The following is a 288,358-nucleotide window of genomic DNA, read 5'->3' on the forward strand; positions in this document are numbered from 1 at the left end:
TGAGAGCCATCGGGGGGTTGTGGCCAGTGTGTGGGCAGCCTAGAAACCCTCAAACCCTGGGAATCTGCATGTCAGCAGCCCTGGGCTCATCCTTAGTGCAGAAAAAGAGATCAACAAGGCAGAACCTGAGTGAATCAATGTCATGTTCACATGGAAGACAACAGACAATATCCAACATGTTCTAGAATAATTCTAGGGAAAGGGCAGGTGTGGCTCCCTCACGGGCCTGTTCTAAACCAGTCTCTCTAAAAGAGTGATCCAGATAAGACTACAGAGACCCCTAAACAAAGTGTCACTACCACACAGCATCTGAAAATCAAAACGAGACACGAGATAATTGACTTTAACATATAAAAATACTATAACAAAATGAAATACAAATATATATTAGAATCTGTTAAGTATTCTGTATAAAGAGATACTTTCGTGGTTAGGCTAACAGCAGGCAAAGAGGAGACGAGTCCGGCCTGTTCCTGACACCTTCCCAGGGAGCCCCGGCCACCGTCGCCAGCAGTGCTGCCAAAGCAGCAGCAACCTCAGGACTTGCCCTGCTTGTGTCCCTTCGGTGCATGTTGGAGACAGCCGGTGGTGACACCAAAGTGAACGAAGGTCTTTATCAGAGGGGTGACAAGGTGTGGAGGTGATTAATTGGAGCTGGTTTCGCCAGAGCCTTCTCCTGGGCCTAAATGTGGACGGACGAGATGAGCGGTGGTCCAGTTCCTTAGCAACTTGCAGGTTGGTGGTTGAGGAAACGTTGATCCTGGGACACACCACGTGGCTCCTTGCTGCCCTCACTCTTGTGGTGGATCCCAATCTTGCAGCTCCACTGAGGGTGCATGCGGGGCCAGGCTGAGATGCGGGGTGTTGTGGAGGGGCGGGTAGGGGCGGCACCCAGCTCACAGGGTACCCCCTGCGAACGCACACCCCGTACTCTGCCCTCCCAACCCCACGGGAGCGGGAGAGCAGGACTTCTGGCAGCCATCACCCATCCGCAGATGAAGAGGCTGCTGCTGGTTAGTGCCCCTCAAGCCCAGGAAGCCACTTCTACTCCAGGGCAGTGGCGGCATGGCGGTGACCACGGGAAGGTAAGTGTCTTGGGGTCGGTTGGCCCAAACACCTCTCTTCCGTGGAAGGGGTAAGTGCCAGCTGCACTTGAACTTTCCTCCATATATCAGTACCTGCCTAGCGCTAGAACTGCTCTCCAGGGTCCCACGTGATCCAGAAACTGTAGGTAAGAGAGGGATGCCGTGCAGCCCTAGGAGAAGGCCCTCGAGGCCCAGGCTGCTGTCCACGGAGAAGGGCACCGTGGCCCTGCTCAGAACCACAAGAAAATAGAGCCAGGTCCCTGGTGAGGAGCAGATCCAGCCATGAAAATACCTCTGCAGTTGGGCAGGGCAGGATCCTCTTCCCATTACAGGGCTTCCAGGGCTCCAACTCGCTGGCCAGAGTCCTGGTGTAGTGGAGCGTGCCAGGCTTCCTCAGTTGTCGGAGGCTCCAGCCCTCTACCGCTCAGCACCAGGAGCTCCTCCCACCGCCCATGGTGGCTGAGGACACAGGTGCACTACCACCTCAGCCCCACCCAGCAGGCTCCCCCAGCCCTGTCTTCTGTTTGCAGGTGGAAGGAGCCAGGAAAGGGACATGCTTGCTCCTCTTGCCCACTGGCGTCCCCTGGGGGCACACTCTCTTGGGGAGACATCTGGACAGGAGCGTGTGACCTATCTTCTAGCCAGCTTGCTATTTAAGCTCAAAGATAATCTTTGTTTTCATTGTGCATGGAAGAGAAGCATGGAAGCATGGAAGTTGTAGTCACATGGCCCCACATTCAGTGACTCTTCAAACACAGAGTCCTTCCTTGCAAACGCCTGGGGTAAGCAGCCCTAGCCTGGGCCAGTGTCTAGTGGTCGGAGCCCTCGCTCGGCTCAACTCTTCCCAGGCATCCTGGTCATTCCTGTGATGCTCTACGATTAGTTCATATCTGTCCGTGAGAGCAGAACACCCACAGTGCCAGCCCAGTTAGGCACATAAATACTTGATGTGATTCATGAACATGCATCTTCTACCTCCTCTAGCCTCCCTTCCGGAGCCACAGTGGGAAGGTCTACATTGCTCATATGTATGTTCAAACCACCTCCCCATGGGACAGCTAGGAGACAGAGGACCATAGATGGGGAAAACGTTTGCCCAGAGTGACAGGCAGCAGAGGTTTCCTGGTGCCTGTACCACTGCTCCCTACTGGCCTGCACGGTGAGGGGGTCTGGACCCAGTCTCCGTGGGAGGGGAAGCCTCCCTGGCTAAGCAGCCTAGACCACACCCCCTTGCCCCTGCCAATGGCTTGACAGCATCCTGTGGCTGGCTAGGGGCTAGGAAGGCCTAGGACCAATGCCCCTTTGGTGGTGTCTGGAGGTGGTGGTTATTCTGCTGGAACCAAGAACCTCCCCAGCGCCTGTCCTCTCTGGTGGGACTGCCACTCCAAACAGACCCAGTGGACATTTTTGAAGCTACAATGGTCAACTCGTAACTTCAGGATTCAGGGGTCTGGTCCTAAGGGACCCTCCTCTAGCCGCAGCCTCATTCCCCATTGAGCAGTGGCTTTAGTGCTACATCAGCCCAGGAGGCAAGGGTTAGTCCCTTCCCGGCCAGCAGGAGGGGGCCCTTCCCCTGTGCAGCCTGGCCTACTGCTGGCAGATGCTGCAGCAACAGAAAAAGCAGAGATCCTGGCTGGCTGCCCCAGGGGAGGCTTCAAAGTTATCTGCAGGGGACAGGGGGCAAGGGGCTTCTGAGGGCAGTGTGGGCCACCGGCGAGAGGGAAAGGCTGTTTTGGGAAGGGGCCAGTCCCTTCTTCAGACCCAGGTAGTAGGCAAGCAGGGTGGGTGGCAGGGAGGGTCATCATTCTGTGCACCTCTTGGCCTGACCTCAAGCACACATTCATTCAACAAATATTTATTAAGCGCCTGTTTGTGCAAGGCACTTCCGGAGAGGGCGGCCTAAAGCCCGGGCCACGCCCACCCACCCCACCCCCAGCTGCCGGCCTGGTCACCCCCCCCCCAGAGATTGCTGTGGGGTGGGGCCAGAGGGCCCTGCCACTCAGGAACAGGCAGGATGGCCCGCACCCCCACCCCACTGCAGGCCACCCGGCTTCACTGCAGCCGTGCCCTCTCGCCTGCCTCACCCCTCCCCGTCTAGCCTGGCGCTACTCGCAGAGGGCACAGCCACACTTGGTGGGCTTCTCCACCTCCTCGGCAAAAGAGGTCCCGTCGCTGCACTCAAAGGTGAACTTCCTCCGCTTCAGCCGCAGGCCCTGGCAGCAGCCCTGACCTGGGCATGAGCCCCGGCACTCCACCCACGACAGCGGGCGCGTGGTCTGGCAGATGGCATAGCCCCTCTGGACCTGGTGAAAGTCCCGGACAGGGTCCCCCCGGCACTCGGACTCTGGATAGGACAGACACCAAGAGAAAGCCTCAGGGCACACCCATGGGCCAGCGCCGGCCCCGGGGAGGCCGGAGGCAGCAGAGAGGCGCATCCAAGGACCATGTCCTCTAGCGCTTAGACTCCACCTCCGACCCCACCCGACATGCACATGCACAGGCTTCCTTCTGGGCCCATAGGCCAGTCAGTAGGAAGAACTTTCTAGCTGCCAGGGCCCTCCAGGACAGAGTAGGCTGTCAGGTAAGTGGGCTCCCAGTTGCTGGAAGAGTGCAAGAGGAGGCTGGAGACTGGGGAGGCGAGAACAATAGAGAAGGAATCTGTGCCAGGAGCAGGGGCCTAAGGGCCCCTGAAGGTGCTTGAGTTCTGGACTTCTCCAGCTTCCCTCTGCCTAGCCTCAGCAGTCTCAATCCCAGCAGAAACATCTGGGTTACACGGGCCAGGGAGGGCCTGGGAAAGAGTCCCCAACCCTTAGACTTCCTGTTGCTCTTGGGTCGCAAGGTGATGGGGCCAAGATGTTGAGGTTTGTGCAGGAGCTGTTCCCCTGGGCAGCCCCTTCTATAAGGAGAGACCCCAGCCAGAAGGGGCACTTGCCCTGGATAAGGGGGCTTCAGGGCAAGCCGAACCATTTGGGGGTGGGGGTCAGAGCCTAGAGGGTAGTGGGTACTACAGCCCAAGAGCAGCCCAAGATGTGGGAGAGGAGAGGGGAGGAGGCACAGAGGGGATGCCAGGGTTTGGAAGAGGAAAAGTCAAGTCACTAATGCAAGTTGTGGGGAGGGGCCCTGGAGAGGGCATGTCAGGAGGGGGGCCCCTGACCTTGCTCACACAGCTCGCCCGAAAAGCCTGGGTCACACACACAGTGTGCCCCTTTGGTGGCCAAGGCCTGGCAGTGGCCATGCAGGCACTGCAGGCCCCCACAGGGGTCTACAGGTGCCCCAGCCTGGTTGCACAGAGCCCCCGAGTACCCATCCTGGCACTGGCAGCTGTAGGAGAGAGCGTCGAGGGGCATACATTGCCCGTGGACACACCTGGAGGGGACAGAGAAAAGGTACTGTGAGAATAGGCTGGAGCCAGTCCAATCCCAGGGAACCCACACCCCCAGCTTTGGCATCCGGGGAGGTTATCCTATTCCTAAGACAGACAAAGGGAGAAAAATGTGATTCTGTATCCCTAGGGACCTCTTCCTGTTAATAAAAACTGAAAACTAGGGGGAAAAAATGGAAAAAAAACCCTGTGCTGGGCCACATGTTCCAGTTTGGGGTGTTAAAAATACAGTCTATGCAGCAGCCCTCAGCATGGGGAAAGGAACGGGCAAGGGGTGAGGGCTCCCCGAACCCAGCTAAGGCTCACTTGTGGCCATGGCAGGGGCCGTCGGCTGGCTGGTCACAGTGTAGGCCCCCCCAGCCCGCCTCACAATGGCACACGGGCCCAGGGGTGGCATTGGGCTGGCAGATGCCATGCAGGCAGTAGAGCTTTCGGCAGGGCTCACAGCCTGGCACCACGCCTGGCTTCATCCGCGTCTTGGTGAAGTCCTGCAGTTCGTTGTTAATGTACAGGTTTCGGATGCAACCGTGGAAGCTTGTGCCGTTGAGGATCTGCCACAGGCGGAAGGCAGCCGAGTTCACATCCACTGGCATCCCTTGGGTGGGTAGGAGCGAGCAGAGTTGGGCTGAGTCAGGCTCAGACCATGTCTGACCCTACCGCCCTCGGTCCACTGGGCATCTCCACAGTGTTCCCTCCCGCCCTTGGCCTCCGTCTTTCTGTCTTTGCAACCCTGAGCCAAGATCCTTTGCCACCTTGGAGGGTCCAGACTCCTTTCCCAGAAAACAAAAAAGGAAAGCCTGTTCCCTCAATGACCAGAACCCACAGGTGCCAGGCTTGGCAGTGGCCAGCTGACAAAGGAAGCTCTGGGTGCCTAAAGTCTGCCCTCACCCTTCCTGCCCTCTGGGATACCAGCTTTCACCTCCCAAAGACTCCAAAAGCAGCAGAGGACCTGGGCCTGGAACCAAGGTGTATGCTGCTTTGTCACCTGCTGTCGTGGTGATCATAGCAACCCTTGGAGGGAGGAGTAGCTGAAACCCATCTTGTGGTCAGTGATTTGCCTGAAGTTGTACGACTAACAAACAGCAGAGTTGGGAGTAGAGCCCAGGGCTCTCTCCTTCACACCTGCCCGCAGTCTCACCAAGGCCCTCTGCAGCACTGAGAAAGTCCCACTGTTGCAGAAACCTGACTTGTTCAGACCTGGAAATGTTGGCGGGTGGCAGACAGGGGCATTTAACCTGCAAAGCCTGTAAAGCCAGCTGGGAAGTCCCAGCTGATGTGGAGACTCCTGCTGGGTGCCTGGGTCTCTCACAGCAGCTCCAAGACTGGGAATGGACCCTGAATGCTTGACAAGCCCCTTCTGGCCCAAAGACAAGAGGGAAAGTACCCACTTTGGAAGAGAGCTAGGAAAGTTCCAGGCTTCCCCCAAGGTCAGGCTAACCTAGGCATCTATCCTTCTTGGTCGGTCTGAGCTTGACAGCAGCCTGGGCTCCAGGCCAGGAAGGACAATCCCCTGGCAGCTTGGAATGCTCCCGTCGTCCGGTGGCCTGGGCACCAGCTGTCCTGGCAAAACTCAGGCCAGAAAGCAACAGAGGCCCCACTTGGAATGGCTGTCACATTGCTTGATGGGGAGGCCTGGGGAGAGCCAGCCGCAGCCTCTACCTGGCCAGGTCCTTACCTCCCACGTAGAGGGGGGCCTCGCTGTTTAGTGTGTAGTGTTTGCCAAAGTTGTCCATGGTCATGGGACTGCCTCCATCGATGGAGAGATTCACCATCTGGTCAAAGGTGACTAGCTCAACAGTGTGGAACTGCCCGTCATTGATCGTCTCAGCACTAGAAGAAGAGGGGTGCCCCCACCCCAGGGAATGGGCTTCAGTTCAGCCCATCCCTGCCTGGGCCCTTCCCCAAAAATGCCACTGGTCAGCAGCTGCTTTCCAGGGAGTAACATCTCTCAGGGAGGAGACCATGGGGACTCGGTGGCCTGGGGCCTGGCCCCTCCTGCTCTGCTTCTTGGGACTCCCCAGGGAAAGGTGAGCAGTTTGGGGCAGGGGTCTCCAAATTATCCCCCCTCCCCTTCGCACTACAGACCCCCTTGTGAGGAGGAAGTAGGATAGGGAAGGGTCGGTCCACTGCTCAGGCCTCGATCTCAGCCTCAGCTCCAAGATGGGCCCAAACACTGTATCTTCCTACATGGGCAGCCCAGGTTCTGGAGGTCCCGATAACCACCTGCTCTTGGCCTGGGACACCCTGAGGGAGGGCGGTGGGCATGAGGAAGCCTTACCTGTAGATGGCAGAGCTGGGGTAGCTGCCTGGGTCGTAGCTGACACGCACATGACCCTGGTACAGCTCCACTGCGATGTGGTCATTGTCCCCATTGTACAGCAGGATCCCGTTGTCCTCTGCCGTGGAGACCTGATGGGCAAGGGCACTTTCTCTGCCACCCCACCCCACCCATCAGTGGCACAGGTAGGTGGGACAGATGGGGGATCCACATTTGGAAGAGGGATGCTGTGCGTAGAGCTGCCCTCCCCTGGCTGCCCAGGGGACACATCCTCAAGGGGATGCTGACAGAGGCTGGCAGCCCCTGGTTCAAATCCCATCCACTGCCAGGCTGGCCAGGGCCACAGAGAGAAGGCAGACAGACCAGCTGAGGCCGGGAAACGACGTGTGAGAAGGGGCAGGTAAGAGACCTTAGGACTATGTGCCCGGAGAGGAAAGTCAGATCGATGCAGGGTAGCTTGTTCTATGGGCCTCTGGGAGCCACAGAGAGGACAAGGTGAAGAGGGCTCTCTAATAGCCATGACCACCCAAACCTGGAAGGAGCCACTCAGGAGGTAGCACCTGTCTGAATCTGTGTGAGCAAAAGCTGGAGTTGCCTTGGTGGGGGAAGCCCTCTGTGAAGCCGTAGAAACGATGATCCTGCCTTGTCCCTCTTCCCCCATTGCTTCTGGTAGACAGCCTGACTCCCTGGTCTCATACACAGGGCTGGCACACAGCCCAGGCTGGACACCTCATAGCACCCGTTTCGCTGGACTCAGTGACTGGTCCAGGGATGGGAATGGGACTGAAGACAGGCCAGTGATGGGGACAGCAGGAGGTGCCTGAGGCAGTGGCTGCGAGGGTGTGGTGAATTTTATTTTACTGAGCAGTTGGGCTAGCTGTGTTGTTGCAGTATAGACAGTGTACATGGGCAAGACTTAGGAGAGGTGATAAAGTGGGGGAGAGCACAGTGAGCACGTCGGGAGGCTGAAGGGCTCTGGGAGAAAAGAAGAGGACAGAGAGAAGTGGCTGCCAGGGTAGGGAATGCAGCTGTTGGAAGAGGGAGATGGCCAAAGAGGAGACGCAAACTTTTATCATGTGATGTGCACTGTCCTCTCCCTCCCCAAGAAACATTTAGCAAACAGTGCCATTCAAGTGGGACCCGCTCTTTGCCCTCGAAACACTGATGTTCTGAGATGAAATTCAAGACACGAAATGGCAAAATAAGGGCCCCAGGGACAGGTGGCCAAAGATACAAGCCCAGAGCCAACCCTGACTGTGTCCTAGCCACGTGGAGAAACCCATGTGCAGCATTCGAGGCTGAAGCTCAGGAGTAGGCAAGACTGGATAGTGGGAGAGGACCCGGTCACCCAGGAGACCACTTCTGGCCCTGCCTTGAGACTGCTTCTGTGACCTGATAACATTTCCAGATGTGCCTGACCCACATCCCAAGCGTTTTGACTGACACAGGCTGCTCCCAGTTTTGGGCAAGGATGCCGCTTGATGCTCGGACCTGAGGCCACGGCCCCCTGCTGCCTGACTCCCCTCTGTGACTGGCGCCCTGGGCACGCACCTGCAGCGTGATGTTGGCCCGTGGCCAGTTCTGCAGATCGGTGAACTGCAGGTAGGTGTCCCGATCCACAAAGTTAACACTGAGCAACTTCTCACACTCGGGGCCGCCGAAACCTGGAAGGCACTGGCACACCGGCCCGCTGCCCTGGTCCACACAGTTGGCTCCATTCTGGCACTCAGTCCCCTCGCAGGGGCTTCTGGGGGCAGGTGGGCGGGGAGGGGTCTCACAGAACTGCCCACTGAGAGGGAAAAGATACAGGTCAAAGAAGGGGCAAGGCAACATCTTTCTCTCCCACAGTCCTGGAGAGAAATCACTAAACATCTTGGGAAACTGGACCCTTAAAGCAACAGAAGATGCTCCTAATGAACACTTTCCCCGAGAGAACAAGCCAGAAGGATACTGAAGACAAGGTAGGAAACAGGGGTGGTCCCTGGAACAGCATCATAGCTATCACCTGGGCATTTGTCAGAAATGGAAAACCTAAATCTGCTTAACAAGATCGTGTGCACATTAAAGTTTGAGAAGCACTCGTGGCTCGTGGCAGTCAAGTCTGCTAGCAAATTTTACTCTTGCCCATTTTACAGAAAAGAAAAAACAGACACGAGCAAAAGAGAGAAGACTCCAATTACTAAACAAATACAAGAGGGGACAGTACTTCCGGCAGGTAGTTCTGACACAGCATACATCCTGTAGCGTCAGCATTCACAACAGCCCAAAGCGGAAATAACCCAAATGCCTGTCAGCGGATGAATGGATAAACGAGTGTGGTCTATTCATGCAGCGGAATACTATTTGGCCACAAAAAGGAATGAAGTTCTAATACATGCTCCCACATGGATGAACCTCAAAGACATGACGCTAAGTGAAAGAAGCCAGTCACAAAGGACCACAGATTGTATGATTCCATTTATATGAAATCTTCAGGATAAGGAACTCTACAGACAGATACCAGATTCTTGGTTGCCTGGAGCTGAGATGGGGGGCGGTGGGGTGACAGATAAGAGGTATGGAGTTTCTTGTTGGAGTAATGAAAATGTTCTAAAATTGATTATGGTTAATGCATGCAAAATCCTGATAATAGAGTACAAGCCACTGAATTATATACCGAAGCTGGGTGAATTGTATCTCAATAAAACCGTGGGGGGGAAAAAAAAAAAAAAGACCCAAGCAGAGCACGGGAGGTAGGTGCCAGAAGGAGGGCAGGTGTTCCTCACCCCCAACTTTTCAGAGAAGTCAGGCTGTGAAGGTAAATGACCTTTACGCTAGGACGTGTCTTCAGAGGTTTTGCTGGGCAGGATGTGGTGGGCATTAGCCAGTAATCTGTGCCCACCACCCCCTCCCTCAACCAAACAGTTTAGGGACCCTGTGCCTATGATCCGAGTTATTAGGTAACTTCCCCAAGGCCACACAGCTAGGGATGGCATAGCCTTGGTTAAAACCAAGATCCAGGATCCAACTTCCAGGCTGTGACCCTGGCTCCCTCCTGCCGGCTCAGCGGCTGGAGGCTAGAAGGCCTCAGTCACTCAGGGCACAGCGGGACCACTCACCTGTAGCCTTCGGCACAGAGGCAAGAGTAGCTGTTGACTCCATCCACACACTGGGCCCCATGCTGGCAGCGGTGGTCCCCGCAGTCATCCTGGTTCTCACTGCAGTTGTTACCTGCGTAACCTGATGTGCACTCACACCTGGGGACGTGGGGGGATCAGTCCCTCACTCAGCCGGGAGCCCGCAGGGCCCAGGGGCTGTGTGTACGTGACAGAGAACCTCAAGGCCTGCGCGTCTGTGGGACACCCAGGAGATCAAGCAGAGCTCTGGAGAGAAAGATGCCCCCAGCCCGTCCTGGTATGCTTTTCTGGCACAAGAAAGGAGCTTGTGTGGGCTTCTGAGTGACAGCAGCTTCCGGGCTGGGAGGATGGACACCGAGGGGCACGAGGAGATGGGGATCCGGTCACGGACGACCCACCCTGGCCACTGACCACACAACCGAGGCCAAACTTCAGTCCCTTCTCGACCTGCCCAGCTGCTCCCCAGCACAAGGCCCTGAATCCTGGGGCTCATCTTGCCCTCTTCTCCAGCCTCCCCAGCTCCACTGGACCAGCCTCCTGGCCCTCCCTCTGCAGGGCTGGTGCCCCCTCTCAGCAATTCCAGCCCAGCCCCCAGCCTCGGTGACCTGGGGGTCAACCATTTGCCTATCAAATCAGGAGCGCACTCCTCCACCTACTTTTCAGTCACAGCCTCACAAGATGCCGCCTGGCCTGCTCCCCCCACATCGGGCCCACCCTGTGGTCAGACTGGTCTCCACTGGCAGCAACCCCCATCCCACCCACCAGCACTTCCCTACCTTCACACCTATTGATTCTGGAACATCCCCCTCCTCTCTCCCTGCCCCAGTCCAGCCTGGCCAATAACCTCACCTCCTCCAGGAAGCACCCCCAGCTATCATCAAGAGATTCCCCGTTGGAAACTCTTTAAACTGCAAACTCCACGGTTCAACCACGCAACCTGGAGGACAGGTACCCCGCCTGGATGTTTTTATTCATTCCCAGTTTTCCAGGCTGTAAGTGACACCTTCCTACCCCAGTGAGCACGCACACGCACGCACCCCTAAAGCTGGTTTCACGCCACAATACTTTTCCTTACTACGTAAAAGGGCATGTTGCTTCTCAATGTTAGTTTTTCACGGTACTCTTGACCCACCCTATTGATCGCAATGCACGACTGGGTCTTGGGCTGCAGTCTGGAAAATGTGCTGCAGCTGAGCCTCCGCCCACTCGTTTACATTCGCTCCCTCGGTCATTCAGGGACTGAATACCCACCGAGCTGCAGGCACAGCGGAGTTACTTACACCCGCTCGCAAAGACAGGAGAGCGAGAACAGGCACCACACAGCTGCTCTCTGCTCATTTCCCAGCACAGGGCGAGGGACCGAGTGCAGTCCTGCTTTATTCCAGGTCTGAGGCCCAGCCCCTCTGAGCGGCAGCCACACCCCTCGAGCTGCCACTGCCCCTCTGCCATGGCAACCCCACCCCCCAACGGCACCCCACAAGTGCAGCATCTGGGCGGCATTTGGGTGGGGGCTCCCATGCACCCCTCAGTCTCAGGCTGGACCTCAATAACCCCGGTCTCTTGCTTCCTGCCACTGTCCTTGGGCGGCTTCCTGCTGGAGTCCTGAGAGACTCCACCCCTGACCCTGGCCTGAGTGGCTGGGGTTGGGTCCCTCAGCCACAGGCCTCAACCCTGACCATCTGTTTTGTCCTGACCCGTGGAACGGGCTCCCCAAAATGGGACTCTGTTTGCAAAACTGCAGATGGAAACATTTTTAAAATCCATGACCTTTATGTGGTCTTCAGGTGACAATGCACTTCCATATATGCCAGTAACAATGACAGTGACAACGGTCAACGACCCCTTATGCAAACCTCCTGGGGCTAGATAGATTTTGAAATTCAGAATCTTTTGAGGTTTGGAAAGGTGACACAATGCCTAAAGCATTATGTAACACATAACGGGATCTGGGGCAGCCCCTTAATTACGCACACTCACATTTCTGCAGCAAGAAGAGTGACTATAAGTAGCCTCGTGTCACTGTACGTCCGGTTTTATTACCGGATACGTTCAGGTCAGACCAGATTTTGCTATCAAGTGGACTTTTGATCTTCAGAGTTTTGTGCATTTTGTAATTGGGGATGAGAAATTGTGGATCTGGGAAGATAACAGCCATTTACGGCGCACTTATCAGATGTCAGACTTGGAGCTAAGTGCTTTCTGTGCATTTGCTCATCTGACCCTTACAACCACCCCATGAGGAAGACACCGGGTGCCCAGTTTGCAGACGAGAAAAGAGGCTCAGGGCAGTCAAGGCATCCATTCAGCGTCACGCTGTAAACCCAGGTCTGTCTGACCAAAGCTGCGGCCGCCACCACCCTGAACCCTCGTAAAGCTGAGACCAAATTCACTTGACAAAGTAAAGAAACAGAATGGGGAGACCAGAGGGGAGGGGACTTCAAGGCCCATGCCCTTGCCTGGCCCTGGAAATGGGCAACACTCACCTGGGCCCATCTGGAGTACCCACGCACTGGGCTCCGTGCTGACACGGGTTCAAATCTGGAGAACAGAAGTCTACCAGCTGCTCACAGGCCCTTCCTGGGGAAAGAACGAGGAAGAGGCAGGAGAGAAGCTGCCCCAATCTCTGCCAGGCAGATGGCCTGGCAGAAACCTCCTGTAGACACTGAGGGAGGGCCCCAGCCATCCTGCCCACAGGAACGGGGCTCAGGGCAGGCACACCTGCCCACCTCTCCCCACAGATGCCAAAACTCCACCACACTTACCCGCATACTGCAGGGGGCACTGGCAGGTGTAGTTGCCCACGCCATCCACACAGGTGCCCCCGTTGGCACATGTGTGCTCCACACAGTCGTCCGTATTCACCTCACAGGTCGGTCCTTCAAAGCCAGTGGGACAGGAACACCTGAGGTGGGGGGGTGGGGGGGGGGCAGGTGAGGAGAGACGGACAGGTGGGCAGGGCCAGGGCAGCAGCCTTCCTGAGGCACTGTGGAAGCCTGTGTCCACCTGTGACCATCATCATCCCAGAGCTTTGGTCCCCACTCCTGGCCAGGCCCTTGCTAGGCACTGGGGTTAGAGTAAACAAGACAGTCCTGCACTCTGGGGGCTCACTCAGTCTAGCCGGGGAGACAACAAGGAGACCGGCAACCAGGGGAGAGGCCAGGATGGGGCCACACTGAGGCCGGGGAGATGAGGACAAAGAGGCAGAGGACACCTAGCCCATATGTCAGGGATGAGGCGAGAACAGGGCTGGGGGTAAACAGGAATCAGCTCATGGAGGGTCCCGGAGACCAGTGATCTTCCAGCTGGGGGAGCACCTGCGGTTTGCCAAGAGATCTGTGGGTCAGAGATGTCTGAGAAATTGATTTCCAGATCTTCAAGTCCTGCACAAACACTTCCCTAAACAGACCTACCCAGAGCTTCAGAAAGGCACGTTCACTTCTCCCAACTGCAGTCCAAGGTGGGGACGTGCCTGGAGCCTAAAACCCTCAGGCACCAGATAAAGGGACAATTAAGAATTGACCAAGCATTAAAATAATTTCTGGGGGCACCTGGGTGGCTCAGTCGGCGTCCGACTCTTCAGCCGAGGTCATGATCTCAGTTAGTGGGTTCATACAAAGACCCATGTCAGGCTTTGTACTGACAGAACGGAGCCTGCTTAGGATTCCCTCTCTCTCCTCTCTGCCCCTAACCCCCCTCAAAATAAATAAACTTTAAAAAAAATTAAAAAATAAAAATAATTTTTGATGACAGATGACTCTGGGGTTTTTGGTATATAATCTTGGAAGGGTTTCAAATAATTGAATGGCATGCTACAATAAAACGTCTAATCCCAATGATTTATTTCAACAACTCTTTCTCAGCATTCATAGCTATATACATATATTTTTATAAAGGAATATATTGGATGCTGAGTCCTCATTCTGTCATATTCACCCTGGGACACATGAATCAGAAAATTACACACAAAAAAGCTCCACCTGTTATCTGTAATAATTATCAATAAAATTTTGTAGCGGAGTTATGTTCTGATCAATTGTATATCATTGATTATTGTAATGACGACTCTGAAAAAGAAACCGTTCATCAGAAGTTTATGGTGACAAGAAATAAAAAAAAAAAAAAAAAAAAACTTTAAACTTACATTCCCATGCTGGTGGCAAAGAAGTATGGCAGCGTGCTCAATAAACAGACCCTCTAGCATCACAACAGATCACATGCGAACAAAAATGGAGGCGGGGTTGGGGAGTAAAATGGAAATACTAGTTGGAGGAGAAAGAGAGGGAAGACGTTTAAGCAGTTAAAACAGGAGCTTGTGGGTGTAATCTTTAAGTGTATCAAATTGCGGCGCTATTCAGATTCCACTGGCAAGTGATGAGAGTGAAGTAAAAAGTGAGATCTTTCAATGTTAATATTTACAACATCCTGGAAATTAACCTCCCTTGCAATGCAAAGTTCAACTTACCACGAAAAATTCCAGCCGTCAGTCTAAGAGCGTGTGAGAGGGGATGGAATTAAGTTTCGTGGGGGCACGTGAGCAAAAAGGTTTGAAGCGCACTGTTTCGGGGCCTACTGTCATCTGTAGGGCTCCCACCCCCACCTAGCGGGAAGCGTCTGAGGGGGCTCCCCTAGCTCCCCACTCTCCACAGAACCCCGCCCCTGGAGTCTATCAATGAGGAGGGGGTTGGACAGAGCCTATTGTACGGACGCCGTTTCCAAGGCTGTTTAGTGTTTTATTTTTCACATCTGGTGATTTAGGTCTGCAGAGACAGGTTTGGCCATTCCTGCTAAGTAGACTCATTGTTTTCTGAAGAGGAAATTTGTTCGGCCGGCAGTTTATTTTCAGTAACTAAATACTGTGTGTTCCTCTGCAAAGCTCTGGGTCCAGGAGGGCTCTGGGAAGGTGGGGGGCTCGTGGAGGGGTCCTGGGGGAAAGCAGAGTGGGTGGGGGCTTGCGTGGTGAGCTCAGAGAAGTCAGGAGGCCCGGCAGCCCAGGTGTGACTTGTATGACCCAGGAGACCACAGTGGAAGGCCCCGTACCTGCTAGCAGGAGGCGGGACTATCGGGAGGAGACTAGGACTTGCTCCCACCTCTGGGGGTGGGGGTTGGGTTGCTTGATACCAAGGAGCTGGCTGGGGGCCTGCCGTCAGGCAGCCCCGGCACAGCAAGCAGCAAGTTGACTTCCAATTGGAGGCCTTGGGGTTAGTGGAGATTACAGGGGTTTAAAACACCCCTAAACTGCCCCTTAGCACTGCCACCGCACATGGCCTTGGCCATGGACTCCCAGTGCCATCAGAAGGCCCTCTGGCACCTGGCACGAACAGGGAGGGGCCTGGAGCAGGGGCGGGCAGTGTAGCTCCGAGCCCCCGCCCTACCTGCTGCTGTGAGCCTGGCAGGCCCGCATCTCTCTGGGCAGCAGGGACCTGTGATGGGTAGGCATGGAGGGGTCTCTAGCACACCCCCACCTCCTCCTCCAACACAGGGAGGCCCGGGCCATCCCACCCACCAGGTTCCAGCCTCTCCAGGCAACTCACGTGAACCCAGCATCCTCGCCCTGCCGCGGGTGGCAGGTCCCGCCGTTTCCACAGGGGCTGCTGGAACAGCTGTCCAGGGACACCTCGCAGTCACGGCCCTGGGCAGGTGGGGGAGGGGGACGGTGAGTGAGGAGGACCTCAGAGGGACCCAGGGATTGGTGTGAGCCGACAGAGACAGCCAGCCCGCTCAGCAGCAGGCCTCCCTGTCCCGATAGTTACCTGTTCATTCATTCGTTCACTCATTCATTCATTCATTCACGTGCTGGGTCATTGACTAAACATTCCCTCAAGCAGCTGCCCTGGGCACTGTGGGCAAAGTGGCGAACAAGACAGCACAGCCCCACCTGATCTTGAACGAACAGCCCTCCTCCTCCCCAGCCCCAGCCTCCACTCACCTTATAGCCGCTGGAGCAGACACACCTGTACGCCTCAAGGGCATCATTATGGCAAGTGCCCTGGTTCTGGCACGGGCTGGACAAGCAGGGATCACACTTGGCCTGGACAGCCAGCGCGGGGGGACCTGAGGCAGGGGGGAGGTATCAGGGGAGGGCAGGGCCAGACAGCCTCAGAGACAGTGCTGGAAGCTCTCTCCCCAAGGAGATTTCAGCCCTCCCTTTATTTCCTCCGCGTCTCGTTCACGCCCCCTTTCTAAGCCCACCTTCCCGGCCTCCAGACCCTCCTTTGTAAAGTGTGGTTAATAACAGCACCTGCCTCGGGGGCCATATTGGCTAAATAAGCTAATCTGAAAAGTGCTTAACAGGCAGGCGTTGGACGCCCAAGGAGCCCCCACACGGCGTCAGGGCAAAGCCGTCTGCGTGAGGGCATCACAATCACTATTACTGAAGCCGGCTCTCGCTCCCCAGCATGGTCACGGTGAGCAGAAGACCGAGGGCAGCTGCCTTGGCAAGGAGGGGACACAGCTCCGTGAGAGGCCATGCTTAGGAGCAAAGAGCCCATTTGTCTTTGAGATGTTTCTCTCCAAGGCTGAACAGGAAAGAACCCTCTCCTGTCACCACAGGCAAGGCCTTCCCCAGCCCCTCCAGGACCCACTGGTCCTCTTCCCTGAACTTGGAGGTGGACGAGGAGCCAGCAGCCAGGCTGCTTGGGGCACCACCTGTGAGGGGCATTAGGCCCTCACAAGAATAAATAGTAGAACTAGCTGGTTAACTCAGGTTTCCGCTTAGGACTCCTTCTAGAAAAGGAGAAATACTGGTTCTGCTGAAGAGGTCTGAGCATTAAGAGAAACAAACACTTTTCAGTGATAACTGGAAGGAAGCATGAGCAGGTTTCCCGGGCACTGATGGGGTTCTGTGTTTTGATCCCTGGTATGTTCGTTCAGTCTGTGAAAATTCAGCGAGCCATTCACTTATGATCTGTGTATCTCGCTATTACGCATGTTATATTTCAATAAAATAAAAAAAAAAACTTACCAGTGTCAACCCCACCCCATTAAATAAATATTGAGCAAATGTTTCGCTCCCAACAGGCAAGCCACAGATCAGGTCCCTCTGAACCGTTACCCCTGTGACAGCATCCTTCACGGAAGGTGGCCATTAACCTATGGCTGTCAGTTTCATTTAAAAAAAAAAAAATTTAAACATTTATTCATTTTTTAAGAGATGGAGAGAGACCGGGCGCAAGAGAGAGGGGGAGACACAGATCCAAAGTAGGCTCCAGGTTCTGAGATGTCAGCACAGAGCCCGAGGGGCTCGAACTCACGAACCGTGAGACCATGACCTGAGCGAAGTCGGATGTTTAACCGACTGAGCCACCCAGGCGCCCCATGTCAGTTTCATTTTTGATGGAGGTCTGTGAGCTTGCAGAGGGCAGGGGCTGCGCCCCCCAGGCGGCCCCCAGCACACAAAGCTGGGCTTGGGGCCGCCCTCAGCCGCCTCCCTTGGCTCAGCTGGGCTCCCGGGCCGTCAGTCAATCAATCAACCTCCGAATGAGTATTTACAGATGCCCTGAGTGAGGCAGCTTCAGAGCAAAGCGTGAGTGAGTCTCCAATCACACTCAAGTCCCTGTATTTCTGCAAATGTCAGGCGAGCGGCAGCTGGGTCCAGCGGCTCGGGGTTTAAGCTAATTGCCGCGCACAATTCCTACCATAGAGAGGCCCGAGCACTCCCGCTGCTGAGAGGCTTGGAGCTTCCAGAAACGCTGCTGCTATTTTTATTTTCCTTACATAACCCCAGGGAGGGATTAAGGCCCTTACAGCCTGAGATTTTCTGCTTGGCTTTTTTTTGTTCGTTGTACGTCAGGACTAGAAGGCGGCCATACTAACAAGCAGCAGGTGCCTCGTTCCTGCCACCTGACCACCCCCCATCCAGCGGGTCACCACAGGGACACAGGAGCTCCTGGAATGCCCTTCCAGGATTAGGCAGGTCTCATGGGCTCCCAGCAGCAGGTGGGCGGGATGCAACCCTGTACCCACCACCCCATTCTCGTGCTCCTGGCCTCACCTTGGCATTCAAACTTCTTGGCAGGCGTGGTGAGGAGCAGCTTGCCCTCCATGTCCGGGGGCCCAGCACAGCGGGCAATGCCCGGTTCCTTATAGCCCGTCTTCACCCAGCCAGACAGCCAGCGGAGGTGGCAGTCACAGTACAGAGGGTTGGCACCAATGGCCCTGAGTCAGAGAGCAGAGAGAAGCAGGCATCTATAATGGGCTCCTTCACCCACCGGGCGCACTCAGCCAGGGGCTGGCAAAAATCCCAACAGCCCCCTTACATGAGCCTTTCCTGTGTAGCCAGTGCTGCTCTAAGCACTTCCTACGTGTTGGCTTCCGAGTCCTCCCACACCCCACTCTCCCCAGTGCGCACATTGCACCAGTCTCAGAAAGGCCGAGGCACAAAGCGGGGAGGTGAGATTTGAACTGGCGCCGTTGGGGCCAGAGGCCATCAGTGTGTCGTCTCCAGAGAGCACGGAGGGGAAGGAGTCACCAGTTACCGCTGGGATGAACCAGCTGCTCTCCCACAGCCAAGCATCCGACATCCTCACGAGCCCCACGGGGTAAGCTCTCTCCTCCACCTCAAACAGGGGGAACTGAGCCTCACGGGGGATAAGTCATTTCCCTGGGGTCACACGACGAATGAAGGGCAGGCTCTGGATTCAGGGTCTGGATCTGACTCTGAAGCCCATACTGTTATTCTTTTCATTTTTAACTAAGCAAGGAGCACACGAACGCATTCTCAGTCTAAGCTACTTTGACATACTGCGCACAGAAGTCTCCACCTCACACGACGTGGTAAACATACTAAATGCCATGAATTTTACACACCAAAATGGTTCATTTGATCTTATGTGAATGTCACCTTCATTTTTTTCAGAAAGGCATGTTCCTGTTACTGACGGGAGAGCAAAATGGTGTAACTCTGACAGAGGGAACCTCGTGATATCTATCAAATCACCCATGCAGTTGCCTTTGGACCTAGCAATTCTGTTCCTGGAAGTTTATCTCACAGATACACCTCTGCAGGTGTATAAAGGTGTCTGTGCGGTGGGACTGATCACAGCCTTGTTTGTAACAGCCTGAAATGAACTACACTATACCCACATCACAAAGAAAAGCTGCACCCGGTGCCTCTACCACGTCAGAAGGACCCATGGCCATGTGGCCACATGGTCACCGCGCTCAGGCGTGTGGCTTCCCGCTCCTCTCCCATAGCGACGTAGAAGATTCTTCACAAATCGTATCCACCTACTGCACATCGTCCCCAGGCAGCTTTCTGTCACCAAGCGACATGTCTTGGAGATCCTTCCAGATCAGCATAAATGGATCCACCTCATTTTGTCCAAGGGCTTCCTGGCATCCCAAAGTAATGGACATCTCCTAGCTTACTGAGCAACGTCCCTCTTGCCAGGCATCCTGGTTGTTTCCAAAGGCAGCGAATACTCTTGTCCATGCTTCTTTGGGAGGTGTGAGCATTGCTCTAGAACAGGTGCCTAGAAGCAGGCTTCTACTTCTAGATCGCGGAGGACATGCATGCTGGGTGTTCACAGGCCCTCCAAAACGAGGTGGCAACGGTTCACACCCGCCTGCGGCATAAGGCCATGCCTGCTCCCTCCCATCCCCGCCCGACACCGACACCACACAGCCAACTCTGTAGGGTTTACCAACCAGCGGACAACTGCAGCATCTCACTGACTCACAGCGGGAGATTTAGAGATGGGTCAGAGACAGGGCAGGGGAGGGTAGGGGGTAGAGTTCCTCCGCCTAGCAAATAGAAAAATCAGAGCCTGGGCCAGAGGTTCGTTTATATCAACGTTATTTTGAAAATATAAGGCCTGTGACGTTAGTGAGACTGGGCTCATTTATTAAGCACCAAATAGACGCGCTGCCCTCTTCCACCTGTTTCTGGGCAGCAGAGAGGACGTGGACCCCCCCGAAGTGCGTTCGGTCTGATGAAAGCAGCAGCAACCCTGAGCCGGAGTTCCCCAAAATAGCGCCGCTGACGACCGCGCAGTCTTACAAAGCGGCTGAGCGAGACCTGGACTGGGGCCGGCGCAGCTGCTCGCTACCCGGTGACCTTGAGCAGCCCGCCTCACATCTCCAGGGCTCACTTTACGACGCGCTAAAGAGCCTGCAGCCTGGAGGAGGGCAGAAAGACAAGCACCAATAACCTAAAATGGGCACCAAGGGAATAACGCAGTGCGGAAAAGAAGGCCAGTTCAACCTCGACGTGTGTTTAATTTTTTCTGTCCTGATTTGCTGACAACATCCGGCCCGGCTCACAGGACAGCGGAGACGCCTTCCCTTTGCCACTGAACGGGGCCAGGGCCGCTCAGAGGTACAGGAAGCTGGGGTGCCTTGATTTTCTGACGCTGCAGTGTGTTAACGGCAACAACAACAACAAAGTCTTTTTTAAAAAGCACAGGAATACAAAAAATCGTGCTCTAAAATGTTTACATGAACCAGAATAATGTTTTTCACGTAAAAAGTGCAAGGTAATGCGATTATGTTACTCAAGAGGCAAATGTAGAATTTATTGTAAAATATGTTTTGTAATGCACCGCAGGGGTGTGGTCTGGTAATGGACCACGAATTTAAAGTGTATTACTAATGACTTCTTTCGAGTCCTGTAGCTCATTTCGCGGCCGAGGCCACTGTGACCGTGGATGCCTTGACAGGCCAGGATTGCCACAGTTCCAGTCCCCAGAGAGCAGCCCCTCAATAAATGGCAGGAAAAGTGCACCTTAAATCCAAGGGTCCCTTTCCAATTCTTCACATAAAAGCAGAAAAAAAGAATAACAGAAAGCACCAAAGTCAATATAAAGCTCTTCAAAAGTAAATTCCGGTGGGGCCAATGCATTTTCCTTGTTTCTATGGAGAGCTCGTCGATCCAAAAGGACTGTGGGTTCAGGCTGACACCCGGGCAAAAGTAGAAATAATCCTGTGTTGTTGATCTTTGGTGTATCTTGGAAATAGTTGAAACAGAAGATACTTGGTGTCTTCCTGCCAAGGCCCCGCTGGGCTTCCATTAACGGAACGGGGACCAAAATAGCTTTTCCTGTGCTGTTTCACAGAGCGGCCAACGGTAGAGTTTAGCACATACTGAAACTTCCATGTCTCCCTCACCTGAGCTATACCCCCTCCGCCCACACTCCTCTCGGGCAATCTATCAATCTATTTGTGTGCATCACTATCTCCCGCTGCACTGAGGCTCCCCGGGAGCAGGAACCACGACCCACCCACCCCACCCCACCCCCCCCCCCCCCCGCTGTGCCTGACACCCGCAGGCATCCCTCGAACGTTTTTGAATGAACACCTGCCTACGACCATGCAGAATGCACAAAGCGCACTGTGAAAGCAAAAGAAATGCAAAAAGAAAAGAGTTCCCCCATCATCCCAGAAATGTAACCAGTTTAATTTTTGTGGATTTCCTTCCAGTTCTTGTGTTCACACGTGTACCTCAGTGAAATCAGAGTATACAGTCTTCTTTATCCTGTGTTTTCATCAAATAGTAAATTACGGTGCCGTAATTACAATTAACTACTTGCTATTCCGTCCTATGGGCATAGTATGATCTACTTAATCATTCCATAGTTACTTTTTAAAGTTATTTATTTTATGTTGAGAGAAAGAGGGCACACATAGGTGCTCAAACAGGGGAGGGGCTGAGAGAGAGAGAGAGAGAGAGAGAGAGAGAGAGACACAGAAAGAATCCCAAGCAGGTTCTGAGCTGTCAGTGCAGAGCCTGACAGGGGGCTCGATCACATGAACTGTGAGATCATGACCAGAGCTGAAATCAAGAGTTGGACACTTAACTGTCTGAGCCACCTGGGTGGCCCACCATATTTACTTTTTCACACAGCATTCTTAGTGAATTCGGGATCTAGCTTCCCAGCACGCAGTAAATCAGAGGCAACAAAATGCCAGATTATAGAAATGACAAAAGATGTTGGAGAACCTTGGCACAGGATCTGGCACACAGTGAATATTTGTTGATGAAGAGACGGACGGATGGATGGATGGATGGGTGGATGGATGGACGGACAAATGGATGAAAATTGAGCTAACTGCAAAGTAAATATAAAAGTAAACCACAGCAGAGCGAACCCAGGGCAGTGTGGACGCTTACAATCACTATGGCATATGGACCACAGTGGACCTTAGAAATAACCTTGGTACAGGCAAGAAAGAGGCCCAAAGAGAAGAATGAATTGTCTGGGATCCCACTGCAAGTCGATGGCAGAACAAGGAACCTAACGCCACACGTCCTGATTCCTGAAGTTCAAGGAGACTGAATGTGGTGGACCTCAGCCTCCACTGCACCTGCTCACCCCGCCTCCCACATACAGCTAGTGAAGAGGAGAGGCCCGGGCAAGAGTCACAGGAGGAACAGAGGGCACTCCAGGAGCCAGGGACTCCGGATGCTAACTCTTGGGCAACCCCTGACTTGTTACAGAGCCGTGGGTGCCTCCCCCCGCTTCAGATTGCACACGGCCCTTGTGAAGCCAAGCGGAATGCTTGGTGAGCCTACGCCGTCCTGGTACCACTCCCTGACTCCTTGCAAGTGCTCGAGAAATCCTTATGGAATAGCTACGGCTCTCCCGCGCGGGGCAGATGGTGGACACGTGTGTGCACACGTACACGTGTCCTCAGTACCGCGCGTGCACCCACACCTGAACACAAGCACACGCACGAGTCCCAGGCTGCTGCCTAGTTCCATTTGAGAACCTGGGTATGAAGGGCAGACCTTATTCGTGACGCCGCTTCACTGGAAGCTTTCTTTCACGCAGATGCTGCCCTGTAGAGAGAGGGGCTTGGATGCAGTGAACAAACACATCTAATCTGCAATGCCGACGCCCTGTTCTACAATTGCTGCTTAACGGATCTCTACCTCCTGGTTTATTTCTTCCAGATTGGATCTGGCTTTTTGGCTTGATGTCACTGTTCTCCTAAAGAAAGTCTGAATTTATAGATGCATCTGGTTCAATGGCTGTTTGGCAGCTCTGGTTTTTTGTTTGTAGAAAACATGCTGTTTGTTCCCCCCTCCCCCTTGAAAAACGAGGCCTCTAGATTTTGAGCTAGAGTCAAAATCGGAATGGACTTGGATATTGTTCAGTTTTCATCAGGAAGAAGGAAGGGTAGTCAACTGCACACTTAAGTCCCAAGTACAGGAGATACGTGAAGGGGGAATCCAAAGGCAAGAAAGGTGGACCAGATGCTTGAAGAGGCCTTGCCTGGCAAGTGGTGTTGGGGGCATGGGCAGCTAAAGCAGGCCCTTGTCATAGCGGGGGGTGGGGTGAGGAAAGGCGGTGCGTGGGCCCAGAGCAGGGCAGACCCTGGTGCCCGTGAAGACAAGCACAAATGCCCTCTGGAGAGAAGCGTCTCTAATTTAGGTCCTCAGAGTTCCAAACATCCACAAAATCTGAGCTCACCACCACTAACTACCAAACGCAGATGGAAACACGGCCCTGTTGACCAGGAGTCACCGAGAGCAGTGATCCACACAGCCCTGGCCTGGCCTTTGTCTTGACCCACCATCTCCAGCCAGGCTCCCTCCTGCCTCATCCCATGCAGCCAGCCTCCACATGTCACCACAGCTTTCCAGGAGTTTTCTGCGACTTAATTCTTCCACAATTCCCTTCTATCTGTAAAATAAAGTCCCAACTCTTGAGCGTGACACAAAAGGCCCTTCACAATGGAATTCAATGTTCCTTTCCAGATTCGTCTCTTCTGACCCCACGTTCCTTGCCCAACCAAACCCTGTATGTCCTATGCTGGACAACACAGCATCCCTGAATATGTCATTTACTTTCTCGCCTTCTCGCCTCTGCCCATGCTGTTCCCTCCTCCTAGAAAGTCTTTCCCCATCTTCTCCAAATGGCAAAAGTGTGTAGTTCAGTAGCATCAATGAACACTCACAATGTTGTGCAACCATCACCACGATCTGGCTCTAAAACTCTTCATCACCCCAAACAGAAACTCTGTACCCACTGAACAAAAATCCCCCATTTCCCCCCTGCTCCCAGCACCTGTCAGCCACCATTCTCCTTTCTGTAGCTTTGATTTGACTTTCCTAGGCCTCATATCGGTGGAATCATACGATGTTTGTCCCGTAACGTCTGGGTTATTTCACTTAGCAAGTTTGCAAGGTTCATCCATGTTTGTAGCAGGTGACAGACTTTCATTTCTTTTTAAGGCTGAATAAGATACCATTGTATGGGGGCACCCGGGTGGCTCAGTTTGTTAAGTGTCTGACTCCAGCTCAGGTCATGATCTCACGGATCATGAATTTGAGCCCCGCATCAGGCTCCCTGCTGTCAGCACAGAGCCTGCTTCAGATCCTCTGTCCCCCTCTCTTCCTGCCCTTATCCTGCTCGTTCTCTCTCTTCCAAAATAAACTTTAAAATTAAAAAAAAAAAAAAAAGATCCCATTGTACGTCTATATCACATTATCCACTCATCCATCAATGGACACTTGAGTGGTTTCTGATTTTTGCCTATTGCGTGAATAATGCTGCTATGAACATGGGTCATACAAGTATCTGCTTTCAGATTTATTTGTTTGTTTGTTTAGAGCATTAATGAGGGAGGGGTAGCAGGAGAGGGAGAGAGACATGGGCTCAGTCTCATGACTGTGACATCATGACCTGAGCCGAAATCAAGAGTCAGACGCTTAACCGACTGAGCCACCCAGGAGCCCCACGTATCTGTTTTGAGAATCTGCTTTCAATTATTTGGGGTACACACTTAGAAGTAGAATTGCCGGGTCACAGGGTAATTCCACATTTACCCTTGCGAGGAACTGGGCATACTGCTTTTTAAAAATCCACGTAGTACTGCCAGCTACACGGTTTTGGAAGCAATTCTACATCTCATTATACCACTTCTTGGGGGCAGTACATTTCCAGAGCTTATCCCCCACCCCGTGAAGGGAGAGGCCCAAGTGTGGTGTCTTTTGCTTAAGAGCGTGGGCTTTCGAGACAGAAGACCCCAGCCCCCACCACCTATGCAATGCTGGGCAAGCTTCTCACACTTTCTGGGCCTGTTTCCCCGTGTGTAGGAAAGGAATAATTGTGCCTATGCTGTAGGATCGCTGTGAGGACTAAATTAGCCGAGGCGGTCAATCAATGGCCATCGCCACTTTTATTATTGCGTATGAAGAACCGTTCTCAGATTCCATTGCTGTTGACGAAACACCGAATGTGTAAGAGTCTGAGATGGGGAGTATCTGAAGTTCACAAGCTAAACTTGTTTCAGGGCAAAAGCCACAAACTTTGACAGTTACAGAAGATGAGGGGAGGCGTGTTTCTTGGAATACAAGTTCTTTTTACATCCAAAGAGGCCTCGAGAATTGGGCCGGGGTTACTTACAGGTGAGACAGGGAGGTCACGTCTGTGAAGATGCCCTCTTGGAGGGTGGAGATGTCATTGCCATGCAGGGACCTGAGGAGAGAAGAGGCTGTCAGTGCCTCGTCCAGGGACAGAGACTTAAGAACTGATGGAGTGTGTCATGCTTATCCTTGGGTCTCAGTCAAGGTCAATGCTAGAGGGAACCGGTGCCCCCCTCAGAGACCCCACCCTGCCGGCCCACCGGCAAGGGAGAGGGAGCGCCTCCTAATCCAAGTAGATAACCCTGTGCCGCAGCCATCACAAATAACCATCACAAATAACTCATCACAAATAACTCATCACAAATAACTCATCACAAATAACTCAAAGCACCATTTCCGTTTACATGACAAATGGAACGCAAGGCCCTGACCCTGTGCCCTCCCTCACTCCACCAGCAAGTCTGGGGGGGGCGGAGGAGGTAGGGGGGGAAGGTCCTTCTTGGTAAAAAAAAAAAAAAAAGTTACTATGGCAAGCCATAGATTGGGGATAAAGAATGTCACCGTGCCCCAGGCAGGGCTGCCAGAGGATTCATGCAGATACTTGAGAGGACTTCATAACAGCCGTGACAGAGGACTTTGATCACAGGGCAAAAACTCCCAGTGGGAATTCTTAGGAAAGTTCACAAATCTCTTGCCAACAATCTCCACTGGAACCGGAAACTCACATGCAAACAAGAGGCTACCTTATCTTGGATGCCCCCACCTCCCATTGCTCCCCCAAAACACAAAGTGGGGCAGACAGCAACCCCCATTTCTCAGAGTTTTCTGTTCACTCTTCAGCCTCCATGAGGGGCTTGAATGGAAATGGACAGGCCTCCCAGCTTTGGACACTGTCGGCTCTGCTGGGGCCACAGACATGGAGACATTTCTACCCACCAGGTGGGCTTCACGGTCCTCTGTGGGGTGGGTCTCTTTAGAGGAATGAAGAATGAAGAACGGGGAGACTTACAGCAGGCGCAGGGAGCGCAGCCCCTGGAAGGCCAGTGGAGGGATGCACTGGAGGGCGTTGTAGCTGAGAATCCTGTGGGATGAGAGGGAGGGTGAGGGAGGGAGCAGGACAGGGGTGGGGGGCGCCATGTTGCTGACCAGGCCCCTGCAGGCTGGCTCAGCAGCAAAATGAGGGAGGCCTGAGCGTGGAAGAGGGTGTGGGCTGAGCTCCTGGCCTAGTCAGCCCTGTGGCCCGGGCCCGTCCCCTAACCCTTTTATGCCTCTCAGCTCCCTCAGCGGCAGAGCAGGGACAAAAACAATGACAACTTGATAGGGTTTTTCTGCGGGTAAGGGAAGATGGCCCAGGTGAAGCCCTCAGCGTGGTGCCCGGCTCCCAGGGAGGCCTCAGTAAGGAGACTGGGTGCACTTCCTCGTGGAGGCCACTCCAGCAAGGGCCAGAGGCAGGGTCCCCGTGAAGTGGACACCGGACCAGGACCTGCCTCACTTCCAGAGTGGACAGGTGAGGTCCAGGCCCAGCTAGTAATCTAACATTGGGAAGCTGTGGTGGTGACGAGGGCACCATGACTACCCCCTTCGTAAAGATGGGGAAACTGAGGCCCTGCAAGGTGAAAGAACTTCGCCAGGGTGGCGTAATTGAGTCAGTAAGCTGGGTTTTTAATTCAGCTTCTCAGTTTCCAGAGTCCACAGGCTAACCCACTCTCCCCAAATGCTTCCAAATAAATGAATCCATCAAGGGTAGATGGGCAGGTTGACAACAAGGGAGGTGATGCTCGTGATAGCTCCAGATGTCCATCAGCGGAGGGACAGGAACACTCCAGAGCAGCCATACAGTGGGACATCACTAGTCGCTGACAAGAAGGAAGGAACTACCCAGACGGGCGATGACATGGGGGAATTTCGGAGTAACTGTGTGGGTTGAAAGATGCCAAACAAAAAGGAGTATCGTTGCACGATCCCAAACATGCAAAACCCTAGGCGATGCGGACTCACCCACAGAGCCGAATGGTGGCGGCCCTGGGACGGGGGTGCTGGGAGGGGCCGGGCAGAAGGGTGTGAGGAGGCTTCTGGGGGTGACGGAAGGGGACTCTGTGTTCATTGTGGTGACAGTTCCAAGGACGTGGACGTAAGTCAGGATGTATCCTTATTTGCCGTAAGCATGTACAGTTTCTTTTATACTGACTGTACCTCACTAGGGCTATTTTCAAATAATAATGACAGCAGGGGTGTGCTCCTGTCACAGGAATGGGTTCTGTTTCCCCCGGCAGCTGCCGGAACCACTGAGACCAGGACTTCTCAGCCCAGCACTACCAACAATTCTTTGTTGGGGGGCTGCCCTGGGCATTTTACGGTGTGTAGCGGTAAAATCCCTGGGCTCTGTCCACAAGGTGTTGGGGGCTTCGCCTGCCCCTGCTCTAGCTTTGACCACCGAAAATGCTTCAGACATTGCCAAACGGCCCCTGGTGGGCAGGACCTCCCTGGCTGATGGCAGCTTCACATCCTGGCTCACAAAGACTCTGAAATGGGAACCAGTTGATGAGAAGACTCTCATCTTCTGGAGTAAGTAAGTGCAGGTGGGTAACCTAGAACCAGAATTTCATGGCCTCGGGCCCACCTTCTGCTCCTGGGGGTCTGGCTGGGTCACGACCCCATCCTTTTTTGGGGGTACTGGCTCTAATGTTGGACCACAGTGGAGCCCAAGGGAAAGTTCTTAGGTTCTTGGCACATTATCTGTAAAATGAGGTGTTGAGAAGGGGAGTGGGATACCCCTGTAAGCTTCAGGCCAGTATACGGGCTGCTTGTTATTCTTTCCAACTGATTGCTTGGCATGTAATTAAAGCGATCGTTAAAACAACTCAGAACATGGGCACAAAAGTGTTCGGAAGCACCGTTCACAATAGTCCGAACTGGAAACAACCCCACTATCCATCCGTAGTGAGATGGGTAAGGAAGGTATGGCATATTCCTACAAAGGAATACTACACAGCAGTAAAAATGACCAGACCGCGGCTTCACATGAGTGGACCTCGCAAACATAATGCTACATAAAATAAGCCAGATACAAAAAAAAAAAATACATCCTGTATGATTCAATTTACATAAAAATAAAACTGATTTGTGTAGAAGTGCATATGTAGATAGCAGTGCTATAAAGAAAATCAAAGACATGATCACCATAAAAGTCAGGGGAGGGACTTCCTGGAGACGGTGGGGAGGGGGGAACGAATGATCAAGAAGGGGCTGGGTGAAGGACTTTTGGGCGTGCTGTGTTCCGTTTTGTGCCTTAGGTATTTACACATGTGCTAGCTTTATGGTTATTTGTTAAATTGTACTTTATATTTTTTTTGCATTTTTCTGTATGTATGCTATATTTCACAATAAAAAAATTTGCTTTTGCTTTTTTTTTCTTTTTGGCTGGCGAGGCCAGGCACACTCCCTGGTAGATGAAGAGTGACCAGCGGGGCTTGGAGAAAGTCTCGGTGACACAGCGCGCGTGCCCTCTCTCCACCTCCCCACCACTGGGACTCACAGAGTGGTCAGCTGGCTCATGTTGGTGAAGGAGGAATTGCTCAAGGAACTGATCTTGTTGTTACTCAAGTCCCTGGAAAAGACAAAAGCATCACTGCTTAGAAGAAAGAAGAACCCAATCCCGGCTCTCTGCTACAGGCTCCTCCCCTCCCCCACTCTGTCCATGCGCCCGCCCCCGCCACTCCCCCTCCCACCCCCCCACCTCCCGCCCCAGCCAGGTGGCTGCAGGGGCTTGGGGTGGTGGTAGAGAGGGGCACTTGGTTCACAATAGTTACAGCCCTCTGCTCTGCTCCCTGAACTCCCGCTGCGTCCTCAGGGCTACATGTTTCCATTGCCTTTCCCCACCCCACCCCTGCCCCCCACAAGGACAGACTGGCTCATGCCCCCTTCCACCGTGGAAATGCTCCCACCAAGGAACTACCAGATCTAGTGGGCTCTGTGCTTTCTCTCTAGCTAGTACTTCACACAGGCTCCTTCCCTAGCTCTCCTACCATCCTATCAAGGGGACAATAACCACCTTTCTTCAAATGAAGCAGGGTGATCAAGTAACACCCCCCCCCCCCCCCCCGTCACAACTGATACCCCTCTTCTCAAACCTCCTTTCAAACCCCATCCATCCTCAGACCCGACTGTCTTCCCACCCCCCCTCCCCACCTCCCTGGCCGTGCCTCCTCCATCTCTTGGTAAAGTTTCTTTCCCAGACAACCCTACCTTCTTGACCCTCTTCCTTTAGTCCACTCTGGGAGCCTCGGGAAGCTCCTGGCTTCACTCCCCACCACGTGCAACAGTGCCCTCGCCTCTGAACTCCCCTCCAGACACAGTCGAGCTCCAGTCCACGTCTTGCACTTTTCCTACCCCCTACCCACCTAGTCCACAGCCCCAAGGACCCAGAAACACTGCCCTAACCAACCCCCCCCCCCCCAAGCTCCTCTCTCTCAGCCTCCTCCTTCATTTCTGCTTACTCAAGCCATCTCTTTTCCTGGCTTCTGTCTCAGACTTGTATCTCATCTCTCCCCTACAGCTTTGCCCCCTTTCTATCCATCTTCCACACGGGCGGGCACCACCTGAATCTTTCTAAGACACAAATCTGACTAGGTCACTTCTCTGCCAAATCCCACAGTGGCTCTCATTTGCCTAAAAAATTATCCCAGCCACCTGCTAGGTGCTTCCGGCTCTGGCCCACCTCTCCCTCACTGCCTCCCACATGCCTGGCATAGATTTGCTACACTTCCTGAAATTCTCTTGCCCCTGTTCCCTCTGCCTACTGGTGAGTTCTGCCTCTGCCCTGGCCCCCACACGTGCCCTGACTTCATTTCCTCTTAGTAAATGTTCCTCCAACTCATTTAAGACCGGTCTATTGTTCTCAGGCCACACTGTGGTTCTTCTCTGAGCTCTCGGCACACCGCGTGGTCCCTGCTTCTGATTGGCAAGGACTGGCCCCACATCGGCCCCCTCTCCCTCCTTTCCTCCCAAAGGTATCCAAGCCACCAGTGTAGCTGCCTCAAATTAGACCAGAGAAAAGCCGTCTATGTCTTTGCTACTCTGTCACCAGCCACCAAATCACTGCCCTCCTCCCACCCCTCACACCATTGGAACAGTCAAAACACATCTGCTAGGTCTTTAGCAAAGACAGATCCACTGGAGCTTCAAGATTCTGTGCTACTCAAAGTAGCCAGTCCCCGAACTGAATGTCCCACAACAAGGACCTTGTGCCAAAGTGCAGTCACCTATGACGCTAAACACACAACTTAGTTTAGCGAACACTTTTTTCATAGTGACACTTCTCAGTGATGGAAGCAAGACGCTGATTTACATTCTGGTGCAAGTTTCTTATCTAATTGCAGACCCATTACAAGCAGTTCTCTAGTGACCATTGGTCTATAGACCACACTTTGAGTAGTAGTACTGCTCCAAGCCAAACTAACATGGAATGTTCTCTGGACTTCTTTTTGGGAGAATCTAGCCAATAAGCACACCAAGACAATTGGAGAGAGGTGTTAATTAGGTTGGAGAGCTGAGAATAAATGAAGTTTATTCTGAGGCTTAGTTCATATATTTTCATGGAGTGGAAAGGCTCAAAGGTGTAAATAACAGAAAAAGAGATGTTAGCCTGAAGAAAAACTTAGTCACTGATGTGTATTTGTAGCTGTTGTATTTCATGTTTGGTTTAGGGGCCAAGGATGGACTGCGTTTTCCATCAGCCTCTACTTCTGCTCTGGCCCCCTTCCTTTACCAGGATGACCCTCATTAACAATAATTCTCAGCCCAGATGGAGGCTTGGGGTGACAGGCTAGGGAGAAGTGGACAGGGTCCAACTCAAGGGAGCCAGGAACCATGCCATTCCCAAGCATGGCCACTAGGTGGCAACACAGTTCTACGCACTGACATTCAGGGAGGGGAGGGGCAAAATAAAAACCAGATGAGCTGGAAGCCAAGTGGTAGGGAATTCCAGAAAAGCTGGAGCCAGAGGGTTAGATACCAGTGCGCCCCCCCCCCCCCCGCCGGCCCCCGCCATCCTCTAAGGAAGGCTTGGGATCCTCGAGAGGCCCGAATACTCACACAAGCTGCAGGTACTTGAAGGTAGACAGCTGTCCCGGAACCAGTGTGAACTGGTTCCCATCCAAGTAACTACAGGACAGAACACAACAGTTAGTGCGGTGCTAGGGGAGCCTCCCCTGCAGCCAGGGCCTTCTAGTTCCTCTCCTCTCCTACGTGCAGACCACACAATTGGCCCAGAATCACTAACTGGAGGAGAAAAGATGCAAGTTTCTTAGGCATTTGGGTAGATGCCTCCCAAAGAACTCGGTAAAAGCTCTGACACACAAAGCCTCCCTCGGCTTCCTTTCTGCCCCTGCCTCGCCCTCTCAGCCTCCTCCCTGTTGGCGGGCGCTACCCAGGGCTCAATGCCGGGCTCCTCTCTCTCCCCTCTCTGCCCTGCAGTTTCCTTGGCCAGACGGGTCAGATCTGCCACTAGTCCCCTCAGGTCCACCTGCCAGGCCCCTCACCAGCTAGCAAGGCCCTCCCTCCACCTGCCGGCTGGTCCCGTGGGAGCCCCAGACCCAAACCTGCCCAAACCTGACCTCGGGGCTTTCACACCCAAACTGGTTCCCCTGACCCCCTCAGCATCACACCATGATCCTAACCACCCAGGCTCAGGACCCTCAAGGTGACTCTCCTACTCACTCAACAGCACCCCACAGCTGCTGACTCTCCTGCCACTGGTCTCTGCTCATGTGCTGTGTTCCGCTCTCACATCCCCCCGAATGCACACTGTCACTCACGCCTGGACTCCTCAGCTGCCTCCGTCTGTTCCTCCACCTTGGCCTCCCTTCTGGGACCCACTATACACACTGCTACCCAAGTTGTTGTCCTCAAAGCCAAGCCCACCAAAGGTCCTTGTAGCATTCCCTAAGGTGCCCCATGTCTACAAGGTGGAGCTTGGGATTCAAGATGCTGTGAAGGTCCCCTATCGCCCCAGACATCCTCGCTGAGCAGGGATCCAAGGGCCAGGAGCTGAAACCCCCGTTGGGCTCCCTGTCCAGGACCCCCACCGACTCCAGCCCTCAGGATGGCTCACCGCCACCCCCAAAGATCCAGAGAGCAGCAAAATCAGGGCTTTACTCATCCTGACCCATCACTCTGGGTCATACAAAGTGACTTCCCACCCATCTCACGTGATCCTCTCAATGGCTCTTCTCAACACACCCTAGTGGCCCCACTTAAGAGCTGGGAAAACGGAGGCCTAGAGAAGTCAAGTGATTTTCCCAGCCTCTGAACTTCAGCATCCTTAGTCAAAGAAGCCAGGCTGTTCCACCTGTCGTATTATGCTCAGGGTGGCCAGGAGGCACCAAGGAGGAAGCAGGACACTAACATGATGATAGAAAACTGGGCAAGGGACACAGGACAAGGACTGCAGTGGTTGGTGTGCAAGTAAAGAAACAGCCTGCCTCGCCGGTAATGAAAGAAACACAAATGAAAACCTCACACGCTCCCCACAGGGAAGGAAAAGCGCAACTACGGAGGCCTGGAGGGACCAATCCCAGGGGACAGGACGAGTCGGGGACGGACCACAGCCTCTTATTTGGGGGTGTCAGTGGAAGAAGCCCAGCTCTCCTCTGTCTGTCACTCACACTGACATCCATGCCCCCACGTAGGCTCAGATACCACATCCAAATCAGCACAGGTTTTAGCACATGATGCCCAGTATGGACAGCGGGGGTGGCCACGAAGGCCATTTCCACACCCGGCCAGCTGGGGCGCGAGGACGATGGCTTTTCTGGAAGGCCATGATGCAAAAGGCAGCAAGTGCCCTAGCAATGCAGCGCTCTTTGACGAGCAGCCGCACTGAAGGGATGTTCACCTCGGGGACTTTTTTTAATAGTGAAACATTGGCAACAAGTCTCCAACAAAGGGGGGTTTGTTACATAGATCATAGTAGATTCGCGTGGTAGCGTCATGCGCGGCCAGCGAAAACAAACTTGTGTGAGAGTTTTCATGACGGAGGGGATGCTCACAAGCTGCGGTGAAGCGGCCAACGTAAGGTTACTTCTTATTTCAAAAGCAGGCCTCAGCTTACAGCGAGCAAGCGCTCCCGTGGGAGACTCATGCCATCAGGTGACTGCAGAGGGGGGTCCAACAGAAGCTCAAAGGCTTCCTGGAACCAGTGTCTCCCACGACGCCCTCGCTCCAAGCCCTAACCAGCTGTTCTTGGTGACCTTGTCCCCCCCACCGTCGGGCCTGGGGCTACTCACAGTTCCGTGACATTCTTGGGGATGCCTTTCGGCAGGACCTGGAGGTGCTTGTTGCTGCATCGGACCACCGTGTCCAGGCAGGCACATTCCTGGGGGCACTGGGGGCGGGGCAGGCAGCCCCCCTCCTCCTGGCCTGGGGAGGAAGGCGCGAAGCCACGTCAGCGAGGGGACAGGCCTTCTTAGGGCCTCTTATACCTGGGGCCGCGCTCTGGGGTATCTCAGAACAGAAGCCCCTCTCTGACACTACCCCAGGCACCGGTAAGTCCCCTCTTGGCTGCACCCCTTCCTCACTAGGAACAAAGCCCCTTGGACCATTTCGAGGTTAAGATGGGTCTTGGGTCAATTTCTTCTGCCTCAGGTCCAAGGTGGACCTCAGCACAGCAGGAGGATGGCAACCATACCATTTCTTGAGCACCTACTAAGTGCCAATATGTCGAACAGAATCTCTTTAACGATGCAGAAAGGATGCCAGCACCACGGGTACTGGTCTCTGCTTTTTTGCTCACAGAAGGAGCCCAGCACCTAGAGCAGGGGCTGGCACACAGGAGTCCTCAAAATAGATCGGCTAAACGGACCTATGAATGGTTTTATACTTTACTGAGGGCCGGAGAGGTTACATAACTTGTTCGGCTCGGAAGGCTGGTCAGAGACAACACAGCGTCTGTGCCCCCATCTGGCCGACACAGACTCTGAGCAACTTCTATCACACCTCCTTCATTTATTCACTCATCTACCCAGTAAATATTCCTCCCTTCTGACTGGGTGCAGGAGGAACAATAAGGACACCACGGTAGGAGCTGCTGAGGGCACTAGGAAGCAGGTGGCAGAGACTATCAGTTACGGAGGGCAGCTGTGTGCAGGCGTCGTGAACTCCCTGAATCCTCAAAACATCTCTCCGGTGGATGTGCTATCGGCCCATCGCAGAGATGAGAAAACTAAGGGCAGAGTGGTTAAGTAACGGGCCCAAGGTCCCCCAGCCTGGAAGAGGGGCACGGGCCTGGAATCTAAGCCGGCTGCTCTCCACCACCTCAGTCTACTGCAGCAACATCTCAAAAGTGCTCCTGTCCCTTCCCCTCCAGGGAGCCCCTCTGAGTGGGGGGGAGCCTCGCAGGTGCACAGAGTCGCCTGCCAGGATGCACGGACATGACAGCAGAGCTCTGGAAGGTCACCCAGTGGAACACTGACCGGGAGTCATTCCAGGACCGGGAAGTTGGAACAGGCCAACACTGGTGATCTTTTTACTCTTCTGGATTGGGTGTTGTTTTTTTTAAGCAAATGGTAATGCTTCACTTGTGATAAGAAAAATAAAAAGAAATTGTTTCTTGAAAAGAAAAGAATGTTTTCAAAAGATAATTAATGGCAGAAGGAAAGGCCCAAAATATATAGTCGGGTTTAAAAAGAAACAGAATTTGGGGCGCCTGGGTCACTCGGTGGGTTAAGCGTCTGACTCTTGCTCTCGGCTCAGGTCATGATCTCAGCGTTCGTGAGACTGAGCCCTGTGTCAGGCTCTGTGCTAACAGTGTGGAGTCTGCTTGGGATTCTCTCTCTCTGACCCCTCCTTCCCACTCTCTCTCTCTCTCAAAATAAATAAATAAACTTTAAGAAAAAAGAAAAAGGAGCAGAATTTTTGGGTGGGGGACGGATAAAATAGGTAACGGGTTTCACTTGTCGTGATAAGCCCGGGTGATGGATGGAATTCTTGAATTACTATATTGTACGCCTGAAGCTAAAATAATACTGCATGTTAACAATATTGGAATTGAAGATAAAATTAAATTTAAAACAAACATTTTTTAAAAAAAGACTAGGAAGTTATTACTATACAAAATGATATACAAATATATACGTGAGTCGTATGGAATTTTTTAAAATAGCAAGTGAAATTGCTCTAGGAAACCCATTGACTTTGTTTAGAGAAATACCCTGACCTTCTCTCTTGGTGTGAAAGTTGAAGCTCCTTGCGCGGCCTGGATGGGCCAGTCTGAGAGCCGAACTGCCCCCTGGAAGCAGGCTGAGAGCGGGGCGGAGGAGGCCAAGCGGGGGCGGGGGCGGGGGGGGGGGGGCTGGAACTCCCCACAGGAAACTCCCGGCGACCAGGCTCAAGATCAGGGACCGCCGGGCTGAGCTGCAACCTTGCTCTGTTACCCTGGGTACAAATCTGCCTCCAGCAGCTGCCTTGCCTGCGTGGAGCTCTGTCGGAAAGTCACGGGATGGGGCTACTACACTCTGCACGGGCAGGGCTAGAAGGGAGGGCCTCAGGAAAGAGATGGGGAATCCAGAGGAAACAGGACAGCAGGGTGAGAGGTGACCAGGTTTCCCACGTGGAGGATGGGGGCCCGGGAAGGTCCCACGGCACATCATGGACAGGCTGAGCCCACAAGTCTGGGGCACTGAGGAACCCCCAGGAGGCAGATCAGTGGATCAGGCACATTTACATTAAGAAAAGTACTAAGATGTAGGGGCGCCTGGGTGGCTCAGTCGGTTAAGCATCCCACTCTTGATTGTGGCTCAGGTCACAATCTCACAGTTGGGAGTTTGAGCCCCTCGTCAGGCTCTGGGCTATCAGTGTGGAGCCTGCATGAGATTCTCTCTCTCCTCCTCTCTCTGCTTCTCCCCTGTGTACTCTCTCTCTCAAAATAAAGAAACATTTTTAAAAATACACTGAAATGTTAACTGTGATTTTCTCTGAGTGATAGGATAATAGGTAACGTTTATCTCCTCCTTTTACCTATTCTTTCCATTTTTTAAACAATAACCATGCTATTGCTCTTAAAATCATGGGAAAACACCCCCAGGCAGTGGTAGGCGCAGGACTAAGACTGGGTCTCCCTGCTCCCCGCCCCACCCCAGGCCCAGGGCCACCCCTCCCCACGGGAAACTCTTCAGGGCTGGCCCGCCTGCCTCTCCCCTCCCGCTCAGGGCCCCACGACTTACCTTCCTCACACCTGAAGTCAGGGAAGGCCACGTCCTGCAGGGGGATCTGCCGCAGGAAGTCTGGGTTCTGGCACCGCGGGTTCCCTGTCACAATCTTCCTCCTCCGCAGCCAGTCCCCCAGCCAGGCCAGCTGACAGTTGCAGTTGAAAGGGTTGGCCAGAAGGTTTCTGGAAGAGGCAGCCGTGTGACCAGCAACACACCCTCCGGCCTGGGTTTCCCTGCAATGCCCTGTCGCCCCACCACAGACTGGCCAGGCATCCACCCGTGCTTTTTCCCAGACGACAAGCAGTTACCAAGATGTGGCATTCTGACGTGGTGGGACCCCACAGACCACCAGGGCCCAACACCCCCAGTGAGTCCTTTCAAGTAGCCGCCCTTGGGAGGGTGGGCGGACGGGCGCCGGGGCTCAGATGCCAGAGCCAGACTTACAGCGTGGAGAGGGCCTGCAGGGTGTCGAAGGCCCCAGGGGAGATGGTGGCGATCTGGTTGTCGTAGAGCGAGAGCAGGCGGACGTTGCGCAGGCCCGTGAAGCTGTCGTTGTGGATGCAGCTGATGCGGTTGTTCCTCAGCATCCTGGGAGGCGAGAGGGGGGAGCCCGTGCTGTGCCCGCAGCCACCCACCTGCCTGCGCCTTGCCCACGGGGGCCTCCCACAGATTCCCCTCCCGGGGCCCTCCCCTCCCCACGCTCCCCCTCAGGATGCTCTCCCATCCACCCTGCCTGCACAGCGCCCACAAGGCCTGACCTCCGCCTGCACTCCCTGGGTGCCCAGGGCCTCCCCCGCCCCCAGGCCACGCTCCGCACCAACGCCGGGGACGCTGGCCCAAAACCTAAACTCAGTCGTGTTCCTCTCCAGGCCGAAGCCCCAGTGGCTCCCAAACTACCCACGGAATAATGTTTACACTCTTTACCGTGATCCACGGGAGCCAACCCCAGACCAGCACCAGCCGCCTTCCTGGAGAGTGACATACCCTTGACTCCTCTGTCCTGCGGGCAGGGCATGCGTAGGGGCCTGCCTCTCCATGCCCTTCCCTGGCTGTGGTGTCCTTCTAGAATGACCCCTTCCCTCATATTTATCTGCTTAAGTCTGTGTTCACCCTCCAAAACCTGGCTCCATTCCCCTCCCCAACTAAAAACAAAACTAAGCTGGACACAGAATAGGCGATTCACTAGGAAATTACAATGGTTTATGAACACCGATAAAAAAAAAATGTTTAAACTTACTAGTAATCAAGTACATGTAAGCAATATTGAATCTTTGCCTGACAAATTGCAGAATAACTAAAAATATAGTAATATATAAATATAGTAATATAGTAATATATAAATATAGTAATAGTATAGTATATAATATAGTATAGTAAATATAGTAATAGAGGGTCAGTATGGGTGAATGGGCATTTTCACACTTGGGCCGGCAGGAGAATGGTTTGGGGCCTTCCTGGAAGTGAGAGGCAGGCAGCAAAGGCCCTAAACGGGCCTCATGCTTTCATCCTGCTGCAAGGCTTCTTTTAGGAATTTATCAATAGGGAATAATCCTGGATGCACACAGAATTTCATGATAAAGATATTAATCACATTGCTCATAATAAAAAATTAAAATAGCCTGAATTTCTGGGGTGCCTGGGCAGCTCAGTTAAGCATCCGACTCTTGATTTCAGCACAGATCATGATCTTACGGTTTGTGGGTTCGAGCCCTGCATCAGGCTCTGCGCTGAGGGCAGTGGAACCTACTTGGGATTCTCTCTCTCCCTCTCTCTCTGCCCCTCCCCTGCTCATGTGCACGCGTGCAAACATGTACACGGTCTCTCTCTCTCTCAAAAAAATAAACATTAAAAAATCAATAATATAGCTTGAATTTCCAGTAGTTATGTAATAGACAGTCCTTCAAAATTATGGTGTAAAAAAAATTTTAATGGTATGTAAAGGTGCTCACGTTGTGTTTAAGACAAAGCAGGTTACTAAATAAAATGGATTCTAGGACTCCGTTCAGAAATACTTACATGGAAGCACCCAGGTGTATGGGTGTGTGTGTGTGCATATGTGCAAGAACATGTGTGGATACAGAAGACTGGAAAGTAGTTGATATGGACAATTAACAGCGTTTGTGTGGGCTGGAGGGGTTATGGCACTTCTCTTCCCGTGCCTGCGCTGTCACTCATGGGCTCTTACCGGCTCTGCCCCAGACCAGCCCTTCCCCTCTCCTCCAGCCCCATCCACACCTCCCTCAGAAAGAACCCACGTGACTGGATGACTAGCCCACGACACCCTCATTCAAGGACTACCCGGCAAGTATAGAGAAGAATGAGGCAGCCCCATGTGAACAGCCTGGGAAAACAGTCCCACTAGATCCACGTGTGAAAGAAGTCAGTGGCAAAACACAGCACAAAGGGCATCCCCTTTCTGTAAACCAAACCAACCAAACAACAACAACAACAAACCCCAAACCCACAGGGAACCCCTCATATATTCATTTCCTTTACACAAATTCCATGATGTGTGCTCTGAAAACAGATGGATAGCCCTACAGCCGGTCTGGGATTTAAACCCAGCAGGGGGGCATCTAGAGCTATGCTCCCCCCACCCCATAGTGGCCCTTGGCTGTTCAGATTCAAAAGAATTAAAATGAAGTGAAATTCAAAATGTTGTGCCTCAACAGCGCTAGCCCCATGTCAACAGCCACACGTGGCTACTGACTAGACAGTGTAGACGTGGGACACTTCTGCCACTGTAGGAAGTCCAACTGGACAGCACGGTCTATTGCGCCCTTGAAAGGTCTATGTGGTCACGTGAAGAGCTAGTGCCGCCCGCGTGGAGCTCGGGGGGGGGCGCTCTGCAGCACTTGTGGGGGGGGTGCGGGTGACCCCAGGATCTACTGAGTCCCAAAGTCTGGTTAGCTCTGGCTGGGCTCTGGTTCATGGGATCCCAGAATCCCAGAGATAATGGGCCATCCCTCCTCCCCCTTCCGCACTGGCTGAGTCACCTCAGCAATGTCCCCGCCTTGGGGCCACCCAGCCCTCCTGCCACTCCTGAACTAAACACACGTGCGGTGCTCTTGCAGCCTGATGAGAGGGCAGTGAGGGGGAACCTCCAAGAGGGCCCACCCCCACCTGCCCCTTCACCAAGCATCGACCCCACACCCCAGGGAACAAGAAAGCAGGCCTCACCACGGTTACCAACATCTGATTATTTGCCCCCTGCAGACTCTGGCTGTAGACCTCATACACCCTCAGCTGCCCCTCTCCTCCTGCCAGCCAGGGTCGGGAGGGGTGCCTCCCATCCTCTCTCCTGATGCAGACACCGACACGCTAGCTTGCTTTTGCCCGTTGCAGTCTGGCCCTGCTCCCTGGCCCGCACACTCACAGCGTCCTCAAGCCGTCCAGGCCTCGGAACATGCCGCTCCGGATGGACTCCAGCTGGTTGGCGGTCAGGTGCAGCTCGCTCACAGAGCCCGCACCCTCGAAGGCCCCATCTTCGATTTCGGACACCTTGTTGTTGCTCAGATTGCTGGATAGAGGGCGGCAGAAAGATTATGGAGTTGTGGACCCTCCCCCACCTTCCTGCACCCGCCCCCTGCAGGGGAGCTCTGCCCCCATGAAACTCCCCCCACACACAATATTTTCCTTCTCCCTCCCCAGCTAGAGTCCTGGCCACAACCTCCCCGCCAATGGGTAACTCACATCTTCTTCAGATGAGTGAGTTTTTTAAATATCCCAGTGGCTTCCAGGATGGAAATCTCATTGTTGTTTAATCGTCTGTAAGAGGCAATGAAGAGAACTTACACATTCATAAATGACAGACATTAGAGTATCTTCCAAATTGAGAATATTTGGGACTCAAACAAAGGGGCTCCCAGAAGAATTTATCTGGCAAGGCAAACTGATCGCTTATCAAAGGAAGGGTGGATGATGGTGCTGGGAGGGGCGGTGAGTGGGGTACTTTTAACACTAAAAATGCCATGAAAACTTACATACATGAAGGACAGATACGTGTAGCTATTCGTGCACATAGGCATGTGCACAAATTTATGTTTTTAAAGAAAAAAAATAGGGTATGGCTTAAGATCCAACTTGATCTAATGGAATCACATCTCCCAGAAGAAGGCAAAAGCCTGGTTGAGAAAAGGCACCCCGGCTCAGGCTGACGACCTTCCCTGCACGCCAGAGATTGTTGGAAGGGTCTGGAGGCGGTGAGTCAGAAGCAGAGGGGCTTCAGGGGTGGGGAGGTGCTTCCTGCTAAAGCCAGCCGCTGCCATGCTGGAGTCTCCAGCGGTCCCAAACAGAGCCGGACCGGGGGGAAGCCCAGTGTGGATCGAGGAGGGCTAGGAGGACTGGGGACCGGTGAGGATGTGCAGGGGCTGGGGGCCCTCACAGCTCGGCCGTGGACTGGGGGATGCGCTCAGGGATCTTGGTGAGCTTCAGGCTGGAGCACTCCACCAGGCTGGCCTCACAGCGGCACTTGTGGGGACAGACCACGTCGCTGTTGCACTCGCTGTTCAGCTGGTAATCCTCCGTGCCTATGGTGAGAGGGCAGGGGCGGGAGGCTGAGGGCCCCAGGGCAGGGTCTCCCTAGCCCCCTCAGCCTGCTGCCCCTGCCCACCAGCTGCCACCGCCCCAACCCCCTAGGTCCCCCGGACTCTCCTACCTGGAATGAAATACTGCTCTTTGGCTGGGGAGAGAAGCAGAAACACCATCAAGCTGGAATCTTCCAGGATGTGCAAGAGCCCAGGCCCCAGTCCCACTGCCCAGGTGCAGGCACCCCGGGAATAACACTGGGGTCCCAAATCAGGGCCCCAGAGCCCGCCTGCCCAGCCCCCATGTGGAGAAGGCTTTGCCACAGAGCACAGATGTTCCTTGGCCAGGCTGATGCTGGGGTGGTACCACCCCCAAATGAACCTCTCGGGGAGCGCCCAAACCATGGCAACGCTCATATGCAATGGTACAAGACGGGGATGGGGCAGAGAGGCACCCGGTTCCTGACCAGGACCCAGGCTCAGAAGCTGACTCACACTGTCCCCAGCCAGTTTCTGCTGCCCCAGAGCCTGGAGGAGGCAGCTCTCTCCCTGAGGAGAGCTCCCAGGCTTCTCGAGTGTGAAAAGCAGTAGCATGAAAGCAAACTGACCTGGGAGCAGAGGAACCTGGGTCCTTGTGCGGGAGTCCTCCCTCAGGGACCTTCAGCCAGCCCTCCCCTTCCCTGAGCCCCAGTAAAGTGAGGGGTGGGGCTGACCAACCGTTCAGATCCAAGTCTATAGTCTCGGAACTACCCCCTCTGAGAGGGTCTCCGGTGGCCAAGGACGCCCCTGTTGGAGCCATCCAGAAACCACCACCAGGTCCCTGAGCAGACTGAAGACAGGCAGGCAGGTGGACAGACAGACAGGTGGGCAAGCGGGCAGCTACCTGAGCACCGGAACTTCTTGCTCTTGATCTGCCCGATGCGCTTGTTGGCGAGGCGCCGGGGGCTGGCACAGCGGGCCCCGCTCGTCTCAATGGGGTTGGTGCGCAGGAAGTCTGCCAGCCCCTTGAGGTTACAGTCGCAGATGAAAGGGTTCTGTGCCAGGTGCCTGTCCAAAGGGGGCAGGGTGGGGATCAGAGACAGGGTTGCAAACTTGCACTGACCTCTGCCTGGACAGGGCCTCACTGCCTCCGGGTGGCTCCAAGCCCAGGGCTGGGCCCCGGGGGAGATGCACCACCTGGGGCCACCCCCCGGGCACACCCATCAGCTGGAGAAGTCTTGCCAGGGCATCGCAGCAGGGAAGGATCTCTGCAGGCTCTGGGTGTCCAGCTGTCCCTGCTACACACCCCACTTCAAGCCTCACTCTGTCCCCTGTCCATCTACCTACCTGTACCCACCCTGGGACATTTCACAGACACCAGTGGAGGCAAGAGTGACCTGGACACTGGCCAGATCACCCCATCATTCCATGGGTGAGGGGACACAGCGGGTACTTGAACCCAGGACTGTCAGTGCCCAGAAGCCTTTGATGCGGGTCGTCCCTTCCACGTGGCCTTGGACGACAGCAGCTTCTTTCCACAGCCTTTGTCAGGAAGGGGATGAGGCCAGGGGTGCGAGGCTGGTCCTGCAGCTGGGGTGACATGTGTCAAAGTGCCTGCTGCAGCCTCTCACTTACAGGAATCTCCGTTCCCACCCCAGGCCTTTGGGACTGCTTCCCCCTGACCATTTTACATGCTGTCTCTTGACACAGGGGAAAGTCAGAGGACATGCCCGGATAGCTACTTATTGGGAAGTCACTCTTACTCTCTTTCCAGGCTGCCTATATGACCAGCAGGGTAGGTGGGGGGAGGGGGCAGCTGATAGGTGATGCTGACTATAGCAATCTGGGTTCCTATAAGCAACCACAGGGCTGGTTTTCCTGTTTGTGGGCCCTCACCACCCCCAAAAGGCTCAGACCAGCCACATCTGAACCACCCCAGCAGCCAGCTTGCTGACCTGCATCTGGGCCATCACAGCACTGGGCATGTCCTGCTTTCTAAACTGAGACAGCCAGGGAAGAATATTCTAGCACCTGCTCAGGCTACTGTACCTGAGAGCCAATGCTTCTGCACGGAAGTACAGGGAGACAGAGCAGGGGCCAGCTCAGAGGCCCATCTAATGCCATCCACTTCAGGCCGTCCACTTCATGGCCTCAGCCCAGTGCCCTGATGGGCCAACAGGGCTCTGCAGGCAGAGACACAACTGCTGCCCAGGGTTTGCACCCAGCTCAGCTCAGACCTCGGCCACTCGCTCTCCTGTTCATCACCTCCTGGGCTCTGGATGAAGGTGGGATGCTTGGTTGGAGCCTTCTTGGCCCAGACGTCCCTGCCACTCCCCCTGGGCACTGTCCCCGCTTGCCTGCCTGAGTCCAGGCTCCTGTCAGCATCACCAGGTGGGCCGGGCCTTCTGCATCTAGTTGCACATTTGTCTCCCTATTCAAACTGTCAATTTGCAGAGAAGACGTGTTTGCTGACTCCCCATGGCAGAGTTCATTGCTGATGGAAAACGTATTAGGAGTCGGGGCTTGCTCTGGGACCCTCCCGACCACCCAGCCACATCTGCCTATGCCTCACTGCCCGGCCTCTGCCTGAACTAATGGCTTCCCTTTATCACAATCTTGGTAGAAAACTGCTTAAAATCAATCCAATTATGTTATTCAGGCACACGTTAAAATGTTCCAGGGGTGCGGCGTAGAATATATCCTTTTTAAGAACAGGTTATTTGTGTCAAAACCAATCTATAAAAACTTGAACCACCCACAGAGACAAGAGGCTTCAGTATTTGACACAAATTAGAGTTTTTAATAATTGCAAAGGGCAGGGAGCTGAGAAGGGAAATTGCTCAAGAAGAAGGAAAAAATACCAGCTTGGGAAAATATCATCATGTTAAAGGCACACCCAGAAATGTGCTGCATGTGTGGCCGTGAACATTTGTCACAGTAGAAGGTGGAAGGGAAGACTGTATTCTCAGCGTCTTCCTTGGAATATGCACTCAAGAAGTCACAACTAAAAATCTTGGGGGAGAGATGCTCAGCATCATTAATCAAGTTAAACCCACAATGAGCTACCACTCCACACCCGCTATGGTGGCCATAATCAAAAAGACGAATGATACCAGGTATTGGCAAGGATGCAGACAAAATGGAACCCTTATAATACACTGCTGGTAGGAACATAAAATGGGGCTTATAGCCACTTAGGAAAGCTGACAATTTAAAAAAAATTCTTTTTAACATTTATTTTATTTTTGAGAGACAGAGCATGAGCAGGGGAGGGGCAGAGAGAGGAGGAGACACAGAATCCGAAGCAGGCTCCAGGCTCTGAGCTGTCGGCACAGAGCCTAACGTGAGCCTCGAACCCACAAACTGTGAGATCGTGACCTGAGCCGAAGTTGGACGCTCAACTGACTGAGCCAGCCACGCGCCCAGAAAACTGACGATTTTTTAAAAGTTAAACACAGATTTCCTACGTGACCCAGAAATTCTAAGAGAAATTAAAACATTTGTCCACATAAAGATTTGCAAGCAAATATTCATAGCAGCCTTATTCATAACGATTCCAAAGTGGAAATCCAGATGTCCACCAACTAGAAAAGATAAACACAATGTGGTCTATCCATTCAATAGGAAATTACTTGGCAATAAATAAAAAGGAACAAAGTACTGATACATACTGCGACGTGGACGAACCTCAGACACACAATGCTGGGACACCTGGGTGGCTCAGTCAGTTGAGCATCCAACTTCAGCTCAGGTCACGATCTCATGGTTTGTGGGTTCGAGCCCCACATCGGGCTCTGTGCGGACAGCTCAGAGCCTGGAGCCTGCTTCGGATTCTGTGTCTTGCTCTCTCTCTGCCCCTCCCCTGCTCTGTCTCTGTCTCTGTCTCTCTCAATAATAAATAAACATTAAAAAAAAACAAAACCTCACAATGCTAAGTGAAAGAAGTCAGTCACAAGATGACACATCATGGTGATTCCATTTTTATGAAATGTTCAGAAAAAGCAAACTACAAAGACAGAAATTAGACGAGTGGCTGCCTGGGGATGAGCTGGCAATAGGGACTGACTGGAAAAGGGACACAAGAGATTTTGAGGGAGTGATGGAAATGTTCTAAAATTTGATTGTGGTGATAGCTGAATAATTGAAATATCCTAAAAATCACTGAATTGCACACTTGGAACAGGTGGGTTTTTTGGTATATAATTTATACCTCCTGAAAGTATTTTAAGTTTCATTTATTTATTTTGAGAAAGAGCATTAGCAGGGGCAGGGGAAGGGCAGAGAGAGGGAGAGAGACACAGAATCCCCAAGCAGGCTCTGCGACATCAGCACACGGCCTGATGTGGGGACTGGAACCCACAAACTGTGAGATCATGACCTGAGCTGAAATCAAGAGTTGGGCGTTTCACTGACTGAGCCACCCAGGCAAGCCTCATGAAAGCTGTTTAAAAAAAAAAAAAAAACCTTGAAAAATCTCTTGGGGCGAGGAAAACTGCAGCAAAATCAGTATTGAGACACAAGGCACTGAGCCACAGATCTCGGGGCCACGGACAAATCAGGCAGGATGTGGGGAGTTGATATCAGGCCGGACACACGATTCAGTAAAGGGGTTTAACCATCCAAACCTGTATTGAGAATACCTGATTATACCTCAGATTTGTATTTCGTTTATTCTTATTCCAAACTATATTTGAGTTGTTAATATACATTAGTTGTTTATGAAAGTCCATTTCTGTTTTACGGCCTTTAAATAATAAGGTCTATTCTTATGGAAAAAAGCACAATTGAGGGGAAAGTTAACTGCCTTCTCAGCGATGGTGAAAGAGATGCCTGAGACCAAATCCCTGCTCTACTAAGATGTTGTGTGACCTTGAGTGAGTCACATGACCTCCTGCCTCTGTTTCCTCATCAGTGAAGTCAGGGATGCTAGACCCTCCCGCCACAGGCCACTGTGAGTATTCAGTAAGAGAATACATGGAAAGAGCAGTGGCCTGGCATTCTGTGAGGGCTCGATAAACAGCAGTGACTGCTGTTTTCAGTGTCACCACTATTTCGATCTCACCTGTGGGAAGACTTCCTGTTCTAACATTCTGCTCCAGCTTTGTGCCCCACTACTGCCCTACGGGCAGTGGCCAAGATCTCAGGCATGCCGTCTGGCAGGCACTCTCTGAAATCCAGTCAGGGAAGTGGACACAGACAGAAACCATCCCCAGGGAGCGCGATCCATTTGATTTGTTCACTCTCTTTCCACCTTGAGAGGGTGACAGTTCCTTGCATGAGACCCTCAGTCCCGTTCCCCATCCTCAAGTCTTTCCTGTGCGGGGGTCCCCGACCTTGAAATCTCCTGAGTGCATGTCTCTCGGACATCCCGCCAGCTGCATAAAATAATCCACCTTGCCGATGTCTCCCTGTAACTTTGAATTTCACGTATTTGGCAAGATTTCCCCATAGTGTTCTATCCCCTTCTCCTTGGCTGTAAGAAAATTAATTAGCAGGTGTGGGCTGCAGGTGGGCACATGGGCTTTAACAAGTTTGTCTTTGCGGCTAATGTCCCTGCTGATGAGCGTGGTTCCCGGGGAGTAAGAGCTGTGCTTTTTCTTTGACCTGTGTCAACGTATGCTGGTGCTCCGTGCACGTATCATCTGATGGAGACCACTGTCCAGCGGATAAATAATGGCAGGATGACAGTGACAACAAGGGCCATGGCGATAGTAACAGTAAATGTCCATTAAGCAGCCAGCTCTGGACCCACAGGTCGGCTCATCAAGTCACACCGCAGGTAAGGATTCCTTTTTCAAGCATAACCACAACACCATTATCAAATGAAGAAGGAGTGTTAGAAATCCAGTATCACCATTTTAGGATCCCTAATGAACGAATGGGTCCAGGCACTGAAATGAGCGGCTGTGTTTATTACACAAAGAGAGCTGACCAGATATCACAGGACTCCCAATGGAAGTACACAGTTCTGTGGAGTCATCCTGCCTAAAGAAGAAAAAAAAAATCCGAACCTGACCAAGCTCCTGGATAGAATTTTCTATCTGCAGGACACAGGACAGAGGGGAATGTGAAGCTACATCACAGGGAATGTAATCTCCCAGCAACGTGCAGACCATGGGGAGCTCTGTGGATGCAATAACACAATGCCTTCGACTAACATAGCACAAGGAACAAGGCCACGGAGAGGACACCTAGAGGCTAAAAACAACTTAGTGATACATCAGCCAGTATCAGCCAGTTGTACTTATCTAGGCCTTATTTAGCTCCGGATTCAGACAACTTATTTTAAAAACTGTATGATATGTATGAGATGCTTAATTTAAACACTAATTCGATATCTGATGATATCAAAGAAGTGTTAAATTTTTAGATATAATAACAGTGTTGTGGTTGCGTTTTCAAAGAATCTTTGCCTTTTATACATATGTATGAAGTCTGTATAGATGATGAGTGATGCTGGGGTTTACTTCCAGATAGTCTGGGAGGTAGGAAGAGGGGATATTATGAAACAAGACTGGCCACGAGTTAGAGCTGGGCGATGAATTCTAGGAGGCTCACTATTCTGCTTTGAATATGTTTATAATTTCCTTCAGTAAAAGATTAAAATAAATGCCTAGGGTTGTTCCTCTCTAATTTTTAATTTATAGCCATCAGTGCTATTACCATATTTCATCTGGTTTAAGATATTATCAGTTGCAAGATGCTCTGTTATTTTATGTATTAGCAGAAAAGAACAAAATCCTGCCAATTAGGGGCACCTGGGTGGCTCAGTCGGTTAAGCGTCTGACTTCAGCTCGGGTCATGATCTCACAGTTTGTGAGTTCGAGCCCTGCATCAGGCTCTGTGCTAACAGCTCAGAGTCTGGAGCCTGCTTCGGATTCTGTGTCTCCTCCTCTCTCTGCCCCTCCCATACTCATGCTCTGTCTCTCTCTGTCTTTCAATAATGAATGAACGTTAAAAAAAAAATTCTGTCAATTAAATGACATGCCATTGATTGTAATATTCATCCCAGCTTAGAGCTGTTAAGGTAGAAACAACGGATGTCTTAGAATTGATATTATTATTATTATTATTAATTACAGCCAGCATTTAAGGAGCATTTACAATGAACTAAGTTCTGTACAAACATCCCCTTTTATCTCATAACAACCCCTGAAGAAAATAGTATCCTCATTTTATGAATGAGTGAGCTGAAGCCCAGAGAAGCTAAATTAAGTTGCCTAGAGTCACACAGCTAATAAGAGGCATAACTGGGATTTGGACCCAGGACTATCCAATCCCAAATCTGTGCTCTTTCCTCTGTGAGAGGCCATCCTGGTGAGCAAAAGGCACAGGGCAAGACAGCTGCCTGTCCCGGGGGGGCTGTCACCTCCCCCTAAGTCTTCCTGCAGGTGCAGGGACCGAGGGGAGGAGGGCAAGAGGGCACTCACAGGGTCTGGATGGCCCGCAGGGAGGTGAAGGTGCCCTTGGCGAGACTCTGGATCTTGTTGTCATACAGGGAGAGGAGCGAGAGGTTCTGCAGATCCTGGAAGGCATCGGGCCGGACACAGTTGATCTTGTTGGCGTTCAAGAGCCTGTGGGCAGACCAGGGCCAGCTGGTGAGGGGAGAGGCGCGGATCCAGCTGCATCAACACGCCCTGGGCACCTCCCGGCACGAAGCATGCATTGTCTCGGGGAGAAGAGCACAGGAGCAGGTGCAGGGGGTCTGGCCCTCTGCATGTCCACTCCCTACAGGAAGCCGAGAAGTCCGACTGCCCTCTCTAAGCGAGGGATCATCCTGTTCCACTGCTCCTCTCCCTTTCAAGCAACTGCTACAAGTGCTCATGGGGTTCTTGGGAAGCAAAGAGCACAGTGGTCAGGCCTCCTCCCAAAGACATTTTGGGGGCTCCCCTCCTTTCCAGAGTCTGCTGGGTTTCCAAGTATCTGAGATGGAGCATTTAGGTTCCGTGCCTCTCAGATTCTGGGAGAGAACCCTTGCCTGAACTCTCATGGTTGAAGGAGGCTGAGCTGGGTCTGGATGTCCCCTTGCATGAGTCAAGTCTGTCCCCAGCCATGCTGACCTCCTTAGGAACACAGGCTGCATCGCGGGAGCCTCTCAGCTCAGGCGTCCTGTGATCAGCTCTGAACCTGACCCCCCCTCCCTCTCTGGCCTTGCCAGAGTCCCAGAGTCCCCCGTGGCACCCCCAGCTCTGCCATCGTCCAAGCTCCTTGCCCCAACGAGTCCCACACCCCAAAGAGGCTGACAAGGCTAGTCTGAGAAGCCAGAGGAATACTAGCCCCCTCCCTGGGCGCCACCCAAGGACACCTGCAGATGGGTCCTTACAGGAGCTGTAGGGTGTACAGGCCTCCAAACACACCCCGGGGGAGGTCTGTGATCTTGTTCCCATACAGGACCCTGGAGACAAAAGGCAGCAGAAAGAGAGAGAGTAAGAGGACAGCCCACCAGGAGGGACAGGGCTCTGCCAGTCACACCCACACAACGGCACCACTGCTAAGCCATTCACAGGGCACAGCGTGGTGGTGTCAGTTTGTTGTAACAAGTTGCCAGCAGGTGGCAGTAAGGTGTGTTCCTAAAGGGTTCCCCATTTGTAGTTTGCAAAAGGTACCCTATGGGCTAGAGGCAGCAGTGATCCCCCGCTACTGTAGGAGCAGCCCCCCAATAACCCGCTCTCTGCCTCACACATGGAACCCCCAGAAGCCTGCAAAGGGGCCCTCTGGGGAACTTCATGGGAAATTAACCCGGCCCTGGATCTAAAAGGTTCAAGGAGGAGAAAATCCCATGAGCAGGATAATTAACATATTTTCAGAGGATTATAGGAAAAAGAACAGGAAGGCCAAACGGCACGTGTGGAATGAGCTCTGACGTCAAGCAACAGAAAACACCCCAGAAAGAAAGAGATCAGTTTAGCCGAGCTGAGATCTGGGCGGTGGGGTACGAGTGGGTGTCAAACCTGAGTTCTCTGCGTTGAGCAGGAATTCTGGTGTATGATACAAAAAAAAGCAAAGGTTCAAAAAAGCCATGCAGGCAAGAATGGGTTGGGGTAGAGGATGAAGTACCAACGGGGCTTGGGAACTTGCCCAATATCACAAGCAGCCCCCATAAGCCACCCCTGTAAACAGTTCAGGCTGAGTAAAAACAGTATATGTGGTCTCTTCATACACAGCTTCAAGATCCTTCCTGAAGGATGGATCAGGCATAAGCAAAGGCCCTACGGTGGGGTCCAGGTTGCCCCTCCCCCTGGGGGGGGGGTTCAGTGTGGCTCAGGGGAAACAAATGGAATAATAGCTTGGATTTTACCCAGCCAGCACCAGGAAGCCTCTGAGACATGATCAGATTTGCATTTGGAAAGATCCCTCAATATGCTCGGTGGAGAACAGAGTGGAGGGGACAGGGGCTGAAGCAGGGAGACAAGGTCAGAGTCTGCCAAGATGGATGCTATCAGTGAGGTCCGTTAACACGACATCAGCACAAAAGTTCCCAGATGGTGGGGAGATGGCTTTGACCAGGTACCCACAAGCAACAGGAACCTACTTAAATGTTATTGCATTTTGGCAGGTCACCTCCAGATTCTGATCTCCTCAGCCAATGATAGAGACTCATCACCAGGCCGTCAGGTACAGCCGTGTAGGTTGTATACTGCACAACTTACAGGGTGCCATTCACAAACAGTCCCACCCACTAGCTCAGACTCTACTCCAAGAGAATAAGGCTCACAGAGAGGCACTGAGCTGGCAGCCTCACGCACTCCCCAAGGGGGAGTTCCATCCTATCTCACTTCTCAGGCCCCTAATCTATACAAGGCATGTGTCCATTGCTGCCAAGGACAAGCAGAAACACTAACTCTTAAGAGTAACAAAAGGCCCCTACCAATGGGGAACTCGCCCAGCTACAGTGCACTCTCTGCATAGACCTCCGACAGCAAGAGACTTGGTGAACTTGGGGTACAAGCAAGGGCACCGGGAAAAGGAGAGATGACGTAACATTTTTGAAGCTGCATGACATTTTGTAGATTGATGGACCCCCCCCCCCCCACCTTCACCCCCCCCATCCCTCCTTCCCCCCACACACAATAAACCCTCCAGGGAAGGAAAATGGACAGAAGTGGAGGAAAACGCTTTTTTCACATCACCCACCGCAACCTGGGATCAGAGCACATTTGGGAGGAAAGATACAAGGTGTGACAGTTGTCACAACTGGAGCTGAGAGTGGCTGCCCTTACATGTGAGCTGGGGAAGTTTAGGAGCATAGAGTGCTGGGCCTCTGTGGGGAGGGGGGGGCCAACAGGAAGCCTGGGCCAAATCAGAAGACTGTAGCAAAGGATGCTGGGAAAATCCCCTTCATGGCAGGAAGAGCATCAGAGTTGCCAGGGGCAACAGCTCTGCCTGGCTTTTCCAGGCACTCAGCCCTGGATTCCCTCCACCCCTTCCCAGTTGCAGAGTGTCCACCAGAGAGGAAGGGGGAGCTGGGCACAGCATCCCCTTCCAGGGCCCATCAGAGTGGCCACAGCACAGGGGCGGGGGGCTCCCTGGACCCTGGCAGACTTGCACTGCTACTCACAGAGAGTTCAGGGAGCGGAGGCCCTGGAAGGCATCGGGAGCGATCTCTGCAATCTGGTTGTTGCTCAGGTCTCTGCAAAGTGCGCAGGAGGGAAGATGGCTGAATCCCGCGGTGGCCACCAAGCCCCTCCTCCCGCTTGGCCCCTCCTCCCAGATGCCATGGGAGGGCAGACATTTCTTTGACATTAGGAAAATGAGGGGCCAGTTCTCCCATCCACCTGAAATGCCCCGGCCACTATTTCCCCGTGCCGTGAGAGAGTCATGCTCAGGCCAGGAAGTCCAGCCTTGGTCTCCTTTCTTGATAAAGCTTTACCCTGCATCCCAGTTTCCCCTACACCGCCTCTCATGTCCTAGTAGTGCCCCTGCTGAAATAGGAGGGTGACAGTCAGCTCTGGTCATGTGCCAGACTCAGGCTCAACACCCCATTTAGGCCTCATGATAACCCTATGACGGGGTCACAGCACCACCATCCACATGTCACAGATGACCTGGGCAGGTAGAGTCAAGACCTGCCCCGTGTCTGTGGCTGCCTGCTCCAGGCTTTTCCTCCTGCCCCAAGCTGACCCCCAGGAAGCAGCGCGAGGTGCTCACATCCTCCGCAGTTTTCTGTAGGGAGAGAAGGCTCCGGGAGGGATGGACTTGATCCCATTGAGCTCCAGGCGGCTGCAGAGAGAGAACACAGAGGAAGCCCAGGGTCAGGTTACCCCAGTCCTGACTGTTGCCTGCTGGGATCACCTGCCCAAACAGGGCCCTTTGCCCCTGTTCCCATCCTCCGTCTGGAGTAGATGGGCTGGCACAAACAGGGGAAAGGTACACTGCTGTATTGGAGCCCATTATCTCAGGCTTTGGTGGCTGCAAGGGGCCCATAAATCAGGCTAATACTAAGAAACCGACTGCAGTGGACTCAGCTGGGCTGGACAATGGACCACAGAGAGTCACCCCTTCCCCAGCCCTCTAGAGCTGTCCAGCTTTGGGCAAAGGGCTCAGCCCAGCTGAGGCTAACTGTATCTCCTCCATTTGTACAGAGGGGCCTCAGGCAAGCCCTGCAGTAGAGCCCTGCTCCCTCTCCTCCCTGGACCGCCAGAGCCGGGCCGGCCCGAGCACCTGTGCCCCAGCACCCTCCCTGCCCTGTACTCACATCTCTGTCATGCTCTCAGGCAGGTTGGCGGGGATGGCGGTGAGGCCTTTGCCACGACAGTCCACAATGCCATTGCTGCAGGTACACATGGCCGGGCAGGAGCCGGAGGACAGGGTGCAGGAAGGCACTCGGCCCGCTTCTCCTTGGCCTGAGGGAGCAGTGGGCTGTGATCTGGGGGTGTCCCATGTCAACACCTCCCACCCCAGATACAGCATTATTATACAGAGCACATGTGTCTTTCTGACTGAGGATGAACCGGAGGAGATCACCAGGGACTACCATGTGACTCTGTGGGTGCCTGGCACATGGCAGGTACTTGCTAGATGTTTGCTGAACTTGAATCTGGATCTAACCGCGCTGCATGAGAGTGTGATTCACGCGCTAGGAAATCCTGGCCTAAATTCCGAAGCTCCAGGTTCTAGTCCACGTCACTCAACACTTTGAGTCTCCTCATTGGTCACCAGAGAATGACAAGGACTATGTCCATGGGGCACTCGCTCTGTGCCACATGCAACGATGTTAACACGCGTGGTAACTCATTTAATGCTACTGCTGAACCCATGAGGAGTGCGATGTTATTGTGGCCATTTTACAGGTGGGAAAACTGAGCCCTTGATAGGTATTAGTTTGTGGAAAATCACACAGCTGATAGGTGGTAAAACCAGGATAAAGCCTACTGACTGGTATAAATTTTCTAAATTGAAGTACGACATTTAAAGTGCATCATCTTAAGTGGAGATCCGGCTGAATTTCTACTTATGGATACACCCACAGAGCCGTCCCCAGACATAGAACATTTCTGTCATCTAAGAAGGGTTCCCCATGCCCCTTGTCCAAGTTACCACTATTCTGAGACCTGTCTCCAAAGATCTGTTCTGCTTATTTGTGGACTTGACATAAATGAAATCAGAGAGCAGGTCCTCTTTGTGTCCGGCTTCTTTCACTCAATATAAAATCTGTGAGATTTGCCCATGTGGTTGTGCGTATCCATGGTTTGTTCCTTGTCACTGCTGAGCAGTATTCTATTACATGGATATATCATAATTAGTTAATCCATTCTCTTGCTGGTGGACATTTGGGTTGTCTCCAACTCTGGGCTATTATGAAAAGAAGCTGTCTTGAATATTCTTGGACATGATGTTTTTGTGATGGGTGAGAACAGGAGATAAGGGATGGGGCAGGAGGGGGAGATGGGTGGGGGCAGGAGGTGATGGATGGGAATAGGAGATAATGGGTAAGGACCGGAGATGTGAGTGGTCCAGGCAGTGGTGGATAAGGACAGTAGGTGATGAGTAGAAAAAGGAAGTGATGAGCAAAGAGAGGTCATGGGTGGGCCAGATGTTAGTGCATGGTGACAGGAGGTAATAGGAGGGAATGAGATGTGGGGGTAACGGGAGGCAGGTGATGGGCAGTCAAAGGCCTGCACCCACCTGAGCAGCTGAACTCACTCTTCTGGACCTCGGCTACATTGAGGCCACGCAGGCTGGCGGGGCCTGAGCACTGGGTGAAGAGCCCGATGGTTGGCCGCTGCCTTAGCCACTGGGAGAGCCAGGCCAGGTGGCAGTCACAGAACAGGTGGTTGGAGTGCAGGCGGCTACAGGGAGACAGGGCAGCTCACAACCCACCTCCCTGGGCCCCCAGCCCCCAGCCGAACAGCAGGAACACCGATGGGGATTACCTGCAGCGGGGGGACACCTCCTCTGGCTGCTGCCCCTCCCCGCCCCCCAGCTCTCTCAGGGGCAGCCGCTGGCTGCAGTGTGACCAGCCAACAATTCATCTCACTGAGCTCACACAGACCCACTGCCCAGAATCGCATACCTCATTCTCAAACACAAAAACAAAGCACTTGTTCTCCAAGTTGAAACCAAATATAAGACATTCAACATCCTTCCATTTTAGCTCACTTCCCTCCCAGCCTGGGATGGCTCTGACACTCCCAGCCTGGGATGACCACTGAGAATGCAGAGAAGGAGCCCTTTCTCCTGCCTGTGGAAGCCTTTGCCCCCTTCCCCACCACCCGGGGCCCCAGCCTGTGCTCGCCCGCCGGGCTCTAGGCTGCCCCCGAGCTGACTCACAAGGTCCGCAGCTTGGGCATGTGGTTGAAGCTGGACACGGGGATGGTGGTGATGTTGTTGTTGTTCAGGGTCCTGACCAGGGGAAAGCAGAGTCAGTCGGCATCTATGCAGCAGGAAGTTATGTGCGAAGGAGGGACAGGACTGCTCTCTGACAAGCACACAGACTCTCACACCCAGATCCACGGGCTGGACCCCGGAGGCTTCGCCCGCCGAAGAGCTCGTGACACGGAGCCACCCTCAGGGATAGCCCAGAGTGGGCCAGAGGCTAACAGGCAGCAGCCACGGACTCCAGGGAGAGGGAAAAGCTGCCCACAGGCTTAAGCCAGTTTGAAACCCCCAGGGTGGGGTTTCATAGAGGGAGACAGGGAGTCATTCCTGCTTCATGTGTCAGAAAGTCCTGGGAGACACAGACACTTCCCTGGGCTCCATGTGAGCAGGGTAAGCCTGGGTCACCCGCCACAGGTACGATGCTGTGAGCATGTGCCCCACCCCCATCCTGGGTGGCGGGTCTAGGGCAGCAGAGAGCATGGCCTCTGCCCTGGGCCTAGCACTGCCCCCCCGGGGTGTCCCGGGACACCTCCTGTGCTGCTCCTGGCCCAGCTCCAGCTGCCTGGGCCTCCGCTCCCGCGTTAGCAAGGCTCTGCGGCCTCTGCTGCCCTTCCCACGTTCTACTTACAGCACCTCCAGCCCCCGCAGAGCCCGGAAGGCCCCTTCCTCGATGCAGCTAATCTGGTTCTTGTCCAGCTGTCTGTGGAGCAAAGGAAAGTTGTACCGGAATGCATGTTGCCTAGAGCAGGGGTGTCTGTCCATGTGTTTTGATCAAACACTCATTAGTTAAACAAAAAAACAAAAAAAAGAGAGGCCTGGCCCCACTCATTCAGTACACGTGCGTTCATCCAAATAGCAACTACAGTAAAACCTTGGATTGCGAGTAACTTGTTTTGCGAGTGTTCCGCAAGACGAGCAAACATTTCTGGTCAATTGTGATTTGGCAAACGAGCGATGTCTTGCAATACAAGCAGTACGTGACGGCTAACGCCATGTGATCGCAGCTGACCGACAGTTCTTGAAATTCGCTCTGATGTCCAAGCGCTTTGGATTACAAGCACGTTTCCCGAATGCATTTGTCACAAACCCAGGTTTTACCGTACTTATAAAAGTTTCAATTCTTTCTGATTCAGTTAAAACAACACATCTACATAAAAGTTGTATTGTATTCCTTCACCTAAGTCGGCATAGGCTCTGGGGGAGCAGGCGTCTGTGCCCCCGCCGTGGAGACCACCTAGAGGGTGCTGGCAGCTAGAAAATGAGACAGCCTCTCCCTGGAGCAACGGCAGCCAGCGCTGGCAAACAGATTTCACCCTGAGTGCCAAGCGAGGCCGACTAGCCGTGGCCACCTGGAATGCTGCCTTTGGAATAAACCGGAGCTGTGACTTGGGTCCCCTGGGAAAGAATGCCATGCTCCGCTGTCTACTACAAACATGGGGTCAGGAAGCAAGACACAGGCCGGGCACCGAGCTCAGGGAGGTGGGACGCCTGGACCAGAACAAATTTGAGTAGTAGGAATAAACCGTCACATTTATTTGTTTTTAAGCTTTTCTTTTTTTTTTTTTTTCTTCAGTGTATTTATTTATTTTGTGAGAGAGTTCAAGCAGGAGAGGGGCAGAGAGAGGGGGACAGAGACAGAATCCCAAGCAGGATCTGCACGGTCAGCAAAGAGCCCAACGTGGGGCTTGAACCCACAAACCGTGAGATCATGACCTGCGCCGAAATCAAGAGTTGGACATTGAACCGACTGAGCCACCCAGGTGCCCCTAAACCATTACATTTAAATAGCACTGGACAGAGTGTATTTATTTCCATGTCTCGTTTAAACTTCAGAATAAGCCTGTGAGGTACATGGGAGAAGTTAACTGACTTGCAACCACTTACACAATATGTACCTGGAAGAGAAGATTCAAACCCAGCTCTCTCAATCTGCTGAAGGGCAAGAGCATAGAGGCTGTGCCATTTAAATGGACCTCACCTAAGCACCCACAGTCCATGACACTCCCTTCTACCCAGTCCCCAAAGGCTGCCTGTTTCCTTCGACCCCAGATTGTTCCAGAAGACCGTCAGTCATCTCAGAGCCCACACCAGCTCCTTGTCTGCCTGGACCACAGGGCTAGGGGAGATGCACAGGATGCTGCAGGGGTGGCCCTCCAGCCCCTCCACCCTTGTCCCTCCCAGGCCTGGACTCACAAATTTTTGAGGTCTGTAGCTCCACGAAAGGCTTTCCTGGGGATGGCCTGGATGGTGTTCTCACTCAGGTCCCTGAGAGGATAAAGCCAGAGGGAGAAAAACACGATCAGAGGAGACTTCTCCAGAGTGCCCTGATGAGTCAGGGAGGTCAGGATGGCCAGAGAGTGCTCCAGCACCCAAGACAGTGCTCAGTAAGGCAAGTGTTTGTTGAATGAATGAATGAATGAATGAATGAATGAATGAATGAATGACAGAGCTGGAGAGAGGCTCCCTGCCCTGGAGGGAGCTTTGCCCCCAATCGCCTCCTGTCTCTGCAGGGAGGGGGTTGCAGCTGGAGAGACAAGCTTGGGGCGGCCGTGACCTACTCCTCTGCCAGATCCCAGGGAGGTCAGCTCAGCCCCCACGGCATCAGCCAGGGCTGTAAAGGAGCAAGCCAAGAGGGGTTCTTAATAAGCCCACCGCCACCCTGGGGCCTGTGGTACGCACGACTCACTCTCTGTTTTGCTGAGGAGGAACAAGGCTCGGGAGGAAGGCACCACTGGTAACCCAGCCAGCATGTGGCAGATTCAGGTCACGAAATCCAGGCCAGGTCTGACTCCAGATCCTGTGCTCAGAGCCTGCCATCAGCAGAGCCGACTCTAAGAGCCTGAACCCACACCGGAGTCTGGCCCTTGAACCTGCTTCTCGTACTGGCGGGGGTCCACAGTGCTGCATCCCTGCCCTGCAACTTGGATGGCAGAGGTCACCAAGGACTTTGCCGTTTCCCCATTATTAATGCCCTGATGGAGGGAGGCGGACTTGCAGGGACTCTGCAAATCCCCAGCCTCTGCAAGTTCCCAGACCAGCTTCTGGACACTTCCTCCAGCTCTGCTGGCAGATAGGGCCTCTGGCACCTGTCCACCAGCCTCTCCCTTCCTCTCTCAGCATCCGTACCAAAGACTTTTACAACATCCTTACTACTGCCTTTGCAGGGCAGTTTTTCCCTCACCACTGCAGTGGCATCAACAGCCACTGTGTTCCAAGCATGTCCCCCAGGCCAGCATAGCCTAACATGTCACATACAGGAACCCACTTGACCTTGCACTAACCACAGGGAAAATACTATTACCATCCCCCTTTTCCAAAAGATAAAAAGGAGGCTTTGAAAAATTCAAGGGAACACAGCTGGTGAGTGGTGGCTCCAGAATCTGAGCCCAGGCAGTCAAGGTCCCTCCCGGAGCCACCCCTCACACAGCTGCCCTAGAAGCAGGCACTGGAAGTGGGGGAATGGATGTCCTCCCCTATTTTGCAGAGGAGGGGCCTGAGCTCCAAGAAGTGAAGCAATCTGCCCAAGGTTAAACCAGGATGGGGACCCAGGTGGTTTACAGGAGAGCCCTGCATCAGATGTGCCCTCAGGGTCCACAACATGGGATCCAATGCTAGACAGCTCCACAGACCCCCAGCCCCCTCTGGGCCAGCCCCACAGGGCTTTGACCATATCCTTCCTTTCAGCCATTCACCCCACAGCCCTTAAGGTTCACTGCCAGCCCCCCAGCACACAGTTCCTGGACTATGAGGGCCACCACCACTCCATCTGGGTTTTCCTGCTGAGACAGTAAACAGAAGCGTGACGGTAGAATGCATGGGCCCTTCAGATCCCAGCTCCCTGGCTGTGTATCTGTCAGTCAGCCCCTTTCCTGCCTGAGTTGCAGTGTCCTTGTGTGCAAAGTGTGGATATGAGCCTGGCAAGGACTGTCCCCACCAACCCTGTCCCCCTGCATAGAGTGTGAGCTCCCTCCCCTCCAAACCCCAGCCTCTCCTGCCCCCCAGCCCCCTAACTGGCCCCAGGCATCTGTGCTCTGGAGGGGCTTCACCGCCATCAACACCTCCCATTCCCTGTTCTCTCTCCCCTTGAAGGAAGGCATCTCAAGCCTGTGGCACAGACACTTCTCTCCTCCAAAACTGCATACAATCCCCCATCACAGCTTGTGCTCCCCTTCACCATAACTGGCTGTCTCCATCCCTCCATGCAGCAGTTGTTTCGTCCACATCCACCTGCCGGCAGGTGGCAGTGGGTCTGGGGTGACGCTTGGGTCCACCTTCCTCTCCTTCCCCCACCCCACGTGCCAGTCTTCCCTCTTCCCAGAATCTTTGATCTCAGTTGTCAGTGCGCATCTCTGGCCCCCGTTTAGTCTGTCTGTGTTCCTGGAGACATTCTCTGTGCCCACTGACTTAAGCTGCCCCAGAACCGCCCCTGGCCTCCCCATCCATGCTACCCGCCCCACTTTCCCCTTTCTCGGCAATTCCCCCCGGCCCCTCCATCTTGAGAGGAGAGGGGAGCACTTCAGCCTTTACTCATCTGCCTAATCCTATTATCACCTCTTCCTTGCCTACATAGCTCTGTCCCCTGCCCAGTTCCTCTTATGCAAGTAATTGCTGCACATAATAGAGTGCAGGTGATACACCCTGTGACCTTGATCTCTACCTCTTCTTAGGTAGACGCTGACACCGGGCAGCATAGTAAACAAAAGAATTGGGAGCAAGGGCTGTACAGGCCACACAAGTAAACAAAAGACTGACAGCGCTCAGGGGGTCACAGTCACACGACTTCTCTCTCATCACTCTCTCTGGGAGAAGCCAGCCACCAAGTCAAGGACACTCAAGCAGCTCTCCGGAGAGTCCCACATGGGGAGGAACGGAGGCCTCCTGCCAATAGCCAGCACCGGCTGCCAGCAACGTCAGTCAGTCATCAAGGAAACAGATTCTCCGGCCTCAGTCACTTCCCGACTCTGCAGCCGGCTATGGTCCACACGCTGCCCTCAGGATTCAGACACTGAAATCCCACCGCCCAATGTGCCGGTGTTAGGAAGTGGGGCCTTCGGGAGTGCTTAGGTCATGAAGGTGGAGCCCTGGTGAGTGTGATGAAAGGCCCCATAAAGGAGGTCTGAGGGAGCTCCCTCCTGCCGCGGGAGGACACAGCTGTGAGCCCCGAAGTCTGTGAGCCAGGACATGGGGCCTCACCCGACACCAGTCTGCTGGCACCATGCTCCTGCACTCCCCAACGTCTCGCACTGTGAGAAATAAATATTTCTTGTTTATAAACGACCCAACCTATGGTGTTTCTGGTACAGTAGCCCAAACAGACTAAGACACAGCCCCAGCCAACATCGCGAGTGCAATCTCATTCAAGACCCCACGCCGGGACCACCCAGCCACCTACAGAAACTGTGAGGGCAAGACAAGAGCAGGGAGGGGCAGCGGCCTGGAGACTTCTACAGACTCAGGAAGACAAGAGGGCGCACAGGAGGCGTGGACCTCCAGCAGGACAGTCCTGTTGGCCCCAGCTGGCAGCTCACCCTTCAGCCAGGCCTGGGAGGGAACTCTGGGCCAGCAACTCACATCCATTATTCCGTTTAATCCTCTCCACAACCCTGCAAGGGAGGTTTTTTATCTGTATCGATCAGTTTATTGATTTAAGCCAACCTTGTTCCAGAAAGGCTTTAAGGCTGCTTATAGGGCTTTACAAAACAGCAAGAGAGCAAGAGTGAAAAGTGGGGCAAAGAGAAGAAAAATCAATGGCGGGCACCAAGAATGCAGCACAATATCACCCACGATGTCAGGTCCAGGGCAAAGCGTGAGCTCTAGTCTTTCCGAGAGCTGACGTCCATGGGGGAAACCGGTCTGGTAACAGCATTCCCAATATGTGTATAAATTTAAGAGGACCGGTTTCTCAGGAGTATAGTTGTTTGGGGTACTAAGATGAGACAAGAATTCTCCAGGGATCTTTATGAAAAATGACAGGGTGGCCTAATCAATAACACTAGATCCTTATAATAAATGGGTTTCAAGTGTGTCTTATAATTGTATCAAAGTACAGTTCAGGAAATGCAATTCTATAAGGACTCACAGCAGGAGCTAAGTGGAGAAAGAAGGGCAGAAAGAGTATGTGCAAAGGCAAGAGGTGGAGTAGAGCCTGGAGCAACCCAGGAGAAGTTAGGTTTGCATGGAGTGGAAGGTGCTGGAAATGTGTCTGCAGGAAAAAGCCTTGCAGGCCAGAGGCGACAGGTTAGACGGGAGAGGGGAGACGTTGGCTCTGATCCAACGGCCTTTTAGGCAATGCTGTGGGGCCCCAAAGCTTACAGAGGAAAGATGTTGCCCCCAGGCAGGCAGGAGATTCAACATCAGGAGCCCATCCATGAGGTAAGGGTCCAGGGGTGGGTGTGGAGCCAGCCAGGGCCAGCCCACCGGACGGAGCAGCCCACGCTATTAAAATGAGGAAAGGAAACTGAACTTAAGACCTGGGAAGAAGCCAGCCTCTAGCCCAGAGGAAAATGGGTGAGCTTTGGAAGCCTGAGGAAAATGCAGGATGCTGGCAGCACAGGAGGGGGTGGAAAGAGCTTGAACTGTGCAAGGAGAAGGATCCAGATTCAATTCCTGCTTCTACCATCGTAGCCAGGGATCCCGGAAGTTATGGACCTGCCCGCTTCACCGTCCCTGTTTGCAAAATAGAGATAAAAATACCTACCACACGGGTTTGGAGAGGAGGTGTTCATGTGTTTAAGCTTCTGTCCTAGTACCTCCATTTAGCAACATTTAAGAAAGCTGGCTTTTGTCCCTCAAACACAGTTGGCCAGTCTCTTTCCTAAGGTTCTGACTGTAGTTTCCAGTTTGCTCGCTAGGGGGCACAAGAAGACTTCCCTGGACGCGATGCCTTCTCCACCACTGCAGAAACCCAAACAAAGCTATTCTTTTTTTTTTTTTTTTTTTGCCCCAGTTGGCCTCCTATCTGGTCAACAATTGTCTTGTCTTTCCCAAACCCCTGTGAAGTAATGTTTCTCGTCTCCATTTTCACTGGGTTGGCATGCAGTCCCAAAGGCACCACCTACATCTTTCATTTTTGCACCACCACCCTATGGTGACCTTGTCACAGGCCCTGAAGTGAGTGTGGCCTGGGTGTGTCAGGGCAAAACGAGATACACTGAGAGAGTCCACCCTGGAAGAGGGAGGGTGCTGGAGCTGGGAAGACAAACCGAAACTGGGAGCACCTGGTGGCCTGACCCTGGCCAGGGGAAGCGGAGGGCACAGAGCCATGGGGCAGATGGGGGCTCAGAAGGAAGTCCCAGACAGGACAGTGAAAAGCAGATTCCCAGAATAAGGATGCAGCAGCCAGACGAGGGACAGACTGGGGAGATAAATACAGGTCCGGGGACAAATTCTAAGAGTGAGGATGAGGTCTTGGACCTTGACAAGCTCCCCAGGAATACAGATGCTGCTGGTCCAGGAAGTACACACTGAGAGGCCAGCGTGTAGAAGAGAAAGCCCACAGCAGAGTGTCATAATAGAGATGGGTTCAATAAACCCTGGCTTGCCCACTTAAATCATGTGGCCTTGGGCAAGTCACTTAAACTTTCTGGCCTGTTTTCTCATATGCAAAATTGGGCATGAGAAGTGGCACCTACTTTGCAGGACCTCATGTGACAGGCACTGTATGTTCTCAGTCCTGCCTATCACTCCACTTATGCTGCCGTACCTTCAGTTATTCAGATCCCTCCTGCCACAGGACCTTTACACTTGCTATAACTGCTGCCCAGGATATTCTTCCTCTAGTCTTCACCCAGTAAACGCCTATTTGTCCTTCACATCTCAGTCTACAGACACTTCCCCTGACTGTTCCTTCTGCTTCAGGTTCTCAGGACCCCATGCTTTTCCTTCCTGGCACCAATTCAGGTTTATAATGAAATATTGCTATACTGAATGTAATTAGTACTAATTTTTGGTTAACATCCATCTCCCCCTCCAGACCATAATCTCTCTCTCTCCCTCTCTCTCTCTTTTTTTCCCAGACCATACTTGAGTCTCTTTTAAGGGTGCCTGGGTGGCTCAGTCAGTTCAGCATCTGACCCTTGATTTTAGCTCAGATCATGATCTCGCAGTTTGTGAGTTTGAGCCCTGCATTGGGCTCTGTGCTGGTAACTCAGACCCTGCTTGGGGCTCTCTGTCTTCTCTCTCTCACTCACTCTCTCTCTCTCTCTCTCTCAAAAATAAATAAATAAACCTTAAAAATAAATACAGACACGTTCCTGATTCTTAACAAAAACAAAAACAAAGCATAGTACTGTCTCTCTTGCTCCCCTCTGCTATCCCAGACCCAGCACATTGTGGGGACTCAGTAATTTTTAACTGAATTGAACTAATGTGGGTCCACAGCTTTGTTTTGCTCCAATCCCTCTGCGCTTTCCTGGCCAAAACAAGGAGTGAGGCCAGGCTGTGCAGCAGAGAGGGGAGGCCAGGGGCTCGGAGCTGGACGGGCTGGCTCTGCCTCGTCTTTGCGAGACACGAGCCCCTCACTCGTGCACTGGGTACCCCCGTACCCACTCTGCCTAACTGGGCAGCAGCAGGCCCTACAAGATGAGGCTCTGAAAGGGGAGGGAAGCGCTGGCGAAGCCCTTGTTGCCTTGTTTTATCATCAACCCTGCCTTTCCGCTCACACATCCTTACGGAACCTCTGTAACTGAACCAGTCCACGCGGTTCTGAGGTGGCACCAGCAGCACGAGCATGGAGGTTCGGGTGGCGCTGGACAAGGGCGACTCTCCTGGGACCCCACAAGGAAGAGAGGGAGCTGGAGCCCCTAAGAGTCCACCCCGGGGAGCTCCAGTTAAGGGTCCCTGAGGCAAAGATCCTCACGGTCTGAACCCCACCACCCAAGATCAAGGGCCCTGAGAGGCAAGCCGCTGCCAACTGCAGCAGCCCCCAGGTCTGGGAACACCCCCCCCCCCGAAGACCCCAGCCAGGCCCCTTTCCATGAAAAGAAGGGGGCGGCCAGGCCCACGCCCTGACTTGGGCACAATCCCAGGGGCTCCTGCTCCTGCAGCCTCTGCCAGGGCTGGGGGAAGCAGGGCCTGGGAAGCCGAGGTCGGGACCCCATGTTCCTGCTGCTAATCCCCCTTCACGCTCTAACCAGATTGGACCCTGCTGGCAGACTGGCCTCTGAGGGGATCAGCGGGGGGCCCAGCCGGGGACTGCTGGGCACCAGCCCAGGCCAGACTCGGCTCCGGGTTCCTGCCACCAGCTCGCCAACCCCACCGTGGGCCCCAACAGGGCCTGCTCTGTCTGCCTCTCAGGCCACACGGAGGGAGGCTCCGGGCAGTCTGGCCTGTCCCCTTGCGCTAGCAGCCTGACTGGTTATCCTGAGCCTGGGCCTAGTGGGAGGGAACTAGGGCGTCCTGTTTCAGGCCCCCTCACCCGATCTTTCTTGTTGTGAGACTGTCCGATAAGGACTCAGGCCCAGGAGCAAAACTGGCCACGAACCCACCATGGGGACCCTGGAGCCTCCTCGTCCATGAGGTGGGAATGATCGCGGGCTTGTGGGGCTGCACTGAGGCTGCCACTTGAACTTTATAATGGTCCTTGCGGGGCCTGTAGGGAGGGCTGGGGTGGGGGTGGGGATGGGCGGTCAGGGCTGGAAGATCCAGGAGTGGGAATCAGGGCGCTGAGACTGGAGGCCAGCTCTGCCCCCAGCCCGCTTGGTGACCTGGGTCAAGACCTGCAGTTGGTTCCCCAGCTCCTCAGTCTCCCCTTCCAACAACACTGCCCTCCCAGAGAGGTCGAGGTCAGGAGGGTTCAGTCACAGTGTGTGGCGGCCCAGCATGGGGGTGGGGTGGCTCACGCCGCTGCTATTAGGGAGTACCCCCCCCCCCCATCCCACAGTGGGTGACCCAGCACCCATGCCTCCGGCCCCTGGGCCGGCAATAGTGGAGCCACCCGGGAGTTCGTTCTAAGCGAGGACTTTCTGGCCCCGCTTACTGAATCAGAATCTGCATTTTAGCAAGACACCCAGTTGATTCATATGCATATTAAAGTTTGAGAAGCCCCGCATCCGACTGAGTGGAGTTTAAAATGTTTGCCTGTCCCCCGCTAGGGCTAAATGGGGTTGTGTTCCCTGCTCCCAGCCAGCATTTCAATGAAGGGGCGGAGGCACCAGCTCCAATTCCTTGGGGGTGGGCGGGGGGGTGGGGGGGGGAGGGAGGGATATTGTCTGAGGGCTTTGCTGAGAACCAGGCTGTGGTAGTAATCAGCACGTGAGACTGCAAGGAGGCCAGGGGTCACTGCTCCAGGGAGACTCTGCACCCCAGGTCCCCACTGCAGGAGGCGCCCTCAGGGAAGAGGTTGGCAGTGCCTCCTGGGTGGGATACCCGGTGCCCACCTCGCTCTGAGGTGCTGCTGGGATCTGGAAGGACCATCCCTCTCTTGTCTCTGCCTGTCCTTCAATCTTGCCTCAACCTCTACCCCTCCCATCCGGGAGGGAAATTAGTTCTGCAATTACCCCTCTCTGTTTGCTCTCCCAAGCCCACGGACAACATTCAGGTGCCCCAGATTCACCTTGTGGGTGGGCTGCGTGTGTGTGCCCCTGCCTCTTGGTGATCTTCAAGGGGGGTTCTTTAAAGGCATTTGGTGGCAAGGACCTGAACCATGCTGCCTCAGGCTCCGACCTCAATGTAGGGATCAGGGCTTTGTCTGCTCATAAATCTCAGGCACTCCCAGGAGACACAATCTGTGTTTATCAGGGGCTGATCTTGATGTGGATGAACTTGTTTCGTCAACTCCAGGAGTCAAGTTTTGCCAGAAGGAAAGAGGACAGTGCAGAAGTGACCAGAGTGTAATGCCAAGGGGCACTCTAGTGGGGTGGGGCATGCTAGTTTCCTCTGACCTGGGCCAACCTCCCCCACCCCCCCCCCCCATGTTGTCAGAACAAAGGAAAGACTGAGGGAGCTGTCTTTGCCTGCTCCTCAACTGCCCTCTAAGTGGCCAGTTCCCCTTGCTAATCCTTATGCCCTCCTGACGCCCTCTCCTCTGCTCTCCTGATCAGCAGAATCAAGCCAGCCAATGGCGGGGCCAGCAGAGAAGCCAGGATCCCCAGAGGAGGCCTCAGTGACAGTGAGGAGCTGGCCACACAGTAGCCACTCTGGGAGGAGAGCCAGCAAACCTGGGTTGAAAAGTAAACCTCTTTGCACCTCAGTTTCCTCATCTGGAACATGAGCTTGTAAGAAGAGTAAATAAAAGTATGTGAAAGTATCCAGAAGAGTATCTGGTGCACAGTCGGTGACAATCAAGGTACTGCTGGTAAGGCTCCAAACCCCTAGTAATTCTTGCTGGGCGATCCAGCTCTGTCCCCTCTCCCTCACCTCCTCTTCCCGTCCTAAGGTGGTTATAAGATTCATAGAATTAAAGCTCACACATGCTCTGTGAGCTCCTGAGAGTTCAAAAAGCATTGCATATACCCAGGCTTTTCTCAGGGAACTCCTGACATCCAAACTCCTGTAGGTGGTTTTAAAGGCTGACACCATGGATGGCAGGGTTTGAGCTTTGCAGGAGACACGGGCTGGTCCGGACAGGGCATGTCAGATGCTGTCAGCTGGAGCGATGCCCTCCCTCCTCTGCCCACCATACTGCCCTGAAGCCACACACCCTCCTGCGGCTGCCCCCCCTCCCCCCCTCCAGCCCTGCAGAGTTAATGTTGCAGAAACCTCATTAGGAAGAGACATTAAGCAGCCCTGGATGGCTGCACCATAAAACCAGCCTGGGTAACATTTCCTCCTCAAACTGGGCTGTTTGTTATGCAGCTACTAAACATCACTGTACTCGATTCCCACAACAGAGATATCAGATGAGAGGCACACACCCCCCAAAGCAACCTCAGAGCCCTTCCAAGGAAAAGCTGCTGAGAGGCTGGAGTCCCATTCAAGAGGGAACAGCTTGAGGGTGGGGGAGTGGGGGGGGGGGGACAAGAAACAGAACCAGTAGGCACAGGTCTCAGCTACCATGGCAAGAACACAGTAATGGCCATAGGGTAGAGGGGGTGGGGGGAATAGGTGGGGGGAATGCAGGCCTCTTTTAATCTGGGTACCAGGGCAAGACCTTCCCTATACTCAACCACCACACACTGGACCCCCAAGGAAGTGCCTGCTGTTCTACTGATCTTATCCTGGACACCTACAGGTTGTTAGAACCAACAACTTCAGAGACTCCCAGACCTGACACACGGTGGTGGGGGTGGGGTGGTGCAGCAGGAGGAAGAATCAAGATATAGAAGAAAGAACGTGAGCTTTGGAGCCAGACAACCCTAAGTTTGACTCCAAGTTCTACCACCATTTATTGCCTGTGTGCTCCTAGGCAAGTTACTCAACCTGAGTCTAGTTGCTCATGTGTGAAGGGGGTGAATCACAGCTCCCTCTTGTTTAGTTGTGGTGAGAATGACAAATCATACATGCCTTTTATACAAAGCACAAAACAGGTGGAACTAATCTTTGCTATTAGAAGTCAGAATCACGGAGGTGCCTGGGTGGCTCAGTTGGCTGAGCGTCCGACTTTGGCTCAGGGCGTGATCTCGCAGTTCCCGGTTCGTGGGTTTGAGCCCTGCATCAAGCTCTGTGCTGACAGCTCAGAGCCTGGAGCCTGCTTCAGATTCTGTGTGTGTGTGTCTCTCTCTGTCCCTTCCCTGCTCACACTCTGTCTCTCTCTCTCTCAAAGATGAATAAACATTAAAAAAAAAAAAAAAAAAGAAGAAGAAGAAGAAGCAGCCAGGATCATAGTTACCCTGGAGGGAGTGGGGAGAATTAAAGACCAGAAGGAGGTACAGGAAGTTTTCTGGGTGCTCATGGTATTTTTACTTCTTGGTCTGGTGGCCCACCATGCTGGGCACATGGGTGTGTTTGCTTTGTGAAAATTCAGTGAGTAATATAGATGAAAGATGTAACACGTACACAGACAGTTGCACTTTTTTGTACGTATGTTATTCTTCAGTGAAAAGATTGTAAAATAACATGTGAAGCACTGATTCCCATGCCAGATGCTTTGTAGACATGTAACAAACACCTGTACCCTGCCTCCCTGATCCCTCACTGGAGGAGGCAAATGAAGAAGAAAATCTTCCAAAGTGACAAACTCCAGAAGAATCGAGGCTCACAATTCTAAGTGGTTGGGAAATACGTGGGCTGAGGGGAAACTGCACAGAGGGCAGTGTGGTAGGAAGAATGCCCACCCCAAAGTGATGAGGGACCAGAGACCAACTTTAAACAAGTAAGGAGGTGGGAAAGCAGGCACTGTGGGCACGCGAGAATTTTGTGCTGGGTGAAGATGCTGCATCTCCTGGGGAAGGAGGGCATCTGTCTCTAATGCAGTAATGCATGTCTCAGTTCCATGTCTTTCTAGAGAGAGGGGGCTGTGCCCTGCTCCGGGACAACACCTCAGGGTCAAGCAGGTGAGCTGAGATGCTGGTGCTGGAGGGGTGAGGATCTCGGGGAATCCAGGGCAGGAGTAGGGGAAAGGGGCCAACAAAACAGCCTTCAGAACAAGTCTAGATTCTTTTTCTGCCTGTTTCAAGAAGGAATTAAGGTAGTTTTAAGGATACATTATTAAATGGAGTAAGGTAACAGAAACCAGAAGAGGAAGGAAGGAAGGAAGGAAGGAAGGAAGGAAGGAAGGAAGGAAGAAAGAGGTAGAAATATAAAATAAGAGAGAGAAACACACTCTTCAAAAGCCTTTGCGTCTGCTCATATATAAATGTGCCCTGGCTTTTCCCAATCTAGGGGAATGTGGAGACTAATGTGCTATGTAATTTATGAAGACCACAGATGAAAACAGGCTTGAGAGAGGCATGGCCTTTCCTTGTTCTAAAACCAAACAAGGAAGCCTCCCACCAGTCCCCATAAAGAGGTGCCCAAAGGATGGAAAACAAGACTGTCATCGGCATCTCCAAAGGCGGCCCAACTATGGTAGGTCACTCCCTTCTGAGTCACTTCCCCAGAAGCCAACTCACAGATCAGCCAACTCTCCAAAGGGTCAATTTCATTGTTTCCTTTACCAATTTGGCTTTGTTGGGTAGCTCCCCATTTGTCTTCACAATGGCCTTTTAGAATCAGTTGGGTTGTCCCTGCCCTAGCTCCCTGCTCTGCAGTCACAGGAAGAGACGAGGGGTAGTTCCACCCTAGTTCAAACACCAGGAGCAGGGGCAGAGACAAATGGAACAGCCCTTCAAATATTCTAATAAAGACAAAATGAAAACCAGTCAACTCACACTAAACAGTTAAAGGACATAAGTCAATGTGATGAATTGGTCATTTGACAAATTGGCCATTCAGTGAATTGACTTTTGGCAAATTGGCTTTTAGCAAAATGACATTTGGTTTAAATTGGTCTGCTTCTGACATAGCAACGTGTTTCACAGGGCAATTACTCACACTCATGGCTGGGTACGAGAGCTCAGGAGAAGCCATTCTGCAGACGGACCAACCCCACTCTATCAAACACACTGCTCTCCACTAGACTGGCCCAACCCAAGGGGGAATTTAGAATCTTTTGAGGGATACACACATTGCATGGCATGCAGTCTCACCCTTCATCTGTGTTGTTTTCCTCGGCTAAGCTCACCAAAACTCTAAGGGTCAGACTCCTTGGGTTCCCCCCAAGGGAATAAAGACCTGGGAGTTGGATGGGCAAGATTCAATGTGGTTTGGGAAGGGAGAGATCCAAGGGTAGGGCAACAAGGCTGGGCAAGTAGAATCCAGGCTGTGCTGGGGGAGGGGGCTCCACTCGGTGCAAATGACGAAATTGCCAGTCTGAGCTTCCCAGGAGAAGAGGGGAGCCATAACCAATGTGAGGGCAGCTAATGCCAGAATAGATATCTGACTGAAGCCTGTGGCAGGAGCCATCTTCCAGTCCACCAAGGAAGCCAAGAGAGAATCACTGAGCCCCTGGGGCATTACCAATACTCTATTTCCTGACCTCCAAGAGAAAATGGGACTTTTTTTTTTTTAATCTAAGACAACACCTATTGTCTCCCCATTTCTTGCACTGCAGTCCAGGCACTGTAAATCTTGGTCTCTGGAGTTGCTCAGAGGAGTTGAAGGATTGGAATGGCAAGAGAGAGGTCAGCCTCCCCGGCACATCTGCCACTCTGAATGTCCCCTCCACATAGATACAGAGGGATGCCCAGAGGGCATGAGACACTTCCCAAGGAGGCAGAAAAACAGAGCCCTGCCAAGTTACCGGGCAAGAATGGTGTCAAATTGGCTGAGTGTGATCTGCCACAGTAGATGGCCCCAGTGGGCCACAGTAGGAAAGCCCAGGAGCTGGAGGACCACGTGCCTGGAGGAGCTGTCCGTGGTCCTGAACCATCTTGGCAGCTCTTCTGGTCAGAGCCAAAGACATATTTTGTTTTTTGTTTTGTTTTGTTTTAGCTGAAGACATATTTTGGATCCTACCCACCTTCAACCTTACCCATCTGATCCACACACCAGACCTTGTCTATTCAGCTTTATTTCCCAAAAGCCCACAGGGAGTCCAGCTTATAGCATGCACACAGAGGGTCAGTTGAGCACCATTATGAGTTGCAAAGGTCCAATTCTTAGACTTTTAGGAGAGGCATGTACTGAGCACAATCCATACCATTAAGCTACTTCCAGATAGGAGTGAAGTTTGATCCTGCCCCATTTCTCCATAAGTCAGACATCCCATTGCCTGGACACAGACCCAAGCACAGAGAGGTGCTGAAAAGTGCCTGTGCCCCAAATACCCTCGCCCAGATCCTCCCACCAAAGCCACTTACTTTAATCCTTAGGACCTTAATGATCATCACTGACTCTTGTATAATACACAATTATAATTGATGAAGATGGTGATAACTACATATATTAAACACATTTATTATGTGCCTGGCACTGTGCTAGGTATTTTATATGTTTTACATACATTATTTCATTTCATCCTTAAAACAGTCTTCTAAGATAAATAGTGCCACCACTCTGGTGTGGATGTTGACAGTGGGGGACTTTGTGCATGTACAGAGGGGAGGAAGTATATGGGAACTGTCTGTGTTTTCCATTCAATTTTGCTGTAAACCTATAACTGCTCTAAAAAAAATAAAGTCAATTAGAGGCACCTGAGTGGCTCAGTCAGTTAAGTGTTCGACCCTTGGTTTCAGCTCAGGTCATGATCTCATGGTTTCATGGGTGAAAGCCTTGCATCAGGCTCTACAGAGTCTGCTTGGGATTCTCTCTCTCCCTCTCTCTCTGCCCCTCCCCCACTTGTGCTGTCTCTGTCTCTCTCAAAATAAATAAACTTAAAAAATTTATAAATAAAAAATAAAATCAGTTAAATAATTCTCACCATTAAATTTTTTTTTAATTTAAAAAAAAATTCTCACCATACCTATTTTCCAGAAAATGTAATTGAGGCATAGCAGCTTTCCCAGGCTTTCTGACTGCAGCTAGCCCATTATGCTACACTGGCTCAGCACATTAGAATCATCAAAGTGATAGGCAGGTGGGTGGGGAGGCATCTAGAAGCATATACGTGTCAGCAGTGACATCTGATAGATGAACTTGGGGAAAGGAGGTGAAAATCTAAAAAGCAGAGTATGATAACGAACATTCATAATGTTGACATTGAGTCATCAAAAAAAAAAAAAAGGTTAAATTACGTTCAGGACCCTCTGTTTTAGAACTGAGATGATTCTATAGTAAGTTTTAGACATATGCCATTAAAAAATGACATGAGGTTCAAGTATTTTCCCTGAGCTGACATTCTGTGGGAAGAACAGAGTGTCGGCCCCTGACTGGGATGAGCATTGTCCAGAGACTTCTTGCACCTGGATTCTTACCAGTATCTCAGAAACTGTCACTCCTTCCAAACCTCCTTATGTCTGAAAGACAAAGAGGTGAACTTTGGAATCCTGTGGCGAGAGGCTTCAGCCACAAGTCAGTACAGATAGGAATGTCTCTGAGTCCCTGAGAATAAAGTGGTCTTGGTGTGGGCAGGCTGGAGGGAGGATCGAAGTCATCAGCCACTGGTTTCTCAGAGCCTCTGGTATCCGCCGCCCCCTCCCAGGGCCACCACCCAAGATCCCCCAGCAGAATGAGTGACTGCTAGGACTCCCGCCCCCAGTCTTCACCTAGGTGCAGAAATGAGGCTAGGCTGCAAAGCTTGGAATAGAGAGGGCATCATAACCTCCTGGTTTGGTGGCTGTGGCCAGCTTCTGGGTGAGACAGACAGAAGGCCGGGGGGCTCTGACCATGTGTGAAAACTAGAAACTGATATTCAGGTTGAGGAGCTTTCATTTTAGCACCCAAGTTGGTCCAATTTCTGATTCTCCAGAAGAGATGGAAACACTGTCCAGCTTCTGGGAAGCTGGCTCCAACAGCCCTGCTCCCCCAGGAATGGCCAGTGCCGCTAGAAACTCCGCTGTCCTGCCTCATCCCTTTAACGCTCCAGACCAGGGGTCCCCCACCTGTGAGCTACGGAGCCTTGAGGGCCACACAGCTGTTGCAACATCTGGGCATGCTCATGCACCCCTAGCACTGTCTGCAGCCCGACTGAGAGTTATGTAAGACCGTGGGCTTCACCTCTCTGTGGTTTCTTTTCCGTGTCTAGAAAATGGGCACAGTTAAGATACATTATTTCAGAAAAGTGCCACGAAGAGTGGGCAGGTGGGTTGGCAGTTTAAAGCCTAGTAAGTAGGCACAACTGTTACTGATTGCTCTTCTCCTTGTCCCTCCCACATGGGTGCAGATGCTGTTGTGATAAGATACAGATGCAATTAAACGTACTGCTGGATTCATAACAGGATATGTTTTCTCAGTTATCACGTAACTGTACCCAGGCTTTTTTTTTTTTAAGTTTATTTATTTATATTGAGAGAGAGAGACAGAGAGCAAGCAGGGGAATGGTAGAGAGAGAAGGGAGAGAGAGAATCCCATGCAGGCTCCACACTGTCAGCGCAGAGCCTGATTCAGGGCTTGAACCCACAAACCTATGAGCTCATGACCTGAGCCAAAATCAAGAGTCGGACGCTCAACTGACTGAACCACCCAGGCACCACTCTTTCCCCCCCGCCATTGCTTTTCTCTTCTTAGCACTTGCCATAGTCTCTTTTTTAAATGTTTATTCATTTTTGAGGGACAGAAAATGAGCAGGGGAGGGGCAGAGAGAGAGGGAGACACAGAATCCAAAGCAGGTTCCAGGCTCTGAGCTGTCAGCACAGAGCCTGATGTGGGGTTCAAACTCATGAACCACGAGATCATGACCTGAGTCGAAGCTGAATGCTTAACCAGCTGAGCCACCCAGGTGCCCCAGCACTTACCATAGTTTTAAATCAATTGGTTAGTCATCCAATTATTTAATGTTTATCTCCTGAACTAAATCATGCATTCTATGAGGCAAGGCCTGTGTCTGTTTACTGCATGCCTAACAAAGAGGTTGGATTCAGTAAACATTTGATGATCATTTAGGCTACTCAAAATGTCAAACTAGCATTTGGGAGGGGGTCTGTGACATTCTGACATTAAAAAACAGGTCCCTCTCAGGGACTGTCAGGATAAGGGTATAAGGCCCCCTGTCTGTGACGCCCCCCCCCCATCCCCACCCACCCAGCTGTTATTCTTCTGAGGATCCTGCCCTACAGCAAAGGGCAAAGGGCCTGAACTGGGTCAGTGTTATGTGGGAAGGGCCATAGGCCCTGGGAAGAAAAGCCAAATGTTGTCTCCAGACTCCCCTTTCACCATGTCCGTTTCCACTCTCCTCACCACCTACCCTCTCCTCCATGTGTCACAAAACCCTCTGCTGTTGCCATCACTGCACCTGTCACATTGCGTGTCTGTGAGTCTCTAGCCTCCTGACAATAATGACAACACAGCTGTTAGGAAGGATACACCTGCCCTCTGCCTGCCTCCTGGAGAAAGACATACTTATGTGAGGAGAGTGGCCAGCACCCGGGCCACATGTGGGCATAGCCACGCCACCACGGAATGCCAGCCACACAAACGTACCATATACCCTCTTGAGCTTGCTGATCACTGCTTTCAGTGCCTGTACTGAGCATGTAGCCAGAAGCCGGTAACATTCCAGATCCGACTCCAGCTTAGAGAGCCCGAGGCCTCCAGGCTAACCTGGTGCTCCAACTCAGGCTTATCAGAGCTCTGCACTGGACGGCTTGTGTGGATCAGCACAGCCAGTGTTTCCTATTTTTCATCTGTCATTGTCTGAGAACAAAGCCAGATTGGAGAATAAGTAATAAAAACTACAGCCTTACCACTCACAGTGTGACCAGAGATGTGCAGTATTGGCTTTGGTAGAAATGCAGAATCTCAGACCCCCTCCCAGACCTACGGAATCAGAATCTGCATTTAACAAGGTGACTTGTGTCCATTTAAGTTGTGAAGCACTAGACAGAGCAGTAATCCTCAAACTTGGCTGCACAATAGAGTCTGGGGAGCTTTAAAAACTACTGATGCTTGGGGGTGCCTGGGTGGCTCAGTCGGTTGAGGGTCTGACTTTGGCTCAGGTCATGAGTTCGAGCCCCCCAATCGGGCTGACTGCTGTCAGCACAGAACCCGCTTCAGATCCTCGGTCCCCTTCTCTCTCTGCCCCTCCCCCACTTGTGCTCGCTTTAAAAAAAAAAAAAAAAAAAGCCACTGATGCTTGGACCTCACCTCAGAGATTCTGATTTCATTGGTAGAGTCTGGGCACCAGGACTTTTCAACGCCCATTTTACCCATTCCAACGTGTAACCAGGATGGAGAATCCTTATTCTTCTGTCCTCTCAGCCCCTCAGGCGCCTCGTCTTGTCCTCCTCCGCTCAGTGTACCTCCCCTTACATGGCTATTTGCTTCTCCAACCCTTTCTTTCTCAGTATTTCCAGCCCCCCAGGATTACTGATAATAATCAAGTGTTGAGGAAAGTAGTTCACACTAGATGGTGAACAACTGACAGCTGTGACTCCCATGAGTATGTGCACTTTTAAAAGAAGTGGGTTCCCGACTCAGCTGTCATCATTGGTGGCATCTGATCAGTCTGAAGAATGTAAAGGGAACACTTGAAGCAGAGTAGGCCTTCCCAGTCTCCCTGAATTTGCCTTTTCTATTCAGCTAAACTTACTATCCAGGAAAAGAGCTACTTGTAGCATGGGTAAAAGTTCACTACTAAAGTCAGATGATTGAGCAAAGACACCTGCATGTTTACCTGTGTGTATGTGCTTTCTGTCTCCTGTGGATGGTGGGATGTCCCAGGACATTTTGGGTGGGAGGGGGAAAGAAAAAAAGGGGAGAGGGTCAGAGGGTACTTTCAGAAGTCAAGAGCAGAGGCTGAGGCCAACACCGTGGGTGGCGGGATCAGAAGTGCCCACATCTCTCAGACCCCTGTGGTGACACTGGTGCCGATGTCTCTGCACAAATACACTCCCTCCCCTCAGACTCAGGAGCTGCCACGGGGAGGGTCCAGAGACCATGGGGTAGAGGCCAGACCAAGTTTATTTATCAGATGAGCACCGCAGACTTGAACAGAAGCCAGAATTCCAGGCAACACATTCTGAGCCCACCGGCACACCCTTGGGAAGTACCACGGAGGGGCGTGGGGAGACCCAGCAGGGAAGCCATGGGCTGGGACCCCAAGGGAGCAGTCCCCAACCCCCAGACTCAGGGTACGTGGGAAAGCCACCTGGGGGAAAGCAAGGAACCCAGAGACAGAAAGAGAGATGGAAACACGAGACCAGTAAAGAGAAGCTAAATGAGAGGAAAAGACAAAGAGAGGCAGACAAAAAGAGACAGAGGGGCCAAGATCCCCGATTGAAGATGAGGCTCTGAGGCAGGACTGGAGGCACCTGGCTTTTCAGAACAGCCAGGGGCGAGTCAGTGTCACCGTTGACAGCTAGCTGAGGTGCAAATGAAAAGAAGCAGCGTGTGAGCCTGTGGGGGGCTTTCTGCTCTGGGAGCTGGGCTCTAACATCCCCTGGCCTGTCTCTTTTGCAGGCTGGGCGGCTGCGGGATAATTTGCCTGTGGCTGGAGGTGTCAGGCTCTGATGATGAGTGTGAAGTCTGCAGGTGACCTGCCCTTGGGGACACATCCTGTGTGACTAATCACTGGGCAGAGGTGGGAATGGAGTTCCAGCTACTGGGGCCTCTTCCCACCAGAATCAAATCCCCATGTGTGTATGGTGTGGGGGGGTCCTGTCCCCATTCGTGCCTGGAGAGGGAAGGCTTTTGCATGAGAAGGACCCTGAAGGCTAGCAGTAAGCTAGGGGACAGAGCCAGTAGGGACAGGCTGTCATCACGGAGGGGTGGGGGACACTGGGGAATGATGGTGTGTGGGGTGCATGGTTCATTTTCTCTCTTGCACACCACAAACCCAACAAATACTTTACATGTAAGTTAAGAATATAGACTCTGGAGCCAGACTGTCTGGGCTTGAATCCCGGCTCTGCCTCTTACTAGCTGGGTGACTCTAAGCTTGTTGCCTAACCTCTCTGTGCCTCATGTCTTCCTCCATAGGCCGGGAATAACAAATAATAATTATATCTAGCTCATAGGCTGTCGTGAGGATTTAATGAGTGAATATGCATAAAGTGTTCATATCAGTTCCTGCCGGCACATGATAAATGCCTTGTGTGTTAGTTATCATCATCCTTGCTACTGTTGGTCATTCATCCCTTATAAGTGGTGGGCCCTGGGCTGGGGGCTCTGTCAGAACAGTGACCAGGACAAAGAGGTGCATGCTGCCATGGGTTTGGCCTTCCATTCGAGTTGGAGAGAGAGAGACACTAAATAGCACAACCCAAAATCTTCAAGCTGATTTCCAAGACGGATGAGTGCCATGTAGGAACTAGAACAGGGCGCCATGCTAAAGAGTGACTGGGAAGGAGGAGGCTTCAGTGGCCAGGGTGGTCAGGGAGGGCTGCCCAGTTTGTCCGAGGGGAAGCCAAATGGTGAGAAGGAGGGAGCCATACGGAGTCCTGGGGAAGTGCATTCCAGGCAGAGGAAGCAATAAGGCAGGCAAGAGACAATAAGGCAGGAATGAAGTATCAGGGGACAGAAAGGAGGCCCGCATGGCCAGCGTGCCATGAGGAAGGGAGGAGACACAGCCAGGAATGGAGGCAGGGAGCCAGCAACAAGGACTTCATGGGCATGGCCAGGATGTAAGGTGGACTCTACGTGAGTTAGAGGGGGTAAAGTAGGAGAGACGCAGGATCTGACTGACATTTTCCAGGAGAGCTGGCTGCTGGGAGGGGACTGTATTATGAATGTGGGGAAGGCAGGGGGTAGTGAAACCAAGTGTTGAGCCTCTTAATAACCAGAGAGGTAGGATTTTTACGATAAGGGAGCTGAGCTCTGGTAGCTGCTGCAGGACGAAAGGAGTACAGGACCCACAGTAGCTAGCATTCACGGAGTGCTTACGTCTCCCATGGCTTGCACTTTCACTGTCACCACCTACAGAACAGGTTCCATTGAGAACCCAGAGTCATCCAGCCGGTCCTGGTGTCCGGGTCTGGCTGGCTCCAAAGTCCTTGCCCCTACCCACTGAGGCTGGCCGTCTGCTGGTGCTGGGAGAGGGGAGAAAACCCTGAGGGCCCTGGGTCTGCACACAGAGCTCTTCCCTGCTCTAATCTCAGCACATCTGTCCACGTCACAGATGGAAACAACCCACTGGGATGGGAGGAGGGCCATTCAATGTCAGAGGTGGTGCAAGGGGCAAAAAACCCTTTATGTTGCATTTGAGATCATTTACCTAAGTCTGAGAAGATACCTACTTACCCGACCAAATTTTGGTCCTACCCAAAGCGCACTCTGGTTTGATGAGATTCTATAACCTATCCTCAGACCTCAGAATCTGTCTCTTGCAGAAGGCAAATGCTACAGATTCAAAGCACGGATTTCTTTTCTTTTCTTTTCTTTTTTTTTTTCATTTCACTTAACATTAACTTCGCAGCTGCATCAGAAAACCAATCAGGGTGGGCCTGTTCAGACACGTTCCCTGCATCATTTCTACCACCCTCTTCCTGGAAATGAGCTTCTCCTGATGTCTTTCCATGAAGCCCGCCAGGACCCCCAGGGAACTTAACCTTTGTTCATCTCATTACTGATTAGGGCCTATCCTCTGTGAAGTTACGAGTGAACTTGGAGATTTTTGTGTGGTAGAGTGGTAAATTATGACTGCCCGGCAGCAAAGATCACAAAGGTGAGTTACTGCCCTGCAGGACATTAGCCAGCATCATATCTGACTTTGTAATTTTACTTCAACGTTCTCTTTCATTGCTTATAAGGGCCTCAAACCCTCCTTGAGACAACTTTACCATCCTGCGGTTTTCTCATTAACAGCTTAAATAAACCTTTGGTCCCGCAACCACTTTCTATTTGCGTGAGAGTCACGTATCTAACTTTTTCCAGTGACACTTTGGCAGTAGTTTATCTTCATCTTGCAGATGAGGCCACTGGGGCTACAAGAAGCCAGTGAACTAGCTGAAGTGCACAGAGCCAGCAGGTGTACGGGCAAGATTTGGACGCCCCTCAGCCCAATGCCAGAGCTCACAGTGCAACCGCCCCTGAAGGTCTCACATGTCATCTGAGTTGACACAGGGCCTCAGAATGGCCTGACCAAACTCCTCTATGTTACAGGAGCGGACCCTGAGACCAAGGGGAACTTGAAGCCTTGCACACTATCGCACGCTGGTAAAGGACAAAGGGCAACTGCAGCTGAAAAGCTGTTTCTCTTTTAACTACCGCCTCGTCTTCTTATGTTTAGCTCAGGTCTTTGCTCAATCAAGGCCACTCACAAGGACCAAAAAAGAATGCCTGCCATACAACAGAATCTCACCTGCTCACTGGAGAGGTGAGGCATCTCCAGCAGAGAGCCACTCCTTAGAGTGTCAAACAGGTCTCTGATGCTCTGACCCAGAGTCCGTGGAGGCCCTAGAGGACCAAAGAGGGGCTGCCCAAAGTCTGTGCATCTCCTGGAATTGTGTGCAAATTTTGCCTTATGTGCACAGTGCATCAGATTCTCAAAGGGATAAAACTCCAAAAAGATTACATGTCCTGCCTTGTCTGCAGAAGGGCCCTTGTTAGAAGCAAATGAGCTGCCTGAGAAGCAAAACACATTAACTTCCTGAGCACTTGCATAGGTCAGCCTGCCCAGATGGGCCCATTTGTGACTATGAGAACAAAGCAATCCAAAAGTTATATTTTAAAAAGTGGGTCATTTCATTGGTCAAGTACCTGAAAGGCTCAGGATGTATAAACTGCATGTGAGAGGCTCAGGCCTAGAGATACATATACCCACACGGATGCCACTTCCAGTGACATAAAGGCAGCCAAGGGCCAGAGGGTCTCACCCAGAAAAAGGAGGTGTCAGCTCCCTGGGGTAGGGATTCTTGTCTGCTTTGCTGGCCAATTACCCCAGGACCTAGAGGACAGCCTGGTACATCGTAGATGCTCCATAAATACATGCTGACTGAAAGAGAATTGTCCAGGAGGGAAGAGACATGTCACTGACTGATGATAAGAGCCATGCCAAGGGCAAGACCCAAAAATAAGAATAAGATTAATAGCAACTAACACTTATCCAGCCTGTCCTGTGTGCCAGGCTCTGTGCTAATATGCCCTGACCTCATTCCTTCATTCACTCCTCACAGCAACTCCCCTAGGTCAATGTACTATTGTGAGCTCCATTTCATACATGCAGAATGTGAGGTTCAAAGAGGCTCAGTGTCCTGCCCAAGGTCATATAGCTGAGGAGCCCAATCCACAACCTGGACCAGGTCTGTCATAGTCCAATCTTAACCACACAACACTGCCTCCCCGGATGCATGGGAGGAGTGGCAGAGGAGAGAACCACAGCAGAGAGAAGGTGGGGTGAGGCGAGGCGAGGAGAGGGCACTGTAGCAGTCAGAAGACAGGACCTGCGTTGCAAAGCTCTGCGGGGACAGCATTTATGAGACGCTGGGAAGGTCATGGGAAGGAAAAGGGGAGAAGCGGCTGGATGTGGCAGAGGCTGCCCGTTGTCCCTAGCCAAAATTCATTCTCCCCTTTGCCTTCTACTGGAACTGTGATTTTATTTGGCCAGCCATGTGCCCCGATAAACGAGTACATTTTCCACTTCCCTTGTGTGTAGGCGTGGCCAAGAAGAGGTAAACAGAAGTTGTAAATGAAAAAGCTTCTAGAAAATCTGTAGAGCAGGCTGACTTAGTTGCTGGAGGTTCCCCTGTATCCTTTGTTCCCCTCTTTCCCCCTTTTTCCTACCTAGGGCCCACCGGAAATAACTGGAGCTCCATCAGCCATCTCAAGCCATGAGGTGACCTTAAGGACAGAAGACAAAGCCCAAGAATGTTGGAGCAAAAGATAGAGGGACCTTGGGACCTTGACTCCTAGCTGGTTCTGGAGCTGCCGTCTTTTGATGTGAGAGGAAAACTCCTATACTTTGTTTAAGCCACCTTTTATTTTATTTATTTTTTATTTTTTTTAATGTTTTATTTATTTTTGAGACAGAGAGAGACAGAGCATGAGCAGGGGAGGGTCAGAGAGAGAGGGAGGGAGACACAGAATCCGAAACAGGCTCCAGGTTCTGAGCTGTCAGCCCAGAGCCCGATGTGGGGCTCAAACTCTCGGACCGCGAGATCATGACCTGAGCTGAAGTCAGATGCCCAACTGACTGAGCCACCCAGGTGCCCCCCTAAGCCACCTTATAAATATTTACATTTTTTTTTTTTAGTTTTCTGTTCTGTAGAGTCAAACCCAATCCCCCCAACTGGCACAGAAATCAATCCCCTGTGGGGAGAAGACCAGCAGAGCCGTGCAGAGCCCAGGACTATATCTCCAGAAACATTGGACAGAGGATCTGCAGGCTTGACCACAGCAGACAAGCAGAGTCCTGAGGTAAGCAGGGCGGCAGGGGGGATAGGCTTCCTTCACACCCCAGACTCTCTTAAGGCAGGTAACAAGAGAGGGTGGGAGGACACTGTGGCGTGAAAATGAGAGTGAATGCCAGAGAAGCTGATGACTGCAAAGACGAGGATTTTCAGAAGCTCCGAAAGTATGTTAATCTGTGGGAAAATTGTAGGCAGCAAGTTCCAGGGCTAGTTCTGGAACCAGAACCCCCAGGACCACTGCCAGGCCATAGGGGACCTTTGTGGGAACTGGAGAAAGGTGCCCCTTCTTCAAAACACTTTCATTTACTTGGAAACTGTCATAATAAATATACAAATCTACATCTGTGATATGAATGGCGTCCCTTAGAAATGGCGCCCTTGGACAGTGCACAGCCTGCACAACCATGAAGAGTGACTTTGCAGATCTGTCTGGTCCCACCACACCTGCATCAACTTCATAGCTCCAAAAAGTGGCTGAATGCTATGCCCCTAAGGATGTCTTAGCATTATTAAGTGATGATTACACAAGGCCATGTGGACCCTGGTTAAAAAGGCAGGAGATATTTCCACCCTAAAAAAAAAAAAAATGCAATGTCAGATTCGAGCACCTGGTTAAATGTCACTCATAAGGAAAATGCAGCTATGTGAAGCAGGTCACAGCTACACTAAGATGAGAAGTGACTGTAGCTCCTGTCCATGAGTTTGATAAAGACCAAGCACGGCACCTAAGTAGAAATCCCAGCCTAGTAAGAATCTGTGGACTGCAACAATCAATGACCAAATAAAAGGAGACAGGGGTGCCTCTGAACTTTATCATAATTAATTCAAGCTTCTTTACATAATTTTATTGGTCTATTTTTTCCCTTGGAGGGAAGGAAGCACTTTTACAATTTATGGAATTATTTTAGATACAAAAAGCAGGGGCGCCTGGGTGGCTCAGTCAGTTGAGCATCTGACTTCAGCTCAGGTCGTGATCTCGTGGTTCACTACTTTGAGCCCCACATCGGGCTCAGTGCTGACAGCTCGGAGCCTGCTCCGGATTCTGTGTCTCCCTGTCTCTCTGCCCCTCCCCTGCTCATGCTCTGTCTCTCTCAAAAAAAATAAAACAGTAAAAAAATTTTTTTAAATAAATAAAAGCAATGATAGATCTCAATAAATAAATTATTGCAACCTTAATTCTCTGCCCCTACCCCAACTACCAAAAAAGCCCCCCAAACTAAAAACCAAACTAAACCAAAACAAAACCCACAAAAAACAAAGTAAACTGCATCTATGCTTTCCAGCCAGGGCCCAGCTGCTGACCTCACCACACCTTAATGCTATTCTTGCAGACCAACCACATTTTCTAGGGAAGGTCCCTCTGCTGGGGGCTCTCCAGGCCCTGCGCATCCCTGCTGCCCTTCGCACCTTCCCATACTGACTCTGTGGCAAGAGAGAAGTGAGCATGTCTCAGATGAAGGAAGGGGTGGGGCGGAATCAAGTGCCAGAGAGATTGCTAACGAGAAGAGCTGGAGTTCACCTATCCATGCCAAACGGTTCCCGAAACTGTTCCCCGGGACAGAGACAAGCCATCCCACTGTGGCAGGAAGAGAAATGACAACCACACTTGTTGAGCTTCCATTTGTGCCAGGCACCGTAATGGACGTGAAGGTTGCATGAAGCTGATGGGGAAAAATGCTCTGGACCCTGATTCAGAGGCTTTCTTTCTTGTACTGTGTGACCCTGGGCAAGACCCCCTGACCCTCTGGGTCTCAGTGTCCCCACCTACAAAATGAGGGCCCCAACTGTGTCTAAGGCAGTGCTTCTCAAGCTGCAGGGTGCACAGAAGTCCTCTGGGGTCTCGTTCACACCCCAGGGGAGGGCCTGAAAGTCTGCACTTCTGACTAGATTGGCCCTGGGCCTCATTCTCAGCAGCCAAGCAGAGAAAGCAAGCCTCACTGAGCGAGCCTGGCAGCTGGCCTCTCTCCTGCCTCTACAATTTCAGCCCAGCAGACCAAACAGCCAGCTGTAGGCAGAGCCCAGGGACCTCAGCCAGCTGCCTTCTTCTTTTCCCTTTCCAAACAAAATTTGAGATGTCACTTTTTTTTTTTTTTTAAATCACAGAACAGCTGAGAAAAGAAAACAAATATTTCCTCCACATCCGTCTCTGCTTCCCACCCCCACCTACCACTGGGCCAAGAAACTAGCCTTCTTGGTGTCATCCTGTCCTCTTCTCCCAGCTCCCACACCAGCACCCTTGTCTGACAGGGTCCCCCCCCAACTCTGCAGGCCCCCCCCCCCCCACCTCCACTCTCTGAGCTCACCTCTGGCAGAGGCTTGCCAGGCTTATTTTAACAGCTCTGATTGAAGCTGGGATCCCGCTGACATTTACACTCCCTCATCATTATCAGCTCGAAGCTTCCAGCAGCCAAGCTAAAAAGGCTTCGCAGAGCAGGAGGGGCCAGGGATGAAATGTCAGCAGCTCACACTCCTGCCTCTCCCGGAGCCGCCCCACCGCCTTACCTGGCACAGCCCACCTGCCCCCCATCAGCCCAGGCCCGGGCGGCCGGCGGGTTCTTGTTCTAGTGACCACATTGTCTCTCTCAACAATCAGGACACGTGGTGCGATTTGGAAAAGCATAGATGTGAAAAGACTCATAGAGGCAGAAAAATTAAATCCCATTTAGCGGTGTAATCAGAGCCACCAGCGAGCCCCTCCTGGGCAGCTTTCTCCCCATTTAGACATCAGACAAATGTTCACTGCCCAACCGTCGCTCGGCTGAACCTACGGCTTTCTGGCTCCTCTCTTGACTTCTGGAATATCCGAAGCTCTGTTTTCTCTCTAGAAGGGGGTAATCGTCCCTGCCCATCAGGTTACTGGGCCATGAAATGGGAAGAGGCAGGTGCCTGTAGTCAGGCTCGGCCAGCGCCACACCTTCACGGCCGCCCTCTCCCTCGGGGGCCTCCCTCATCCTACACCTCAGACATCAGTTGCTACAACCACATCTGATCCTTTAAGCTGCTGAACTGTTGAGCCTCAGAAAGAAGAGACATGAGAGCAAGGAGCGCCTCCACGCTTCATGGTCTCTGAAGAAATTCATGGCTGTGTTTTATGTCTGCTCAGCAAGGGCAGGGTTCACAGGAATGCGTCTGACTCACCACTAAATAATTTACTCCTGGGTCAGAGAGGCAATAATTTTTACAGAGAAAGCATTTCCAACTCAATGCACTAAAATGATGTCAGTTCATTGCGGGGGGTGGGGGGGTTAGAGGTGAGAATTAGGATCTGAGCGATTCTTCTGATGGAAGGAGAGACGAGCTGTTCAAAGCACAGGAAGGACAGACACCATTTATGATGGGAGATGACGAAATGCCTATGCGATGAGATGGGGTCAGGTGAACCGTGCAGGCATTGTGACGTAGCATTAGGCCACTGGTGACCTTCTGGTCACATCTCAGGAGGGTCATCTGCTTCTGGACCACAGCTGGCCATGGGGAACTGACACCATGGAGGGCAAAATATAAAGATACTAATACAAAAGCAAACGGCCTAAGATGTATGATAGTGGTTGTCTTAAAAACAAACAGGGGCTCCTGGGTGGCTCAGTCCATTGAGCGTCCAACTTCAGCTCAGGTCATGATCTCACGGTTCACGGGTTCAAGCCCCACATTGAGCTCTGTGCTGACAGCTCAGAGCCTGGAGCCTGCTTTGGATTCTGTGTGTGTGTGTGTGTGTGTGTGTGTGTGTGTGTGTGTGTGTCTCTGCCCCTTCCCCACTTGCACTCTGTTTCTTCTCTTTCAAAAATAAATAAACATAAATAAGTAAGTAAGTAAATAAATAAATAAATAAATAAATAAATACAAACAACAACAAAACCTGTCCATCTCAAGGAGTCCCTCCAGGAAGTCTTCCCTGATTTACCCCATCTGATCATTCAGATTATAAAGATCACTGTTTTACAGCACTTGGCTATATGGTCTGGTCTGTAATCCACTGCGCCTCAGGAGAACATTAAATTCCTCATTGTCTCCAGCATTCGAGGCAGGCCTTCCCCAGCCATACACTGTCCGTGGGCAGCCGTGGGCCTCGTCCTTCTCTGCCACCCCGGTGAAGACAGGTGCCACGCTGTGTCTGGCTTGTTCAAAACTGCCCTCCACTACCACACGCATATCTATAATCACCAGCGTAATAATTCTGTTAAATTACCGTTCTGACATCACCCTTTCAAGCAAATCAGGAAGCCCAGTTTATAGTTCAGTCTGCAACATTCTGATCACATTGCCAGCTAGCAAATGTCTGGCAAAAGCAATCGCCTTGGACTATCACAGCTGGAACAAATAACTATGTTCCTAGAGTGCCTTCCACATAAAACATAAAGTGGCTGGGTTGTGTAAGGGGTACAAATGGCATGCAGGCACAGGGCAGGTCCTCACGGAGCTCACCGAAAAAACAGCGGTGATCCTGAGAGCTGAGAGTTCTGGAACTCTCACTGTGCACTATACAGTACCACATTTCATCCCCACGAAAGCCCTGCCGTTCAGTGCTATTCCTATGCCCGGTTCAGAGCTGGAGAATGAGGCTTAGGGAGGTGGTCGCTCCGAGGAAGCCACACTGCTCGGAAGCACAGGCTGGGTTTCCAACTCGGGTATTCCTACTCCAGAACCTAAGTATTAACTGTGACACCAATTCTACCTCCTCAGACCCTGACTGAGACAAGACTCTGTGTGACAAAGAACCCAGAGAGAGAGAGACAGAGAGAAAGAGAGCGGGAGCCCTGACAGGGAGAGAGATAGGAGAGAGAGAGAGAAAGAGACAGGACCCTGAGTGAGAGAGAGACAGAACGCTGGCAGAGAGAGACAGAGAGAGAGAAAGAGAGAGAGAGAGAGAGAGGACCCTGACAGGGAGAGACAGGACCCTGAATGAACAGGATAAGCATGTAACAGCCACCCAGCACCCACAGACAGGGCTACACAGAGGAACGGACTATGGAGGGAAGTCATATGGAAGAAAGCCCCTGGGTGGGAGAGGCCTGGGAGGGTATCTGGAAGTGAGGTGAGTGTCCCAGGAGAAAGCAAGGATTGGGAAAGGCAGACGGTGAACCATATTCCTAGTGCTGGGACAGAGCTGAAAGCCAGTCTGCCGGAGCATATCGGGAGACGCAAGCCTGGAAGGGGCCTAGTGCCAGGGGGCCCTTGAGAGCCAGCAAGAGGAAGGTGGACCCATGCCAGCGCAATGAGGACCTCTGTATTTTCGAAGACAAGAGTGAATAGACCAGAGCGATGTCCAAGAAGGTGATGCCTGGCACCCTGAAAGGGTGGCTGGGGTTGGGAGGGCCGGGGAGGGCGTGGGGCCACTTGGGAAGCCACACTAATCCTTCCAGCACTACCAATGGGGCTCCCGACCTGGAGGACCTGGCTTCCCCCATATGTGAAACTGTCTAGGGCAGCAGATCAACGTGGCTATGAGCACGAGCTCTGGAGCTGAGTGGCCCTGGGCAAGACACCTAGCCCCTTGGGTCCCATCTTTCCTGAGCAGTAAAACAGGGGCTGCTCACGTGGGGCTGCTGAAGGACTGACACCGGAGGGAGGGCCAGGAGGGCAGGGGGCAGGAGGGCGTCAGATCTCTCAGCCGCACACGGGCATCCCAGAGCAGCAGGTTCAACAACAGCAGGACGGGGCCAATGCCACCTAGAGTTTCCAGAAGCAAAAATGGCACAAAGGTGGTGACACTCTCCAGGGGCAGAGGTCACACACGTTACTGGATCTGCGGCGCATCTGGTCAGGTGTCTGTCTGTTTGCACCCCGCTACCGCTGGCTCATCCCCTTTCCACCTGTGCCCCTGGCCAGGCCCTGGCCCTTGGTCAGCACACATACACACACAGGCGCTAGGCATTCGGGGAGGGGGCACTTCCAGAATTTTCTTCCGCTTTTCCTTTTTAAGCAAATCTGGTTTGACGGTCCTTGTGTAGCTGCCCTGACCCAGAGGGGGAAAAGGCAATCCCGGAAGGAGAAGGAAACCCTGGCAACCTCTTGCCTAGGGGAAGCAGTAGACCCCAGGCAGTGGCCCTGCAGCGGCTGGTTGCCATGAAATGGAATTTATACATGAAAATCAGGAGAGAAGCGGCCCAGGGCACCCCAAGTGTGGCTCTGACAGAGCTGACAGCTAATTAGAAAGCTGCATTCGAGCTTCACGTTGAAAAGCCATTTAATAATTAAATGTCTTATCTGTATTTAAATCCCTCTGACAATATATACTTAGAGTGTGGCCAGAGAACAAATGTTCTCACTTCTATCACCCTACAAGACACAATATTTGAATCCAAGCATCTCCCCCAGTGACAGTAAGTGACATTATGTCACACGACTTGTACCGAGAGCCTTCCAGCATCAGGGGACTCTTCGACCCGGTTCTTGGATCAATGTGGCACAGAGAGACTCAGACTCAGAAACAGGCTTGACATGAATACGTCGCTTCACAAGTCACAGAGCTGGGAGGCAGGGAATGGGTAAGGGGGCCTGCAGCCTGGTGGGGTATGAGGAGGAGCAGAGGGATCAGCTGGCCTGAGTGTGGCCAAAAGAGTGCATCGTCTGTAGAGTAAGAATAAAATTCTTAAAATGATAATAAAATCCTTGTTTTAATAATAATAATAATAATAATAATAATAATGAAAGTTGGTCTGATTTCCATTAACTCCATGCACAAGTAGTCCTAAAGAATATTGATAAAGTACTGCTCCCCACTTAGAAGGAGGCTCCCACGGCCACCCCCTTGGCACACCACCACCTCAGCCTTACTTAGTAGCATGAGCACAAATGGTCTGGAAGCCCCAGGGAGCGGGGAAGGCTGCAGAGGGGGAGGGGGAAGAGGCCGCAGAGGAGAAACTGTTTTAGAGTGGGGGGAAGAACAGGTGCTCTGTGTGGTACAGGGATGGGCAGACATAGGCTGGGTTGGGCCCCATGAGTATGCTCTGCCCACCCTGTGGAAGCAAGAAACAACGAGGGAAGAGACCTCTGTGTGGCCCATCGAAGCTGCACCCCATCCTGCTGGCAGCAGGGGCCATAATGTCACCGGCATCCCCAGGTGGGCTGCGAGGGCCATGCAGAGCTGTGGGAGGAGGGTAAACACCAAAGGGACACATGGAAGCCTCTGCAAGGAGACCAGATTCACATGGGAGGGGGTCAGGGATGGTCCCGGCTGGGACATAGATGGAACACCTGGAGAAGATAACAGGGAGGGAGGCTTAGATCCTCTCACTGTTTGGTTGGAGCTCTCCTGGGACAACACAAAACACTGCCTCCCCTCGGCCCCAGGATAGGTCTCAGAAAGCACAAGGCTGCACTTCTGTCTCCCCTTCTGGAACCTTCTCCTGCCATCCAAAGGAGCCAATGAACCCCCAGCAGAGAGTGCACATTCAAAGGAATAAGACCTGGAAGGGAATTTAATCATGACCTAGTTCAACTCTCTCTTCTAACCAACGTAAAAAACCCAGAGAGGTCAAGAGACTTCACCAATGTCACCCAGCTGTTTAGCTGGTGCTCTTTCCATGCCCCTGCCTGCCATGCTTCTGAGAAGCATTATGGTATCATAGGGGCTTTGCAGGCAGTGAGTTAAGGTCCAGATCTGCTCTCCTCTTAGAGCTGCGTGATGTGAGATACACCACCAGTGCTTCCTGGCCTTGGGTAGCAGCCTGGACTGGTGGCTGGACTGCCTTTGAGCAGCTGAGCAGTGCCCCAGTCCCAGACGGCACAGTCCTGGCTTTGGGGGTGGGATACGACTTTGCATATCTGGGATGCTTGAGTCACAGCCAATAAGACCAAGTACCTCTCTTCAACACACGCTGTGTCATAACCATTGAAACTGGCCTGGACTATCATTAAATTCGGGAATGTCAAGGGTCTTGGAAAACACTAACTGTACCTGACACAGCCGTCATCCCGCCCTCAAGGTGCTCTCTATCCTATTGGGTTCAACTGTTGATTTACCAGGAATTCAACTGCTACCTCTCAAAATGTAGTCCGCGGACCAGGAGGGTCCAATCACCCGGGACCTAGTTGGAAAGGCCCCTCCTGGACCTGCTGGATCCAGATCTGCATTGACACAAGACCCCCAGGTGACTCGGATGTACCTTCAAGCTCGGGGGGCACTGGTTTAGGGCGGTGTGGGGACATTCCAAGGTGATGGCCCTGAAGACAGGCCAGCATCCCGCACAGCATCAGAGACCATCACAGAACACGTGTGACGTGGTGTCACTGTCCCTCTGCTCTCGGACGGATGGGAGAGGCTCAGCTCGGTAAGAGCTCAGGTGGAAAGCTTCTGAGTTTCTGAGGACGGCAAACATAGCGTGCTCCCCCTTGTTGTCATGATGCAGCCGGCCGCCAAGTTAGGAAACTTCCTTTACACAGTGTCTGGGGAACACAGGTCCCGGGCTCCCAGACCGGCTCTGCATCCCCGCTCTTTGTTCCCCAGCGCTGGGACAGCTGCATGTCAGCTCAGGTCTCCAGGACTTGTTTCCACATCTCCATCGTGACATGCGGATACAAGAAGATCCTAGATGTAAAAAGCCGGCCCTGGCCTGGTCCCTGATGGGTGCCCAAGTAGTAACAGCTCTGATTGTGATGTGGGGGTGGAGAGACTGACTGCTTCTCCAAATATCCTAAGGGGGCAGACGTGGGCCAGCGAGCCATGGGTACAAGTCCTAGGACAGCAGTTTGGGTTTAGTGTGTGGGAAAACCACGAGCAGCGAGCGTGCTCTCAACAACAAATGCCCAGCAGGGGCTGGTGCAAGCGTGGCACACGCCGCCGGAGCTCAGGAGAGGGACCGTGGCACTACGGAAGCTGAGAGAAGACGGAGAGCGACACCCTTTCGTCTCCCCATTCCTGTTGCTCTAAGGTAGGGCACAGCCTCCCCCAAGATGCAAACGGGCGTCTCCCACTTCCTCTCTCCCAGCAGTGGCACAGACAGAGCTGTGCTGGAGCTGGTGCCACAACCTGCGGCAAGCCGGGCGCTCTTTCACCAACACGGCTGGCAAGCAACTCTCATCACGTAGCCAAGAACGAAGGCACCATCGGCCGCCTTAGTACCCACTTCCCAGGCCCCTCGGTAATGATTTTAACACGCTTCCGGTTCTCCCGGCAAACTGCTCAATTTTTACAACAGCCATACTCTTCTTTTTTTTCTCCTCTAAGTGTTCATTTTAGTGCAACTGAACAGAACACAGTGGAAATTCCAAACCAAGTTTGACAGCGGTTTCTTCAGAGTGCAACACCCTGGATTAATGAACCCGCCGGGAACGAAGTTCCTTTTAACAAAGACACTGTTAAAAACAAAGCCGAAAAAAACCCTCACTCAGCCCCTAAGTGTTTATCATCCAGTCACAATGAACCAACAAGAGAGTGTGCATGGTGTGGGTTATGTGGATAGCTCAGACCATTCCCTGCTGCTGAAAGAAGGGAGAGAGCAAGACGTGAGTATCTCTAAGAAAGAGTGTTCTAGGCAGAGGGAACAGCCAATGCAAATGTCCTGAGGCAAGAGTATGCATAGTGTTCCAGGAAAAGCCAGGATTGTCAGGAAGGCTGGATTAAGAAAGAGGGTGAGGGGTGGGAGGTTAAGGATTTGGGATATCAGACGGAAGCAGGAAGCCATCAGAGGGTTCTGAACAGACGAGCAACTTGATTCATAAGCTGATACACTTAAGTCACCAAGAACAGGGCCTGGCACAGAGTAAGTGTTCAATTAATACTAGCTCTTGTTGTACTTTACCCCCTAAATTTCCATGTACTCACCCCAATATGCAAATACACACACCCCTCAAAGCCCTTCAGTAACACCTCTCTACCTACTGAGGTGTCCCAAGTCCTTCCATCTGGGATTCAAGCCCCTCTATAAGAAGGCCCAATCCACACTTCCAGCCACCGGCCCAGAACATGCCCAGGTACAGATTTGCTCTCCCTAGACCTGCACACCTCCCCTCTTCTTTGCTTTCCCCTGTACAATTCCTTTCCTCCTGGGAGGAGGTACCTTCTGGGTATCCAAGGTCACATCCATCTCAAAGGCCACCTCCTCCATGAAGGCTTCCCTCGTGCATCAGCTGATAGAAGACACGTCTCCACCATTAGCCAAGCCGTGCCACTAATGGACCTTCTTATCCTTGGTGCTGGTTTCATCCCCCCACTGAAGCCCACCTCCAGCCCCTGCCACCACCCACGAGGAAGCTGCCCACCAAGCTCCTCCACAGGGCTTAGCCAAACACTGAATAAACCATTATGACTATCAGCTGAGTAATGCAATAAATGCACAGCCTCTGTTTACCCCCACCCACTCGGCAAAGACCTGGCTGAGACTCAGCCAAGCAGTGAAGGGGGCAACCTACTCTCTCAGGCCCTCCCAAGGGGCCAGTTAATTATAAATAAAAAAGGCTGGAGGGGGTATTCCTCTTCCTTCAAATATAAAAACTCAACAGACAAAAATAAATCTAACAACTGCTCAGATCAGATCAGAACCGTTCTGATCACCAGTTAAGCACAAAGGCTTTGGCCCCTCTGTGAGCATAGATACAGGTATTTCACCAAAAAAACCAGCCATGATAAAGAGGAGGGGAGGTTCAAAACCCCTGCTGAACACCACACATGTGCACACACGCATGCCATGCACCCACACGCCTAGCATAGCTGTGTGGCCACATTCAAGCTCTTGCGTCTAGAGAAGGGACATCCCTCACACAACGAGGAAGCCCTGAAGCAGCCATGAGGCAAGAGCCTGATGAGAAGGAACTGAGGCCATCCTTGCAAAGTCAGTGGCGGGGAGCACTTCAGCTACATCACAGAAGCCTCCAATGACCATGGTGTAACGAGGGTGGGAAACATAACTCACCACCCGTCTTTATGGAAGACATGTTAAAGAGCTCTGAACTCCCACATGGTTTTCTGAAGCAGGCAGAAGGGATGCCAGATCAAACAGGGGTCAGAATCTTCTAGACGACTGCTTAACCAGATGCGGATAAATCACAGGACCACAGAGCAGCCTCCAGAGGGTCTGAATTAAGGAACTCAAGGTGAAAATGGGGCCGGGACTCATGAACCGTTGTTACCCGGGCCTCTTGGGGAGGCTCTGGCTTCTCTCTCTCAAGCTATTTCACCAGGTTAGCCCCCGCCCAGGGCCAAGAACCCAACAGACAAAGCAACCAGCCAGAGAAGGAACCGATACCCAGAATCTGATCAAAAGGCCTCTGCCAAAGGACAATCTGTTGGATCTCCGGTCCCATAAATGGCACCTATAATGGACATCCAGTGGGTTTTGTCTGTTTTTATCTGCAGCATATGCTCACTCTACTTCCCAGTGATAACCCCAATTGTTTTCTTTAGGGATCTATCCCTCCCCAACTCTGCTCTCATGGTCAAGTAGATATGACTCCACTCCCAACTCCAGGCCCCATCACCTGGCCATGGTGGCTGGTTCAAGATGGCCACAGAACTCATCAAAGCCAATATGATGGTGTGAGACTTTGGGGACAGAGGCTAACATTCTTTCCTGTAGACTTGGAGCTAAACACTGGAGCTTCTGTAGCCACCTTAGAGCATGAATGGAGAAAGAGCTGAGAAGAGAGCCAGCGTGGTAGAGATTAGAGGAGGGAGGGACAGAGACAAAGCGACTGGATGGATGGATAGATGAATGAATCATCACTTGATGAATGAAACACCCTGGTATCATCATTTGAGCCCTTGATCAGGCCTCATCTGATTTAAACTCAGGTCTGCCTGATTCCAGAGGGAAGACTGTTAATGGGTATTGAGTGTTTATTGCTGGACACAGTGCAAATGTTATTGAATTTAATCTTCACAATAACTCTGTGAGGCTTCCCCCCCCCTGCCTGTTTTATTCGTAGACAAGGAAACTAAGGCTAAAGAGGTTTTTTAACTGTCCCAGGTCAGCCGATTCACTAGAGGCAAAACCACAACCAAGGGTCACCTCCAAGGCTATGATGTTCACGCTGTGCCCTTCCGCCCCTGGGCAAACAGGCCAGAGCTCTGGAGAGCATCCTCAGAGGGCTGTGGACCCAGGGGAGCTCACATTTTGATTACTGAGCCAGAGGAGGGCTTTCAGGGAAGCATCTTCGTGAGGGACTACTGGGCATAATGTCTCCTGGGAGACAGATGCCCTATCTGCTGGACTAGGCTCCAGAAGGATCTCTCAGGGACTGCCGAAACCTGCAAGAGAGCAGCTGGCAAACGCGTGTGCACACAGTCCTCCAGGTACAGAGTGGGCAGTCATCTAAGCTTTCTGAACGGCAGTGACTCTCAGCCGTCAGTCGTAATCCAAGAGGGAGCCCTCGGAGTCCTCCAGGGTGATTGCCAAGGATACGGGCCAAAGCCAGAAAAGTCACAAGGCGGTACAACACCATGGGGAAGGTGTCAGAAACAAAAGACAAAACGTGTTACTTCGGGGAGAAAGTACCCCCACTGCTCCGGAGATGCGCCTACAGCACTACCAGCTCAGCCACCTACGTGAGGGAGGACGGAATGCCCCTGGCAATGCGTCGCAACAATAGCAACGTGCTGTGAGATGTGGAGCAGTGGCATTATTTTAACTCCGTTCTTGGTTTGTGAAGACTCAGCCTCCGTTGTTAAAATGACACGGCAATCTTTCCCCAGGGCAGGCAGGGCAGCCTGCCAAGGACGCCACCTCTGTTCCCTGGGTGTCCCTTGGCTCTGGGTACCTCACACCTAACTATACCACACAAGCCCCAAAGTTCTGCTCATTGCCCTTGACGTTCAAGCCCATTTGGTCGTGGGCCAGTTCCCGTTCTCTAAGACAGAGCTCTTCGCTGCCTGAAGAGGAATAATCAGGACTGCAGGAAATCCTAAAGAAAACAGAGGGAAGAGCAAGGAAGCACACAAGCAACCTCCTCCAAGGTCTGGCTGGGAGAGCTGGCACCCCCACCCTGCTGGCAGCCCCCCCTCGAAGTCTGGAAGCCCCCGGCCCATCCCACGTGCTGCCATCCCAGCTAAGAGCGGCATGAGCTGTTGGAGGATGGGGAGCTCACTGGTAGGGCCTGCGCTCAGGATAAAGCAGGAGCCGTGCTGGGGCGGGGAGGCCCCAAACCACTGCAGAGGGGGCCTCGAGCACCCCACCCCCATTTCACCCACAGGGAAGAAGTGCAGACTTGCTAACAGGAGGGCAGAGCCAGAAGCCGCTGCTTGAAGAGAAATCAAAGGGTGAGACGTTCGTCTGGGGGAAACCAGGAACCCTAAACGGGGCATAGTTGGGCCTCGCTCTTTCCTGCCTCAGGCACTGCCCTTCTCCCCCCATCTGCCCACGAGATGACTCCTTTGGGAAATCCTCTGTGCCTGCCATCCTCCTCCTCCTCTCTCCACCTAAGCCCTCTCCACAAACAGGGGCTGTGCCCTCCCCTGGGGCTACATCAGCACCTGGTAGGTCCCTGCATGAAGCACTTCTGGAAGGTAAGAAGCAGAAGCAGAGGAAACAGGAATAGGAGGGTAGGCTCCCTCTCCTCTGCTACCCGGGTTACACTGCTCTGCCACTTTTGTCATTTTTAACTAAGTCACTTGGCCTCCTTGTACCTCACCGTCATCATCTGTAAAATGGGGGAGAATGACACCGAGGAATCAATGAAATCGTTCGTGGATTTCACTGATGTTTCCTTTTAATGCGCCGCAGAAGGAAAGCGAGAGATGACTGATCAGTGCCTGGCTCGTGCAATAAATGTGAGTTTTTGCATCTCTAACTTGTTCCTTTTCCTCCATGAAATGGAGAGCTCCTTGGGGGCGCAGGCTGGGTGTCACCCCCATCCGTGTCCCCAGCACACAGCCAATTCCACTTCCCAGGTAGCAACGTGGAACAACGCTCCACAGGGCCAACAGAAACGGTCAGAAATGGAGTGAGGGATACAGGTGACAACTAAGAGCCACATTCGGGACCCAGCGGTCCTATTTCCAGTGTGGGTCCAGGGTCAGGGTGCCGTGACATGAACAGGTTCCTTTACTTCCCTGAGCCTCAGTTTCCTCATCTTTAAACCTGAGTTAAAAATGACAACCTGAGGGCGCCTGGGTGGCTCAGTCGGTTGTGTCTGACTTCGGCTCAGATCATGATCACGCAGTTTGCGGGTTTGAGCCCCGTGTCAGGCTCTGTGCTGACAGCTTAGAGCCTGGAGCCTGCTTCGGATTCTGTGTCTCCCTCTCCCTCTGCCCCCCTAACCCCACTCACATTCTGTCTCTCTCGCTCTCAAAAATGAATAAATGTTAAAAAAAATTTTTTTTAATAACAACTTCACAGAGTCACTCTAAGGACTAAACGAGAGGATGTTTCTAAAGAACTTAGCACAGTACCTGGCCCATGGTAAGTCTCAATAAATGTAATGGGTTCTGTCACTTTTAGTAATAATAACACTGGATGACTATCAATAATGGACAGTGGGTACCCTGAGTTTATCTGGAACCACGGCTACTTTCTCAAGAGGTATTAAAGGAAAAACGCAGAACAGAAGGACTGCCTCTGAGATGCTGGGGGAGGAGAACTGCCTTCCCACTCAGAGCCCAGATCAGAAGAAAGTTCTGGAAATATCCTGGCAGAGACCCTTTCCAGGGAGAAGCTGTGGGCCCCTGCCGCTCTCGGCATCTCTTCTCTGAACTGTGCCGTCTTCCCTCCTTGCACTGCTAGCCTGTCACACACAGAGAGGAAGGCGTGAAAGGTTGGAGTCTAGAAATTAACATTTCAAAGTCAGCATTGGCTATGTGCTGCCTCCCGCTTCCTGAGTGGCATGCGAGGAGCCCCAGCACAGAGGAGGGCTGAGGGGCGGATCTGGCATGTGCGGTCCCCACAGCTTTTGCGCCTGATCAGTCATGTCTCATCTTCCTTCTGCAGCACATAAAAGAGAAACATCGCCGACAAATCTACCCGAGGCAAGCTAAGCCAGCGCTCAAACGCAGCCCTGTCCTCTCCGCGAAGGAAGGGAGGGAGAAAACTTTGGCCTCCTCTCCTCCTGCAGACCTCCGTCAGACTGGACAGGCCGGAATTTGGGAGGATGAGAACAGGGCATTCAGCCCAGGCTGCTCAGCCATTCGGTCAGACGGCTACGGACCTCCCAGACTGGCCCAAATGAAGCACAGAGAAGCATCAATCACTTGTTCGTTGACCCACTGTCCATTCAAAAACCACTACAATCAGATCTCACCTGTAAAGTATTTGTTGGCTCATTCTCTGTCCCTCTGAGAATCACACCTGGGGAGACAGCACAGAGACAATTCTATGGCCCACAACCATGCAAAGGTTTGCTTCAGCCCCTCACTTAGTGCGTAGTCAAAACAGTCACAGTGACGGAGACTCTCCTGAGAGCCCTGAGCGTGACACGGGGGAAAGTGGACAAACTTTACAACCATTTTGTAAAACAATTTGCCAAGAGCCAGTAAAGCTGACAATGCTCAGGCCCGCGTCCTAGCAACCCTGCTCCCAGGAATTCACCCAAGAAACTCTCCCAAATGTGTACCAGGAAGCACACGTGCGGATGTTCTCGGCAGCACTGTCTGCAGCCCAAAAACCTGGAAACAAGTCAAACACACCCCATAACGTCCATTGTGGGAATTTGTACAGTGGTGAAAATGCGTGAGCCACAGCCACCCATGTTATCATGGGTGAATTTCAGAAACAATGCTAAGTTAAAAAAAAAAAAAAATTGTAGAAGAATGTACATCCTTTGGTTCCTTTTATTAAAAGTTAAAGAGTAGGTAAAACTTAAAAAAACGCTTACATATACACATACATGTAGTAATACTACAAAGAAAATCAATAAAATTACAACCCCCAAAACCAGTGTGTGGTTCCCTGTGTTCCTGGGAGGCTGGGGTGGTCATGGACTGGACAGGAAGGGCAAGGGACCTTCCAACAGCACTGTAATGCTCTTTCGCTTAAATCAGCTGGTGAACTCATGGATATTCATTTTATTATTATGCTCTGACATTAACATATACATCATGTATAACACATTATGAATATTCTTTTGTATTATGACAAATTCGCTTAAATGTCATGTTTAAACAGAGGGCTGCTGATAATGTTGGGAGGGGCATCTGAAGGCAAAAAGGCCCTGGAACTCTCAGGAATCGCTGAAGCCGAACCAGATGACCGCTAACATCCTGCCAGCTAAGCGTTCAGGTTATAAAAACCACAGACACGAATGAGCAATATAACAAAGCTGCTTTTACTGGGGCCCAATGTGTCATCAGCACATGCTGGTCTCTTTACAGACATTATCCTAATTCCCATTTGTGGAAGATGGGAGCCATTATTGCCGTGGAAAACATGGCTCTGAGAGGTGAAGTGACAAGGCCAGGGTCATCAAGCTGGTCTTGCCGCCGAGTGAGAAAGCAAACGCACGCCCCCCATCTGTCCGCGCCTGCAAAGACCGCGTCCTTCCACGATGCCAAGCAGGCTCTCAAATATTTATAGACATAAATGGTGAATGAACCAAAGCGCAATTCAATCCAACACATATTTATAAATATTTATAACCAAATGTTTTGCTTTGATAAGGCCTATTCTCTGAAGTGCCTGGCGTCAGACAAACGGGGCTTTTTCTGTGGGAGCAGGCTGCGGCTCACCTGGGAACGTTAACTCATTTCCATGAACGCACACTTATGTCTGCACTCACATCCTACACAGATGGTCCTCTGCCCCGTTACTCATCGCCATCAATTTAACACACCATGAAAATAAGACTCGGGTGCTCAGGGACCGCAGGGTGCTTTGTTTGTGAGGGAATTCATGGCTCTCTGCTGCCTAAAATCTGCCAGAGGCTCCCCACCGTTTTCGGAATGAAATCCAAACCCCTCAACAGAATGACACGTCCTGGCTGAACTCACATCTTCCCGCTCACGGCTCACACCTGCACCCTGAATGGAAGGAAGGCTGGGCTCCAGCGGCAGGTTCTCGAATGCATCGTGCTCCCTCTCGCCACCTGCCCCTGCTCTGACCATTCTGTCTCCCCTTCCTCTCTTCCCCCCTCTGCTGGCTTGGCCAGTGCCCACCGCACACACGCTCAGAGCCTCACAGTGGTGCCTCGTCCAGCAGGGGGCTTTGCTGAGCCTCATGGCTGGGCTGCCATGGCTCCTGCACAAACCGCCCCCTGGTACTCATCCCTCGGCACCAGCCCTGTTTTCTCGTCTATCCTTCCGCACAGACCCTGAGCTCCTCTTTCTGCATCCACAGCCCCTAGGCTGGGCCGATATGAATTCAGAGCTCACGATAGATAAATGCATGTTGTTGCCTGAGCCTCATGCCCCAGGGCCACATAAAACAACGGTGGGTCGGGACAGGTGGTCTGTGTTGATGTGCACGTGCCAGCCCGTGCTGAGCTTTGACAGCGTGATGTGACTTAATCCTCATAACTATACCACGGGGCAATACCATCCCCATTTCACCAATGAGGAAACCGAGCTTTAGAAAAGTCCTGTGTCAGGGCCCCCGGGTGGCTCAGTCAGTTAAGCTTCTGACTCTTCATTTCAGCTCACGTCATGACCTCGCGGTTCATGAGTCTGAGCCCCGCATCGGGCTCTGCATCGACAGCGCGGAGCCTGTTTGGGATTCTCTCTCTCTCCCTCTCTTTCTCTGACCCTCCCCTGCTCATGCTCCCTCTCTCTCTCAAAATAAACAAACACTTAAAAAAAATAATAAAAAGAAAAAAAAAAAGACAGAATGAAAAGTCCAGTGTCAGGAACAAAATCACGCAGCCAGCCACCCAGGCCTGTCAGACTCCAAAGCCCATGATCCGTGATTAACTTTTTGAAGAAACAGTTGAATGCCCTCAGAATCTAGAAATCAAAGGACGTGAGCCCTGAAAAGCATCTTGGGAAGCAATAATGATTTTTAGTGGTCATTGTTGTGTCTGCGAGAGTCTTTTAATTTTTTAATCATGTATAAAGATGCACGAATGACAACACCTTAGATTTTGTACAGCACCTTGCAGTTCCAAAAGATTTTCTGTCTTAATCAGTTTCTCTGAAAATTTGCCTTTGAGCACTTTGAAGATGGGTTTTATGGGTTGTCCCAAGGGTGGCATGAGCTGGTACAAAGACCGGCCTACGGACACTTGAAGCTTCTCACCAGCCCCCCAAGCAAGGCAGAGGATGGCAGTGAGGCAGTGGGGGGTGGACGGCCCCCAACAGCACTGAGCATCCTAGGTCCTCCGCGCCTGAGGCCACTCCCACACCCGGGCCTTCAGGACACTAGGGACCTTCCCAGCAAGGCAGGAGATGGAGATGAGTGGCCCAGAAGACGCGCACCATCTGCCCAATTCTTGACCGCTTCACAGTATGACTGCCCGTGGCAGCAACATTATAAGCCGGGGACCAATGCGACAGGTAAGAAGAGCAATTCACCACAATCTTCAGAGCCAACAAGGGGGCAGCCATGGCCCCAGGTCCCCCACAGAATCAATGCGGTTGGACACAGGGTGCCTGAGGGCCGAGGCAGTGGTGGTGCATCCACCTCAGAAGCACCACTCTGGGGCCTGCCCAAGGGGGGGGCACCCAGCCTGAAGGGGGCCCAAGTGAGCCCAGAAGCCGAGAGAGCATCATTACTGCACAGTCCCAAATCTTCCAATAAGGACAGCAGAGGCCTTGGGAGTACTCCTCCCAGACACCTGGCATCATGTCTTAGCTCAGAAAGAGTCTCAGGGAGGCTCGCCTTCCCAGCCTCCTCCTCTGAGCCCTCGTTGGTTGTGGGATCTTATGAAAACCGCTGGCTACTCCAAGTCTCAGTTTTCTCGTCTATAAAGTGGGGATAATAACAATCCCGACCTCACGAGGCTTTCGAGAAGATTAAATAAGACACGGCATATAAACCCCATAGCACATAACAGGCCCCTAATAAATGGCATCTCCTGCCGTTCCAAGGTTCTCCTGTTATAGGCAAGATTCTTAGCTGTGTGCTGCCTCGGAACAAGGACCATGCCTACCTGGTCGCCCCCGAGCGCCTGGCCACAGACCGCATGCTCAGCAAACAGCAAGTGACTAAACCATCAGGCCATCAGACATCATTCAGGCTGGGAGGGAATATTTGGATCACAGAGTGTGGGGGCTAGCCTAGCTCAGGAGCCCCTTCCAGGCATAGGGGTTGCCCACCCAGGCTCTGTGTGAACACGCCCAGGTCAGAGCTCTGACTATTAATGGAGGCCCGGCATCTACGCTCAGGCCGCTCTTCCTCAGACTTGACTTAAGCCACCTGCCAGTGCCGATCCTACTTCTGGAGAGGGTAGAGTAAGCCATGCCCTCCTATGCCTGTGTCATTCCCTCAGACGCTCTCAGCAGCTCTGGGGACCACCCCCAAGCCTGCTAGTCATTGACTTCCATCTCTCCAGTTTTTTCACTGACCCCTCACAGGTCGATGCTGGGTACCTGTGGGTTTGGCAAACTTTCCAGGCGAGAGTATGGAGCCTGGCAACAAGTTCTAGGGAAGGAGCTTTCTGTGGCAGTCCTCAGCCACCCTGCTGGCCTCCCTGACCCCCCAGTCCCAGGCCTGGAATGTCCCCTGAGTCTCTCCCATCCCTCTGGGATATAAGGGTCTTCTGTCACTGGTTGTCATGTCAATATCATGTCAACGTCATGTCAATGACTAAGGTCACTGATGAGGGGAGTAAGTAAGTAAGTAAGTAAGTAAGTAAATAAGTAAGTAAATAAGTAAGACCCATCACTGTGCACCCAGTGTGCTGGGTCCTTCTCCCCTAGAAATCCAATCCCCACCTATGAACCGCCCCGATCTCCCACAGAACTGTGGAAATAGTATTTCTCTGCCCTTCCTTCTAAGGAGTCAACGCTCAGAGAGGAAGCCTGTATCAGATTCCAAGTCTTCTGAAAACGAAGGAAACATATACTCCCCCCAGAAGCACCACGGGCAATTAGGGAGAGCTGCCTTCCCATAAGGGTAGCGGGCTGTGTCCTTGTCAGTAGAGTGGGGGAGTCAGGGGTGAGAGGACCTAGCACAGGCTTTGGAGTCAAACCTGCATTCAAGCCTTGGTTGTGTCAACTTGCTTGCTGTGTGACCTCAGGCAAGTTGCCTGACCTCTCTGAGCTTTAATGTGAAAGGAGACTCAACCAAACGTACCTCCCAGGGCTGTTGTAAGAAGGGTCCTTAGCTGGCCTGGATTAGGGCCGGGACTGAATAGCGGTCTTCAACTGTGATGGTGATGATGAAGAACCAGAAGGAGGAGAAGGAGGAGAAATAATCTTTCAACACCACACCATACCACCCTCTACCCCACTAGAGAAGACTGCTTCCTGAACTGTTGGAACCCACTGCAAACATTCCAGGTTCTTCCTCCCTATGAGCTGTCCTGAGGCCCGGGGTCAGTTCCCCTTCCCCACCTTACAGAGGCTAGAAGAGTGGAGACCACTGACAAGCAGGTGCCCACTGCCCACAGGCCCAGCCTGGCCTCTTGGACCCTCTCCCCAGTGTTGCTGACCAGGAGCCTGTCCTGGCTCCCTCACACACGGTGGCAATGAGGTTGTCTCCCTGGCTAGCTCATTTCCAGAGACAGTGGGGCCAGGGGCTGGGCACCCTGCCCAATTAACACTCTCAAGAATGCCAGTGGAGTGGCTGCAGGAGCAGTTGGACTCCCCAGGGAGAAGGGCCCAGGTGTTCCTGCCACCTCTCGAGTACGGGCTCAGGGAGGGTCCGGGAACTGCCAGGAGACGAGGAGGCAGGGTACCTGCCAAGGACCTGCCACCAGGCCCAGGCCCAGGCGCCACCTCAGGGCATCTGGGCTTCCTCTGTAGGGGAGCATCTGGCAACCCAGGTCCCCTCTGGGGCATGCACTCCGTGGAGACAAAAAATGTGTGGCCTCTGGAATGACAGGACCTGGGATTCACTGCTGGCCCCAGCTTATTACCTGTCTATAAAATGACAGCATGCTCTGCCCCGTGTTGTCACAAGGTAACATTAAGCCACGTGGCTTGGAGCTTGGTCCACAGTCAGTACCCAATGACTTGCTGGTTTCCTCTCTCCCCTTCCCACCCCTATTTAGAGTGGGTGGCAGAAATATGGCAGGACCCTGCTGTATAAGGAGAGACTATGGACTCAGAGACACACACAAAAAAGCAACTTTATCTCTGCCTCTAAGAGACTGGCTTGAAAGAAAAATGCTCAGCATGAAGAAAAGCAAAAGAGACTCTGAAAGCAAGGAACCTACCCTGGAAAGTCTGAGAATAAAACGCATGAATGAAGTGTGCAAAAAATTATGCAGGTAAAAACAGGAACCAAATACAGGGAGAAGAAAGACTGGGAACAACATCTATTAAAAAATCATAGCTTCTTGCCTCTAATAATTTATTTGCTTATAAACATGCTCTCCAATATTTGATTGATGTTTGCTTGCATTTAGCCTCTTTAATAAAGCTATTTATCTTTGCGTTTAACAACAACAACAACAACAACAACAACAAAACAAAACAGGATGTGACTCTGCAAGGTATAAACCCAAGGGACTGTGGATTTCCAGTATTTTCACCTTGGAGGGTCTGGAGCACTCTACTGCCACCTCGTGACGGTGTACCTGAATTGGAGGCACAGAATTGGATACAAGTATATAAATCTCTTTGGTTGCTGAATCTGAAAAAGCCATGAGGCTTTGGTCATATCACCCACCTTCAGGCCACTCCTTAGTTACCAGCAACCGTTTTGAACAATCAGCGAACTAAGGTCCGTTCCCGGCCCTGCTTGAAGGAAGGCAACTCATTTCTGAGTTGCAAGCTAACCTCTTCCTTGTCTATAAGATGAAGGAGAGACCTAAAGGATCTCTGCTGGCTCTGACGTTTGGAAGTTGCATGAATGTATTTCAGAGCCTCCAGAGGTGTCTGTCAAAATGCAGATTTCTGGTTCCAGACTCAGATTCTAAATTATAACATGGGGAAAGTCTCTAAAATCCACATTTTTAACAAGCAGATTCTTATCTCTTTAACGTTTGAGAATGGCTACCCCAAGTCCTTGCATGTAATATTTAAGATGCTGCTTTATTAAATCTAGAAGTTTTGAGGTGTCTGGGCACGTTGTGGCACCCTAACATTTCCTGAAGGCCTGAATATCACACAATATTCTGTGCAGCTTCACGAGGACTCCATAGTGTAAGACAGGTTTAGGCCCATTTTGCTGATGGAGAAACTGAGGCTCCAAGAGGCACCATGAACAACAGCCCAAGAGCACAAACTGAATGAGCTGGGTCTGAACCTTCATTTTTCAAACATCCATCAACTTCCCAGAGACCCCGAAGCCTTCTCAACTCCATCCTCAGTGCAGTGGGGCCGGGATTCCCAGCAAGCAATGGAGCTCAGGGCCTGCTCCCAGCTCTCAAGAGCTTTCTTCAGCCCTCTGGGACACACTTCAGACTCCAGCCCAGGCTAACAGAAGATCAGCATCTCACGTCATCCTGTGTCATCCTTCAAAGCACTCCTCTAGCTCCAAAGTAGTCACTGTGGGTTTTGACATTCGACTGAGAAAGGCAAGGGCATGACCAAACCCTGTGTTCATCTTATCTGCCCAGGAGAACACGTGTTTCTTAAGCAGGAAGAAAAGGTGGCTAGTCTCTCCTACAGTAGCTACGTCCACTTGACAGAGAGAAGCAATGTGCTCTGTGATTCAAACTGCCTCTCTGTTGCACACTAGCTAAGTGACCTTGGGCACCTGCATCGCTCTGAGCCAGAGTTTCCTCCTTGGAAAAATAGCGATTAAAAAATCCTACTTCACAGGGTTGCTGTAAGGATTCAGTGAGATAATATACACAAAGTGCTACCATGACTCCTGGGATATAGTAAGTGCTCAATAAATGGTAGCTTAAAAAAATATTCATACACACTCACAACATATGGCTTAGAGAGAAACGGAAATAAATCCCTGCTCTGACCTGTCCATTTCACCTAGAAGCACATGCAACAACAGAGCTTGCTGACAGGCACTGTGCTAGACTCACATCTGTTCTGCGAGAGGCCAGTTTCCTAGCCTGGGAAAAGGGTTTCTGGTTAAAGTTAACATCAGACAGAGGTTTCCCACTGCCCCTCCCACCTTCTTATAAACCCACAGGAAACTTCTCTGGGGAGCCCCACCTTCAACGTGGTCAGGGCATTGGCTCTTCACCATCTTTATAATTACACGAGATGGCAGGCAAAGTCCCTTCCCGTGATCTTCCGAGGGATTGGGGGGGGGGGGTCTATTTATCTTTTAATTGAAACGGGAGGGGGAACGTGAGGCGCTCCTGGCCAACCTAACTACTGCCTCTGTGTTCTTCAATTACTGGTACAAAATGATTTGATGAGAGGAACCAAGCCGACATCTGGGTTGCAGTTAGCATCTGACATGGGGCCTCGCTAATTAATCTGGAAACATGAATTGACAAAGGCTCAAATCCAAGCGCAGTCAGGGAGAAAGCCGGCTGACGGGCCGTGAACAGAAGGTGGTGTGTGGTGGGCGGGTGTAGAGGTCACTGGGAGTGTCCAGGAGGACTCTGAGATGGCGCCTGGCTTTGTCATCTGACCCCCCAGAGGACGGGCAGGAGGTGGCCCAGCAGCAGCTGGGAGGAGCCCGACTGACGCCAGCCTGCTCTGTGTTGGCAGCCAGCTAGGCAGACAAAGGGACCCAAACATTTCAGTCCCATCAGCCAGATCAGTAGCTTTGTTCCTGCCTGGCCTGACGCCGGCACATTGTTACATCTTCCCTAATTCTCATTCTTCCGCACGTAGTCTTAAAGGTCAGAGGAGGAGGAGGAGGAGGAGGAGGAGGAGGAGGAGGAGGAGGAGGAGGAGGAGGAGGAGGAGAAGTTGTTCGTATATATACAAAAGTACTCATCTGTTTAACAATCATTTATCAGTAAGTCACTTTTATAGTTGATCCCTTACTAAGCACCAGGCACAGCGTTACCACACTTAATCCTCATAGCTAACACAATGAAGTTTTATCTCCATTTTATATATATATCTCCATTTTATAGTTGAACCAAAAGAGGTCCAGAGCTGTTAAGCTAGTTGCCTAGGATTGCACAGCTACAAACGCAGAGCCAGACTCCAACCCAGGATTGGGTGAAAAAGGACAGCGGACCAGGCCCTTGTTAACACAGGTGGCTCCCTAAACCCCTCTCCCTACAACCATGTCAATGTGACCTCCAGGGGGTGGGGGTGTTGGAGCCATAGAACCTCTGCCAGTTAGAGCTGAGGATGCCCTAGAGATCATCGAGGACCATTCTAGTGTGTCCCACACAACTTTGGAGGCAGGCCTGAGGCGAGGGGCAGTGAAGACGTGAACAGGGCCCCTGCTTCCTCCCCCACCCCGCCCCCCGTGTCTATTCTATATCACGGGGTTCCCTGCGAGATTTATTCTGAATGAACAGGCTGCCACCTATAAACGTTGTGCCCTGCTGAATCAAATCCGCTACTCGCATTTTAGAGCAAAAGATTCAAAAATCCGGGAGAGTGCAATGGCTCATCTCGGAGGACGAGAGCCAAAACCCAGGTTTTCCGATCCTTCATGCTTCACGCTGTGTCCAGGAGGAAGCTCCTAACAGAGGTGCATGCCTTCACTGGCATTGCATTTTCATGGGCTGGGCATCCTACCGGGGGTGTTTGCGATTCTGAGTGGACAATACCTATGGAAGAGCTCGGCAGAGTGCTTGGCACACAGCACGTGCTCTGCAAATAGTAACTATTATCCCTGTTTTGTCTCACCGCTCCCTGGTGCTAAAATAAAGGCTCCCATCAGCCCCCCACTCCGGCTCTCCCTCCCGACCTCCCATCCCCACCCAAAGGGAGAAGCTGCTTATCTGACACAGCACTGATCCAGATAAAACACTTCACACAGTCCCTGGCTTGTAGAAGGGCTCGGGCAAGGTTGGCTGATATTGTCATGACTGTTATCATAGCACCTACCTGCAAGACGTGTCTCCTCTCCTTCCCTCCGAGTCTGTAAGACATCAAGGTCTGTCTCACCGGCCTGGAAGTGCCAGCATCTCACACCTTTCCCCCGGCTGACAGTTGGCACTACTCTACATTCTCTCCTTCTGCAGACCTATTCATGGCTCCCCTGTTTCCTTTGGCTTTTGAAAATTAATTATCAGTGATTTGTTAAGTTCATTAGCTCTGCCTCTCAACAGCATGGAAGGCCTGCCATCTGGACCCGTATTTTCATTTTCATGCAAGTTGTTCCATAATTACACAATAAGTGGTGTCACCCTGCGAAGCCGTGCTGAACGCACTCAGCTCACCCCGCCTGTCTTCAGACTTACACGATCTCTCGCTGGGACAAGCGGATTTGTCCACCCTGTTCGTGGAGGCCCTGCCACCTTGCTCTTCTTAAACTAGTGCCAGATCTGGTGTAGGCCCTGCTTAGACATTCTCTTGTCTGCACCTGTCATTCTCTGAGGTTACTATCATTAACCCATTTGCAGAGGAGGAAACTGAGGCTCAGATGATGAAGTAATTTGCCCAAATAATGCTTAATTTTCAAGTAGTGGAGCCAAGATTTGAATCCAAGCCCTAGGTCTACACCAGAAAAACCTCGGGCTGGATGTAGTATGGTCCTTCAGGGCCACCCCTGTCTTTCCACTAAATCCATGCTCCCTCCTGCCTTCCACCACAGGACCTCTTGGGCATGCAGTCCTTACCTGAGTTCCACTGAGTTCACCCATTCCTGCCTGATCAGCTAGAGCCCAGCTCCACTCCGCTGTTTTGCAGATGCCAGATTCTCGGCAGGAGAGATGCACATGCAATAATATGAAGAATGAATTCTATTTATTGAGCACTCGTTACATGCTAATTGCTAAATGCCTGGATTATCTCATTTACCCACACAACACTCTTATAAGGCCGGTAACCATGGGCATTATCATAGCCACTTTACAGAGACAGTGAGATTACGCACTGGCCTTAGTCACCCAGGTGTAACTTATGGAACCAAGATTTGGACCCGGGTGCTCTGGCTCCAGAGCCTATTAAGCCATCCTCCCTCAGAAGGAAAGAGCCAGCCATACTTCTGAGAGGCTGCTACACACATAAGGACCCTGATCAATAGGGAAGACGGGTCTAGCATGTCACGAGGGGAGTGTAGACAGACTCCCACAACTTCCACTGTGAGCAAGTGAAACCCTGTTTTCAAGTGAACAATGATTGATAGGGAAGGTGATTCTTAGAGCATTCAATCAACAAACGTCTACTGAATATCCATTAGAGAACAGGGACCACACCGGGTGCTGGGAACATTGAGGACAGTAGATGTGCACTCCATCCTTCAGGAGCCACAGACTCTGGACAGATAATTACAAGTATCCAAGGCCTGATGCATGTTACAAAGAGGTGAGGTCAAGGGTGTTGAGGGAACACAGGGCAGGGAAACCCCACCTCGCCCACAAAGTGACGACAGAAGACTTGGCTGAGTAAGCAGTGTCTCAGCTGAGACCCAGAGGATGACAGAAACTGTCCAGATGATGTGTCCGTGAGAGTGTTCAGTGAGCGCGTCTCTCCGAGGAGGTGCACGTTCCAGGCCAAGAGAACAGCGTGAACAAGCCCAGAGAAGCATGAGGATGGTACATCTGAGGAACTCAGAGAGACTGGTACCACCCCAAAGCAGCAGAAGAGCCCATTCATTCATTCAACAAACGTCTTTTTTTTTTTAATATATGAAATTTATTGTCAAATTGGTTTCCATACAACACCCAGTGCTCATCCCAAAAGGTGCCCTCCTCAATACCCATCACCCACCCTCCCCTCCCTCCCACCCCCCATCAACCCTCAGTTTGTTCTCAGTTTTTAACAGTCTCTTATGCTTTGGCTCTCTCCCACTCTAACCTCTTTTTTTTTTCCTTCCCCTCCCCCGTGGGTTTCTGTTAAGTTTCTCAGGATCCACATAAGAGTGAAACCATATGGTATCTGTCTTTCTCTGTATGGCTTATTTCACTTAGCATCACACTCTCCAGTTCCATCCACGTTGCTACAAAAGGCCATATTTCATTCTTTCTCATTGCCACGTAGTACTCCATTGTGTATATAAACCACAATTTCTTTATCCATTCATCAGTTGATGGACATTTAGGCTCTTTCCATAATTTAGCTATTGTTGAGAGTGCTGCTATAAACATTGGGGTACAAGTACCCCTATGCATCAGTACTCCTGTATCCCTTGGGTAAATTCCTAGCAGTGCTATTGCTGGGTCATAGGGTAGGTCTATTTTTAATTTTCTGAAGAACCTCCACACTGCCTTCCAGAGCGGCTGCACCAATTTGCATTCCCACCAACAGTGCAAGAGGGTTCCCGTTTCTCCACATCCTCTCCAGCATCTATAGTCTCCTGATTTGTTCATTTTGGCCACTCTGACTGGTGTGAGGTGATATCTGAGTGTGGTTTGGATTTGTATTTCCCTGATAAGGAGCGACGTTGAGCATCGTTTCATGTGCCTGTTGGCCATCCGGATGTCTTCTTTAGAGAAGTGTCTATTCATGTTTTCTGCCCATTTCTTCACTGGGTTATTTGTTTTTCGGGTGTGGAGTTTGGTGAGCTCTTTATAGATTTTGGATACTAGCCCTTTGTCCGATATGTCATTTGCAAATATCTTTTCCCATTCCGTTGGTTGCCTTTTAGTTTTGTTGTCAACAAACATCTATTGAGTGCCAGACACGCTCCCTGGGACTTCCTTTTCTGATAGCTGCTTTACAGGCCAGCAAACTTGGCCTGGCTCTGGAAGTCAGTCCTAGAGCTGCCTCATCTTCTGGGTTCCTCCAACAGTCTCCGAGTCTTTGCCTCGTCCACTCACAGCTCTCCCTGAAGTCTACTTCACCTGTCTGTTTCGAGAGTCACCCCCTCCAGCACCTCCTGAGCTTTAACTCTGGTCCTTGTCAACAGATGCCACAGCCACTTAGTCCAGGGAGGGAACCGAGCGAATGTGTACTGAAGCCAGCCCTGCACCAGGGGCCCCTGATACCCTTCAGGGAACCCAAACAACCTCCCTGTGAGGCCTGTTATCTCCATTTACAGATGAAGAAACTGAGGCTCGGGGAACTGGGTGATATCTGCACCTCCTCACGGAGCCTGTCGCACTCTTCCCAGCATTCTTTGCACCCTCTTGCCCAGAGAAACGACCCTCAGAAGTCAACGTTCTGTCCTCCTTAAAAGGGACTGTAGAAAAGTCACAAATGTTAAGCAGCCTCTCCCTCTACGTGCCAAGCCCAGCTCCAGGCACGTTTGGAGACAGAGAAGAAACCTAGTAGAGGGTCCCCGTTCACGAGGAGTTAACCACTGGCAACTGAAACGCCACAAATGCTTATGCGCCTCAAAGCAAAGCCCTAAAGCCTTGTTCTCAACCAGAGGTCCACCAACCCTCAGGCAGCGTAGGACACATTCAAGGAGTCCTGAACCCCTCCGTCAAACAGTACTGCCTCCATAAACAGTATGCCTTCCGCATGTACACAGACTCAGGAGGAATGAGTGAAAACCAAACCTACTTGAAAGCATTTCTGCAGTGGAAGCCTCGGGGATGAGACGGCACAGGATCTCCCTTTCTATGTGATACAGCTCCGGGGTCATGAGTATGTATGACCTTCACAAATTTTTAAATGATCCAAATAAAAATGGTATTAAATTCGTAGAAGCTTTGTCGCTGTATTTTCTGAAACGATACATACTCCAAGTCCACTTATGACCAAGCAGGGCAGCGGAGAGCAGGTCTATGAAGTCTTTTGACATTCAGAAGGGGCCCCTGGCCTTGGAAAGGTTGGGCCCCAGGGACGGGGCTTTTCAGCCTGGTGCTCCTCCTGAGCACGGCGGCTGCCCTCCCTCGAGCCCTGCTATTCCAAGGCTGAGGCCATTTCATGCCTTATCAATAATTCACGGGTACAAACAATAGTGCCAGCTGGATATTCTCTTTGGGTGGGGGGAGGGGCCTCTGAGGAGGCTGGCAGGATAAACCTCTAACCAACTAGAAGCAAACAGCCACACATGTGCCCATTCTGCCTACCAGAGAGAGAGAGGACCTAGCCGACTTGAAGAGTCAAGGTCCAGCCTGAGAGGGCTTAACTTTGGAAACACCCTGAAAGACCCCCAAATCCCTCTCAGGGCCAAAGGTATTCCTGGGAATGCCCAGCATGAGATCCATCCCCCTCCCAGGAGCACAAGGTACTGCCATTCCAGCTCTCATACAGGAAGGGAGCCTGGGCACTAGAAGAACCTCTAGACCAGAAACCCAAAGAGTGAGTTCTGGTCCCAGCTCTGCCATGTGCCTGCTGTGTGACCTAAGAAAACTGGATTAACCTCTCTGAACTTCAGTGTACTCCTATATAAAATGCAGCTGGAATAAAAACAACGGGCAAAGGACTCAAACAGGAAGTTTAACGAAAAAAGAACACAAACAGCCTTAAAAACATTAAAAAGGGATGTCCAACCACACTCATAATGAAAGAAATACAAGTTAAAACGAGATTTTTTTTCTTTAGTCCATCAAATTGGCAAAAATAAAAAACACTAATAATTCCCCAAGGGTATGGAAAAACAGAAATCCTCATATACTGTGCAGATGCTATAGACTTTCTGGACAGCAATTTGACAACAGCCTCCATAATATAAAATGCATTTTGACATAGCACTTCCACGCTAGGAATCTGTCCTACCATTATAAGGGCAACAGACAAGGATATTGCTTTTTGTTTTGCTTACAAGAGCAAAAAAAAAGACTAAAAACAATTTAGTGACCCTTGATGAACACACAGAGTTTGCAGTGCCAGGAGAAGAAAAGCAGCTCTAAATGTGATGATACACAGCAACCTCTGAGCTCTACTGGAATGAAAAGAAAAGGGCATGCTCCCATATCTGGGAGGGAAGAGAGAGACAGAATTGGGAGGGAAGTACGTCTGTTTTTACATGCACAGAATATTTCTGGAAGTCTCCACAGGAAGCTGTTTCAGTAGCTGTATCTGGGAAGGGAACCAGGAGATCTGGAGTGAGACCGATTTCTTTTCATGTTATATGCTTTTGTCCTAACTAATGTTTTAAACCAGGTATTACATTTTCAATCACTTTAAGACACGAGGGTTTTGTTTTGCTTCAATGGGGAGCATCTTGCCTGTGTGAAAATTAAGAGCAGTTGATGTAAGAGTGTTTCATAAACTGTGAAGGACCATGCACGTGCAAAGTGCTATTAGTTTGCACACACATATAAATTCCCACATGCAATGTGGGTGTTTCTTAGGGAAGAAAACTACTTGAACATCTGGGTGAACAGTGAATCAGGATGGAGCTCACTGCTTCCTAACGTTTGTACCTCATTCATCCGCAGACGTGTTTCAGGAGCCATTGAAAATGACAGGGTCTGAACTGGCCTTTACCTAAGAGGTTTGGGTGGGGACAGGGACGGATATATTTCATCTGATGAATGCACTTTAAATCGTTTTTAATGTTTTTATTTATTTTTGAAGGAGAGAGAGAGACAGAGCATGAGCGGGGGAGGAGCAGAGAGAGAGGGAGATACAGAATTTGAAGCAGGCTCCAGGCTCTAAGCTGTCAGCACGGAGCCCGATGTGGGGCTCGAACTCACGAACTGTGAGATCATGACCTGAGCCAGAGTTGGATGCTTAACCGACTGAGCCACCCAGGTGCCGCTGATGAACCCACTTTAAGGCCCAAGGTTGGCTCTCAAAGAGCAGGGCTAAGGAATGCCTGAGGGTTTTGTCTTGCCAACTGACAAATGCCAACACCATGCCACCTTACAGCTGGAGCAGGTATTGTTCCCTAGTCCCCCTAACACTCAGCTCAGCGCCAGGCACAGGGACCCACCCAGCCAACATCTGTGAAATGGATGAATGAGTGGCTGTGAATGGGCTACAGGCCCAGAAGCTCACAGACAGTTGGATCTGGAAAGACTTTCTGGAAGCCTCTGAGCCCCATGTGCAAATGGGACTTGCTCAAGGCCATGGCAAGACAGGAAAGAGGCGAGACCAAAACCCAAGATCTGTGGCCCTCCCCAAAGCTTCCTGCCCTGCTCATTCCCTGAGTGTCCACAGAAGTCACATCACTCCAGATCCCATGTGCTGCCTAGTGCTCTGTCCATCTACACCACCCTACACGCGTTAGAGGTTTTTAAGTTGGTCTCCAGTCTGAGATTTTTGTAAAGCATCCAGATACATCAGAACCATCAACCCCACCTTATAATTTAAAAGAGCAAAGGAGGGGCGCCTGGGTGGCTCAGTCGGCTAAGCGTCCAACTCTTGATCTTGGCTCAGGTCATGATCCCCTGGTTTGTGGGTTCGAGCCCCATGTCGGCCTCTGCACTGTCAGTGTGGAGCCTGCTTGGGATTCTCTCTCCCTCTCTCTCTGCCTCTACCCCACTTGTGTTCTCTCTCTCCCTCAAAATAAATAAACTTAAAAAAAAATAAAAATGAAGCAAAGGAAAGAAAAATCTTATCTCTGCCATGTGCAGTACTTAGGCCACGTCTTTCCAGTCCCTGCAAGATACCAGGAGTGTGCAGCTCACGATCTCCTCAAGAGACGGACTCAAGGTGCCTCCCCAGCAGAGTCAGGTCACTCTGAACGTGCAGAAACAATCCTACAAGGGCCTCATCAGAAACTGTGTCCTCTGGGTACAAAGATGAGCCCAACGGGTTCTACTGGCTGACTTTTACATACGCAAGTTGTACTTCACAAAGAATCATGCACCAAGGTGGAAATCTGAGTCTGGGGTACAGCTCCCAGCTCTGCTCCCACCCAGCTCGGAGACTCTGGGTAACACATGCCACCTCTCTGGGCCTCTGTTTCTTCATCTATAAAGCCACGATATGGATCAGAACCTCTCCTGGCTTCCTTCCAGTCCAGTTCCAGTTCTCATATGTAAGACTAAAGCAATGATTCCTCAAGGATGAGTGAAGGAAACCCCAAAGGCAAAGATTGGCAATGAATTAACAAGCAGTAGCCTTGGACAGACCCAGCTCCACCCCGGCCTCCTAAACAATCCAAACAAAGAAGCCCCTGGGAACCACCATGGGGTGTCAGGAAGAGCCGGGCGCTGTCCACCCTGCCCGAGATCAGACCCTCTGCCCCACCATCTCCCATGACCAAAGGCAACCTCAGTCCTGGCCCTGGTTCCCTCAGTCCTCTGTCCACACTGCCCTCTCTCAGCAGACCTCTACGATCCCAGGCCCCGGACCTCCCCTTCCATGCAAAGCCTGAGCCAGAGTCCCAGGGGGCTCTTCATTGCATTTAAGAAACAAGCCTTTTGAACAGACATGTGTAATCGTAAAGATGGGCCCAGCAGGAGAACCAGGAGTGTTTGCCTCTCACCTGGCACAATGCCTGCCTCAGGCAGCCCGGGCTGCTCTGGCTCAGCGCGCGTGCACGCACACACACACACACACACACACACACACACACACGCATGTACGCACACACACACGTGCACACACACACTGCCCCAATCCCGCTCCTCCTCAGCAAAAAGCTGGGAGTGGGTGTCCACCAGCTCACTTCCCTCAAAGCTCTTCCTCCTCACTTCCCAGCAGGCCCCCTCCTCCCCTCTCTGACAACGAGAGGGAGCCCACAACCTGCATTGTGTGTGTAGGATGCACAGAAAGTATTACAGCAAAGAAAGGCACGCCTGGAGCCTAGAGCCCAAAGCCTAGGGCTGATGGCGGTTGCTAAGAGACAGAGGATGCCCAGCTGGAATCGTGACTGAGGTTGCTTGTTTGTGCAAGAGCAAGATGAAGAGGAAAGGAGAGGACGCATTTGCTGTGATGAATTTCAGCCTCCACCAGATCCTGCCAGAGGAAGAAAAGATCTCACTTGGAATTATACCCAACGATGTTCAGTCTTTCTAGCCTTCTGGCAGCAGAAAAAGCTATAAACCCCATTCTTTCCCTACTCCTTAAATATATGCCTTGAAAAACTAAGTCCTCCCCCTCCAAAAAAAATCCTAGGAAAGGGTAAAAGCGAGCCATTCTATTTGGCGAGGTGCAGCACTGTAGAGAGGTAGCTTCAAGTCCGGATCTATCAACTCAGATGGTCTCCATTCAATCCTAGCTTCTCTGCTTACCGCTGTGTGTCTTTGGGAAAATTGCTTAACCCATCTGTGCCTCAGTTTTCACATATGTAAAATGGAATTAATATAAGTGTTATGAGGATTAAGTCCAGTGACCCATCTAAAGTACTTAGCACAGCCCCTGGTTCTCAGTTAAGACCCACAGATGTTCACGTTTACTAAACACAGACTGTCAGAGCTAGATTTTCCAGCGCTCCTTATTCTGAGCTCTGGAATCTGAGCTGCAGAATGGTCCAAAACATGAATCCTGTGATGGATTCAAACTGGGCTAGGGAAGAGGGGGCCGCTTGCCACTCCACCAGGCCTTCTCTCCCCTTCCCTGGGGCAGGCAGCAGCCCATCAGCCCAGCCTCCCACGAAGGTAACCCTGAGCCACTCTGCCACTGGAGCTAGCTCTGCCCTCGTCATTTCCTCATCTCTGCCCAGCTGGCGCCACATCAGGCCCTGGGAGTGGCACGAGATGAATGCGACACAGCCCTGCTCCCTACCCCCAAGCTTACCACTGGGAAGCCCGCACGAGTCCCTTCACAGCCAGATGCAGCCCCGGACCCCACCAGTCCCCCAACCAGACCCTCAGCAAGGACTGAGACCACCTCTCTCCTCACCCAGGCCCTGTGGCCGAACGCACACCTGCCTGGCCCTGGCATGGCCCCTGATCCCAAAAGCGGTGAAGGCTACAGGAAGAGGGAAATCAGTAAGAAGCACACTCCTGGCAGGGCAGTCTCTGAGCTGCCAGGGCAAGGACGCAGCTCCAGGAGAAGGAGACATTGGGGAAAACTGAGAGGTTTTGGACAGCACCCGAGGGGGCCAGATGAGTGAAGCCTCTAAATTCTAAATCAGGCACGTGCTCTGATGCATGGTTTATTTGTGTAAAAAATCTGGCAGTCTGGCAGTTCCTCAAAAAAATTAAACATAGAATTACAATTTGACCCAGCAGTTCCATTTCTGGGTATATGCACGGAAGAAGCAAAAGTGGGGACTCACACAGATTTGTGCACCCACGTTCCCAGCACACGATTCCCAGCAGCCGGGTAGAAGCAAGCCCAGTGCGGGCCATCAGAAGAGTGGAGAAGCTCAAGGTGATGCCTACGTACATGGGATCATGGGATATCGTTCAGCCTTAAAAGGGAGGGAGAGGGGCGCCTGGGTGGCTCAGTCGGTTGAGCGTCCGACTTCAGCTCAGGTCATGGTCTTGCAGTCTGTGAGTTCAAGTCCCGCGTCAGGGCCTGTGCTAACAAACAGCTCAGAGCCTGGAGGCTGCTTCGGATTCTGTACCTCTCTCTCTCTCCCTCCCCTGCTCATGCTCTGCCTCTCTCTGTCTCTCAAAAATAAATAAATGTTAAAAAAAATCTTTAAAAAAAAAGGGGAGGGAGATCCTGTCACATGCTGCAACAGGGATAAACCTTGAGGACATTAGGCTGAGTGAACTAAGCGAGTCACAAAAACACAACTACACACTGTACAAGTGCCCTTCTGGGAGGAACCCAGAGCAGTCAAATTCAGAGACAGAAAGTAGAATGGCGGCCGCCAGGAGGCAGGGGGATGGGGATGGGGGGAATGGGGAGTTAGCATTTAATGGAGACACAGGGTCAACTGGGGAAGGTGAAAAAAGGCCTGGAGGTGGATGGTGGTAATGGTTACACCAATGTGAATATACTTCACGTCACTGAACTACACTTAACAGAGCGAAGATGGTAAATTTTACGTGGTATGTATGTTACCGTACACACAAAACCAGGCTGGCAAAGGTTCCCAACAAAATCACATTTAGCTGCACATTTAAACACGGTACCCTTCTTGAAAAGACTGAAGTAACAGGCCACTTAGGAACAGCACAGGAAATACAAGAGGGGGAGTTATCACCTGTGAAATGGAAACTTCCAGAAAACATCCCTTGACTAAAGTTCACAGAGTGCCCAACTCCCAAGTCCCACGTCCTCCAGAGCAGCTGGAGCCAGGAAACACGCATCCTTGGCCACCGCTGGTGAGACAAGGAAGGAAGGGGGTAGATGACAATTCCCTCACTCAGCAAGCAGTGTGGGTGCTAGGGCCTGGGTGCCATCAGGAGGTCCAGTGCACACAGGGCTCCAAATGTTCTGCAGAAGGAGCCCATGCTGGGGCCCAAATCCCACCCAGCTGGGAGACCTCCCAGGCCAGTTACTCTGTGGGCTTACTGAAAAACCAGGGGAAATGACCCCAAATCTAGAGAAGTTTTAAGAAGATTAAAGATATGGTGAGAGAGGGGCACCTGAGTGCCTCCGTCGGTTAAGCATCTGATTCTTGGTTTTGGCTCAGGTCGTGATCTGACAGTTTGTGGGTTCAAGCCCTGTGTCAGGCTCCACGCTGACCCTGCAGAGCCTGCTTGGGGATTCTCTCCCTCTCGCTACCGAGAGCTCATGCTCTCTCTCTCTCTCTCAAAATAAAATCAAATAATAAATAGTAATTAATTAATTAATTAATGAAAGAAAACGTAATGTAGTGGTAAAAAGCATGAACATTGATGCCAGACTGCTTGGGTTCAAATCCTGGCTCTTCTACCTTCCGGCTGTATGACCTTGGGCAAGTTACTTAATGGGCCTGTGCCTCAGTTTCCCCATCTGTAGAACAAGGATAACTGAACTTTCTTTGGAGGGTGTTCGGGAGGATTAAATGAGCTGATGTATGTCAAGCATTTAGAACAATGTGGAGCACATGGCAACACCACGTCAGTGCTGTTATTATGATTGGTGGTGACAGTGGAGTCCTACCCAGAGCCCAGATGTCTAAGGACATTTCTGCCTTCCTTTTACTCACCTCTATTTGCTCAGAGAACCTGCGCTGTGGTGCCGACCCACAAGGAGCCCAAGTTCCCTGAGTGAGACGGCCCTCGGCCATGAGGACAAAGTCAGTCTTGGCCATCAAACTGTGGGTGGGTGGCCAGGACACTGAATGGAGTCTGGGGAGCCCAAGCAGACCATGACAGGTGGGGATCGAAGCATGAAATAGGCTAAGTAAGGGCATCGTGGACGATCGTGACTTTCCCTGTCAGTCAGCACCATGGCAGGGCATTTTCTTCTGCTCTAACAGGCCACTGAGCCAGAAAGAGCCTTTCACTTTCTGTGCAGCTGTCTGTCCGGGGCCCATGGGGCACCTCCTAATGTCCTTGTCAAATTCTGCCGACATCTCTCACCATACACACTCTCCTCCAAGCGGGCCCACTCAGGCAGCTAATCTGCACAAATTCCCCCTGGGTACTGACCGCCTCCAGTGGCCAGGAAAACACAAACAAGGCCTCTCTTCTGGCTGCCCACCCAGTCCTAGATGGGGCAGCACTGGGCATGCAGGCCCACGTCTCTGCAGACACAGGCCAATGACACATTCATCACACACAGCAAGCATTTATGGCGCCCCACTCTGAGAGAGGCACCAGAGAGCCACAGAAAACAAGGGATGCGAGTCCTGCCCTCTGGAGTCGGTGGTATTTCTCAAATAGCTCTGCCAAAATATCCAAGAGGCCAAGGACAGCTGCCCAGGCACAGAACTTCTTGGAGGTCTTTTGTTTTATCTTAAACATTCTAGTCCATTTTGAGTTCTCCTTACTGTCTCAGTTTTGGTTTTACCAATAGTCATGACAGTAACAGCCACCAATCTCTATGAAAAACCTGCCTTGTTTCAGGTGCTGTTCTGACCTCTTTATACGTATCACTTCACTGTTAGCACCATCATATTACAGATGAGGACACCAAGGCAGAGAGGTGAAGCATCGTGCCCAGGGTTACACATTTTGCAAATGGCAGAGTAGGGATGGGGAACCCAGCCTGGCCCCTAGGGGTGCTCCCTTTGCCACTATTTAGTGTAATACGAAAAATGGTTTTAATCACCTAAATGCCCATTCCCCCACCCCAATTTTTAAGTAAAACTGAAGCTCCAGGATGATTGCCCCATTCAAGCCTGCAGCCACATGCCCAGACTGGCTCACTGCCCTGGCCCCCAGGGCATCCAAACTCTTCAAAGTTCAGGTTCTAGGCACTTGAGTGAACTGAGGTTCTGATTTCTCTGCCTTCTGCAGACTCCAGTCTGGCCCCTCTGCAGGCTCAGGTAACCTCAGTTCTCAGACAGCCAACGTGGGGTGCCCCTACAGTCTCGGTCCCCCCCTCTCCCCACCATGGTGAAAGAATTTAGAAGTGTAGCAAGCCTTCCTTGATGGTTCTCTTAGAGTAAAAGCTGACTCCTTCATTTCCCAGGACACCCCATCCCAGCCTGGACCCTGAGAGTAGGTACCCTAAGCCTCAGGCCACCTCCAGAGCTGCTGCTATATATATATAACAAGTTCTTGTGCCACAGTCTCATGGCCAAGACCTTGTATCTGAATTGTCCATGTGAGCTCCATCTTGCCTCTGACCCCAGGCTACCAATCCAGTAACCAGCTCATCTCCCTCGCCCCTGTCCCTATCTTTAAACTCCAAACTATGTATCATTGGACACAACCCTAAAATACCAAATGCCCCTCACTGTATTTCCAAGAGACACGTACCCCAACTGTTCATTGTGTATTCCCCTACCTAAAGGGGCCTCAGTTATTACCAGGCTCACCAGTACCTGCCAGACACACTGGAGAGTCCTGTGCCTGAGATGCTGTGCCTTATCTACCTGCCAACATCCCCAGCACGGGCTGGGCCAGCACACGGGCTCCCAACCCATTGCCTTCCCTGCCTGAATTAAGACCTTCACAAGACAGAAAAGTTGGCAAGCAGAATGACACAGCCAAAGATGAGCATCTTTGGGAGACATGAAAGGAATCACGGACGGTACCGCTTTCGGGAAGCCTTGAGTGTCTGGCAAAGGGGCAGGGAAACCAGTCACCTGCTCAAGTCTGGAGGTCATAAAGGAAGTCAGAGTGAGCCTCAAAATCCAGAAGAGGCAAGTTCATAGCAGTATTATTCACAATAGCCAAAGGTGGAAGCCACCCATTAACAGGTGAATGGATAAACTGTAGGATATACATACAATGGGGCACCTTTTTCAAGGTGGAAATTCTGACGTCTGCAGCAACACTGGTGAACCTTAAGGACCTTAAGCTAACTGAACTAAGCCAGTCACAAAAAGACATGCTGCATGACTGCCCTTCTAGGAGGTACCTAGAGTAGTCAAATTCACAGCAACACAAGGTAGAATGGTGGTTGCCAGAGGCGGGGGGGGCGGGGGGCAGGCAATATGGGGAGTTCTTGTTTAACGGGTACAGAATGTCAGTTTGCAAGATGAAAAAATTCTGGAGACTGGGTGCACATCAGTGTGAATGTACTGACCCCTATCAAACTGTATGGCTAAGATGGGAAGTTTTATATGTATCTGACACAATTAAAAATCTAAAGAAATACAATAAAATCAAATTGGGGAGAGAGCTGTTTTGCAAGCTGATTACACATAACCTATTTCCTCTCTGTGCGCCCTAAATCGCATTTATGGGAAGCTGTGCGTAAGGATTTGGAGAGAGAAGGATCTGACACTCCCATTATACCCCCAGGTTTCCTATGGGCCCTGCCCACTGCCGGGTCTCTGATTTGCTACTATTTTTGGACAGCCAAGCGTCCTTGCTCTTAGCTTTGGACAGTCTCTTGCTCTAACCATGCCCTTGCACTCTCTGGCCGGGGAGCAGAGGTCCTATTCAGTTGTTGAGCATTTCCTGGAGCATCATCAGGACTGAGGTCTGGCGAGCCCCCAGCTCCCAGCAGGCAGTCCTGGACCTTCGTCAGACCCTTCACAGGCCTTCTGAAGTGCCTGAGAGTCTGGGGCGGCCTCACTTCCTCTCCTCAAAAGGGTGTGTTTGCTCTGCTCTGGGGGGGATCATTAGCGTGTCCCATCTCATGCCCCTCACCCCATCCTGCCCCCACCCACCTCCTCCCCCAAACCCCCGTGTCTCCACTGTCGTTGGGAACCTCAATTGCGTGACAAATGACTGAGGAGGTCCTGGGGACGCCATTTCATTCTGTAGGCGTTATTGTGCCTGACCTAAACCCAAATACCCAGGCCCCAGTCTCCCGGGTGACACCTGAAGGCCCCAGTTTCCTGGCAACTGGGAACAATGGCCCCTGGGAAAAGCACACACAGTTTGGGAAAGGGCAGCCTTTTTTCTCTGCGCCCCTGGGTAGGACAGGGAACTCCCCACTTCTGCAGGCAGAGTCTGGAGGGAAAGTCAAGCCATGAGGGTATTTGGGCCTCCCGTCCCCACCTCCCCACCCTAACCCTGAGCTGCAGGAAGTCTCCCAGGCAAGCGGGAGCTCACCCACCTGGGGCTGCCTCTTGATGGGACAAAAGCCTCTTTGAGCAGGCTTTCTGCCCCCCTCTCCCCAGGGCAGCCCTCCTTGCCAGTCCCCAGTTGTACTTGGTTCCCGGAGCTGACTCAAGGCATTCAGACTTCTGTTCTGGTGACACCCTGTGTCACCTTTTGTCTGCAGAAGTGACATTCTCTTTCCCCTTTGAAAGGGTGTTAGGAGGATTAACAACAGCTCAGGTGCACAGCAGGTGCTCAATACATAGCAGCTGTTGTCAAGACCATTTTCTGGGTTCTAGGGGCGCCTGGTGGCTCAGTCAGTTAAACGTCTGACTCTTGATCTCGGCTCAGGTCATGATCTCATGGTTTGTGAGCTCGAGCCCCATATCCGGCTCTGCACTGACAGAACGGAGCTTGGGATTCTCTGTCTCCCTCTCTCTCTGACCCTCCTCCTCTCTCGCTCTCTCTCTCAAAAATAAATAAACATTAAAAAAAAAAAAGACCACTTTCTAGGTTCTGGAACAGCACCTCTTTCCCAGTGGAAACAGAGAACTGAGTGACCTGAAAAAGATTGAGGAGGTCCCCTGAACCTTCACCATAGCTTCTCAAACTGCAGGCATCTGGAACAGGGCTGAACTTCTGGGTGCTAAATCACAGCCCACAGGCTCCCCACAGACACAAGAGACTCTCAGGAGGGTCTCAGAAAACTCCTTCCAAAACCAGGAACTCTCAGGGCGCCTGGGTGGCTCAGTTGGTTAAGTGTCCAACTTTGGCTCAGGTCATCATCTCATAGCTCATGAGTTCGAGCCCCACGTCAGGCTCTGTGCTGACAGCTCAGAGCCTGGAGCCTGCTTTGATTCTATGTCTCCCTCTCTCTCTGCCCTTCCCCCACGCTCTCTCTCTCCCTCTCTCTCTCAAAGTAAATAAACATTTAAAAATTATAAAAACGCAGGAACTCTCTTGTGAATTCTAATATGTCGTAAAGGCTGCTATTTGTGAAATAACTCTTGCTTGTATGCTAGGAAAAGAAGATCACACTTTTTTAAATCCACGCAAGCCCTGCTCATCTAAAAACATTCCTTCTGACTGAACCCACAAGACAATTTCTGCAACATCAACTAACTGACCTTTGAGTAATGTCTTTCCTCTCTAACCTTTTTGTCTCAGCTTTTGGAAGGGAGGCAGGAAGGGAGGAAGGGCATGGCTCCTCCTTTACCCACGGGATACTGAAGTGCAGGACATTCAAGACCAGGGTGTCTCAGCTGGCTAACGTCACAGCTGAGACCAGGCAGTGGCCATACACACATGGCTCAGCCATCCCGTTGGCAGAGAGTGCCAGGAGCAGGGACAGGAGCCCAGAGCACAGGTTACAGGAGAGGACAGCGACACCAGGACCAGAGGAGCAAGCCTAACTCCAAATCACAGACACAGGGGAAAGATGGGCAGCAGCAAATGCACTATAGTCAGAAGATGCCAAGGCCAAGGACGTAGTGAAGTAGGAGGGTTCTGGGCTACCCCAGGTGCTGGTGAAGGTGGGACAAGATCTCAGGTGTCACAGATCTGACCTCCCCAGGCTGGATGGGCAGGCACAGAGCCAGACAGAGCAGCTCGAATGAGCAGGACGGCAGAGGGCTGGACTCAAGCATCCCTGCCCACCCGCAGCTCCTGCCCCCCTGCTTTAGCTCCCAGAGACCTGCAGTCCTTGCCTCCATCACACTCACTGCCGCATCACTATTGATTAGAGTGCCACGCTGATGGCTATCTCTCCCCTTCGTGACGCAGTTAAGCCCTGCACCTTCAGCCAACTGAAGTTTTGAATCAAACTCTTTTTCTCTAGCTCACGTTGACTCCCATCCCCAGCAGGACCTATCAGCTCTGGAGAACAGAGACCACATCCTTTCGTTTCCTCACTGCCCCACTCCCCAGAGACCGGAAGGAGGCAGGCAGAGAAATACGTGTTCAGTGTTACAAACGAAAGATTAAAGATCAGACCCAAGAAAGCCAGCACGAGTCAGGGCCCCGTGCGCAGACTTACAGGCATGGGCTTCACGAATGACACCTACTACAGATGGTGACCTGGGGAGCACGCTGTCCAAATAATTTGCTCTGGATTTTGTTCCCTCCCCAGCCTTACGCGTGCGCCTATGTTTTCATTTGCTGATAACAAGTCAGCCAGTCATCACATTGTTCCGACATACTGAGTGAGGCCCGATGGCCACTCACCGTATGACCCCTCAGCTTCCCCTTGGGAGAGTACAGAAGGGACCAGCCAATTCCGTCCTCCTCCCTAGAAGGGAAGCCCCTTAAAGACAGCAGTGGACCTAAAAGGCCAGGGCAACAGAAGAGCCACAGCTAATCCTAGAGCTGGTGCTGACAGAGACCCAGGCACTGGCCCCCTAATCCTCACTTCCCCCACGATGGAGGTCTGTTATGATCCACACCTCACAGATGAGGAAACAGGCTGGGGGGTTACACAGCCACATGGCTAGAAGTGGCAGCCAGGGCACTTGACTCCAAAGCCCTCCCTGGCAACCCCCACGCCTTGGGCCTAAAAGTAGAATTCCCTTAGGAGGCATAGAGTGAGAAGCAGAGATCCCAGGAAAAACTGGAATCAGCAAGGGGGCGGGGGTGGGGAGGGGGTGAGTTTGATGCCTTGGGAACTAGAGCAACAGCAAAGATGCCCGGGTGGGAGTGGTTTCCTGCTGGGCAGCACTGAGGTCCTGGGTGGCAAAGGCCCCAGACTAGAAACCTGAGCAGAGGCAAATCCAGGAGGGGTGCACGAGGTACCCTAGCTGAGAAGCACCTTCCTTCAGCCTCTCTCCAGCTCTCACTGGACACTGCGCTCCAAAGCGCATCTAAACGCCACCAAAGCGTCCTGCCTCCTGTTTCCAAAAATGGCAATGACTAGAACCGGTTGGGGGTGGGTCTTCCTCTAAAAATGTTTCCTTTAGTCAATCTGACTTTGCCTGCCTGCTAAGAAAAGCATCTCATGAACGGACACGGCATGCCCGGGCTCAAGAAGGAACGGTGGCTGGACAGGCACTCCAGACTCCTGAGTGGGCTCCTAAATTTCTGGGGTCCCTGGGGTGACCATGGAACTTAATGTTGGATGGGATTCTAGGGCTCACCAGCCTTGAGGTTTCAGCATCTGCTCTTGGCATTAGTGATAAGGAATGGGGGGACACACTGATAAAACCATACTCTGAGAAAACAGCCCATCTCCTTCTCAGATGAAAATAAAAACAAACCATCTCTGCTGGGCTTTTTATAAAGGGCTGACAGGCATGATTTGTTTCCCCTCAAGGGCTGCCAAGGCCGCGAAATGAACAGAAAGGAGTGATGTTCCTGTGTTAACAGAGCCCCTAATTTCAAGGTTTGGAGGTACATTCTTGGTGTGTAAGAGGCAACACTGCATCCTCGGGGCACGGTGTGACATGCCTGGGGGCGGTGGCCTCATCACACAGGAGACATGTCACCGCAGTCCCTCCTGGGTGTGAGCTGATGTTCACAATGGGGACTGAGATTGGAACAGATTGAACAGGGCCAAGTCCTCCCTGTTAGAGTCAAAACAGATAACTGTCAAGGCCTATACCTCAACCGAGCCCAATGCGCTCTGGGTTAAATGAGCTATAAAGATCCGCAGCCTTTAACCTGGGCCAAGTGGATGCCCGGGGAAGGCACATAAGAGAAAAAGGAACCTTTTTGCTGGTTAAGCTCCAGTTCCCATGGCCAGCATAAAAAACCACCACATTTTTATTTTATTTCTTTAAAAATAATGTTTTGGGGCTCCTGGGTGGCTCAGTCGGTTAAGTGTCTGACTTCAGCTCAGGTCATGATGTCGAGGTTCTTGAGTTCAAGCCCTGTGTCAGGCTCTGTGCTGACAGTTCAGAGCCTGGAGCCTGCTTCAGATTCTGTGTCTCCCTCTCTCTCTGCCCCTACCCCATCCCCCTTGCACTCTGTCTCTCTCTCTCTCAAAAATAAATAAACATTAAAAAACTTTTTTTAATAATAATGTTTTTCTCCTCCTTAATAATAAAGGAAATTCTTTACAGCACCTCTCCATCAGGAAACATTAGATGCTAACAGAACCACTTTGGAGAGAGGCATTGTTTTCATGGCTCACTTCCCTCTTGCTTGAAAGAACTCCAATATGTTTACTGTCCAGAATGAATTTCCAGAATGTCAGCCACCTTTGGTTGCCCAATGATCTTTGTTTGGGGGCGGGGGGGGGGGGGGGGGGGGGGGGGCGGGAATCAAATTACAAACCATCAAAATACCACTTTTAGAAAATTTTGTTCTGACAAATTCCAAGTATAGAATGGTAATAAGATGTGATTACTGGGTAATGGAAATGTAACTGTTTTCTTTTGTTTCCTGCATCTCCTTCTGTTAGAGGAACTAGAGCTTAACTATGGAAGAAAATATAAGCTCAGTGTTTCTTGATGGTTCATCACACACAGAATGTGGGCCCAAGCCCACATCACTGGCATCATCTTATTTAACTCCTGCTCAGCAATTTGAGATAAGTCTTTATTATGCTCTTTTCCCAGATGAGAAGACTGAGTCCATGCAAGATTAAGCACTCTGCCCAGTACTAGTAGGTAGTAACAGCAGGGCTGTTGGATCCCAGGGTCCAAACTCTCAACTTCCATGTTATGCCTGGTCCCCAACTCTGGTGATGTCAGCAGCATCAGCACCTAGAAGTCCAAAGAGAAGTTGCACAAGGACTTCTCCACGCAAGGGCCTCTGGGTCACCTGTGACTTCAGAAAGGCACTCTTGACCTCTGCACGCACCCCTGCCATCAACAGATGGCGCTCACCAGCAAGGGCTGCACTCCTACAGGGCGCCCAGGGGACAGAGCCATTTGCAGTCTGCGGTCAATGTTCAAATGACCACAGCTTTCCCCCAGAGACAATGGAGGTCTCACACCATGTCCAGCTGGCTGTGAAAGATGCTATTAAAAATCACTGATAAATGAGTTCCAGCCTTTGCTTACACAGTTTACTGTAAGGACCTATCAACACTGATTTCTTATCCTTTGTTTCCTATCAGTGGAGTTGATGACTGTCCGAAATGGATTTGTTTTTTCCAGCTGCCTTAAAAGAAATACGACATTCAAATGCCCAGGTGTAGTGACATTTCAATATACCTGAGACAGAAGATGAAGTGCGGGGAAGTTTATGTTTGAATAGCAGTATAATTGATATGGGCATTTGTTCCCATGAAATATGATTTTTCACTCCTATTAGTTTTCTTTCACATTCCTTTTCTTTTCTTTCCTTTTTTTTTTTTTTTTTTTTTTCATTTCATGGGCACTGAGAGAGAAGCCAGAATACAAACTGACCATCAAATTCTCACAGCTTAAGCCCACCACCCTCTTGAGGAATCAGTCATCACAGAACCACCAGTCAAGCTCCAGCCAAGCCCCAGACCATGTCTAATTCATCCTGATATTCCTCGAGCCCAACAAGTCACTGTGCACAGCAGGCTTGTAATAAGTTTGTTGGGTGAATGAATCCATCCATCCATCCATCAAGAGAAGCTGGGTCCAGAGTCCCCACTGCCACACTGGGGAAAGTGACACTCAGAAGGAGGGCTGGCTCTCAGCCAGGCAGGAAGACTAGGGGACATCTCCAGAGCTCACGTCTCCAGGAAGGACCCCCACCATGGGACCTTGTACGTACTCAGAAACCTAACAGCAGTTGCTGCTTTGTCAACATCAACCAGGAATCTCAGTAAGGATTCGCACCCACAGCAGAGCACCGAGGAGGGGTCCCAAAGCGATGGCCCTTTAATAAAGCTCTAGACCCACACCTGGGGCAGATGCCCCCCGCCTTTCTCTTCTTTCCTAAACATTATGAAGAGCAGAGCTGGTCACGCGCATAAATAAATAGATAAAAAACACAATTTGCTATTGTGTTTCCTAATAAAAGAATACTAACGTGACCAAAAATGGTTGCTCTGTGACAGACACAGAACTAAAACCTCCATCGATGAGCCATGATTCTGGACTCTGGGATGCCCCTGGTTTTTTGGGGAACACCATAAAAGTTCAAATACCAACTGTTAAATGGCTTCCTCCAAAAGCCCCCAGGCAATAACTACCGTCCCCTTAGAGTTGACATGTCCAAATGATTCTCCTATAAACGATGGACAGAGTTATGGGGGCAGTGAATGAGAGCCCTGATGTCTGCCTCCTCTACAGCAGTGGCCTGGGACACGGGCCTTTGGCCCCCCTAGCCAGCTGGTGACTCCTGAGGGCCAGCCTGGGGTGCAAAGCCTCACAAGCGGGGTCTCTGCAGGGCCGCACCACCCCTCTACCACGCATGGAGAGGCAGCTCTTCCTTGGCACTCAGCCTGGGGCTCTGGCTTCTGTAGAGAACGCTCTCCCCTTCCGTGACCATCCTTCCCGAGGCCCTGCGGGCCATGAAACCCCAGCCGCCTTTACCCCTTGCAGCCATCCCTCACCCTGGCCTCGTCCCTGGGAGCGGGAATATCTCTGGCGTTGGCACCGGGGAGGGTGAAAGAGTGGCCCCTGTCTCCCTGCCAAAAGGGATGTCACCCCACCAGAATTTATGTGCCAGCTTTCCTTGTACCAGCTTTTCCCAGGTTACCTCCCCACCCATTACTACCCCATTAGTTGCCATGTGCTTTCCCCTCACTGTCACCAGCCCACACTGCCTCTTTGTTAGCCCAGGGCTCTCAGGCCGGCCCCTCCCCAGCCAGGGGCCGAGCTTGCACTCGCACTGTGAAATATTTCCTCCCTTGCTCCTGGGTCCCTCCCCCGCCTCCTCCCCACAGCCTTTAGTAAAACAAACCCACCAAAGGGCATTCTTGCTCTGTTTGCACAGCACGAGTGGGGCCCCGAGTTGCCTGGCGCCCCTCATCCTCCATGAACACACTTCCCCTCCTTATTGGTATTCAGTCAATACCTTCCTTTCCTGACCCTTCCCTGCTTGGCCCCTGAGATCCGCTGACAGAAGGGCCTTTGTTGAAGGAGCAGAGGGTGCAAACACCAGGGCTCTGAAGACAACACATGGACTTCAAAGGGGGAAATGAGTCACTGCTCATCAAACTGGGTGGGGGGCCGGCTCCCCGAAGCACCTCCAGGACCAGACTCTTCCTGAGGACAAACCTTCCGTGTCTTCTCACAGACCAACACCATTTCCAGAGCTATTTGTAGGTTTTCATTGTTCCAACTCTGACTACAAAACATGGGCCAGAACCCGAGGTCTGGTAAATATTTTGTTACACAATTCGCTGGAAGCACTTTGCTGTAAAGGATGGCTTGCAGCACAGAGGCTCGGGCTAGGGGCCTTCCAGGTTCCCACCATCTGCCAGTTTCGTGTGCCTGCAAGCTGATTACCCACCCAAACACCATTCAGAGCAGGAATCTCATCTGCTTACTGTGGTCGGACAGCTCTCTATGGAAAAGCATCCGAGGCCACCAAACCCAGGGCTCCCCAGCATCTCGGCACATAGTCCCAGAAGATAACGAATCCGCTCCCCCTTGAACTCTTCCGTGGATAAGCCAAACAGCAGAGCAGCCCTCCCCTCTGCAGCCAGCTCTCCAGGAAGCCTGCCTCATACAGAACAAAATCCACTTCCCCACCTTCCACCCACTGTACCCAGTTCTGCTTCTGGAACAAATCAGCTCCCTTGTTCTCATGACAGCCCTTCACGTAGATTTGAAAATTGCTCTCAGAGTTCCTCTACATTTGTGCTCATCACACCAAATAGCCCCAGGCCCCTTGACCATATCTCACATGAAATGTTTTCCAGATTCTCTCAATGTTAGCCACCCTCCTCCACAGCACATTTAGTGTTCTCACCACAGCTGCCCACAACAAAGTACAGATTCGGGTACTGAGCACTGTTCTCTGTATGTGCTCAAATCAGCACAGACAGAAACAGGCCTATCCCCTCCCCTGGAGAGGACACCTTGCCTCCATTAATTCAGCCTCTGACTACATTGCTCTGTCAGCCACCTTACCACCCTCAATTCATTCTCAACTTGAAATCACAGGCCCTTTTCCTAACAAGTGCCCCAAACCAGGTCTCCTCCAATCAGAGCTTTCAAAGTCATCTTCGTATTTATCAGTATTTAATTTCACCTCATCGATTCCAGTCTAGTTCATGGAATTCTTTTTCAATCTTCCGTCACCTTGGATACAACGGCCATCCCTTTCCAGACTTGTGCCACCTATGAATCTGCTGAGCATCCCTTCTGTATGCTCATCCATTTCATTAATAAAAATGATAAACGCAGCAGGGTCCAGAGATGTTAATGACTTGTCTGTCCAAGGTGTCACAGCCAGATGGGGACAGAGCCAGATCTAGAACACAAGTGTCCTGGTTCTCAGTCTAGTGCTCATGTCTATCATCCTCTGCCAAAAAGTCCCCAGAACCCCCTCAGACTGCTCTCTCCAGCCCTCTACCACCCCCATATCCTTACTGGTCTATCCAGGGACCCTGATTATAGACAGGAAGGTCTGGTAAGGACTGGCTTTGTGGGAGGAAGATGGGGAAATTGCCCCCTACCTAAAGGATCCTTATTTGTTAAATTATATGTTTCCTGAAGCTACAGCTCTATGCTTCAAGGGGGCCTCTAAGAAACCCACCCAACAGAGCAGTAGAAACGGGACTGGGAAGATAAGGAGTTCCTGGGATCAAAGCTGCCTGAGATAAATGGGTTAGAACGAGGAAGCCTACAACGATTCTGAGGATAACCCTGAACTTTAGAAAGAATCTATACAATGGACACTTAAAGATAGCTTCAGCCCTATAGCCTCTTATAGACCAGTCTTGCATGGTCCCTTGAAGATAATGACGAGTTAAAGGATTGACCTAAACATACATCCTTTCTCTGAGTATAATTCTAGAGAGTAACACCAAGATCGCTGGGTGAATATGCCAGGAAAACAGGTCAAGTTTAGTATGAGAATTCCTAATGATCAGATCTCACCACAAGACCAGTTGTCCTGTGAACTCCCCATCACCAAAGTGTTTAAGCAGAGGCTGGAGCAAATTACTTTTGTCCTATTTGAATCCAAAGATCCAAGTTTCTGTAGCCTGTTTCCTGCTGTGACAGATCCCTTGTGCTACAAAGTAAAAAGCCATCACCGGACTCCAAATAGCAAAATAATTTTGAAAAAGAACAAAGTTCGGGGCGCCTGGGTGGCTCAGTCGGTTAAGCGTCTGACTTCGGCTCAGGTCATGATCTCGCGGTCTGTGAGTTCGAGCCCCACGTCAGGCTCTGTGCTGACAGCTCAGAGCCTGGAGCCTGTTTCAGATTCTTTGTCTCCCTCTCTCTGACCCTCCCCCATTCATGCTCTGTCTCTCCCTGTCTCAAAAATAAATAAAACATTAAAAAAAAAAATTAAAAAAAAAAAAGAACAAAGTTGAAGAACTCATACTTCTTGATTTCAAAACATATCACAAAGCCACAGTAATCAAAGCAGTGTGATATTAGCATTAAGACAGGTACACAGACCAAAGGAATAGGATGGAGAGTCCAGAAATAAACCGTCAGCTGCATGGTCAAATGATCTTCAACAAGGGGGCCAAGACCATTCAATGGGGAAAGGACAGTCCCTTCATCAAATGGTATTTAGAAAACTGGACAGCCACATGCAAAAGAGTGAAGTCAGACACTTAGCTTTTCCTACATATAAAAATTAACTCAAAATGGATCAAAGGCTTAAATGTAAGACCTAAAACTATAAAAGTCCTGGGGGTGGGGGTAGGGGGAAACAGGGGAAAAGTTTCCTGAGATTAGACATGAAAAGGATTTCTTCAATTTGACACCAAAAGCACAGGCAACAAAGGCAAAAATAGACAAACAGGACTACATCAAACTTAAAAACTTCTGTGTACGTAAGGACACAATCAGTTGTGAGAAAAGACACATGGAATGGGAGAAAATATTTGTAAATCATATATCTGATAAAGGGTTAAATACCCAGATTACAGAAAGATGCTTCTCCAGCAATGACATACAAATGGCCAGCAAGCATATGGAAAGATAATCAACATCATTAGTCATCAGCAAAATGAAAATCAAACCCACAATGATATATCTTCTCACACCCATTAGAATGGCAACTATTCAAAAACAAAAACAAAAACAAAAAGCCCAGAAAATAACAAGTGTTGGCAAACTGGTGCAGCCACTATAGAAAACAGTATGGAGGTTCCTCAAACAACTAAAAATAGAACTACCCTATGGGCCAGAAATTGCACTACTAGGCATTTACCTAAGGGATACAAGTGTGCTGTTTCGAAGGGACACATGAACCCCCATGTTTATAGCAGCGCTATCAACAATAGCCAAAGTATGGAAAGAGCCCAAATGTCCATCGATGGATGAATGGATAAAGAAAATGTGGTATATATATGCAATGGAGTATTACTCGGCAATCAAAAAGAATGCAGTCTTGCCATTTGCAACTACATGGATGCAACTGGAGGGTATTATGCTAAGTGAAGTTAGTCAGAAAAAGACAAAAAGCATATGACTTCACTCATAGGAGGACTTCAAGAGACAAAACAGATGGACATAAGGGAAGGGAAACAAAAATCATATAAAAACAGGGAGGGGGAAAAAACAGAAAAGACTCTTAAATATGGAGAACAAACAGAGGGTTACGGGAGGGGTTGTGGGGGGGGATGGGCTAAATGGGTAAGGGGCATTAAGGAATCTACTCCTGAAATCATCGTTGCACTATATGCTAACTAATTTGGATGTAAATTTAAAAAAATAAAATAAAATAAAGTAAAATAAATTTTTTAAGTGAAAATAGAACTACCCTGAAATCCAACAATCCCATTTCTGGGATATACTCAAAAGAATTGAAAGCAGGGTCTCAAAGAGGTATTTGTGCACCCACGTTCATAGCTGCACCATTAACAACAGCCGAGGGTGGGAGCAATCCAAGTGTCCATCAGCACACGAGTAGATAAACAAGATGTGATATATACATGTGATGGAATATTATTCAGCCTTAACAAGTTAGGAAATCCTGTCACATGCTGCAATGTGGACATAATGCCAAGTGAAATAACCCTAGGAGCGATGAGGAGTTGTTTAACGGGTATAGAGTTTCAGATTTGAAAGATGAAAAAGTTCTGGAGCTCTGTTTCATAACAACATAAACATACTTAACACTGTTGAAAGGTACACGTGAAAAAGATGGTAACCTTTATGTTATGTGTTTTCAGTCACAGTCTTTTTTTAAAAGCTGTGTCTGATAAGAGGCAGGACAGTGTGGAACTGGGAAGGGCCAATGGAGCCTGGATTTCGATGAAGCAGAACCGAGCTACAGATACATCAGTGAAAGCTGAGGAGTCTTTTGGAATACTGATACCAATCCTCTACTCACATGTGACAACCTCTACCTCCCCTGTGGACTTCTGATACCAAGTTGACCTCAAGTCCCAAAGTAATAAAACCATGCGTGTGTTCTAGGAAACCTTCTGATGCTAAGAGGCTCAACATTATTAAAGTTAAGATCAGATTAAGCAGAGATCGATACCGGTCAAGAATTAACGACAAAGGTAACGCAGAGTCCAGCTGTTTATTTCCTTAAATCCTGCACTATAATAGATCACAAATTCAAATATAAGTTATAATTCATGTTAATAGTCACACCAAGTTAATCTACTAAAGAGCTCTACATTATAGTCAACTCCCGGGGAATGCATTCAGAGAAAGCGGCTGCAGAAATCCTTCTTCCGTTTGTATGAAGTCACTATCTCATTTCCAGTCTATAAAACCAAGAAAAGAGTCTGCATGGGTAAAACTCTCAGGTGACAAGCTGCCTGCCAAATGCAGAGTGAGCTGCGGCAAGAGGCGGCAGGAGGTAAGTAACTCTGGCCACACAAAGAAGACAGCGTCTCTTTGAGCAGGCCCCACACTGAGCCAAGGAGACAGGCAAAAAGGCAATCCGGACCCTCACACCAGGCCTCGCCTGCAACCTCCCGCCGGGGCCATGAGGAAAGGGGAGCCAGAGAAGCCCACAAGCCTGGGGCAACCCACAAAGACTTCTAGAATGGCAGCTTGTCCTCTACGTCCAAGTAATACGGCTGGACGGAGCATGCCTGCCCACCCTCTCCACTGCTTTCAGGATGATGGTTTGGGTGACGATGGTATTCACAGCAGTTGAACTGGGTGGTCTGTAGAAATCACCCCTGACTCTCACAACATCCCCCACCACATTTTACAGATGATGAGATAGACTCAGAGAGTTTAAGTAACTGGCCCAGAGCCCTACAGCTAATCACTACCAATGATCATGGGAGGAAAAGCGAGGACTCAATGCCCACGAGGCTAACTATAACCTGGAAGAGCTGGTCATGCTTCCCAAAGGTGCACTTCTTTGGAGGGCTTCTGGAGCTCCGATGGTGTGTGCCCGTAACTCCAAAACCCCGGGCAGGGAGGACCTAGGCCATGCTTCTGGTCACTAAGGTTTACTGTCCTCTAAAGGGAAGACAAGATGCAGAATACAGAATAATGCCCCCCAGAGATGCCCTTGTCCTAATCCCCTGGGACCTGTGAATGTTACCTTACGTGGAAAAAGGGGTTTGACAGACGTGGTTATGTTACAAATCTTGACACGGGGATGCTATCCTGGATTATCCAGGTGGAACCAGTATAATCACAAGGGACCTTATGAGGGAAAGGAGGAGGCAGGAGAGACAGGAGATGTGACAGCTGACACAGAAGTCGGAGAGGGGCAGGTGGATGGCTCAGTCGGTTAGGCATCTGATTCTTGATTCAGAGTCATGACCTCATGATTCATGAGTCTGAGCCCCTATTGGGCTCCACACTGACAGCGTAGAGCCTGCTTGGGACTCTCTCTCTCTTTGCCCTTCCCCTGCTTGTACACTCTCTCTCTCAAAATAAATAAATAAACTTTAAAAAAAGAAGAAGTTGGAGAGAATGATATAGCCACAGGCCAAGAAATGTGATTGACCTCTAAAAGCTGGAAAAGAAAAGTAAGATTCTCCCCTGAGCCTCCAGAAGAAACACAAGTCTGCCGACACCTGGATTTTAGCCTCATGAGACCCATTTCAGACTTCTGACCTCCAGAGCTGTAGGATAACACATCTGTGTTGTTTTAAGCCACTGAGTTTGTGATCATTTGTCCCAGCAGCAGGAGGAAACAAATACAGACCGTAAGGCTACAGCTGCCAGCAGCTGTGCCCACATCCCCACACGGAGTCCCAGCCAGGTGAGGAAAATCCAGCCAGTCAGTGTCCTTAAAGGCAAAAATGGTTCCAGATCCATTAAACTGACAGGCAGGGTGCATGGGTGGCTCAGTCAGTTAAGCATCTGGTTCTTGATTTTGGCTCAGGTCATGATTTCATGGTTTGTGGGATCGAGCCCCACGTCAGGCTCAGCGCTGACAGTGCAGAGCCTGCTTGGGATGCTCTGTCTCCCTCTCTCTCTCTCTGCCCCTTCTCTCACTTGCTCTCTCTCTCTCTCTGTCTCTCTCAAAATAAACAAACAATTTTTAAAAAGACTTAAAAAAACTGACCAAGCAGTATGGGGAAATGGAGTACATGCTCTTTACCAGCTCAGGGGAGTCAGCAAACTTTAGCCCATCTCAAGTTGCCTCTTTAAGATGTGAAAAAATATACCATATACCAACTCCAAGAGTTTTTCTAAGAAGTTTTTTGCAAAGTGTTAAGTGGTCTAAGAATATACGGTGTTAATTTTATGGTGCCTATTTTTCATAAAAGACAAGCATTTCCTTTCAGGTTAGTGCCCATCTTTTTACAAGGGCTGGTCAGGAACAGTTCTGCTCTGAGAAATCCAACCCCTCCCTCCCTAGCCAGAGTCCAGTCTCTTACCCAGAGTCCACATGAGGGTTGGCTCATGCCAGGTCACTTGTCAGGTAGAGACTTGCATCTCTTTAGCAAAGGTCTGGAGCCCACAGAATTATGAGGGAAAAGAGCCAGATTTGGGAGAGACTTGGGATGGGTTTATCAGCTCCCTACCTCTTCTTTACCCACCCCACTCCAAGGCTCCCGACAAGAGCAGGAGACCAGAGCTGTCCTGCGACAAAGACTGAGTTTCTGCCAAGAAGCTCCATCCATATTAACACTGGGGCCAAACCAGCCAGGCGTTCCTTGCCCTACAACATGGGGATGGGAGGTCGGGTGCAGGAACGGGTCCAAATGTGTAAGGCAATGGTTCCCAGCCACTTCACCAAAAGAGTGCCCTTTGATCACACTCCCCAAACATTTGAAAAGTATGGGCCATTAAAATATCTCTATTAATAATATATCTTCCCATATTTTTTTAAAATTTTATTTGAGAGAGAGAGAACACAAGTGAGGGAGACAGACAGAGGGAAAGAGAAAGGAGAATCCCAAACGGGCTCCATGCTCAACGTGAGCCAGACCCAGGGCTCAATCCCATGACCCCAAGATCATGACCTGAGCTGAAATCAAGAGTCAGACACTCAACCAAATGAACCACCCAGGAGCACCTATCTTTCCAAATTTTTATTATTAATCAAGAGCCAATTAATCAACTGCCAGTCAGGGCTTCTCTTTAGCAGAAGATGGCCAGTGCTACACCAAATGCTGCCCACACTGCAAAGAGCTTAAAGGAACCCCTGGTTTCTTCTTTGAGCTTCTCAAGACCTGTGGACACCTGGCCGGAATCCCAAGTAAGAAACAGAACCACTTAAGCCACAGAATTAAGTATGGGGAGGGTCTCATCAGGAGATGCAGGGTCCTGGCCCATCCTAATAAAAAATGGAGTCAGTCAAACCCTGCCATGCATCCCCTGGGTTCAGCCTCTTTCCGATTCATGTCTGTCTCCACCAGCTAAAAGGTCCATGTTTCCTTCTTGATCTTGATTACCTCCTGTCTCAAGTTTTCATGGCCTCCCAGGCATGAGAGGCAGCAGGGGCTCCCTAGAACTACCTTCCACACCCCATTTCAAGCAGAGGGGTATGCCTGCCTGCTTCTACAGAGACTCCATTTAGCCCACCCTCAATAGATTTTACTTCTACAAGCCATCAGTCCTTGAACAACTAGCTTCATATTTCTGAGCCACAGGTCAAAGTCAACCACAGGTCAAGTAGAACAGGGGTCAGTGGGCAAGTGCTGAGTCCATCAAATCCATGAAGCTGGGGCCTGACACACAAGCTCAAAGCCCCAAGCCCAGAAATTACAGAAGGGAGGGAGGAAGTCCTGGGCTCCTCACGAAGAGCAGAAGCTGTTCACTCTCCTCCCACAGGCTTCGGGACAATGCCCACCACCTGAAAGACACAGCTTACCGGCCCTGCTAAGCCCACTCGTGCTGGGGAAATGAGGATGGGTAGCCTGATCACTGCCTCATCTGGTAGGAGAAGCAGGAAAAGGAGTCATGAAGAACGTCGGGGGCTCGGACAGAGATACAAGCAACTGTACCTGATGGAAACAAAATGCGGTCTAGCCACACATGGGGATACGACTCAGTCGTAAGAAAGAACGAGACTTGGATGGACCTTAAAAACACCACGCTAAGTGAAGTAAGACAGTCCCAGAAGCCAAATATTGTATGACTCCACATGTATGACACACTAAGAATCGGTGAATTCCTAGGGATGGAAAGTAAAAGGGAGGCCACCAGAGCTGGGAGAGAGGCAGGAATGGGGAGTTATTGTTTAATGGGTGCCGAGCTTCTGCTGGGCACGATGACGAAGTTTGGGGCACTGACAATAGTGATGGCTGCCTGACATGTGTGTGCAGTTAATGCCACTGAACTGCACACTTACAAGTGGTTACAGTGATAACTATGTTTATTTTAATACACACACACACACACACACACACACACACACACACACACATTTCAGGCCAGCCAAGGATAGACATACACTCATCCGTCCTCATGTCATGGGATGGAGACCCACAAGAGGGGAGGGGGCTCTGGTTGAGGGAGTGGTGTATTCAGGAAAGATGACTTTTACTCTCTGCTCAGTCACTCTGCTCGTAAGTACCCTCTGTGGCCCCCTCTGCCCATCATCCATTCCAGACTCCTCGTTCTAGGAAACAGAGACCGTCTATACCTTCTGGGCCGAGATCCACACAACACTCTAGAATTGTGGGGCCCCTGCTCATAGGACAACTGCACCCTCTCCATCCACCCGTGTCTCCCACATCCTTCAACACCTGACTCGAAACTTCTCACCTTCCCAGAAGACTCCTGAGCAATCTCTTTCCTCTTCCTGTTTCTCTATTTTTTATCATGAAAGGCAGTATAGCAGAGAGGGTTAGAGCCTGACCTGAATTCAAAGCCTGGATTTGCCAACAAATACCCGTGTGACCAATGACTTCACCCCTCCATGCCTCAATTCTCCCCACTGTAAAACAGGATAATAAGTGCATAGGACTGTTAACAATTAAAATGAGAAAATCCACATAAAGTGTTTGGTGCATAGGTGCTTAACAAATGGTAATTACAATTATTCTAACAATTATATATAGCTTTGGTATTAAACTGCATTTTTTGAAAATATTTGAATGATAGCTCAAGCATTTTTAAATGTCTTAATTTAAAAAAAAAAAATCCCTATCTCTTACTTTTCTTTAATGGCAGCATAAAATTATTTATATAATTTCTGAAATGGCTTTAAAAAAAATCCTCCCTCCCCTAAAAGTTATTCATAATTGCTCCCCTCCTATGTGTACTCCTCTCTGTTCAGAATCTTCTTGATGCTTATGAATTCAGTTTGTCCCATACTGATTTTTGTAATGCTGTAGGAGAGGACTTTTCATTCCTTTGAGCCACAAAACGTCCCCAGCAGAGCGCTCTGCCTTTGCTGGGCTTTCTCCTGGGGGGCGACCTGTCCACTGCTCTTCCCTCCAGCCCTCCCCCAGGCGCTGGCCAGCTGCATTTGTGAAGGCCCATGTGGTTCTGAGGCAGCAGGGTCAGAGCCAGGGGCCAGTGCTGTGTTTAGGACATTCAACCATGCTGGGCGCATCAGCCCTCTCTGGCACTCAGGATGTCAATCTCGGGCTGGCTGCCCTCTGCTGCAGAGGCTCCCGGCCAGCCCAGTGGGACGCTTGCCTTTTTCACTTGAGCCTTGACAGCAGGCACAGATGTAATGATTGGAAAGCACTTTGAGAATTCAGAGTGCTCTGTAATTGCTAACTCATAATCCCCAAATTGTTCTCTGTGTGGCTGCAGGAGGTAAAGCGTCTGCCCTTGGGAGGGTCTTTGTTAGCGTGGCTCCCACACCAGAACCAGGCCGGGCAGAGGCAAAGGGGGGTTCTGATCGTAGAGGGGTACCTATCTAAGACTCATCAAAGTGTGCTGAGAGGAAGGCTTCTCAAAGTGTGAACCAGATAAGGAGGGGCTTGATAATAATTCAGATTCTTGGGCCCCCTCACATCTACAGACTCGGGATCTCTGATGATAATGCTCTGATGATAATCTGCATTTTAATAAACTCCCCTAGACAACTCTCATTCACACTAATTAGAGTACTAATGGTTTAGAGGTAGAGTACTAATGGTTTGGGTCAGAAGGACCTGGATTTGAGTCAGCTATGATCCCTATTGCCAGAGCTCAGCAAGTGACCTGACACTAGACCCACAAGATCTAGGTATTCCGGAAAAGAAAAAGAAAAAAAAAAAACAATTTTTTTTAAGAGTTTCAAGGTCAAATCAGTTTGGCCAATGCAACACACCACACGTCCCCCAGGGGATTTATAATGCACATAAGCAGATTAAAGGGGCTGACCCAGTACTTCCCAAACTGTCTAACCAAGGAAGTTTCTTTCCATCATTACTGCCAGAAACATCTCACAGACTTAATATCTCATGAGACAAAGCTCATGAAGGTCCTTCCTGGGAAAAGTGAAGTCTAGGGAGTAAAGGAATAGAATCTTAAGGCAGCGGTTCTGGCAAGAAGGAGGCCCTAGCCAGTGTGGGGCAGCCACAGCAGCCCCATCCCTCATGCACCAGGGTCCTTGGCGGCAAGGCTGGTTCAGTCCCGCAGATCTGCTGCCCAGAGTGGACGTGTCACAACGGCGAGGTCACCTTCCTGTTTCGGGTAATTTCCCTTGGAGGCAAGACAGATCCATTTTTAACAGCTCTTCATTTCAGCAGAGAATGCCCTCCTGCCTCTGATGGGGGCTGGGGACCAGGACTGGAAGGGAGGCTTTGTTCTTCTGACCAGTGCTGACAGTTTAATTAAACCCAGCTCCAGACGGGGTCGGCAGGGTCAGGCATTCTTCAACAGGGCTCCTGCAGAATATCACATCCACGCCTCTCCAGCCACCAGGGCTCTGTTAATGAGCTATCCTGGTCCTTACAGCAGGGATATAAATAAGGGGAAATAAATGCCCTGGGCTGCCCTTAATCACCCATCCCCACCCCTTCCAGGTCCAGCAGAGACACAAAAGGTTGATCTTGTCCGGAGACATATTAGTTGCAAGGCTAAAAAGAAGCCCAGAGTAACTGGGTTTCCAGAAGTGGCTTCTGGGTGAACAAGAAAAGCAAGCAGCGAGAGGGGGTATTGTAAGGCAGCACAGCGGACCCCTCCCTGAATCTGGAAGGACAGAGGCACAGAGACTGACACCCACTGTGCTCCACACCCAAACACGAATGGAGAGTGAGTTTTGCTGATGTAAGAGGAGCCGTCTGGCTCAAACAGGTCTGACCCCTGTGTGCATCCATGAAACATCTCCACATTCTCTAGTGATTGACTGTCAGGTGAGGAAGCTAACCCCAAATCCAGGTAACCTGCTACCAGGGTATAACCACCTTGGCAAGAGACAGGGCTCCAGCTAGTGAAGCATCTGCCTCTACCCACTCCGTCCTGCTGTTGGTCAGAGGCTGGCAGATTGCTCTCAAAAAGCAGTGATGACAGACCCTCCCCTCCTGGAGAGACAGTGCCTACCCATCTGTCTACACAGCCCACTGCAAGTGTCCTCAGCGCTGAGGACAGCACTTGGCCTACAGGAGGCCCTGGGTAACTGTTGGATGAATGGGTGGGCGGGTGGATGGGTAGGTTTATGGGTGGATTGGTAGACAGGGAAGTAGAAGGAGAATGAGTGGGGGGCTGGATGGGGAGGATTGATGGGTAAATGAATGGAAGAGCGGATGGGCAGGCAGATGGATTAGGCGGGTGGAAGTGTGTTCGGTGGGCGGAGATGGGAGGATGGGAGCTATGGTACAGGGTACAGAGACAGATGGGCAGATGGGTAAGTTGACTGGTGAGTCGGTAGATAGGTAAGCTGGAGTGCATCAAGTCAGAGGTGGATAGGGGGCAGGTATATGACAGGTTGATGGGGCTGAGGGGATAGGTAGGTGGTGGGAAGATGGGTAGGTAGATAGGTGCAGGAGGTGAATGGGTGGTAAGTAGGAGGTGGATGGGTAAGGGGCGGTGGAAGGATGATATGCAAGGATGAGCTGTAGCATCAGAGAGACCAGGGTTCAAATTTGGCTCAGCCCCTTGGGCAGGTCACAAACCCTCTGAGCTTGCATTCCTTCATCTGTAAAATGGGGGAAATGCCGACACCAGAGATGTTCTGATGATGAAATCAGATAATGTTTGTGGGTTGCCCCCCTGATCCTGGCCCAGAATAACCTTCCATTTGTTCTAACCATTGCTGTAACAACTGCGGTCCCTGAGACCTCCTGTTGAGACACCCCAGCCTCTGCCTGCAGAGCCCTTCTGCTGGCGAGCACACCTCCGTGGCTCCCTCCGTGGCCCCTAGGGGTGCCTCCATAGGTGCACCTCGTGAAAAACAGCCTCTCGTGAAAAAAAAAAAAGTTAAACCTGCTGGGGGAGGTCCCTGCAAAGCAAGAGGATGGCTCTGCGTTAAGACAGATGAGGATAAATCACCAGCAGAGGACAAAGGCTCAAGTGTAGGGTCAACTTAGAGGCTGTAGTGCCACCTCCAAAGCAATCCCTACGTAGAATCGCCTAGCATTTCCTGAGCATCTATTACAGGCCACAAAGTTTACAGCTGACACGAGAGTGGGTTACACCTTTCTCCAATCCCCACAACAGCCTGTGAGGTAGACGGTATTATCTTTATCTGATAAAAGAGCAAAACGGTGCTCGATGGGGTTACAGGAAGTCCTCCAACATCACATACCTAGCACTCACTGTAACTCAGACCACAGAAGCTTGCCATCGTTTATACAAGCTGGGAGGTCTCCTACCATAGAAATTACACATGCTTCTTTTCAGAATATCTGGGAAATAAATAGAGAAAAGGAAAAAAGTCGCCCAGAGACCACCCCTGTTGGCAGTTTGCAGTCCGTTTCTGTGCTTTCTTTAGAGTGATTTCTTTAGTGGTTACATTGTCAGTACAATTTTGCATCCTGACTTTTGATAACACAAACATGTATCTGCATTGCTTTACATAAAGACCACTTTTGGTGATATAAATATCTCATCAAATAGATACACCAGAATTTGTTTAACTGCTCCCTCAACACTGGACACTTTGGTTATTTCTATATTCAACATTCTATATTTCAATAGAGGAATATTCTGTATTTCAAATTCTAATTAACGCTGCAGTGAACATGTTTGCACCCATGTATTATTATTTCCTTGGGCTCGATCCCCAAATGTGAGCTTCAGGACCTTCAAAGGCCCGGTGTCTAATTCCAACCCGATCACCTCACTGCCCTGTGGTCCAAGCCAAGTCACCGCCTGGGCCTCAGGTCCCGTGGTAAGGAACGAGATGGACAGACCAACCCAACTCAGGGGGAGATATTACTGAAGAATAGCCAGGAACAGGAACCCTGCAGCCACGTCAACAACATCAACATAACGTGGGCTGTAGCATCAAAGTGCGCCAGTCACTTTGTGACCACACCTTACCCTACGTATTTGGTCTCTCTCAAACCTGTTTTCATGCCTAGTTAGCATAATGGCCTCTGCTGAAAGTCCATGATTTGCTCCCGGTGAAAAGGATTAGCAATGGATCCCTTAAAGCAGAGGGGAGGTCAACAGGTGAGAGACCAGAAACGCCAACCCCTGCCTCCCCTCTCTCCCTGGCTCTTAAGGGAATGTGGTCCCCCTCCAGGTCCTGGAGGAGGAGCGGGCTCCATGGTAAGACTACACCGGGTGATCCCACAAACCCCAACACAGCTCCTTGGCCTGGGGATGATCTCATGACCAATCATGAGGTCATGATTGAGCTCTCTAGACCAATCATGAGGTCATGAGGTGAGCCAATCAGATTCTTTCCCCAGAAATCTGGACTTAGGACCTGAGACCTGGGCATTAACTCCAAAGTCAGAAGAAGCAGGAGGGGAGTCAGCACTGTGGCTAACCAAAGTCATGGTGGAACTGAGATGTTGTCCATAAGCCCATAATAAGTAGATATTCAGAAAGAACTAGAAACACCCTTCACATCTCAGTCCTGGTCCCAGCTCTACTTCACTTCCTGTCCTGGGGAAACTAAGTCTGCTGGTTGTCCCCTTACAGTACCCACCACACCATTACCGTCACCAGCGTGCAGGAGTTTCTGTTTCTGGAGCCGAGAGTGCCCAAGTGCTGCTTGGACAGACCAAGTGGACTGGGAGAGTTAACAGAGGTGTTTTGCAATGCCAGATGTTCAAGTCAATAGACAGGGTGGAGGTGGGACAAAGAATGTTAGCAAATAAATCTCTAAGCACTTGCTCCTCACTGTTCCCTAGAACAGCAACAAAGGTAAAAAGCTCAGTGAGGCCACACGCCACAAACAACCAGATCAACCAAAGGGTTTGTTTAACCATTTCCCTCAGAATGTGTACTTTTGAGATGGCCTGAATTGGAGGGGCACCATGCTGCACTAAACCAAGTTGGGCCCAGTCATGAACTCAAGTCCTGGGCTGACCTGAGGGGGAAAATGCACAGGAGCTCTCCTCAAAGTCCTGATGGCTGGCACACCTGTGCTTACAGATGAGCTTAAGAAATATTCTAGAGGAGAGCTAGAGAAAGCAGTCCCCCTCCACCCGGGTCTGGCTATGCTCCTGGATAAGAAACATCTCCTCCCAAGAGTTAGGGACCCATTGCCTAAAAAGAAAAAGCAGCAGGCACTGGGAAAGGTTCTGGCTCTACAGCCTGGAAATATTCCCCAAAGAGCCACCAAGACTTCGATCGGGAGGGCCCATCTCCTGGAAGTCCTTCTGTTCACTGCTGACTGGCCCCTCCCCAAGGCAGCCAGCCCCAAGCCACTGGGGTAAGAACATCCGATGTTTCTGGAGGCCACTGCCTCCAGCTCCCAGCCCTATAGGGTGCCAAGAGCATGAGTGAGGCAGACTCCTGTCCCCTTCAATGGCTTTTCCACTCCTTGAATGGAGCTCCTTGTGCCAGCCTTTGGATATAAAACTCAGCTATTTAATATTTGTTAAGGCATAGAAGTGCTTTTCTCCAGTAAAACATGAAGAGCACTGGGTGGGGAGTCCAAAGGGGCTTCAGTACTGACCCTGAGGAGGTCGCTTTACCCCTCCAACTTTGACTTTTTCCTGACTTTCAACAGCAATAAAACCATGACACTCTGTTCACCTCGCAGGGTCACAGGTCTCAGACGAGACACGGGAGCGTCAGCTTCACTGCAGGGCCATTCACTCACCAACATTGTCCAGAGCACAACGGACATCGGCTGCAGGCCTGGATGCTTTACGTGCACGATCTCAGCTCAGCCTCCTGATAGCCCAACAGCGTACCGGTAAGAAAAGCAGGCCCCAGGAAGTTAGACCATCTGGCGTTATACCTTGAAAAATCCAGGACCACCTGACCCTTGATTTTCTCCTCCAGGCTACCTTCCCATTCCACCAGGGATCCAAGCTCTCTAGACACAGGCCAAGAAGGCAGCCACATGGACCACACTGTGTCACCACTGTCAGGAGGGGAGCCCATGGACGGCAGGACACGAATAAAAGGCACCAGGGCACCTGGTAAAAGGTAGACCCAAGAGTTGGAGAAAGACCCCTGTGGAGCCATCCTATCCCCTTCAGCCCCAAGAGCTGGTGGAAGGCTATGGCCAAAGATGTCAAAATATGAATAGGGTTAGAAGTAATCTCAAGCAAAAGGCGGGAAGTTTGTGAATTTAGATTCATATGAGGAGATCTTGGGTATTTTAAAATAAATGAGAGATGGAAACAACCTAAGTGTCCATCAACAGATGAATGGATAAAGATGTGATATATATATAATGGAATACTATTCAACCATGAAAAAGAATAAAATCCTGCCATTTGTAACAATATGGATGGACCTTGAGGGATTTTGCTAAGTGAGATAAACCAGAGAGAGAAAGATAAGTATTCCATGGTACCACTCATATGTTGAATCTAAAAAAAAAAAAAAAAAAAAAAAAGTCAAATTCATAGAAACAGAAAATGGCAAATGGCAAAGTGGTTTCTGGGGTGGGGGAAAATAGGAAGAGGTAGATCACAGGACACAAACTTTCAGCTATAAGATGAATAAAGGTCTGGGGTGACTGGGTGGCTCAGTGGGTTAAGCGTCCAACTCTTGATTTCAGCTCAGTTCATGATCTCACGGTTCGTGGGTTCAAGCCCCATGTCAGGCTCTGCACTGGCAGTGAGGAGCCTGCTTGGGATTCTCTCTCTCTCTCCTTCTCTCTCTCTCTCTGCCCCTCCCCGCCTTGCTCTCTAAATAAATAAATAAAATGTTTCATAACATAAGTGAGAGAGGGTCAAAGCAGGTGCCCAGAGCTCAACGGCAAGCACGCACTACACACATACTCTGAACGCTGGTCAGTGGAAGACAGTGGGTCAGGATGGCCGAGGGGAAGGGAAGCCGAGCAGACAGATAATGCTGGGAGCATGAGGGCAGACTTTTGCAAGGTGAAGAGGGCTTGGGGAAAGCAAAAAGAAAAGTACAGGAGGACACCAAGGGAAAAGATGTTCGGGATGAATTTTTGCAGAGGCGGAGCTGTGATAAGACCTGCGAGAGCCAGCTTCTAGAAAGGACAGCACAGAGAAAACAGGAGCTGCTGGAGCCAGGGCAGGGCAAGGCCAGCACCTGCCCGTGACCAGTAACAGCACAGAACTCAGGTTAAAGCACAGGTTAGGGAGATGTTAGGGCGGAGGCATCTGCTGGGAAGGACCATGCACCTTCAGCAGCTAAGTAAAGTGCCCACCGTGTATGCCCAGCCTGGAATGAAAGCACCAACCCACCAAGTGACGGGGGACTGAAGAAGGCCCGGCTCAAGCCCAGGGGTGGTGAAGACCAGCAGAAGGGGTCATCACTGAGGGTCACTACGGAGACCCTCCAGGCCAGAAGGAGGAAGAAACGGGAAATGACCATAGAGACCATTTGGACAGCTTAAAGACAAAAACTTGAAGGCAGGTTCAATGACACAGGCTAATCAAGAGCTCTGGAAATTGTGACAGACGTGGAAAGAACCGGCTGTGCTTAATCCAAACTCCAGAAGCCCAGTCACACCCATCAGCACTCAGGCAGCCCTAGGGTGCCGTCTCCCACCCAGCCCCTGCCCCTCAGTCTTGTCTAAGTCACTTGCTGCCTCTTCCTCCACCTCGGTGCTGCCTATAAACTTCTTCGGGGGAGACCAGCAGCCTCGCTTCCTCACACGGTGCTCTGCTGGCCATGCAGGTCCCAACCAGGTTGTTAATGACAACTGAAAGAACTCAAAAACCTCCCAACCTAAAATTCAAAATCCCTATAGCCCTTCCAAAATCTAACAAGAGGGGCACCTGGGTGGCTCAGCCGGTTGAATGTTCGGCTCTTGGTTTCAGCTCAAGTAACGATCCCGCTGGTTCATGAGTTCAAGTCCCCAGTCGGGCTCTATGCTGACAGCGCGGAGCCTGCTTGGGATTCTCTCTCTCTGCCTCTCCCTTGTTCACACACGCTCTCTCTCTCTCGCTCTCTCTCCCTCAAAAAATTAATAAGTAAACATTTTTAAAAATCTAACAAGAGGACACAGTTGTTGTAGATACTTATGGAAAGCAAAGTGAAGGAAAACATAAATTGTTGGAACACAGATTTGGGGCTCAAAGTTAACAAAATGTTTCTAATATGCAGATCTGTGCAATAATGCAACTGACTGTGGAGGTGGTGAACTCTCCATCATTAGAGGTAGCCAAGCAAAGACTGAAGGACCACAGGCTAAGGAGCTGCAGAAGAGATTCCTTAGATGATCTCTAAGGTCCTCTCCAACCCAGGATCCCAAAAAAGAAGCAAATGCTAGAATAAGTACAGACACATTTAGCACATCACAGAGTAGCAGAATTAGCCACTACCCTTTAAACTTGGAAGAAATACATTTACAGCAGATAAAAGTCCGACTTTATGCCATGGTTACTAAGTTTCCAGACCTCATTACCCAGATCTGAAAATATAAATAGGTCCAAGAAGGGCTTAGTTGAATGAATAAATATTCGACCCAAGGCAGGTTACCAAAGGCTGAGACAGATGCACAAAGACAGTGCTCCCTATAAAGCCTGGCATCACGGCTGACGAGAATGTCCACTCCCAGAACATTCTCACATCCACACTGTCAGAGGCAGCATATAGAACTGAATGAGTCGTGGATTCTGCAAGTGCTCACCAGACAGAAATGCCCCCACGCAGCACCTTCCTACAGAAAGGGCCTGGCTTTTGATGCCCCGTGCAACTCCTGACAGGTAAGGAGCAGGAGGTCACCGTCATGGGAAATTCTGGGTCCCCCTGACCAGACACTGCCCCTCCCACAGGGTGAGGGACTAGACCACAGACAGAGTTTTGGCCACAGTGTCACTCACAGCCTCGACAGAGCCTGGTTATTCTGGAACAGCAGTTCTGGCAAACTGTGCAGCTGGTTCCGGTTCAGTCGTCTGAAAAAGAGAAGAAAGGAAGACTCGGAAGTTGCCTAAGTGTTCCAGGAAATCCAAAGACTTTTCAGACAGCACTGGATTCAGAGTGAGAGGGCACAGGGTTCAAATTTTAACAAAGTCACTGTGTAACCCCAGGGAAATTACCTCCTCCGGGCCTCAGTTTCTTCATCTATAAAGTGGGAATTCACCATCCAACACTTGGGGAGGAGAAGCACAGAGCGCCTGTGAAAGCTCCCCACCAAGGACCCGAAGTACAGTGGGCGTCGACACCTTCCATGACTTCCTCCCTTGCTCATCATCATCATCGTTACATTTGCATGACCCTTTGTAATTTAGAAGGCACTGATTCAAATATCATCTTGGTTTTCGAGCTGAATACCTGACTACACTTGAAATGTGAGATATACCCTTATGGGGTAGGACTAGCCACAAGGTCCTGATTTTTTGTTGTTTCATCCACATTTGACTCCGTGGCAACTTAACTTTTTTTTTAGTGTTTGCTTTAGGTCTTTTTTCAAAATCAAAACAGCTTTCTCGATTTTCTAAATTATGTATGAAATCGCATGCTTAATTCTTTAAAAACTTCAAGCAATAGAAGAAAAAGTATTCAGCCACCTGCATTTTCCTCACTCAACAATTTGTGGATGTCTTTTCATGCCAAACGATAGAGAACGACCCCTTTATTTTTAATGACTGACTAGTATGCCCATCATTTCTAATTGCTCCACGGGTGGACAGACGACTCCCCGTTTTGTAAACACAGGCAGGAGTGGGAAGGCTGGTCCTGGAAGGTGGCCTGGCGGAGAAGACCCAATACAGAAAGGACCCGGACTCGTCCCAGGAAGGCAGCGATGCCTAACCAGAAGCTTCTTGCCACCTTCAGCACCTAGTTCTCTATACCAGAGCACCAGAGGCCAGTCCACTGGGGCTGTGGCACCTATAAATGTAGAACCTTGGTGCTCACACAGACCATCCTCAGGGGCTTCACCTGGGAGTTGGTAAGCACTGCGTACCCCAGACCTGTTGAGTCAGAGTCTGCATGTTAACAAGATCCCCCAGTGATCTGCGTGCATGTCAAGGTTGGAGAAGCACAAGTGTACGAGGCAGCCCCCGCCCTCCACACTACAGCACAGTTTGGGCCTCACACGACCATCCCCTTCAACAGTGCTGGACGATGAGAAACCAACTCGGCAAGAGCTTTCTTTCAGTGGGAGGGAGGAAGAAATGTAGTTCTCTGTGGCCAATAGTAACTGGTCTGTGGTAACCTCCTCGGAGGTCGCTCTTTGTCTGATATGTGAGAAAGGCATCATTTTCTAGCACGGTGCAGACAATTAGACCAGCTGGAAGAGGTTTACTCAAAAGGGAGGGCTCCTAGGGAAACACATCACTGCCTTGGAAAAAAAAGGGGTGGGGGGGACCACCAATATAATCCTTAAAGCAACAGGAGTAGACATCAGATCACCTCAAGTTCCTTCACCTTGTCCAGTAAATTAATCCTGTGTTTACACTGTCTGGTAATCATTGTTTTTGTTTTGTTTTGTTTTCCCCCAGGACTTTCTCATCTTTCTGGCTTCAATTTCTGAAAACATTTAAGAGGGAAAAAAAATTCAATAGCCAGTTTAAAGTAGAAAATCAAAGGACGCCAAAGGAGGGACCCAGCACGGTGAGGAACCTGCAGGTCCCTGCCCCATCCTGGTGGCAGCAGCAGGCATGACCTGGGCCACCCCCAACGTGGGTAGACCCCCGCCCACCTTTTCTCCTCCTGCAGGGCAGGGCAGCCCCCAGCCAGAGCCGCAGTGGGTTAGGTCCCAACCAGGCCCTCCCAGCCAAGTCACGAGGACATATTTTGTTCTGAGCCTTTTCAAGAAAACAAACACAGGACTAATCATCCGTCCTAGCTGCAGCCTCCTTATTGCTCAGGTTTAGGCCTGGATGAAGAACACAAAAGAAAGATCGCCTTGAATGTCTTCCAGGCAGCAGGAAGGCAAGAAGACAGCCATATTCTTCTCCCTTTATTTAATACCTCCCTTTCTTTGAAGTAAAAGAGAAGAGTGAGGTATGAGGTCATAGTCATTAAGATCTCAGGCTTTGGAGGGAAAATGATCCGGGTTCTAATCCCTTCTTCTGCCCTTAATCTCTTAATAATCACTTAATAACACAAGTGCCTTAACTGCACTGCACCTCTGTTTCTCATCCGTAAAACGCCACTGACCACTGTGTTGTTTTAAGGATTAAATGAGATACAGTAGGGCAAAGAGCTCAGCTTGGCGCCTGGCACAGAGTAAGGCAATCAACAGTAGCTATAATTATAATTATAAACTCATTGTAAGAAAATTCATCAAAAAGATGAGCACAAAGAATAAAATTATCCCACCACTCAGTGTAATGAGAGTTAATATTCCCAATGATTTTCCTCCTCCTGTATTCTATGTACATACAAGCTGATTTAATTTACATAAATGTCACTTCCTGCCTTTTTCATTTAATATTACATTGTGAGCACATTCCAATGGTCTCAACTGTTCTTGACAAATGTGATCTGATATCTTATGTCTCCACCAGAACGGTTTTCCATTTTTTTGTTGTATTTGTTGTATTTAAATGATGTGCCATGAATATCCCCCGATAAACAAATTTTTAGCCACATCTCTGATTATTTCCTTAAAATGAAATGGGACTTTCTGGCTCGAAGGGCATGAACTTCAGGACTCTGCGCACCTCTTGAGAGCCAAACCAAAGCAAAAAAATGAGACCAGTGACCACCGTGAACTTGAGTGTCCATCCCCCACCTCACTCGTACCACATTCCCTTTTCTTTTCATTACTGCCAACCTGAAATGCAAAAATTGATCAAGACCCATTTTCAAATGCAAAAGCCCTGTATGGAGCAAACCATGTAAATCAGAAACATTTCCACCTTCCGGTTTCTGTGCTGTGGCCCTGAACACCCAAGACGCAAATCCTCAGGTGGCCGGCCACTGTACCTTCCCTGACGGTCCCCTTGGCACACCATTTCTTCCTTATGGCTACACGAATCAGTGGGTGTGAGATGATATGAAGCCATCTCACTTCCTCAGTACTGCATGGATTTTTTGCCATAATGCATTTTCAGGGAAAACCGACAAAGACAGTTGCTTTTAGAGCACGGGGTGCGGACACCCTCCAGCTTTGTCCTTGCTGTCATCTCACGACAACAATGCCGTGACGGCTTCCACGGCTGCGGCTCCCCCTGGCTCCCATCAGCAGGTGGGAGGCGGGCGGGGCGTGCAGTCCTCTCCCCGCACACGGCCCTCGCTGCCAGACTCAGCCATCATGTGCCCCCGGCGCCACCCCACCGCCCCAAGCCTGTGCCCGCGGATACTTACAGCCGCTCCAGCTCCTTCATGTCGTCGAAAGCCCCCCGCTCCACCACTCCAATCTGGTTCTCCATCAGCTGCCTGGGGAGGCAAAGAGACAGGACAGCTGCAGGGTGTTGGACAGGAACTCTCAGCAGCAGATGGCACAAGGGAGTGAAACAGGAGCAGGGCTGGAGATACACGCAGACCCGCGTCCCGGCCCGAGCGGACAAAACTGCCTCACAAGCTTGCAAATTCCCGACAGGGCTGGTGGCACGCTCAGCCCCGACAGCAAGATGCACTTCCAGCCCCCGAGCCCATGCCGATCCCTCTGAAGCAGCCACCGTGGTCACAGGATCCCAGAGCACCGGGCCACGGCTCCAAAGACAGCCTCGTCTTGGGAAGCTGGGACCCAGGCAGCAGGGGTCAATGCCAGGCTGCTGGCGCACGTGCCCTCCTTCAGCCCAGAGGGCACACGTCCAAGCGGCAGAGCAGGGGGATGGGCCGGTAGCAGGGGGCGGGGAGCCTGTGCCAACTGGGCAAAGCCCACACGTGCAGCAAACACGCTGCAGTTGGCAGCCAGCACCCCTCTGCCCGCACTCCTACACTGCCTGGCCCCATCTGCTGCCCACTCGACCACCTGGCTCCACGAGACTGCACCTCCTCACCACCAACGCGCCCTACAGCCCAGAACATCCGGCTGGCAGGCAGTTTGCTTGTTGCGTGGGAATTTTGGAGACCATCAAGTAGATTTTTCTCCCTGTGGTTTTCTCCTGTCCACTCTCAAGCGGGTGGCTCGAGGTCCCACAAGGACCTCAGAGGAGGTTTGTGGATAGGACAGGGGCAGAAGCTGCCACCACACACTTCTCTTCTTCCACCTTGTTTCCAAAAGCCCGAGCTGTTGAGGAGCTCGTGCTGGAGGCCTGGGTGGGTGGGGGGTGACAGGAGGGAAGGAGGGTTTTCCTGTACTCAGAAGAGATTCCTGGAGCCTGGGGAGGGGTCAAAGATCAGCAGGTTCTGGAGCAGCAGAGACCCCTGCCCAGCAACTGACAGCCATGACCCCAGGGAAGATGGAGACCACAAGGTCCCCAGATCCGCCCAAGACCCTCAGAACTGCAAAGTAGTTCTGAAAGAACTGAGGCCCCAGGACCCTTGCACTACCCTGACAGTAGGGGGTGAGAACCCTATGACGGTCTGATGTTGAATGTGTCAGAATGCATGCATGTGTCTGAGAGGAGTAGAGCAGGAAGCGACGAAGGGATCCACCCTTTCCCCTCCTCACTCCTCAGTCCTCACTCCTCACCCCTGCCCAGCCCAACAAGGGAAATGCTGTGGACAGCTCCTTTGCTGGCTAGTGGTCAATGCCAATAGAGCCACACCCATCACCTCCAATATCTGCCACTGTCAGGCACCCAAGGGGGTCACCTCTATCCTCAACTGCCTCCACTCATCTACCGTCTCAAGTCAGGGGTAGCCTTGCCGGAGAGTCTTTCTGAGGCACAGACTCAAAAGAACTATGGAGAATGTTATAGGCTGAAATGCATCCCCCAAAATTCATACACTGAAGCCCTAACCCCCAACGTGATTTGGAGATGGAGTCTTTAGGGAGGTTATTAAGGTTAAATGAGGTCATAAGGGTAGGGCCCTAATCTGGTAGGACTGGTCTCCTTATAAGAAGAGAAAAAGACACCAAAGATCTCTCTCTGTGCACACACAGAGGAAAGGCCATATGAGGACACAGCAAGAAGGTGGCCAAGAAGACAAGCCTCACTACAAACAACCTTGATGGATGGCACCTTGATCATAGACTTCCTCAAGAACTGTGAGAAAGTAAATTTCTGTTGTTTAAGCTACCCCGTCTGTGGGTGTTTTGTTATGGCAGCCCCAGCAGGCTAAGTCAGAGACCTAAAAGTTCCTCATGGTTACCCGGTCTTCCCTCATTCCAGGATACAACCAACAGACAAGACGCCCCATCTGTCCGGCCGAGACCCTGCCAGGCAGCGACCACTGGTGCCTATGCTGAGCCCAAGTGCTCAGCTGTGTGCAAGACAGTGGCTGCTCAGGGGAAGGACTCACTGGCACTTCCACCCCACCCCCCTCAGGGCATCCAGGGTCTCTGGCCCACAACCCTACAACCCACAGCCAGGACTCTGCTCAGGAGCCACAGGGCCACTGCCAAGGGTAGGGGCAGAAGGGAAGTTACTCACAGCACCCGCAGCTGCTTGAGTCCCACAAAGTCATTTTTATGGATCCGAGTGATGTTGTTGCCGTTGAGTTCCCTGGTGGAGGCAAGGAGAGAATGAAATGGGTGAGATGCCCAGGGTGGCCCCCAGGCCAGGGCTCAGCTCCACACTCCCTCTCCACCTGCCTCTAGCCTGTCCTCTCATCAATGGGGCTGGGTGCTTCCCAGCCAAGCCCCGGGACCCCCAAGTCTATGCCAAGGCCCAACAAGCTAAGGCCCATCTTTGCAGCTGATGTGAGGCCAGGGAAATGCACAGGGCACAGGCTCGCTGCTGGAAGAACCGTGGAAGCCAAAGTCATGGCTTTTGCCCAGAAAGACCTCAGGCTCATTGGAGAGACAAGACATTCACGCAGGGAAGAACTTGGAAACTAGACAGTTGGAGGCAAATCAGGTGGAATCCTCACTGAGCCTCAGTTTCCTTATCTATGAAGCGGGGATAATAACTGTGACTAGCTCATCAGGTTAGCATGGGGCATAAACAAGTGAAGAGCATGGCCTGTACTTGAAAAGGGCCCCCTTTTCAGACACCCATGCCATTATCTGATGGCATTGGCTCCTACAGGCTGTTGTGAGGAGACAGCAGGGTGGACCATGCATTTTAAGGAGATTGGGTACACGGGGCCCAAGATGAGACCTAAAAGGCAAGGCAGGTGTGCACAGTGAGAGGGACAGAGTGGACATTCTGGGAAAGGGGAACGGCCCTTTGCCTGGGGAATGAGGGAGGAGACAGGCTGGGAGTCGGGAGCTGTGGGAAACGGGGTTGGGGGATGGGAGTCCGGATCACAGAGGGCCTGAAAAAGCAAGCAGAGGAAGACAGGGAGCCTGGAAGGCCCACAGGCAGGAGCCTGCCACAAGGTCCATCTTGCATCGAGGAGAAGGAGGGCAGGGCCGAGGAGGACAGGGGGCCCACTGTCTGGAGCAGGGCCAGGCCTGAACTGCAGTGGCTCCTCTCCCCACACGACCCCGGCCTCTGGCCCTTCCTTCCCTTCCAAGGCTACTGTGTTCTTCTTCAGCCCTCCCCAACCATGACCCGGGCACCTTGGCCATGAAGCCCACCTTAGAGGCCATCTGGCCCCTGCCGAGCCTCTGCCAGGCCACTTCTCTTCACAGAGAGCTAGCACAGCCTCAGAAAAGCAGGTCCTTCCAGGAGGCAGCTACCGCACTCCCCAGAACGTTCTTCCACTGAGCCACACACGGCAGAATCTCAACCAGGCCTAGCCTCAACCACCTCCACATCTAATCTATCTCCCTGTGGCAGCTCTGTGGCCACATCCACGCCACCACCTCCTCTTTCTCACCGCGACAGAGTCACTCACGTGCTTGGCAACAAGCTAACTAGCCCCATCCCAACGCACATGCACACACACTCACACACCATATTCCCCTGCAGCCCAGCCTCCTCGCCTACCAACACCCGTCAGCCCAAATCCAAGCTACTTTGAAAATCGGCAAGTTCCCTCTCCTCTAAGCATTTAGGAAGTGTGTTTGGCCTAGATGATGTTCTAGAGTTGCATCTGCTAAGAACAACATATGTTATTAGTTTCCACACACTCCAGAAACTGGGCTCTGTGTACATCCTCCCACAGGGCTAGAAAGTAGTTACGGTGCCTGTCTTACAGACGAGCAAACTGAATTGCCGCTCAGAGAGGTCAGGTGTCTCCCGGAGGGCACCAGCTGGTAAATGACAGAGCAGAGATCTGGACACGGCCGTCTGATCCTAGGGCCCAGGCTTCTTCCACCGGGCCAGGCCCGTGACGAGCTGATAACTCATTCAACCCATCACTCTCTCCACCCTTCCCCTGAGCCTGGCTCCTGATCCTGAGGAGCAGCTGGAAAGACTCATTCCCTGCTCTTCTCTCTTCTATCAGGATCTCTCAGAGGGGCTTGAGGCCTCTCCAAGGTAACGGGGCCCCTGATGAGAGGCCCAGACAGAGCCACTTCCTGGCCTAGACGCTGCAAAGGGGCCCTCTCTACGTGAGATGGGCTCTTTTCCACGTGAGGGTTTTTATTGAACCAAATATCCTTCCCTGACGCCTCAGAGCCTCACCTGTGCACCCCAAACTGCTCCTCCTGTGCACAATTGCACCTCAAGCATTGAGAACCTCGTCAACAAGCCCTGAAAATTGGTTCCCTACGCAAGTGTGGCTGGTTTCCTTTGGTCCATCCTGCTGAAACCTTCATCCCCAAACCCTAAACCACAAGGAATTTTTAACCGTTTTAATTTTTTTATTATAAAGATATATCAGTACTGATTACAAGAGCAAAAATGTTAAAAAATGGACATCAACAGAGCGATGTTTAAATTAAAAAAAAATTTATATTTATTTATTTTTGAGAGACAGAAAGAGCACGAGGGGGCAGGGGCAGAGAGGGAAGGAGACACAGAATCCGAAGCAGGATCCAGGCTCTGAGCTGTCAGCACAGAGCCCGACACGGGGCTTGAACTCACGAACTATAAGATTGTGACCTGAGCCAAAGTCGGACGCTTAACCAACTGAGCCACCCAGTCACCCCTTAAAATTTTTTTTTAACGTCTATTTATTTTTGAGAGAGAGAGACAGAGAGAAAGAGAGAAAGAGAGAGAGAGCGAGCAGGGGAGGGGCAGAGAGAGAGGGAGACACAGAATCCAAAGCAGTTTCCAGGCCGTCAGAACAGAGCCCAAAGCGGGGCTAGAAGCCACGCACCTGCGATCATGACCTGAGTCGAAGTCCCAGGCTTAAACCCACTGAGCCACCCAGGACCCCCCACAAAGCAACATTTAGTTGACTTTCCAGCACATCTGTGAAACCAAGTACTATGTAGCCATTTAAAAGGGTACAGATCAGTTTGTACTGACAGGGAAAGATGTCCAGGATACAGAACGGGTAAGAGGGTTACAAGACAGCTTGTATTCTGGGAGCTGCTCATGTAAAACCACACACAAGTCATCCCAGTATGTGGGCAGAGCGAGCTCACTGGGGCTTATAGTAATGCCACATATTAATACCTATAACTGCTCAGTGGTGGGAACTGAGGTGACTTTAGTCTCTTTTTTATACTTTTCTGCACTGTTTGGATTTTTAAAGTACATCTATATTTTCATAAGCCAACATAATATTCAAGTTATTGCACTTAAAAATAAGAGTAACACAGAGGCGCCTGGGTGGCTCAGTTGGTTTAGCCCTCCCCGACTCTTGATTTCAGCTCAGGTCATGATCTCACCGTTCATGAGCTCCAGCCCCATGTTGGGCTGTGCACTAACAGTGCAGAGCCTGCTTGGAATTCTGTCTCCCTCTCTGTCCCTCCCCTGCATGATCTCTCTCTCTCTCTCTCTCAAAATAAATAAAAATAAACTTAAAAAATAATAATAACAGGGGTGCATGGGCGCCTTGGTTGGTTAAGGGTCTGACTTCGGCTCGGGTCACAATCTCACAGCTTTGTGGTTCAAGCCCTGCATCCGGCTCTGTGCTTACATAACAGAGCCTGGAACCTGCTTCAAATTCTGTGTCTCCCTCTCTCTCTCTGTCCCTTTCCCACTCATGCTCCCTCTCTCTCTCTCTCAAAAACAAAACATTAAAAAAGTTTTTAAATCATAAGAGTAATACATGCACATTGTTATTTTTTCCGTTTTCTGAAGAATAAAGAAAAAAATTAAAATCACACATAAATCCATCACCCAGAATTAACCTCTGTTAACATTCTAGAAGTTTCTCCCAAGCCTGTTTTCTTCGGATACAATTTTTATATAGTTGAAATAATTCAACAAATATTTATTGAAGATTTACTGTTGGCAAAGCATTTTATAAGGGGATGGGTGAGACAGAAGTGGTACACACTCCTTCTGCCATGTTACACCCTGTTCATTCCCCCACTGATGATTTCTGACGGGCCAGCACTTATCCCTGCATCTGGATGCATCAAGTTACTGGGGCATTCCCCGACCCCCGGTTCAATGATAAACACCGCATAAAGTTTGGTGGGCATTTGGGAGGAATACATTCCTAGAGACAAAATTATTCAGTCAAAAGTCACGAAAAAGCTGATGAATGTTACAATAACTGGCTCATTCTTTCTCGTGGCAACCATGGTTTATTTATAAGGCAATTGACTTCAACAATTGTTCATTTCACAGACAGCAAAGCTGAGGCAAAGGAAAATGTTAGGGCTTGTCTGAACAAGGCCCAACAGGGAAGTCAAGAACCCCTGCGGTGGGCCGGGGGGTGGGCACGGAGTACTCACAGGGACTTCTGGTGACGTATCGTACTCACATGCCTCTCTTCTTACCCTTTTGCACCAGCCCCTGCGCAGACCCCTGGACCCATTCCTTAGCCCACCATCAGGCAACTCCACCCCTTCCTCCTCACTTCCTGCTCCCCACTCCACCCCCACGCAAGAAAAGACCTGAGACAGGCAGGTGGAAGAAACAACAGTGCAGACAACGAGGCAAATACAGCCTCTCTCTCAGGAGGCCCTGCTGGTGGCTTCCGGACAAGAATGCCCATGGACACTCAAGCCCCCCACCCCACCCCAGCCCCCACCCCAGCCCCCTGCCTCCCTCTCCAGCTCTCTTACCGGGGAGCTAAGTGCCTCCTCTCAGGGGAGAGCCCTCTACAGGCAGCCTGGGAGGCAGAGGCAGCTCTCATCCGGCACCCAGGTCTGAGGGCTGCTGCTTAACGAGGCATTATCACCACTTAGGCCATTTAGGCCGAGAGAATGACCTCCACGGGGTAGCTCAGGGCAGCCAGGATTAAGTTTCCAACGTGGGCCAACCACTTCCCCTCAAACCTTCGGCCGAGGCTGCTGGAATGAGGCAAGGAGGTCATTTTTCTCCAGCGCCTGACTCCTCCAACAGGTGGTCCCTCGGTGTCGCCATGGAGACGCCCTCCCCAGCAAGCCACCTGGGAAAGAGAAGCTGGGAGAGGCTGCTGTGACCTTCCGACCTTTGCAGCCACAGCAGCCAGGCGGGGGGAGCCTCCAGGGCGGCTTCCAGCCTGGTTTCCAGAAAGAACCCGGATCCAGAGCTACCCAGGCTCCCTGAGGTTCTCACCCCGGAGCCCACATCCACCACTCCTCCCTGCCAGGCAGCCACTGAGTGCAGGCTCTGAGCCTAACTCCTAACACGCTTCATCTCACTCACCCTCACCCTCGCAGTGAGATGAGTCGTGTTCTGTCCCCCTCGCTGATGAGGAAACTGAGGCACAGACTGGTGAAGCAATTGCCCGGTGCCACGCAGCTAATTAGGGGTGGGGATCAAACCCAGGCCAGTGTGATTCTGTGCTCTTTCCCCCACATCATGACGCCTCCTGCCAACAGACTCTGCCAAGCACACCCCTCACCCCAAGTGCTCATGAGAAACTTGGAGGCTTTGGATAGGAAACACGGGGGCCCTGTAATAAGACCCTGTGCTCTGCCTAAGCAGCCGTATCAGGGGGTCCCTGGCCAACTGAGCCAGTGGCTAAGAGCTCGGCCTTTGGAGCCAAACTGTCTGTTCCACCATCACTAGCTGTATAACCTTGGACACACGGCTTAAATTCCCTGGGCCTCAGTTTCCCCATTTGTATGAGACTAAGGATAGCACTCACCTCCTAGAGGTGTGGTGAGGCGTACATGACAATATTTCTAAAACACTGAGAGCAGTGCCTGGCACACACAGGTGCTCTCTGCGTTGGTATTACCTGCTGTGAGTATTTCGCTATCACCGCTATCGCTGTCGTGCCCCTCAAGGACCATGGCTCCCCCGGGAGGGTGGTGCCCCAGACTCAGCTCAGGCTGGGGCCAGACGGGCAGCACCCCAACGAGCAGGGAGGAGCCAGCAGCTAGCCAGGCTCTGCAGGCCCCAGGATGCAAAAGTCCAGGGAAGAGGCCCTAAGGCCATTCTCTCTCTTCCAAAAGTGACGAGTGTGCATCTGCCCTTCTCCCCCAGGAGGAAATACACTCTGGAGGCAAGTGGCCCTGATTTCCATCAGCTCCTGTGTGGTCCTAACCTAAAAGAAAAACCTCAGTGGTGAACGATCTTGAAGAAAATCCTCCGAAGCAAAGTTACCAAGGTAAAAACAAAAACACACAAGGATTTCGTGAATCCTCTCAGGAAACAAAACTCTGATCCCCAGCACCTGCGTGTTTGGTGATAAACTGAAAGAACCCCTGGGATTTCCTAGAGCTGCAGGAATAAACAGCCTGGGTCCCTCCCGGGGTGTTCTGGGGGTCCCACATGCCTCACAGCGTTTCTTGCCCTAAAGCTCCACCACTCCTAGTGCTACTTCCCTATGGGACCAGAACATCTTACAGGGCCCCAAACCTGCCATGGCAGTGAGGAGGCTCAGGCCACACTCCAAATCCCTCCCCGCCAGATCTCCAAAAAAATAAACATGCAGCTCTGACCGTAGCTGAGACAGGCCTCTGGGGGCAGGGGGCAGGGAGTGGGGGGGTGCTGTATACCTCGGCTCTGTCCTTTGAAATCTTACCCCGGCCAAATCCACGCAAGGAGCGCCTGCAGAGTCAGGAGAACTGAGGGAAGGAAGGATTTCCCTACCCAGCCAGGGCCCACACACGACAGGCTGAACTCTGCAACCCACAGGCCGCCCAGCTGCACACCCATGCCATTGCACCTGGAGGGCCTGGGGCCCCGCAGAGCCACCTAACAGGGCTCCCCATATTCCCTCTGGCTCCCCTCCAATCTGTTCTAGCCACAGCCAGAGGGATCCTTTCAAGATGCAATCTGATCGTGTCACTCTCCACTTAAGCCCTTCAATGAATCCCCATTGCTCTTGGAATCGAGACAAAATCTCTACCGAGAACTATAAGGCCCGCGCGGCCTGCCCCCCACTCCCCCTTCTGATTCGCTCCCTCCTGTGGCAGGGCCTTTGGACTGCCATCCGTTCTGTCTAGAATACTCCTTCCTCTTTGCCTGATTCCAAGTGTTCCTTCCAGCTGGTCAAACTCCCTATCACAGGCCTGCAGAACACCCCAAACTCCTCCTCTGCAGCACAAACCAGATGGATTTGGGGGCTTCCTTGACTGGTATCTCAGCCCCTGCGTGAGTTTATAAGCTCCCTGAGGACATGAACTGTGTCAGTTTTTTCTCACTGTTGTATCCTCAGGGCGTAACACAGTACATGGCACCTCATGGATGCTGCATTAAGTTACTGCTTGAATGCATGAATAGATTTGCATTAAAGTGGACATATTTCCAACAGCAATGGGTTGAGTGGGTTTTCCAATGTTTCCCTGCTCCCCGCACCAAAGGGAAAAAAAAAAAAAACCTATCCTAATTAAGAATTACTCTCCCCGGGCTGCCTGGGTGGCTCAGTCAGCTGAGCGTCTGACTCTTGAATTTGGCTCAGGTCATGATCCCGGGGTCATGGGATTGAGCCCTCAGTCTGGCTCTGCACTGAGCATGGATCCTGCTTGGGATTCTCTCTCTCTCTGTCTCTGTCTCTCTCTCTCTCTGTCTCTCTCTCTCTCTCTCTCCCTCTCCCTCCCTCTGCCCCCCACCCACCTTGCTCTCTCTCTCTCTGAAAAAAGAAAAGAAATGCTCTCCCTATCCAATCATTATGTTGTAAACCTGAAATCTAACTAATCTAACACTGTGTCAATTCTACTTCAATTTAAAAATAAATAAACTCGAGGGCACCTGTTTGGCTCAGTTGGTTAAGCATCCGACTTCAGCTCAAGTCATGATATCACGGTCCGTGAGTTCGAGCCCCGTGTCAGGCTCTGCACTGACCGCTCAGAGCCTGGAGCCTGCTTCGGATTCTGTGTCTCCCCCTCTCCCTCTGTGCCCCTCCCCCCCTCATGCTCTGTCTCTCAAAAATGAATAAATGTTTAAAAATATTTTTTTAATAAATAACCAAATTTTTACAACAAAAAATTTTTTTAAATTAAAAAGAAATGCTCTGCCCAAATGGACATCAGCCAAGAAAAGCTCCACGCACTGAGGACACTGCTGTGTTACCAACAACTTCCTATAGCCCACGGGTGAAGAGACTGATTTTTACTCAGCTGCTCTCATAGGAAAATTCCAGCCCCAGGGCTTCAGCTGCTCTGTTCCTCTACTTCCTTCAACGCACCAGCACTTCTGCCGCAGGGCCTTTGCCCATGCTGCTCTCTCAGCCCAGGACTTCCCAGAACAGTCCTTCCCTCCTCACCTGCCCACCAACACATACACCTGACTGACTCCTAACATCCTTCGGGGCTTCAACTGAAACATCTGATCTAGACCACCTCTTTTATGTGTTCACTCAGCTCCCCCTCCAGAGCTGGGACTGGAATTTGGAGTTGTGTGCAATAATATGAGATCCTTTGTTAAAGGCCAGTCTCTCCTGCCAGGCTAGGAGAAGCAGAGGCCACATCTGGTTTGCTCCCTGCTGTACGCCCAGCACCCTCCACACAGTAGGTGTTCACTGAATAGAGTGAAAATAGGCTGATAAGCAATCCTGCCCACCGAGCCCGGCTGCTGCTGGCATAACTCGGCCCAAGCGCGGCACACAGTCCCGCCAGCTGGCTGAGCCTTGCCCACAATCCTCAGGCATCAGTGGGTCATGATCAGGAGGCTCCCCCAACACCTCCTGCCCCAGCAGAGACCACGGGCCTGGTACCAAGTGCTGGGACTGCCCTCCAGCATACAAGAAGTCAAGAAGCCCCAGGGATGAGTAGTCAGGGGCCCCACGCCAGGACAAAGATGCTGCTGGTCGCACTCTGCCTCAGGCTCCTGGGGACCCATCTTGCTTCCTTGGCTCGAATACTAGAAATATCTATACGATCACAACCAAGCCAACTCATTTAAGCCTCGCGAGAGCATCTGGCTCACATTATGAGGAGACTGAGGCATAAAGCATTTGAGTAACTTGTTCAGGATCAGCTAGCTGGTGAGTAGGTTGAAGACGTAAGCCTTAGCATGTCTGACTCCAGAGCCCAGGTCTTTCTTTCTCTCTTTTTTTAATTGCAATAAAATACACATAATAAAGCTTACCACTTTAACCATTTTAAGTGCACAGTTCAGTAGTGTTAAGTGTATTCACGTTGTTGAACAGATCTCAAGAGATTTTTCATCTTGCAAAACTGAAACTCTGTTCCCATTAAACAATAACTCTCCATTCCCCCCCCCCCCCGCCCCCGCCTCCGCGCCCTTGACCCTGGCAACCACCATCCTGCTCTGTCTCTAGGAATTTCACCATTTCAGGTACCCCATATGAGTGGAATCATAATAGTATTTGTCTTTTTGTGACCGGCTTATTTCACTTAGCATTGATGTCCTCAGAGTTCATCCCTGTTGCAACATGTGCCAGGATTTCCTTCCTTTCTTAAGGCCGAATTATATTTCAACTGTGTGTGTGCACCACGTGCGTTTACCCAGTCATCTGTACATGGACGCTTGGGCTGCCTCCGCCCTTTAGCTATTGTGAATAACGCTGCTATGAACATGTGCAAATATCTTTGAGACCCTGTTTTCAATCCTTTGGCCGCATAGCCAGACGTGGACTTGCTGGATCATCTGGTAATTCTGCTTAATTGTCTGAGGGATCGTCAGAATGTTTTCCAGAGGGGCTACACCATTCTACATTCCCAGCAATAGTACACCCGGGTGTTTCCACACCCTCACCACCAATTGGTATTTGCTGGTTTTTTGATAGCAGCCCTTCTAATGGGTGTGAGGGGGTCAGGGCCCAGCTGTTAACCCCCATCCCATGGTGTGTTCTGTTCTGAGGCGTGAAGTGCACCCCAGTCTCTTCATTACCAAGGCCTGGACTTGCCCTCGCCAATCCCCTTCCCAGGTCTGGGGCCTAGCCCTAAAAGCACAGCCCTGCCCACCTCAGGCCCCTGAGAGGCTATCCACCAGCTAACGCTCTGACGCTGAGTCCTCCCACAACACCTCCTCACATCTCCACCCCCGATTCTGCTCACTGAACCCCCACCCTGAGGCTGGACACCTCCCTGTGCCAGCCTGCACTTGGGTCCACCCTGCAAACATGCGCAGGCGGGACTCAATCGCGGCCAATTTGCCTTCATGCTCCAGGGCTAAGCCCTCACAGGGGTTTCACAGGTGCTGAACGAACGTCGGATAAACAAGCGAATGAATGAAAGAAGCCAGGCCTTATTAAGATGCGTGGTGCAGTAGCCGGATTTTAAAGACTAAACACAAACACATCTCAGAGCCTCAAGGCTCAGGGACCCTGGACACCCCCCGCTCAGCAGCCGTCTGTGCCCCCGGGCCCATGGTACGCCTCTCCAACCCACTCCTCAGCAGAGCAGCGATAATAGCTTCCTCCAGGGACAGTTGTGAGCAGAAAAGCAGGGGAGGGTAAAGCAGGGCTCTGAGCCTGGCCCGGGCTGGGGGCTCTCCGTGGTGACTGCAGACCCCATCACAATTCCCCGCTGCTGCTCTCCTTCTCTGACCTGTCTCCCCATCCCCAAGGGTCTGGCTCCTCATTTCCAGATCGCCCCCCAGCCCTCCATGCTCCGGTCCATCTGCCCCTACACTGCCGAGCCCACTCCCCCTCAGTGCTCCTGCGTGCTTTCCCCTCCCGCAGACTTCCTCACGGCTGAGTCACTCCCAACCACCTGCCTTTGCCTCCCACTTCTCCCAGGAAACAGGCTGCCCAGCTTGGCCAGTGACCCACACCACAGGTCCAGAAGCTGTCCTCAGGCAGCCTGTCTGCTCTCCCAGGTGAAGCCCCCTCCCCATCTCCAAACTCCTTCTCCGGCGTGGCCAAGAACCACCTGGCCAGGTTCGGATCCACGACCAGGAGCTCTTGTTCTCCACCTTCTCCTCCCCTGTTGCCTTCTCTTCCTCCTGAACCCACCCACCCCCGTTTTGAAAGTTTATTTATTTATTTTGAGAGAGAGAGAGTGGGGTGGGGGGAGAGAGAGACTCCCAAGCAGGCTCTGTGCTGTGAGCGCAGAGCCTGATGTAGGGCTCAATCGCATAACTATGAAATCATGACCTGAGCTGAAATCAGGAGTCAGACTCTTAACCGATTGAGACACCCAGGTGCCCCCTCTTTTTTTTTCTAAATGAGATATATAATTGACATACAACATTATGTTGGTTTTGGGTGTACAACACATTGATTAGATACCTGTATATATCGCAACATGATCAGCACAGTAAGTCTAGTTAACATGTGTCACCTCACATAGTTACAACACTTTTTTCTTGTGATGAGGACTTTTAAGATCTACTCTCTTAGCAACTTTCAAATATACAATACAGCATTTATTTTATTTTATTTACTTTGAGAGAGAAAGCAAATGAGGGCGGTACAGAGAGAGAGAGAGAGAGAGAGAGAGAGAGAGAGAATCCCAAGCAGGCTCTGAGCCATCAGCACAGAGCCCGATGTGGGGCTCAATCCCACAAACTGTGAGATCATAACCTGAGCCAAAATCAAGAGTTAGACACTCAACCCACAGGCCCCCCGGGCACCCCTGGAATACAGTATTATCAACTGCAGTCACCATACTGTACTTGACATCCCAGGACTTACTGACTTTATAGCTGGAAGTCAGTACCTTTGACCTTCACCCACATCACCTCCTGCCATCTTACCGTGGGCGGAAGCTAAAGTCAAGTCTCATAAGTCTTCAGAGGATGCACTTTCCTTACCAGGAAACCCAGTGCTTCTCTCCAAATGTGTTCTGGGCACCTCCTGCATCTGAATCACCTGAACTGCCTTTGCCAAAAACCAGCTGAATCAGCATCTCCGGGACGGGTCTCGGAATCTGCATTTTATACCAGCTTCCCAGGAAATTCTTTTTTTTTTTTTTTCAAGATTTTATTTTTTGTAAGTAATCTCTACACCCAATGTGGGGCTCGAACTCACAACCCTGAGATCGAGAGTTGCAGATTCTACCAACTGAGCAGCCAGGCCCAACCTCTGCCCCTCCAACCCAGGAAATCCTTATTCCTGTTGAAGTTTCTCTTCCACCTCTTCCCCAGGAGGCCTTCTCAACTGTCTCTCCAGTCCACATACTCTACAAAGTAACCATCCCCTATCCCTACCCTTAAGGTCACCTTTTAAATGTAGCTGATTACTGGCAACTCAAACAAAAGAAGTAGAAGCCAGGTTCTCTTCTCCCGGCTCAGCCACCCTCCCCAAAGTTCTCTCCCCACTCAACCACCCTCCCCAAAGTTCACTCCATTCCCAAGATCATTCCCCCAGGCTGGAGGCTTAGGGCCCCATGACCTTCTCATTAGCTCTCTCTGTACTTCCTGCCTCGGTCCAGTCCTGTTTCCTCCTGTGGCTCTGCCTCTGTGGCTCAACTCCATGAGGACTGTGGCTGTTGCCCACTGGTACCGTAGCAAATTGCCACACGCTTAGGGGCTTAAAACAACACATATGTGTTATCTTACAGCTCTGGAGGCCCCTTTTGGCTCATGGCCTCTCCCCCACCCTCCCACCCCCTTGCTTCCATGGTTATATCTCTTCTTCAAAACTGTAAAGGTCAAGAAAAGGCTTTTTTGAGCAACCTACCAGACAATGGGACTACAAAGATACATGAGACACAGCCCTGCCCTCAGGAAACTCAAAACCCAAGGTACCCATCAAACAAACCAGCTTCTTAGAAAGCAATAAAGTGCTCTTCCTTCCAGAAGAATTCCAATTAATAAATGTAGAAGGAATGAGGGAAATAGAAAATCAAAATTGCATAATAATGGTTGTAGGCAAGATCCATTAATGGATGCTAATTAGTAGGTAAGAATTTGAGGACAAAAAGTCTATGGCAGCCTCGACGTATCTCCCCCAAATATTATTAACAGCAAATGTGAATTCAGTAATGTCACAGGGAAGAGAAGAGGCAGACACTGTCTTAACCAAGAGATTAAGGTTAACATCACCAGCAATGAGACCTATCAGTGTCACCTACCACTGACAGGATGCACTGGGACGGGCACACCATCCCTGCGGCATTCCTGCCAAAACTCCATTACCTCAATCCAATCAGGGAGAAACATCAGACAAAGCCAAAATGAAGAGCCTTCCAGAAAATAACTTACCAGTACTTTTCGGAAGTGCCCATGTCCTGAAAAGCAGGAAAAGACTAAGGAATTGTCACAGACCGAAGGAGACTAAGGGGAAATGACAACTAAACATCATGTGGAATCCTGGACTGGACCCTGGGGTAGAAGAAGGACCCTGGGGCACCTGGGGGGCTCAGGCGGTTAAGCGTCTGACTCTTGAGTTTGGCTCAGGTCACGATCTCATGGTTCTTGGGATTGAGCCCCACATTAGGCTCTGTCCTGACAGCACAGAGCCTGCTTGGGATTCTCTCTCTGCCCCTTCCCTACTTGTTCTCTCCGTCTCTCTCTCTCTCCCCCCACCCAAAATAAATAACATGAAAAAAAATGTTTTTTAAAGAAAAAGGACGCTAGAGAAGAAGTTGGTGAAATCCAAATAAAGTGTGTAGCTTACTTAATAGCCTTGTGCCAATGTTAATTTCTTAATTTTGATCATCACGCTATGGGTAAGAGAGATGTTAACATTAGGGGAAGATGGGGCACCTGGCTGACTCAGTAGAACACGCGGCTCTTGATCTTGGGGTTGTGAGTTTGAGCCACGCACTGGGTGTAGAGATTACTTAAAACCAAAATCTGAGGCACCTGGGTGGCTCCATCGGTTGAGCATCTGAATCTTGATTTCGTCTTAGGTCATGATCCCAGGATCATGGGACCAAGCCCCACGTTGGTCTCTGTACTGAGCATGGAGCCTGTTTGGGATTCTCTTTCTCTCTCTCTCTCTCTCTCTCTCTCTCTCTCTCTGTCTCCTTCTGCCTCTCTCCCTTGCTTGCATGCACACTCTCTCTCTCAATATAAGTAAGTAAATAAATAAATAAATATTAAAAATAAAATAAATAAAATCTTTAAAAAAAGAAAAGAAAACATTAGGGGAAGCTGGGTGAAGGGTATTTGTACTATTTTTGCAACTTTCCTGTAAGTCTAAAATTATTTTAAAATACAAGTTGTTCACATTTTTGTTTTAAGAATAAAATCACAGCAGTGGCAGTGAAACCACTGTCAACGGAAAAGCCAGAAACCACAGTGACCCTAACCAAGCGGCCTCCCCGCCACCAGCCGGTCTCCCCCTCCACACCAGAGCCAGGCCACAGGATGTCGTAAAACACTACTTTGCACTTGTCACCCTCCACTCAAAACCCCTGGGGTAAGTGCTCAAAGGGTCTCTTCAAAAGGACACAGGGGCAGCCCGAAGGGGCTCCCCCAAACGTGGGACACTCTGAGCGTCCAAATAAATAATGATGGGAACAACCCAAGGAACAAAATAATAATCCCTGAATCCACCCTGTTATAAACAGACAAACAGATGGAGGAAAAGGCCAAGTTCTTTCTTGCGGTAGAATGCCAGCTGATACGCCGAGAAGCAATGAGGATGCTAGAAGTGTCTCAGCGACGGCTGCTAAAACCAGCGGAAACTGACGTCCCAATGTGACCCACTGAGGCCACAATGCCACTTACGTAGCACAACCTGCCAGAAGTGCATAACCTGAGCATAATGATGAGGATGGAACAGATGAAGCCAGACGGAGGGACATTCCACAAAATAACTGGCCTGTCTTCTTCAAAACTGTAAAGGTCAAGAAAAGCAACAGGCTGAGTAACTAGTCCAAATTAAAGGAGACTAAAGAGCTGTAACAAGTGAATGCCACGTGTAATCCTGCACACACCTTCCGAGAGCCACGGATGACATTGTTGAGGCAACGGATGGAGCGCAAACAAAACAATGGAGCAGATGCCAGTACGGTAGCAATGGTCAGTTTTCTGATTTTGATGGCCGTATTCTCAGAAAATCCACACCACGCTCTTTAGACAGAAAGACTTACATCTTCAATGTAATCTTTTTTTTTTAATTTTTTTTTTAAGTTTATTTATTTTTGAGACAGAGAGAGACAGAGCATGAACGGGGGAGGGGCAGAGAGAGAGGGAGACACAGAATCGGAAGCAGGCTCCAGGCTCTGAGCCATCAGCCCAGAGCCCGACGCGGGGCTCGAACTCACGGACCGCGAGATCGTGACCTGAGCCGAAGTCGGACGTTTAACCGACTGAGCCACCCAGGCGCCCCTAATCTTTTTTTTTTAAATATGTTTTTTTTTAAGCAGGCGCCATGCCCAACACGGGGTTTGAACTCACCACCCCGTGACCAAGAGTCCCATGCTCCACCGGCCGAGAGAGCCAGGCGCCCCTCCAACCTAATCTTAAATAGTTCCAAAAAACAAAACTGTGCCTATGCATACTATATGATACAGCAAACAGGGAAATATGAACAATCGAATGTGGATAACAGGCATATAGGAGCTCCTTATGCTTTTGTTGCAACTTTTGTACAAAATCGAAATTATGACAAAACAGAAAGTTACATGGAGCACCAAAGAGTCTTTCTGGGTGATGAAAATATTCTGAAATTGGATTGTAGTGATGTTTGCACAATGCTGAGGATTAAAAAAAAAACCACTGAATAGTAAAAGAAAAAAAATTTGTTTTGATAAAAAAATGTTATGCACACACACACACACACACACACACACACACACACACACACTCCTCTGATGGCTCCCTATTTCCCAGCCCCATGGCCTAGTGCCCATCCATTACCTTAACCTCCTATCTCAGAACTCACCAACACGAATGTACCCACCGGCTGGATCCGCTCCTTACTCTCCTCCCCAAATGTATGGCACTCACTTTCTCATGCCCCAGGTTCCCCTGCCCTCGCTGCAGCTCGGCCCTTACCTAGGTCCTGCACAGCCCTCAGACCCCATCAGCCCCTCCTGCCCACCCCAACTCCCGTCTCTTCATCTCTGACGCTGATGGACTACTTGTCCCAGCGTTACTCTAAACACTCTACACAGAGTATCTCATTCAAACTCAGCCCTGCAAGGTAAGTGCCATCATTGGCTCCACTTTATAGATGAAGTAATGGAGTCACTAGTGAGCCGGCTGGGATCTCTCAGGTGGTAGTTGATGGAGCCAGGATTCAGACTGAGCCAGCGCCGGTAGCTGCTGTGCTTTAGTCCCCATAGACATCTTCGCACACCTGCTCTTCTGCAGACAGACCTTTCTCGCCCACCAGCCTGCAAGCTCCCTGGGGAGCCGGGTCCACACTCTGGACCTCTCATAACACTATGCACACAGCAGGTGCCCAACAGCTGTTTGTCCGCCATAGGCTGGGTTCCAGAAAGAAGAGGAGGGGGTTGCAAACTCCATCAAAAAGAGGAGCCCGTTCTCCACCCCCACCCCTCACCACCCCCCCCCCCTCCCCAGCACAGCCCAGCTCCCTGGCTATTGCCCAAGGCCCGGCCGTCATCTGCTCTGGGTAATAAGTATTTGTATGGTGATAATTACAGCATTTGGGGAGAAAATCCCATTAAGCAAGAGCCCTGCCGAGCCGCTAATGCCGGCACAGGACTGGAGGCCAAGCTCCTGTCTGCTTCCAATAATGCAGGAGCCTCCCGTCCCTGCCACCCTTCACCCGGCCCCAGAGAGCACGGCTGTCCCCTGCTCGTAGCCCCAGGCAGCCAGGACCACCGAGGACCAGCCCCCCGCCTCCGAGTGGGGCATGGAGGCAGGGGCAGTGTTCTCGGGGGCATCCAGAACACCAGTGGCTACACGGTGAGGGAAGAGGGAGCGGGGCCATGCTGGGACCCAGAAATGAGTGGTGCCCCAGTTCCTTTCATGTCCTTGCAATTCTGTCACCTTAATAACAATAGTAATACTACCATTTAGGGGGCACTTGCTGTGTGCTAGGCCCTGTGCAAAGTGCCACTCCCAGCACTGTCGCATTTAAATCCTCACAAGCAGCCTCACAAGCAGGTCTGCTATCGTCCCCACTTTGTAGGCAAGGAAACGGGGTGCTGAGGAGTCACGCCTTCTCCAGAGCACTTACCCCAGTTTGCCATTATGTGTTTATTCTCATATTGTGCCATTCACCTCTACCTCCCTTACTGGACTAAAACTCAGGGAGAGACAGGTGGTTTGGTGTTCTGTCCGTCACTATTCACTCAGCACGATGCAGACACTCGATAGACAGCTATCTGTTGAATGAATTAATTAAGCCCCATAACTTGTCCAAGGTCCCCCCAGCTGCCGAGTGGCAGAATGGGGCTAAAATCCCAGGCGGTCTGGCTCCAGAGCCATGTCCTCAGGCCATCTACCCTGCAGAGAATCCCTGCAGGCCACCACCCTGCTCCCTCCTGCAAACTGCAGGAGACAAAGCTGCCCAGGTCCAAGGAAGGAGCACTCTGGACAGCCAGACTCCAGAAGAGTCCCTCACAGCACCACCAACACTCACGTGCTTACCTCCCAAGCTCTCCCCTGCCCCACCGGAGTCCTCAAACCTTTGCTTGAGCTTCTCAAATAATAATAATAACATCACCCAGTTAAATCACAAAGCATTTTCACACAGCCCTGTGCCAAGCACACCACCAGGCCCTCTGCGTGCATTCGCTCCCTTAATCCTCACCATCAACCTGCAAAGCTGTCATCATCGTCCCTTTTACAGATGGGGAAACTGGGTCTCAGAGCAGATGGAGTGACAGCACCAAGGGCCTGCCACCGGTCATGCAGAGCCCAGCAGTAAGCCCAGGGCACCTGCTACTGGAGCCGCCAGCCCCACTTAGAGGCAGCCTCCCCTGCACAATGCAGGTCTCCGCTGCAGGAGACCACAGTACAGACATGGCTGCGGTCTGGCCCCCTGACCCCTCTCCGTGACCACCACCCAATTGTCATTTGGAATTCCAAACAGGCTCTTGGCTGTCCTGGGAGGTCTTCCTTGGGCATGCCCACCCAGCCCCGTTGAATGGGGCCTCCAGATTCAGGGGGCCAGACCAGGAAAAGGCAAGGGCCCTCCAGGCCTCTGCAGCAGGCAGGGGAGCTAGGGCAGTGGACAAACTGGCCATGATGCAAGAGAACAGGCCCCCAGAACCTAACGAACAGCAGATCATGCTGGCCCGAGGTGCGAACAGAGACTAATGGGTCTCCCCCAGGGCCTTTCCCGGCCTTAGCATCCTCAGGCCTCTCCTGTCTCTGCACCCTGCACCCACGAGGGCAATCTGTGACAAATCTAGAGTACAAGTGCCTGGGGTGGGTGGGAGAAGCGGTGTCCCCGCATATTACACCCTCTTATCACACTCTCCTGGACGCTCTAGTCTAAAAGACTGTTTTAATTTTTAAAAACTCCAACTGAAAATCAAAGTCGTTGAGTAGAAGAAAAGACAATTAATAGCGGCCGTGGTTAGGTCCCTCTGAGCCTGAGTTCTACAAAGAGATGAAGCTTCCAGGCCTCCTCCACCACACCCCTAACCCTCACTCCGTATTTTAATTGTTCCATTGCAGCGAATTATTCAGCGTCCCTGCCTCACGCAGCCCGCCAGCCCCACAGCCCCTCTGGCTGAACCAATCTCCTCAACAGCTCTGGAGTCTGCATGGCCCTTTCCCAGAAGTCTCCGCAGCAAACCAATCTCTTCCCACTTGGGGGGACAGGCCCGGACCCAGAGTTATGGGATATGTGATCATAAAGTTGCTGGGTCTCATGAGCTGCCATAGAAACTGCCCAGAAGACAAAAGGCGAAGGCACAGCTGCACTCTTTCCCAATTTCACAGCCGCAGAAGCCACTGTCTCAGGCTCTGACACTGCACGACACCCCTATCGATTAGACAGGGCGTTTGCTACAGCTATTTTGGGTCTGCCGGGGCGCTCACCAAGGCCTCTTTTCGGGGTGTTCTATTCCTCTTCAAATGGTTCTTCAGAGGCCTGCCTGCTGCACAGGCTTTCACCCCCTGAGAAGTTTTGCACTCAGAAAAGACCAGACTTCCCCCGGCTTCCCCCTGGTAAGTCACCCCTGGATTCCATCCCTGAAGTCCCCAAAGGAAAAATCCAGAGAGAGAGAGAGAGAGAGGACTTCCTGACTCTTCCTCACCTTCCCAACCTCAAGCCCTGTCACATCCCACTGGATGTGACACGCTGCAGCCCCAGGACAAAGCCGGTCCACTCACCCATCAGGCTGGCACACGCACACCTGCGGGCCTTTTGCCCGAACGTTCCCTCTATTTGGGCTGCCTGCCATCTCTGCTTGGCATACTCCGACCCAGCCACTACTGGGTCCCAGAGTATGCTAATAAAATGGCCCATCCTATGAGAAGCCCCTTCCCTCCAGAAGAGTGCTTCCCATCCCAATGCTCCCCACCACAGCCCCATCACACTGCCAGCCTGGCCCTCTCCCAAGAGCTTCCAGTTATGTGTCCCCTGCCTGGTCCTCTAGACTGTATGTCTCTTGAAGGCAGGGACTTGCTCACTCCCTGCTGGAGCCTCAGCACCGAGGGTAGTTCCTGGCTCTGTTACACATTTGCTGAATTAAATAGACTTTTCTCCTGATCCTATCACAATAATACCTCTCACTTAGTAAACATAATGAACCAGGATGCTTTCCATATATGATCTTCGGTCCTCACAAAAACCAGCAGCAGCCCCATTTTCTGGATGGAAAGTAACAAAGGCTCAGAGAAGTTAAGTAACTTGCCCAAGGTCACACAGCAACCTCAGCAGTTGAAGGCCCAACTCTCTTTTGCATTAGGAAATTTCACTTCCGTTCCACTCTGATAGCAGAAGAGTTCAAGAGTTCCTGAACGCCAAAACTGACACTGTCCTCAGGACTAAAGGTGGAGAGAAAGAGCAAGGAATGAGATGACTTCAGCATTCAGGTCCAAAAGCTAAGGCAATGGGCTACCGTGTCACAGACCTAGGCTGTCATCAGCATAACAGCTGCAAGAAAAATGCCCTGTGGATGCAGCAAAGGAACAGAGAATAGGTCCAGGACAAACAGGTGTGGAGGGTGACCCTGCAACCTCAGGGGTCCTCTGGGCAGATTCCTGACCCTCAGTCCCTCTCCATAGCCACACAGGGTAATGCACAGGCTGCCCCAAGGAAACCTGATTCTGTCCAACCTCTCCCCATGCCAGCATCTCTCCGCAGCCCCACAACACACATGTACACACACACACACACACACACACACACACACACACACACCAATTCCCATCTAGATTGCATCTAGATTGCAAATTCTCTGAAACCTCCATGGGAATTTTTCAGACTCAGCCAAGAAGAGTCTGGGGCAAACGTGTGCTCACTAATTGCTGACCTTGGTACAGAGTTTGATCCAGGAGATAGCTCTCCCCAGGGTCAGATTTCTGCCTTTGGCCAGCTGGGAGCTGTGAAAATGCGCTCAAGTTATCGAGATATGTACGCCTTTCCTGAGAGCCACTGCAGTTGCCCAGGAGTGTGGGGAGAAGGGGCAGGCAGGTTTCAAAGGAGCTGGCAGCCTTCTCCAAAGTCCAGTTCAATAATCTCCTGAAGCAGTCACCTCTGCAGGCAGCACAAAGACCCTGCATGTGACCAAAAATCTACACACATGGCCCATGTACAGGGACTCTCACAACCTCCCACTACTGAGGCGACACCACGGGTACTAGGAATTCACACAGACACACATTCTGCAGGAGAATCTGGGTAAACAAATTATATAGATCCAAACACACACACACACACACACACACACACACACACCCTACAAAGCTCAGCCCATCTAGAAAGGGCTGAGTTTTCTCAAGAATTTAGAAGTAAGAGACAACAGGGGAAGATGAATTATTTTTAAATGACTTCATGGTCCATGTCTCCACTCCAGGCTCCCGACCCCTCAGCATTATCACACCTACCCTTTTCTGGGTGTCGATGTAATATACCCCAGGCCCCAAACCCAAATCCCTCAGGTCCCATTGTCTGCCTCGGTTAGGGATGGCTGGATGTGAGGTGGGGGGACCAATGCCTGACACCTGCAAGAGAAGAATTCTTAAGGCTCTGGGGCAAACAATGGGGAGGCAGGGGAAGACTGGAAACTTCAACTCCATCCCATCTTGTGGCCTATCACCTGCCTGCCAGCCCACAGAGCCCAGTCCACACATGCAGCTCAGACCACAGCCCAAGCCCCATGTGCCCAAAAGAAGACATGGTGCCTGGCAGTGCGAGGAGCTTCCCCCCTGAGTGCCAGGAAGGCTCACTGGCACCAAGTCACAGGCACCCTGTAGGAATCAAGTGCTGGCGCAGTGGGAATGGCCTGCCAGGGCTAAGGGCAGGGTGCAGGGGTGAGGATGGGAGCTGACAGCCCCGCCAGGGCCCTTTGAATCCCGGGAAAGGGAAACAGGGGTGCTGCTGGCTCCTGGCTCAAGAAGGACCCCGGCAGGCACTGACCCGTCTATTGGCCACAGAGCCGGGGCCCCAACGGTTTTGCCCCACCCCAGCCCTGAACTCGTCTTGGTGGGAGGGTAACCGCGGGGCTCCCTGAGCGCTGGGGATGGGGGCCGTACTCACAGGCGCTCCGTGTTCCGTGGGATGTTCTTTGGGATGGCCTGCAGCCCCGTGCCGTGGCAGTCCACCGTGGTGCCGGTGCAGGTGCAGAGGGCGGGGCACGCGGTGGCACCCAGGCGCCACGCGGCTGCCCACAGCAGCAGCCAGAGCTCGGGTCGGACGAGCCCCGCCGAGGGCCCCCTCCCGGGCGTCAGCGCCATGGTGCCCTCACCGCGTCCCGCTGGTGTGCCAGACGGCGGCAGCCGCTTACCATCCCCGTCCGGGGCGGCCTCCAGGTGCGGTCCCGGGGCAGCGCCACCGAGGAGACCGCGGGCTCGTACGCGATGCCCTTGCGGGCTGGGAGGCACCTTGCTCCTCCAAGCGACGGCGCCTGTGTGCGGACCGAGGGAGGGCGCCTTGGGCGGAGGGCGCTCGGCTCCTCTCCGGTTTCTCGCTGGCTGCGTCTGTCTCCCTCTCTCCCTCCCTCCAGCTCCCAACTGACTGCTGCGAGGAGGAAAATGGGCAGGCCCCGCGCGCGCACGCACCCTGCGCACACACACACACACACACACACGCACACACACACGCACAATCACACACTCACACCCGCACGCTCGCTCCCACCCGGCAGTCATCCATCAATCGAAAAGCACACATCCAGGGCCAGACTCCTCCCCGCCCTCCCCCAGCAGCCCCCTCCCCCGCCTCCCGACGACGACCACTCGGCGGCTGCTGCGAGCAGCGTACAGTTTCAAAGGTGGAACCTCGGAGGCGCCGTGAGCGGGCAGGGGGCTACGGGGGAGGGGATGGGAGGATGGCCACCGCTCAACCTGTCCAGTCCTGGCCCTGGCCGACTACACACACACACACACACACACACACACACACACACACACCCCGCGAGTATGTGCACACTTAGACGCAAGCACTCGGAACCCGCAGCCCCAGCAGCTGGGCCAGAGCGAGGGGGAGATCTTATTTTGCCGCCTGGACCCCCTTCCCCAGGGCCACAGACATGCTTTCCCCGACGTCAGAAACGCGTCCCAGGCCCCACCAGACTTGCTTTGTGAATACTTGGTGAAAGGAAGCCCCGCACCCCAGCTCTCCAAGCTACCTACCTTACTTAGCCTTGGACTTTGAGGGCAGAGCCTTGGGGGGGGGGGGGAGGCGGAATGTACAACAGCCCTAGGCTAAGTACAGTCTTCTCCCCTGTCTCCACCAAGATGGCAGCAACCCACTTGTCTGAGGAGAAGACAGCAGCTACCTACTCCGTCATGAAAATGGCCCTGATGTGGACATTTGCTGTCGGGGAGATGTTATTTCTGCCCAGTCGGCTACACTGGCTTCGCAGGTGGGGATGCAGGGTTTGGGCAGAGTATCAGTGGGGGTTGGAAGTCCAACCCACACTCACAGCAATATTCTTCCATTTCTAACAGATGAAAACGAATATTCGGTCCTGCCATCAGAGGGCTGCAGACAGGGCTGGAAGAGGGCTGGGTGGCCTGCTTGGGAGAGAAGCTCCTTCCACGGTCCACCCATGTCAACCCCCCAAGCCTTTACCCTCCTTTGGGTAGGGACTTTTCTTACTCCAAGGCAGGTGTAGACACAGGTGTGGGCATGGGTGTGAACAGGAAATCCAGAGAGGGAGAGAATTATCCTCAAGCCCAGAAAAGATGAAGGACCTCCGGAAAATCAAGAACAGCTGTGGTTTGCTTGTTCTCTGTAGGACCCAGACATCTTTTGTCCATCGTCCCCTGATTCCCGGCCACCTACAGGCGCTGGCAAGAAGAAACAGTTAAGCGGTTCCAGAAGCACCTCCCTTCCCTGGAGCTGGCTACCTGGGTTTCCCCTCGGGAGGAACCAGAAAGAAAGGTAGCTGGTCCAGGAGGTGCCAGGGGTAGGCACAGCATGGATACAGCTTGTGGGGGGCGTGGGGGGATGTGGCTAGTCTCCATGAGATTAAAGCCTTATCCACCAGGTATCCAAAGACTTGGGGGGGGGGGTTCTTTGTTTTTCTTTTCCACCTTGATGAAAATTTTACTATCTCCGCTGTCATAGCAGAGATAGAACAGTGGCCAGTATGTCACAACTAGTGTGACTGGTGTTATGGGCTTTTGACAGTTCTTTTTCAGGTTTTTACACACTGCTCTCCATGACCTCCATCCCAGGCCATGGGTTCTTCAGTATCAATCAAATGACACCTTGAGGGGAAGGGGCCTTCTTGGGGGTCCCCAGGGGCTGTGACCTTAGAGAAGCTTCCCACAAATTAAACCAGAACTCCAGCCTCCAAGGGCCTCCTCACTCCTCTCCCTCACCAATTTCTGCCGCTTCTCCACAGGGCGCTCAGCCCCCTCCTCTCACAGGCCCTGCCAGCTGCCTCAGGCAGAGTTAAATCCTCATCCCACTGAGCCTGCTGCTTTGTTTACCCCCTCTTAGCTGGAGCTGTTTACACATGTGGCTCCTTCCCTGACACTCCTCCTGGGGCAGAGCCTGCCTCTCCCCCACGGCTTACTTATTTCCTCGCTTTGGCACTTAACCCAGCACCTGGCACTTAGTAGGCCTGTCACAGACGGCACTCAGACTGTTGAAGATGTCCAGTTTCCAACCTTCTGCTCCAGCGGTGCCTCCCCAGCCCGGTGACCTCAGAGGGCTCCTCAGAAGCCAGGACCAATGTGGGGAAGAGGGAGAGTGTTGATTAACTGGGCCACTTGCCCTGGGGGCTTCAGAGTGGTAGGGTGATGGGATGGAGGGAGGGGTGGGAGCCAGCAGGGGGCTGTAAGATCAGCCCTGCCCGTGTCTCCCAAGAGCCAGCCAGTGCCCTAGAAGCTTCTAGACTGGCCTGGACAGTGAATCCCAAATTGTCACCACCTGGCAAAGCCTGGCGTTTCCTATAAAGGGGAGGGAAGGAAGGGGGCCCCCTCAGACCCAGGACAAAGACTCCCCATGCCAGCCTAGTCATGGGAGGCCCTGCCCCAGCAGCCAGTCAGCTCCCCAACTTGGCTCCTAGCCCCAGTTCCTCCACCCCAGAACCTGGCTGGCTCCCCAGTTTGGGAGGCAGCTAGCCATGAATGAACGCAGCTCATTAGCGTTCCTAGCACATTTACTCTTGAAACAACCGCCTGGCCAGCCGCTCACCCCCCACCCCCACTCTGCTTTGCTGGTTCAGTTTCCTCTCCCAGGCCCCTCCCTCTGTTGGATCTCCCTGCCCCCTCCCTACAGCAAGGCCACCTGCTCCCTCTGCACGGGTGGGGAGGAGGCAGCCTTGTCATACTGCTTCTGCCAGAAAGGCTCTGCCAAAGCCCACTGGCTACCGTCAGGGCAACCCGGGATGGCGGGGTGGGGGGGTGGGGGGACTTGGGGCTGGGTCTCCCTATCCCGGTGGTGGGCATCTCCTCCAGCCCCCTCAGCCATGCGTGCTCAGGAGTTGAGGGCCACTTCCCGCCTGTGACCGGGGAAACCTCTGGGGAGTGCCTCCTTCCAGCTTTCTGCACAGGGCCTTCTCCTCCACCTCCACCAGCCCTTCTGAGGCACCGAGAAGCAGAGCACCTGGGTGAGGCTGCAGAGCACTGCGGTTTGGATTTCTGGACTGCAAACAGCAAGAATGAGACAAAACGCCTGCCATCTGGGCGTTCGTTCAACACCATCTATTAAGTATCTATGTATTATGTACACTGTCCTGGGACTTGGCACTTCAACAGAGAATAAGAACTGCCCTGGCCTGCCCTGAGCTCCCAGTCCAGTGGGGAACAGAAAGAGGAAAGCCCACTCTGCATGATTAGTTTGGTAAGAAGGAGTGTGGAATTGCAGAGAAGCCAGAGTGTGGCGCTCAGGGTAGGGCCAGAAGGCTTCCTGGAAGAGGAGGCACTTGAGCTGAATCTTGAAGGATAAATAGGCATGGGCTGGGCAGCAAAACAGGAAGAAAGCCTTTCTGGGTGAAGAGAAGTACAAAGGAAAGGCACACAGATTGTGGCAGCGTCTCAGTGGCTGAGCTGGGGCAAGTTCAGCAAGGCTAAAACGTGGCAGGTGTTCGAGGGGGAAGTGCAGGTAGAGATCATAGAGGTGGCAGGTGGGGCGGGGGCGGAGGGCAGACATCCCAGAGGCCCTGGTGCAGCCATTCTGGCTTTACTGGGCTTGCAGAAGTCCCTGGTCTGTCCCCGTGCTCAAGCACAAGCCCATATATGTAGGTACCTGCAATGCACTATGCCTGGAACCAGTGACCCAGAGAGGACAGGATGATGGCAGACGAACAGTTTCAGCATATGCTTTTTTTTTTTTTTTTACTGTTAGGATTTTTTTTAGCTGTATAGTATGACTTAACCTCCCCATCACCACCAAAACATTTTTAAATACCTTTGTATGCTTATTATAAATGCTAATTCCCAGGACCCACCCCAGACTTTCTTAATCAAAATCTTTACTGTTAACACACTGGGGAGTGAGAAAGTATGATTCTGATGCGGGTTCCGGGGACAATGCTCTAGAGCCTCATGTGCTGAGTTAATCAGTTTGAACTTGGACCTGAAAACTCTGGGAGCCACTGAAGGAAGGGGCCCAGTGAAGACAAAGGGTCTGAGGCCTGTCTGCCTCCCTCATCTCCAGTCTCCACACACTCTTAGCAAAGATGAGACACGTCAAAGAGAAAGGCAGCCATGGGGGACTGGCGGGGAGGGGACAGAGCCACATGGCAACAGATCCGTAGTAGTAGCTTCAATCACAAGATGTCACAGCTGGAAGGGGATAAAGAAATCATCAAATCCAAACACCACCATACAGTTGGCAGCTCAGAGAAGTGAAGCAACCAACCTAACCTCACAGGGCAAAGGAATGGCAGAGCCGGGCCATGATTGAGGCTGCATCTTGATCTGCTAGGCCACACACGTGAGAAGAACACAGCATCTGGTCCATCCTGGGCACTCCTCCTGACCCTACAACCCCCACAGGGACTGAGAAGCCAGAAGTCTCCAGGGAAGTAGTGCCAGCAGGGCTCAGGATATGGTAGCTTTAATCTCTAAAGCCCTTGAGGTACTCCAACTTGAAGGAGGCTGGACTGCTTGAGGCTTTCAATGACAAAGCCTAAGGCAGAAACAAGCTCCTAGACTTAAGATCAGTGGCTTTTCTAGAGGCTACCATATGCATCCAGGACAACTCTGACAGTTGAGAAGCAAGAGACACGCAAAGGGGAGAGGGAAGAAAGGAGAGGTGATGAAGACAGAAAGCAGGGGGCAGAGTCTGTGCAGGCAGCAATTTGATCATTCATTTATCAGACACTGATTGCATGCGGACTGTGAGCCACGCATTGAAATACAAGAGATTTTTTGCTTGGGATTCATTGGGCTTCTTGTATCTTGCTCACGGTTTAATTCAAATTTGATGTTTTCCATCATTATTTCTTCAAAAGCTTTTTACATCCCCTCCTTTCTTCACCTCTGGGGACCCCAAGTACACATATATTGGGCCACTTGACGTTGTCCCAAAGGTCACTGATGCTCTGTTCATTTTAATCTTCTCTGTGTGTTTCATCTTGGTGAGTTTCTCCTGTTGTGTTTTCACGTTCATATCTTTTCTTCTGCAGTGACTAATCTGCTGTTAAGCCCATGCAGTGCAGTTTTATCTCAGACATTGTGGTCTTCATCTCTAGAAGATCTATTTGGGTGTTTTTTCTCTCCCCTATTTCTTAATGTGCTTATGGTTTCCTCTGCCTTCTCATGCATATGGAATATAGTTGTAATAACTACATCTATGAATTCTATTATCCTGCATCATTTCTGGGTCAGTTTTGATTGGTGGCTTTTTTTCTTCATTATGGGTCATATTTTCCTATGACTTTGTATCCTAGTAATTGTAGATTGGATGCCAGACATTGTGGATTTTACCTTGTTGGGTGCTAGATATTCTTGTATTTCTAAAAAAGTACTCTAGAACAGAGTCAAATTACTTGAGAACAATCTGATCCTTTAAACTTTCCTAGGCAAGACCAGAGTAACCTTTAGTGTAGGGCTGATTTCCCCACTACTGAGGCAATACCCTGTGAATAGTCTACCCAATGCCCTGTGAATTTGGAGGCTTTCTACTCTGGCTGGTGTCAACACCAACTCTGTGGGAGCTCCAAGGATTTTTTCGTCTACTCCATTTGGGTGGAACTTTCCCCAGCTTCAGATAGTTTATAGCATGCCCTGATTGATGTTCAGCTAAAGACTAGGGATGGGATGGGGCATCACAGGGAGGAACCATCTGCAAATCCCTCACTACTCTCTCTCTCTGCAGCAATTTCCTCTCCCATCTCCCTGGAAAATGTAGCCACCTTGGCCTCCCAATCTCTCAGCTTCAACTCCACAATTCAGCTTCATGACGGGTTACACTTGGGTGCCCCTCCTGCTCTGTGGCCTGGAAACTCTCTCCAGCCTATAAGCCAAGGCAATTATAATGCTCACCATGCTTGTTTTCCCTCTCAAAGGAATCACCATCCTACATTACCAGTTGTCCAATGTCTGAAAACAGTTGTTTCATTTTTGGGTTTTGTTTTTGTTTTTGTTTTTTAGTTGTTTAAGGTGGAAGGGTAAATTTGCTCATTATTCTACCTACACAGACACAGAAGTTTGGGGGCGCCTGGATGGCTCAGTTGGTTAAGCGGCCGACTTCAGCTCAGGTCATGATCTTGTGGTTCATGGGTTCAAGCCCCACATCGGGCTCTGTGCTGACAGCTCAGAGCCTGGAGCCTGCTTTGGATTCTGTATCTCTCTCTATGCTCCTCCCCCACTCCTGCTCTCTCTCTCTCTCTCTCTCTCTCTCAAAATTAAGTAAACATTTTTAAAAAATCTTTTTTAAAGACAGAAGTTTGTAAGAGATGTTCAGCAACACTCTGTGCCCTTTAAACTCTCCCAACATGCTAAGGAATACAATCAAGCAGTCACTTGACTTTGACAAGTATCACGAAATTGGCCAGAGAAGAAGGGGCCTCAGTCACATGGGGCTTCTCTCAGTTTATAAAGCACCTCACACTCTGTGCACAAGACAGTCCCTATGCTAGCAAGCTCTTTCTGCCATTCTCAACATGGCTTAGTCCTCCTCCTCCTCCTCCTAAGCAACACCTCCTCCAGGAAGCCTTCCCTGACTTCGGGTTGAGTCAGCCCCCTCCCCTGTCATGCAGTCTCCTGGCTCCCTGTGCCCCCTTTAGAACACTGATACTGTCATTTGTAATTACTTGTTTACCTAATGTCTCTCCTTTCCCCCTAGGCTGGAGCTCCATGAGGGCAGGTTCCCATCTATCTTGTTCCCTAATGCCTAGTTTAGGGACTGGAGCATAGAAAATGCTGAATAAATATTTTTACTGAAGCATGGGGTGGGGGGAGCATTCAGGGGAGGTGTATCTTGAGAATAAAGGTGCAAAAAAGGCAGGTCTCCTGTAAAAATCAGGATAATAAAGAGTCACATTTGGCTAGAAAGAGAATTCCCCAGGGAGCAGTGAGTTGGGGTGTTTTGGAAATCCATGAGCATGGTATAGCTTTTCATTTATTTGTATCATCTTCAATTTCTTCCATTAATGTGTTACAGTTTTCAGAGTACAGGTTTTTCACCTCCTTGGTTAAATTTATTCCTAGGCATTTTATTCTTTTTGATTACATTGTAAAAGAGACTGTTCTCTTCATTTCTCTTTCTGCTAGCTCATTGTTACTGTATAGAAGCAATGCAACAGATCTCTGTATATTGATTTTGTATCCTGCAAATTTACTGAATTCATTTATTAGTAGGTTTGTTGGTGAAGTCTTCAGAGTTTTCTCTATATAGTATCATGTCATCTGCAAATAATGACAGTTTTACTTCTTCCTTTGGATGCCTTTTATTTCTCTTTCCTGTCTGATTGCTAGGGGTAGGATTTCCAGTACTATGTTGAGTAATGGTAAATCTAATTTTTTAAAAAACATACCAAACATTAACATTATTGGGATTATGGGTGATTTTTAGCCTCTTCTTTTATACTCTTCGATATTTTCTACAAAAAAAACCCCACATTTTAGAAATAAAAGTATAATTACTAAATCTATAATTATTGCCTGAATAAAATCACCATTAAACTTAGTATTCCAAATTTAATTATTTTATGAGCAAACTAAATAACACATTTTACATTCCTGCATTGAAGAGCTGTTATAAATCTGCAAACGATGCTTAAAATAAGTGATGGCTTGTATGAACTATCTAGAATAGGTAAACTCAGAGAGACAGAGAATAGATTAGAAGTTATCAGGGACCAGAGGGAGGAAAGAATGGGGAATTATTGCTTAATGGGCACAGAGTTTGTTTGTTTGAAAATAGAGATGATATTGCACAACACTGCAAAAGAAATTAATGCCACTGAATTGTACACTTAAAAATGGTTAAAATGGATATATATACCACAATAAAAAATAGTAATGTGATGGCTGTGTGTTACAGAACGCCCATCCGATCACTGGCTTGTCTCCAGCTGCCCAAGATGGATGCAACAAATTATGAAAACGGTAGTTACCACTAACAATGAGCAACTGCTGCCCAGAGGTAAATAAGCTACTCATCATCACCTGCTGACAGGGATCGGGGATTTGAACCCAAGCAATCCGACCCCAGATGTCACACCTGTAACCATTTTACTGCACTCGACAATGGCAAAACGGTCTGCTGTAGATTTCATATGACATAGATCGTCTGTAGGTAACCCTGCAAGGAAGGTACTGCTCTTCCTACTTACGGACAGAAATCGGAGAGGCTCACAGTGAACTGCTTGCCAGCTTATCCAGCTGGTGGGGGCAGGGCTCCATTCTTAGACCCAGGCTGGTGCCTGCAAAGGCCTGACAACGGTGTAAATGACTGATTGCAGATTGAAAACAACCGAAGCAGTATTTAAATTGACTTGGGGGAAGTTTGGAGGATTTTCAGGCAGGGCAGGAAGAATTTTTAAAATCAACTATTAGGTTGCTTTGGGGCTTCTGCCAAGCCAGTTTGGGTCCTTGGAGGGTGTTTCATATTCAATGAACATTTATCAACCTCAGCCAGGGCAGCGGTCCAGAACCTAAGGTTCTGGGCAGGTTTGTAGACACTTGCTCCCTGCAGGCTCCACCTGGGAGGACATGGATGGGGTGCCGCTGCGGGTTCCGGGGAGAGGGAGAGGCGGGTGAGGGCAGCGTGGATGCTCAAGGGTGGGGTGGGGCCATGTGGACCTGCTGTTGGCGGGGGGCGGCTGCTAAGCGAGGGGGGGGGGGGGGCTCCCACCAAACAGAAACCACTCACTTTTGTTGGATCAGTCAGGACAGTGCCTCTGGACAAATGGGGATGGACACAGCACAGAGACCCTCTGGGAAGTTTCAGGCACCATCTGCAAGGAGATGAGGGCAAACTGTACCCAGGGAAGCACTGAACTGGTCCAGCTCTGTGACCAGTCCAGTATGTCCACCCACCCAGACCTCAGTTTCCCTCTATGAGAACAGATGGATAGCACAGTTCAATGTGTCTCCAGAGATAAACTGTAATCCCCAAGCTACAGCCCCATTTTACAGATAAGGAAATAGAGCCCCTAGAGGAGAAATAACTAACTCAGGGTCACAGAGCTGACTGGCTATCATAGATCAGCTTCCATTATGTTCATGTTTGCTGTCCAGCACCTAGCACAATAACTGGGACCTAGCACATGCTCAAAAATGTTTATGAAATCAAAATGAACTGTAATGGGAGCAGAAAACCCAGGTCCTCGATCCTTGAGGAAAGACAGAATTTAGAAATCCAGTTACTGTAACAGTCCAGAGCCAGACCAGCTGGCGTCTAGATAAATGTGCCCAACCAGGGACCCCGGACTGCTGCCCAGGCAGATCCACTCCTTTCTGCTATGAAAATCAGTTGCTAAAAAAATAAAAAAAAAATAAAAAAATAAAAAAAAAAGAAAATCAGTTGCTTACCCCTTTCCCCAGCTGCCCATTCCCAGGACTTAGGGTGAGGAAATCACCTGAGGGCTTTGCCTTAAAACCTTGGAGCTGGAAGGAAACTTCCACAGCCTCTAGTTACAGTTCTGTGTTATGTCTCCTTAAATGATTTTCATCAAGTGGATTCAACAAATATTTATTGTGCATCCACTATGAACAAGGCTCTTTATTGCTAAAACAAGAAGTGTGACCCTTGTTAAAATTAGAAGCAAGTTTATAAGTCAGACAATTTCTACAACCAGAGGTATTTAGTGAGCCAACATAATAAGCTTTCAATACAAGTGGTATATACAGCAGCTATTATTTCAAAAAGCAAAGATCTAGGGTAAAAGAGGTCATTTTTTGGAGAAATTGCCTTCTGGGTGGAAAAAAATAATAATTTCCAGGCATAGAAAACTCATTAGTGGACTAGGGAAGTATCCCAAGGCTCTTTCCAACAGACACAGACAAGATCTGCTCTAGGACAACTAAAGAGAACTGAAGATTTGACATCTGGCAAAACAAACTTTAGACAAGCCCCTGAAAAGTCAAGAAAGAATTAGAGGGAATTCAAGATTTACTCAAGCCTGCAGAAAACCAAAGTTCAATTACATAATTGAAAATATTAAATATGCTACAAATATTAAAACAGTGAAAGGTTAGAGAACAAGCTGCCTGGTTATATAAAAGTGTTTGCTTTAAAGTCTTGTGCTGAACTGATGTCCAACCTCAGAGTCAGAGTCTGAGTTCAACAGCCTCATGCGGACCGGGAGCCCAGCAGCGTATTTGATGTGAACAGAGACTCGATTCACATTTGATGCAATTCAGTGCTTTGTGAGTAGAAATCCATTCACCTACCCTATGAACCAGCTAGTTCTCTCCTAGGTAGAACTATATGGATATTGCTACAGATATAGATATGGATAGAGATAGAGACAAATTACTGTCTTAGCTCTGGCTGCTATAATAAAATACCACAGACTGGATAGACTGGGTGGTTTGAAAACAGACATTTATTTTTCATAGTTTTGGAGGTTTGGAAGTCCAAGATAAGGTGCCAGCATGATCAGGTCCCTTTTCCTGGCTTGCAGAAAACTGCCTTCTTGCTGTAGCCTCACACGGCAAAGAGGAAGGTCTGGAGTTTCTTCCTCTTCTTTTTTCTTTAATGTTTACATATTTGTTTTTGAGAGAGAGAGAGAGAAATTTATTTTTGAGAGAGAGAGAGAGCACGTACACACACACATGCGCACGCGCACGCAAGCAAGGGAGGGGCAGAGAGAGAGAGGGAGACACAGAATCTGAAGCAGGCTCCAGGCTCTGAGCTGTCAGCACAGAGCCCGATGTAGGGCTTGAACCCACGAACCAAACCGTGAGATCATGACCTGATCTCAGTCCAACACTTAACTGACCGAGCCACCCAGGCACCAACCCCCTTCCTCTTCTTATAGAGACACTAATCTCATCAGGAGGGTCCCACCCTCATGGCCTTACCTTAACCTAATCACCTCAGAAAGGCTCCACCTCCTAATACCATCACATTAGGAGTTAGGACTTCAAAAAATGAATTTGGGGTGATACAATACTCAATAGAAATGAGGGGGTTAGTCCACCAGAAGACATGTATAAAACTATTTAAAACAGCCTCATTTATAACAGCCCAAACTTGGAAAGGAGTCTGCTGTTCATCAATAGGGAAATGGATAAACAGATTGTGGTGTATCCATACAATGGAATAATGAGCAAGACATGAATAAATCACACAGGCATTATGCTGAGTGAAAGAAGCTTGACACTAGAGTGCATATCATTTAATTCAATTTATATGAAGTAAAACACAAGCAAAACTAATCTACAGTAATAGAGATCAAAATAATGGTCGTCTTTGAGAGAGTAGTGACTGAAAGGGACACAAGGGAATTCTTCTGGGCTTCTAGAAATATTCTTTATTTTGATCTAGATGGTAGTAATGTGTGTGTGTGTGTGTGTGTGTGTGTGTGTGTGTGTGTGTGTGTAAAAATACACCTCGTTGTGCACTTAGGGGTGCCTGGGTGGCTCAGTCGGTTAAGTGTCTGACTTCAGCTCAGGTCATGATCTCACAGTTCATGGTTCAAGCCCTGCGCCGGGCTCTGTGCTGACAGCTCAGAGCCTGGAGCCTACTTCAGATTCTGTGTCTCCCTCTCTCTCTCTGCCCCTCCCTTGCTCATGCTCTGTCTCTCTCTGTCTCAAAAATAAATAAAAACATTTTAAAAAATAAAAAAAAAAATACACCTCGTTGTGCACTTAAATTTAAGATATTATGTCAAGGTTATGCCCCGATTAAAAAAAGAAAAAACATTTCTATCAGGGAGGACAAGTAGATGGTGGGTGGGCTACCATTATCCCCTCCCTTGTCCATTAATACTGATTGATCACCAGACTCCTTTCCACTGAGCTCAGCTTCAGAATCGTTCTCAACCCAACACTCCAGCCAAGTAGCTTTGAATTGAAAACTGTTAGCATCTCCTCATGTACATACACAAGTATCTTAATTAAGATATGCTATCATCTTCCACTTGTTGGTCATGCTTTGGGGAAGCCTGGCTTCTACTGACTGACTGCTGGCAACTTCCCTGAATTCCAGGTTCAGTTCCCAGAAGAAAATGGCTTCAGAAGAGCAGACTTGGAAGCTGGAGAACAAGAGCGTGAGATATACAGGACTGTCCCGGGGCCAGGTGATTAAGTCAGCACCACACATAACAATGGGGCCCAGCAAAGGCTAACATTTGACGGGGACCCACTTTCTTCCTTCCTTCCTTCCTTCCTTCCTTCCTTCCTTCCTTCCTTCCTTTCAGAGAAAGAGGGAAACACAGAATCTGAAGCAGGCTCCAGGTGATTAAGTCAGCACCACACATAACAATGGGGCCCAGCAAAGGCTAACATTTGACGGGGACCCTCTTTCTTTCTTTCTTTCTTTCTTTCTTTCTTTCTTTCTTTCCTTCTTTCTTTCTTCTTTCTTTCTTTCTTTCTTTCTTTCTTTCTTTCTTTCTTTCTTTCTTTCTTTCTTTCAGAGAAAGAGGGAAACACAGAATCTGAAGCAGGCTCCAGGCTCTGAGTTGTCAGCACAGAGCCCAATGCGGGGCTTGAACTCACGGACCACGAGATCATGACCTGAACCGAAGTCAGATGCTTGACCAACTGAGCCACCCAGGCTCCCCGATTGGGGCCCACTTTCTACCACATAGAACAAACTGGCTTTCTCTAGTAGCAGGGAACAGAGAGGGAAGAGGAAAGAAGAAAAGTCTGGACCGTAGGAAATGACACCCTCTTGATTTGCACAAGGTCCTCTGGCAGCTGAAAACATAGCCTCTGTGTCATGTCTTATCAGGAATGTCAACTTCCTGTGGGTTCACTCTTCACAGCTTACAAAATCCCCCACATCCTCTATCACACAACCATGTGATCTGGACAGAGTGGGAATACCCACCCCCATTTTAAGAAAACTGAGGTTCATCGCTGTTGTGTGACTCACAAACACCCCGTTAACCAAGTAAGAGATCCAGGATTCAAACCCTGGACTGCCTTGCCCCTAAGCCCACACTCCTTCTTTGTCTTTTCCTTTCAGTTTTTATTTTTACATCAAAGCTATACATACACAAAAATAGTCAAATGATCCTGTAAGATCAGTTATGAAAATGGCAGCCAACCTCCACAACCACCACCATTTGCCTTCCCAAGAGCTACCAACTTGTACCTCCTACAACTGACCATTTTGGAATTTCTCTCCATGACACATGAAAATAAATCCACCAAGTTGTGGAGCTTCAGCATACTGAGAACGCAAAGAAGTTCCCACAAGCTCCCAGAAGGAATAAAAATAACATCATCTACAAAGAGCTAGGAATTAGTGTTCTCTTGGCAGCAGCAACACTGGAGCACAGAAGGCAGTGGAATTCTGAAGGAAAAGGACTCCCAACTCAGAATTCTATACACAGTCAAACTATCAATCAAATGTGAGAGTAAAGTAAAGACATTTTCATTCACTAAAAGTCTCAAAATATTGACTTCTCGTGTACCTTTTTCTCAAGAAGCTCTCAGAGATGCCAACCCCTTTACGACCGAGCCACCATTGTGTTGCTGTTATACCTCTTCTCCTTCCTCTGTCTTTGCAGATCCTGCACCTTCAGTCAATTCAGCAGAATTTTAGGAGAGAGAAAATTGACCTATTCACTCTGTTATCATTACCCAGAAGTTCTCTGCTCTTTTTTTTATTCATTGTTTTTAAGGCAATGGACCCGTTCTTGAAACAAAATCTTATGCAAAAATCTCCACTGGCTCTCTGTTAAGAAAGTCGCTGCCGCTAATTACTTGAAAAAGGGAATGGGCAAATTCGAACAACGACGCCATTTTGTACTATAAATTAATTAATGGATCTAGGTATTGAGTATCAGCTGCTGTTAGCATCACGCCTTACATGAACACAGGCAAAATAACAACACAATACTGTGTGCACCTTTTGATGAAAGAACACACCATCGCCTATGGATTTGAAAGAATCACAACCTGAATGGATCAAGCTTCTGTATCCAACTACCAATTTATTGTAAATACAGATGCTGAACTGCCGGCAGCACCAGTATGCAGTCAGCAACATGCAGACTGGGGAAGGTCTGCTGGTCCAACGCCCCTGGGATCTTCAATGAATAATTAAAAGAGCGGGCAAAAGGGATGGAGGGAGAATCCGTGGATGAAAAGAGACCTTAAAGACATATCAAATAAAAACGTGGGTAAGTACACACCCACGTTCAAAGCAGCATCATTCACCCTAGCCAAGAGCAAGGGTCCATCCACAGGTGAATGGATAAACAAAATGTGGTGCCCACATACACTGGGATGTAATTCAGCCTTAAAAAGTAAGGAGATCCTGTCACATGCTGCAGCAATGTGGATGAACCCGGAGGACACTAAGGCTAAGTGAAATAAGCCAGTCACAGAAAGACAAATACTGTGTGACTCCACTTATATGAGGTGCCTAGAGCGGTCAAATTCAGAGAGACAGAAAGTGGAATGGAGGTTATCAGGGGTAGGGGTCAACGGAATGGGGAGTTGTTCAATGGGTAAGAGTTTCTCTTGGCAAAATGAGAAAGTTCTGGAGATGGATGGTGGTGAGGCACGCACAACCAGCAGGAACATACCTCACACCACTGAAGTATACACTCAAAATGGTTAAGATGCTGAATTTTATGCTGTGTATAAATTGATGTGTACAATGAAAAATTGTACTTTTTTTTTACTATAAGTAAAAATTTGTTTAATTTTTTTAATGTTTATTTATTTTTGAGAGAGAGAGAGAAACAGAGCATGAGCGGGGAGGGAGAGAGAGAGACGGAGACACAGAATGCAAAGCAGGCTCCAGGTTCTGAGCTGTCAGCACCAAGCCCAACACAAGGCTCGAACCCATGAGCAGAGAGATCATGACCTGAACCAAAGTCAGACGCTCGACCAACTAAGCCACCCAGGCGCCCCGAAAATTTTTGCCTAATTTTTAAAAGTGGGTAAGACTGAATGGTAGGGTTTAAAAAGGTGCTCTTGGGTGGTAAAGTTTACTCAGGAATGTGAGGAAGCGATTACCATAAAAGTTGGGATGGGGAGAAGAAGGGAGCTATGCCATTTCTTGACCGGAATGCTGATTTACCCGAATGGTCACCTGATAGGAATTCATTATGTCATACATTCGTCTTCCGTGGCTTTCTGTATCTGTTTCAAGTATAATTTAATTTTTTTAATTGTTTTTTAATGTTTATTTATTTTTGAGAGAGAGAGAGAGATAGAGCATGAACGGGGGAGGGTCAGAGAGAGAGAGAGACACAGAATCTGAAGCAGGCTCCAGGCTCTGATGTGTCAGCAGAGAGCCCGACGCGGGGCTCGAACCCACGAACTGTGAGATCATGACCTGAGCCGAAGTCAGATGCTCAACCAACTAAGCCACCCAGGTGCCCCAAGTATAACTTAAAAGTAAGGGGGGAAAAGCCTGAGAAGAAAGAAAGCTGCTACAATCCTGTCAACCAGCCTATTCCAGTAAAACAACCACCTTGTCTGAATTAACAGAGGAGAATCTGGGAACGAGGCAGCCTGAAGCTGAGCCTACTCGGCTCTTCCTTGGCTCTCCCTCCCCGAATACTTTTGCAAACCCCTGTCTGTACCAAGTCTCCTCCCTGCATTTGAGCCTCCTGCACGCAGCCCGCCTCGACGCCTAGGGACATTCTCACAGAGCTAAAACAGCTGAGCTCCACCGGGGGTCACAGGGAAACAGGACGACTCAGCAGCATGACAACGACCCAGGGTCTCACCCACATGAATGCAAAAAGTAAGACTCAGATGCCTTTGTTGTCAGCTGTCAAATTTCATTTCCTGGTTCCCAAAATCTCTAATGTGAATTCTGCTAAAAATCTTTGTGCCACCATAATGTGCTGTCACAGGGTCAGGATGGCATAGCTTTCTGTCAGCCCACAGTGATGAGCATCCCAGTATGGAGTCCCTGACGCTCACAAAAACACCCCCCGGCATGCACAGGAGGATGCTGTGGGACACTGGTTAAGAATGCAGCTCTTGTTCAGTCTGCCTGGGTTCAGATCTGGGCTCTGCCACCCGACCTCACACAACAGGCTCCTTATGATCTCTGGGCCTCTGGGTTCCCATAGGTAAAGTGAGGGGGGGGGAGGGGTTAACAGTATTTATTCCATTGGGTTGTTATAGGGCCTCAATAAGCTGAAATATGTCAGGTCTTGAAAAAGAGTCTCGCTCAGGGTAAGTAATCAGTGCTTATCCTTATTTCCCTTACGGACACAGCCCCAGGCTCACAATGGCCAGAGAGGAAAAACAAGGAGGAGGGGAATCCATCAATCTACCCATCTTTCCTGCATCCTGGGGATGGGAGAGCTTGAGAAGTCTTGCAGCTTCCAGACCTATTCCTCCAACTGCCTGGGCGAGTTCATACCTCAAACTCAACACGACTGCAAACCCAGTTCACGAGCTCCCCTGCCGCCCTCCTCTCCCTATTCCCCTCTCCCTATTCCTCTCTCAGCATTTCCCACTCCTGCCTGAGAGCTGGAGATGACCATGCCCATTTGACAGCTGAGGAAGCTGAGACCTAGAGGTAGAGAAGAACTTGCTCTGTCACAGACTGAGTGCCGGTAGACTGGGAACCAAAGCCAGGTCATTGGCTCTCTTCTGGCTACACCAGCAGAAGGGATGGGTTTGATACCAGGTTCATCAGCACTCTCCATTACAAGTATAAGGGGTGTGAGCCAGGCCAGCCCAAGCCTAAGAGGCGTGTATCTGCTCCATTCCCAGCTGCAGACAGGGCAAAGGGATGGCTGGGTCTCTCGCTCATCTTTGCTTCTCTCTGACACCATGCCTTCAGACCAGCTCCCTACTAGGCTGGAATCACAGCCACCAGCAGCCTTGGTCTCACATCCTAACAGGCAAGGGCCAGAAAGAGCAGGGGTCTCACTTTCCCCAGGTTGACTTGTATCAGCCATACTTGGGCCCCATGCCCACTCCTTGGCATTGTAAGTCTGGATCCTGAGTGCCACCTTCAGGCTCTGTGGCTTGGCCGCTCCAACCTCTCTATCCTGAAATGAGGAGAATAACAGTAGCCGCTTCACTGGGCTGTGGTGAGGATCATTCGTCTCATTCATCTGTCCAACAAACACTTAGCGCAAACCAACTACGCGGCAGGTGGCACGGTAGGTGCTGGAGCCACAGCAAAGGATGAGACCCAGTCCCTGCCCTCGTGGAGTTTACAGTCTAGCAGGAAAGACAGATATTAACTGTATAGACGTGTGAATGAATTACCTCTGTTACACTTCTGGTAAGTGTTCTAAAGGAGAAGTACAGAGCATGATGGGAGAGAAAGAAAGGAACCTAGCTTAGGCTGAATGAGTAGCATTAAAAAGCCTGACTCAGGGCATGGAGTAAGCATTCAATCTACAGTAGCTATTATATAGGTTTTCTCCTGGCATCTTCCCAGTCATCTCTCAACCAACTTACCTTAAGAAGAGCTAGGTGACCTGGCGGCCCCGCCCTCCAACTCTGCAACCAATTACAAGGCTCCTAAGGGATGGAGAGAAAGTGTGACGCATGTGTTGGGACAGCTCAAGTGCAGCAGGTCCCTGGGCAGCCTGTTCCTGGTGGATGGCACACACCCAACTCTCGCCATCCCTGCCTAGCCAGAGCAGCAGCCCCTTCCTGGCTCCGGCTGAGGCTCCAGGGGCTTCTCAGGCTCCAGGGTCTCCCAGGCTCCTTCAGCTGGCTCCCCATCAAGCCCTAAATGAAGAAGTGCTGGAGAGAGATTTACTGCATAACAAGCCAATTTTCCATTCACCATTGCCAGGCTCTGCTGCTGTCCCCACAGCTCCTGGCCGTAGGGACGAGGGCCCTGCCCCTGTCTCTGCCCCAAGCCCCTGGGCTGTGTAATCATGTCCTGGTGACTGCCTCTGGAGGGACCATTTGCAAAACTCTCTTTGTGATCAAAGGATGTGTCTGTAGAATGCACTCAGTCCCCACCAGGTCCCTCTGGGGTTCCATTACTATCTCTCTTATACAGACACACTGGTTTTTGTTTTTGTTTTTGTTTTCAGGGAAGGACCAAGAGCCACTGTGTTAGATTAATTGCCACAAATGCTGACTCCATTCCTACATCCCATCACCATCACCACAACCCCAGCTCAAACCAGCAAGACCCTAATCAGGACTGTGGTGTCAGCCCATCTTGGGGTCTCCCGGCCCCCACTTCTCCCTTTACCACCGCAGAGACAGACAAAGGGGCTGCCTGGCACACACATCACTTCTCCATTTTGCCACTTTCCATGGTTCTCTGGATCTGAACAATCTGAACCAGTCCACTTAATGTGGCCAACAAGGCCCCCCGTGATCTGGCCCCTCCTAACATTTCCAACTGTGTATTCTCATGAAACCAAGCATCTCGTGCAGGGTTTTCCCAGAACATCATACACTTTCCTCATCCAAGAGTTTTCTAACACATGTCCTTCTCTTGTATTAATTTGTTCATTAAATAATGAATGCCTACTATGTGCCAGCCTCTGTGTTGGCTCTGGGATGCCAAAAGTGAGTCACACAGACACAGTCCCTGCCCTTGGGGAGTCCGTGGTCTCCTATGAGAGGCAGACATCAATGAAAAACAAAGAATTGCCAGATTTTATAATTACCAAAAGTAGTGAGAGCTGTAAAGGAACCACGTAGGATTCTGGGAGCCCAAGAAGACTTCCGTGAGATGAAGCCCAACCTGCCATCAGATGAAGAGTAGTGCATCTGGGTGGGAGTCTGGGGGTGGGAGAATTCCAGACAAAACCCTGAGGCCAGAGGGCATCTGCAAGCTCTGGGATCTGAAAGCCTGGGTGGCAGTGGGCAGAGAATATGGAGATGGGCTGGAGGAGGAAGTGAGAACAGCCAGCAGATCATGTTAGAAGACTGTCCTTGACCCAGAGGACCTGGAGGGGCGTTTGAGCTAATCAATGGACTCAAACAGAGCATGAGCCTCTGGACTGGGAGGAGGTAAGAATGCTAACAGGGAAGTCTGGTGAGATATGATGGGGACTGGACTGACATCACCACAGTTGAAATGCTGGGCCAAAGAGGACTTTATTTTTTCTAACTTTGTACTATGTACACAGATTTTCTACTGTGTATGTGTAAGGGGGTCACCATCCCTAGCCCCCTGACATTGTTCAAGGGTCAACTGTTCTCAGAGGTACCCCAAAGTTGCAGATATAGTTCTTCTGCTCCCACTTTGTAGCAGCAACCCAACTTCCCTTTGGTTCAGAGACACAAGGGGCTCAACTTGGCCGATGGCAGTCTCAGTTCAACAGACTCGTTGTGTTTCCCGATGGAAGCATACCTCCATCAGAACGAATGCCTTCAAACCAGCTAACTTCAAAGTTTCTGCAGGTAAGTTAGAGGAGTGACTTGCCTCAAGGTAACTTAACCAACTTAACTGAACTTAACCAAAGGTAAGGTAGAGGACTGAGAAGGTTGATTACTATGGGAGACAGTCACAGATCTAAAGCTTATAGTGCATCCTATAAGACAGAACTCAACCTTCCAGGACAACTGGTACCATAACCAAGCCTTCAGGAGGCCATCCCATGTCCCATCAGGCCAACTGCTTCTGGGTTATAGGGCATGTGGTAAGACTAGTGAATTCCCACCAGCACAAATCTGTTGCTGCTCTTATACTGCTCTGAAATGAGATCCCCAATCAGAAGCAATATTTTGTAGAATACCACGACAGTGAATGAGGTATTCTGTGAGCACACAGATGGTTGGGCTGGCAGAAGTATTTCAGGAAAGGGTGGCAAATCCTCATCCAGAATAAGTGTCTATTTCAATGATGACCAAATCGATGCTCTCCATGATGGAAGGGGTCCAATGTAATCAATCTACCACCAGATGGCTGCCCGACTGCTCCCCCCACATTCAGGAATGGTAAGCTTCTAAAGTGTCTGGAGGGCATTTCTTTCCTTCTTTTCCTCACTCACACAGTAATTTTCTGAGTCTCCCCCTGCACTGCAAGCCCACCGCTATGCTCATCCTATAAGTGGCACAGCAGGAGGGAGCTAGGCTCTTGGCCATGGTGTCAGGCTCAAGGTTTTTATACACAGAGACATGACAAACAAGATGGCTGTAACTGCCACCACTTCTCAAATAGAATGATGTGGCACAAAGAGCACTGGACAAGGAGTCAGAGTACCTGACTTCTAGTTCTAGACCAGCCATCAGCACTCCTGTGATGTAATGGAGGCACACTGCCTCTCTGGCCTTAGTTCCTCATTCCTAAAACAGAATGAAAGCCCCAGGATAGTAGGTACCTGTGCTACCAAGGGTGGTGTGGTCAGATTGGTTCCCTTTGGGTGCAGGCAACAAGGGAGTCAGTTGTTTATTGAGATTTTTTTTAATGTTTATTTATTTTTGAGAGACAGAGCACAAGCAGGGGAGGGGCAGAGAGAGAGGGAGACACAGAATCTGAAGCAGGCTCCAGGCTCTAAGCTGTCGGCACAGAGCCTGACGCGGGGCTCGAACCCATAAACCCTGAGATCATGACCTGAGCCGAAGTTGGACACTTAACTGACTGAACGACCCAGGCACCCCTATGGAGATTTTTTTTTTAATAATGAACTAGTAGTTGGTCTGCTTTTTATTATGACCATATACCTGCAATTCTAAAAAGTATCAGTGAAAGAATATTCCTCACCCAAAAAAAGCCTTTTGTTTGCCTAAGTCCTAAACAATTGCTACCATTACTATTAAAATTTAGTAATATATTTGTAAGCTATAAATAAGCACATTTTTACTACCTATCTTTTGATAAACGTGGCATTTTACATGGTTGTCAACTTGGAACAATCCCAATTATACAATTGGTCACAGACACACACAGATCCAGCTACCTGTGTTTATTTCTAGGGTAAGTTTATAATGGTTTTCAATCTTTCAAGCTCACTTCTGACTAAAATTAAAACAAATAAATTAAAGAAAGGGAGATTTAATTGAGGTCCCCACCCACCCAGCCTCTCATGTCTGATGCATTAACTGGGTGAAAGGTCACCTGCGCCATCTAATGGTAGAGGTGGTGATTACAGGCACATGTACTTAATTCGAAAAAAAGAACGTAAAATGAATTGCATGTTGCAATAATATTGAGGGAGTGGGGAACAAACAAGAAATTTAATTAGTCAACCCTAGGGCTGACTGCATCACAGGATTGCCTAGGTAACAATGGGCAAGTCTCTTCACTTCTCAGGGCCTCCGTTTCCTTATTCTTTTTTTTTTTTTTTAATTTTTTTTAATGTTTATTTATTTTTGAGAGAGAGAGAGAGAGCAGGGAGGGGTGGAAAGAGACAGAGTCACAGAATCTGAAGCAGGCTCCAGGCTCTGAGCTGTCAGCACAGAACCTGACGCGGGGCTTGAACTCACGAGCGGTGAGATCATGACCTGAGCTGAAGCCAGGCACTCAACCAACTGAGCCACCCAGGTGCCCCTTCTCGTTCTTAAAACAGATTAATGATACCTACATCACGGACTGTAATAATTAAATGTGATACGGCATATAAAATTCCTAAGAGGAAGTGGGTGCTCAGATGTTGGTTTCCTTCCTTTCAGAGCTAATCAAAAGGGGAGAAAAACTAGAGTCAGTAGTCTCCCTAGGCACTGTCAGAAGGTCTGGATTTAGTTCCCTTTTCCTACATCATTGCTAAGCTGCGGGTGCTGGGGCTGGGTATTAGCTTCCCTGACTTCGAAGAAGCAGCCCCAGCTGCAGCCCTCCTGGGCATCCCACTTGGCACTGTGTGCCCATCCCAGCACCGGCTCACTCCACCCTCTGCCAGGTAAGGCTGAATCTGCCTCTGCCTCTGCCTCTGCCTAGGTGTCACTGCCCGTATACCTGCTCCTCCCCTTCCTGCAGGGAGCTGACCCCCTGCCCCTCCAGCCCCATATTCCACACCCACGACTGGTCACAAACTCTTCACCCACTGCTATCTCTACATCAGTGGTTCTCGGTGTGGCCTCTGGACCAACAATATTAGCACCACCTGGCACCCTGTTAGAACTGCAACTTCCTGGGCAACTGACTCAAACTCCAGGGGGTAGAGGGGCACCTGGGCGGCTCAGTCAGTTAAGTGTTCGACTTCAGCTCGGGTCATGATCTCACTACTCCTGAGTTCGAGCCCCACGTGGGGCTCTGTGCGGACCACTCAGAGCCTGGAGCCTGCATCGGATTCTGTGTCTCCCTCTCTCTCTGCCCCTCCCCCACTCATTCTCTCTCTCTCTCTCTCTCTCTCTCTCTCTCTCTCAAAAATAAACATTAAAAAAATTTTTTTTATTTGAACAGTTCACCCAAAGTACCACCTAAAAGTTATTTCGGGGAAACAATGCCTTAAGTGTAGTCTGGCTCTCTCAGAACACACTCCACCCACCCTGTCCATCCCCCCAGAGCTTCCCCTTTGCCTCTCATCTAAATTCCACACTTTTGTCAGTAATACCTTCCTGGACCATTCAGCAACCCCCTTCATCAGCCCCACCCGTGAGGCTGATATCCCTGAGAACTCCCCATGAAACATCACTAGTTCGGGAAATATATATGGAATGACTCAACTCTGGGCCCCCAAGATGTCCACCCCTGCTCCACAGCATCCAGGCTCCCCAACATTACATACTCTGCCTAAGCATTACCTCCAGGAAGTGTCCCTAGGCCTCCCCTTCCCCCATCTTTCCACCTTCTCTCTGCATCTTTCCACCTTCTCCCTATCCTCTCGGCCGACTTTCCACCCTTACCAAGACCAAGAGCCAAACGCTTATATAATTAGCACCCAGTTAAAAATCAATTTCCTTCATGCCCCTCAAAATACACACATTCTATTGAAGCATAACATACATAGAGGAAAGTACAAATATGGTTAAGTGTACAGCTCAGTGAATCTTTGCAAACGAACACGCCTGCATAACCAGCATCTCAGAACTTCCTCACGCCCCCTTCTGGTCATTTAGCACCCCATGGCCACCCTCAGCCCAGAGTAACCATTCTCCTATTTTCTAATAGCATGCATTCATTTTGCCCATCTTTATACTTACATAAATTAAATCATACAGCATGTTCTCAGCCATATTGTTACATGTAATTGCAAATCCTCCGTCCTCATTGCTGTGTAGTATTCCACCATATGAATATTCCACGTATTAGTTTCTCATTCTTGCTGTAACAAATTGCCACAAATTTAGAGCTTAAAACAGCACAAATCCATGATCTTACAGTTCTGGAGGTCAGAAGTCAGAAATGGGTCTCCTGGGCCAAAATCCAGGTGTCAGCAGGACTGCCTTCCTTCCCAAAGGCTCTAGGTAAGAGTGTTTCCTCACCTTCTCGGCTTCCAGCAGCCGCCCGCATTCCCGGGCTCAAGGCTCCTTCCGTCTCCAAAGCCAGTATAGACTGGTGGAGTCTTTCTCATACCACCATCTCTGGCCCTTCTGTCCCCCTCTTCCTCATTTAAGGAAATTTGTGATACATTTGACCCACCCTGATAATCCAGGATAATCTCTTTAACGTCAGCTGGTTCACCTGTTAATCCCATTTGCTGCCTAATCCCCCTTTGCTATGTAATGCAACATATTCACAGGATGTGAACATGTGGGAGGCAGAACCCACCACGCGGGTATCCATTCGAGTACTCTCGGGCATCTGGAGAGCTCCAGGCCAAGCCTGTTGGTGAGCATATTTCTGTTGGGTATACACATATCAGCGGAACAGCCTGGGTATAGGCTAGACCTTCCGCTAGTTAGTTGATCCTGCCAGTTTTCTCCAAAGTGATTGAACCAACATAACACTCCCACCAGCCACGTGTGAATGCCAGTTGTGCTCAATGGTGCAACACTTGGCATTTTCCATGGCTCTTGCTGACACCGGGGACTCCCTTGCCACTCTGCCTTTCTCCGTGTCTGCGGGTCCAGCAACGTTTCACCCTGACCATCCGTTCATTTCCATTTCTGTTCCCAGGATGCAAAACCTTGTTGCAGAAAATGGCCATTTTCAGAGCATTTTCTGACCCAAACCTCAAATGTGTGTGGGTATTTTGGGGCACTTGTGGCCATTCAGCTAAACCCCGCTACTTACAGAATCTTAGGATGACAACAACTGCAGGGGCCACATACGTTCCATTTTCCCACTCAGAGCAATTATGTCACATGACCGTGGTCTCTCAAGTTGCCATGCCTTAGGCTGGTTCCTGCACCAAAATCCCTTTCCACAGGCTACTCCTCACCATCCCTCATGACATGTGCCCTCCAGAAAAGCTTCCCCAAATCTCCCAGTCGGATTCTATGCCGCTCCCCTCTGTTTCCACAGCATTCAGCTACCTACCTACCATCTACCACATCTCTCCCACTGCACTGTGCCCCTGGGGCCGAGCCAAGACGACTGGACACAGCTCTTGCCCTGTGTCTATCCCTCAGGGTCAGAAACTCAAACTCACTTGTGTTCGTTAGTGATAGGCACCACCACTACCAGCACATTTTTAACCAGGAAGGAACAGAACACAGGAAGAGACACAGCTCTTGCCCTGTGTCTATCCCTCAAGGTCAGAAACTCAAACTCACTTGTGTTCGTTAGTGATAGGCACCACCACTACCAGCACATTTTTAACCAGGAAGGAACAGAACAGCTTCTCCAATGGATAATCATTCCATTATTGGACAGATACATTTACTAAGTACATTCACTAAGAGCTTCCTATGTTCCAGGTACTGTTCTGGTATTGCAGAAACAGAAAATAAGGAACAGCTCCTGCCTTCAAGAACTCTGGTTTCCACAAGCCAGATTCACTCTTTCCTGCCATTGGTCTCAGAAACAGTAACAAGGGTCCTCTCTCCTCCACGTGGGAACACTCAGATGTTTCAAGTCAGCCAGGCAGTGAAAGGAGGCTTACTTAGTCAATACCCCAACTGCAAACTAGGCAACGGAATTAGTGACAAAAAGGAATTTCCAGTGATAGAAATGAGATGGTAGCCTGGGGCAGGCACATGGGGATTGACTGTACAGTGGCATGAGAGAACTCTCTGGAATGATGGAAATATCGTACATCTTAATTGGGGTGGTGGTTACAGGGATGTATACATCTTATCCAACTGTATGCTTAGAGTTGCTTTAAAAGGAAAGATGAAGGTGCCTGGGTGGCTCAGATGGCTGAGTGCCCAACTCTTGATTTCAGCTCAGGTCATGATCCCAGGGTCCTGAGATCGAGCTCCCCATGGGGCTCTTGCTGAGCATGGAGCCTGCTTGAGATTCTCTCTCTCTCTCCCTCTGCCCCTCTCCCCGACTCACACTCTCTAAAAAATTAAATAATTTTTAAAAATAAAATAAAAGGAAAGATGAATTCAATTCTATACACTGGCACTCACTGCCACTCACTGGATGTATCACCTCAGGCCTAAGTCACTATTTTTCCAAATCTCCATTTCTATCTGTAAAACATCATTTGTGAGCTAGTTTGATGGCTTTCAGTCTCCTTATTTATATAAATTCTTACTGTAAATCAGAGACAAAGGAGCTAGCTCCCTGGCTCAAGTGGGCATGGGGAATCTGGTGGTATGCTTCCAACCCCTTCCCCTCCTCACAATGGCCCTGAGAGGGCGCCATTGTCCCTGAGTCCCAAATAGCTCTGCCAGGCGCTGATTCTGTCTCTGCAAAGGATTTGCCTGAGACTAAATATATCCCCTTTTCCTCCATACCAGATGGTTTCTAGATTGCTCTGGAAAGAGTAGGCTTTTGTGCTTCCATGGAAGAGGGAAGCAGTGACAAAAAAGACGGCCATGCCTCTCCTCTCCATTCTCCTCCTCTTCCTGGTTCATTGCACACAATTCCCACAGCAAGCGTTCAAGAAGTGGCTGCAGTACAAGACCTCTCATTAATGGTCAATTCCAGTTACATTAAAGTACTTAATAAAGCCTGGATTACTGGGTGATTAGGTTTCCAGTAAATCCCAGTGGCTTTTCATCTGGGCCGGCAGAAGGCCCTGGCCCCAGGCCTGTAAGCTGAACAGAGAAATTAATGGGTGTTTTATGCCCAAGACAGTTGGTCATGAGGAAGGAGGTTACATTTTTAACGTTTTCTTTCCTGCTCTGACCAGCACAACTTCCTCTTCCTTTGCTTTTAGAGAATTCGTCACTAGTTCCCTGCATTTGGGAAGATGAAGACCCTTAACACCCACAAATTTCAGTTTCTACACTTTACAGCTACATTTTTATCCACATAGAAACTACAGGACACACACACACACCTTATTATGAATTCATTAACTTAAAAAAGATCTTGACGGATCACAACACGGACAAACACTGAAGGGCAGCATCGCCTCTGGGAGAAGCAGGCCGTGCTCAGTGCACACCCTGACTTGAAGTCCCCTTGTAGCAAATCCCAGCAGCCCCCAGGGCTGTGCACACCAGGAGCAGAGGCATTCCCATGGCCAGCCATAGCAGGCAGGAGCCAATCCCAGAGAGCCGGAGGCTAAACCTTTTACACCTTTCCTGTGACCTTCCCTCCCCTCTCCAGGATGGTCTCATGACTAAAGGAAAAGAGAAGATGTGGCCACAGATGCCACTGGAGTTGAGGAGTAGGTTCTGGGAAAGAAAGGACAGCTTAGGATTAGAGCCCCAGAGGCTCTGGAGCACAGCACTATAACATGAGCCATTTACGTAAATTAACATTTTCCAGTGACCATGTTAATTAAAAAGGTAAAAAAAAAGAAACAAGTAAAATTCATTTTAGTGGTATAATTTATTAGCCCAGGATATCCAAAATATCATTTCAACATGTAATTCTTATAAAAATGGAGACATTTTCACATGCTGTTTTCCTTACTAAGGCTTTGAATTCTGGGGTGTATTTCACACGGAGAGCACATCGCAGTTCAGACTGCCATATTTCAGGTTCTCGATATCCTTTTAAGATGAGGGGTTACCATATCCAACAGTGCCTGTGAGAGAGCAAAGAAATGAGCAGTTCCCAGCAGTCAGGGGAAGGGGGTGGTTATGGTGGACACCCCCCTCCTGCATCCAAATGCCATTCTTGACAGGCACGCCTCCTGTCTCCCAGAGCCAGCACTGAGAAGCTCAGGAGAACATCCTACGCAGACCCAGGGCCCCGCCAGGAGATGCACAGCAGTGTCACACAGAGGATGCCGAGTGGAGCTCGTGGGCCAAATCCAGGCTGTGGAGGAGTTGTATTTGGCTCCTATGCCGTTTTTCAATCTCTTGAAGCAGTTGTTTTCACAACCTTGTATTTCCCTCCTGGCTCTTTTAGACACTGGATGTGTAACTCCTGTATGAGACCACAGTTCTTGAAGTCAGGCAGCCCTGCATGCTAATCCTGACTCTACTGCTTTTTAGCTGACATTGGATACATTAAACCCTTCCTATGTCTCCTATTATAAAATTGGAGAGAACAATACTTTACAGACACGTGTGACTTTAGTGAGATAAGGCATTCGTTGGCTAGCACGAGGCTTCGTACGTTGTAAGTACTTGATAAATGGTGGCATTAGTGTTTCATTCACGGGAGGCTTGAACTCCTTAGAGCCCCTACCATAGTCTTATTTCAAGATGGGAAATTGGGAAGTTCATGGACAGGAGCAGCTCTTAAAAGCAACCTTTACTTGCCTACACCGATGTTGACGAACGGCTTCTGCACTAACAACCTTTAGACAGTCTGTTTCTTTTCTCTGTGGTTCAACTGAATTAAGCAGTCCTCAGTACCAAGGCACCACAAATTTTAAAAGGATTATTTCTGGGAACGAAAGCAGAAGCTAGCAATGACACCAGTGGCTCCTCCTGCTAACCTCCATCCCGGTTCCAAGGTAGAAGACTTGGGGTCTGGGCACCAGATGCTGCTGATAAAAGATACTAATGATCGGGGTGCCTGGGTGGCTCAGTCGGTTGAGCATCTGACTTTGGCTCAGGTCATGATCTTACAGTTTGTGGGTTCGAGCCCCACGTCGGGCTCTGTGCTGACAGTTCAGAGCCTGGAGCCTGCTTCGGATTCTGTGTCTCCCTCTCTCCCCCTCCCCTGCTCACTCTCTGTCTCTCTAAAATGAATAAACGTTAAAAAAAAAAAAAAAAGATGTTAATGATCAAGTTGGAACAAATCTTGGCCATTGCTCCACCCCAATTTTTGTTTTTGCTTTTCATGGAGAAATTAAGGGGCTGGGACTTAAAAATATCTAAACAATCATGATGAACTCCACACCACAACCCTCTAGCCTGGGGTTCAGGCTCCTTACCATCCCCACCGCCATATGCCTTTACTTATTCTTCATTTTTTAATTTTTTGAGACAGTGAGAGCAAGGAAGGGGCATAGAGAGAGGGGTACAGAGGATCCCAAGCAGGCTCTGCGCTGACAGCCATGAGCCCGTTGCAGGGCTTAAACTCACAAACTGTGAGATCATGGCCTGAGCCGAAGTCGGACGCTCAAACAACTGAACCACCCAGGCACCCCCACCGTATGCTTTTAATTCAGAGATGTAGGTAGGAGCAAAAAGCGGGCAGCCCACCCCAGGGGACAGAGGCCACAGAACTAGCCCAGGAGGAAGGGGAGGCTAAGGAAACCTTTTCCCAGTTCTGTTTCCCGTCTTCCCTTTCTGCTATTTAATGCATATCTGGCTTCTTCATTCCTTTCTACAATTCAAGTATAGATAATGTGCCCAGCACTGTACTAGGCATTTTGAACCTCCTCCTATTTTTCAAAATAACTCGTCTCCTCCACACTTTTTCCTTTTCTTTTGCATTACTCAGTTTCCCATGTGCTATCTATGAGTCTCTCCATGATTCACTCTCTGGAAAAAGATGTGGCTCCTTTCTTTACAGTAAATAATATATGAGTTGGCCCCCGGGGGCTGGGGAGAGAGACAGACAGTTCTGTGCAGCACCCAGGGAGCCTACATGGCAAACGAGGAGCACATGGGTAGGTAATGGAGTAAAGACAACTGCAGCGGTTTTATTTCAGTACAGATTTAAGTAACTCCTTTGTTATCAAAAATAACTATGTCAGCATCAATAACCTGCTGCTTATAAAATGTATTCTTGGCAGAGACAGAGAGAGAATTAACATCTAATGAATACTTGCCATCTGCCAGGCAGAGTGGAAGGCTCGTGGTTCTCGGTATTTTAGTGGTCAAGGACTCCTCTGGGATTCTTGTGGAAGCTACAAAATCTCTCCCTTAGAAAAATTCAAATGTACACAAAATTTTACATAGAATTACAAGGGCAAACAATGTTCCAAAGCACAATCACAGACCCACAGACTAAAACTTCTTACGAGGGGCACCTGGGTGGCTCAGTCAATTAGGTGTCTGACTCTTGGTTTCACCTCAGGTCATGATCTCATGTTTTGTGAGTTCGAGCCACACTAACAGCATGGAGCCTGCTTGGAATTCTCTCTCTTCCTCTCTCTGCCCCTCCCCCACTTGCACTTTTTTCTCTCTCAAAATAAACATTAAAAAAAAATTGGGGCAGACGAACATAAGGGAAGGGAAACAAAAATAATATAAAAACAGGGAGGGGGACAAAACAAAAGAGACTCATAAATATGGAGAACAAACCGAGGGTTGCTGGAGGGGTTGTGGGAGGGGGAATGGGTTATATGGGTAAAGGGCATTAAGGAATCTACTGAAATCATTGCTTCACTATATACTAATTTGGATGTAAATTTTAAAAAATAAAAAATAAATTAAATACTTCAAAAAAAAAAATTGGGCACCTGGGTGGCTCAGTTGGTTAAGCGTCTGACTTTGGCTCAGGTCATGATCTCACGGTTCGTGAGTTCGAGCCCTGCATCGGGCTCTGTGCTGACAGCTCAGTGCCTGGATCCTGCTTCAGATTCTGTCTCCCTCTCTCTGCCCCTCCCCTACTCGTGCCTCTGTCTCTCCCTCTCTCTCAAAAGTAAATAAACATTAAAAAAATTAAAAAAAAAAAAAAGACTTTTTGCCAAACCCTTACATCTCCCAAGCCCTTACATAGCATTATTGAGACAAGATGCCATTATCCCCACCTTACAGATGAGGGTACATCCCCAAGGTCATATACGTCATAAGTGGCAGAAACATTTCAACCAGGTTGTCTAAACACCTCAACTTGTTACCCTAGATGAAAATATCAATCGGTTTTTACTGTCATTATAACCGTCATTCCCTTTTTTTTTAAGATTTTAAGTAATCTCTTCGTCTGATGTGGTGCTCGAACCCACAACCCTGAGATCAAGAGTCACACGCTCCACCAACTGAGCCAGCCAGGCACCCCGTCATTCCTTATCTTTACACAAGGAAATAAAATCATGTGAGAGACTGAATCTGTGCAAAACATTCTAGACTCAACCACAGGACACCAGAAAGCTCAGACTTCCCAGAGGTTCCAATCCCATTTCTTATCAGCCAAAAGCCCCACTCCCAGTGAACTTCATCTACTCAGCTAGAAAACAAGCCAGAGGTGATTTTCTTAGACAGGTTTCATATTCCTCAGAATAAGAGGCCAACCTCTTTGTCAATATCTCAATAAAACTAAGGAGAAAAAATTTTTTAAGAAGCAATCTCTCCTTAAGATAATCTATCAGTGAAAATTGGAATTAAGAGACCAGTCAAAGCCTATGGATATGAAACAAAAGATTTAATTTCAGAATATTACATGAATAAAAAAGACAGTGCATATGGTTGTTTCTTTACAGTTACATAGATATATCCGATATATAGTCAAATAAGAATGATATACAAAAAATGGTGAAACAGTTAAGAAACCTTGTTTCCGTGTTGAGGGAGCTCAGGGAGAATGGGAGGGCAGCCCCTGCTATGAAGGGCCCCGGGGCAGGAGCGTTTTTTTTCCCAATAGGCTCTGCCAGGCTCCCAGCAAGTGTGGGTGAGTGCTCTGCTCAGTGGCTCTCTAGCCCCCAGGCTGTGGCCTCGCACACTCCAGCTTCCATGGCAACGCATGCGCTCAGACTATTACCACCCTACCTCCTCACTAGCTCCTGCACTGACTCTCCACTACACGTTGGCATTGGCTGCTAGGGAAGCTAGCTTTTCCCTGGGGAGTTTTAGATTGGGTTAATTACCACTGGTTTGAAAAGCTTGTGCATCTTAGGAACCCAAATCTTCCCCAGATTCTAGAGCAATCTTGCCAAATGCCGGTATCCAGGTTTAGATCAAGGTCTTGTCTTCAGTACAAAAGCTTCAGGGTGGAGGGGACAGGGATGAGGTTCTCCCTGGGAAAAGGGAAATCTACTTAGAAAGGACCTTCCAGCATTTGCATGAGGCCCTGTGTGAAGTAAGGAAGCAGCGAGAGTCTAGAGAAGTCCATTCCCAAAGATGGCTGCCCCAGGTAAGCATGGGCCACACAGCTGGTCACTGCGAGGCACAGTTGCGATGACCACAGCTTCTCCTAGGAGGCAGTATTTTAAACCATATCCTAACAGAGGCTCCTGCGAGGGAAGCAGCACAAAAACACTGCTATCTGGGAGGAAAGGCTCTGCTCCGACACTCTGGGATCTGCTGGCTTCCTCACAGGCCAACAAAGAGCTGCCTCTGCAGTGGTCATTGCCGTCAACAGCCCTGCACTGCTCCATTTCCCAAGGGTGCTCCCTTGTCATTCCTGACAGACCCTAGAAAGATATTCAGGGTGAAGAGTGTGTGGAGGACCAACTGCCGCTTCAGTTACGATTTGTAAACAACCATCTCCTTTGACATGTTTTGGCACTCAGGTATCATCAGTATCTTCTAATCTTCTTTCGCTGCGGCAGTGGAGTTTTTCAAACCAGACTCACTGGTCCCAGTGCAAAAGTCTGTCATTATAAAAGGTTAGAAACCCCAGTGACTATGGTTTTCACTGATTCACCCAGTGATGTGAACCAAGGCGGTGCTCTGTGTTTCCATGCTCATGCCCACTGGCACAAATACACTGCCCTGCACTGACATATCAGAATCCATCGCAACTGACCCCAGAAAGAAATGAAATCTTAAAAATCATACGAAGAGGCATTTCCAAAGAGACTGTTCCAACATGAAAAATAAACATAACAGATTAAAAAAACATCTTATAGATTAAAAAACTGTTAAATACTGGCTCAAGAATACCCGCCCACCAAGTCAGAAGGGAGACAGTACCCTTCTGTGGCAAATGACAAAGGGCTTTTGTCTTTGAGTTCTCCGTAAGATTCCACAGGATTAGAACGCTTACATATTATAAGGCAGAAGGTTATGCTGTTTATTTCTCAAATTTGGATTCCAACTGGATCACAGCTTCTATTAAAAAATTACCTATCACACCCTTTAAGCAAGGGAAAGTATATTTAATAAATAACTTAAATGAAACACACATACCCGAATACACACAAATTGCCCAAGGGAGCGAGCTATATAAAAGCATGTGCGTGTGACAAGCATCTTTCTCACCATCCTGGTGCCAGAACACTACCCTGGGGTATCAATTCCATCCAACCAAAGAAAGTCTCCTAAATCTCAGCCACCTTCCTCAAATAGAACGCCAGAACAAACCTGATGAGAGGGAGCTATCAGGTCACTGCCCTGCTCTCTCCACCTGATGCCAGGCATGTTTAACTGACCACGCCACTCTGAGATGAAACATTTAGACGAATAAAGAAATGAACTACAGAGTTAAGGGAGAGCATTACTTCAGTCTGGTCATACCAAAAGCAGCATCTGTTTGCATTCACTGGTAGCTGGTGCTTATTTTCTCAATAAGAAAAAAGCCAAATAGAAATCTACATAAGTGAATTTGCTAAAAATATTTTTAAGAATGACATAAAACTGTTTTAGAGAAAAGGGATTCTATATAGGTTTATACTCCTCACCATCTACCGTTCACAATCCATTGAATTGGAAAGCCAAATTTTACATTTCCCTTCACTACTGCTGTTACAGCAGCAAATGAAACAGGAGGCACGGAAGAGGACTGACACCTGGACACAAAACCGAAGCATGCTGCCCGCAGAGTCATCTTCTGTTTCAGGAGAAACACAGCTTTTTCAATAGTTTGAAGATAGTCAGCAAATCATACTTTGCCGGGCAACTGCTTCCGCACAGAGCCTGACTCAGCTCCACCACAGGGCAAGAGCAGCCGCGCAGCTTAATAGAGCAGGCCCGCTCCGAACGTCCTCGCCGGCCACACACCGCTCTCCGGGCAGTGAGTCCGCACACCGGATCAAAGCCATGCCACCGCTCACCTCCAATGCACGTGAACATCCCCAACCAGGTCAAAGCCCCAGCCCCACCTCCAGACCACTCCCTTGCCCATCCTGACGAGGAGGGGGCAGCGCAGCAACCCTCCTCAAGCACTGGTGATAAGCCTTAACTGCTTCCAAAGGAGAACAAAGGATGCCTTTAAAGGATGCTCCTTTAAATCCTCCCAGCCCTGCAGAGTGATGCTGGCTTCCTCCCTGTGGCTCCAGCTTGCTCTCAGGAGACAGTCCAGCCGGCACACACCATCCCTTAGAAGGATGCAATATAATCCCATCCACAAGGAGTCACCACGGTCATAAAGCCAGCTGGCCCCATCCTAGTCACACTCCAGAGCTTCGACTACACTCAGATGTATCAGCAAACCTCTATTAAGCCGTCAGTGACTTTCCTTGAGTCACAGTGATTTGGCACAGAAGTACTGGCACCAGAGATGTTTTAGGTGAGAGGAGACTGAATGAAGGAGACGAGTTCAGCAACCACACAATTACTTTGGCATCACTGAGGAAAGGGGAAGAGAGGGAAGGAGGGAGAGATGCAAGGAGGGAGGAAGAGACAAAGTTTAACAAATGACATTTGTTAAAATATTCTATCATTCTGAATTCTCCCTTTTCAATGCCACAGGCCAAATACCCTGCAATCTCAGGCCCAAGAAATAATTTGTAAATTTCCGGGAAAGCTGTTAAGTTCTTTGGACACAAATGATATTGAGGAGTACAGCCTCATGAGACAAAGAGCTTTCCCAAAGCTTAAGGTGAAAAAGAAGGGAAAGATACCTGTCTTAGAGGCAATTTAGAGTACCTATCCGAAAAATGGCTTTAAAAAAGACAACAACAAACAAACAAGAAACAACCAAAATACCCCCAACACTAACAAAACAGAGAAAAGCCCCAAATATCAGTTAAAAATAGTATCAACCCACTAGGATTGACAGTACTTTTTAAAAAAATCACTGACAGTTGAGCACAACTTTCATATTTTTAAAAATAATATCTGCCTGAACAAATACATGGAATGAGCACTGAAGCCCACCTGGTCCTGCCCATTTACTGCGCTGTGTGAGCTGGTTGGCTAGTTCAGTGGTTTCCCCATGATATTTTCAAAGAGAGAGAAAGAGAGAGATGCCAGCACTCATTCAGTAGGCAGAGTCTATAGACATTATCCAGTGAGTGGGGTTAGAGGTGTCAGTCAGGTCACAGGATTAGGTGACTCTCACAATTCAAAATGCAGCAAGCAGGCTGCAAGTCCAAGCTTCTCCACGAGCGGTAATGATACCTGGCCCACTAAAGAGAAAATTCTGGGTGGACAACAGGAGAACTCTGGATCCTTTAGGGGAACCCTAGGCTGAAAGAAAAACAAGAACATTAAGCACATTTATAAACATTTCTTTTTGCAAACATCCCACCTAAAAGCTAGAGAATCTACACTTAATATTTCTACAAACTGAAGGTTCAATAGCTTGAGAATTTCTGACTCTCTATCAAATAAACATCACTTTGTCCACTTGCCCTAATCTCAGTTCATTGTAACAACTTGGGACACCTGGGTGGCTCAACTGGTTAAGCATACAACTTCGGCTCAGGTCATGATCTCATGGTTCATGAGTTTGAGCCTCACATCAGACTCTGTGCTGACAGCTCAGAGCCTGGAGCCTGCTTCGGATTCTGTGTCTTCCTCTCTCTCTGCCCCTCCCCCACCTCTCAAAAAATAAAGATTAAAAATAAATAAATTAAATTAAACTAAATTAAATTAAATTAAAAAATGTAATGACAATAAAAGCTACCACTTTACTGCTCTGAGTTTCTTATATACCTTATCTCATTTATCTTCATAACAATTTGTGCATGAGATAACACTCTTGCCATTTTACAGGTGAAGAATCTGAAGCCTACACAAGTTAACTTGCCCCAAGATAAATAGCTATTGAGCAGCAAAGCTGGGAAATGAACCAAAGCCTAACTGAATGCAGAGCTCATGTTCTTACCACTACTACGCCTCTCACCAGCAAATGTTTACTAAATGCCTACTAGATGTCATTACTGGGAGAAAAAGAACAGGAGACAGGAGACCACAAATATATTCTTAAGTCTGGCCCTGTCTTTCAGAAAAGAAACTAGCTACAGATATTAGATGATACAAGTGAAGTAAATAATGACGATAAATCATACTAAATGTCAACATTTTAGTAGTGTCCACAAGAATCCAAAGGAAAACGCACATCTGGCTGGGTTAGCCAAAGAAGGTTTCAAAGGGGAGATGTGTGGTTCAGGTTAGGCTTTGAAGAATGGGTAAGATTCTAACTACTGAAAGTAATGCTCATTAATAAGGAAGTGCTACATCAGCAATTCTCATCTGGGGGTCCCCAGAGGACACTTGGCAATGTTTGGAGGCATTCTGGGTTGTCAAAACTGGGGGAAGGGTGCTACTGGCATCTAATGGGTAGAGACTAAGGGATGTGCTAACCATGGTACAATGTACAGGGTAGCTCATACAACAAAGAATTATCTGACCCAAAATGTCCACAGAAGCAGGTTGAGAAACCCTCTGCTAAATAAATCTCTTTGGAGAGCATGTTCTTTTTTTTTTTTTTTCCTTTTTAATTTTAGAGAGAAAGCGCAGGTGCATGTAAGGTGGGTAGGAGGGGCAGAAGGAGAAAAAGAGAGAATCTTAAGCAGGCTCCACACTCAGCCTGATGCGGGGCTCAATTCCATGACCCTGGGATCATGACCTGAGCCAGAATCATGTCAGATGCTCAACTGACTGAGCTACCTAGGCGCTCCTAGAGTGTGTTCTTGATGATGATAATTAAATTACATTATTTCCCTCAAATAATATTTGTTCCTTTTATAAAATCACCATCAAAAAATCTAGTTATATTGAAACCCATGCAGGGCTCGAACACACTAATGGAACCATGAGCTCATGACCTGAGTCAAAGTTGGATGCTCAACCAACTAAGCCAACCAGGCACCCTGAACCTGGCTTATTTCTCTCTCCTGAAAGTAGAACTGTCAATATAAAAAGACTTACTATTTCTTGATTATTTTAAAAAATGAAAGCCACAAAAGGTATAATTGATACAAAACAATGTATCCTTCAAAAATAACTTATACTTAGCTTTGATTCATGGATATATAGGTTAGGTAAAAATATTTAGACACACATAACTCAAACACCCAACTTGCCTCAATCAGACAGCCCCTCCTTTAAGTCCGAAGATGGAAAGAAAAAGAGCTCAGATAATTCATTCAAGGATAAGGAATAAGACTATACTGAAATCTGGGAATGCAAGCTGGTGCAGCCACTCTGGCAAACAGTATGGAGGTTCCTCAAAAAATTAAAAATAGAACTACCCTACGACCCAGCAATTGCACTACTAGGTATTTATCCAAGGGATACAGGTATGCTGTTTCGAAGGGACACATGCACCCCAATGTTTATGGCAGCACTACTGACAATAGCCAAAGTATGGAAAGAGCCCAAATGTCCATCGACAGATGAATGGATAAAGAAGATGCGGTATACACATACAATGGAGTATTACTAGGCAATCAAAAAGAATGAAATCTTGCCATTTGCAACTACATGGCTGGAACTAGAGGGTATTATGCTAAGTGAAATTAGTCAGTCAGAGAAAGACAGATATGACTTCACTCATATGAGGAATTTAAGATACAAAACAGATGAACATAAGAGAAGGGAAGCAAAAATAATATAAAAACAGGGAGGGGGACAAAACAGAAGAGACTCTTAAATATAGAGAACAAACAGAGAGTTACTGGAGGGGTTGTGGGAGGGGGGGATGGGCTAAATGGGTAAGGGGCATTAAGGAATCTACTCCTGAAATGATTGTTGCACTATATGCTAACTAATTTTGATATAAATTTAAAAAAAATAAAATCAATAAAATTTTTAAAAAAGACTATACTGAAATCTAATCTTTTAGAAAAGAATAAAGATTTATCCATAAGGATTGGATTTTTGTTCTCTTTCTATTGCTGATATCTCAAATCATAATTATGCTCAGGTCTCATTAGTAAAGTGCACATGTCAAACCAGAGATCACTTCATCTGCCACAGGAGCCTTTTAAAATAAGACCAAGTCTCAACCATTTTTCTCTAGTCACACTAGCACTACTTGTCAATGCTTCTAAAACACTATTTCAATGAAGCCTCACAAGATATCTGTGAACTAGATATAACTATTATCCTTATTTTCAGAGAAGGAAACAAGCTCAGAGAGAATGAATGGTCTTCCTGGGCCAGAGGAATAATGCCTTAAATCAGGTCTAACAACAAGTCCCCTGGTCCTCCCAGTGGGCCACATGGCTTCTTCAGAGGAAAGCACAGCAGCCCCTACTTTTCATCCCCAAGCCTTGGGCAACTGGCAGTCAGTGCCAAATAATCTTTTTTGTTCTAATTATTGTCTGAAATATGTTGTATGACATGATTTCCAGGATCCGTCAGCTGTTTATTCACTGAAAGCCTCACTGAGTAAACAAGGCCAAAGTCTACACAGAAAGAGAACATAACTATTCCATGTTTATTGAGCATATTCTTAGCACTTCTGTACTTGGTTTCACAAATTAGTTTACACTTGCTTTAAATTTTCTTAACAAGTATTCTTAAGATTTTGTTCACATGTGTCCCATCTGTCCAAGAATGCAGGGACCATGGGGGCTGTCTTCACAGCTCTGCACCTCAGCACCTGGGACAGCGCTAGGTATGTTATCAATAACCATCTGCTAAATGAACTCAAGGGCAAAGACCCAGTCTTGCTATTTTACTTTGCTTCTGACACTGGGAATTCAAAAACTGCTCCTGACTGACTAAATGCAGAAAGGACTTACATTCAGTAAGAATAAATATAATCAGTACCTTTTTTCCCCTCTTTCTTCCCCTCAGACCATTTCAATCTTGTTGGCATCAATGTGACAGCTGGAGAACCAGGAAATAACTGTAACAAGAAAATTTTATAGTGGCTTAAATGTGCTTATATCATTCTTATACACGGACTACTAACAGAAGAATTATTTGCTTGTTCCATTTCAGTGTGAAGAGTTTCACGGAGGCAGATTGTATTTATATCACTAACCTTAATTGATTTTATTGCTGGCTTGATGAAGCAGCATGTCTAGTATACCTGAGACTACCCAACAAGTAATGCAGTGTCAAGCAGGCCCAGCTCAGTGTTACCTGCCCCACAGAGTCCCCCCGTAAGAACTGGAATAGTTCCAGCACTTTGTGGAGCTATTTCACCATATTTGTCACCTCTGCGTATGACTGGCTATACTCTCCTGGAACTCCACGTGTGTTTGTTTTGACCATCAACATACGTGAAAGGACTGAAGAAAAGGCATAATTTCATGGCTCAGAGAAACACAACAGGAAATAAAACAGATGACAGACAGTATAGCAATATTTCTCCTTTCTACAAATGTACACAAAGAGAAAGTCTGAAGAACAGGATCTTACTAAGTTCATGTTTTCTTTGCTGGCTCTCTTCAGTTCACCAATGGCTATAGATTCCGGAGTAGGGTACTTGTTTTTCTTTTCTGACATCATCTGATTTCCCAGGACCTTCCGCTGATTTAGGAAGAGAAAATATGTGATTTATAAAGATTGACTCTATCTGTATAATAGCTATACTGATCTTTTAAACTACAGTTTCTTTCTTTATTTTTTTAAGTTTATTTATTTTGAGAGAGAGAGAGAGAAAACGAGCAAGTAGGGGAGGGACAGAGAGAGAGGGAGAAGGAGGATCCAAAGCTGGCTCCATGCTGTCAGTGCAGAGTCTAACATGGGGCTTGAATTCACAAACCATGAGATCATGACTTGAGCCAGATGCTTAACTGACTGAGCCACCTAGGTGCTCCACTACAGTTTCTCAGTTTAAAATTTTTTCAAAGAAATAAAAAAGTTACAAAAATTAAAATAACTAAAAATAAAAATTAAAAAATTTCAGCTTTCTGATAAATTCTGCCAGGGCATCTTATACAAAGGAGTCCAAAGCATGTTACAAAAAACCTTGAAATTATTGCCTTTCTTTAGGTGATCACTTTCCTCTACATTTAAAATAGCTGAAATGTAAGAAACAATTTTATAGTTGATTTAAACTAGCTAATGCAGGCCAATTACAGTGTTTCCAAGAACATTAAAAAAAAAACAAAACCACCAGTTATTTACCAATATAATTTTTTTCCCAAATACATGTGGTCTCTGGCAGCTATTAAGAGTCCCCTCCCTACTAAAGGACACTTCTGCGAGGTCCACTCTAAGACTGCCTCCCTGTCACATCCTCATACAGGATTGGAAAATTTGGGGAGAGTCTTTAAGAGTTTCTAATACAGCCACAAGAGCGTGCAGGTCTTCTTAAGAGGGTCACATGCCTATATTGTCATTCAGAGCAGGACAAAAAGCCCTTTCATCTCTGAACAGCTTAGAAGCTCACCTAACCTACTGTAACAGCTGACGGTGACAATTCTATCATCTTTGAGGAAATCTTCCCGTTTTTCTTCTTAGATTAAGTTTAAGTCCCAAAAAAGGAATGTAACAAAACTAAAAGATTAAACTTTACAATATAAATTTTAGCAGCAATATTAAGAATATTCCAATGCAGGGGCACCTGGGTGGCCCAGTCGGTTAAGCATCTGGACTCTTGATTTAGGCTCAGGTCATGGTCTCAAGTTTGTGAGTTTGAGCCCCGTGTCAGGCTCTGCGCTGACAGTGGAGAGACTGCTTGGGATTCTCTCTCTCTCTCACCCTCCCCCACTCTCTCTCTCTCTCAAAATAAATAAATAAACTTTAAAAAAAAAGAATATTCCTGGGGCGCCTGGGTGGCTTGATCGGTTAAGCGTCCGACTTTGGCTCAGGTCATGATCTCACAGTCCGTGAGTTCAAGCCCCACGTCGGGCTCTGTGCTGACAACTCAGAGCCTGGAGCCTGTTTCAGATTCTGTGTCTCCCTCTCTCTCTGCCCCTCCCCTGTTCATGCTCTGTCTCTCTCTCTGTCTCAAAAATAAATAAACATTAAAAAAAATTTAAAAAAAAAGAATATTCCAATGTAATAAATTATTTACATGAGAGGAATTCTGGAGGAAAGGGTCTAGCCCAAAAAAGGGATCAAAGCAGAATATAAATCAAATACCTAAAACACAGAAGTACCAGAAAAATGAGACCACTACATCTTCCTTTCTGAAATCAGGTATCACCTCAGAAAAGCTGAAATGGGGATCCTAGGAGCCATAGGACAGGCTGTAAAGCTTCCAATGAACTTTTTTTTTTTTTTTTTTTTTTTAACGTTTATTTATTTTTGAGACAGAGAGAGACAGAGCATGAACGGGGGAAGGTCAGAGAGAGGGAGACACAGAATCTGAAACAGACTCCAGGCTCTGAGCCGTCAGCACAGAGCCCGACGCGGGGCTCAAACTCATGGACCGTGAGATCATGACCTGAGCCGAAGTCGGACGCTCAACCGACTGAGCCACCCAGGCGCCCCTCCAATGAACTTTTAAAAAGACATTTCATTACCCCGTCTCTATTGAGCAGACACCTCTATTATTAGCTCAAAAGTCTCTTCATTTAGAACAAAAATACTTTATCCTTCTGTTTCATAAAATTTGTTAATGTTTGTATTTAAAGTTGTTGTTCTAAAATGTTTTCTCCTGGCAGAATTATAAGCTCTATTATAATTCTAAAGTTCTAAATTCTCTCTCAGTAAGTTAAGTGGGCACTTGCCAAGAGGATCTACTCTATATTTACATCTGAAGCAACACTTAGCATGACATCTAGAGCCACCGCAGAGACCTCACTAGAAAGAGAAAACTACACCATCTAGCTTCAGTTAAAGAAACATTTGTTTGACTGACACATAGAGAAATATCTGACTAACAACTTTTCTTGTTATCAATAATCTCAATGACGGGAAGTCAGAGGAAATGCAGACTTCCAAGTAAAATGAACCAAAAAGGATGTTCATTTCATGAACTACACCTAAGCAGGTGAGTATACTGCTAGGGTTCTAGCAAAATAAATTACTTTTTAATTATAGTAAAATATACACAACACAAAATTTACCATTTTAACCACATTGAGTATGTAGTTCAGTGGCATTACTTCCATTCATATTGTTGTGCAACCATCACACCATCCACCTCCAGAATTTTCTCATCTTCCCAAATAGAAACTGTGTACCCACTAGACAATAATTCCCAACTCCCCCCGCCCCAAACCCTTAGCCCCTAACAACCACCATTCTACTTTCTTTCTCCATGAATTAGACTATTCTAGGTCTCTCGTATAAATGACATCACATAGTACGTGTTCTTTTATGACTGGTTTATTTCATTTGGCATAATGTCCTCAAGGTTCATTCATGTTGTAGTATATGTCAGAATTTCCTTCCTTTTTAAGGCTGAAGAGTATTCCACTGCGTGTATATACAACATTTTGTGTATCCATTCATCTGTCAACAGATACTTAGGTGGCTTCCACCTTTTGGCTATTGTGAATAATACTGCTACAAACATGGGTGTACAAATATCTGGTTCTTATCCTTGCTTGTGATTCTCTTGGGTGTGTACCCAGAAGTGGACTTGCTGAATCATATGGTAAAATCCTTTTAATTTTTTGAGGAACTGCCACACTGTTATCCTTGGCAGCTGCGCCATTTTCCATTCCTACCAATAGTGCACAAGGGTTCCAATTTCTCCACATCCTCCCTGACACTTGTTCTTTTCTGTTTGTTTTTTTATTTTTTTTATGTTTATTTAGTTTTGAGAGAGAGAGAGAGAGAGAGAGAGAGAGAGAGCGTGAGCGGCAGAGGGGCAGAGAGAGAGGGACACAGAATCCGAAGCAGGCTCCAGGCTCTGAGATGTCAGCACAGAGCCCAATGTGGGACTCAAACTCACGGACCGCAAGATCATGACCTGAGCTGAAGTTGGACGCTTAACCGACTGAGCCACCCAGGCACCCCTGTTTGTTTGTTTTTTTAATAATAGCCATCATACTGTGTATGACTTGCTATCTCACTGTGGTTTTGATTTGCATTTCCCTAAAAGATAAGTGATATTGAGCATATTTTCATGTGTTTATTGGCATTTGTGTATCTTCTTTGGAGAAATGTCAGAGTCCTTTGCCCATTTTTTAATTTTCTTTTTCTATCGTTGTAAGAGTTCATTATATATTCTGGGCTCCTTATCAGACATATGTTTTACAAATATTTTACATTCTGTGAGTTGCTCTTTCATTCTGTTGATCACAAAGGCAATTTTGATGTTAAGCAAGACTAATGTAGCAGAAGGTACTCGCCCCCCACAGATCAGGATTGAGAGTGAATTCTAAACTTCTATTAATGATAATAGCTAAGGCCAAAATTAGGGCTAGATGACATAGCAATGGCTAACAACTGCAGCTTACAGAAAAAATACATATTACAACGTCTTTATTTTTTTAGGGAATAATGTTTACTTTTAAACAGAGCTCCTTAATGTTGCTGGATTTATAGATTTTAATAACATTAAAACAATTTTTTAAAATAAATACAACAGAACACAGAACTGTGCTTAATCTCTCTCCAAGTTAACCAGAACATTGCCTTAGTTTATGTCTGAAAATTTGAACCCCATAATTGGGTTATCTACTGCCACCTAATGGCAACATCCCTTAATCACAAATTGAGATCATCCGTGAAGACCTGTGAATTCAACCCACAAGCATAGTGAGGGCAGCAACAGCACAGAAGTAGATACTGTATTTGTTTTAAAAACAAGATTTTTAAGTAATTTGATACAGAGGAAATATACAACTGATTGAAATAATAAGCTTACAAAAATTTCAGCTACCTGAAACTCACTAGGCTATCAGAAAATCCATTTTCTGGGGGCACCTGGGTGGCTCAGTTGGTTAGGTGGCCAACTTTTGATTTCAGGTCAGGTCATGATCTCACAGTTTGTGGGTTTTGAGCCCCACATCAGGCTCCACGCTGATAGCATGGAGCCTGCTTAGGATTTTCTCTCTTTCTGTCCCACCCCCACTGGTGCACAAGCCACACACGCTCTCTCCATCTCTCTCTTCTCTCTCAAAATAAACTTCAAAAAAAAAATCCATTCCCAAACCATTTCCACAAGCCTGTCAACTCCCTCGCTTCTCCAAGAGCTTTTGTAAATTGTGCAGTGAAATGTGTAGCACAAAACAAAGAACACTCTACACTGCTCAGGAATGGGACTCTGTCCTCAGCCCCCAAAGAAAAGGAAGGACCTTTCTTTTATTCTCCCCTTCTCCAATCACAGAACCCCTTCTCCAATTTGAAACAGCAAAATGCTATAAAAACTAAAAGTTTTTCCAAATTCTATCTTTAACCTCTTACAAACAAACCCTTTATAGGATCCCAAAGAATAGAAGAAAACTGTTTATGCATAAGAAAAGTCACACTGTTAAATTTTCTCTAAGTCAATGCTGAAAACGACAGCACAGCATACCTACCTTGATAAGGCCACTGAAGGAACGTGAACGGGCTCTCTTCTGTACCTGAGGAGTAGAAGATTCTCGCCCTGGTGTCTGAGTCACCGACTGCTTATTAAACTAAGAGAAAACATAAACATTTTACTATTATTTCCCCCATCAAGAGATAGGATTCTGTAATAATCAATAGCTAAGTATAAACATCCAGAAAAATCCAGGAATAAGTGAGTCTCCACACATATGGATTGGTAGGTTGGCAAGCAAATCTCAAAGCAAATGATGTTGCCAAAAAAAGTCAAAATTTTTTAAATTACTCTAAGAAGACTGCACTTCATTTTCCTTTTCACATGTACTATATGAGGTTGGAAATGTTACCCCTATTTTACAGACAAGGAAACTGAGGCTCTGGGAGTTATGTAATTTGTCCAAGATCTCCAGCTGGTAATCAAGACTTTTCTGCAGAAAGTACCTTGAACAAAGAGAGTGACTAGCACAACCTAAAACAGTCCTTAATTTAACATAAATTGCACACAGAATAAAAAAGTGACTAAAGCTCTTTAAATGGACATCTATCATGATTGCTTGCCAGCATTATTATCAGAGGAAATACATCAGAATAAAAATTTGTCGGGGTACCTGGGTGGCTCAATCGGTTAAGCATCCGAATCTTGATTTTGGCTGAGGTCACAATCTCACGGTTTGTGAGACTGAGCCACGAGTCAGGCTCTGCACTGGACGTGGAGACTATGTAGGATTCTCTCTCCCCCTCTCCCTCTGCCCCTCCCCAACTTGCTCGTGCCCTCTCTCTCAAAAGAATTGGCATTTTTATCAATATCAGCTCTCTGTTTAATAGTATCTAACATGGAAAAATGGAAGACCTAAGACATTATATAGTCTTATTTAATGCTTTGATTAGCCATTCATCTTCCCAGTTACAAAAAATGACATAGTACTTAATTCTACTTATCTTCCTTTTCGATATATAGTTTTTACATGTGAATTTTAATTTTGCAAATTTTTATCAGTTCAGGTTCAGTTCTGGAGACTTTAAAAAATGACACTTTTCATACATATTATATAGGTACCAAAATGTTCTCGACATTAATTATCTCAGCTGACAGAAAATTTAGTCACTTCTAAAGAGCTTCGCAAGCAAGCATCCCTCCAGGGTATATTGGGACAAGTGACAACCCATCATTCCTGATCATGTTGGACAGGTACAGTAAGGTGGGTTCTCTTGTATCCAGCTTGTGAGAGCATTAATAACTTTCTGGGAAGCTGTTTAGCAATGTGTGTCCAGAGTCTTTTAAAAATGCATACACTTCAGCCAGGTCACGATCTCGCGGCCCGTGAGTTCGAGCCCCGCGTCAGGCTCTGGGCTGATGGCTCGGAGCCTGGAGCCTGTTTCCGATTCTGTGTCTCCCTCTCTCTCTGCCCCTCCCCCGTTCATGCTCTGTCTCTCTCTGTCCCAAAAATAAATAAAAAAACGTTGAAAAAAAAAATTAAAAAAAAAAAAATGCATACAGTAGCCCCCCTTTATTCATGGTTTTGCCTTCCGTGGTTTCAGCTACCTGTAATCAACCACAGTCCAGAAGCAGATGATCCTCCTTCCGATGTACGGTCAGAGGTCAGTAGTAAGCCTAACGCTACATCATAATGCCTACATCATTCACCTCACTTCACCAAATCACATGAGCATTTTATCACTTCGCATTATCATAAGAAGGGTGAGAACACTATAGTAAGGTATGTTGAGAGAGAACACATCCACATAACTTTTATTACAGTATACTGTTATATTTGTTCTATTTTATTATTATTGTGGTTATTGTTATTGTTGTTAATCTCTCATTGGGCCTAATTTATAAATTAAACTTTATCATAAGTATGTATGTATTAAAAAAACATAGTATATATAGGGTTCAGCACTATCCACAGTTTTCAGGCATCCACCGGGGGTTTTGGAATGCATCCCCTGAAGATAAGAGGCAGGAACTACTGTATTAAAAAACTCACACCACCTATGAAGTTCTTACCAAAAAGAAAAAAACCTAATTGATATTCAAATCAGTTTCTATAATTAGATCTAACTACAAATGTATAATAAATACAGAGGATGGAGGAACATGTTAAATAAAACCGCAGAAGTGCAACCAGCAAGATCCAGTCTGTGGAAACCAATCTGGTTTCTTTCACAAATGAAGTGCAGAGAGAGAATGTGTGTATTTAAACACAAATGCGGTAACCTGGATTAGATCCTGACACAGAAAAAGGGTATCAGCGAAAGAACTGATAAAATCTGAGTAAAATCTATCATGTTAATAGTAACATTAAGTTTTAACAATTTTTTTTAAGAGAGAGAGAGAGAGAGAGAACACAAGTGCGAATGAGGGAGACAGGGCAGAGACAGGGGGAGAGAATCCCAAGCAGACTCCACAACGGTGCAAAACCAGACATGGGACTAGCAGAAGATCATGCATGACCTGAGCCAAAATCAAAAGTCGGATGCTTAACCAACTGAGCCACCTAGGCATCCCAGTCTTAACAATGTTAACATCAGGAGTGAAGGGTACCCTGAGTGAAGGGTATGTGAGAATTCTCTGTATTATATTTGCAAGCTTTTCCTAAATCTAAATTTTACTTATTGTTTTTTTTAATGTTTATTTATTTTTTGAGAAAGAGAGAGACAGACAGAGAGTGAGTGGGGGAGGGGCAGAGAGAGAGAGGGAGACACAGAATCAGAAGCAGGCCCCAGGCTCTGAGCTGTCAGCAGAGTCAGATGTGGGGCCCGAACTCACAAACCATGAGATCATGACCTGAGCTGAAGTCGGACGCTTAACGAACTGAGCCACCCAGGTGTCCCGTAAATCTAAATTGTTTTAAATTTAAGGGCCAGCTGGGTGGCTCAGTCGGTTGGGTGTCCGACTTCGGCTCGGGTCATGATCTCACGGGTCAGCTCTGTGCTGACAGCTCCGGGTCAGGCTCTGTGCTGACAGCTCAGAGCCTGGGGCCTGCTTTGTGTTCTCTTCCCTCTCTCTCTGCCCCTCCGCCCCCACTCGCATGCTCTCTCTCTCTCTCTCAAAAAATGAACATTTACAAAAAAAAAAAATTTAAGTTTACTCAGGGACGCCAGGGTGGCTCAGTCATGTAAGCATCCGACTTCAGCTCAGGTCATGATCTCACGGTTCAGGAGTTCAAGCCCCGTGTCGGGCTCAGAGCCTGGAGCCTGCTTCAGATTCTGTGTCTCCCTCTCTCTCTGCCCCTCCCCTGCTCACACTCTGTCTCTCTCTCTCTCAAAATTAAACAAACATTAAAAAAATGAAAAATAAGTAAATAAACAAATGAATTTAAGATTATTCAAACAAACTTTGGCAATGTTTTAGGGGGAAAAAGGGGGGAGAGAAAGAGAGACCTATATATTAAAAGGGATCTAGGGGCGCCTGGGTGGCTCAGTTGGTTAAGCATCCACCTTCAGCCCAGGTCATGATCTCACAGTTCATGGGTTCAACCCCCATCTTGGGCTCTCTGCTATCAGCGCGGAGCCCGCTTCAGATCCTCTGTCCCCCTCTCTCGCTGCTCCCCCCTTACTCCCGTGCTCTTTCTCTCTCTAATATAAATTTAAAAACTTTAAAAATAAAAAGGGGGGGGCCTTGGTGGCTTATTCAGTTAGGCACCCCACTCAGCTCAGGTCATGATCTCGCGGTTCGTGGGTTCAAGCCCCACTTTGGGCTCGGCGCAGACAATGCAGAGCCTGCCTGGGATTCTCTCTCTCCCTCTCTGCCCCATCTCACTCACACACTCTCTCTCAAAAATAAATAAACTTTAAAAAAAAGTGACCTAATAGCTATAAGCTACACCCAAAAAAAAAAAAAAAAAAAAAAAAAAGCATATCCTTGGGTCATGCCACTTCTAGGAAAAACTCTGCAATGAAAATAGCTATGAGCAAAAATTTATAAGCTAAAAAACAACCTATTTCCCAAACATGTTCAATGTTAGGCAAATTGTATATACATTAGATATAAGTGATGAAATATTATGCAAGTGTTAAAAATGTTCACGACCCTTTGTTGTTGTTGTTGTTTTTTAATATTTATTTGTTTCTGAGAGACAGAGAGAGAGAGAGAAAGAAAGAGACATAGAATCCGAAGCAAGCTCCAGGCTCCAAACCGTCAGCGCAGAGCCCAACACGGGGCTTGAACCCACAAACTGCAAGATCATGACCCGAGCCAAAGTCAGACACCCAACCGACTGAGCCACCCAGACGCCCTTGTTCATGGCCTCTAGAAAATGATCATGATATAATGTTAAATGAAAAGGACAGGAATATAAAAACTGAATATATATTGTGATCTCAAGCAAAAGAAAAACATGTCAAATACATATTCATGGAAAGAAACGCTAGAAGAAAATACTCCCAAATTTTTATTGGTGGTTATCTCAGGATGATTACAGGTGATTTTTCTTCTTTACACTCTTCTGGAGGTTTCAATGTTTCTATAGTAAATATTTATTATTTTTATAACCAGAGAAAAATCAGGAAATAGTAAAATTACACTTTCCACAAAACAAAATGGCAGTATTTGAAACGTATGCAAGGAGTTTGCAAGCATGCATGAGAAAATGCTTATGCTGTAATGTTTAGTAAAAGAGATAAAGAAAGTATGTGGAATGCTCCTAATTATGTAAAAATTTATTCATAGGAAAAAAACGAAAAGAAATACCAAAAAGGTAAACACTGGTAAGATGAGTGATTTATTTTCTTCTTAACCTTCTCTATAATTTCCTATTTTTCTAAAAAGACCAAAAATGATGCTAGCTTTTTCCTTCATATTATCTTTAACCCTGTGCATTCTTGATGACAAAGTCATTACACTTGTCCTACCTAAGTTGCTGTCTTAGTTTCTATCAAGAATTAAATCACTGCAGTGCTCTGAATCTGTGATAATACTCAGACTACACCCCTGAAAATTCCAGTCATAACACAATTTGCTAGATCTCAAAGCAACTTCAAAGAGTGTAACAGAAAACTTTTCTTAAAAGATTCTATCAACTATAAATAACTCAGTTCAACTTTTTCTGAGCACTTGGTTATATCTGGCCCTACGCTTGAGATTAGGTATAAAAAAAAAAAGTAAAAACACAGACTTCCCTCAAGAAGATCCCAGCTGAATAAGAAGTCAAGAGGCTGACCTTGCCTATTCAGCTAAAATTCAAGAGGGATTGAGACAAAATATATTTCCTGAGAAAGAAATTAACCAAGTCGTTGGGATTTACTCCTGCTACACTTCAAGTCTCAAAATGGCAAATGAGAGCGCTACTTTGTTCCCACAGCTCCAAAATCAACAAATTTAGCTACCAGAATTCCTACCTTCTAATATCAAACCAGGCCCGCTTTATAGTGTTTCCTAACTGCAGACAACTCATTAGTAAGAGCTACCGCTTTCTGCTATGCCAGCCACTTTACACAGATTCTTTCTAATGTTTATAGTCATGAAACGCGGACATTTCAATTACCATTTTACAAACAAGAAAATTGGAATTCCAAAGGATTAAATTATTTGCCAAGAATATCTGAAGGATTTAAACTCCGGAACAATATATTGTATAACTGCTGGTTCTCTCTCAGCATATTTGGTACGTGACCGAAATTAGAGAAACTCTAACTACACTTGGATCCTTCCGTTTAACTGTAGAAATCCAAGAGCCTCCCTCTACTCCCTTCCCTAGTGGGGCAGTAGTATAGACACCGCCACTGAGATTCCACTGACAAGTTTGCTTCCTTGGACGAGCCAAGTGTAGGTCAATACGAGCCAAAACTTAAACGAGATTTGTAACAGTATTCCCTAGTGATTCGACAACCTTGACCACATTCCTAAAGCCCGTCACCATTTCCTGCCTTCAGGTACCTGTCTAATAAGTTGTTTCTTCTTCGCTGACTCTGGCATATTGTGAACGTGTTGGAACAGCTCTCTCAATGCCTCTTCTGTACGCTGCTGGGTCTCCTCCTGATGAGAGCAGGAATCAACCCAGTTCCGTTTCTGAGATTTTGCCAGCTGGAAGGACTTAGTATGACATGAAGCTATCAGATCAAGATCATCCTAGAGAAAATTTTAAAGAAAAGCGAATTAATATATCCTGCCAGCTTATTTTCAGGTTCCCACAACCCTGGAACAAAAGAGGGGGGAGAAATGGGGAACATGGTACACTCTTAAATCAAGGAATAAGAAAAACCTAAACAAAATTATCAGATGAAGAGAAATCGCTAATTATGGACTACATTAACAGCCCACTCCCACGACCTACCTAGAGAACCTAAATTCATTTAGAATATTGCCACCAAAAATTATATTTATATAAGAGTTCAGTTTTCAAAGCATCTTTTAATCGCATATAACTCTCACTGCTATCCTATGAGGTAAGCAGGGAAAGTATCATCATTCCTATCTGATAAAAGAAAAAACTGAAGTTAAGCTATAAGTTTAAAGTCATTTAGGTATTAAAAGGGACAGACCCATCCTGGAGACCAAGTGCACGGGCTCTTGGCTGGGTGCTCTTTCCTACACGTGACAACATGATGGGGTAACTACACTGCAGCGGTGGAGGAATGGCAACAACTCTCTAAGAAAAACCAAACTGCACTTACACTAGTTGAACTCATATACTGTCCTCCAGGTCACACCAAATATTTACTGAAGAAGAGGCAGACACAATAGCATAGGATGGCAGCTTAAGTTTCTAACCAAGACAGACTAAATAGAAATCGTTAAAAAGTACTAGTGAAGTTTCTCAAACTTCTCAGTTTTAAAGCTTAAGAATCATATGCAATCTTGTTAATAAGCATCACACATTTGCTTTCTAAGCTCATGTGGTCTCAAGCGTTTGAGACATTTGGTAGAGTGTTACCACTGAACATGAAATAAGAATGGATTATATAAAACTAATTTACTGCTGCAAAATATTTAATGCGTTGCTATTTACAGACTGCTTATATCATATGCTGTAAGAATGCACAGGGGCTTTATGAAAAACTTCAAACATGCAGTCTATGCCATCACTCACATGTAGAGGATACCATCTACCAGTGGAGCACCTCTGAAAGGAAACAAGAAGACTGCGGGGGGCGGAGGGGGCACTTTTATTTCAATACATAACTTTCTTCTCCGTCTTTTTCCTTATCTCAAACTGACTAGATAATTTTGAACTATAACACTAACATTTTATTTTCCATGGCTTATTTTTATTTCATACTTTGTTTTATTATTTTTTCAAAGTTTATTTATTTATTTTGAGTGAGAGAGAGAGAGAGAGAGAGAGTGCGAGTGAGGGAGGGGTAGAGGAGAGGGAGAGAGAGAATACCAAGCAGGCTCTGCACTGTCAGCCCAGAGCCCCATGCAGGGCTCAAACTCCCGAACCATGAGATCACATGACCTGAGCCAAAATCAAGAGTTGGACACTTAACTAAGTAAGCCACCCAGGCACCCCTCACACTTTGTTTTAAAACTCCACTAATCTGGGGGGGCGCCTGGGTGGCTCAGTTGGTTAAGCACCCAACTTCAGCTCAGGTCATGATCTCGCAGTCCATTAGTTTGAGCCCCGCGTCTGGCCCTGTGCTGACAGCTCAGAGCCTGGAGCCTGCTTCAGATTCTGTGTCTCCCTCTCTCTCTGACCCTCCCCTGCTCATGCTCTGTCTCTCTCACTCTCAAAAATGAATAAATGTTAAAAAAAAAAAAAATTTTTTTTTAAAACAAACTCCACTAATCTGGGAGCCTGGGTGGCTCAGTCGGTTAGGCGTCCGACTTCAGCTGAGGTCATGATCTCACAGTCAGTGAGTTTAAGCCCCGCATCGGGCCCTGTGCTGACAGCTCAGAGCCTGGAGCCTGCTTCGGATTCTGTGTCTCCCTCCCTCTGTGCTCCTCCCCTGCTCACGCTCTGTCTCTCTCTGTCTCTCAAAAACGAATAAATGTTAAAAAAAAATTTTTTTGTAAATAAAATAAAACTCCACTAATCTTAATTAACTCTCTCCTTGAATAGACTAAGAGCAGTTTCCTATTCTTACCTTTGATGCTTGAGATCTGGAGCCCAAATAGTGCAATCTAGCACATTCCCGAATATAAACAGGAGCCTGGGCGGGATATAAAAGAAAACCAAGAACAAATGGTTAGCAGTATCTAAATTTCTTTCAGGCCACAAAAACAGTGACTCTCAAAATAACTGGACTAGCAGATTACTTCTGAAAAACAAAAGATCCCAGGGGCACCTGGGTGGCTTAGTCAGTTAAGCATAGTTTGAACCCCATATTGGGCTGTCTGCTGTCTACTGTCAGAGGGGGATCCTATGTCCCGCTCTCTCTCTGCCCCTCCCCAACTAGTGTGCATGCACACCCTCTCTCTCTCACAAAAATAAACATTTAAAAGAAAATTTTAAAAAAAAGAAAGAAAAACAAAAGATCCTCAAAATGCCCTATTCCATAGCTTCCTTTCTCTTGCCACCAAAATGGTACTTCAACAAATCTGATAGGAAAACTGTTTTTGAGAAGACACTACTATAGATATAAAAATCAAATATGGGGTGCCTCGGTGGCTTACTTAGTTAAGTCAGTTAAGCCTCTGACTCTTGATTTCGGCTCAGGTCACGATCTCATGGTCGTGACATTGAGTCCCACATTGGGCTCTGTGCTGAGCATGGAGCCTGCATGGGATTCTCTCTGCCCCTCTACCACTCACGTTCACTCTCTGTCTAGCAAAATAAATAAATAAACATTAAAAAAAAAAAACCACTCTGGACATATTTCCGAATGGTTACTTTCCCCCTGGCCACAATTTAAATTGTCATTTAAAAAAAAAAAAAGACGGGGTGCCTATGTAGCTCAGTGGGTTAAGCGTCCAGCTCTTGATTTCGGCTCAGGTCATGATCTCACAATTTGTGAGGTCGAGCCCCAAGTTGGTCTCCGTGCTGAGCATGAAGTCTGCTTGAGATTCTCTCTCTCCCTCTCTCTCTCTCTCTCTCTCTCTCTCTCTGCCCCTCCCCCACTCATACTCACACACTCTCTCAAAAGAAATAAGTAAACTTTAAAAAAAAAGATTAAACACAACCTAAATGTCTTTTTTTTTTTTAATGTTTTATTTATTTTTGAGACAGAGAGACACAGAGTGTGAGCAGGGAGGGGCAGAGAGAGGGCGAGACATAGAATCCAAAGCAGGCTCCAGGCTCCGAGCTGTCCGCACAGGGTCCGACGCAGGGCTCAAACTCACAAACCATGAGATCATGACCTGAGCCAAAGCCGGACGCTTAATGGACTGAGCCACCCAGGTGCCCCCTAAATGTCTTTTAATAGAAAACTGGTTGAATGAATTTTTATACATCCATACAACACAGAACTATCTAGTTACTAAAAACGAAAGAGGGGAGAGGATAAGGGAAAGAAGGAAGAAACACTTTATGAATTGATATGAATGACTTCCAGGATCTACTGTTGAATGAGAAAAGTCATGGAACAGTATATAAAGCACCTATGTAAGAAAAAGGAAATAGGAACATATATACATATGCACACTTATTTGTTTTTATAAAAAGAAACACAAAAAGAACCAGATAAACCAGAAAAGGATAAGCCAGAAAATAATGAAAATGGTTAGGAAGACGACTGAGATTTCTCTAAGTATATACCCTTTTGTGTAGTTGGGCTTTTGAAGCATGTAAATATACTACAGAGTCAAAAAAATACACTTAAACCCAAAAGGAAATAAAGGTAAACCCTAAACTGAACACAAACAGGGAAAAAAATGAATAATCTGAGTATATGATTGACAACATAAGCACAGAAAAAGAATTATTCCACCTAACTTTTGGAAACTGTATTCTAGGGGCATCGGTTAAGCATTCCAACTTTGGCTCAGGTCATGACCTCATGGTTCATGATTTTGAGCCCCGTGTGGGACTCTACGCTGACAGCTCAAAGCCTGAAGCCTGCTTTGCATTCTGTGTCTCCTTCTCTCTCTCTCGGTTGCTCCCCTGCTTGGGCTCTAGCCCTCTCTCAAAAATAAATAAACCTTTAAAAAAAAAACACCTGTATTCTAATTATACATCCTGAGTGAGATATATTCTAAGGAAAAGGAACTATAAGGGAATCTTAAACTTCCATCAGCATGTTTATATAGGTGTATTTTTTAAACTAATTTTTTATATGTTGATATTTTATATATTGTAGGATAAAGCAAGTAGCATATAAGTGCTACTAAAATCTTGAATTTGCAATGACTGAAAACAGATACAAAGTAAAAGAAGTCAAGAAAAAGCTCTGGAATGATAAATCTGAATTGGAGATACTACTATGAACTAATAGTTGCTTTTAAAAAAATTTTTAATCTACTTCCTGCCCTCAAAGAGCCTAGAAAGCAATGACACCCCAGAAACAATGAGTATACCTAGGGTCACTCAAAAAAAAAAAAAAAAAACAGGGCTCCTTAAAGAAAATAATTGATTCCAGGCCCAGGGCAGAGCAAATGCAAAGTGAGCTGGGGACATTTTATGCCAGGAAGGAAACACTCAGACTAATGGAGTCCTGTCAAAAAGACAGCAGGAAGAGCTGGCAAGGGCTCTCACTGGCCAAATCTGAGACAATTTGAAAATTAAAATTAACAACTGAAATTGACTAACACCTTGAATAACTATAAACCTATGAGTCTATAGAGGTATTCATTAAAAAAAAGAGAGAGAGAATGAAACAGAGGAAAGGAAAGCTCTCCTCCACAGGAAAAAAAAAGTCAGCTAATAAAGATTAAACAGAATTAGAAAAACACTATTTTGTAATACCCAGTATCACCACAGATTCCAGCAGGATTACAGATGGGTGCTAAAATCATTACATTAGGTAATCATCCTGCAGGTTACTTACTAATTGCAAAGGGGAAAATGTACCTTTGTAATTAAGAGATGTGGCAGTTAGCAAAATTAGCATCACTGAGGGTGAGACAATCTGACATTCTGTGCCTCTGAATGTGATGCAACATGATGCAATAGGAGATACACAAACATCACCTATAAATCTTTGCAAAAATGCTTAATATGAATCTAATCAAGCCTCTAGACCTAACTTAACAGTTTACAGGAACTACATAGAAAGGGATACATAGGAACAAGTTAAATAACCTTGAGAAAACAGTAAGACAAATTTAGAAGATGGAATATTCTGTAACACAGTTGGCCTGAATACTTCAACAAGTCCATGACATGAAGAAAAAGCATAGGGACTATTCCAGATTAAAAGTGACATAATAATCAAAGGCAATATATGAACCTCGATTAGTACATGTTATTAAAAACAGCAGCTATGAAATACATTCTTAGGATAAATGGGGAAATTTGAATCTGTACTGAATATTAGCTAATATGAAATCCTCATTAATTTTCTTAGACATGATAATGGTACTGTGACTATTGGGACAATGTTCTTATTCTTAGGAGATGTACGCTTAAGTACTTAGATGTGAAGTATCATGTCTGCAATTTACTGTCAGGGATTCAGCCAAAAACAAACACCAAAAAAAGCATAAATATATAGAGGAAAAAAAAAAAGCAAATATGGCAAATGGTAACATTTGTTGAATCTGACAGTTATATGAGTGTTCACTGTTTTACTCTTTCACCTTTTATCTATATTTGAAAAACTTCATAACAAAGTTTTAAGAAGAGTCTTGTGACAAAAACATTATGATATCTTGTCAATTTCTACCTTGCTAAACTATAAAGTAGAGCTGAAAACCAAAGGAAATTTCCTCCAAACAAGAGTATGACAGAACCCACTCCACCTATTCTATAAACTTCATTTAAAACAAAAAAAAAACAAAAAAAACACAAAAACCTGGGGCACCTAGCTGGCTCAATTGGTGGAGCATGTGACTCCTGATCTTGGGGTTGTGACTTCGAGCCCCACATTGGGTGTGGGATTATTTTTTTTTATTTTTAAATTAAAAAAAAAATCCCTGCCCCCAAAAGATACTATGAACTTAAGACATATCCAGAAAGGGAGACAGAAGCAGATGGGTTTAAATGAAAATCTGGAGGTGTTAAGTATTTTACAGTTCAGAGGGAATCAACAAAAGGACTTCTCACATAAAATGGGAATTGGCCTTAATTGTATATCATTATAAGTCCCTAGGAAAAGATGTTGTGACTCGTGTTAGGGAGACATAAAACTAGATTGGGTCAGAGGGACTGATAATAGAAGACAGAACTAGAAATAGGAGGAATTTTAAGGAAAAAAATACAAAGAACACAGAATCTGAGGATTAGGAGGTAAAAACTCCACCCAAAGAAGCCTGAGAAGAAGAAGACACAACAAAGCACAAGAACAACAAACCGGAGGTACAATAGGACCTCAGAATAAGTGATAGAGCACACAGAATAATCGACCATTTTTCATCCAAAGGAAAAGCTCAGGAAAGAACCTAATTAGCCAAAGTGGTAAAGCAGATGCCCATAAAGACAACAGTTCTGATGTGAGTATCAAAGAGGAGAGACTGAAGACTAAAATCTCAAAAGAAATGTTTTTTCTCTCCTTCAAAGATCAACAGAGGCTCAAAGAGTGCTCACACTAGTCTGGAAACAAAGGTAAAGTAGCAAACAAGAATCAAAACCCCAAAGATGAGGAGCTGAAACAGGAATCTATATAAGGAAAATGTAGAGTAAAAACAGACTGTTTGAAAGGGTCTATTAATTAGAACTGTACCAAGCTGAATTACATCCAGGAGCCCATACTCTTGTTTTATCTCTAAGATTTGTGTGATTTCTATTCTCAAAATCCTTCACAGTGTTATGTTATCTTAAATGGTAAAAAGGACTTTGCTGGTGTGATTAAGTTAAGAACCTTGCAATGGGGAGATTAACTAGGTTATTCAGATGGGTCCTTAAAAGCAGAGAACCATTCCCAACCATAGTTAGGAATAAGAGAGAGATACAACATTGCTAGCCTTGAAGATAGAGGAAGGGGATCATAAGCCAAGGAATGTGGGCAACCTCTGGAAGATGGAGAAGGCAAATAAATAAATTCTCTCCTAGAATATCCAGAAATGAAAGCATCCCTGCCAACCTTGATTTTAGACCAGTGAGACTCCTGTAGACTTACGACCTACAGAACTGTAAGATAACAAATTTGTGTTAAGTCACTTAAAATCCTTCATAGTTAAGTACAACCTCATTGTATACTTGAACTATGTACACTGAATCATGCACAAGGGAGAATGGATTCCACAGGTAAAGAGATCAGAAGTAGAAAGGCTAAAAACCGTGGGGTGCAGTGAGATCTCTGAGATCCCACTTCTCTTTTAACTTGTGAGTGGTAGACTATGAAAAGTTAATCCTATAGCAATAGTAACAAGAAAATTCAATGAAGGAGAGTTCTATTAGGAACTGCACCTAGAAACTCTCCATTTTGATTCACAACTACAGTCAAGTAATTGCCTTACTGTTCATAATCACAACTCCTCTCTACTTATTCCCATAAATGCATGTTTTGGAACTAGCTGTTCCCCTCATCAGGAAGTATATAATGAACAGGTCTGAAAGATCTTTGTTCATCATTAAAAATCATTTTTTCTCCTGTTGTCCTTTGACTACTATTCTACTTCACTTATCTAGATCTTGACCTCTAACTGATGATAATCTTTGACCTGGGCACCAAAGCCCCTGATGTAGCCCTGACTCTTTGTTTTTTAACCTAAGATTCTGATCTTTCATTTCTAAACTCTGGACTCTGGATCACTCACCACCTTGTAGTCAATAAATCCTAGGGAGGTCTCCATGTTTACACCCTGCATTTACTACAAAGCTATAGTCATCAAAATAGTGTGGTACTGGTATAAAGACAAACATATAGACCAACTGAATAGACAATCCAGAAATAAATCCTTAAATGATTTTCAACAAGCATGCCAAGACTATTCAATGGAAAAAGAACAGTTTTTCAAGAAATGGAGCTGCGAAAACTAGATGTCCACAGCAAAAGAATAAAGTTGGACACTTACCTAACACTGTATTAAAAAGTTAATTGAAAATGGATTTATAAACTAAATATAAGACCTAAAACTATAAAATTATTTTTAAAAAGCATAGGACAAAAGCTTCATGGCATTGGATTTAGCAATGATTTCTTGCATATGATATCAAAGTCACAGGCAACAAAAGGAAAAAAATAAACTAATGGGGGATTTCACAGAAGTTTTTACATTTTGTGTAGCAAGACTATCACCTGAGTAAAAAGGCAACCCACAGAATGGAAGGAAATATTTGCACATCATATATCTTATAAGGGATTACTAATCAGAATATATAAAGAACTCCTACAACTCAACAACAAAAAAACCCAATTCAAAAATGGGCAAAGGCCTTGAACAACATTTCTTCAAAGAAGATAGGCAATAAGCACATGAAAGATGCTCAACATCTCACTAATCATTAGGGAAATGCAAATCAAAACTACAATGAGATACCACCTCATAGTTACTACCAAAAAATAAAAAATAAGTATTCGTGAGGATGTGAAGAAATGGGAACCCTTGTACGTCACTGGAGGGAATGTAAAATGAATACAGCCACTATAGAAAACAGTATGCCCGGGGGCCCCTGGGTGGCTCAGGAGGTTAAGTGTGCAACTTCGGCTCAGGTCATGCTCTCGCAGTTCGTGAGTTCAAGCCCCATGTCGGGCTCTGTGCTGTCAGCTCAGAGCCTAGAGCCCGCTTCAGATTTGGTGTCTCCCTCTCTCTCTGCCCCTTCCCCACTCGTGCTCTGTCTCTGTCTCTCAAAAATGAATAAACGTTAAAAAAAAATTAAGAAAGATAGAAAGAAAGAAAGAAAGAAAGAAAGAAAGAAAGAAAGAAAGAAAGAAAGATGTCTAAAAAACAAATAATCCAGTGAGGAAATGGGCAAAAGACATGAACAGACACTTTTCCAAAGAAACATCCAAATAACAGACACATGAAAAGATGCTCAACACCACCTCACACCTGTCAGAATGGCTAAAATTAATAAGGCAGGTAACAATAAATGTTGTCAAGGATGCAGAGAAAGGGGAACACTTTTGCACTGCTGGTGGGAATGCAAACTGGTGCAGCCACTCTGGAGAACACTATGGAGGTTCCTCAAAAAATTAAAAATAGAACTACCCTATGACCCAGCAACTGCACTACTAGGTATTTATCTAAAGGACACAAAAATGCTGATTCGAAAAGGAACATGAAACCCAATGTTTATAGCAGCACTATCAACAAGAGCCAAATTATGGAAAGAGTCCAAATGTCCATCAACTGATGAATGTATAAAGAAGATGTGGTATAATATACAATGGAATATTACTCAGTGATCAAAAAGAATGAAATTTTGCCATTTGCAACAACATGAATGGAACTAGAATGTATTATGCTAAGTGAAATAGGTCAGGCAGAGAAAGACAAATACTGTATGATTTCACTCATATGTGGGATTTAAGAAACAAAACAGATGAACATAGGGGAAGGGAAGAAAAATAGATAAAAACAGAGAGGGAGGGAAACCATAAGAGACTCTTAAATACAGAGAACAAACTGAGGGTTGCTGGAGGGATGTTGAGTAGGGGAATGGACTAAATGGGTGATGGGCATTAAGGAGGGCACATGTTGGGATGAGCACTGGGTGTTATATTTAAGTGATGCATTACTAAATTCTACTCCTGAAACCATTATTACACTATATGTTAACTAACTTGGATTTAAATAAAATTAAATTAAAAAAAGAAATAGCAACATAAAAAAAAAAAAAAATGAAAGAAGAAAAAAAAACAGTATGGCAGTTCTGTTAGAATTACCATGATCCAGTAATTCCACTCCTGGGTGTATACCCAAAAGAATTGAAAGCAGTGTCTCAAAAAAGATATTTGTACATCCATGTTCATAGCAGCATTATTCACAAGAGCTAAAACATGGGAGAAATCCAAGTGTCCTCAACAGATAAATGATAAGCAAAATGCAGTATATACAATGAAAGGGATATTACTCATCCTTAAAAAAGAAGGAAATTCTGACAAATGCTACAATATGGATGAATCTTGAAAACATTATGCTAAGTGAAATAAGCCAATCACAAAAAGTGTGATTTCTCTTATATGAAGTACTTAGTCAATTCTCTCTCAATTCTCAGTCTTTCCAGATGGCAAGATGTTAAAATTGAGAAATTCACTATCAGGAAAGTGTGCTCTAAAGAAAAAGCCAAGGATATGACTGTACAACTTTTTGTTAAAATCTTAGAAGCATCAGGGCGCCTGGGTGGCTCAGTTGGTTAAGCATCTGACTCTTGGTTTTGGCTCAGGTCATGATCTCACAGTTCGTGAGTTCGAGCCCCACATCAGGCTCCATGCTCACAGTGCAGAGCCTGCTTGGGATTCTCTCTCTCCCTCCCTCCCTCTCTCTCTCTCTCTCTCTCTCTTTCTCTCTCTCTCTCTCTGCCCCTCCCCTGCTCATGCTATCTCTCTCTCTCTCTCTCTCTAAAATAAATAAACTTAAAAAAAAAAAAAAAAAAACAGTAATGAGGCACCTGGGTGGCTCAGTCAGTTAAGCAACTGACTTCAGTTCAGATATGATCTAGAGGTTCAAGAGTTCGAGCCCGATATCTGTGCTGATAGCTCGGAGCCTAGAGCCTGCTTCGGATCCTGTGTCTCCCTCTCTCTCTACCCCTCCCCTGTTCTCTCTCTCTCTCTCTCTCAAATAAACATTTCAAAACATTTTTTAATAATAATAAATAAAATAAAATAAAATAAAATAAAATAAAATAAAATAAAATAAAAATCTTTAGGGGCACCTGAGTGGCTCAGTTGGTTAAGCACCAGACTTTGGCTCAAGTCATGATCTCACAGTTCATGGGTTCGAGCCCACATCAGGCTCTGTGCTGACAGCTCAGAGCCTGGAGCTTGCCTGAATTCTGTGTCTCCCTCTCTCTCTGCCCCTTCCCTGCTCACACTCTTGCTCTCTCTCAAAAGTAAACATTAAAAAAAATTTTTTTAATAAAATCTTTTAAAACATCAAAAGGTCAAAGTTTTCAGTCACACAAAGGACCCTTTCAAAAGAATAAAGATCCTCTCAGTCAGATCAGAGGGCCTCTGGGAAGGTTAAAGGTATTGTCCTTCAGCCTTCTCAGGAGGAGACCAAGGGAGAGAAGGGTTTGTCTTCAAAAGATTTGTATATGTGGTTTTTGTCTAATGTAGTGAATCCCTCTGAAATCCACAGAACCACGAAGTTGAAAAAGTTATATGGGCAGAAACATTGATAGTGTGGACTAAAAGGGACAAAGAGTACAAAATGAAAGCAGACTGTCAGACCCTCAAAATTCTCCTGGCAGGAAGCAGACAGAATAAACTCACTCGACTGCCAGTACAAACGGCCCTTCATGAAAAAGCAAGGGTGTCCCAGGTGGGGCCCGTTATCCTACTCAGCCTCCAGGTACCTTGCTATTTCTCCCCACCTTAGTTGTTCTGAGCTTTGCCACTGTCCCATCTGGTTTCAAGTCCGAGGCAGAGACTTTCTTATTAGTCATCCTCGTAGCCCTACTGAGGATCCCACCATGCTCCAACCTCCTGTCCTATTACCACTCAAATCCCATCCCTTACCTACCTTAAAAAGTTTTTGGGAATGTTTAATCATAAAAGCCATCCCATTGTTCAACTTTGTGATATTCTCTTGAAGGTCATTTGCAGTGGCCTATTCATAGGGAAAGAACCCAAAAGAGGATTAAGAGCTGAGAAGTAGAAGAGATGTTCCATTTACTTACCAATAAGCTTATTCTTTCAAAGGTATAAGGGTTTCTATCCCGAACAAAGGTGCCTGTACTATAGTGTTTAATTCTGGAAAGGCTTTTCGGTTCAGCAAGTTTCTACTGGATTGGACATATAACCTAGGAGAAACCATGTGTCCCTGAACTCAACAAGAACCTATGAGAACCAATCTTTATTTCCTAATTCTGCTAGAGAATTATACACGCAAGCGGTGTTAATAAAGAAAATCTAGTCTAGGATTCAAAATGGGCAGGAAGAACAGAATCTATACAGACTACCAGGGACACCGCCTCTTCAGAGAAACTGGAGTTTCTCCAAAGGTGAAAGAAAACCATCACTACTAATTGATACCAAAGGTAACATCTGTTTCTTAAAAATGCAAATGGTCATTGATTCTCTTATTTCTCCTCTTTTTTAAGCACTTGAGTATCCATCTCTACTACCCCAAAGCCCTCATCCTCAACAGGCATCTTTGTTACTTAATAGGTTTGCTTTAACCAAGATCTCTTAATATTTCTTTTTTTTAATGTTTATTTTTGAGAGAGAGAGAGAAAGAGAAAGCACACGAGCAGGGCAGGGGCAGAGATGGAAGGGGACAGAGGAACCAAAGCAGGCTCTGCACTGACAGCAGAGAGACTGATGTGGGACTCAAACTCAAGAACAATGAGACCATGACCCAAGCCAAAGTTGGACATTTAACCAACTGAGCCACCCAGGTGCCCCAGCATTTCTCTTTATAGACACAGATTACTCACTCTTTTTTCATGAGATCAATTGACTGGTTCTAAAATTCTTTCATTGCAGCACCTGGGTGGCTCAGTCAGTTAAGTGACCAACTCCTGATTTCAGCTCAGGTCATTATGTCACAGTTTGTGACATCGAGCCCCGAATTGGGCTCTGTGAGGGCAGTGCAGAGCCTGCTTGAGATTCTCTCTCTACCTCTCTCACTGCCCCCCCCTCCACTTGCTCTCTCTCTCTCTCTCTCTCTGACCCTCCCCCATTTGCTCGCACTCTCTCTCTCTCAAAATAAATAAAAATAATTTTTTTAATTATTAAAATTTTTCATTAGGGGGCACCTGGGTGGCTCAGTCAGTTAAGCATCCAACTCTTGATTTCGGTTCAGGTCATGATCTCACAGTTCATGGGTTTGAGCCCCCACATCAGGTTCTCACAGAGCCTGCTCGAGATTCTCATTCTCTCTCTCTCTCTCTCTCTCTCTGCCCCTCCCCTGCTTGCACTCTCTTTCTAAATAAATAAACTTAAAAAAAAAAAAACAACAAAAAACTCATTAGGAGGCTTGATCTCCTTAATATGGACAAATGTTAGTGTGTCCTTTTCTTCTTACCCCACCCCCACCTTTGTGTGGGGTGGGGTTCTTCTTAGCCTGGAACATTACATTTTTTCACTAGTTACTTGTTAGGTAAAATGTTCCACACAACTGTTCTCCTTTTTTTTTTTTTTTTTTTAAGTAAACTCTATGAGGGGCGCCTGGGTGGCTCAGTCGGTTAAGCGGCCGACTTCAGCTCAGGTCATGATCTCTCGGTCCATGAGTTCGAGCCCCGCGTCGGGCTCTGTGCTGACAGCTCAGAGCCTGTTTCAGATTCTATGTCTCCCTCTCTCTGACCCTCCCCCGTTCATGCTCTGTCTCTCTCTGTCTCAAAAATAAATAAACATTTTTTTTTAAAAATTAAATAAATAAATAAATAAATAAAGTAAACTCTATGAGCCCAAGGAGTCCAACACGGGTGGGGCTGGCACTCACAACCCCAGGATCAAGAGTCGTACACTCTACCAACTGAGCCAATCAGCATCCACAAGTGCTCTCCTTAACCCTCCTTTTCTCATTTCTTATAATCCCAAAAACCTTTTATAAATCACCATATCCTATCATCCTATCTACTTCTATTATCTTCCAAAACCTTGTAAGTGATAAAATACTAATTTACGCCCAGTTTACAGAGGAACAGCCTAAGCATAACAAGGGTAAAGGACACAGATAACATAGCTGGTTTGCAGCTTCTAACCCAAGTGTTCTGGCTCCCAATTCCAACATGCAATAAAACTTATATTATGAATGTGCAGGAATAGAAAGCTGTACACCTCCAGGTCAAAAATTAGTTCAAAACACATTTAATAATTTATTTCTCATGTAAGTCACTGAGAAAGCCATGGTCTCAGTAATAAAAAAACACATTCAGCTTTATCCAAGGAGAGCATATCTACAGAAAATAGAAGGGTTAGGACAAGGAAGGATTGCTCTATCATCTTACCTGAGGGCTTAGTGACATTATCCAGTAAAATTGTATGGCTCTAGTCTAAATTTATGCCATTCAATCTTCAGATATCAATTTGATTTCTCAAGAAGGCATATATATTGACCAGCCAAAACAAATATTCTATTTTAGTTAGTAGCTATAATTTTCCACTAAAAGCTTCCACTAATAAATGTCTTTCAGCTTTATCAGAGATTGATTTACACATGAGGTTAACAGGAATTGGCCCCTCATGTTAGATGACTCTTAAATGAATTAATAAAGTATGTCCCTAACCTTGTAAAGCTGAAGAGTAGACCTTGGACCCTTGATAACCTCACCAAGATACAGCCAGAGGATTAGGACCAGCCCAAGAAAACCAAGCACTCTTTGTTCGTCCCCTCAACACTCACATTTTTCGGCCACAGGACATGGGGTGCAAACATAAGGGCAAGGTTATAAGCAGACATCTTATTCTTGTCTTGTTTCTTTGCTGTCTGGTACAGGAGATCAAGCAATAACTTCAGCAAGTTACGATTAGGTGGAGGGAGAATGAGGAAGAGCAACTGGAGAGCCTCAATTTGCCGCTCCTTATCTGGTACATCGGTCTTGTTTCCTTTATCATCAAACTGCATCAAATCTTGAGGACAAAAGAAACGATTGCAAAGGAGGGAGAAAATACAAGCAAGAAAAATCAACATGTCTACTATTATCCTCCCCTGAACTCCAATCAAAATGAGAAGAAAGATGTGGTGCATGGGGGGCTCAGTCAGTTAAGCGTCCAACTTCAGCTCAGGTCACGATCTCTAGTTCGTGGGTTCCAGCATTGCATCGAGCTCTGTGCTGACAGCTCAGAGCCTGGAGCCTGCAGCCTGCTTCACATTCTGTGTCTCCCTTTCTCTCTCTGCCCCTCCCCAGCTCACATTCTGTCTCTCTCTCAAAAATAAGTAAACATTTTAAAAATTAAAAAAAAAAGAAGAAGAAGAAGAAAGGGGCGCCTGGGTGGCTCAGTCGGTTAAGCGTCCGACTCTTGATTTGGGCTCAGGTCATGATCTCACAATTTCTGAGTTCGAGTCCAACGTTGGGCTCTGTGCTGACTGTGGAGAGCCTGCTTGGGATCCTCTCTCTCCCTCTCTCTCTCTCTGCCCCTCTCCCCCATTCATTATCTCCCTCTCAAAATAATAAACTTAAAAGAAAAGAAGAAAAAAAGAATCAGGCATAAACAGAACTTAGAGCAAAATATAATAACAAATAGTGTCAATACAGTTCAATAATAAAAAGACCAAAATTTTTAAATGGGCAAAAGATTTGGGGTTTTTTTTTGATATAATTTATTGTCAAATTGGCTTACATACAACACCCAGTGCTCATCCCAAGTGCCCTCTTCAATGCCCATCACCCATTTTCCCCTCTCCCCCACCCCCCATCAACCCTCAGTTTGTTCTCTGTATTTAAGAGTCTCTTATGGTTTAAATGGGCAAAAGATTTGAATAAACGTCCTCCAAAGAAGATATACGAATGGCCAATAAGCACTTGTATACTCTGTTTTATTTGCTATCAGTGCGATGTAAATTAAAACCACAATGAGACACTACTTCATACCTCCTCGTATGGCTATAACCCAAAAAACTGAAAATAACAAGTGTTGGCAAAAATGCTGAGAAAATTAAACCCTCCTACATTGCTGGTGGGAATGGAAAAGGGTACACTTTGGAAAACAGTTTGTCAGTTCCTCAAAAAGCTAAACATATCGTTACCATATGACCTGGCAATTCTACTCCTAGGTATATATTCTTAGCTATACAGAGAGATGAAAACATGTCCAAAAAGATCTTTGATAATGCCACCCTCTTCACTTTTCCTCACACAGGGAAAGAAATATGAGAGTGAATTATGCCCTGATAACAGGATAATCTAGGAGCTCCTCATGACATCCGAATCACTGTTTCTCCCCTAAGAGGCTGCATAGGTTATCAATAAAAACAGTCCCCTGGATAATCAGAATTTCAAACAATACAAATAACCATTTGGATATAAATCATATAGACCCAAAAATAGTTAGTATGTTGTTTAAACTATTTAACTTCAATAATGAATCCAAGTTTAGGAAAGGCAGGTATTATTTCTAGAAACTATTCCTTGTTAATATGAAACCAAAAACAAAAACACCTTCCAGTTATCAGCAAGGCATATCAAATGCTACAACTGTGCCACACCTCAATATGATTGCAAAGAAGTGCGAGTCACGGGTGGCGGAGCGGAGGATTTCAAGTATGGCACTAAATTAACTCAAAGTAAACGGAACGAACATTCTTCATATTAACACTTATAAAAAACGTACCAATATTTTCCATATCTTTTTCAAGATCCCAGTTTATTTCTCTCCAAAATAATTATAAAGTTATACAACGTTTTAATAACATTTACTCATTTGTATAACCTGAATGTCCTGAGAGTGCTAAAAAGAAAATCTAATCTTAATTAGAGGTTAGAAATTCAAAGCTAGTTTTTTAAGTAGTAAAAATTATTCCACAGAAAAAATAATCTTATATTTTACTTAAAATTAAAAGAAAGAGGAAAATACCCAAGGGCAGAAAATCAAGTAAGTGCAGTATAGATTTTGATGTCATGTGCGCTTAGAGCCTATAGCAGCCTAACAGCTGTGCAATTCAAGAATGAATTCCCTACCATACAGGCATAAAAGAGAATGAGGTAAATATGCGCTGAAAATGGAACATCCTCCAAGATATATCAAGTGAAAAAAGCAAACCACAGAACCATGTATATAATACCCTACCACTACCAATACCTAAAAGAGAGAAAAAGAATATATGTAAGTATTTGTTTGTAAATGTATAAAATACCTCTGGAAGGATACATAAGAAATCAATAGCAATGGCTGCCTCCAGGAAGAAAATCTGGGTACTGGGGGACAGGGGCAGGAGAGAGGCTTTTCACTCTATACTTTTAAATCTTTTGAATTTTGAACCATGTGAATGTATTGCCTATTTAGAGAACAAAATTATTTTCAAAAAACAAGTCTCCTAGATTAGAGATGATCTCAACTGAGGCATAATAATACTTAATATCAGCAAATGTCTCAAGCCAAGGTAAATATAGCAAACCTATAACCATCTCAGGTATGTGAATCAATCCAATGAAAAGCATTCATTTATTGAGCAACTAAAATGTTCAAAGCACAATGCTAGGATCTATCAGAGATACAAAAATAAATCAAATCCGGATTTTATTTTCAAAGAAGCTGATTTAGCAAGAAAAACACCTGATTAAAACTAAACTGGCCAATACCACCCAGAGAGCCCCAAATACCATGAATTCTTAACCAATTTTGGCGGAAGTATTACTGTGGGTTACAAACAACAGAAAATTCCAAACAACTTTACTCAACTAAAAGAAATGTATTCATTTACATCTCCTTCTCACCTCCTATACTCACCAGCAATTTTGAGGTGTGCATGGAAATGTTTATGAGTCAGCAGCGGCTCAGGTAACTCTCCTAGAAACATCTTCAGCAAGGTAGCAACATCATTTGAATGAAACTCCCCTGATTCCAAGTCAATATCAGTTCCATTATTGAGAGCATCTCTTAAAATCTGCTGTCGGACACTATTCCCTGGTACTCTAAACAAACCCTCTACTCTCAAGTCTGTTTAGCATGGAAAAAGAACAGAAGACAGGCAAAAAGGAAGCAAAAAGAGAAATTACAATTAAAACAATTGATCTAGAAGACTACTTTACGCTTGAAGGACCCTTTATAAACATCTTGAAGGAGATTACCCCACCACCACCACCACCATTTTCCCAGAGAAGTTTAGAATCTACTGGCCCTTGAGGAGACTTATCTGAACATCCCTGAGCACCTGGACATGGTCTGCCTCAGGTCCATCTGGAGACTGAATTTAACCTGAACAATGATTAGAATGAGCTTGAAAAATAAGTGGGAAGAAAGCCAAATCTTCCAGAAGTCCCCTTCCCTTTGGCCATCCCAGACTTTGTTTAGAGGTGCTGAATTCATCTGTGGAAGTGTGTTGCCCCTGTAAATGGTTTCCCAGCCCAAAATGAATTTGGAGTCTCTGCACTGTCCCAGAAATTAGAACTCTAACCCGTCAGATCACCCTTCAGTCTGAGATTCCCAGAAGCTTAGGATCATCGCAACTAAACTGTTCTCCCCTGCCAACTAGGTTCTAAGCTAACTTAAGAGGATTTAAAAGGGGGGGAGGGGGGCGGAATTATAGTTTTGGTCTGATCTAGAAGAAGTATAAAAGTTCATATTTTCAGCTGAGGTATATATTTATCTTTGTATAGCCTCCTAATTCAGGGGCTCAAGTTCAAATGCCTACAAGGGCGGGCAGGTAACAGTAAATGAATGAATAGGAACCAAAACAAACTGGAGAGCACATAGCTGTGCTCCAGTTGATTGTATCCAAGTGGGGGCCCCAGGATGCTAGATCTTCCTATACCAAAAGAATTTTGAAAACCTGGACTTCCACCAGTAACTAATTTTATTTTTATTTTAATACTTTGCCAAGCAAACAACACATGAACATAGAGGATGCAAGTCCTTACATTATCGGTTTACAACCTCTGCTCTAGCTCCTACCACAGTGCCCCACATAAATAAGTCATAAATAGGGGTGCCAAGGGGCTCCCATGTGGCTCAGTCGGTTAAGCTCTGACTTCAGCTCAGTCATGATCTCGCAGTTTGTGAATTCAAGCCCCGCGTCAGGCTCTGTACTGACAGCTCAGAGCCTGGAGCCTGCTTCAGATTCTGGGTCCCCCTCTGTTTCTGCTCTTCCCCCACTCACACTCTTTATCTCTCAAAAAATGAATAAATATTAAAAATTTTTTAAAACAAATTCTCTCTGAAAAGAAATTTAAGAAGAAATATATTTAGAAACATGCCACCTAAAATTATAATTGGTTAGTGTCTTATGTTCATTAGCACCTACTAACTCAAGGAAGTTCATACAAAACTGACAACTCTTCATTAACACAGAACAACAAAATCCTGAGTAGTCTTACTTTTGTGTAGATACTCAATCAGTTGGTATATCTGGGCAATGCCTTCTTCCGTCAATGGGGATCCAAATACCACTCCTTTTTCTAAAAAAACATATAACAGGACAGGGCTATATTTTCCACAAATAGTAAAAAATCATCATTCTTAAAACCACTCAAGCATCCTACATAACAATCCAGCAAATGTTTTCACAGGTTCAGTAAACAAAAACCTTAAAGCTGTTAGTGCCCCCAAAAATGCAACAACTCTCAATCAACTCTGCATGTTTAAGATTAAACTGTAGGTTCCCTGAAGGCAAAAACTATCTTCTTAAGTAACAATACTTAGCATGTTGATAATTAGCTTAAAAATAAAAAATAGAACTTAGAGCCATGATTGTCAAAGTATGACAGACTATCCACTAGAGTATAGGGTCTAATCTATTGTCATGTTTAAACATTTTTCTCTACCTTAAATGATTTTCTTATGTTTAATAAAATGAAATAGTACCTCTTAGTATCTTATCGAAAGTAGTGCTACAATTTATTTTCTAGGGAGGCTTTTATTTTGGGTGACTCATAGCTCTTTGATAATGCCTTATCAAAGCATTCCATAGAATGAAAACATTTGAGAACTGCAATAAAAAATGTTCATTCTTGGGGCGCCTGGGTGGTTCAGTCGGTTAAGCGTCCAACTTCGGATCAGGTCATGGTCTCACCGTCTGTGGGTTCAAGCCCCATGTCGGGCTCTGTGCTGACAGCTCAGAGCCTGGAGCCTGCTTTGGATTCTGTCTCCCTCTCTCTCTGCCTCTCTCCCGCTTGCATGGTCTCTCTCTCTCTCTCTCTCTCTCTCTCTCAAAAATAAATAACCATTAAAAAAAATTATTTTTAATGTTCATTCTTTACTCTTCAGCTATGTCATAGGGCATGAAAATCAAGGTGCCTCTGACAACTGCCTAAACTAAATCATGTCATCTCTCTCAGGGACTGATATACTTACTTTATCTATTTTTTAAAATTTTTTATTACTATTACTTAAAATTTTACTACTTATGAAAATGAGAAAAATGACCAAAAAATACTTTAAATAACAGCAACTCAGTGAATGTGCAGATGTTAGGAATAAAGCCCAGGGAGCAGCTGAGACCTGCCCACCCTTCACAGACACATCCCCTACCCTTCCGCTTGAGAGACATCAGAGACCGGAAGAATCCCGGTGCTGGGCTGGCCCCACCAGGCAATTTAAGGTCCACTTCCCCCATGAGCTGAGCCAACTCAGTTCCAGGTAAGTCGATGAGCCTCGTGATATTGCTGACCACCAACTCGGTGAACACCTCAGGTTTCTCATGTCGGAGTTTCTCCACAAAAAAATCAGGATTGAAGATAATGGGCTGCCCTCGAAGGGAAGAATCATTGCAGATAACAAAATTACAGATAGCATCACTGAAAAAAATGAAACAGAAGACTCGTTAGGGGGATCATTTCTGCATGCTTCTCATCCTCTCTAAGCCATATAATTATTCACTCTTTCTGTGGGTTAATCTACATATTGGTCTTTTGAAAAACCTAATCCTTAATCTGCTGACTGTACAAAAGAAGACAATTTGAGCTTGTTGCTGTTTAGGTTATACCCACGCAGATACTTAGGAATTTCATTCAAAACAATTTTTCTTTAATGTTTATTTTTGAGAGAGAGAGAGAGAGAGGCAGATTGTGAGTAGGGGAGAGCCAGAGGGAGAGGGAGACATGGAATCCGAAGCAGGCTCCAAGGCTCTGAGCTGTCAGCACACAGCCCAACGCAAGGCTCAAACCCACAACCGCAAGATCATGACCTGAGCCGAAATCAGACACTTAACCAACTGAGCCACCCAGGCGCCCCGTGTAATTTCATTTGATAAAAAGACACCAAGGGGCTCCTGGGTGGCTCAGTCGATTAAGCATCCAACTCTTGATTTCTGCTCAGGTCATGATCTCACGATTCTTGAGATCGAACCCTACGTCAGGTTCTATGCAGACAGTCCAGGGTCTGCTTGGGATTCTCTCTCTCTGTCCCTCCTCAGCTTGCACACATGTGTGCATGCTCGCTCTCTCTCTCTCTCAAGATAAATAAAACACTCTAACAAATTAAATTAAATTGAAAAAGAAAAGACACCGGGGCACCTGGGTGGCTCAGTGGGTTAAGCATTCAATTTCAGCTCGGGTCACGATCTCACAGTTTGTGGGTTCAAGCCCCACATCGGGCTCTGTGCTAACAGCTTGGAACCTGGAGCCTGCTTCGGATTCTGTGTGTCCCTCTCTGTCCCTCCTCTACTCATGCTGTCTCTCTCTCTCAAAATAAATAAACATAAAAAAAAATTATACTATTTCCCATGCATCATCCCAACTGTTCACAGTACCACATTTAGGCCAGTCTCCAATGCCACAGAAACACATGATAGTAAGCATAAAACTATAAAAGAGCTAAAACTACATCTAAATAGTGTAGTAGACATTTTGGAGACATTTACTCTACCCATAGGGTTCTTTGGTTCCTGGGTCCCTATACAGGCATTTTCTAATAATCAGCTCCCTTTAACTGAGTCAGCTGCCCTTGGATTCTATTCCTCATAATCGGAAAGCCTTCCCCAGAATGAAAAGCCTTCACCTTTACAGGTATATAAAATAAATTAATTCCACCTTACCCAGGTCCAGAAATAGGCTTGTGGGGTTTTTTTGTTTGTTTTGTTTTGGTTTTTATTTATTTTGAGAGAGAGAGGCAGAAAGAGAGGAAGAGGTAAAGTCTCAAGCAGGTCCTGCACTATCAGCAGAGATTCCACGCAGGACTCAAATTCACAAACCGTGACATCATGACCTGAGCTGAAATCAAGAGTCAGATACTCAACCAAGCCACCCAGGTGTGCTCTAAGAAATAAGTTTTATTTTACAATCCTTCAACTCTAGGGTGCCTGAGTGGCTCAATCAGTTAAGGGTCCAACTCTTGATTTTGGCTCAGGTCATGATCTCACGGTTCATGAGTTCGAGCCCCTCATGGGCTCTGCGCTGACGGCACAGGGCCTGCTTAAGACTCTCCCTCTTTCTCTCTCCCTCCCCCACACATACTCTGTCTCTCTCAAAAATAAAATAAAATAAAATCCATCCTAGATGCCTCTGCCCGTCATCTAAGTCCAACCTTTGTTCAGACAGTTTCTTCTCTCTAGGGCACTTGGCAAACTTCTACATCTTGCTCCTAATTTCACTTTTCTGTCACTAAATAATACTAAGCTGATATGTTCTGTGGGCCCCTGATCTTAGCTGGTTTTCCACTCCTACATTACTCAGGCTGTACTCCTGGCAAAGTTCCTTTGACTCTCAGGAAATATTTTCTTCCCTATTCATTGTTTTCTAATACCTAACTACTATACTCCTTTGTACTTCACGTGATTCCACCTCTGATAGCAGACACAACAACACTTGTTTGTATCCATTACCAATTATCTCTAATGGCTTGTTCTAACCGTTATTATATAAAGGCATCTACTATATAACCAAAGAGTAGAACACAAGCCAGAAAGGACAAGTCATCACGTCTGCCAGGCGAAGTCAAAATCCACCTGACACATACAAACATTCCCACAATAAAAAAATAAATTAAAAAAATCACAACTTAAAGTCTTCCACAACATCCTAGGTAACAAAATACTGTTGAAGGAAAAATAAAACTCTAAATATTAAATATTAGTGATCTATAATCCACTTTGTCAACACTACCTGGATAATTTTTAACAATGGCATAATGAAAACAAGGCATGGGAAAACTTCAAAGTTTGTCACTACTTCCTTCAAAAATTATCACATAACTTCAATCAACAGCCCAAATCTTCAATTGGTGGCTACTAATTCTTTCTTTTGTCTGGAATGACAATATAAGAATTCATGTAAAAATTTTAAATTATGCGTATTCTCAAGCCAAAGAGTCAGTAAAGAAAGATACCTTAACCTGCTTATCTCTTCAACCTTTTTACACACAAAGAAAGGTTATTTTCCCTGTAAATATGCCAATGATGAGAAGCCAATTAAAATCAAAAGTAACCATTGGCAAAACCTCTTTTTTTTTAATGTCAGCTTATTTCAGTTAAGAACCAATAGTCAATATAAAACTACTGTTTATAATCACTGCCAATCAGAAATCACTACTCTGAGACAGCCAGAAAAAATCATGAAATGTATCAGCACTGAAAAGATTCTTATAATTTACTGAGGCTAAACTATCATTTTACAGATTGCACACTCCTTTTAATTCTGAAAAACAGATTTCAGATCAAATTAGTTCTAACATGTATATATACATGAATAGCATCCATTATATCCCTGAAGTAGAACCACATACAGACATATAACTTTCAGATCTTTAGTTTATTAATATCCAGAGAAATACTCGGTTAAAATTCTAAAATTTCCATCACAGATGACCCTCCAGCACTAAACTGGATCACATACACATGCGAGAAAGGAACTAGAAGCACAAAGCCCTAGCTACACAGTTTGTCAACAGCGTCCTTCCTGCCTGGCCATTAGCCCCCAAGTGTGCCCCCTCCTAAACAGGTAGAACTCGTAGAAGAATAAGTAATTCAAGGCTGCCCCTACCTACTCACAAAGAATACCAGAAAAATTCCCTTGGAGTCCTAACACACAGGTCACAAATAAGCAATCTCCTCTTTTCTCCTTCTGCTTTTCCTCCCCTTCCTTCTCATGATCATTCACTCTTGTTCTGCCCTACTTTAATGTCTTTAACCTACTTTTTTGTTTCCTCTTCCTCACTTTTTCTGAGAGGTGCATCTGGTAAGACAGGATGTAAGAGAGAGAAATGGTTAAAAAAGAAGTAAAATGGAAGATGAGAGGTGGAAAAGACAGATACAGTGGGATACATTTTTTTAATTACCCCCATATCACACAGCCCACTAATCCCTTTCTGCAGAATACAACAATATCACAATACAAAGGTAAGAATATCAAGGGACACATTAAGAACTTAAGAGATTTCTAGGACTAACAAAAAAATACTACATTTAAGCAAAAACAACTTCCTACTCTATGGTATCTTATTTTAAAACAAAGTCTAAGTTTGCTCAAGTTCAAGAAAAAAATTTAATTTCTTACATAAGTGCTGAAAGCTTCTGATGAGGCATTGGTAAATCGAAGAGACAGGAAAAAAGCTTTCTCCTTGTTTGTTATGACAAAGGAACCTTCCTTTCCCTGCCCCATCACAGCCTACACAAATTCCAGACATGTTAGAGGATACAAGGGCATATTATGGGGCCTGAAAGGCAGTACTTATCAGGACTCTAAGCACTCATCTGCAAGTAGGAACAAAACAGAAATTAAAAACTGGACCAGTTCATTGTATTTGCCAATGTGTACTTGAAACTCAACAGTAGTTCCGCATCACACTGAAAATTGTATTAGACAAAACAATCACATAACGTAAGAGTATAAGACAAGTAGTTTTATAATATGGAGAGGATGATCCCTACCTCACATCATACACAAAAGACAAATTCCAGACAGAACAAAGATCTAAATATAAAAAGTCAAACTTGGGGCGCCTGGGTGGCTCAGTCGGTTGGGCAGCCGACTTCGGCTCAGGTCATGATCTCGCTGTCCGTGAGTTCGAACCCCGCGTCGGGCTCTGTGCTGACCACGCAGAGCCTGGAGCCTGTTTCGGATTCTGTGTCTCCCTCTCTCTCTGACCCTCCCCCGTTCATGCTCTGTCTCTCTCTGTCTCAAAAATAAATAAACGTTAAAAAAAAAAAAATTTTTTTAAAAAGTCAAACTTTAAAAAGTTTAGAAAAGAGCAAAGAATAAATGAGACAGAGGAAATGTCTTAAACAAGGCATAAAAAGCACAATCCACAAAGAAAAAATTGATATATTTAACTACATTAAAACTTTAAATGTCTGTACAACAAATGGCATTATGAACAAAGTTCTTTAAAAAAGAAAGCAAAATGCCTCTGGAGAGAGGAACAGGAATGAAAGAACAAGAGTGGGAGAAAAACTTTTCACTGTATGCTCTTTTGTATTTTCTGCATTTTTGATTCATGTGAACATACTACTCATTCACATACATAAATAAATAGATTTAAAACTTTAAGGGGTGCCTGGATAGCTCAGTTGGTTAACTGACTTCAGCTCAGATCATGATCTCATGGTTTGTGAGTTCAAGCCCGTGGAGCTCTGTGCGAACAGCTCAGAGCCTGGAGCCTGCTTTAGATTCTGTGTCTCCCTCTCTCTCTCCCTCTCCCCCTGCTCACACTGTCTCTCTGTCTCTCTCTCTCAAAAATAAATAAGCATTAAAAAAAATTTTTTAATAAAACTTTAAAATAACAAAATAAGAGGCATAAACTGGAAAAAAATATTTGTCATGCATATAAAAGGATTAGTATTCAGAATTCATCACTCTAAAATTTTATGTCTAAAATGTATAAGAAAAATACACTCGGGGCACCTGGGTGGCTCAGTCGGTTAAGCGGCCGACTTCGGCTCAGGTCATGATTTCGCGGTCTGTGAGTTCGAGCCCCGCGTCCGGCTCTGTGCTGACAGCTCAGAGCCTGGAGCCTGTTTCAGATTCTGTGTCTCCCTCTCTCTGACCCTCCCCCATTCATGCTCTGTCTCTCTCTGTTTCAAAAATAAATAAACGTTAAAAAAAAAATTTTTTTTTTTTTTAAAAAGAAAAATACACTCAACTCAAAGAAAATTAGACAAAAGATATGACGAAGTAATTCACCAAAGAGGAGCCCTAAGTGACTGACAAACATGAAAGGAATCTCAACTCTAAAAATTATAAGGATAGAAGCACGTGGGTGGCTCAGTTGGTTAAGCAACCAACAGGCTCAGGTCATGATCTCATGGTTCATAAATTCAAGCCCTGCATTGAGCTTTGAACTGACATTGCAGAGCCTGCTTTGGATTCTCTGTCTCCCTCATTCTCTGCCCCTCCCCTGTTTGCACTCTCTCTCAAAAATAAGTAAACATTAAAAGAATTTTTTTTTTAATTACAATAGTTGGGGCGCCTGGGTGGCTCAGTCAGTTAAATGTCCAACTTCGGGCTCAGGTCATGATCTCATAGTTCATGGGTTTGAGCCCCACATCGGGCTCTGTGTTGACAGCTCAGAGCCTGGAGCCTATTTCGGATTCTGTGTCTCCCTCTCTCTGCCCCTCCCTCGCTCGTGCTCGCTCTCTCTCTCTTTCAAAAATAAATAAAACATTTTTAAAATAAATAAATAAATATGGGGCGCCGGGGTGGCTCAGTTGGTTAAGCGACTGACTTCAGCTCAGGTCATGATCTCACAGTTTGTGAGTTCAAGCCCCGCATCAGGCTCTGTGCTGACAGCTCAGAGCCTGGAGCCTACTTCAGATTCTATGTCTCCCCCGATCTCTACCCCTCCCCTGTTCACGCTCTGTGTCTCTCTGTCTCTCAATAATAAATAAACGTTAAAAACAATTTTTTTAAATAAATAAATAAATATCACAAGGGTAAAGCAAATTGAAGAATGGTACCTTTCCCCATCCATCATTTTGGCAAAAACTATCAGATTTAGGCATTATCTTTTTATTCCTAGTTTGCTAAGGGTTGTTTGTTTGTTTGTTTGTTTGTTTATTTATTTATTTATTATCATGAGTCAGTGCTTAATTTTATCAATTTTTGTGCATCTATTAATATGACTTTTCTCCCTTATTTTGTTGATGTGGTGAATGACATTGATTAATGTTAAGCCAATCGTGCATCTCTAGAATAAATGTAATATTGTTATATCATTTTTATATATTGTTGAATTTGGTTTGCTAATATTTAGATTTCTCCACATTCATTCATAAGTGAGAAAGTCATGAAATTGCTTTCCAAAAGTATAGAGTTCCTATGAAATCTTTCATTAAGCCAAAATGGCATAAAGTGAAGAAGCAGTCACCATTAACTCATACGGAAATTTTTTTTTGCATCTTGACCCCCAAAATAACCCCTCTTAGTCTTTTCAGATCCCTTAGGACCTATAACTCACAGATCCTCACAGACACAGCTCAGAGTTATGGCAGCTGCTACTGAGATGCTAAGTGCAGTGGGAAGGAGCTTGGTGGGGCCACTCTTGTTGATCAGGCTCTGAGCTGCCTCTATAATGGCTCAATCGAAAGTAAACGCTGAATACTATTTTCACTTCTTTGCCTTTTTTCATAAAAATGGAAATCCTCTTTGGATTGCTTTCAGTTAGTGAAAATAGGCACTAATGGAGGTCCTTCATAAAAGTGGCCAAACACAGACGGTCAAAATGCAGGCAATACCTGTACAGTGGCACCACCACCCGTCCACAGTTTCACTTTCTGGGGTCCACAGATAATCTTCCTCTGACCTATCATCAGAAGGTCAACAGTAGTCTAACAACTACCACAATGCCTACATCATTCACCTCACGTCTCACTGCACAGGCATATTTTCATCTCACATCATCACAAGAAGGGTAAGTACAGCACAAAAGATACTCTGAGAGAAAGACTACACGCACATAATTTTTATTATAGTATATTATAATTGTTCTATTTGATTGTTATTTATTGCCCTATTGTATCTAGCTTTTGTTATTAATCTCTTAATATGTCTAATTTATACACTAAACATTATCATAGCTATGTACATATAGGAAAAAAGTATATATGGGGTTCAGTACTATCCATAGCTTCAGACATCCACTGGGGGGTCTTGGAACATATCCCCCATGGACAGAATGGGACTACTGTATTGTCTTCATTAGGTTTTATATAAAGGTTGTGCTGGCCTGGGGCACCTGGGTAGCTCAGTCAGTTAGGCATCCAACTATTGATTTCAGCTCAGGTCATGATCTCACAGTTTGTGAGATGGAGCCCCACATCAGACTCTGCACTGACAGTGTGGAGTCTGCTTAGGATTCTCTCTCTCTCTTTCTCTCTCTCTCTCTCTCTCTCTCAAAAAAAATAAATAAACAAACAAAAAAAAAAAAAAAAAGATTGTGTTTCCATATAAAATTAGTTGAGGAATATGTCTTATTTTTCTATTTTCTGAACAAGTTTATGTGAGATTGATGTTATTGCTTCTTTAAATATTTGATCAAATTGGCTGATGAAGCCATCTAAACCTAGAACTTTCCTTGTGAGGTTTTTAATTATATATTCAATTTACTTTATGTTACAGGACTATTCAAATTTTCTATTTCTTCTTACATTAATTTTGGTTAAGCTGGACATTTCTAGGACTTTGTCTATTTCACATAAATTTCAAGCTTTATTGGCATAAACTTGCTTATAATATCCTCTTAGGTACTTTTTTTTAAAGATTCCTTATTTTTTATTATTTTTTTAAATGTTTATTTATTTATTTTGAGAGCGAAAAAGAGACAGCATGCATGCGTGCAAGCAGGAAAGAGGCAGAGAGAGGGGGAGAGAGAGAATCCCAAGCACCCTCCGCGTTATCAACACAGAGCCCAAGGCAGGGCTCAAACTCACCAACCATGAGTCTTGACGTGAGCCAAAATCAAGAGTCGGACACTTAACCAACTAAGTCACCCACGTACCCCCTCCTTTTAGGTATTTTTCAATGGTTCCTCTTAAGAACTACAAAGTTACATAATGATGTCCTTCTCTTTGTTCCTGATATTGATAATTTATGTTTTCTCTTTTCATTTATGAATCTTATTAGAGATTTATTATTCGTTTTGTCAAGGTTACAGCTTTTGATTTTGCTGAATCCCTCTATCACGTATTTGCTGTTTATTTCATTAATTTCTGCTCTTATCTTTATTGCTTCCTTTCTTTACTGGATTCAGGGTAAAGGTGGCACTGCAAATCAGTGGGGAATCAATGACCTTTTGACTAAATGGTGTGGGACACTTGGCTATCTACAGGAGGAAAAAGTGAAAACTGACCTCTATCACACAATATACACAAAGATCATCAATTGCAGGTGAGTGGCAGATCTAAAGGTGAATAGCAGAACCATAAACCTACTAGAAGGTAATATAGAAGAATACATTCTTGAACTGAAGCTGAGGAAATTTTTTAAATAGTTTTTAAATACCGCATTAAAAATATTAACCACAAGGGGGCGCCTGGGTGGTTCAGTCGGTTAAGCATCTGACTTGGTTTCCGCTCAGGTCATAATCTCACAGTTTCATGAGTTCAAGCACAGAGACTGCTTGAGATTCTCGGTCTCCCTCTCTCTTTGCCCCATCCCTACTCATGCTGTTTCTGTCTCTCAAAATAAATAAATAATCTTAAAATATACATATATTAACCATAGAGGTACCTGGGTGGCTCAGTTGTTTGAGCATCCGACTCTTGATTTTGGCTCAGGTCATGATCCCAGGGTCATGGGATCAAGTCCATGTCAGGCTCCATACTGAGCATGGAGCCTGATTAAGAGTTTCTCTCTCTCTCTCCCTCTGCCCCTCTCTTCCATACACACTCTTTTTCTTTCTCTTAAAAAAAAAAAAAAAAAAAAAAAAGAATAAGAAGAAACAAACCCAATAGAAAAACAGGCATGAAATTTCAATAAAATCTCATTAAAAAATTAGCCAAGTGGCCCATATATTCATAAAGAAAAAAACTGTTCAATATCATTAAATATCAAGGAAATGCAAATTTTAAAACAATGACATACTATTATCCAACAGAATGACTAAAATTAAAAAGAATGACAATACCAAAGCTTAGACAAACTGACAGTAACTCTTTTATACTGATAGTGAGGCTATAAATTGGTACAAGCATTTTGGAAAACTGTTTGGTCTTATCTACTAAAGTTGAACAAAAGTGTATCCTGTGACCCCAGCAATTCTAAAACATGTCTAATGTATGCAGCCACGTGTGCACCAAAATCATTAGTAGAAACATTAATTTCTAAACAGCCAAAACATCCAGAATGATTCCTTAAATTGTGGCATATATAATGGTATATTTTACAGCAATGAAAATGAGCAAACTCCAGTCACACGCACCATCATGAATGAATCTCACATGTAATGATGAGCAAAAGAAGTCTCTCATACCACACACACACACACACACACACACACACACACAGACTACTTAGTATGCAAGACCATTTACATCAAATTTTGAGAACAGACAAAACTATATTATTTAGCAATACTTACTTAAGTGGTAAAATTGTAAAGAGAAGCAAAGATATATTTACCATAAAATTCAGGAAACTGGCTACCTTTGAGGAGTAGTAATTAAGAAAAGGAGGCAAAAAGGGGAGTTGAGGGGAGTTTCCAGGGTGCTAGCACTATTCTTGTGATAAATCATGGAGCTATGGGAAAAAGGAGATTCATTTGAATGACTTATAGCTAATGTTAAGGTTTACTGAAGCTGGGCAGTAGGAAAATACTGATCATATTATTCTACATTCTTGTATGTAGAACCACATCTTCCAAGATAAATCTTAAGAAACCAAGCAGATTTGACCTAAATCTTGCTACAACTTGATGTTAATATCATAGAAAGTCAAAGTGAATAGTAAAGGTTAACTTCCTCATCACAGGAGTTTCTGATACGTGAACAGAACCAGAATTAGTAGTTAGGCAGTAGGCATACAGAGATAGTTAGGACTCCAGTATTTAAATGCATATATTAGGTAACTATCCCAAAGAAGGATAAGAGGCAGGGTCTATTAAAAAGGAAACTTTGGGGGCATCTGGCTGGCTCAATTGGTAGAGAATGTATGTGACTCTTGATCTCAGGATCATGAGTTCAAGCCCCACCTTAGACATAGAGCTTACATTTAAAAAAAAAAAAAAAAGAAAGAAAAATGGCACAAAAAGAGACACTCAGATCAATGAAACAGAAGAGAGAACCCAGAAATGGACCCACAAACATATGGCCAATTAATCTTTGACAAAGCAGGAATGAATATCCAATGGAATAAAGACAGGCTCTTCAGCAAATGGTGCTGGGAAAACTGGACAGCAACATGCAGAAAAATGAACCTGGACCACTTTCTTACAGCATACACAAAAATAAACTCAAAATGGATGAAAGACCTAAATGTAAGACAGGAAGCCATCAAAATCCTCGAGGAGAAAGCAAGCAAAAACCTCTTTGATCTTGGCCACAGCAACTTCTTACTCAACACATCTCCAGAGGCAAGGGAAACAAAAGCAAACATGAACTATTGGCACCTCATCAAAATAAAAAGCTTCTACACAGCAAAGGAAACAAGCAGCAAAACTAAAAGGCAACCAACAGAATGGGAGAAGATATTTGCAAACGACGTATCAGATAAAGGATTAGTATCCAAAATCTATAAAGAACTTATCAAATTCAACACCCAACAAACAAATAATCCAGTGAAGAAATGGGCAAAAAACATGAATAGACACTTCTCCAAAGAAGACATCCAGACGGCCAATCGACACATGAAAAAATGCTCAAGGGACGCCTGGGTAGCTGTCAGTTAAGCCTCTGACTTCAGCTTCAGGTCATGATCTTGCACTCTGGGAGTTCGAGCCCCTCAGGCTCTGTGCTGACAGCTCAGAGACTGGAGCCTGCTTCCGATTCTGTGTCTCCTCTCTCTACCCCTCCGCCTCTCACGCTCTCTCTCGCTCTCTCTCGCTCTCTTTCTCAAAAATAAATAAACATTAAAAAAAGAAAGAAAAAATGCTCAACATCACTCATCATCAGGGAACTACAAATCAAAACCACAATGAGACACCACTTCAAACCTGTCAGAATGGCTAACATTAACAACCCAGGCAACAACAGATGTCGGGGAGGATGCAGAGAAAGAGGATCTCTTTTGCATTGTTGGTGGGAATGCAAGCTGGTGCAGCCACTCTGGAAAACAGTATGGAGGTTCCTCAAAAAATTAAAAATATAGAACTACCCTATGACCAGCAATTGCACTACTAGGTATTGATCCAAGGGATACAGGTGTGCTGTTTCAAAGAGGTACATGCACCCCAATGTTTATAGCAGTGCTATCAACAATAACCAAAGTATGGAAAGAGCCCAAATGTCCACTGATGGACGAATGGATAAAGAAGATGTGGTGTATATATATACAATGGAGTATTACTTGGCAATCAAAAAGAATGAAATCTTGCTATTTGCAACTACATGGATGGAACTAGAGGGTATTATGCCAAATGAAATTAGAGAAAGACAAATAGCATATGACTTGACTCATATGAGGACTTTAAAATACAAAACAAATGAACATAAGGGAAGGGAAGGAAGAATAATATAAAAACAGGGAGGGGAACAAAACATAAAAAACTCTTAAATATGCAGAACAAACAGAGGGTTGCTGGAGGGATTGTGGGAAGGGGGACGGGCTAAATGGGTAAGGGACATTAAGGAATCGACTTCTGAAATCATTGTTGCACTATATGTTAACTAACTTGGATATAAAATTAAAAATAAATAAATTATTAAAAATAAGAAAGAAAGAAAGAAAGAAAGAAAGAAAGAAAGAAAGAAACGAAGGAAGGAAGGAAGGAAGGAAGGAAGGAAGGAAGGAAGGAAGGAAGGAAGGAAGGATAATTTGTATAACCTACTTATTGTCTGCTATGATTACTCTTACCACTAGATGGAAGTCTACATGTAAGGTAATCTGCTTAGTGAAAGAACTAGAAACAGAATCCACAGCTGAAAAATCAATTACAGAATAATGAAATGCAAGTGCTTTTGAGGCATGTTGAACCCATGAATCTGCAAAATTCAAGACAGTGGGGGGAAAAAATGTATCCTGCAGATGTATCTTTTGGCTGACTGCTACCAAAACTGCATACCCACAAAAACTAAATGTTTCCTCCCTAGTGAATTGCTTAACTTGATTTGTTCTCCAAGAACCACAACCTTGGCAACATCTATCAAAATATGAGCTATATTTAAAGTTGTCTAAATCTGACTTACCACCCTAAGAGAAGTAGGCACTCTCTGACTACTTTTTCAACTGTCTGGCTCTGAAATATGGCTTTCAATGTGTTACTCTCTGGGAGAGCTGTTAGATAGGAATACACAGAAGTATTAAACGAGAGGCTATTCTTCCTTTTTCTGCATATAAATTTAAACTGGTATCATGAAAAGTTGTATATAGAGAGAAAGGATAAAACAAACCCCATGTGCCCAAGCTGGCAGCATTTTTATATAACAAAAACAGTTCAAAGTTGACAAGTAGTACTACAAGGTTTCAGCAAATAATATCCAATTTCTTAGACAAGAAACGTTTATATCCTAAAGTCCACCCTTAGAATAGCTGTCCAAGGTTTTGTAATTAAGACCTCTTATCTCTAATTTAGACTCCAAAAGTCTGCAAAAGTATATTTGTCCTCTACATTTGATCTCAACATAAACTAATTTCAAAGTACTAGAGCAACTTAACCTGAAATAAATTATTTAGAAATTAAAGAATTCCTGGAGCGTCTGGGTGGCTCAGTGGGTTAAGCATCTGATTTTGGCTCAGGTCATGATCTCATGGTTTGTGGGCTGGAGCCCTGCATCCGGCTCTGTGCTGACAGTGGGAGTCTACTTCAGACTCTTTCTCTCCCTCTATCTCTGCCCCCCCACCTCAAAAAATAAACAAACATTAAAAAAAAATTGTTTTTTAAGAAACTAAAGAATTCCTGATTGCTTATCTTAACCTTAACATTTTTGGAAATCTGACCTAAGATTTTGCCCTATAGAATGACGACCCAATGTCCTCAGTCAAGAGGGCTAATTATACTTCCTCAAAGTATCAGTAACACAAATTTATTAATATGTATTTACTTGTCAATTTGTATCCTTTTTGGGTGTCACAAGAATTGGTATTAATTCTGCTGCTGCCACCTCTCTTAATTTTTCTCCTTCAGGCAGGTATACAATAAGAAAGTTTATTCGAATTAGAAAAATTACATCAAAATTCCTTATTTGGAGAAAGTTCTAAAAGATGCTTTGCTGACAATACAGTGTCTCTCTTATCATTACCTAAAATCTGTTTACCACTCAGAAAAGTATAGTCCAAACTTCAGGAGACTCTCTTTTCCAACAGACTTTAAATGATATGAGCCTCAGGCAACGAAAACACAAAGTACTTCTATGTATGATCAGATTAGGTTCCAAAGACTACTTCTAAATCTATTTGTTCCAAAGTCCAGAGTGATCCTATCCAAGAGACAGCAAGTGCTTTTGCTCTGACATGTGACATTCATATCTTTAAAAAGAGCTTCTATTACCTTAGTCAATATTCTACAAACCTAATCATAAGTCTCTTCAACTAGCATAAGAAGGTGGAATCATAGTCACTCACGTGTCATTTAAAATCAAACTAACCATGATCTACTGAGTGCTTTGTCATTTTAAGAAATCATAAGGTACAGGAACAAGACACTAAGGTAATTTGCTGGCCTCCAGAAGTTTAAAATTCACTCAGCTTTTATTTTTTTCCCCCCACTACCTCTATTTTCAAAAATACAAGTAGCCAATTGCAGGTATAATTAAGCACAGGAGCACCTAGAGATGACTTTGAAAATTAGGTTGTAAACAACTTTTGTTTTATTGTATTTGCATATATACGTTATTTTAAAGAGCTCTTTGGGCAACTGCTAAAAATCCTTTGCATTGCAAGCGATTGTGAGACTTTTTCACAGTAGTACGTCTTAAGCAACCTCCACTTTGGGAAAACACATACCTTCCCACTCCGTCTGAATGACACCAACTGTTGAGAAGATGGAATGCTGAAAAGATGGCATTCTGATATATGGGATTTTATGGTGCATCAAGTATGTAATACTTTTGAAAAAAATTTTAAGTATTTTGAAAAATACTTTCTGAAAATTTAAATATTCTAATGTCTTTTCAACACTTTTATTTCTCAACACCCAAAAAGAATCTATTTTGTCAGTTAAAATACTTACACTTTAATAAAATTTAGGCTTTATCCCCTATACAATCTTAATATACATACCCTGTATTTAAATTTTCAATAAAGGGGCACCAGGGTGGCTCAGTTGGTTAAGTGTCCAACTTTGGCTCAGGTCATAATCTCACAGTTCACGAGTTCAAGCCCTACATGGGCTCTGCGCTAACAGTGTGGAGCCTGTTTCAGATCCTCTGTCCCCCTCTCTCTCTGCCCCTCCCCATAAACATTTAAAAAATAAAAATAAAAAAATAAATCTTCAATGAAAACTGTTAACACATGATGTAGGCATGTTTCACACTGGTGGACTTTGATTGTAAGAGCCTGGTCACAAGGATAGCTGCCACAAAATGACCTTACCCAAAGAAAAAATATTAATAAAGTAAGCCTTGACACTTGAGTGAAGAAACTACTATTGCAACCAAGGGAAGGACTGTGGGGATTCTAAAATGCAAAAAAACTTAAAAATGATAAATAGACTTAAGTATACAAAAGCTAGCCATACTTCAAAGTACAACTTCCAGTGCATGTAGCAATCTCCAATCAAACTATAAAAGAAAGTCATTGATGATAATGCCATTGATGATATTACTAAATTGTATCACTGTATACTTTCTTGGTTTCTCCCCCAATTCTGTTTCCTATTATTTGGTGAGTTATTCTTTAGCGTCATTAATATTACTCAGTTGGTTTTATTTTTGTAATTGTGTTCAACATGAAAATAAGTGAAGAACTTTCTCATTATATAATCCCAATATCACTCTTTAGGTTAGTTTCTAAATTAATAAGGTTCTCCCCTACCCAAAGGTATAATTAAAACACATTTAGCAAATGTAGCTCTCATTATTGTGGCATGCAATTACAAATTTAATATTAAGACCTCTGTAGTATCTATATTTCATTCATGAATGTTGCTTTTTATTCATAGTGATAGAACCCAGCTAAGAGGGCTTTATCTCTAATCAGATGACATATTATCTTAAAACTGTCAAATAATGTTTTACTTATTTATAATAACACATTTCAGAGACTTGGACAAAGATCAACCAAACTATTTTAATTTTCTATGGGAAAAAATGAAAAGAACAAAAAAATAAAAACACAATCATATAATGTTACATTTCTGAAGTGGATATAGCTTTATGTGATATGTTGGACATTTTCTGTTAAACTGGGAGAAGTTTATTTGTCATAGATTGGCTCAGATTATTATTGCATTTTTGTAATCTTACTGAGTCCCAAGAAATTAGTTTTATGCTACATAATAAACTCTGGTCAGTAAACAAGAGAAATAAAGCTCAAACTTGACTACGTTTATTTGAAACTGATCCATACGTCTTTAAACGAAGCATCTCATCTCCGTATTTGTGTATACAAGCAATATTTTAATTATATATTAATTTTTCAAAAGCCAAAGTGTTATTACTTCAGCACAACTAAATTCAGTAGGGGGTGACTAAATTTTTCTATGGTTCCGTTACATTCTGGTGTCCAGCTTTCATGTAATAGTTCAGCCTGACAAATCACCTGTATTTAATCTAATAACTGATACTGTTATTATGTTTTCATATGATCATCTTAAAAGTTATGGCTTTATAGTGTTATAGTTATGAATTTCACACTAACACATTTCCCGTTATAAAATGTACTATCATTAACGCACTCCATATTTGAATAATTACTTATAAGGTAGATCACAAAACTTGTGAACATCTGACAAAATCATTTTCCCCACTATATTACTACAGTTTTACACTTGATTACAAAAAAAAAATGATAGCTTTCCTACAAAATTTTAAGTATAACTAAAGACCATAACACAAAAGATAATACAAGATCATTAACTGCCCAGTCCATGGTACAAACAATAAAAGATGTACAAATTCAGCAGTAGGAGAGAGGCGCCTAGGTGGCTCGGTCAGTTAAGCATCGAACTTCAGCTCAGGTCATGATCTCACGGCTCATGAGTTTGAGCCCTGCATCAGGCCTTCTGCTGTCAGTGTAGAACCTCTTCAGATCCTCTGTCCCCCTCTCTCTCTGCCCCTCCCCCGCTCATTCTCATACTCTCTCTCTCTCTCTCTCAAAAATAAACATTAAAAAAAAAAAAGGTAGGAGAGAAACTCTCACTCTTATACAAGAGATGAGATTTGAGGTAGATCTTAAAGATGAATAGGGTTTGGACAGTGGAAAAAAGAAATAAGTAGTACTTAAATAAGGGGCTTGTTGGTTTGGTTGGTTTGGCTGGTTTTTTAAGAAACATAAAATGTGGGGCACCTGGGTGCCTCAGTCGGTTAAGCATCCAACTCTCGGTATCGGCTCGGGTCATGATCCCACAGTTTCATGAGTTCAAGCCCCTCATCCGGCTCTGCTCTGGCAGCGCAGAACCTGCTTGGGATTCTCTCTCATTCTCTCTCTCTCTCTCTCTCTCTCTCTCTCTCTCTCTCTCTCTCTCTCCTCTCCCCCCCTCTCCCACTCACACTGTCTCTGTCTCTCTCAAAATAAATTTTAAAAAGAAAAGAAAAGAAACATAAAATATGTTCTCCACATACTATGGCAAGCCCTTTTCAAAACATAACGTTAAATAGAGGGGAGTATACAGAGGGGTTAATGAAATAGAGTAGTGGACATCTGTTTTTTGCATACCCGACATCTATTTCCCCCTTCCTCTGGTAAGAGCACCCCTATTCTCCTTTGGGCAATAAGCTCTCCCCATCTTTCAATGTATGTGGTTTGCCACCAATATCGACCCTACTCCCTGGGCAGCAAGTGTGAGCTCAGGACCCAGGCTTAACCAATGGAAACATTCTATGCTCCTCATTGATTCAGACAAAGGCCCACAGAGTCAAGCCAGGAAAAGATTTAATTGCAGAGTCATGCTAGATGCTAAGATTGCTAAACCTGTGGAATGTGAGACTGAAGCTGCTGGTGGTCCTTTACTGCATCTTTTGTGAAGAACTTGCCTTCTCAAAAAGCAGGAAAAAAAGGAAGGAAACCAGATCTAAGAAAGCAAGAAGCAGATGCCTCATGACACTGAGATTTGAGAATTTCAATACAGACTAAGCCATGCTTGATCTACCCCTTGGACTTTTCATTTTCTTAAGCCAATCAATAGCATCTCTTTGCTTAAGCTAGTTTAAGTTTCTGTTACATATAACTGAAAGAATCCTAATAAATATGCTAAAAATGTCACCCCCTAGGGGCCCCTGGGTGGCTCAGTCAGTTGGGCGCCGGACTTCGGCTCAGGTCATGATCTCACAGCTCATGAGTTCGAGCCCCGCGTCAAGCTATTGTGCTGACCATTCGGAACCTGGAGCCTGCTTCAGATTCTGTGTGTATCTCTCTCTCTGCCCCTAACCCACTCACATTCTGTCTCTCTATCTGTCTCAAGAATAAATAAACATTTTTTTAAAAATTAAAAAAAAAAAAAAAAAAAAAAAGTCAGCCCCTAGTATAAATCCCAGCCCCTCTTTGGTCATTTTGGTATTCTGCCTCCCTACTTCTTCCTTGGGAAATCTCTCTTCTAGATCACTTCTTGCTGGGCTCATTATCACCACTGCCTCTAAAGCCTGCCCTATGGCTGTGGCTGGCAGCCTCTATTAGGAAGTTACCCTCTCTTCTCCATATTTTCTTTTTAATTTGTATCTTATCACTTGTGCTTCTCCTTTCTGTACCATTTTTCCAATGCTTCTTGGCTTTTTAATAAGCCAGTCTTGGGTTTTCTTACAATGTGAACTTCTGTTCAGCCAAATGCACCAATCACAGCACACAGCATGCGGCCTTTGGTTCTTCAGCTCAGCTCATTTCGGTGATTTTCATTGTCCCACGTTATTCAAAGGTTCATTTAAAAAAAATAACAAAACTTTCAAGCTTAATGCTGTGTTATGCCAAATAACTGATGCTGATATTAAATCTAAATTCAGGATAAAAGGGTATTACTCTAATAAGTATAACTAAAAACTACACTTGTTCAAAAGATTCATGTGCAATACCCAGACCTAGAACAAGGCCAAAAAAAATTATTATACATTAGACCCTGGCAGAAATGCAATTAACTCTTTTAAAATTATATATATATTTCAAGATCATTACAAACAACAATTTCTAAAACCTCGTATAACTACCTACCCGAAACCCCATTTAAAGATAGGGAAATACAGGGGCGCCTGGGTGGCGCAGTCGGTTAAGCGTCCGACTTCAGCCAGGTCACGATCTCGCGGTCCGTGAGTTCGAGCCCCGCGTCAGGCTCTGGGCTGATGGCTCGGAGCCTGGAGCCTGTTTCCGATTCTGTGTCTCCCTCTCTCTCTGCCCCTCCCCCGTTCATGCTCTGTCTCTCTCTGTCCCAAAAATAAATAAAAAAAAAAAAAACGTTGAAAAAAATAAAGATAGGGAAATACAAAGGTAACTTGCTCAAAGACACAAACTGCTTTAATTGAGAGAACAGTATCAATAAACAACACACCCTCTGGGATCTCTGCAAGTTTGAAACTGCAAAGATCAGTAAGGTAATACTAACACTTTACACATCAGCATGCCTCAAAAAAAAAAAAAATACAGATAAGCAATAGTTATCAGGTTAAATATAATTTAACAGTCTTGGGGGGCTTGGGTGGCTCAATCCGTTGAGCGTCCAACCTCAGCTCAGGTCATAAGCTCACAGTTTGTGAGTTCAAGCCCCGCATGAGGCTCTCTGTTGTCAGCACAGAGCCCACTTTGGATCCTCTGCCCTGCTCCCTCTCTGCCCCTTCCCTGCTGGTTCTATATCAAAATAAATACATAAACTTTAAAAAAATAGATAAATATAATTTAACAGTCTTGCTCTAGGTTCTTTATTCCAGGAAACAGTCATTCCATCTAGAAAGCATAAAGACTTTTACAAGTTTACATGCAAATAAGTGTGTCAGTGCAAATTTAACCACCCATCACTCTCTTGTCTTCTCTGATGTGTTTCTGTCCCTCCTCATTCTTTCAGATCCTACCCAGTATCTCATACTCTTCCATAGAAGTCTTAGGAAGCGCTACAGCAAGGGAGGCAAAGAATTAGAGTGAGATGATTATCCACATGTGCCAGTTATTGATTTCATGCCTCTCACCCACCCTTGCCTACTCTGCAAAAATGGAGCTGGAGCCCTTAAATATATTTCCTTCTCCAGGCACCTGGATGGCTCAGTTGGTTAAGTATCCAACTCCTGGTTTCCACTCCGGTTATGATCTCAGGGTTCGTGGTTTGGCCCCCCCGCCCCCAGTGTGGAGCCTGCTTGGGATTCTCTCTCTTTCCCTCTCTCTCTGCCTCTCCCCACTCATAAGCTCTCTCTCAAAATAAATTTGTTTAAAGTTTATGTATTTTCTTCTCCAGCTGGCATGACAATGAGAGTTCATAAAGAACACAGGGGTGACACTGCAGGAGGAGGAGCCTTTCCCTTTCCCTTTCCCTGGCCCCAGGGCACTCCACTAGGAAAGCTCCTGCAGCACGCACAGCTTCTCCAGTACCCAGATCCCACAGCATCGGCAGCTTCTCCAGTGACAGCCTCCTGCAGTCTATAGCACTGAGCAGCACCCATAAGCCAGTAGCTCCCTAGGAACAGCTTTCCCCAGTACCCTAAAGCGTGGATTTCTAGCAGGTTCTATAAGGTGAATTTCCAACAAGTTCCACCACAACAACTTTTCTGCCATCCAATGTGAGCCATAGCCATGCCTTAAACAAAGCGTGGACCTCTTTCTTGTACGTTCTATCTCAGCCCTAAGGATTATAGTGGATTCTTTTTTTTTTTTTAATCAAGGTATAAATGGCAAATAAAATTGCAAGATGTTTAAAGTGTACAACATGATGATTCAATATATATAAGCTGATTCTGATATCTACTATTTATATCATCTTTAGAGATCTCTTTCACTTACTAGCCAATCCCTGTTAACTCCAATCCCACTATAGTTAACAATTCTTTATATTAAACGCTTTTTGCTCAAATTACTGTATAGTTTCTGTGTCCTAGTTGAACCTCAACTGAGCTATCAGGTAAAACTAGCAAACCATCAGCACAAAATAGATGGGCTCTGGCATTTCTAGAAAAAAACCCATCCTAAAAAATGATTAATAAAAGTGTAGTTAAGAGAATTCATACAAGGTAACCAGAGGGTATCTTCAAGAAGGAAATGAGATCATTGCTGTTAAAAAATAATAATAATAATAAGCATTAATATAATCAACTGTAGTGTATCCCTCCCAAGGATAAAATAAGGCAAACTGGTGTACATAACTTGTATATTCTTTGTGCAAATTACCAAATTTGCATTTAGCAATTGGCTTCTTGTGAGCCTGAATGGAGTCAGTCTCCTCAAACCCACCTAATGGATAAAATAGTGTCTGAACTCACAATAACAAAAACAGACTGCCACTCTCTGATGACCTTCCACATAACCAACCAGCAACCTCCAGCTTTAACATTTGTTAATCTCACAAACTCTACAAAAGGTCAGAAGCAAAGAAAAGTAAGCCACTTTTATGTGGATTATTTTAAAATTCTATTCCTTCTTCCCCTCTCCTTCCACAAGACTGGCCTTGTCTATAAATATAATGATCAAACCCTCTAAGCCAGGTAATTGATAAAAATATAAAATGAAATGATTCAGATTCAAGAAAGACCATTGAAGCAGGTCTGCATGGCTCAGTCAGTTAAGTGTCCAACTCTTTTTTTTTTTTTTTTTTTTTCAACGTTTTTTATTTATTTTTGGGACAGAGAGAGACAGAGCATGAACGGGGAGGGGCAGAGAGAGAGGGAGACACAAAATCGGAAACAGGCTCCAGGCTCCAAGCCATCAGCTCAGAGCCTGACGCGGGGCTCGAACTCACGGACCGTGAGATCGTGACCTGAGCTGAAGTCGGACGCTTAACCGACTGCGCCACCCAGGCGCCCCAAGTGTCCAACTCTTGATCTCAGAGCACATCATGATCTCACAATTCATGGGGTCAAGCCCCAAGTCAGGCTCTGTGCTGACAGTGTGAAGCCTGTTTGGGATTTTCTCTCTCTCCCTCTCTCCCTGTCCTCCTGCTCACTTGCGCTCTCTCTAAATAAATAAATAAATAAATAAACTTTAAAAATGAAAAAAAGAAAAATCACTGAAGAATCTATTCCTGTGCCTGCTTTGGCAGCACATATACTAAAATTGAAGAATCTATTCCTCATTACCCTTCAGATAGAATATTTTTTAATGTTTATTTATTTTTGAAAGAGAGAAGGAGAGAGAGAGAAAACACAAGCGGGGGAGGGGAAGAAAGAGAGGGGGACAGAGCCTGTCACAGGGCTCAAATTCATGAACCGTGAGATCATGACCTGAGCCAAAGTCGCACACTCAGCCAACTGAGCCACCCAGGTGCCCCCCTTCGGATAGGATTTGACAGCACAAATACAAAACTGGATTCAGGTATTTAAATCATGTTTTCCCACTTATGCATGTGAGAAGAGGCAAGTCTTCCAAAGATCAGTAAAGTTTCCATTTTTCACTTTTTTTTTTTCCATCTATCACTTTTCTTGAAGGGTTACACTGCTGTCTTATCAAAGGAAGAACAATATAACAAAAAAGTCTTCAGGAAATTATGTGTTGAGTAACCAATATTCCACTCTCTATGGTGTATTTAAATTAGCAGAATACAGGACCCTTTCCCCATCTATAGGACTTTCCTTATCCTCCAAAAACAATTCCAAAATGGAATGCAAGCATCCAGTAAGTAGTCGTTTCCTAAGCTTCCTGCTGTTCCTAAATTCTAGAAACAGGCTTGGGCCCCAAAACTTGGGCACTGCTGGCATATTAACTGTCACCAACTTATGACAAATGTTATCACTACCATGGCTTGTTATGCTTCCCTCCAACCCTGGATGTTCCCATTTGCTTTTCTAGGTTCACAGCAGGTTTCTTTTTCCCCGTGAATTTTGGGGTTAAAAAGCTTGTGACTCTTTGTTATCAATTTCCCCTCTTCATCTAATAATAGCACTTTTATTATATGTCTGTTCAATTCAAAAAGTACTGAACTGGGCGCCTATGTGGCTCAGCTGTCAAGCATCTAACTTTGGCTCAGGTCATGATCTCACGGTTCGTGAGTTCAAGTCCCACATCGGACAAGCTTGAACCCTGCATCGGGTGAGCTCGTGCCCTGCTTCAGGTGAGCCTCACTTCTCTCTCTCTCTCTCTCTCTCTCTCTCCCCCTCACTCTCTCTCTTCCCCCTTTCTCTGTCTCTCTCTCCCTCCGCCCCTCCTGGGATTCTCTCTCTGCCCCTCTCTCACTTGTTCCCTCTCTCTCTCTCTCTCTCTCAAAAAAAAAAAAAAAAAAAGGTACTGAACTGTATTTCCCTACTGCCAATTATGTAGGAGAAATGGCTACAGATTTTCCTGCTTTAGCTTTTCTCTCTTTGGCCTTTGAAAGTCTTAAATATTTTTATATTGCTATTGGTAGAGTGGATAGCTTCTATTTGTGGATTCCCCTTTAGAATTGTTCACTTAAGCGTAACTTGAAGGTAGAGGAGCCTGGGTGGCTCAGTCACTTGAGCATCAACTTCGGCTCAGGTCATGATCTCAGTTCCTAAAATCAAGCCCCGCATCAGGCTCTGAGCTGACAGCATGGAGCCTACTTGGGATTCTTTCTCTCCCTCTCTCTCTGCCTCTCCCCCACACAAGCACACACACACATACTCTCAAAATAAACTTAAAAAAAAAAGACTATTATTCATTCATTATTGACCACCTATGCAAAGCTAAGCACCGGGAATATGTAATAAAAATAAACATGTGTCCTGCCCTCAAAAAGCCTTACAGAAACCTGAATTTTCTTTTATAATAGGAAATTGATAAGTTTCAAATTCAAATAAAATTCTGTAAATACCTGCTGATCATATAACTAAGACTGGCACTTAAAACTTAAATTCAATTGGCAACATCCTTTAAAGGAATTCAAACTACTCCTGCTACAGACTTGTATTTTGTCTTCAGGTTTTCATCACAATTCAAGATTTTAAAGCAGGATGAGAGATGAGCTCATCAAATTTATCAATCCCCTCTACAGTGTCCAGGCACCAATGATCAACCATTTATAGACACCTCCAAGAGTGAAAAACTCTTCCCTTTAAGATATTAACACACTCAACCATGTCTATCTCAGCTAGGGAAGGAGTCCAGTGCCCATTCATAAACCCAACTTCCCAAGACTTGGAATCTCTTATTCAATACAAATGGCACCAAGAGACACCAAAGTGTTTACACTTTACACTGAGGCAATGAGAATAATTTCACTCTACTAAATTCTAATGTATAAGTAATCAGTTGAGACAACTAAGGTCTCAAGGCTGTGGCAAGACCACCTGGAAATTCTTTCTGGGAAAAGCTATCTTTTGGTGTGCCTGTAGAAATTATGATTTGTTAAACTGCAGATCTGTTCTTTAGTTCTACCAGGAAAAAGAAAATCTATCACATAATGAATGGTTATTACCTGCTAGGCTCAGTACTAAGCAATTTATTTTATTTTATTTTTTTCTTAATGTTTATTTATTTTTGAGAGGGAGAGAAACAGAGTGTGAGTGCGGGAGGGGCAGAGAGAGAGGAAGACACAGAATCTGAAGCAGGCTCCAGGCTCTGAGCTGTCAACATAGAGCCCTACACGGGGCTCAAACTCTCCAACTGTGAGATCATGACCTGAGCTGAAGTCGGATGCTTAACCAACTGAGCCACCCAGGTGCCCCAAGTCTAAGCACTTTAAAAGGACTAATTTAATACTGACATTCTCTGGAGTAGACATCATTGTGCCCATTTATAAATAAAGACACTGAAGCTGAGAGAGGTTTAAAAATTGGCTGAGTATTTTATATATGATCCAGCAATCCCACTTGTGAGTATTTATCCAAAAGTATTGAAATCAGGATCTCAAAGAATTACTGGCACTCTCACGTTCACTGAGGCACAATTAACAATCACTAAGGTATGGAACAAGTTAAATGTCCATGGACAGATGAATGGAATAGCAAAATGTGGTATATACACAGAATGGAATATTACTCAGCTTTTAGAAAGAAGAAAATTCTGCAATAGGTGACAACATGGATGAACCTTATAAGCCAGTTACTGGAAGACAAATGATTCCACTTCTATATATGAGGTATCTAAAATAGTCAATTTCATAGAACAGAAGAGCAGAATGGTGGTTGCCAGGACTGGGAGAGGGGCAATGGGAAGTTACTAATTAACAGGCATAAAGTTCCAGTTAAGCAAGATGAAATAGCTCTTGGGGCGCCTGGGTGGCTCAGTGGGCTGAGCATCCGACTTCGGCTCAGGTCATGATCTCACAGTTCGTGAGTTCGAGCCCCGCGTCAGGCTCTGTGCTGACAGCTTGGAGCCTGGAACCTGCTTCTGATTTCTGTGTCTCCCTCTCTTTTTGCCCCTCCCCCGCTCATGCTCTGTCTCTCTCTCTTTCTCTCTGTCAAAAATAAAAAAATTTAAAGATGAATAAGCTCTTGAGATATGCTGTATAACATTGTACCTATCGTCAACAATATTATCTCATACACTGAAAATTTTGCTAAGAGGGTTCGCGCGTGGATGGCTCAGTCGGTTCAGCGGCTGACTTCAGCTTCGGTCATGATCTCAGGGTTAGTGAGTTGGGGCCCCTACACAGGGCTCTCGGTCAGTGTGGGGTCGCTTAGGATCCTCTGTCCCCCTCTCTCTCTGCCCTTCCCCACCCTCAGAAATAAACATTTACTTTAATTTTATTTATTTATTTATTTATTTATTTATTTATTTATTTATTTGCTAAGAGGGTAGGCCTCGTGTTAAGTATTCTAAAGCACAACGAAAATTTTTATTTAATTGGCACAAGAACTCAAACCCATTTCTGGCACTCCAACCCTCGCTCCGACTTTAACACATACACTGCGGTACTGACAGAGCTCTCTCTCTCCCGGCACTGTGTGACGTTAGGGAATTCGCTTAACAGCTCTGGGCTTGAGTTTCCTCCCCAAGGAAGCTCAGCGCAAAAGCAAGCAGAGCTGCCACCACCAACCGGTGGGTCCGCAGCCAACGCTGCGGACCGACCTCCGGAGGGCATCAACGGGACCAAGTGGAGGCCAGGCTGGATCCCAGCTCCTGAGCCAGACCGCAGGCGTGAAGGTGAGAAACGCGGTGGCAGGAAACAACAAAGCGTTGCCCCGCTGGGTCACCATGACCCAAAGGAAAAGCGTCAGTACGACCAGCCCACGGCCTCGTTTCCAAGGAAGCTGGACCAAGAACTCGGCTCACCTCCGGCGGGAATCCCTGGCTGGCACCTCCCCTTCACTCTGCGCCTCTGTCGCCATCTTAGTCAGCAAACTTCTTTCTCCGCCCCCATCTCCGGCCCCGCCCCCACGCCTTTGGATTGGCTAAGGTGTTTCCCCCCTCTTCCATGCGATTGGGTGACTTTACCACCCCTCCGCAACCTAAAGAGTTTCATGATATTATTGGTCTATTCAAATTACTAACGTTCATTGGTCGCCCCCAGCCCTGGCGGAAAAAAAAAAAAAGGATCCCGGAGGAGACCGAGCCCCGAGACCTGCTGGAGGTTGTAGTTTCTTGTTTTGATTAGCCCTTCGCATTCCACCTACTTTTTAAGGTTCAAGTCAGAAATCCCCAGCCTAGGCTCAAATTATGTCCTGATGTGTAAATCTCAGAATTATACAACTGTCGAATTTGAAATTGACTTTAAGTTAATTATCTAAAATGCAAGATTTGAAAAATAATAATAATAATATAATAAAATGCAAGATTCGTTTTCTGTCCTGACACAGAGACACACGCCTAGAAGGCTAGGTATAGCGCGGCAAACAAGAAGTATGTAACTATTACATTTCGTTCACAGCCCGCTTGCTTCAGACAGTCACACAGCACAGCCGTGGGTCACTTCTGCTTCTTTCCACACGCTCCCTTCCGGCTTCCCAGAGAACCCACAGACTTTGCCTTTCTGGTCTGAAACATGGAACCAAAGGCTGCCTAACTTTGTCCCTGACTGAGCTTTAATGCTTAGTGATAGAAATAATCATAATTCTGCTTGCTCTCCCTGCCTCATGGGCTTCTAGTGAGGATTCACTTCTAGTGAGGCAACAGATGTGGGAACATTGTAAACTTAAGGCATTAATGTTTTTTTTCTGTACTGTTTTACTATGCAGGATTTTTCTAGGGATATTTTTCTTGGGGTTCCTTCGGACATCCTTTCCCGTGAGGTTCCTCCCAGCATTCTTCCCTTTCACTAAGCTCTACCCACATGTGTTTCAGTTTCTCAGTTTCCTGCCTCCAGCCTTTGCACTTGTTACTTTTTCTGACTGGCCCATTTTTCACTTTATTATTGGTCAGGTCTCAGCTTAAATGTCAGTGGCTGGGATGGCTTCCATGGCCCCCACTATATTAAATCAGTTTACTAACTACACTTTCACAGAGCACTCTATACTCGCCCTTCATAGCTTTCATAACCACTTAAAATTACATAGTTGTGGGGCGCCTGGGTGGCGCAGTCGGTTAAGCGTCCGACTTCAGCCAGGTCACGATCTCGCGGTCCGTGAGTTCGAGCCCCGCATCAGGCTCTGGGCTGATGGCTCGGAGCCTGGAGCCTGTTTCCGATTCTGTGTCTCCCTCTCTCTCTCTGCCCCTCCCCCGTTCATGCTCTGTCTCTCTCTGTCCCAAAAATAAATAAAAAACGTTGAAAAAAAAATTAAAAAAAAAAAATAAATAAAATTACATAGTTGTTTGTATGAGTATTTATTTCATGTGAAGTTTCCAACTAGACTTCCTACCACACATGCACAGAGACTACATCTATTTTGCTCCCCATGGCTTCTGACAGAGTGACCTTTCAGTAAATAGTTTTTGAACAAATGATTAAACAAGTCCTCAGATTATATAATCCAAAACAAAAACTGAATCTCATGATCCAATAGGTTATTTCAATTGATGACTTGATATTAAAAGTTTGATGAAGGGGCGCCTGTGTGGCTCAGTCAATTAAGCATCTGACTCTTGGTTTCAGCTCAGGGCACAATCTCAGTTCCCGAGTTCGAGCCTCACGTCTGGCTCCACACTAACAGTGAGGAGCCTGCTTGGGATTCTCTCTTCCTCTTTCTCTGGCCCTCCCTCACTCTCTCTTTCAAAATAAATATAAGAAAAAAATCTTTACAAAGTTTGATGAAAGTGTTAAAATAAAATTGCTTTATTTTATTTTATTTTTGTTTTTTGTTTTGTTTTTTTTTTTTTAGAGAGAGAAAGAGTATGAGAGGGGAAGGGGCAGAGAGAGAGAGAGAGACAGAAGATCTGAAGTGGGCTCTGTACTGACAGCAGAGAGCCCGATGTGGGAATGGAACTCAACAAACTATGAGATCACGACCTGAGCTGAAGTCGGACGCTTAACTGACTGAGCCACCCAGGTGCCCTATTTTATGTCTTATGTTTAACAGATGATCTCTGTTGAACAAATACATGAAAAGAAACATACAGTTCAACAAACACGTATCAGTGAAATTGTTCATTGAACCCGTGACAGACTTGGAAAATCCAAGCTGCATATTTGGTATAAATACAAAGCGAGGAACACAAGGCTCAAATTCTGCAAAGAATTTCTCCCAAGAAGGAACAAGTTTTGTTTTTTGGGGGTTTTTTTCCTAGCTGCATGAGACCCAGCATCAACTGACTGATTGGATTGAATGGCTGTTTTCACACAGAAGAAATGTTCACAACTTTGAAATTTCACTGCTACAACCAGGTAGAATACCACACCACTCTATTTCTGGTTTATCTGTTTTGATGACATTTTTATACAAAGCCCTTACCGTTTGGAGAACTACAGCACGGTAGTTAAGAGCATGGGTTCTGGAGCCAGTAAGCCTACTTTAAAATCCTAGCTCCGTTACTTCTAACCGTGACCCAGACAACTTATTTCACTTTCTGAGTCCACTTCCTCCTCTGAAAAACGAGGATAATAATAAGTACGCCCCAGCCGACGAGCCTGCCAACAAGCAAGGGGGTCCTGGCTCCCCTGAAATCATCCTTACTCAGTCTGGCTGCTGACTGCCAGCCTGGTGAGAAGCATGGCTGTACAGCAGGTATTCATGAACAGTTCAGAAAGTCATCTTGTTTCCAACAGTCTGGCTGAACCGAAGGTCATGGAAAAGTGGCCCCAGCCCTGCAGGAGTGACAGACTGGGAGAGACAAAATGAACACACATAAGTCACATACAACAGAAGTCAGGTTAGAATTACAGAGGACTATATATTCAAGCAGAGAAAAGACTCCTAAGAATTCAGAAGTATGGCGCAGGGAAGAGGGCCAGGGCCACAAATATCACTGCACCTCCATCTGCCTACCTCCAACAAACTGCAAGCATCTTTTTATATTGTTTAATGACACATATAATACGTGAAGATATTCCCTTTGTAAAAAAAATTTAAATAATACAGATAAAAATCTCGCTCGTCAACCGCCCCTACCTCTAGTCCCTCCTCTAAGAAACTATTTTCAGTTTAATATATGTTCTTCTAGATCTTTTTCCACACAGTACATTCATTCAGGAAATATTTATCGAGGGGCGCCTGGGTGGCTCAGTCAGTTAAGCATCTGACTTCAGCTCAGGTCATGATCTCGTGGTTCATGAGTTCAAGCCCTGCATTGGGCTCTGTGCTAACCACTCAGAGTCTGGAAACTGCTTCGGATTCTGTGTCTCCCGCTCTCTCTGCCCCTCCCCCACTCATCCTCTGTCTGTCTGTCTCTCTCTCTCTTTCTCTGTCTCTCTCAAAAATAAACATTAAAGAAAAATATTTATCGAATATGTACGATGTGCTAGGTCCTGTTCTAGGCCTGGAAATATAAGTGTGAACAAAGCTGAATTCCTTTACTTATGGCATTTCTTTCCTTTTTTTTTTTTTTTTTTTTTTTTTAGGTTATTTTTTTAGTAATCTCTACACCCAGCATGGACCTCCATCTCATGACCCTAAGATCAAGAGTCACATGCTCTACCAACTGAGCCAACCAGGCTTCCCTTCATTTTTAGATAAATTGTGATATATTGTACACATTATCCTTAGAAGTGCATCTTGGACATCTATGTCAGTACACATAGATCTGCCATTACCCTTTTGAACAGCTGTGTAGTATTCCACCTTACAGATGCTCCCTGGCTTAGTTATTTTAATTTTTTACGTTTATTTATTTTTGAGAAACAGAGAGAGACAGAGCACGAGTGGGGGAAGGACAGAGACAGAGGGAGACACAGAATCCGAAGCAGGCTCCAGGCTGCTGTCAGCACAGAGCCCGACCCAGGGCTCAGACCCACAAACCATGAGGTCATGACGTGGGCCGAAGTCGGACGCTTAACCGACTGAGCCACTCAGGTGCCCCACTCCCTGGTTTATTTAAACCACTTCCTCCAGACATGAAACAGGTTTATATCAATCTGGATTCAACCACTGGAAAGTGACTTTGGCTAACAGAAACTGGATTTGTTATGAGGATACTAGGTTGAAGAGCTGGCAGGAAGGAAGGGGGCTAGGGAGCCAAAAACCCAGCCAAGTTCACACCATTCAGTGCCACTTGACTCAGCACATTCACCCCTCCACTGATTTCCCACCTGTCCTTAGGTCTCCCCATCAATCCCTGGAGAGAAAGAGTCATGAATGAGAATATCTGATTAGCTGGGCCAAGGTCATGTGCCTCTACCTTTCGGCCTGGAGGAGGGCCCTATCTCCCACCAAAGTTCTCCCAGTGGGGAACTACCCACTAAAGGGGGGCAAAGTTAAAGGACAAAGGTAGGCTACAAATCACTCCCAATTTTCTTGCTTCCTGGGACACCTGTTTATTGTGGGCTAGGGCAAAGTTTAACCATTCAGTCTCCTTCAGACATACCAAAGACTAACACTCACATTATTCCATATGCCAAAAAACAAAGTTCTCTCCAGCTTTGCTATGGAATCCTCTTTAAGACCGGCCACAGGGTAAGTGGAGGCAGGAACTCAATGGGGTGAAGAGAAGAGGAACCAATCTGTGCAGCTAAAAACAACCCGGGTCAGGGCTGGAACCCCACGGGAAAAACTCTGGGGGTCATTTTCCCCAGCCAGGATAACAAGCTGGGAAACAGCCAGGTCACTGGCAAGAGACTGGCAGAGAGAAACACTGGAAGCACATTCAGTCACAGAGCATTTGTGATTGGGATTTACCATCTGTCAAGCACTGAGCTCAGCATTGAGCATTGAGCCATGAATCCTACCTCAGAAAGTTCAGATTGTAGCTGGGGGCAAAGGGGCAGGCTGTCTGGGCTTCAACAGAGGCAAGGAACAAACTCTCTGAAAGCCTGAAGGTATCGCAGGCAGCCAGGCCTGGCGCAGGGGTCGGATCTGAGGGAGGCTTAGGGTGGTCCTGAGTCTTGCAGAGTAAGTTTAAAGTCCCGAAAACTGACCAAATTATTCTGTATTGGAATCTTTCTGGCCCTCTAATCAAAAACACCCAGACCTCAGGTCAGGGCCCCAAGTGCTGATGGCTAAGTTTCAAAGCAGTAACGTGTATGTGATGTTCAGGAATGGGCAGGAACATTATGAACTCGCTGTGTTGGGTGTTATCTCCACAGTCATGTGAGCTGAAGCCTGGATGGATCCTTTTTTCTGCCACTATAACCCATCCTAATGGAGATTGCTTTGGTATGGAGAGAAATTTTGCACATAAAGTTTCTATAGCTATTAGGAAGTAGGGTGAAGGTCAGAAAAGGCCCCAAGGCTTCCCCTATCTCTTTGTTCTCTAGGGGAGCCTTCAGAGTCAGCTTGTAAGATTCCCCGTTCAAAATAGGAAAGTAAAGGAAATTGTCCTTTAGCCCTCTGTAGGCCTGTACACCCCCACCCATATGATCCATCTTCTTTCAAGGGTGTAGAAAGAACGGCCTTGCTCATTCAGTCATTCATTTATTCACACTTCAGTGTGAATTAAGTCCAAGGGTACCTCTTTTGGAACATGTGAATGTAAAGGACCACTTCTAATTGTGAAAGGCTTGTTGCCCGGTTAAAATAACTTCACACAGTCATTTAGATTAGGAAACATGAAAACCTTCTGGGGACTCAAATGCATCTCAGATTACCACTGCTGCATTTCTAGATTTGTTTATAGATTGCTTGATTAGTTTTGGAGACTGGAGGCTCTATGAGTTAAGGACTATATTTAGTTTTGCTTACCCAACTATTTGTTGAAGGAATAAAGGAACGAGTTAATCAATTAAATCAAGGAAGTAATAAATGAAACAATAAAGTTGCTCAGGCCTTCTGGAAAAACTACATCCTGCCGATACTGGAAACGGGCTTTTGTTTTGATGCACCCAGCAACTCTTAAGGGATCCTCCACTTCCCTATCTCAGTCCAAGAGTTTTGGGTATGACTGGCCCTATCTCTGGCTATAGGGGTGGGCAAAGAACTCAGGCCTGACCAATCAGAGGACTCTCACTTCTGAACTTAAGAGTCTTTACAGTCTAGACCAGCCCAAGTAACTACTGAAATAAAGGATGTTCTAACACCCCCCACTGAGGGAACTGAATGGGGTGGGAGAGCAGAGGGCTGAGGAACCACCACCTACTGGGGAGAGCAGAGACAGCTTCATGAAGGAGCTTCACTTCACAGACTGAGCAAGACTGAGATGGCTAGAGATGTGGGAGAAGCCATTCTCTGCGCAAAGAACAGCACCAAACACAAGAGACAGGAACCTGGCTTGTGTGGGGGTGGAGGACAAGAGGTTTGAAAGAATGGATCAGGGCCAGTCCTCTAAGAGTTCTGGATACTGTGTCAAGCAGCTAAGGGTTTTACTCCGGAGGCAACGTGCACATATTCACAGTGGGACAGGTGGGTAACCTGAGCAGGATTGGGCATTAGGAAGTTGATCTGCCACATGAGTGGATTAAAGGGAAAGAAGCTAGGGTCCAGAAACAAGTTGCATGCGCCCAGCCAAGGAAACACGAAGGGCATCCGCAGTGGGACCAGAAATAGGGCATGACTACTAGCAGAGGCACTGAAGGCCTTGGGGAATAAGAACTAGGCAGAGGTAAGAGACCACATCGCTGTGCCTGGGTAACAGCATGTGGGTAGTGGCTTGAGAAGGGCAGGTCTAGGCCTCAACCAAAACAGAGTTTGAATCCTGGCCCTGGCACTGGTAGTCTGTGTGATCTTGGGCAAGTTTTCTTATCTCTGCGCCTTGGTTTTCCTCTCCATAAAGAGGATAAAACCAAACTGAGAGGTTACTGGAAGACTAAAGGAAATAATACCTGTAAAGCACTTTTCCGTAGAGCTTTTAGGTACAAATTTTCTTTTGGGGATGATGCATATATTCTAAAGTTAGATTATGGGGATGGTTGTACAAGTCTGGAAATATACTAAAGGCCACTGAACTGTACAATTTAAACGGGTGAATTTTATGGCATGTAAATTATGTCTCAATAAAACTGTTAGAAAGAATAATCAGTATGTGGTGGCTACTATCATTATCAGCTTCGGTTCCTGATCTGGGTATTTCTCATAGGCCTGCCTGACTGGCATTGCTCTCCAAACCAGCTTTGCAGATTTTCTGATTATAGTAGCATTATCTTCACAAAGTTTCTGGTTGGCCTAAACAAGGTAGAATGTTATTTCTTCCTCACAGAAAAGAGATCCAGAGGTAGGCAGTCGAAGACTGCATTTGACTCTTCAGACGTTGTTTGAGATTCCTTCCAATGCACTGCTCTTTTCATAGATCCGTGTGGCTGCTGGAGTTCCAGCTAACACATCCACATTCCAGGCAACACGAGGAGAGAAAAAAAGAAAGGTTTGGCCCCCTTCTACTAGGGTGACTTTCCAAAACTACCACACGGCACTTCTATACTTCTGACCTCTAGCTCACTGGCTAGAATGTCATCACATAGCCCCATCCAGCTGCCAGAGAAATTCAAAAGTGTGATACTAGAGCCCTCGTGCTTCCATAACGTGGGGTTCATCGAAGGGGAGAATGGTAGCTGGGAAGCAAACAGCAGCTTCTGTTAAAGCTTCTAGCTAACAAAGGGAGGCAAAATACAAATACAAAGATACACACACACACACACACACACACACACACATACACACACATATCTTTAAAAGAATAAATGGTAAGGGCACCTAGGTGGCTCAGTCAGTTAAGTGTCCTACTTCCGCTCAGGTCATGATCTCGCGGGTCGCCAGTTGGAGCCCCGCGTCAGGCTCTATGCTGACAGCTTGGAGCCTGGGGCCTGCTCCGGATTCCGTGTCTCCCTCGCTCTCTGCCCCTCCCCCACTCGTGATCTGTCTTTCTCAAAAATAAACATTAAAAACAATAATTTTTTAAAAAACAATAATGATTGTATGGTTTGCCTCCAGGTTGGGAGACCAGGTGGCTGGGAACAGGGATGGGGTCAGAACTTCCACTTTTCCCATTTTGACCTTTAGAATTTTCAACCACGTGGCTATATTATCTAGTCAAATAAATAAAACTAGAATCTTTTTTCAAAAAGACTGAATTAGGCCACCTGACCTTGTGTCTCCTGACTTCCAATTCTGTTGATTCCACTGCTGTCCCAGGCATCCAGACAGTCCCAAAACCTCTGCAGATCCAAGACCACCTGCCTGGACACCTACTCTTCCCTTCCTGCTGCCGTCCCTTTGGCAAGGACAGCGCAAGCTTTTCTGCAGTTCCAGAGATGTGAGTGCTGACTGCATCAGCCTATATGGGGTCATCCTAATAATCCCTGTGGAGATGTGAGATGTGTTCCTGATATGGCTTGCTTGCTTGTATTTATTTATTTATTTATTTATTTATTTATTTATTTATTTTACATATGATGAACACACAAAAAGGGATTATTGGCCCCTTGTTTTTTTTATCTCTTCGTTCTTTATTCCTGTTCTCATGGCAGATGTCGCTGGGCCTAGCATAACCCAGCATCTATCAGAGAGGCCCTCAGCCCTTCCATTTTTTCCACTGATTCTCAGAACTCCCCCAGAGCCTTCAATAAATTTCTCCATGGCTTACATGTTTTACACAATTTCTTGAAATCACTCCTAGTTCCCTAGGACTGCCGTAACAAATTACCAAAAACCTGGTGCCTTAAAACAACAGAAATTGATTCTCTCACGGTTTTGGGGGCCAGAAGTCCAGTATCAAGGTGTCAGTTAGCAGGGTTGGTTCCTTTCTGGGGACTCTGAGGGAGAAGCTGTTCTGTGCTCTCCGTAGGTGACTGCTGACAAACCTTAGTGTTCTCTGGCTGGTGGCGACACCTCTCCGATCTCTGCCTCTGCGGACACGTGGCATTCTCCCTGTGTGTCTCTGTGTCCAAATTTCCCTCTTTGAACAAGGACACCAGCCACTGCATTAGAGCCCACCCTACTCTAGTTTGACCTCGTCTTAACTTGCTTACATCCGCAAAGACCCTCTTTCCAAAATAAGGTCCCATTTACAGGTTCCAGGCAGGCAGGAATGTGGAGGGAGCTTCATTCAACTCAGTGCACTACTCAAGTCTCCACCTGCCGGCTGCATCCCTCTCAACCTCTTCCCCAGTCTTGAGTCATTTCTACCTTTATGAATGGCAAAATTATTTCACGCTGCTGCATCACTGTTAGCCCAAAGCCGTTCATCCAGTTTAACTACTGAGTTACAGACACCACTGTCCCATTTAACCAGTGGCCAGTTATCTTTCCCACCCTATCAGCAGCCTCAAGACATTTTCAACTTCTGCCCTCTCAGTTTGCAGCTTCTTCAGCGCTACTCCCCCGAGAGGTGTTTAATATCTCATTAGCACCCCTTTGCACCTCAGTGTGAATCCCCTAATCTCTTAAATTCTCTCTGTACACATACCCCCCCCCCCAACCTCCAACCAGCTCAGTTCCTCCAGCCTCCCTGCGTGGGCGCTGGGTGGCAATGAAGGGACTGATAAAGAGGCGAGCCCATGTCTGCCCATCGCTCAGCACTCAGGGATGCTGCTGGCCTCTGAAAATAGTGTCAGGCCTCATTCCTGCCATACAGTTTGAAATCCTCCACAGTGGGCAACAATTTGGTCAGCCTGCAGCAGACTGTCTACATTCTTTCAACACTGGAGAATGAGTCTACACAATTCCCCTGCCGTGTAGCAGGCAACCTGCCAGCCGGGTGTTTCCTTGCTCCCTTCCTTCCCAGTTGTCAGCCCTGAGCACCCCCCACCACCACCACCACCCCGTGTCCCGGGCAGTTCTGAAGGAAGCCATAAAATTAATCAGCTCTTTTCTGTGGCTTATTTTTTTCTAGCATTTTATTCTAAAAAATTTGCAGTCAACAAAAGTGAAAGAATTTGACAGTGAACTACCCTATTACCCAGCACCTAGATGTTACCATTAATATTTTTTAGCATTGAAAAAATTGATATATATCTCACATCTAAAGTGAATTATTTACTTGTTTGTTTATTTATTTATTTATTTATTTAGAAAGCATGCACCCACACGAGTTGGGGAGGGCAGAGGGAAAGACAGAACCGTAAGCAGGCCGCATGCCCGGTAAGGAGCTGGATGAGGGGCTCCATCCCACCACCATGAGATCATGACCTGGGCCGAAATCAAGAGTCGGCCGCTGAATCGACTGAGCCACCCAGATGCCTTCTAAGGTGAATTTTAAAGTGTATACTTATGAAATGTACATTTTAGTGGCTTGTAGTATACTCACTACATTGTGCAAACATCACCACTAATTCCAAAACATTTTCATCACCCCAAAAGAAATCCCCGACCCATTAGCAGTTAGTCCTAATCCCCTTCTCTACCCTGTCAACCATTAATCCACTTTCTGTCTCTGTGGATTTGTTTTTGCTGGATATTTCATATAAATAGAATCCTACAATATGTGGCCTTTTGTGTTTGGTTCCTTTCACTTAGAATAATGTCTTCAAGGGGCACCTGGGTGGCTCAGTCGGTTAAGTGTCTGACTGTAGCTCAGGTCATGATCTCCCAGTCCATGGGTTTGGGCCCTGTGTCTCAGCACAGAGCCCTAAGTCTGCTTCAGATTCTGTCTCCTCTCTCTCTGCCCCTCCCCTGCTTGCACTTTGTCTCTCTCAAAAATAAGTAAACATAAAGGTATTTTTAAAAAACACAAATTGTAAGCTGCTACCAATTATTTACATCTTAAGTTTTTAAATAAGTAGATTCAGAATATTGAAGCTAATAAATGCCTGCCTTGATTGTACATTCACATGAATAATAATTTAAGGGGCACCTGGGTGGCCAGTCAGTTGAGCGCCCAACTCGATTTCAGCTCAGGTCATGATCCCAGGGTTGTGAGATTGAGCCCCATTCTTGCATGCACACATTCTCTCTCTTTCTCTCTAAAATAAAATTTTAAAAAGAATAGTGATTAAAATGAAGGGATAGTCCTTTCGTGATAAAAAATGCTCAACAAACCAGGAATAGAAGGGAATGTTATCAACCTGATGAAGCCATCTTTTTATAAAAACCCACAGCCAACGTCATACTTGATGAAAGACTGGATGCTTTACCCTAAGATCAAGAACAAGACATGGATGCTTGCCCTCACCATTTCTACTTAACATTGTTCTAGGAGTTCTAGCTGGACAACTAGGCAAGAAAGATAAAAGGCATCCAGACTAGAAAGAAGTAAAACTATCTTTCTTTGCAGATGTTATGATCAATATATATAGAAAATCCTAAGGAATCTACTAAAAAGAGATGATGAATTTTATGACACCCTGTAAAAGTCCCCATTTCCAAGATTTAAAAATTCCCTGGCTTTTTTCAAACTGCCTCTTCCTTTATTCCCACATTCTTCTCTCCATACTTAGCAAGGATAAACCCAACACTTTTTAAACAATTACCCACCTATTCCCTCCACCCCATCTCTCCTTGGAGGTTTGCTCTTGTAATTACCATCTTTGGAACTGCCCACCACGACCCTTGTTTCTCCCCATGTGGACGGTCTCCAGTCTCTTCCTCTGGCACTCCCTTTCTAAATTAGGCTACTCTCCCGCTGCCTATCCTAAAGTAGCCCCCTTCTGCCTGGCTTCTGTATTTGTGTGCATGTGTTGTGGCTAATTTTTAAAACAGCTTTATTGACATATAATTTACATATGAAATTCACTCATCTTAAGAGACCATTCAGGAGCTGGGGGGAGGGGGGCGGGGAGGGGCTCAGTCGGTTGAGCAACCCACTCTTGGTTTCTGCTCAGGTCATGATCTCCCAGTTTATGGGCTCCAGCTCCACATTAGGCTCTGTGCTGAGATTCTCTCTCTCCCTCTCAAAATAAATAAATAACTATTTCGGGGAAAAGAGAGAGGGGCACCTGGGTGGCTCAGTCCATGGAGCCTCCAACTTCAGCTCAGGTCATGATCTCAGGGTTCCTCAATTCGAGTCCCACATCTGGCTTTCTGCTGTCAGCGTGGAGTCCACTTCGGATTCTCTGTCCCCCAGCTCCCCTCTCTCATGCTCGGTCTCTCCCTCTCAAAAATAAATAAATGTTAATTTTTTTTTTTTTTTTTTAAAGAAAGAGACCATTCAATGATTTTTAGTAAATTTACTAAGTTGTTCAACCATCACCATAATCCAGTTTTGAATATTTCTCTCACGCTGATGGTATACCTCCCCTGATTGGCTTGTAAAGGCTGGGCCTCTACACTTGGCCACCTACAAGTGTAGAGTTTGGAAGTTAGGCCTGAGGGATTTGGGATTTTGAATAAAGGTCTAAAACCTCCAGGCAACAAGACAGTGAAGAATCATTTTTCCATCCCTCCTCCTTTTAAAAAATGAAGTCTTGGTTAATCATTAGGCCAATCATGATATCTTGAAGAGTTAAACTGATCCATATCTCCATTTTCATCCAAACAGCTTATTTTCCTCTCCTGTGTTCCCCTCAGAGAAGATACTCCCCTGCTGAGCTGAGGCATTCTTAGAACTTTCTAGCTCAGTTCACACACCCACCGCCCAAGACCAACGACCTCCTCCTCTCCACGAATGTCAGCCCCAGTCCAGGCCCCATATACCCATGCTCCTGGTCAAGAAACATTGCTCTGTGTCCTTTCTTTGCCTATTCTAACTCTACCACCCACCGCCCGCCCCCCCGCCCCCCGCACTCCATCACACCACAAGGTCCTGGGCTTCCTTTTCATCCCTGTCAGCCTCGTTTCCCTAATCTCCAGACAGATCTCTCGCCTGACCCCTTCTCTCCATCCTCGCTTCACTCGCCGGGTCATCACTTCCCAGACGCGGGCACCCGGGACCTCAAAAGCGCAAATGCCAAACCCAGACGAGTTGACGCGCCTAAAGGAGGGGAGTGTGTGGGTGTAAGTGTCTGTGCTTGTGTGTGGAAGAAACCAACTGAGTCCACGCCGGTGTTCATTTTCTGGAAATGCCAACCACGCCCGGCTGACAGAGCGGGTATCCGCAACCCAGTGCACTCCTGCACACAGCACTCAGGGTTGGTGGACTCAGAAGCAGCTAGGTTTCACCCTGCACCCGGGCCCAGCGGGCGCCCCGCCCCCCAACCGTACAGCGCACCCCCGCCCTGGCGCGGTGGTAGGGCCCGGCGGCGACGTCACCCATTGTTTACAAATCAACCCGAGCCGGTAGGATTCCGGCTCCCGCGGCTGCAGGCGCGCGGCGCGAGTGCCTGGCGGCTTCCCGCTTCCGTGTCCGCCCCGGCCCCGGCCCCGGCCCCGGCCCCGGCCCCCGCTCCCGCTTCGGCTTCAGCACCGCTCCCCGCTCCGCCGCGGCCCATCGAGCCCGGCGGGCCGCCGAGCCGCCAGCGCCGGCCGCCGAGCTCCGTGTGCCCGGGCGGGGGGCCATGCCGTGTCGGAGGGAGGAGGAAGAGGAAGCCGGCGAGGAAGCGGAGGGGGAGGCGGAGGAGGAGGAGGAGGAGGACAGCTTCCTCCTGCTGGAGCAGTCGGTGACGCTGGGCGGCTCGGGCGAGGTGGACCTGCTGGTGGCCCAGATCGGCGAGGCGCTGCAGCTGGACGCGGCTCAGGACAGCCCGGCCTCCCCGTGCGCGCCCCCGGGGCCGCCGCTGCAGCCCCCGCGGCCCCCGGCGGCCGTGCGGGCGGACAAGGCCCGGCCCCCTGCGCTGCCACTGCTTCTGCCGCCCGCGCCGGCCGAGGCGGTGGGCCCGGCGCCCCCGGGGGCCCTGCGCTGCGCCCTCGGGGACCGCGGCCGCGTGCGGGGCCGGGCTGCGCCCTACTTCGTGGCCGAGCTCGCCGCAGGCCCCAGCGCTCTGTCCCCACTGGCCCCTCATCCCGGCCTTGATGGGCCCTCGGGAGCCAACAAGCGGGGCGCCCCGCAGTCGCTGTCCGGCCCGTGCCGGCGAGGTTGGCTGCGAGGCGCCGCCGCCTCCCGCCGCCTGCAACAGCGACGCGGGACCCAGCTCGAATCCCGCACCGGCGACGACGATCCGCACCGGCTCCTGCAGCAGCTGGTGCTCTCGGGGAACCTCATCAAGGAGGCTGTGCGGAGGCTTCATTCGCGACGGCTGCAGTTACACGCAAAGCTTCCCCAGCGCCCGCTCACGGGGCCTCTGTCGGCCCCAGTGCATGAGCCCCCTTCGCCCCACAGCCCTCGCGCGGCCTGCAACGACCCCGGCGCGTCCGGGAGGAGGGCGCAGCTCAAAACTGGCGACGGCGTTCTGGTACCTGGCAGCTAACACCCCGAGTGGCCACAGTGCCAGCCTCTGCCTGGAGGGCAAGGGATTCCGCTGAGGGCTGCATCCCTATTCAGACTGGTGAACTCGCGCAGTTGGAAACGGGAAAATAAGCTAATGCAGACGAGGAATGGAAAAACCGCGAATATTTCCTTGGGGAATTAATGGAGGGCTCCAGTGTGTTTGAAACAGCTTGGTTGGCCCTATTTGTGAGGCAGATTACAGAGCGCACTCCAAGCTCACATTCAGTAGGACTCCTTATTTGGCTTGACCAGCCCCGGCAGTGCAGCTTGCAGTTCCACGCAGCCTCTCGGAGACCTTCAGCCCGGCGACCATGTGGCCACACTCCACGCTTCTCGGGATCGCCGAGCGTCTGAAAGACGAGGATGACCCCAGTTACTTTACCTTTTCAGGGCTGGTTCCTGATCCACTTTGGGGGAGGGGAACATGAGTAGACCGTCATTTCAGGGAGAACCTCAAACTGCCAGACTTGAAAATTTGTGACTCTTAAAAAAAAAACAAAAAAAAAAACGCATCTCATGTCTTTTGGGTGCTGGTTCTTAATACAAAACACGCGGTACCATGAAAGGACTTTTTGGGAGTTGAATAGGAGTAACGTTTTCTCTGTCCCCCGTTTTGCAACTGGCTGCGGTTCTCAGCGTGGCAGGGAAAGGTGTGCGAGATTGGCACGGGAGGCGGGGGCGGGCGGTGCTGGGGAAAGGTAAGGTGGGACGTGGAGTGAACCCTCCTTCCTCTCTAAAATATTTTCACAGCCGTCCCTCTCCTCCTCGGGTTCAAGGTCACTGTTTTCCTGAGCGCAGGCAGGGTTCCGGGGTTCCAGTAGAGCAGAAGAGTTGCCGGGTTCTGCCTGTACTCCGGAGAAGAGCTCGGTGTTTTGCAAGTACTGGAGTCTCCTAAGGACACGCGCACCGCGGCCACCGCGGGTATGGGGAGGCGGGGACGTGACGGGCGCCGGTGCCTTCTGCGGGCAGCCGCGCCCTGGGCTTTCACAGAAACTGCCCAGGGTCTTAGCCTCGGGTCCCTGCGCTCCCCCCACGGCTCTGCTGTCCTACTCCAAGTGGGTGGCGCTGGTGCTCCTTGGGGCCAGGGCTGGGGGCTGGGGAGACGCCACGTGACGCGCACTCCGGGGACACAGCCTCGCACAGCAGCTTATAATGGACTCTCCGGGGCCATTTGCAATAACAGCTGCAATTCCCTGGATAGACGGAGTTGATTTCCTCCCTCTGCCCCTCCCCCAGGCATGCCAGCTCGCCTTTGTAAGTGAAGGAAACCGAGTAGAAAATGTGACCCTCCAAACGGAGAAGCTGCAGGCTTTGCCATTGTGAATCGTGGTAAAGTGCTTTAACATACTGTTCACTTACTCTGAGGGATCTAAAACCGTTTTGTGGGTGTTTTAGTTTTATAAGATTCAATGGCTTGTTCATCATCCAGATGTGGCTATTGACATATCTACACTTCGCACCGGAGTGTCTGGAATTGTGGCTTATCCTGATTGTAGGATTTTAACTTAACTGAAATACTTGTTTTCAATAAATGCGTTGGGTTTTTTGTTGGGTTTATTGTTGGGTTTTATCTTCTACTTGCCCTCGGTGCGAAAGATGCAGAGAACACATTTCTCTAATCCATAAACCTTAAAAACACTTGAAATCCTTGTCGGCCTGCCTTGTGGATGGTAATTAGAGCGCCTTTGTGTCTGAGCGGCTCACTAGTTAAGCAGGGTCTGTGTGGCTGGGCGTGTATTGGTGCTGGCATGAAATTAAATGAAAGTGAGGTCAGGTTTTGGACCAATCCCATTCACTAAAACCTTAGAGCCTTTTGGATTACTAGTCAGTGATGGAGTTTTATGAAGCTGCCTCTGACTATTAGCAAAGGACATCAGTTCAGCCTGTCACTGCAGACTGGGAGGCTCATCACTTTTTTTTTTCTTTCTAACGTGGTCATTAAGTGGACTCGTTTCACAAGGCAGCCCTTAAGGCTGGGGCAGCTCTTGGTTAGCGGCCGATCAGGAGACAAACCCACGGTGGGAAAGCTGTCTGGCAGTGTCTGAAAGGACTCCTCTCTTTGCTCTTAGCATGTTTGCTGCCATTCTCTCCAGGAGCGGTGACATAACGGCCTGTCTCTATCCCTCCCTTTCTGAGTTACTTCAGCCTGTTCCCTCCAGGAAGGAGCCACACTAGGCAACATATCATCCAGGGTTCAAGGCCACTTATTAAATGGGGACCTCGGACAAGTTGCTCAACCTCTGTGGGCTTTTGGTTTCCTTCTGTACAATAGACGAGAAGTGAGATGTGGAAAAGTTTGCTGTGACTGGCACATACTGGAGAAGAACAGTCTCTAGTCCCTACTCGTTCCTTCCCAGGACTGCCCCTTGGTAGCCATATGACTGGGTCCTAGGTTTCTCATGAAAGAAGGGCATGCCATGGTCCCAAAAGTGCTTTCTGGATACAGTTCTTTCTTTCTTTTTTTCTTTCTTTCTTCCTTTCTTTCAATTTATTTTGAGAAAGAGAGAGAGAGAATGCAAGCAGGGGAGGGGCAGAGAGAGAAGGAGAGAGAGAATCCCAAGCAGTCTCCCTGCTGTCAGCGCAGAGCTCGACTCAGGGCTCTATCCCATGAACCCATGAGATCGTGGCCTGAGCTGAAATCAAGAGTCAGATGCTCAATGAACTGAGCACCCGGGCACCCCTACAGTCCTGACTTTCTAACTTCCTTCTGGACTCCATGCCTATTGTCTATACCTCCCCATTCTCTCCGCCCCTGATAGTCTGAGATACACCTCCAGAGCGCACCAAGCCAGCTGTTCCCTACATCCTGTCCAGAAAATGTTGTGGGAGGCTTTTCCAGTGGGGCTCAGCAAGGGAAGGGTGATTGTGGAGGCTCTAACACTGAGGAAGGGGACGCTCCAACAGTGTAGGTGGCTGCCACGACTGGGCGCTGAGCAGGAGGAAAGTGGTCAGGTGCTGACTTCCTCCAGCATTGGAGTACGCCTGGGGTCATCAGCTCCGCTTCTTACTGGGGATGGGATTTCCTTGAGGTCAAAGGGTTAGGGGCAATCGAGGGCCAAACTGGCCATGATTTGATGCCACTGCACTGGCCGTGCTGGCTTGTAATGATCAATTAAGGCTAGACTCAACCATGGGGTTCACATAGTACTACTCCCTCCTTAAAAAAGGAAGACTGGAGAGGAGACTGAGTGGCTCAGTCAAGCATCTGACTCTTGATTTGGCTCAGGTCACGATTACAGGGTCATGGGAGTGAACCCTGTGTCGAGCCCCCGTTAAGCCCGTCAGGCTTCGTGCTTAGTGTGGAGCCTGCTTAAGATATTCTCTCTTGCTGTCGCCCTCTTTCTCTCTCATTCTGCCCCCCTCCCCAATTTGCACACTCTCTCTCTCAAAATAAATAATTTAAAAGGACAACTGGAGAAAACTAATCTCTACTATCAGGCACTTTAAATGCACCATAACCCTAAACCGTCCAGCTTTTAAAAAATCTTGCAGGCCTTACTAGTCACCCCAAAATCTTTTCTGAAATAAGTCAAGGTTTACACAAAAGATTGTTAAGTTATTAGACCACTTTATATATATAGGTGGAAAAATAGTCCGGGAAGGGAACAGGACAGAGTCACCTACCAAAGTCACTTATGAAAGTCAAAGGCCTAACAGAGTCTAGAACCCAGGTCTCTGGGCTCCCAGTTCAGGCCTCTTTCCAATAGACTAACACCGTCATACACAGTCCAATATTGTTCACTGCACAACTCCGCACATATACTACAAGGTGAGTGACACCTCTGTAATTGTCCAAGATGGTGGCCCTGCCACTGGAACCCTGAAAAACATACCCCAGATCCCTAGGCTGAGCTACGGAAAGCCAGGTACGCCACAACCATATTCTTACAAAATGTTCAGCGTCCTATGAAGACAGCTAGTTGGCCAGAGAAAATAGCCTGGATGAGATAAAAGACCAAGCTAGAAAGTCAACGAGAAAAATACAAAATAAATTAAAACACGGAAACTGGCAAGTAACGAGTGATGTGGAGAAAGGAATGCCACACCTCACAGAGAACTGCACAGTCTGCCACCCCAGGATTTCATTCTAAATTAGGCATAAACGCTACAATATTTGGATTCAGTTTTCACCCTTCTTTTTCCAGCTCATAAGCAAAGACAGGGAATGAAGATCAGACACCACTTTCGTATCCAGCAAAGTCTGTGTTGAACCCTGTGATCCCTTCCTTCCAATCAGAAAAGAGTTACCCTGGCAACTAAATTACTAACTCACTCAATTAGCTCCCCCCTCTTCCACCAATGCTCAGTAATCACAGAATGTCAGCCCAGGGAGAGCTCAGCCTTAGGCGGTCTAGTGCTACCACAGTTCTATTTAGCCATAGAAGCCCAGAGAGGTTGCCCCTCAGAGGTTCACTCGTTTGAACACGGTGCAGGCTCCTGCAGGCCCAGGGGCAAAACCTCTCCCGTGCAGTACATCTTCATGGTTTTCCATCCATCACTGATGGGGGAACAAGTGACCTGCCCTTAACAGTTTCCCAGAAGTAATAATAGATAAGACCTTGGGCTCTGCAGGCAGCCCTACCCTGCTTCCACACAGGCAGCTGTGTGATTTGGGGCAGAGTCACTAATCTAATTAATGAGCTCAATGAACTCATCTGCAAAATGGGAGAAGAAGGGCCTACCTTGGAAACATTATGTGAGTGTTCAGTTAGATAATGCATGGAAGTAAATAGCAAACAATAAGCCCTCGAATAATAAGACATTGTATCTGGAAGCTATTGCATGAAGGTCACGACTTTGTTTTTTGTGGAAAATCCTGCCTCTTAAAAAGGACTTCTTCCATCTGTTTCTTCAAAAGCATAAACCTGTTTCCTCTGAAGACTAGTTGCTTGAGCATACGCCCCTGTCGTATAGGTAAGTGTTAAGGGAAGTATAGAGAACACTTTACTCAGTCTGGATGAGGTTTAATCTGAAAAGGGTGGCAGTGCCCTT

The 288,358-nt window shown here is 48.0% G+C and overlaps 3 protein-coding genes, 2 long non-coding RNA genes and 1 other non-coding gene across 8 annotated transcripts; 4 read left to right on the top strand and 2 right to left on the bottom strand.

Annotated features, from left to right (window-relative positions):
- Window positions 1–3,065: 3,065 nt before the first annotated feature.
- Window positions 3,066–145,948, bottom strand: SLIT1 (slit guidance ligand 1). Its single transcript, XM_042907799.1, has 35 exons — window positions 145,788–145,948; window positions 145,572–145,643; window positions 56,889–56,960; window positions 55,324–55,395; window positions 54,648–54,719; window positions 54,003–54,166; window positions 52,573–52,720; window positions 52,026–52,097; window positions 51,436–51,507; window positions 49,201–49,272; window positions 48,308–48,451; window positions 41,782–41,945; window positions 41,030–41,053; window positions 40,757–40,901; window positions 40,066–40,140; window positions 39,749–39,892; window positions 36,817–36,960; window positions 36,388–36,554; window positions 33,454–33,586; window positions 31,262–31,330; window positions 28,704–28,775; window positions 26,178–26,249; window positions 25,209–25,280; window positions 17,852–18,015; window positions 15,788–15,912; window positions 15,393–15,490; window positions 12,624–12,763; window positions 12,345–12,438; window positions 9,844–9,981; window positions 8,297–8,534; window positions 6,746–6,876; window positions 6,143–6,297; window positions 4,774–5,062; window positions 4,240–4,451; window positions 3,066–3,429 (listed from the first exon to the last, which is right to left on the bottom strand). Exons 1-35 carry the CDS (start codon window positions 145,946–145,948, stop codon window positions 3,191–3,193), a joined length of 4,425 nt encoding a protein of 1,474 aa, XP_042763733.1. The 3' UTR covers window positions 3,066–3,190.
- Window positions 145,949–200,926: 54,978 nt separating this feature from the next.
- Window positions 200,927–201,011, top strand: TRNAQ-UUG. Its single transcript has one exon. It is a non-coding gene; the product is annotated as a tRNA-Gln (tRNA).
- Window positions 201,012–203,648: 2,637 nt separating this feature from the next.
- ARHGAP19 (Rho GTPase activating protein 19) lies at window positions 203,649–278,005 on the bottom strand. 3 transcript variants are annotated; one of them, XM_042908470.1, is made up of 12 exons: window positions 277,815–278,005; window positions 242,952–243,217; window positions 241,799–241,879; window positions 240,213–240,422; window positions 237,169–237,395; window positions 234,343–234,429; window positions 224,766–224,831; window positions 222,616–222,807; window positions 216,731–216,829; window positions 211,725–211,835; window positions 211,128–211,206; window positions 203,649–207,593 (listed from the first exon to the last, which is right to left on the bottom strand). In XM_042908470.1, exons 1-12 carry the CDS (start codon window positions 277,988–277,990, stop codon window positions 207,589–207,591), a joined length of 1,599 nt encoding a protein of 532 aa, XP_042764404.1. In that variant the 5' UTR covers window positions 277,991–278,005; the 3' UTR covers window positions 203,649–207,588. The 3 variants fall into 3 exon arrangements, with proteins under 3 accessions (XP_042764404.1, XP_042764405.1, XP_042764407.1); XM_042908471.1 differs by lacking the exon at window positions 277,815–278,005 and adding an exon at window positions 271,723–271,849; XM_042908473.1 differs by lacking the exon at window positions 277,815–278,005 and adding an exon at window positions 268,949–269,041.
- Window positions 213,990–251,751, top strand: LOC122202187. Its single transcript, XR_006194502.1, has 3 exons — window positions 213,990–214,248; window positions 218,277–218,336; window positions 251,601–251,751. It is a non-coding gene; the product is annotated as an uncharacterized LOC122202187 (long non-coding RNA).
- Window positions 273,156–276,896, top strand: LOC122202186. Its single transcript, XR_006194501.1, has 3 exons — window positions 273,156–273,471; window positions 276,422–276,493; window positions 276,863–276,896. It is a non-coding gene; the product is annotated as an uncharacterized LOC122202186 (long non-coding RNA).
- A 4,287-nt stretch (window positions 278,006–282,292) lies between the features above and the next one.
- On the top strand, window positions 282,293–283,453 carry FRAT1 (FRAT regulator of WNT signaling pathway 1). The gene has a single exon (XM_042908973.1). It carries the CDS (start codon window positions 282,498–282,500, stop codon window positions 283,344–283,346), a length of 849 nt encoding a protein of 282 aa, XP_042764907.1. The 5' UTR covers window positions 282,293–282,497; the 3' UTR covers window positions 283,347–283,453.
- The last annotated feature ends 4,905 nt before the right edge of the window (window positions 283,454–288,358 follow it).

Source organism: Panthera leo, chromosome D2 (genome assembly GCF_018350215.1).
Source record: "Panthera leo isolate Ple1 chromosome D2, P.leo_Ple1_pat1.1, whole genome shotgun sequence".
NCBI lineage: Eukaryota > Metazoa > Chordata > Mammalia > Carnivora > Felidae > Panthera > Panthera leo.

Coding starts and splice junctions, on each gene's coding strand:
- SLIT1 (XM_042907799.1), bottom strand. CDS start 145,948: ATGATGATGATGAGCAAGGGAGGAAGTCATGGAAGGTGTCGACGCCCA. Junction 28,776..31,261: donor TTCAAGTACCTGCAGCTTGT/GTGAGTATTCGG, acceptor TGTCTTTTCCAG/GGACTTGAGTAACAACAAGA. Junction 6,298..6,745: donor CCCAGCTCTGCCATCTACAG/GTAAGGCTTCCT, acceptor CTCTTCTTCTAG/TGCTGAGACGATCAATGACG.
- ARHGAP19 (XM_042908470.1), bottom strand. CDS start 277,990: ATGCCACGTGTCCGCAGAGGCAGAGATCGGAGAGGTGTCGCCACCAGC. Junction 241,880..242,951: donor GATGTCTCTCAAGCGGAAGG/GTAGGGGATGTG, acceptor ATGTTTTTTTAG/AAAAAGGAGTGGTATTTGGA. Junction 216,830..222,615: donor AGAAACAACTTATTAGACAG/GTACCTGAAGGC, acceptor GTTTTCTCTTAG/TTTAATAAGCAGTCGGTGAC.
- FRAT1 (XM_042908973.1), top strand. CDS start 282,498: ATGCCGTGTCGGAGGGAGGAGGAAGAGGAAGCCGGCGAGGAAGCGGAG.